Genomic DNA, 225,341 nt, shown 5'->3' with positions numbered 1-225,341 from the left:
ATTCAACTTGCTGTACTGTTTATATCTCGCTTACATCTCATTAGAATAGCAGTGAGCAGCGCTCGTGACTTCTGCCTGCATTTCATTTTGATCAGCTGTGTGCAGCGCTCGTGACTTCTGCCGGTATTTCGGTATTTCATTTTAATTAGCTGTGTGCAGCGCTCGTGACTTCTGCTGGTATTTCGGTATTTCATTTTAATTAGCTGTGTGCAGCGCTCGTGACTTCTGCTGGTATTTCATTTTAATCAGCTGTGTGCAGCGCTCGTGACTTCTGCTGGTATTTCATTTTAATTAGCTGTGTGCAGCGCTCGTGACTTCTGCTGGTATTTCATTTAAATTAGCTGTGTGCAGCGCTCGTGACTTCTGCTGGTATTTCATTTTAATGAGCTGTGTGCAGCGCTCGTGTTATTGAACAACTGACATTGATTGCAATTAGCTCTGTGTATAGCGCTACTTACCCCACATAAACCTCTGCTGGCGTTTTCATTGTGGTGCACCTCAAGGTGTGTAGCGCTTTGGATATTTCACTTTCGTGCATCTGTTTACCTTGCAGCCATTTTGTATTGACCCCTTGGCCTGTCCCAGACCCTCCCTGCACCTAGATCCCGCCTCCCAGCTGACCCTCCAACCCACAGAGGTAGAGCCTGCGCTTGCCCTCGTGTAGAGCTGTGACCATCCTGCTCCACGCAGTAATGGTCGCTCCCTTCACCTCCCTCTCCTGGTGGTACAGTATTTACTACTGCTATTCAACTTGCTGTAATGTTTATATCTCGCTTACATCTCATTAGAATAGCAGTGAGCAGCGCTCGTGACTTCTGCCTGCATTTCATTTTGATCAGCTGTGTGCAGCGCTCGTGACTTCTGCTGGTATTTCCTTTTAATTAGCTGTGTGCAGCGCTCGTGACTTCTGCTGGTATTTCAGTATTTCATTTTAATTAGCTGTGTGCAGCGCTCGTGACTTCTGCTGGTATTTCATTTTAATTAGCTGTGTGCAGCGCTCGTGACTTCTGCTGGTATTTCATTTTAATTAGCTGTGTGCAGCGCTCGTGACTTCTGCTGGTATTTCAGTATTTCATTTTAATTAGCTGTGTGCAGCGCTCGTGACTTCTGCTGGTATTTCATTTTAATTAGCTGTGTGCAGCGCTCGTGACTTCTGCTGGTATTTCATTTTAATTAGCTGTGTGCAGCGCTCGTGACTTCTGCTGGTATTTCATTTAAATTAGCTGTGTGCAGAGCTCGTGACTTCTGCTGGTATTTCATTTTAATGAGCTGTGTGCAGCGCTCGTGTTATTGAACAACTGACATTGATTGCAATTAGCTCTGTGTATAGCGCTACTTACCCCACATAAACCTCTGCTGGCGTTTTCATTGTGGTGCACCTCAAGGTGTGTAGCGCTTTGGATATTTCACTTTCGTGCATCTGTTTACCTTGCAGCCATTTTGTATTGACCCCTTGGCCCGTCCCAGACCCTCCCTGCACCTAGATCCCGCCTCCCAGCTGACCCTCCCATGCTCCGCCCCCTCCACTCTCCATTTGAAGCAGATGACCCAACGCGCAGCGTCCACGCGCTTCGGCCACGCCGAAGGTGCGCCAAAGGTAAGCACGTCTACGCCCGTCCGCGCCTGGACCGCGCCCAGCGCCAGAGCCCCTGGTCCGCGTACAGTCCACCCCTCCCGCATTACTTACGATGCCATCACCCTCCTAGCCCTCAACCCCGGCCGCTCCCTCAACTGCGTCCAAGCTGCTCCTGGACACACCCATGGACCCTTTTCCTGCTACTCCTGCAAGTTCGACGGCACCAAGAACAACTCCTCATCTACGAACTCACAACAGATATCCGATCCCAACCACCTACAATGCATCCTGCTCAACACCCGCTCGGTCCACAGACACGCCATTGACCTCTGGAATCTACTCGACACCATCTCTTCGGACGTCGCCTTCCTAACAGAAACATGGATGAATGCCTCTTCAGCCCCAGACATCACCATTGCCATCCCGGAAGGCTATAAGATCATTCGCAAGGACCGTACCGGCCACACAGGAGGAGGCATCGCTATCGTCCATAAGAAATCCATCCGCATCTCAACCAGCTCAGACGTCAATCTCGCCAACTCTGAACACCTTCACTTCCAGATCCACATCGACCCCAAGACCACACTCAGAGGCACCCTCCTTTACAGGCCACCAGGACCCCGCGCACAATTTAGTGAAGACATCACGGACTTCATCACTCCACACGCGCTCCCCTCCGAGGACTACATCCTTTTGGGAGACCTCAACTTTCACCTTGAAAAGAACAACGACCGCAACACCACCACCCTTTTGGACAACCTCGCAAACCTCGGACTTAAACAACTTGTCACTACCCCCACCCACATCGCAGGTCACACACTCGACCCTATCTTCACCTCCAGCAAGCATGTTTCCTTCAGCCACACCACAGCTCTCCTTTGGACTGACCACAGCTGCGTTCACTTCACCTACAACAAGCCCACATCCAACAACCACCCCCAACCCACTCTGCAAAGAAACTGGAACAAAATCACCATCGACCAGATCTCCTCATCGCTTCTCCAACAGCCCCCCGACCACTCCTCAAACCCAGACCAAGCAGCCACCAACCTCACCCAATGGTTATCCAACAGCGCCGACATCCTAGCACCACTGAAAAAACGACAAATCAAACTAGGCAGCAAGAAGGCCTCCTGGTTCAACGATGACCTTAAGAAATCCAAGAAACTCTGTCGCTCCCTCGAGAAGGCCTGGAAAAAAGACCCAACCACCAGCACCAAGGACGCCTTCAAAAACGCCACCCGCATACACCACCAACTAATCCGAAATGCCAAGAAAGCAGCCTTCAAGGACCGTCTAGATAACAACGCCCACAACAGCAAGGAATTATTCAACATCGTCAAGGAATTTACCAACCCCTCAGCCAACTCCAACGACATCACCCCCTCTCAAGCCCTCTGCGACTCCCTAGCCTCATTCTTCCACAACAAAATTGCAGACATCCACAACAGCTTCGACAACCAACCCGGAGACCAACCCACCCAATCCCCTGCAGGACCCCCAACCCCCCTGAACATCCTCAATGACTGGAAGCCAATCTCCACTGAGAACACCATCCGTCTGATGAACTCTATCCACTCAGGATCCCCCACTGACCCTTGCCCTCACCACATCTTTAACAAAGCAGACTCCATAATTGCACCGCACCTCCGAGACGTCATCAACTGCTCCCTCAACTCCGCAACCTTCCCGGAAAGCTGGAAACATGCCGAACTCAGCGCCCTCCTGAAGAAACCCACAGCTGACCCCACCGAACTCAAAAACTATCGCCCTATCTCGCTCCTTCCATTCCCGGCCAAAGTCATCGAGAAAGCTGTCAACAACCAGCTCGCCGCCTTCCTCGAAAGCAACAAATCCCTCGACTCCTCACAGTCCGGCTTCCGAGCCAAGCACAGCACCGAAACCGCCCTCATCGCAGCAACAGACGACATTCGAACTCTACTGGACAATGGAGACACAGTCGCCCTCATCCTCCTCGACCTCTCCGCAGCCTTCGACACAGTCTGCCATAGCACCCTTCTACAGCGCCTCAAAAACATCGGAATCCAAGGAAAAGCACTGGAATGGATCACCTCGTTCCTCTCCGGAAGAACCCAGAGAGTCCGCCTTCCACCATTCAAGTCAGAGGCTACTGAAGTCATCTGCGGCGTACCTCAAGGGTCCTCACTCAGTCCCACCCTCTTCAACGTTTACATGAGCCCCCTCGCGGCCATCGCACGCCAACATAACCTCAACATCATCTCCTACGCCGACGACACTCAACTGATCCTATCACTCACCAGAGACCCTAACACGGCCAAAACCAACCTACACGAAGGAATGAAAGAAGTAGCCGAATGGATGAAGCACAGCCGTCTGAAACTGAACTCAGACAAAACAGAAGTCCTCATCTTAGGTACCTCCCCCTCCGCCTGGGACGACTCTTGGTGGCCGGAGGCCCTTGGAAAAGCACCCATCCCGACGGACCACGCACGGAACCTGGGCGTCATCCTGGATTCCTCACTCTCGATGAACAGACAAGTCAACGCCGTTTCTTCATCTTGCTTCAACATTCTTCGCATGCTCAAAAAAACATTTCGCTGGATCCCTACCGAAACTAGAAAAACAGTCACCCACGCTCTGGTCACGAGCCGACAGGACTACGGAAACACCCTCTACGCAGGCACCACCGCAAAACTCCAGAAAAAACTCCAACGCATCCAGAACGCTTCAGCCAGACTCATACTAGACATCCCGCGTAAAGACCACATCTCTGGTCACCTGAAAAACCTCCACTGGCTCCCCGTCAATAAGAGGATCACTTTCCGGCTCCTAACCCACGCACACAAAGCACTCTACGAAATCGGACCCGAATGCCTCAACACACGACTATCCTTCTACACCCCCTCCCGCCAGCTACGATCCTCCAACCAAGCCCTTGCCACTGTACCTCGCCTCAACAAGACCACCATGGGAGGTAGATCCTTCTCCTACCTAGCAGCTAAAACCTGGAACTCACTTCCCACTCACCTTCGCCTTACTCAGAACCACCTAGCATTCAGAAAGCAACTCAAAACGTGGATATTCGACAAGTAACTCCCCACCCTTCTTCAAGCGCCTTGAGACCCTCTGGGTATGTAGCGCGCTATACAAATCTTTTGACTGGACTTGACTTGACAAGGTCTCAGCTAACCAACTCTTTCTTTGGGCCCGTTACCCCTCCCCAGCTGAAATTAACAACTGCCAAGGAATGATCAGTCCTGACATTGTTAGCATTGGCCCTTGGTACATCTCACCGAGTATTATCTGATCAGGCTCCACAAGATCTTTGGTCATCGTAGCAACACTTCCACGTGTGTCCCTGTATACCAAGGCCTCCTTGCCATTAATCAAAGGATGTTGTCAATATTTTCCCAGGTTACTGGGACTGAGAAATAAAGTGGCAATATCCATACACCCATCACAGACAAGCACAGCTTGAGCTGGAGTTCTGACTAGGCCAGAACCCACCTCAGAGCCCAAGGTTAACCCTACAAATCCCTTGTTCCCTGTACCACCACCTATACCTGTGCTAGGGGGCACAGTTGCTTTAGGGGCAGCGGTGGTAGGAGAATTTTCCTTGGCTGTTGGACAATCAGCATCTTTTGTCCAATAGGTCTTTACCTTACAAAAGTAACACCAAGGTTTTCTCTTGCCTTTTTCCATTGTTGGATTGTAACTCCATCCCCCCACCCCCCAGATGAAGGTTTTTGGGTCCCTGATGAAGACTTTTGATCTTTACCCTCGTCTCCACCCACCCTTATCAGGAGTTTTAGAATCCTGCTTCTTCTGGTCGCCATCAGAGTTCTGTTTTTCTGCTTCACCCTAGTTCTGACCTACTTGTCTACCTTCTTTCCCAATTCTTTGGGGGGATGTCAGATCTGAGTCAACCAGGTATTGATGCAACACCTGATTTTGGCAGTTATTAAGGATCTGCTCCCTCATAATCAAACTGTACAGCTCTTTGAAATCATCAACTTTGCTGCCAAGCAACCAGCCTTCCAGAACCTTAATAGCATTTATCCACAAAGTTTACCCAGTCCTGATTCTGTGCCTTCTGGGTGTCTCTGAACTCAATCCTGTACTGTTCAGTGGTTAAGCCAACCCCATCAATGACAGCACTCTTCAAGACTGAATAGTTGCCAGCATACTCTTCTCTAACAGTGAGGAGCTTATAATAATAATACAGCGTTTTATAGAGCGCGATCAGCTACCTCAACGGGGAGGTGTCCCGGCGCTAAAAGGTACAAAATTGTGACCGTGGGGAGAATGCTGGAGGGGGGGATATCTAGCGTGGTTGGGCAAACAGCCACGTTTTCAGCAAACGCTTGAAGCAGGCTTCAGATGGGGCCTGTTGGAGAGCAGGGGGCAGCGAGTTCCATAATGTCGCCACATTGGCCGAGAAAGTACGTCCACCTAGCCTAGCTCTTTTCGCTCTAGGGGCTGCGATACGAACGCAGTTGTTCGATCTAAGGGATCGGGCTTGAGTGTACCTTGGTAGTCTGGCTTTCAGGTAATTAGGGAAGTTGCCAAAAAGAGATCTAAAGGCCAAGGTGAGTGCTTTAAATTTTATTCTGCTTGCAACTGGTAACCAGTGAAGAGAAAGGAGATGCGGAGAGACTGAGTGTTTGAAGGGAATCTTCATTAAGAGTCTTGCAGCCGCATTTTGGACCAGTTGCAGTTGCTGTATAAGATACTTCGGTAAGCCCAAATACAAACCGTGGGCGTAATCCAGCCTAGATGTGACTGTGGCATGGATTACAGTTTTACGGCAGCTAGCTGGTAAAAATCGAAGAATCTTACGAAGGTTCCTCAGTTTACTCATGCAGCAACCAGCCACTTGCTGGATGTGTGATACAAAGGACAACTTATCGTCCCACCGTACCCCAAGATTTCTTGCTGAATGGCTGGGCGAGGGGGCTTGTCCCATCTCTACCGGCCACCACAGATCAGATGGTGGAGGTGGGCCTTTGCCGAAAAAGATCACCTCTGTCTTGCTGGCGTTAAGTTTTATTGGTGTTCATCCAGCAGGCCATATCTTGTAAGCACCCCTTTAAGCTCAAAAAGGATGCCTCTGACACTTCTGAATAGGGGAACACCAACTGGGTGTCATCGGCGTATGAAATTGCCTTGATCCCCTAGTTGGCAATCAGCGTGAAGAATGGAGCAAGGTAAACATTAAATAAGAGTGGGCTCAAGGCCGAGCCCTGGGGGACACCACAGCTGAGGGCTTTAGGAGAAGAAGAGACATCCCTTAGCGCCACCTTCTGAGTCCTTTGGGTCAGGTATGATTGTAGCCACTCCAAAGCCTGGCCCTGGATGACCAACTCCGTCAATCGTAGCAGCAGTATGTCGTGGTCGACCGTATCAAAGGCGGCCGACAGATCCAGGAGTACCAGCATAGCTGAATCTCCCGAATCCATCGACCACCTCACTGACTCGGCCACCTCAATTAGTGCTGTTTCAGTGCTAAAGCCGGGTCTAAAGCCTGATTGCGTCTCGTGTAATATTTTGTTATGCTCGATAAATTGATTTAATTGGCGCTGGATAACTATCTCAAGCATTTTTCCTGGTGCTGCCAGGAGAGAGATCGGGCGGAGATTATTGAGGTCCTTGGGGTCCCCGTTAGGCTTTTTCTTTAAGGGGAGAAGCGTGCTTCCAGATATTCTGGAACATCCCCGAAGAAATGGACAGGTTCCATATATGCTGAATAGTGGGGGCCACAAAGTCAGCTATGCGACTCCAGAGTTTGGGAGGGCATGGGTCGTCCGGCGAGCCCGATTTGCATCGACTGAGTTCTAGCTTGACCGGGTTTAGGTCTATTGGATCAAATTGTGTCAAGATAGCACGGTCCGATATTTTACCAGCTAGATCAGTTTTTATCGTGATCTTCTCTGGACCAAAGGACTCGTAGACTTTCTTAATTTTTGAGTCAAAAAAGTCAGAAATGCTGTTGCAAAATGAGATCGACGGGAGAACTTCCCTCTCGACACACATAGGTTTGAAGAAAGACTGTACTATTTTGAAGGTTTCTTTACTTGAGTATTCAGCTTGCTGAATAGAGTTCTCATAAAACTGTTTTTTTGCTTTTCTAATAGCTTTATGCCATTTTTTAGACGCTTCCTTGTAGCAAGTCTTCTTTAAAGGTTCATAGTTTTTCCTCCAAAGACGCTCTAACCTTTTGCAGTCTGATTTTTGCAATCTGAGCTCCTGAGAAAACCAAGGAGCAGATGGAGTCTGGTTTAGATATAGCGACTGTTGCCGGGGCAATGGATGTTACCATGTTCCCGATCCAGTCATTGAGTAGCTGGGCATCAGTATCCACATTGGAGGTAAGGGTCGGAGGGTTCTGAGCGAGAGCTGGTCCCATAATGTCAGCGACTAGCTTGCTCCATTGTCTTTTCATGAAAGAGCACCTGCTTGACACAGGTTTGTCAACTGTTACTTTAATTAGAAATTGCATCAGAAAATGGTCTACCTTTGTCAGCAAAGGAGAGCCACAAGATAGCTGCTCACTGCTCGAGGGATCCTCTGAAGTTTACAGTCCCTCTCTAAAGCAGTTATCCATTTATCGATGTCATCTCCAACATGGTAGAAGGGACAATCTTGCTCAGATTCTTATTATCAAAAGAATTTTCCTCAACTCTAGGGGCACTGTTGCTGCCACCATCGAACTCCAGTTCCAACTTTTTTGTAGCTCTCTGGACTTCTAGAGATTCCTTGTCTGCGGTCAACTCCTTTTGCCCGAGCCTAAACCTAGTATTCTCAAGTTCAAGCAGTTGATACTCCCTGTCCAAGGAATGGTCCCTCTTGCTAGAAACAGAGAACCCTACAGACTGTCCTGGGTGATGTGGCTCTGCAGAGGGAGATCTATATCTCCTTGGTAAACGCTGCACTCTTCCAGGAGGAGTGAAGAGCGGGCCATTTTGGCATTGCTCACCATCTCCCAGAAGATCCGAGTTGTCGAGGTGGGAATCATCTTGTTCCTCTTGCCTTGGGTTTGAGTCTAGGTCATAGAGGGTGTCATATCCTGACTTGTCTTCATTCCCTGTCCCACCCACTTTCTCCTGTTCATCTGACCCAGGGGTCTTCCTAAGGTCATCTAGCAGCAAGGCCTCTATGAGGTGGTGGGTGTTTGCAGTTCTTCCCGTCTTCAGCTTTCTAGAGGCACACTGGGCTTTCAATTCTTGAAATTAAAGCTCACTGTATCTAGAGGGCAGTGAGCCACTGGCACCTCCTTTATAAGAAATATTAAGTGTGGTGGCGTGTTGCACCTACCCAACTAACTAACTAAAGCCACAACATTCCCCTGCATATCCCTCTCCTATAGCCCATCGCCTATAGAGCCCTCTCTTCACAAGAAAACATAACACCATTATTGGCTACCAAGAGTTGATCCATTGGCATTTAGATTCCAAGCATTAACTAGTCTTTTTTAGGCATAACCATTGACACGTTCCACCCTGAAGACCCCACCTTTTTAGTTAGTCTTTCTTGTACAATCGACCCAGTTTTTTCACTCCTCAAAGTGACCAGTCCACAGTGCATCTTTTACATTTTGTGATAAGTCTCATCCATCTGTATAGTCTAATCAACGAGTCCTTACGCCTTCCTTGACTCCTCCTTGACCACAATCAATATGTGCCCCAGTCCCAAGCTCTTCAGTGCCTAGTATGATTTAAAAAAGCCCACTGTCCTAACAGGCGTCCTGAATACCAATTTAGTAAAACATACCCTTGCCCCTGATGGTGTAAAGTGAACCGGAGTTCAATGAGCGTGACTATCTCCGACGGACACCAACATGTTGCTATGAATTGCCCTCTTACTTGCTGCTGTGCTGCACAGGTCCTCGCCAGGATTGTGTACATGGTTACCTAGCATCTTTCTACCTTACATGCATTATCCTTTGCCTAAAATACTTTACATCATCGTCTTCCTCATCACAACTTTGTATGAAATTTCTCTCTGCATTATTACAGTTTCTCTTCCCTTGGATCATTACTTGCTCAACTTGCTGCAAATGCCCCACTCATAGTTCATGCTCCCTTACATTGCACAGGGGTTCTTTGCTTCCGAGCTAGGTTTGTGTTCTATAAATACCAATAGATACATACACACACATACATACAAACAAGATGTGTTGAATCCCACCACCAATTTCTGCTGCCATTTCAGAATGAGGTTCTTGGACAATAATAATCCTTGCTCAAATTTGGTGTTCTGTAATACTTTTCCATCAACACTCTAGTAAGTTAAACGCATGAATAGATTTTAAATTGCTTGGGCGGGGGCGCTAGAGGGCGCACTGCGGGATGGCAGGCTAGTTAGGCATCTCCGCCAGACGGTTCCGTTTATCTGCAACAAGAACGTGAACAAGGTCACGGAACCTGCTGCCAAGCGGTACCATCGGACAGCGGAAGATGAGCGGCGCATTTTGATATCCTTTTCGTCGCTCTACGAGCGAGCGGGGCGAAGAAATCCACTTAACAGGTTCTGCTGTGGTCCGCGACCTATGCGGGCAAGATGGCGACTGCCTGTAAGCGAATGGGGCAGTGAGCATCGGAGACGCGTGGCACACACATCACAGAACCGCGCAGCAACCAAGTCACGAACCCGTGAGTACCTCTTGCAGTACAACACGCTGCTGGCAACTGTTGACGGGATAACTAGCGCAATCGCAGCTCATAACGGCGACTTGTCACCAGACCCCTCCCGCTTTATGGGGAATTATGTTCTGGACTGTCAGCAAACTCGCTGTACTACCTACACTATGCCGCTGCGAGGGTACTCACTGCTATAACGACTGCTCTTCAGTGCCTCAGCGTTAAGGAGATCATCGCAGGGCAGCGTTGCAATATATGGCTAATGGTGCGAAACAGGTCCCCCAAAATGGCGGCGCCCGCTCAGGGGTAATACACCGCTGGCGCCTGTTCACTTACTGAAACGTCGGCTTGTGACTGCAGCGGCCGTGCACACGCGGGTCGGTATGGAAACCCATGTGCCCCAATGCTGATCTCTTGGAAGTGACCTGCGCAACGTTTTGTAATATTGATCATGCTGATTACGCATATGCAGCGCCTGTGATAAGCATGTCGATGTGCCCAAGTTTGACTGTCACACCACGCACTATAGCTCTCGGCCGCTAGCCTGACAACAGAACTACTACTGTGTCTGTCCCTGCTGTGAATAGGCGGTGGCTATCTGTTTAGTACACCAAATATATGTCAAACGGAGACAGCTCATTCCAAGATTTTGCTCCGTTTGCATTTATTGTCATTAACCACGGACTAGTAAAGTGTCGGGCCTACCAAATCGCTGCAGAGTGTTAACAAAAGTCCATTCATACTGCAAGGGGACTCTGTCGTACCGCTCAGCACTGTGTTGTACCGCTCTTTCCATGTCTGCGACGGTTCTTTCACGTGATACCCACCGCAGTCCACCAGAGTGGTGCCCTCCATCTTACATGTCAGTGCCTGCCATTTTTACGTGGCACTAACGGCTGTGTACGTAACCTCCGTGTCTTCTACATCTACACTGTTTGACCGTTCCACTTGCGCCACAACCTGATACTGCTGATCTCACCTCTACAAGCTGACAAGACACTGGTGCAAAACGTACCTGCTCTACGAACAGTAGCTGCATATACCGGTATCAACACATACAAAGGAGCCGATATCCCACAGGATGGGGAAACCGGATAAACAACCACCAAAGCTCAACTTTGAACAACGTCGGACCGTGAGAGGGTCCCATCCCCACTCATGCACAGAGACTGACTCAGAGCGCACACCGCCTAAAAGTATGGAGGTCATGTTAAAAGCAATACAAGACAGCCTGCAGAATATGCATGGTAAAATGGACCATCTAACGACATCCTGAATGCAGACACCACAGAAGACACGGGGCTTCTATGGGAAGCCTTTAAGGCGACCATACGGGGAGTCTGTATAAGTACAACTGCTGGTATACTGAAAGACATTAGGGCACAGATTGCACGATGTGAATCTACACTCCGTGCTTTGGAACGACAATACGAACAAACCCCGACACACAGCATACTTAGCGACATTAGAACTACACTCACTGAGCACCAAAACTTCGCTGCTGACGAAATTAAATATCTAAACAAACGTTATGTGGCTAGAGCATACGGGGAGGGTGGCAGACCAGGAAGGGCCCTAGCTTCCAAAATATGCACAGGACACAAGCAACACATCATCACAAAAACTGTTGGTTAAGATGGGCAAACTCACACCGACCAGGCAGGCATACTCCAGAGCTTTGTACGCACTTATCAGGACCTACATACCTCACGGCCCACGGCCTCACAACACGAAACGCTACAATATCTCGAGGATATTGCTATTGGCTGGTTGTCGGATAATCAGAGACAATACTTGGCCCGACCACTGACAAAAGAAGAGATTACTGAAGTCATAGCATCTTTACCGAACGGGAAAGCACCGGGGCCAGATGGATTCACTTGCAAATTCTATAGGACCTTCAGCGAATTACTGTCCCCATACCTAGTAGACATGTTTGGAGAAGCCTTAGAAGCCCAGATTTATTTATTTATTTATTTATGGGCTTATAAAGCGCTATGAATAAACTCCCAAAGGAGTATCTCCGCGCTGTAGCTGCCAGTGCAAAACAGAAAAAGGGAGCGCAAAGTTGAGAGTGCTGTAAACAAGGAACACTTTAAAATGAACCAAACAGAAACGTTTTTAAATGTTTTCTAAATTGACAGTGGTCATTACATTGCCTTAGTGACAACGGAAGTGAGTTCCACAATTTGGGACCCACAACAGACAATGCTCTTCCACCCAACCTGGTTTTCGTGATCTTGGGAACATTTAATAGCAATTGGTCACTAGATCTAAGGGCACGGATGGGAACATAAGGAATAAATTTGTTCGCCAAATACTCAGGTCCCAATTGGTTGAGGCCCTTGTGTATCGTACAACATGTTTTAAACTTCACTCGTTGACGTATTGGCAACCAGTGAAGCTCATGAAGTAACGGTCTGGAGGGGGATCTAGGGGGTGCATTTAACACCAGCCTAGCTGCCGTGTTTTGCACCACCTGCAAACGGTCCAAAACCTCCTCGTTTGCACCTGCCAGAAGGCCGTTACAGTAGTCAAGCCGACTAATGATCAGAGCCTGGACCAGAGTTTTCCTATGAGAATCAGGGAGGAAAGGAAAGATTTTACGAAGGAGGCCAATCACATGAAAGCATGCTCCTACAGTGATGTTAACATTTTGCTTCATGGTTAGCTCTGGTTCAAGTCTGACACCCAAGTTCTTGACCATAGTTTTTGGCACAGGGACCGGCCCCAATTCAGAGGGCCACCATTCAGGGGACCATTGAATCCTGGCTTCACCAAAGAGCATCACCTCTGTCTTTCCAACATTGCATTGTAAAAAGTTGGATGACATCCACCTTGCAACTGCCTTCATCCCATCGGAAAAAGATTGTAAAATATCCGAGGTGAGAGTTTTAAAAGGGAAGAGCAATTGCGTATCGTCCGCGTAGGACACTGGACAGAAACCAAAAGCTCTAGTAACATCTGCCAAGGGGGCCACATAGGTGTTAAATAGCGTAGGGCTCAAACAAGAGCCCTGTGGAACCCCCTTGGAAATGCTAACTTCCTCCGATTTAAAATCACCCATGGTGACAGATTGGGTGCGATTGGAGAGAAAGCTTCTGATCCAGTCCAGTGCCCTTCCGCCGATTCCACTCGCAGACAGTCGTTCGATCAAGATGGTATGGGAAATCGTATCGAACGCTGCCGATAGATCCAGTAACACCAGGACAACAGAATAGCCTTTGTCCTGGTATAACCGTAGATCGTCAGTTACCGACATTAAAGCTGTTTCAGTACTAAATTTAGGTCTGAAACCTGACTGCGAGGGATCGAGACTACCAGAATGTTCTAGGTAGGTAGATAGGTGTTTATTGGTGTGCTTTTCGATGATTTTCCCTAGGAAAGGTAGAAGGGAAATAGGCCTCAAGTTGGACATGTTAGACCAAGGAATAGATGTGTTCTTCCTAATAGGTCTAACTAGGGCTTTTTTCCAGACCAGATCCTCCCAGCAACATTACAAGAGGCTGTGATTATAGCATTATTGAAGCCAGGTAAAGATCCCGAGACCTGCGCTTCCTATCGCCCTTTGTCGCTCTTAAATGTCGATTCAAAAATACTAGCTAAAGTCCTTGCCACCCGATTGCAACCGCTAATGACCTCCCTAGTTCTTCCAGACCAATCGGGATTCATCCCCTCCAGAAACACCACGCACAACACCAGAACATTATTTGCCACCGCACATTATCTTGCACCATCCACCAAGGCAGCAGCGATCATGCTAGACGCTGCTAAAGCGTTCAACTCTATTGAATGGTCGTACCTTATAACGATATTGCATAGAATGGGTTTTCCACAGCTCTTCGTTCAATGGGTACAATTACTCTACACCAAACCAGAGGCTAGAATTAAGATCAATGGTTACGTGTCAGAGACCATTGCCATAGAGAGAGGGACGAGACAGGGCTGTCCCCTGCCCCCTCTCCTATTTGCACTGGCGCTGGAACCTCTAGCCTGCATAGTTCGACAGAAACATCACCATCTTGCACTCCAATTCCCGAACAGGCCTCTGCATATCATTATATGCGGACGACATGTTGCTATACGTCAGAGACACCAGCTGTCAATCTGGACCCACTCCTAAGGGTATACATCCGTTTCGGTGGATACTCAGGATTGCAAATAAATTGGGATAAATCCTCCATATTTCCACTGACTGACTCCACCCAACAACATATGACGGAATACCCACTAGAGTGGCAGACGGACCCTATCCGATATTTTGGCATTTGGTTCCACCGAGATCCAGAGGTGGTTATCAGAACCAATTATGGTAGGGCGATCGACACACTTGAAGATAAAATCGCAAGATGGATCCAACTCCCGCTATCGCTGGCCGATAGGATGGCGATCGTGAAAATGGTAAATTGCTTTACCTTTTCAACAACATTCCGATACAACCACCGAGAGAGGTTTTCAAACGTATCACGTCCATGATCTTGACGCTCATTTGGGCAGGGAAAAAAGCACGCATAAAAACTAGACATGTTAACTCTACCGGTTCACAAGGGAGGCTGGGGGGTACCAGACTTTTGGTTGTACTATCTGTGCGCACAAGCCCAATTTGCCACCCATTGGTATCACACAACGCCATACTTGACTCATGTCGCAGTGGAGGAGGGAGACGCGGCCCGATCTCACTGGACGCCATAATAACGCATAACAGACCTCCACTCCATAACAAGGACATTAACACGATTGACACTACCAATGCTGCCTGGAAAACACTAGGCCATATGATGCGCAAACTCCCACTCTACGCTCCAGCACTGCCACTACATCATCACCCACATCTATCTGTCACCAGCGAAAAAGTGGGCATGGGCCTATTGAAACATGTGGGTTTATGCACAATGGGTGACGTCTACAAGAACGGGGTCTTTCTAAATGATCAGGACTTAGACTTTATTCAAAATCAGACGACACTCTTCCGCTTCACTTTCTATAGACTTAAACAAGCGATGAAACAACATTTTCCGACATTCCCGAACGAACCCCAGACGATGGACACCCTACAAATGTTGATCACGTCTACGAACACTTCGCATCTGGTCTCGCGACTATATACGCAAGCACAGACGGAATTAGATCATAGAGCTACTAGTACACTGGGGAAATGGAATGCGCTTTTAGACACCCCACTTACAGATAAAGAATGGGAGGCTACATGCACACTCACGAAAATGCTAACGCCAAATGGTAACCTACGTATAATCCACTTCAAATATCTCCACCAGGTCTATTACACTCCGGTCCAGCTATATAGATACGGATTACGTGAAGAAGCACGGTGTAAAAGATGTGGTTACGACCAAGCAGAATTTATACACCTGGCTTGGAACTGTGTGGCGATGCAGGCTTACTGGGCAGCAGTGACCGGAAAACTGACAGACATGGTAGGAGTGCCGATCGTATGCACGGTTACCAGCTGTTTATTGGGCCTGCTGCATAATGTGAAGGCGACGCGCCGTAAATTCTGCGTCATAGCACTATTACTAGCCAAACGCAGACTATCAATGTGTTGGGATAACTCACACACACCCCAAGTCAAATTGTGGATGCAAGATATGGCGTATTGCCAAGATACTCTAAGGACATACGAGGAATCTCTACCATTGAGATCTAGACCCAGAGACTACTGGTCTTACTTCACAGCGTATTTAAACACACAATTAGAGGACTAAGGGGCCCATAACATCACTGATATTATTTGGTGGTAAGCATGTGTATTACTGTATAGTGGTTTCACATATATCGAGTTATAGACGTGTGGAGCTGGTGTTGGAATGCGGTAGTGGACTGATCAAGTTAAGTTAAGACATTGGTTCTTTAAATAAAATTAGACAAAAACTGAGACCAACTGATTTTGTAAACGCTGCCGGCCCACAGTGGTTGTAGGTGTCTTGCTGTGTACGTTAACGTATGTTATGCATGCAATCTGCTCATGTTCATCTGCTTCAATGACATGCCGCCGGCCTTATCCTGTAAGGTTGTGGGCGCCACACTGTGTAACTTGTGTGCATACTGATAATAAAGGTCTTGGAACAAAAAATAAATAAATAAATAAATTGCTTGGGCACCTCACGCCTCTGTGGATTGTGACAGTTGTCTATTATTGTGATCGTTGTCTACTACGCTTTATAAGTCTTAAATTACTATACTCATCACTGGGACTGTCTACGAATGGAGCTTATATCTAAACATGCACTCATTCTCTTTACTCATTACCACGCAGTTTACTCGATTACGACAGTTTACCTGGTACGTTCACATAGTGTTTGGTATGTCGAGCATTTGTAGGGTTCAAGAGGAAGGAGCTTTGCTGGAGTATTGACAAGGGTGGTGCATGTTTGTGGTGTCCTGTACTATGCAGTCTAACTTCACAACTCATGCTTTTTGTCTGAGATCTTTCTACTGTTGTCCCGCCGCAGTTGTTCTTATATATATTATCCATAACTTGTTAATAGTTAGTGTCCCATGGAGTAGCACTTCAGCCATGATCCCAGACCTCTCCGTTCTGTTTGAAGGATTTCAGTTCTTCCTCTTCAAACTCAAGGGCATTTCCTGGTGTCATTGACCTGTTATGTGACGTTATATGTTGTATATATATTTCTATAGCGTGCGACTCACCACTGGGGCATCTCGGCGCTTGCCTAGAAATAGAGCCGGAGAGCTTAAATCGGACCAAATAGCAGGAGTTAAAAGAAAAAGCCTTTAAGTTGTTTCCTAAAGGTGCTGTAAATAGAGATTTTACGTAGGGCCATAGGTAATTTATTCCAATATCTTGGGGCGAGATACGAAAAAGCTTTACCCCCTGCACGACACAGACGTATACGGGGAACCTGTAGTAAGCCTAATGTACTGGATCTAAGATTTCTGCGCGATACATTTTTTATGAGTTTCTTTTGCAGATAATGAGGATCTCTACCTTTCAAAGCATTATTGGTGAGACAACAAATTTTGAAGTAAGATCTCTTCCTTACAGGTAACCAGTGTACCTCTCTCAGAAAAGACCCATAGGGAGAACCTGCTGGGCGATTCAGAATCATTCTGGCCACAGTGTTCTGGTTCACTTGTAATTTAGTGAGTAGGGTCTCTCCCACTTCGGCCAACAGAGCATTATCATAATCTAATTAATTATAAAACATGCTAAATAAACAGAGTCCGGGTAGCTCTGCTGTAGGTGGAAATAGAAGCCCCACACAGTTGTTTTTAGGGGCATGGTCTGGGCAACGTATTTACTTGTCATCAGTGCTTCAAATGGAGAACAACAAGTGTGGGTACCCACACTCCTCTGCTTTGTGGACTAGCAGTGGAGCCAACAGGGGGGTAGGGCAGGGCAGGGCAGGGCGAGGAGACAAGCACACAGTAACGCTTCTCTCTCAATCCTCCTCTTCTAATCGTTTTAGATTTAGATACAATATTTCTGTCAACCCTCCTTAAGCTTTTCCTCTTAGCCTCTCTTTTATCTCCCAGGTATATATTTTCCTTTCCCTTTTTGGTATTTTACCCCTCTTGATATTTCACACCACTCTTTCCTTCCACCTCTTAATTGTCACTCAGCTCTCTTACCACTTTCTTTCCCCATCTTCCTTATCTACTGTTACATTTCTCCATTTAACCTTTCTGTACTCCTATTCTACACATGTCTCCTCTGCTTTTCTTTCTTACATGTCAGAATCCTTCTCCAGCTTCTCGAATCCCTTTATTTTCTTTCTGTTAATAATTTCTCCATTTGTATTTCTCTCTATCCTTCCCCCCTCTTGTCCTTCCTCTCTTTCCTTCTTTCCCTTCACCCCTCCTGTTCTACCTTGACTCCTGTTAATCTCTCATAGGAGTGCTGGCCTACACATATGTTATGGGATATATGACTCAGCTGCAGAGAGAAAATAAAACCAAGGCGCTTGTCTAAATTATGGGAATTTAAATATATTTTGTGGCTTTTACGGACAGTTTATTAATTTAATTACTATAATTTTGATTATCTTTGAGTGTTCCACAAGCTCATTACGCGCCCCATTTTTTTTCCGGAAGGTAGTTGATGATTACCAGACCATTTTCATTAAATTATTTTAGTTTTTGTGATGCATTGGGTAGTCTAATAATGTGCTGCATGGCTAAACACTTATAAGGCCCCAAAGGCGAGACCTATTGGCTATGCTATGCCAATGCTTATTCAACTTCTTATCAGAGACAGTGAATTGACAATAACTTTTTGTTTTACCTAATTACTCTTCGATTCACATGAATGTTTGAATATACCCAATTCTTTAGAAGCCGTGTTAAATCTCTCAGTGCCCCTAGCAATTTCCAGCGTTTCTTCTAATGTAGAGTTCCAGCACCATAATAGACGTTCTTGTGTTCTGTTGTCAAAACAGTTCACCTCTAATTACATTTCTCAGATAATTATCCAAAATGCCATCAAATTCGCAAGTCGACACCAAAATCCTTAATTGTGCCAAAAATTGATCAATCAATTCATTGGGTTGTTGTTGTTGTTGTGTAAAAAGCATGTGTCTTTCTACAAAAATGCTTTAATCATCTTTATAATAAGTTTCAAGTCTATTGGCAGTCTCAATTAACTCATCCCCTACAGATGATATCGGTGGTGGTTAAATGTTCTCTGCACCCCAGAACCTAACAATTATAACAAAAATAGCACTTTTCCACAAAGGATCACATATTATCCCATCCGCTTCAAAATAGTAACTATCAAAGGATCTGTACCATTGCTTCCATTTAACTCTGGGTGTACCAGCCTCAGGTAAAAATGCATGTGGAAGATTTGCAGTTTGCATGTTGGACAAATGGTGTAATAATATATAGGTACGGGAAACACAAACTTAAGAACCCAGGAAGAGGCACAATGAAAATCTGGAGGTAGCTTGGATTCTTGAAAATATGTATTCTCTGCTTGACTGGTTTAAAATAAGGTAGTTGTAACACCTATATATACAAGAAACTAACCAATAGGCAAAGTATGAGATTAACTAATCCGGACGTAGTTAGACGGGTCAATGAGAGTGGTTGAAACGAACACCAGTCAAATAGCGGACAAGGAGGAGCCACACTAGCAAGAGAGTTCAATCCATGAAATGCTTCCGCTGTCAACAGGTAAGTTGCTGAAACTTGATGTGCATCGAAGTGAATCCTGTGATTCGGGTTATTCGCATATCGCTCGAGCCATGGGCCGAAAGCCTATTGAATTCTGAGGCTCCATTTTTCTGTTGAACCCGGGGCTGAAGCTGCGCTTGAACTGCTACTTGTAACGAGGAAGTGCTTGAGACAGATTAAACGTAAAACCTAAACACCGGTATAAATGATGAAATCATTCATGGTAAAGCACCCAAGTAAGTTTCATAAAACAGTACTTGGGTTAGGTTGTCCAATCCCTGTAATGACTGTAGTGGTGCATTGCGGTCTCCAGCTCGTCACCAAAATATGTTGTGTTGAAGGAGAAGCGACAAGATCTTGGTAACTTCAAATCCAGCTTTATTATAGTCCGCAACAGCAAGTCAACACACAAAGCAACTCCAGAGGCCATTCTAGTACCTGATCAATCGATCAGATATTATATCTCGAACTCACTTCAGGAGATGCAACTGCATGAGAACATTTGATAACTTAAAGATATATAAACAATATTGGTGATTAGAAACAGCCCACAACAGAGCAATTTTATTTTATGTGAACGAGCATTTTCCACATGCATGTGTTTCTCTGTGCTTTTCTATTTCAGAAAATCAACAAAATAGAAGCCTTGTTAATGTGCAAAATATAATTGTATTAATGTCCATTCCTCATGAGGAAGCCGTGCTCGGGATGGTCCTGTCTTTGAACACTCCAGGCACTTTGCTTGAATCTTTTCTAGGGACCATTCATTAGCTGAACTGTCTATTGTATTTTTGAGTATAAATGTCATGTCATCTCCTTATTTGCTAAGCACACATAACAATACATAACAGATATATCTTGTGCATTTGAAAAGTAAATGGTATACATGGCTTTATCGTATATCATGTCTCTCCATGGTGAGTGCATGGCTTCATTGCCTAAAACCCTATACCCTGTGCTACATGCAACACGCTACGTTCCATGGAGGCTCTTCCTGTAGGACAAATGGTTCAGACCTCATCCCACACATCTGAAGGCGGTTCCATGTTAAGTTCTTTCTTCCTACACAATGCACGGCTAAAATCATGCCCCAACCTAGTGATATTCAAAGCAGCCCTGTTGCAGAGGAGCCATGTCCCATTCCTCCATTCAGTGAGCCTCTTCTTGCAGGACATATGGTTCACATGTCCCTTACTAGTGATAGCATAAGGCGCACTCAACGAGAAGTCACTGTATGGACCAACCTTCTATGTGTATGTTCCCTGGGAATATGGAAACTGCTGATCAGAAATATTCCTGTGAGTGCCCCTACCCCACTTTGCTTCCAGCTGAAAAAATGTAAACTAAGTGCTTGAATTCAGCATAAAGACTGACAAAGATAATCTGTTTATTCACAAAGCTGCAAAACACCCACAGCTACAAAACCCCTCCGCAGGCAGTGATTAGAGGGTATTCTGGTCATTCCTGCACCCCAGCGAGAACAAGTGAGACACTTATCACAAGCGTAGTAAGTGAGATTAGACAGATTACTTCTCAGTCTTATTTCATCAATACGTTTGAGGTCCAGCGGTGTAGGCCAGGTGAGAAGAGCCCATTCACTGCCAGTATGGAGATCTCCAAATGTTTTCAGATCCACAGTTTGGCCTGAAACCTTCACTGCAGAACTTCTCATCACATATAGGAAAGTCAAGCAAGTCACAATCAGGAAGGAATATCTGGTGATCTGAACTGGCCCCATAAAGGACACAACATTCTCTGAATGCGTGCACACTTGAGGTTAGATTCAAAAAAGCCGACTTAACAAGGATGTCCCAATACCAAGCAATTTACCACCAATGCCTGGCAACACCACAGTTGCAACTGATCCAATTCCATCAAGAAGATTAGAAAACCAGGAGGATTTGTTACTGGCATTCGCCAGCTCACGGTTCAAGCCTTCGATCTGGGACTGCAGGGACCTGGCCTTCTGCTCGAAGCCTTCCATCAACAGTTTCTCTTGTTCCTGAAAGGCAATGGGTTAAACATGGTAAACAAGTCTGCTTTCAGATTCCGAAGGTGACATAATGGGGAGCCCCAAATTTCACCTGTGCAAATTCAGAAGTAGTATCACAAAACAAAAACCACACAACATGGAAAGAGCAGGGTGACATATGTACTTGGAAAAAGGAGCTACAAAAATACTTTACACTAGAAAAGGAGATTTATTGAAAAGTACAAAGTTACTTTATGGCCACCATTTAGTAAAAGTAAGCTGCAAAAGCATTAGAAGGATGCAAGTTGAGGCATGGCGTTTAAAACATGGATGTTAAGCCCTTAGCATTAGGAAGATTTAAGGTGAGATGTGGTATTAGATGGGTGGCTGTGAGCCTAGATACCAGATGCATTGATAGTGAGTTCTGACATTATACGAATCGCTAGGTAGCCTGGGGTAGGGATTTAGTAGGGTGGCTGGAGAGCCCTGGAAGTATCAGGAGGTCTGTGATGGTGTGTGAAGGATTTATGGTGGGTTGTAGCATAAGAGGAATAGCTGAAGAGCCCTACCATTAAAAGGGTGTATGGAGGATACAGGTTTTATAAAGATGGATATTAACCAATAGCATTTAAAGTAAGTATATTGAACCTTGTGCATCTGAAATGTGACTGGTGAACCCTGGATGCATGGTGATTACCATCATTAGATGGTGAGTGAGCCCAGGGTGTTGAATGGTTAGAATAGTTGCTACCTAGATCTGGTGGTGGTTGCAATCACCTTGCCTTACGGCGTGGACTTGCCCTTACCTTGAGTTTACTGGTCACCACCCTCTCATTCTCCGCTACTAGCTTCTTTCGGTCCTCTTCCATCTTAACCATCAGCTGCTGCACATGCTCCTCGTAGCTGCGCTTCTGGCCCTCCAACTTCTGCTGCAGCTCGGCCTGCTTTTCCTCCATCACCTGTCGCTCCCGCTCCGCTGCCTCTGCCCGGATCCGCTCCGCTGAAGGCGTAAAGGAGGAAAGTCAACAAGAAGCTAAAGAAAGCAGTCACAGTGTCTGGTAAAAAAGATCTAGCCTGTGAATAAAAATAGGTCTCTTTTAATGTTTATCATCAGTAGAGATACTTAAGATAAACTTAAGCTAAAGTAGAGAAATTTAAGAAATGCATGACTTAGGATTCTACGCGGTGCACTGTGGATGCGCTGCAATGGCATCTGTTAGACCTGTTGGAGCTCTTGCCCGTAGTCTGCCGCAGACCCAATTATATACAATTCATGCAAAAAGGTTGATAGGTCCCTGTAAAAGGCATCTCCCATACCAATGTATAATGATTGTGTGCTTGCCTGGGGGCCATGTTTGGTTTTCTTTATAGCCCAAAGAAAATCAATTTTTTGCCAAATTCACACCTCCTTTTGGGATTAACAGCTCTTCCTGCAGCTACAGTGATTCTTCAGAGAAGACAGAAAATAAGTGGCCCGCAAAATACAGAATCTCAGGACCATGATTGTTAAAGTCCTTCATCCCTTTTCCCCCTTCCTTCATACTGATGAAATATCCAGATCCTAAAAGACCACATCACCTGCTTAGTCAAAGGCTTCCCTACTGCTCATGGTCAATATGCTCGACCTCCATATAGGTGTGGCTGAGCAGCCAGGACAGCTGACTCCGGGACACCGGGGCTCACGGTTCGATCCCCGTTACCGGCAGCAGGTTGACCCAGCAACATGTGACTCTGGGCAATAGCTTGCTTAATCTTCCCGACAGCCCCCAGTGCGTTAACTCCCTTAGGGGTAATTCTTTGCGGTTTACAAATACTGGTATTTCATATTTCATTTCCATATGGAGCCCCTTTGGGCTTTACTCTCCAATAACATCAAATTCACCAATATGCTGACAATATATATATTTATATCTTACATAGACATATAGTCTAACTTCAAGGTATTCAGTTGAATTGTACGATGATTAGTCTTATGTTGTTATGTAATCATGCCCACATTACAGCGGGGATAGCAGGATATGTATATGGACAGGACCGCACTGCCCCGCTATGTTGTCCAGTGGGTTCTAGAGATGTTACAGACGTGGGGTATTTTCAGAGGCATTGCACATTCAGTAGATCATGTGCGAGCTGGATACACTGCAGCTTTTGACCTTCCTGAGTGCTACTGATCACTCCCTGGAGATCCCACATGGGCAGATACTGTGTACATTGGTTACAGTATTTATAGAAGCTCTCTAGTGATTTTGCATGTTACGTCTCATACTGAAGTGTTCCTCTGGCAGTTGTTTGCGACTGTTTGTACAGAAATTTAGTGATGTCCTTGGTAATTCATCTGCATAGAGTTGTCGGATCACATGCAAAACTGTTGCGATACTCTACACTTGGAGTTTGGTGGAAATGCAGACACCCAGTTTCCTGGTTACAGAATAACATGGAAGAAATATATGAATTTAATATAATCTTCCAACACAAACTGTGCTACAAACTGTTGATAACCATGGATATGATACAATGCATTTGATATCACTCTGGGATAAATAACCCAACACCAACACTGCGTCGTCTGCACTTTTCCATTGTATAATTTGCACCTTCTATGGATATATCTCATATCAAGAGCAATATCATTTCTACCAAAGAGTAAATTATTGGGGCTTGACTAATGTTTGTATGATTAAATAACAACATTACACTAATTGTCATACTATTCAACAGAATACCTTGAAGTTAGACCATAGATGCTCTTGGAATGAGTCACACAGAAAACTGTTTTTATATATGATGATAAATACCTTGACTTGAATCTCTGCTCTGCTTCAAGCATTTAGTGCCTCAAACACTTCCTGCACTCATTCAGATATGACTGCCCAGCGCCAAACAGAAGCTCAACCCAACCAAGCTAGAATTCCATTCATTTTCCTAGAACAGGGAATAGCTAGTTCATTCAATAACATGGTTAATTCAAAGCCTAACTTTCACCCAACAACAAGGCACCTGGATTCATCCTCCACACCAAACTCACCTTACAAGAACAACATGTCAAGAAAGCAAGAACTGCCTGGTAACAGTTCTCGTTACTAAAGAATGTGTAATTGTTCCTTTCGTAAAGTTACTTCTGACCTACTGTTCAAGCCTTTGCACTTTTGCATGTGGATGGTAACACCACTCTTGTACATGTCCTCCTAAACTCCACACTGGCATCCTTAATGGGATCCTACATGATGTAACACACCTCCTGTGAGTCCTGAATAAAGCCTTGTGCGAGTCCTGAAGAAAGAGGACTACATCACTTGACGCAGCTCCACTGGCTCATCTTGTCGGTTCGCATCATCTTCAACACCAACTGCATCATCAACAAAGCCAATACAACCAACCCCTTTATCTATAATTTTTTTTAAACTTTATTTTTAAGTCATTGTTAAATTTGATAACAAAGCATACTGTTATGTTTTATATAGGTACTCTAATATAGGTCCAGGGAACATTGTACCCTTTGCATACATCATCTCCCCTACATTTCACATGAACGAGCCTTATAAGGACATAACTCCTAATAAGGACAGAATGCCAAATAGGGACAGAACGCCTTATAAGGATTGACGCCTTTTATGGACTAAACTTTTCAAGTAGGACCATGCAGAGGGAGGGTTTTTCCCAATCAATAATGCTAAGACGTTATCCTTAGCACATATGAATAATTTAAGAGGACACTAACTATCTATGCACAAGGTTTAATCCCATACGTCATCCTCATATTAAACAATGGCTAACACACGCACAAGGGGCAAAGGGACTCTGTATAAATACAGCACCTCTTGCTATCAGTAGTTGGAGGGAACAGAGACTTCATGGCCGGCACACTGACCAGAGACGCTGAGGCGCCTGCATGCAGTCACTCCAGCTGACAGTGGTCTAAACATCCCTTGCGGGGTGTCCAACAGGAGACCAGGACGAGGTCCCACACTCATTATTCAGGTAATAGGGTTCGACTAAATCCTAGCACGATTCTTGGCTCCGAGGCTTATTAGCTCTTTCACACCTACTCACATGCTAGGTACAGTTGGGTAAATCTAGACAGGCATTGAGTATGTGCTTTATTTTATAAATGCATTTTATATTCATGTATATGTTCATGAGTATTGCAAAATTGTAGAACTATACTATTCCTTTTTATTCACTGTACTGCTGATTCTATATCTCTGCTACTGTGTAACAGTTGTAGCAGTGCATATATTTTACACTAGAAGAACAACGGTACAATATATTCTTATTGTAAACATGTTCGACTGTTTCTTCTTTGTTTGTCTCTGAGACCAAATGATCAAGCACGAGTGACTGGGTGAAAAGTAGTATATTTTTTCCACAAGTCTGAGGAATCAGGGCTTGTTGTGTTCTGAGGTTGCCAAAAACTAATCTCTCTGATGAAAGGAGATTCTAGTGGCACTGTGAGCTTGCTGATGCAAACACGGCTAACATACTCGGCGGGGGTGCACAGAGTCAGTCTATCACCAGACCCACAGTGTATGTTGTCCAAAAGCGCAGGTCATGTAGGGGTATTATAGGAACTACACTACATTACAAACAGTCAATGTCAAAATCATACAAAACTGAGCAACAATTTCATCATTTCATACTTGCAGATAGCTGGTACATACAGGAAAAGTGCAGAACACAAAACATATTTAGCTCATATGAACTTGTTTTCAAGTCAATAAAGGATCCAATACAAACGCAAACAGGACAAAATGACCTTCAGCCCTGATGCAAGAGGGAGTGTTGAGGCAGTGCGCCATTGAGTGTCATTACAAAACAGTAATACTTTTATCCAGTCTTTCACTGGCAGTCCATGTCTCCAATGTATGTCGACTCATCTCTACGCGAGGTGGAGCCTCAACAGGAGGCGCACTGACAGCGTCCCACCTTTTGACAGCAGCCCTCTGCACGGGGTAAAGAGGGTCCAAAGGACTCCCCAGACATCCCCTTGCAGTCACTGACTGCACCCCTCTGCAAGGGGATCTCTATTTCCCCTTAAAAGTACAGCCAGGTTTCCATCTGAACCTTGAAACGCGCAGCAGCTTCAAAACAGCTGTATTTCATGGGAATCAGCATGAGTTTGCGGCTGCCCTGGGGGCAGCACATTCACCATAATGTGGCGCATTTTCCTTATTGCGCTAAGCACATCATTTTAATTGCAATCAAGGAAAACACGCCACATGTGTAATGTGGCCCCTGGGATTTCACTGTCAAGTGTTGAACTAAGTTCAGGTATCCATGGGTGGGAAAGCCAAACGGTGTAATATTAGGGCAAAACCCTAGTTTGCGGAACACAGGGGACAGAGTCGTATATATCAGTGCTAAGCCTGTAAAGGTAGGGTTAGCGCTAAAAATGTGTAGTATCGAGCTTACAAAGATTTTTTCAGTGTCCAAGAGAGACAAATGTCTAGTGGTAAGGTTCCTCCTCTATGTTTAAATGAGTATAGTGTTAAAAAACACTCCTCTGGGAACAAGTCCTTAAGTGTTTGAAGGCAGAGAGAGTTTAATTGTAGTTGCGCTTTCGGCTCGAAAGAAAAAGGGATTTTAGGGTTGACTCAGCTTTGGAGCCATGGAAAAACATCTCAACTATTTTAATCATACTCAGTATTGAGCACCAGACACGTGAGGCAAACGAAAATGGTGAAGAGTGTGGTCTATCCTACCATGTCCAGTTCGATCTCATATGATGGCAGCTTGTTTTAGCGGCATATCTAGTAGTATATAAGTCCTTTCGTTTTTTCCAGAGTTTTTTATAGTGTGAACTTGACCTGAATCTATTGGGTATCAGAGCACTTTACACAAGCACCAGTTGCGTTACATGAGGACACATTTATTTTTGTTAGGCGCTAGGAGATTAAGTGATTTGCCCAGAATCACAGGCTGTTGCGAAACCTTGCTGAGACTCGAACCCGGTTCCCCAGATTTGAGGTCGACCGCCCTAGCCGTAAGGCCAACTCCTGTCCCCATACTTGCAATGTAGCGGCATCAAAGGAAGACTGCACACGCTCTTGTATGTTTCGGTCAGTGAGTGGCTGTGCCTTTCACATGTCTCTGTAAATGTGTGTTGTTGTGGGTTAACGTGTCTCTGGTTGTCTGCTCTTGCACATTTGGATGGATGTGCACCTGCTTCGATGGAGAGTATGTTAGCAGATGGCAGCTGTTATCCGTGTACTCACCCAGATAATGATCAATCACGTGTCTTCTACCAGAGTACGGGTCATCCACTGGATAGAGTTCTTCATTTTCTTTTGCTCTTAATGTAGAGACAGTGGACGCAATTATAGGACCCAGTGAGATCAGAGCTTGGTGAACTTCCTTCATCACATTCCTGTAAAATTCCTACTGCCAGTCGTGTAACAGCTTCCACTCCTCTCCAGAGAAACACGCAGAAGCACAGAATGTAACCTTGTGAGGCTCCTGCAGAGACAGCCCTCCCCAGGCTATGGCTGGTGCTTCCTCCTCCAACCCTAGAACGGTCCTATTAAAGCGCGGGGTGTCCACGGGCAGTGAGGAGCAGAGAGTCCAGGCGAGTCCAAGCCTTGCACCAAAAAGAAACTACAGGCTGTCTCGTTCTCCCACACATTTACTACCACAATGATATTTACAGAGGCCTGCCAAAGAGGCTGACTCCAAGGACTACAAAACCAGGCAGCCAAGATTTCCTTCGATTTACAGAGATTTGAACAGGCTAAACTGGGCCTAACGGATTAGGATTACGTTTAGGGTACTGTGTACCATTTAGCCCATGGTCTTCTGGAGCAAAGGTCCATCATAATTGCAGAAATTGTCTCCACATTACATCTCCTTTTGGAACTTAGTGACGGCCATGCACAACTTTGACTCCTCTTCCAAATATGGAGGGTGATCTCTGGGTGTGATAGGTTCTAAATTGTGAAACACCCTGGACCCTAAACTCAGAGCAGAAGCGGACCACCCCATATTTAGAACTGTTAAAGCTGAACTTTACAAGTAGCTTTCACCTACGTCCAGAGCCGCTATTGAAGAATGGCATAAGAGATGCACCTTCCCCGACTGGATTCCTCCTGCCCACACATCAGCTCTGTATTATGATTTATCATCAGTTGTTTATTCACTACAGTGTCTCAAAGTTACTGATAATAAATAAATAAACGGCTCTAGAAATAAGTAAGAGAAGTGTAGCATCCTGAGAGGCTGACTACAAGAAGCCTACAATGAGTAGTGAAGGTGGATCTGTACAATGTTGTGTGCAATGGCTCTGAGTGAGACACCTGAGGTCTGTAAAGTGTGGTGTAAGGGGATCCTGAAGGTTGTGAAGGTAACAGAGGACACCATTAAGACATATTTCAATGAGATGCATGAAGCAGTAGAGATGACAGGGGAGGAGGCTGCAGAATGAGCCTACCATACTGAGGACTAGAACTTTAGCAACAATGGATTGGGGCAATGACCTGATGAGAGGAGTAGGATTTTGTCAATGTTGATTAGGTTGCAGGGTCAGAAATGGTGGAAAAGGTAATTAAGAAGGGGAGCTTCATTTTACTGCAGACATGAAGGTTTACTGAGATATGTAAAATGACGCAAGTGGCCCACTAATACTTCCTTCCTGTTCTGTTAGTGAACCTAGAATGATCTAGAATGGAGAATGGAAAGGTGGATTCATTCCAGGAATGATGGATTGCCACCTACTCGGAGGATAATTCAGTTTGGAATACATAGAGCTGAGACATATGGACCCCATGTAAGCAGCAGGCACGAGCATGTTATTTCGGGAGGCTCTGCCTGCCATTTTGTCCACTTCTGCGACCTCTCACCTTCTATTGCCTTGTCACTCTCCGTCAGGGCATTGTCAGCTTGTAGGATTGATGTAGCCATGGATTCCTGGCCCTTCAAGAAGCTCTTGAGCTCCTCATCTGCCTACAAAAAAATCAATGACAGGGGAAATCAAATCAGTGTGAAACTGCAGCAAGTTATCATACGGCCATGTGGTAGAAGACGCCAAGGGATCCCAGAGTTCAGGTGGACATTTACAATATTCCAGTGCTACTCACATATATTATTCTCTGCTTCGCTGATGGAGTTGTAGAGGACTGTCAAATGCTAGTGTATTATTTTACTGGCACAATACTGCAGGGTTCTTTTTCCCCTCACAGACTGTTAACCCCTTCGAGGCTATTGACGAGCTGGGCTCGTCATCGCGCTTACCTGTTGTGCGCGGATGACAAGGCCAGCTCGTCACGTAACGCGGTAATTTCAAATCTGCCGCGCACAGCGGGAAAAGCCGCCGCAGCGATGCAGTTAAGGAGCACGTTTCTTTGTACACAGTAATGCATGACTGGGTTCTCATTTCAGTCAAGTCAATTATTAATTTGCATAGTTTCTAGAGCCTTTGAAGTGAGATACAGGAAGTAATTTAAAATCAAGAATGTACATCAGTGAGCAAAATTCCCTCAGAAGGCTGTAGCAGCTAGACAAACAAACTAGATCACCACATAAACGTATTAAAAATTGCAAGGCAAATCAGTAATAGCTAGTTGGCTGAGTAATAGCATCTAGTGTCAGCCATTCATTGCACAGTGAGTTGAAATGCAAATATGTAAAGTGTGTGGGAGCTAAAGTGCCAATGTGCAGCCTCCTTACATGCGATCATAGAGCAGTGTAAATATATCAAGGAGGGACGTTAGACAGCGATTAATATTTGCTTTGGTAACCACTTCAAGTGTCCATCTTACTCTGGATTAGTACGTGCACCAGTTCCCACAAATGAGTATGCGGTATTACGGAGAATAGTGTGCTAGATGTCGCAATTATTACTAAAAATGCTAAAACTACATGCAATTACTGCTGCATTTACAATTTTCTTAATCACTATTGTTTTAAATGTGTTAGAAGCGGAGAGTTTTTAGATTGAAAACTTTATCAAGAGTCAGACAATTGGTTAAGGTGGTGTACTTCCACCTGTTAGAGCGGGTCACCAATGGACGCCATTTTTGTTTGTTTTAATCTAGTCTGACGGTTCAGGAGAAAACCCTCACTATTTAAGGCTGATGCAAGTGCGGACGCAGAGTGCAAGCGCGCAGCATATGTGCCGCCGGCGCGCCAAAGACAAGCCAGTCTGCACACCGTCCATGCAAAGAGCCAGCCACGTTGCCATTTTGGAGCAAACCCACAGAAACCAGGTCCTCTACACTACCCTAGAGACTAGCTGCTTGAGCTTAGTAAGCCTGTCCCCAACAATATGACCATAAATTCATCAGGTGACACCAATATTTTGATTTCTGAAAGTAGGGAGGAGAGTGTTACTAGTCTCAAGAGTGGATTACTTCATGTCAGATCACTGGTGAAACACTATGCTGAAATACATCTGCTATTTCAATCAAAAGATATGGATGCTCTGTTCCTAACGGAAACCTGGAACTCCCTTGACTCAGATGGTATAGGGTCTTTCATAAACATCTGCCTTAGAAGAGGCGGGTATGGTTCTGATTTTTAAAGAGAAATGGGACTTTGCTCCACTTAACATAGGCAAAATGGTAGGTCCCAAACTTGTGGGGTTTTTTCTTAAATACAGCAAGATCCAACTATTCACATGAATTTTATGCTATTATCCTCCAGGCCTATCCAGTCCCTACTTAAAATCTCTGACTGATATTTTCAGCAATATGATCTTGGCTCATTATAGATTTGTAATTCTTTGTGATTTCAACCTATAGTCTGTGGGAAAACCAGGACTGGCCCTAAAACACCTCCTCCGTTCATGTGAGAATTTAGGATTGCAACAATTTTTGATAAACCAGGAGGCACCAGGCTGGACATTTTAGATCTTATTTTCTCCACCCAGAGTCTTGCCTCCATAGGGAATATTCCTCCTCTGTGTTGGACAGATCACTTTTTGGTGAACTTCTTCCAACAAAACAAAATAATCTGTCCTGCAAAAAATACTCCTTGATGCCAGATGCTGTGGCAGAGCATGGAACAAACTTCTTAAATTATCCAAGGAGAAACCTTTGTTTAATACTTCTTTCTCTATTGATGCAAACAAGGCAGTGGAAGAATGAATTTGGAAACAATATTAGAGCCACCCTAGATCAGGTTGTCCCTTTTAAAGAACTCACAGAGACCCGCAGCTCCTTGACACATTGCAGAGCATAAAGAGTTAAAAATGTGCTGCAAAATAGCAGAGAGGAAATGGTGGAACCCTAAGAGGGAAAGGATAAATTAGCTCTAAAAGATGCCATACGAAAATATGAGACAGAGATCTCCAGAGTTAAAGTGAAATACCACTCCAGCACTATCTTGGCCACAGCCAGCAGTGCTAGAAAGTTATTCAAAATAATGCAAGAATTGTCCAAACCAGAGTGTCTAAAAGATCATGTTCCTGCTGCTCAAGATCTTTGTGATGATTTGGCAATATTTTTCAAGGAGATTGATCACTAAAATAATAGATGGGTTTGTGACCATTTCACCCACCCAGACCTTCCCGGGTGGCCACGACATCCTACCAAAGCATCACACTCGTGATACTGCTCTTCTGAGGCAGATAAATGAACTAGAACACTTTGAGAACATAACAGAGGACAGCTTTTGAGATTTGGCAAAGACCATATCATCAGGCTCTCTTCAGAACTGGAAGGAACTGGCGGGTGAACTCTTCCCACCGCTATGGCAAATTAGTTGCCAATCCTTGAACAAAAGCACAAAACAATGTTCACAAGGAACCTATTTATCTAGATTAGTACACAATCTGCAACTCGAGTAGTTGCTCTGATTAAATCATAGGCGGAATTTATCTTTTTAATTCATGAACCTCCATAGAGACACAGTATTTTTCGCATTAATATTCTATACACACATGTATTTGAAAAAGCCCATACACCTTTTTTTAGGTATACCTGACTTCAGCCGAAGTAGGTAATTTTATTATGCAGTTATAGTCAGTATCACAGACTTATTCCTTATGTATAAGTCACTAGCAGCCCGTCCCGACGTTGTCTGGGTATGAATTGCTGCCGGCCAGTAGTATATTGTTTTGTAGGATTTCGTTTTGATAGCATTTCTGATCTGTGACAGGCCTGTGAAACGCTCTGATTCACAGTGCACTGCTGATGCACTTAAGAGTGCGCGTTCAGTAGTGTGTGAACTCGAGATTCCCTACTTTATTTTTCCATGCAATATTATATAGCGCGAACTCGACAACATGGCATGAGCACAATTTACATTACAGAAGAACACATTCATTTGTGGTAGGCACGGGGAGACAAAGCGATTTGCCTGTAATCACAGGATGTTGAGCGGATGCCGAGATTCGAACGTAGCTCCCCAGCTCTAAAGTTCGCATTTCTAGAACTTGTGTAGGGAGGTGTGTCTAAAAGTGTATGTCGGTGTTGGCCATCAATGAGAGAGACCTGTGCATTTTTCAAATGGGTGGTGAAAAAATATGGAGTATGTTGCCGGAGATGTGGGCCGCCATGCCACCAATGTACTTACCGGGGGAGGGTTAACACCCATTACTCTGCAACTTTCTTTCCGCATACCATCACTCCACATACTTTCATTACGAAAGTACCATGACTCCGCAATGCCATTATAACGCATGGCATTACATTTTATATGCTTTTACCACAACTACATTTACAACGAAATTCGTTGTAAATGCATGAATGGTAAAAGCATGTTTTTTTTAATGTTTGGATAAGGTAAGTATTGGTATAGGGGTATATGTTTTGGGGTACTGAGGTATATGTTTTGGGGTGTTTGGGTATTTTAAGGGTTGAGATATAGTTTTGGGGTACAGGGGTAGTTTTAGGGTTTAGGGATAGGTATGGTTATTGGGTTACAGGGGTATTTTCAGGGTTCAGGGGTAGGTTTGGGTTTTGGGGTACAGGGGTATTTTAAGGGTTCAGGGCTAGGTTTGGGTTATGGGGTACAGGGGTATTTTTAGGGTTCAGGGCTAGGTTTGGGTTTTGGGGTACAGGGGTATTTTAGGGTTCAGGGGTAGGTTTGAGTTTTGGGGTACAGGGTTATTTTTAGGGTTCAGGGCTAGGTTTGGGTTTTGGGGTACAGGGGTATTTTAGGGTTCAGGGGTAGGTGTGGGTTTTGGGGTACAGGGGTATTTTAAGGGTTCAGGGCTAGGTTTGGGTTTTGGGGTACAGGGGTATTTTTAGGGTTCAGGGCTAGGTTTGGGTTTTGGGGTACAGGGGTATGTTTAGGGTTATGGGGTAGGTTTGGGTTTTGAGGTACAGGGGTATTTATAGGGTTCAGGGCTAGGTTAGGGTTTTGGGGTACAGGGGTATTTCTAGGGTTTAGGGATAGGTTTGGGTTTTGGGGTACAGGGTATATTTATAGGGTTAAGATGGGTTAGTGTTTAAGGGTGTTGGGGTATCTTAAGGAGTAAGGGTGGGTTATGATTATGGGGTGCTGGGGTATTTAAAGGGAGCAGGGTAGGATTAGCACACAATATGAGACATGGCATGAAGGGCGGAACGTACCACACGCCCCCAGCTTTTGTCACGCCCCCCAGCACACGCCCACAGCACAACGCAGACACTCCCACAAGGGACTACTTTGCTGGCACGGTTCTTTTACCTTTTAAATGTATATGGTGGGCGTCTGCATAGCCTATATCCTTCTGCTGCAACTGCCCTTTCCAACGCTGTATTGGGTGTTGTGATTGGTGCTGTGGTTCCTGAGATTACCCGCCTCAAAGGTTTGGGCTCTCTCTTTATTATATTAGTATAGATTAAAATATTTACATATCATTAAACATTCGTAGTAATGTTGTGAAATCCAGTGAAGTGACCATAACCTATTTTAGGGAGTATTGTGTGACATAGTGAAGCAAAAAAAGGGAAACAGGTTATTGGTAAGGTACAAAAGGACGAGCTTAATACAGTGATGATAATTTAATTTAGGCTCTCTCGTTTGTCTGGTGTCAATGTCGTTTCGACCCTCTCTAGATACAGAGTCTGGAGTTCGGTACAGTGCAGGCCTGTGTTGGTATTTTCTTTTCCACCTGTACCAGATAGTTTAGAAGTTCACAGTTTCGCTGCAGATCCCGGTTGCAAAGCAGGTCAGCAAGGCTTGTCTGTGTGTGCGGATTCCTCTTTGATTGAATGGAACTTTAATCAGCAGTCTCCTTTCCCCCTGCAGATCCCTGAAAGAGCATAATACATACAGTAGATCTTCCATTCTGTTGCCCCACAGATGGCAAACGGTCATTGTAGGTTGCCTCTGTCACGTAGGAAGTGCAATGCTGAAGGGAGTAGCCCCAAGTGGAGTTTCAGAAATTTCTCTTAGGTAGCTCATGGATACATCAGTTGAAATATTTTGGGGGCGCGAGTGTTTGGTAATTATTTAGGGTCATCCAGGCATGGGTCCTACCTGCAAAGATGGCTTTATCTTCCATTAGTGAGAGAAGCCTTGTCGATTTCCAGGTATACTTTTAAAAACCTTTGGCCAATGGGGGTCTCTCAGAGCGGAGTTAGCCCAGTTACTGTCAGAGATACCTGCAGGTAGGCTTTGGTGGGCGAACCATAGGTAGTAATTAAAGGAGTTGAAGTCTGACTTTCTGATTTTGTTCCAGCAGATTATGAACGCCCCACGCCTGGCCAAGGGCTTTTTGTGCAGGCCAAACTCCAGTCTGATCTGTGCTGGTGATCTGTAGCTTGGAAGGTTGAAGACGATTCAATACGCTTTTGCCACTGTGCTGTCCAAAAGTTTTGCACCTTACCTCTCAAAAGTTCACTGCCATATGCTATAGTTGGTAGTAACTCGGCTTGCTTTACCCGACGGAGGGAGGGACAGAGTTGTCCCAATCAGGTTCAACTTGAGATTCTTCAACATTACAGCCAGTGCTAGACCCTTCCTTTTAATGAACTCTTTCTGACAAGAAATTGGGCCTTCCTTGTCAATGATTACTCCTAGATATTTATACTCCGCTGCAACCTCGATCAATGAGTTGGCCAAGTACCAGGCTGGTGTCCTTTTTTTGTTGTTTATCGCCATTGTTTTACTTTTGCCGAGGTAGCCATTCAATCCATTATCACCAGAGTATTCTTACATTATAGTGGAAGGCACTGCCACCCAGCCTGAGTGTGGCTCATTAGAACCATATCATCAGCATACAAGAAGCCGTCCAGTATAAATGTTACACCTCAAGCTGCATACAGGGGCGTAACACAGGCCCCCGCAGCCCCCGCATTGCGGGGGGGGGCCTCGTGCTCCAGGGGGCCCCTCGGGCCCCCTCGTTGCATAAAGAAGAAGATTTAAAACTCGCCTCTTAATAAATTAATTGGAGCACTGCACACTGGCACTGCACACGACCTGGGGCTTAACACAGGCCCCCGCAGCGCGGGGGAGGGTCGCGCTCTTGCATGAAGGTGGGGCCCCTCAGCGAGCCAGCAAACAAGCCTCTCCAAGTCTGCTTGGTAGCGCATACGCACCCCCGGGCCCCAGCCGGGCCTCTTCATAATTCAATAGTGTTGGACTTGGCCCGTCTGGCAGGTTCACCCCTGAACTTTTTGCCTAGTGATTTCTGGTCTTTGCGCACTTTGACACTGTGGCGCAGTGTAAAGTGCGTGCTCTCCCTGAGTGCGTGTGTGAGATTGGCCTGCTCTCCCATAGGAATGCATGGGGAATGTCTGTGTCCCTGGTAGTTCCTGATGCGTGAGGCATGCATGGTCAAGTCTGGTATGTGCGAACTCGTGAGAGTGAATGCTTCGCAACGATGTATGTGACATGGTTGTGTCTTGTGCGGAAGTGCTACTTCTAGACATGACTGTGTATGTGCTGTGAAGGTGCTGGCGTGTGATTGGCTGGAGCTGGCTGGGATGCCAGGCTCCAGGAGTCTGTGTGGGTCTGCCCCGGTGGTGAATGGAGAGATTAGCATGCTGATGTGAGGGAGGGGCTGCGCCTGTGTCCTGAATGGGGCTGGGTTTTCCCCACACAATGCTGGCTCCGCCCCCTGTGGTGCGACTGATGACCCTAGCCTGCCTGATGAATGAAAGGGGTGGTTGGGCCATCAAGGGTACTCCAAAACCAGCTGCGACTGGTTCTGCCCCCACCCTGCACCTACAGACACAAGAGAAAAGGTGTATAAAAGAGGGGCTGTGACCCCAGGAAAATGTTCTTGTTTGCTGCTTGAATCTGCCAGGGGCGTGCTGCTGCTTGGGCCCAGGGGAAGGCTTGCCTCCCCTGGGCTCTGCCCAGCCCCTGGACTCCTAAAGGACTTTTGCTGGACCTTGGTTTGCCATAGCGCTGGGGAGCGCTGTATTTACCCTCCCAGCGCCTGAAAGTCTTTTCTTTCCCCTCCTAGCGCAAGGAGCGCTTTATTTGCCTTAAAGCGCCTGGGAGCGCTGCTCTTTGCCTCAAGCGCTGGGCGAGCGCTTTATTTGCCTGTTAGCGCTTGGAAGCGCTATTGATCTCAGCCGGTGCCCACCCGGCGTTATTTGCCCCTGTTTATTACTTAAAACGAGCGAGTGCCCACCTCGCTGTTTATTTTAATCTCGAGGGTGCCACCCCTCTGAAATGCCCACGAGATTCACCGCCGCGGCCCGAGCGCCGCAAAACCAGGAAGTCAGGCAGCATCGCGCCTGACTGTAGGCGGGACTTCCGGTTTGCCGGAGGAAGTCCCGCCCGCCGCCGCGCTGTGATTGGCCAGGGCGCCCGGCCGGAGAAGAGGAGCCCGGAGCCTTGAGGGCTCCACTTTCCAAGTCCCGGTCCCGAGATGGGGGACCGGGTGAAGATGCCCCCCTTCCCTCCTGGAGCCGGATGTTGCGTGTTGGGGCTCCCAGGAGTGAGGGGAGCCCCAGAGGTGAAGTCCTGCACTGCCCCCGGTGAGGGGACACAGAGAGAATGGACGCCCGGAGCCCGGTAAGGAGAGGGGCCTCGGGGCTGTCCTGATTGTTCTTTGAGCGGCCCCACATGATAGCGGGCCGCTCCCACGATGTGGCCGTACCTGTCTTCAGGGGCAGAGTGATGCCTAGAGCCCGAGTGGCCCCCACCTGTTTTGGCCCCATTCTTCCCAGAGCCAGAGGGCTCCATTGTTGGGGGAGAGTTCCTTATTGGAGGAGCCAGAGTGCTCCAGGGGACACCTGAATGTGTTCAGAGCCAGAGGGCTCCAACCTATTGCGCAGTTTTGCTTCCTGAGGGGCTAGTGAGAGCCCCTGTCGCAGATTTGTTTTCCAGCTGCCCAGCAAGTAGTGGGCAGCTGCACCGTTTAGGTTTTCCTTCCTAGGGACATGTGTTCTATGGACTTTAGGAGTGAGGCGCACTCCTTCATCCCTGGCCTTTCCCCAGCTGCGCAGCACTTAGTGCCAGCTGCAGCGTTTAGGCCCCCTGTTCTGTCCCTCAGCTGCTCAGCACTTTGTGGGCAGCTGCTACGTTTAGGTTCTGGCGCAAGTGGCGCAACCTGGACTTTGTGAGTTCTGCGCTAAAGGTGATTTATGCGCTAACTGAGGTTTAGATGCTGTTATGATCTATGTCCTATTGCTTTTGGGTGCTAGGAAATGTACAATGTGTAGTATGTTTTGCGCACCCTGTGTTCTGCACCTCTGAATGTGTTGTTGATGCATCATGTGCCTTGTTCCTTACACCGCTGAACGTATGTTGATGCGTCATGTGTCCCCAGGTCTATACCCCTAAATGTATGTTGATATTTAGTTGGTTGTTCTTGCTAGTGCAGGTGGTGCTAGTAAGGTCCTGGTTCCCTGCGTGACCTGTTCCTAGGGTGGTTAGGATTGCGTAGGTGGTACTTACCTGATTACCAGTAGTTACTTGTATTGAGCTACAGTGATTTTCTGTTATATTCTAAGTGCTATTCCAAGGGCGTGGTACTGAGCTCGCCCCCTGACCAGAGTCCCAGGACCAGTGGACTCTATTGTGCCTGCCCTGACAAATTGCTGGGACTTGTCTGATCTCTCTTGGGCCCCTGGGGCCTCGCTAAAATGTGCCTCGCTCATTCCCCTTGGCAGCTCGTGCACGGCAGCCCGTCCAAGCCTCGAGCCGCGCCGCTCTACACTGAGCCGCACCGCTTCGCTGGGTCGCCTGCATCCTGCCTTCCCCTCCTCCTCTTCTGAGCCGCACACATTGGTCGCCCCAGAGAAACGCTTGTACCGTGCCGGTGGCCCGCTCAAGCCTCGAGCCGCACCACTCTCCCCTGAGTCGTGCCGCTTCGCTGGGCCGCCCGCTCAAGTTTACTAAGAAGGTCACTCGCATTATCCTTGCAACCAGGTCGGGAGGTACTGTCCGTTAGGCTCTATGTTTAAGTTCTAGGCCTACAAGTATTGTATTCTAAGTTCTAAAAGTGCTGATTCCTGACAGTGGTCAAGGTGGCCCTGTCTTGTACATATCCCCTGTAAATTCTGCCCGTGCCTCTGGCACAATGTAAAGTGTGTGTTGTATCTAATGTATGTTTATTGGAATACAAAGGCTATTTTTATATATACACTTGTGTGGAGTTTCCTTTGTGGTGGGCCTTGGGTGTTGTTGCTGGGGTGCGTGCGCAAATACTTAACTCATATCGCCTCCAAGTTTAGCCTTGCTGCTCGCGCCACGTTACCTAGAGGGCGAGTAGGGGTTATCTTGGCGTGTAACTCCCTTGCCCTGACCTTAGGAATGGTGATCCCTGACTGACCTCGACGCGAGTCTTGGCCAGCCAGGATCCCGTTTCTAACATTGGACGCAGCGGTGAGGATGAGAATTTGTGTTTGCGGTGTACCACAGTGGCAACGGGCCACACTACAAAACTCTGCATTTTAGATGACCACATTTTTGGGGATTATTGTATGGAGTTTGCTAAAAATGTCATTTCTGTGGAAATGTGTTTCTTGTGCACTTTGAGTTAGGTGTCCCTAGCTCGGGAGGGTAGATCATCCCCCTAAGTGCAGTGTGTTTTCTGGATTCACCATGAGGGTGGGATCCAGTGGTGGCAGCATAAGTGTGTTCAGTGCATGTGTCCCCCGTCCCTGCCCTGGAGTTATGGTACCTGTGTCACGTGTGGTCAGGTTGAGAAATCAGGGGTGGTAGAAACTGCCTTACCAGTCTGGGGAGGGGTGTGTGTGGATGAATGGTGTGTGGCACTGGACGTGTGTGTGAGTTCTCTGGATTGGGAGCTTGCTGAATGCTTGTGTACTCTTGTTCTGCTCAGATACCAAAGTTCCATGTGTTAAACTTTTCCCAAGAACGTCTGCAGACAGTGGAGCCTGCTTTTGATTTCTGTGGTCTATTTAGAGACAGATGTTTGGAGTTGGTAATGTTTTGGGAGGAGAGAGGCATAGGGGATGGAGTGATTCCAAAAGGAGTGGATGAGGTGTCTTCCAGCCCAGTGTGGTGGAAGAGGTTAAGTGTAGCCCAGCTAGGTCTCGGTGTAGGGGCTCACGTCCTGTCTCAAGAGGAGAAGGAGTGGGTGGGACTGCATGTCTCCAGGTGCCCGAAACCCAGTGTCAGGGCCTAGAATGTTTCTGAAGGGAACATCAGGTCGGGGGCCTAGGCTGTACCAATAGGTCATTTGAGGAAGATCTCCCAGAGTATTTGAAGAATGTAGAACATCAGTGAACATGATTTCATGGGTGGGCCTGAAGCTCATGGGAGTTTCCCCTGACCCTGTGCCATTGTGTTAATTGTTGGGGAGTGACCCTAAGGAAAGGTTCTGGTCTTCCAGCCCAGTGTGGTGGAAGTGGCTCAGAGGAGCACAAGCCTGGTCTTCGTAGTCTGGGTGTTTTTTTTCTTAGGAACACCAGGTGAGGGAGCCTAGCATGTCCGTATGGAGCGTCCTTGTAGGGAGATCTCCCAGCGTGGAGAGAACGTGGAGCGCCTGTAAGCAGGGCTCTAGTAGTTCTGTTATCTGGCAGTACCGCTCCAGTTGGGAGGGTGCAGAAGTCCAGATAGAGGGGTGCGAGGGGGATAGGTTCCCCAGTGGAGTAACCAGTGGGTCAGGGGCCAACCAGAAGGGTTGTGTCGCCAAGGAGTGACCAGGGTGAGGCCACTTCTGTCCTGAGTGTCAGGCAGACTTGTACACGACACATTAGTTATGTGTCACCCTCAAGGAAGTCCTGGTGCGCCAGGCATCTGACCAAAGGGGTACGTCCCTCGGTTGGGGAGCCAGTAGCCGGTGTGTCCGGATCTGGACGTAAGGGCAACTGTATGTAGTGTCCTGAAGGAACTCCTGCCTGAAGAGAAGGAACCGGGTAAACTGTATGGGGGATTGACCTGCAGTGGTTGCCTTGCTGCTGAAGGAGGAGTGAATTCGAATCCCAGGTGGTAGACCAGTTAAGGGAGCTGTGAATCTGTCATGACCAGCCTGGTGTCCTGTAGGCACCGCACTGAGCCGCGCCTGCCTTCGGCCGCGCAGCCTATGCCGCTCACCGTCCCCGTCTCGACGCGGTCCGTGAGCCGCCGCCTGCGCCGCATCTGGCAACCCGCAAAGTGCAACGCCTCACTACACCGATCTTGTGCTGGTCTGACCGTGGTCACTGCTGCTGAGGGAGTAAAGGTCCCGAACTGGTGGGAGAGTTGTGTTCTGGAGGGTGCTTCAGAAGTAGAGGTAGGGTGGGGCATTCTTGCCCGTGACCTCTGGTCAGCCTGAGGGTGCGGACCCTAGGTTGAAGAATCAGTGGTAGTTTGGAACTACACTGAGAAAGGGAGTGGAGAATGGCTATGTAGGCCAGGGGTTACCACCCCCCACTCTATGGATTGGTAGGGACCAGTGGTATCTGGGTGGCCTAGGGCCTGGTCCTAGCCGTGGACAACTAAGGAGTACCAGTGGGGTAGCCTAGTTGGTCCTGTTTTTTTTTAAGTATGTGCTTGACTTATGGATCCACGTGGCGTAGAACCGGAGGGTGTCCCTGCAGTGCGGGCCCGCGTCCGTGTTCTATCGCCCCAAGCAGGGAAGTCCATCACGGTGGTGATTGTTCTCCCCTGCGTTTTGGCTGGAAGGGGGTTGTGTTGGACTTGGCCCGTCTGGCAGGTTCACCCCTGAACTTTTTGCCTAGTGATTTCTGGTCTTTGCGCACTTTGACACTGTGGCGCAGTGTAAAGTGCGTGCTCTCCCTGAGTGCGTGTGTGAGATTGGCCTGCTCTCCCATAGGAATGCATGGGGAATGTCTGTGTCCCTGGTAGTTCCTGATGCGTGAGGCATGCATGGTCAAGTCTGGTATGTGCGAACTCGTGAGAGTGAATGCTTCGCAACGATGTATGTGACATGGTTGTGTCTTGTGCGGAAGTGCTACTTCTAGACATGACTGTGTATGTGCTGTGAAGGTGCTGGCGTGTGATTGGCTGGAGCTGGCTGGGATGCCAGGCTCCAGGAGTCTGTGTGGGTCTGCCCCGGTGGTGAATGGAGAGATTAGCATGCTGATGTGAGGGAGGGGCTGCGCCTGTGTCCTGAATGGGGCTGGGTTTTCCCCACACAATGCTGGCTCCGCCCCCTGTGGTGCGACTGATGACCCTAGCCTGCCTGATGAATGAAAGGGGTGGTTGGGCCATCAAGGGTACTCCAAAACCAGCTGCGACTGGTTCTGCCCCCACCCTGCACCTACAGACACAAGAGAAAAGGTGTATAAAAGAGGGGCTGTGACCCCAGGAAAATGTTCTTGTTTGCTGCTTGAATCTGCCAGGGGCGTGCTGCTGCTTGGGCCCAGGGGAAGGCTTGCCTCCCCTGGGCTCTGCCCAGCCCCTGGACTCCTAAAGGACTTTTGCTGGACCTTGGTTTGCCATAGCGCTGGGGAGCGCTGTATTTACCCTCCCAGCGCCTGAAAGTCTTTTCTTTCCCCTCCTAGCGCAAGGAGCGCTTTATTTGCCTTAAAGCGCCTGGGAGCGCTGCTCTTTGCCTCAAGCGCTGGGCGAGCGCTTTATTTGCCTGTTAGCGCTTGGAAGCGCTATTGATCTCAGCCGGTGCCCACCCGGCGTTATTTGCCCCTGTTTATTACTTAAAACGAGCGAGTGCCCACCTCGCTGTTTATTTTAATCTCGAGGGTGCCACCCCTCTGAAATGCCCACGAGATTCACCGCCGCGGCCCGAGCGCCGCAAAACCAGGAAGTCAGGCAGCATCGCGCCTGACTGTAGGCGGGACTTCCGGTTTGCCGGAGGAAGTCCCGCCCGCCGCCGCGCTGTGATTGGCCAGGGCGCCCGGCCGGAGAAGAGGAGCCCGGAGCCTTGAGGGCTCCACTTTCCAAGTCCCGGTCCCGAGATGGGGGACCGGGTGAAGATGCCCCCCTTCCCTCCTGGAGCCGGATGTTGCGTGTTGGGGCTCCCAGGAGTGAGGGGAGCCCCAGAGGTGAAGTCCTGCACTGCCCCCGGTGAGGGGACACAGAGAGAATGGACGCCCGGAGCCCGGTAAGGAGAGGGGCCTCGGGGCTGTCCTGATTGTTCTTTGAGCGGCCCCACATGATAGCGGGCCGCTCCCACGATGTGGCCATACCTGTCTTCAGGGGCAGAGTGATGCCTAGAGCCCGAGTGGCCCCCACCTGTTTTGGCCCCATTCTTCCCAGAGCCAGAGGGCTCCATTGTTGGGGGAGAGTTCCTTATTGGAGGAGCCAGAGTGCTCCAGGGGACACCTGAATGTGTTCAGAGCCAGAGGGCTCCAACCTATTGCGCAGTTTTGCTTCCTGAGGGGCTAGTGAGAGCCCCTGTCGCAGATTTGTTTTCCAGCTGCCCAGCAAGTAGTGGGCAGCTGCACCGTTTAGGTTTTCCTTCCTAGGGACATGTGTTCTATGGACTTTAGGAGTGAGGCGCACTCCTTCATCCCTGGCCTTTCCCCAGCTGCGCAGCACTTAGTGCCAGCTGCAGCGTTTAGGCCCCCTGTTCTGTCCCTCAGCTGCTCAGCACTTTGTGGGCAGCTGCTACGTTTAGGTTCTGGCGCAAGTGGCGCAACCTGGACTTTGTGAGTTCTGCGCTAAAGGTGATTTATGCGCTAACTGAGGTTTAGATGCTGTTATGATCTATGTCCTATTGCTTTTGGGTGCTAGGAAATGTACAATGTGTAGTATGTTTTGCGCACCCTGTGTTCTGCACCTCTGAATGTGTTGTTGATGCATCATGTGCCTTGTTCCTTACACCGCTGAACGTATGTTGATGCGTCATGTGTCCCCAGGTCTATACCCCTAAATGTATGTTGATATTTAGTTGGTTGTTCTTGCTAGTGCAGGTGGTGCTAGTAAGGTCCTGGTTCCCTGCGTGACCTGTTCCTAGGGTGGTTAGGATTGCGTAGGTGGTACTTACCTGATTACCAGTAGTTACTTGTATTGAGCTACAGTGATTTTCTGTTATATTCTAAGTGCTATTCCAAGGGCGTGGTACTGAGCTCGCCCCCTGACCAGAGTCCCAGGACCAGTGGACTCTATTGTGCCTGCCCTTACAAATTGCTGGGACTTGTCTGATCTCTCTTGGGCCCCTGGGGCCTCGCTAAAATGTGCCTCGCTCATTCCCCTTGGCAGCTCGTGCACGGCAGCCCGTCCAAGCCTCGAGCCGCGCCGCTCTACACTGAGCCGCACCGCTTCGCTGGGTCGCCTGCATCCTGCCTTCCCCTCCTCCTCTTCTGAGCCGCACACATTGGTCGCCCCAGAGAAACGCTTGTACCGTGCCGGTGGCCCGCTCAAGCCTCGAGCCGCACCACTCTCCCCTGAGTCGTGCCGCTTCGCTGGGCCGCCCGCTCAAGTTTACTAAGAAGGTCACTCGCATTATCCTTGCAACCAGGTCGGGAGGTACTGTCCGTTAGGCTCTATGTTTAAGTTCTAGGCCTACAAGTATTGTATTCTAAGTTCTAAAAGTGCTGATTCCTGACAGTGGTCAAGGTGGCCCTGTCTTGTACATATCCCCTGTAAATTCTGCCCGTGCCTCTGGCACAATGTAAAGTGTGTGTTGTATCTAATGTATGTTTATTGGAATACAAAGGCTATTTTTATATATACCCTTGTGTGGAGTTTCCTTTGTGGTGGGCCTTGGGTGTTGTTGCTGGGGTGCGTGCGCAAATACTTAACTCATATCGCCTCCAAGTTTAGCCTTGCTGCTCGCGCCACGTTACCTAGAGGGCGAGTAGGGGTTATCTTGGCGTGTAACTCCCTTGCCCTGACCTTAGGAATGGTGATCCCTGACTGACCTCGACGCGAGTCTTGGCCAGCCAGGATCCCGTTTCTAACAAATAGTGAGCGGTGGCGCGCAGTTGTCTCTGCAGGCATGTCTGAACGTTCTTCAGGGTGAGACGGGCATTCTGGTGGGGGCCTTGTGACCATTGAGCAGCTCAATTAAAAGTGCGTGTGCAGCGTGCCCGGCCAGCCAGAGACTCCGTACTGAGAAGGACTTTCACTGTGCGGTCGGCAGGCATAATTTAGCCTTGCCCAGGTGCCTACCCCGAAGAAGTTTGTCGACTTTCAGACTGATGTTACAAGTAAGTTGGTTTTCGAAATTCAGTTAATGTATTGCGTTTGGAAACAAGTAGCTGAGCAACAAAGACAATCTGAAATGTCAGGTAATCCTTCTGGGCTTTCTGTGCCTATATATTGCCCAGTACATCAGGTTACACACCTCCTCTTGCCCTCCTTGTGCATTACACCGAATAGCGGGAAAGGGTGAGAAGTTTTCTACAAAAATGTTTGCATTAAAATAAAATCAAGCAAACTTGGCAAATTATAGCCGTTTAAAAAAAAAAAAGATTTGTGTTTTGTTTTCGTGTTTGAACAGATAGTTTAAACAGATAATTGCAGTCTCTTAGCATGCCAGGGCGGGGCCTGGGGTCTGAGGGATGAGAGGTCTGAGTCCAGTGAGGGTTAGGGTGGGGCTAGGCCGGGGGTCTGTCTGAGGGATGAGGGGTCTGAGTCCAGTGAGGGCCAGGGCAGGGCTAGGCCTGGGGTCTGGCTGAGGGATGAGGGTCTGAGTCCAGTGAGGGTCAGGGCGGGGCTTGGGGTCTGGTGAGGGATGAGGGGCTGAGTCCAGTGAGGGTCAGGGCGGGGCTTGGGGTCTGGATGAGGGGTCTGAGTCCAGTGAGGGTCAGGGCGGGGCTTGGGGTCTGGATGAGGGGTCTGAGTCCAGTGAGGGCCAGGGCGGGGGTTGGGGTCTGGCTGAGAGATGAGGGTCTGAGTCCAGTGAGGGTCAGTGCGGGGCTTGGGGTCTGGCTGATGGATAAGGGGTCTGAGTCCAGTGAGGGTCAGGGTGGGGCCTGGCCTGGGGTCTGAGGGATGAGAGGTCTGAGTGCAGTGAGGGTCAGGGTGGGGCTAGGCCGGGGGTCTGAGGGATGAGAGGTCTGAGTCCAGTGAGGGTCAGGGCGGGGCTTGGGGTCCAAGTCCAGTGAGGGTCAGGGCGGGGCCTGGGGTCTGAGGGATGAGGGTCTGAGTCCAGTCAGGGTGGGGCTTGGGGTCTGGTTGAGGGTCTGAGTCCAGTGAGGGTCAGGGCAGGGCTTGGGGTCTGGCTGAGGGATGAGGGTCTGAGTCCAGTGAGGGTCAGGGCGGGGCTTGGGGTCTGGATGAGGGGTCTGAGTCCAGTGAGGGTCAGGGCGGGGCTTGGGGTCTGGATGAGGGGTCTGAGTCCAGTGAGGGTCAGGGCGGGGGTCGGGGTCTGGCTGAGAGATGAGGGTCTGAGTCCAGTGAGGGTCAGTGCGGGGCTTGGGGTCTGGCTGATGGATAAGGGGTCTGAGTCCAGTGAGGGTCAGGGTGGGGCCAGGCCTGGGGTCTGAGGGATGAGAGGTCTGAGTGCAGTGAGGGTCAGGGTGGGGCTAGGCCGGGGGTCTGGCTGAGGGATGAGAGGTCTGAGTCCAGTGAGGGTCAGGGCGGGGCTTGGGGTCAGAGTCCAGTGAGGGTAAGGCCGGGGCAATGGGGTCTGGCTGATGGATGAGAGGTCTGAGTCCAGTGAGGGTCAGTGCGGGGCCTGGGGTCTGAGGGATGAGGGTTTGAGTCCAGTGAGGGTCAGGGCGGGGCCTGGGGTCTGAGGGATGAGGGTCTGAGTCCAGTGAGGGTCAGGGCGGGGCGGGGCCTGGGGTCTGAGGGATGAGGGTCTGAGTCCAGTGAGGGTCAGGGCGGGGCTTGGGGTCTGGCTGAGGGATGAGGGCTCTGAGTCCAGTGAGGGTCAGGGTGGGGATTGGGGTCTGGCTAAGGGATGAGGGCTCTGAGTCCAGTGAGGGTCAGGGCGGGGCTTGGGGTCTGGCTGAGGGATGAGGGCTCTGAGTCCAGTGAGGGTCAGGGCGGGGCTTGGGGTCTGGCTGAGGGATGAGGGCTCTGAGTCCAGTGAGGGTCATGGTGGGGCTAGGCCGGGGATCTGGCTGAGGGATGAGAGGTCTGAGTCCAGTGAGGGTCAGAGCGGGGCTTGGGGTCTGAGTCCAGTGAGGATCAGGGCGGGGCTAGGCCTGGGGTCCGGCTGACGGATGAGGGTCTGAGTCCACTGAGGGTCAGGGCATGCGGTCCGGAGTGTGGGGGCCCCCTCCATGTACATTGCAGGGGGCCCCCTCAAGTATCGCTACGCCACTGGCTGCATATGCAGTCACATGGAGCAGATACACACAACTCACTCACACATAATGCTCTAGTAGGCATGCCGCAACGCTAGGTAAAGGTAGCGCCTACTTTGTGTAATGACCTGGCATTCAGTGGAAGCTTGACTTTGCCGCCCTCATCTTAGGAGAAGAGTATAAAAGGCAGGCTCAAACTAATACCAGCGCTTGGCTAACTGTTCCTGTACGGAGTTGGAACCACTCCCCTTCTTCCGTTTACTCCGTCCTACATTCCTGATTGCCGGACGTTCCTTGTGCGATCTAGTTATTTCCCTTTCCCGAATGACTTTGCAGTTGGATGTCAATTCCCTGTTCTGCGTCTGAGCAGTTGAACGCCTCAACGCTTTCCCCCCTGTTCAGTGGGACATTTCAGAAACTCCACCAATGCTTGCTCTTCAAAGTACTGAGTCAGCTGATTCACATCTCATTTCTCGTCGGACACTCATGAAGAAGAGCTGTCTGAGAGCCACAGTGTTTGTTCTACTTTTCCTTATGTTATAAAGCTGTGTAACCATGCTCCCACTACGAAGTAACTCACGCCTGTGACTCAGGGAAGTTGAAGTTTGTAACCTAACTGGAGAGAAATCATGCATCAGGTCAGTGCACAGATGAAGACGTCTTTCTTTCATTATTTTACTTTTATTTTTTATAAAATCTGGTAAACAATCTACGGAGAAGAAAAAGGTTCTTTAATGCCTGATTGGACAAAAGAGACACTAACTTTCAGGATTCTTCCAGCTTCTAGGAGAAAGCTTGAATAGCTAGTGTTTGGTAATACACAGAGAACGTGTAGGGGGAGGAAAGAGAATGAGAAATTAGATTAAAACTGAGCATAATATTGGCGACCTACTGAACAGTATTTGTTTGTTGTTCTTCTTTTATTATTTTCTGTTTGTACAGATTTCAGTTCCATGTAGTGACCAGTCCTCACCTTGAAGATAGTATTGCAGTCTCCTCTTCCTTTTTGGCGGTCCTTAACATGTTACCCTTCTCTACCTGGAGAGAGTAGCCTATGTTTGAGTTTAATATATATACTCCGTGAGGCACTACCTTTTGGGGGATTGGGAGTCCAGCTTCGCTCCTGTAGATTTTAGCTTCTCTGGTTAGTGAAACCCCTTGGCCTGACAATAAAGCCCCCAAGCCTTGCGGCATGAGAGTTGCAGGTGTTATACCTCTGCGGTAAGTCGGGTAGAAATTGGTTGAAGAGGGTGGGCGTGTGAACACAGTACTGCTTCAGCCCTTTGCTTGTTGGTATTCGGCTGGAGAGGTGTGTACCCTCGTCCAGATTCACCTGCACCCAAGTGTTGGTGTGAAGAAGTAAGAGCAAATCCAGCTGTGCCTTGGGGATGTTCCAAAGAGACCGCGTGTGCCACAATTTGGCTTGATCCACATGATTCTTAGTTCAGGGTTGGGTTATGAGCGAATTTGTCTTAAAGATTTAGGGACAGATGTTTGAAGATACTGGTCACTAAAAGTGATCCCAAATCGCAACTATGCTTTTATTGACCAATATATTATTTAATGAGATGATTTATAAAATAATAGGTCACTTTGCAGAATACCAATTGGAGGGAGTCGCGGAGCGACCTGCCTAATTAATAGGCAGGTCACAAATAGCAACTTTTGCCATTTGGCACAGTGATAAGCGAAGGGAACCCTTCAGGCACAGCAGACCACCATTCCTATGACTGTGTTTCAAAATTGAAAATTCCATAAAAGAAATAGGCTTCTAAAACAAAAAACAAAAACTATTCACATTTTGATACACTTTGCCAACTCTCTTTAAGCATTCCCTGGGCAACTTCTTAATCCCCTAGAAGCTGCCATCCCAGTTCCTCAAGGGGAGGGGGGTCTAAAGTTGGCAGCTGGTGGTTTGCAACCTGATTTAGCATCGCAAACCACTGATACAGAAGGTACTGAATCAAGGGCGGTAAAAACACGCCCCTTCAAAACTGCAATTCTGTAACTATATTCATTGCCAGTTTTGCAGTTGGTAAACTTCTACAAAATCCTAAAAAAAAAGTTACATGAAAACATAGTTACAAATGCTCCGATTTAGCAAATAGACTACAAACGTGTTGAGTGTGCCAGGCCCTTGTTAGCATACAGTTCCCTTTTGTAAATTTGATTTTAAATTTATAGATTTCCTGGATTAAAATTAATTATATAAAAGTTGCCCCCCAGAGAATTTGTTAGGCTGGTGAGACTTTGTGGTTTGTTATTTCGGAAAAACTTGGGCATTGTAGGGTGCCCCAGGGCAGTCTGTTTTGGAGTGATTTGTCATACAGTTTTTATGACAGCTGAGTTTATTACACACTGTATTACCTGTATGCCTTTTCTCTGTGCCTGATTGTATCTCCTCACTGCAGCCTGCTGGTCAGTCATGAACTGCTGGTACCCCCCCTTCTTGGAGTACTTCCCGGCTGAAATTCCCGCCTCCACCGGCTGGAAGACCTCTTGGATCAATGTCTGGCACCGGGAGGATGACTCGCGCTCATTTCTCCGTAGAAACTGCTCTTTTTTCATTTCCAGGTCACTCTGTAATGGAAAATCACACAAGAACAGAATTACCAGTGGAACTAACTGCTAGGATACTGGCTAATGAACAGAGAAAATAGAGGTGACCCCAATGCAGTGTCAAAAACAATAGGGGTGTCTACTTGTAGGTGCTCTGCAATCAGACGACTTGTAAGGAAACCACCCCATTCCAGACCATTGATGCTTCTGAAAGACCTCACTACTGAGGAAGATGCAGGCCCTTGACAGACAGTGCCTGACTTATGATCAACTCTAGTTTCAAATGGCCTTTCATGTTCACCCCCCCCTCCCCCCTCCCACTTCCCTCAAATCTGGAAACCTCTGTACTAGCCTCCAGGGCTATCCGGGCTTCAGTCAGGCCTCACCTAGATCATTCTAAGTGATGCACAGGAGATCCTAATTAAAGAGTTATTTAAAATAGTCAACTTATTGTTTTTATATCACTTCCAATGCTGTGCTTAACATGTAAAACGGTCTTGTTTTCAACTGTCTCATCCATTTTCTACAATGCCAGCATGAAGTAAGCCATATGGTTCTTCTGATGTATATTTAAGGGATGTGCGTAAAAAGGGACTGCTTATTTAAAGGGCACATGTCATTCAGAAGCCTTATCTCACAAGACCAATACTTTATAAGTTAATCACCAAGTCTAATGAGAGGCATAATAAATAAGATTAAAATGTAATTATGCAAGGTGACCAAAGAGTCTTCACATATTTTTTTCAGGTATATTAGAACACTGGAATGTAGGGAGACCCAATGTAGGCACATGGGCATCAGGGAGCTAATAACAGCTGGTGTGAACGTTCTGCTCCTCCATCCCAATGTTTGTCTTTTTGTTACTCTCCATTTCATTCATATCAGGCCATCCTCAGCAGGTCAATAGTTCTAATAGCCTTATAGCCCTTCTGTCGTGTATGAATAGCCTCCTCTTCCGCTGACAATATCTGGCAAGGCTTCATTGCCCATCTTACTATTTCTGTGATATAATGTACAGGTTAGGTGCTCTTTGTATATTACATCATGCTGTAGTTCTGACTTCTACTTAGGTGCCCAATGCTGACTGCACATGTGCTTGCACACATGAATATTTAAAGGTTTTTTTGCTTTAGCAATACACGCCAAGGATGTAGCTGATTTCTGGAGCTGCCCTGCACTGCCAGGTTTTGGGCACTCTATATTTGATGCTACAGGCACGGTTTGGGGTATTATAGTAGGTCTTGCCCAAGCATCGTCATGATGGTGTATCCTCGAAAAATAGCTGAAAATTCTGCCCTAAGATCAATATTAATGTTTTGTATATTTCTTAGTCGGAGTACCTTTTTTAAGAAGTATGAAAACTCAGATTGATTGAACAATTTGCAACAATTTTCACAGACTTAAAGCACTTTAAATATATAATGAACCCATGGAAGCCTAAATGATTTATTTTGGGGGATGGTGGCCTCCTCCAGCTCTGATGCACTTGAAGCATCATAGGCCAGATTTGTTTTCTACATATTAAGACTGCTCCACTAATTTAAATGCAGCTTTTTGGTATGGTACAGCTGATTCACAATCATCCATCCTACCACCCAAAGGGGCCCATCACCCTTCTGCAACCAATACACAAATCAAACTCACAAGAGCCTTGGTTCTGTCACACCTAGACTATTCGACCGCGGTGAACATCAGTGCTATGAAGATTCGAAGCATCAGACAATTTGGAACCAAGCAGCAAGACTCCAACTTCAACTGAAGAATCATCAGCAAGAATATCTTAAATCTGGACGACGTGCACTTTAATTCCAGTAGACCAAATGATAAACCTAACAGCTCTGTTAACAGTTTCAGTCTAATTCGAAATATGGACCGAAGTCCCTGGAATCTTGGCCTTCTACTCTGTCCCTAGTCCTATTCTCAGATCAAATAATACCAGCCTGAGCAGCCCACCCATGAACGAGCACTCGGGGAGCTCAGCTTTGGAATCCATTCAGTGTAATTTCCTCTAGACTCATTTACTCTTGACCACTACCCTCTTTTGCTGGGCGCCCTATGTTTGTCTTCCCTCTATTCCCAAATACTGATGACAAAGAGGAGCTCTGAGCTCCATCGCTTCTATGCCCACCGGCAACCTCACAGAATGAATATGAACCGATTTCCAAGTATTGCAAAGTGGCCGCTGTTGACATGCTGGTGCAGTAAGTAGCAACTACTAGATTTCACATTGTGGTGTGTACTATGCATTGGGTAGGACAGCAAAATCCCAGATCGCTGCCTTCCATGCAGCTGATCTTATCATAGCATTTCAGCATAGGGCAATATAGCAGGATATTCTTAGTGTCTGGTTTGCTTTGCTCTTTAAGAAACTAAAAGAAATGTGTTCATTTTTAATGACAGTACCATAAGCTGGCCTTGGAACTCCCGATTATCGTCTTTAAATGAGCGGTCCATGAAGATCTGGATGGCGCCTTTCTCACAAATGGCATGCACGTCCAGGAACTCCTTCAGCGTCTCAGTGGGAAACACTACCCGCTGGTTCATGTCCTTCTCGTAGTGTGCCACTGCCTCCATGACAGCCGCTGAGTTCTCAATCTGTGCCAAAGCAAGCACTGCATTCTCCATGCAAGGCACTGCACCACTCCGGATAGCATCGACATACGTCACCGCCAGATTACCCAGAACTAAAATACAAGGATAAATCTTATTTCAAATATTATTTTCCTTAAAACTAACTTACAAACTAGATAAGCCAACTGGAATTAGGCGATTATGCAGTGCCAAATACACTGAATAATACTGCATAATTCATGATCTGCTTAATGGAAGAAGTAAAATATATTTCTAGCACTAACAAACTAATTTTTAAAACATTTATTTTTTCTAATTATCAGATGCAATACACTGTGAAACATGAGTTTAATGACAATAACTTTGCGCTACGGTAGCTACAGGTGCACACTTAGGGCCGAATCTGATTTGGATTTCACCGGATCTGATTTGTAGCCCTTGTTTATGACCGAATTGTACACAGGTCCAAGCGACCAAGTACAATGCGAAGATCGGGTACGCGTCGACCGAGTCCTTTCCTGGACCCGAATCTGTCCATACGACTCGTTTGTAGCCAAATCCTGCCGTGCTATGGAGCTGGATTCTGACCGAGTGAGTACGATGCAGGATTCAGACAGACACTTCACCTCGGTCTCACCGAGACGAAAAGGCATCCTGAATCATACCTCAGGGGTCGTAGCAGGGCCCCCTTCACCCAGGCCTCTCCAAATCTGTCACGGGGTGTGCCAATGGGGTGCCTGCCACAGGGTGTACGATTTTCACCACCCACCCCTTTTTGCTATGGGAGCCTGTGGACGAGTCTGTACACAGGCTCCCATCAAGTTCAGTGGGAGTCCGAGCGAACCGAGTCAATCAGCATACGGCTGCATCGTACTCACTCGTTTGGACTCCCGGAGCAGGTTTTGCTCGGAAAGCCCTCCGAATCAAAGTCATATGAAGGGCTTTCCTAGCGAGATTAGAATCGGGCCCTTAGATGTATCCTTTCAACAGAAGCATGTCTAGAAAAGGTATAGATTCTAAAATAAATAGAAGTCTGAGAAATGTAAGAACCGCTTCATGAAATGCCTGCCTTTAGCTTCATCAGACAAAAATTGATGGGAGAAATGCTTGCAATTTGTCAAACCCCTGACAATCACTCGGGGATGCATTCCAGCCCATCGTTCTTTTGCCCAGCATGCCACCTCAGTTTGGACCCACCCATATGCAATTCATTCTTTATCCTTCTCCAATAGGAACAGTGTTATATCCTGCTTATTTAATTATATGTATCCCACCATTTTACCTAGCTCCCTGCTGCTCAGCCAGTGTGAGTGTTGAGAGTGGAGAGTGGAATGTTGGCGTGTCGGTGATGCTTGGAATGTTTGGGTGCTGTGGGATAAGTGGTGACAGTTGGAAGATGGGCTGAGCAGCAGGCAGGCAGCTCCTGGTGGGGCTGTAGTATAAGGATTACCAAGCTCAAGGGCAGATGTACATGGAAACTTACTTATTGTATTGGAATGCCATCCTGCAACATGAACTTTATGAAGAAACACTTATAATACAACTCGGCTGTGTCTGGTAGGATACAACAAACAGTCCAGCTCTATCTGCTAGGCCAGTCCTCCATGAACCAGAACACAAACAACTCAAGACATGGATCCCTTGGTCACTATGCTACTGGAACCAATGTGCACCCGACTGACGACCCCAATCAGAGCAAAACCAGTTTGGGGTTGCTTTTGTTCCAGCTTGGAAAGGACCCCACCTTAGCAGAATAGCCATCAGATCTTTTACGATGGATCAATTGCAAACAAGTCATAATGAAAGGTCAATATTAGAAGAAATAAGACTGAGACAAAATTTTCATGAAGATTAAGTGAATGAAGATTTGTAACTATGGATGTCATTTATTAAACCTGCTACCACCCTGTTGGCCCACAACAGTGCATGATACTGATTATTGCAATGATGTTTTGTTTATGGTTATCAAAATGCAATAAAATATGATTTAAAAAAAAAATATATATATCAGGTTTTATGGAAAGACGTTGGCAAGTTTCCATGTTTCGGTGCGACAAACAAAGACCAGAGGAAGACAGATCACTGGATCTACCTATGTATCTGAAGTCATGGTGACTTCATCGATGCAGCCGGAAGTTCTAAATCGTCACCCTGATCTGGACTACACCATGCAAAGTCTGAGTCAAATATAAAATCCAAAGAGGAGGAGTGCGCTCCTTATGGAAAGAGACAAAAGCAGTTCAGCAATTTTGATAATCAGGGTACATCAGTTCACTAGGGATCAAAAAGTAACAGAGCATCTAAGGGCGAGGTCTGCAATGTATAACTTCCGGAACTATGCCCATATGCATATCTAGCAAAAAAAGGTTGTACTTTGCATCCTCCCTACTGACTACATTACTTTGCAAATTATATGATTAGTTTTTATTATTATTGATTCCTTGTTCAGTGTTTAAGTTAATTGCCCATCTCCATGCAGCTCGAAACTATTCACAGAACAGGAAGCCTGTGGTCAACACAAGGAAAAGTGTGGAAAGTATGAAACCTCCCTTGAAGGTTGTCGCGGGGAATGGAGGGCTTCAACAGGCAGAGAGGCTGCACACCTTACAGCATTTGTGAAACAAACAAACAAAGACTGGACTTTTCGACCCTCAATCTGTAAATAAATTATGATCTAAAGTCCACTACATTGGCTTCCGATGAGTAGCTGTGTGCCAGCTGTTTGTGTAAAAGATATTTTTGGAACACAGCTGTGAGGCTGTGCTGACCCATTAATCTAAGCTTGGCTCAATAGCGCTCTATTTTTAGCTATCCAAACAGTTCTTGCAAATAGGATAATGATAATGCTTTCAGTAGCGCTGTCAGCAGGCTGCTTCATAGTTGTTATTTACAGCTTCTTCTAACCTAACCTAACCATCCAGTTAGCTTTCTATCATCTCCTCACTGCACCCAAACCACCCATCACTTCATCCAACTGTAATACTTGACTGTATTCAGCCCACTCCACTGAAACTCACACACAGCAAAACTGTGGGACCTCCATCTTTGCTCATGTTCAAGGTCACCCTTGCATTGCCCCTAATATGGCTCAAGAGTCAACCTATCATGGGGAGATATGAAACATCAGGTGTATGTACTGCCTCTGTTTGTCATCGCCCTCGCTGTCCATCATCACTCGCCGCCACCTCTATTTCCGTTTACCCATACTCCCCATGGCCTTGTAGAGACTTCTCTTCCGAGCAGCTCCACTCTGCAATAATACAAAAGCTATCTTACCTTTGCACTAATTCACTGGGCATACTCACACTTTCCAGTCACAACATGGCCGCCCTTGATGGTTTTTACTTTGCAATTCTCGAAGATGAACCGACAGAATTTCTTTGCCTGGGCCACAAAGTCGGGCTCTAGTTCATGCTCCTGGAGCTCCTCAATACGATGAAGGCCGCTCTTGGAGGCTGGGCGGTCGAAGACAAAGCACTTACGAGCAGGAAAGAAAAGACGAATGCATTCCCGCGGGAGGTTATACAGAGACACCTTTGGGCTGCTACCTGAGAGGTAAGAAGGACAAAGAGAAGAGACTGTCACCACAGAGGCATACTTCCACGACCAAACAAATACTAAACAAACCATTCACTGTATCAACACCTTCTGATTGAACAAGATCAACAGCAGTAAGTGATGCAAACACCCATAAGAAACTTTCTATGAGATTCACTGTAGGTGCTACATTTCTCCAAGGCAGCTCCACTGCATTGATGAACCCCAAAGCAAGGCATGCTGAAGAATGTACGGTGGTGGGTGGGGGGCACTCTACCTCGCCTCCTTTGATCCTGTCCACATATTGCCTCCTTTTGGAAAGAGGCGCAAGAAAAAGTTAGGGAGGCAACTGGTTTCGATGTGGCAGTGTGCCAAGAGAGGATCCAATGTGGCTGCACCTCAGAGGCAGACTGCCCGTTATATACGAAGAAAGTCAGCATAATATCCCACATGCCACTTGCAACAAAATTATGTATTTTATCTAGACAGGGGATCAACAAATCTGCCTTCTAGCGAGGCCTGGTGAAAGAAATGATGGTGGATTTTTGAAAAGGAGGCAATAGCAGATATTTCTCTCTTATCTATCCAGAGATCCCTTGAGGACGCCGCATAATAAAATGTATGTACATTTTCTGCAGACAGCTCGTATACTTAGGCCATATATTATACATTATCACCTACATGGGAAAGATTTAATACATCAACTCTTCAAAGGAGACAATGCTGCTAGGCTGGCCTAGGTACAGCAGGGTGCGATAGTGTAGTGGATGGGGGCAATGGGATAATGTTGGTGGATTCTTATTTAATCATTTATTTTAAGAAGGTAATGCCAAACTATTTTTTGTAAATGTAAATAACACTTACAAATACAAATGAAGGTTGAAAAATGTATATTTTGATTTTGCAACCCAAACAAACTTGTATAGTTTTCAATATGAGCTGTTCCAATTTTTGAGGTAAACATTTCAAAATCAGTTTTGCTTTCAAATGGGAACCTAAAACTATTCTAACTTCAACCATGTGTCAAGGAGGTGAATACTGCATGTGTGTAATTACACAAACCTTTCCTGAGCTGCGAGGTACTTTCCAGGTACTCGTCCTCTTTGACTATGTGCCTAGTATCGAGGCGCTAGTTACTGCATGTTGAAAGACCTACATACATATGTGAATATACACAAACCTTTCTTGAGCAGCATGGCGTTCTCCAGGTACTCGTCCTCTGTGATTGGATGCCCATTTAACTTGAGCTCCAGGGTGAAGTCACGCACGGTCCAGATAAAGGTGGGGAAGTAGCTCATAAATTCGCCCGTTTCATCGATGTCATCGCGGCTGGCGGGAGCAGACTTCACCTTAATGAGCTCGGTTAACTCAGTCACATAGCTGTGGGTTACGGCTCAGGAAAAAAGTATAATTCAGAAGTCAACAATGACGAAAAAAGGAAATTCAAGGAACATGTTGGAGTAGTAGTCTTTTCTTCCCTAAAACAATCCCTGGGGAAAAAAATAGAAAGCGTGCATCTCGCATTTCCTTTCTAAGAAATATTGTTAAATTATTAACCCAAGTCCAATAACAAATTTGACTTCAACAAAACTCAAGAACAGGGTGTTAATCTCACTAGAAAAAAGGACGTAGCACCTACACTCAATGTTAAAGCGGTTTTCCTTGTGGAAAGGATTGTTAAAAATACCCCCACATACATGTCATAAGTGCACACAAAGGAGCACATGCATCAATATTGCTTTTTGCGATTCCTTAATTGCGAAAAATAAGGAATCGTAATTAAGTAATTGCAAACTGCAATGCATCAAGAAATTGCAAAAAAATAGCGATTTCTAAAAATTCCTTAATTGCGATTCTCTAATTGAGAATCGCAATTAAGGAATACCTCCCCATCCATTCCTATGGGCCTAGAGGCCCATAGGAATGAATGTGAAGACATTCTTAATTTGTGAATCTTCATTAAAGAATCGCAAATTGAGAATGCAATTTCAAGGGTGCAGGGGTGTCCAAAGGACACCCAGTTGCACCCCTGAAATCTGACTATAAGTACATCTTGCACACACACATGTCCCAAGGGCATGTGTGTGTGTAAAATGGAACTTTGAAAAATGCACTTTAGTGCATTTTTCAAAGTTTTCGCAAATTACCATGAAGGTCAACTTCATGGTAATTTGCTCCCCTTATTGGCGAATTCACAAATTTTTTAAGTTTGATGCATTGCAATTAATGAATCTCAATTTGAGATTCCTTAAATGCAATCGCAATTTAAGAAATCGCAGTTTTGCGATTTCTTAAATTGCGAAAAAGGACAAAAATGGTGATGAAGCCCAAAAATTGGAATTGCATTTGCGAACGGCCGAATTTTGCGATTCACACCATTTGCGAATGCAATTTACAATGATGCATGTGCCCATAGGTGTGGGAAATGAAAATTCAACACTGCAACTTGCTTCCATCAGTGAAACACTCCCAGTGACTGTCATCGTTATGCTCAGTCCCAAAGGCGCGGAGAGAGTAATTAGCATCTCTTTGGAACTGTGGAAATTCTTTAGACTTCTTTTCAGCCTATGAAATAGAGAACAACATGTGAAAGGCCCAGAGCAGAATGGAAAGGGGCGACCATTCGGTCCCCCCGAACGTATGGTGGAGTACCACAATCCCCCCGGGAAGCCATCTTGGGCGGGAGGCGAGTCTCAGCTGGTATGCCCGAAGCGGCGTAGCCGGGGCGCGCTTTTTTCCCGCCCTGGAGTAGGCTGGCCTAGACACTGACGCGGCCGGCCACGCCCTTGGGGCAGGCAGGGGCGGGTTTACGCCCGCCCTGAAGACGGATAAAAGGAGCAACAAGCCAAGAAAGCATCCTCTTGTTCCTGTGCTCTGAAGCTGCACCTCCTCGCTGCACGTGAGTTCGAGACGGAACGAAGAGCCAATTTTGACCCACCCACCAGCCCCTGATGACAGCAAGTGGTTTTGAATAAAGTTGTGATGTGGTAACTCTATTTCTTGCAGGTTGTGATGATTATCGTGATATTTTTTGAAGATGCAATAAAGAATGGTCATTTTTAGTATGTTTTGCAAATAAAGTAATTTTGCACTAGTGTTGATCAGTAATCATGCTTGTAATAAAGTTGTGATTGTTACTGTTATTTAGTAATTTAGTTAGAATTGTCGTATTTATTTTGGTCGGGCGGTAAGGTCATGATCGGTGAGCAGTAATTGGAAGATCCCTATGGGTGGGCGTCACCCATTACGGATGGGAGCGCTCGGGGGAGGTGGCCATTGGCCCCTCAACGGAGAGGCGGTCCCTTCTAAGGATGGGCCGCCGAAAGGAAAGGAAAGGCGGTCTAGACCCCTTCCTGGGTAGGAGGGGCTACAGCCCCCTCCTGGGGAATTTCCCGGGGCCAGGACATCTGCGACGGTAGATGTGGTAAGTTGTGTGGGGTTTGGGAGGGGGTTTACGCTACCTTCTAGACACCTCACACGAGTCCTCGGACGACCTTTAAATGGCTTCGAGTTTATTGGGGCCCCCGCCAAGTCAAGGGAAATTGGTAGATGCACTTGAGGTACACCTCTGTGCGGTCGCCCCTCACAAGTGAGGGGGATATTTCTGGTTTAGGGATCTGACACCGGTTATGACCTTGCCGTTGGCCCTTAAACGTTAGGATGTACAATTTCAAGTTAAAAGTTTTGTAGGATGTTAGTTCGGCTAGGTGAACCTTTGTATTAGAGAATATGTTAAGGTTAGCCAAACATCGCAATGTGGAAATGAAATTGTACATAATATGAAACTGTTATTTTAATGTTTTATTTTGTTTCATATTTTAATAAATACGGCCGGGAGGGTCACTCCCTCCCGCCTTCCAAAAGTTCAGAACCGTTTCCGGTTTCCCATCCTTGGGGATTGTGTTGAGAGGGGGTGGCAGGTATCTCAGCCATATGATCATGGAGCCGAAACTCAGAGGGAATAAGAGGAGAACATTAGCCCAGGTAATCTCTGGAATCCTTCAGCACTAATTTTACAAAGTCAAACCAAGGGCATGCACAAAATCTTTCAGTGCCTCTGATTTTCAATCTAAATACAGACACACAAGTGCTCACAAGGCCTTTCAATTGTTTCAGCCCTGCAACTTGTGCACGTTGCCTTCTTCTGAGGAACAACTTGTTGTGGTGTGCTTTGTGCTAAGTGTGGTGTAGAGGTTGGTCAGGATCATGTAAAAACACCTGGTGACCAGAGAAACGAATACCACAGCATAAACACGGAGGTTGCAACCAACTCACATTCCTGGGTATAGACAGACGCAGAGACAGATACTGTGACAGAAGCTATGTGTGACCTTCACACTGCATCTTTAGTGGATTCCCAATCTCTCCGCAAACAGCAGGTCTATTAATATTGTGTTGCTCTGCTGGTGGGTCAACGAGGAACACTAAGGATAGGCTGTAAATGAATGCCAAACAAAGCCCGTGCAATGGGGAGAAAAGTATGGTGTTGGCACGTGTTAATGAAGAAAAATTATCAATTTGCAGCACAAAAGGCAAACTGCCAAGTGCAAACCGATGGCGGATTCAAAAGGCTTTTTGAGGGGTGTTTGCCTACAACAGAAAATGATGAAGGAGAACTTTTGTGGTCATTGGAACATAATGGGTAGAATTACATAAATACAAATATTTGGGGTGTCGAATGTTTTGCGAGGGTAGTGAAGACATCCCATTGACCTTTATGGGATGGAGGTTGAAGCAACTTTTTGCAATAACTAGATAATGTCAACACTTTGCCACAGAATAGTTACTCTGGGATTATTCACAAATAATGCATTTGGTAAAAGTGGTCACAGTTTGTGCTTAGTTTCATTGTATGCATTGGTATTTTATTTAACCAACCTATATACCAATAAGCAGGTTAGCAAATACTAAACCGTAGTAGGTCATAAGTTCGCCTACCTCATGAATATCAAAAAAGTAGGTCACATATTGCATTGCAGGGATGTGGCCTACTAGTGTCAGCAGACCACTATGTTAGTGATTGCTTTCAAATAAAGCAATCATTTTTTTTCTCCAAAATGAAGCGTTTCTTAAAAGATGCATTGAAAAAAATGGAAATCTTCACAAAACTTTTTTACTAATTAAGCAGTGGCCCCAGTGACCAGTGCCTACTTCTAAAAAAATGGGAAGGAAAACCTTAAGGACCTCTTACCGTTTGCGAATGCCTTCTACGAGGAAACCGGTCAATGGTTTTCGACCACAACTATAGTTGAAATCCATTGCTACATAAAGAGTCATAAATTGGAAGGGACGCCATAAACAAGCCCATTCGGAAACGGATTTTGGGATATGACAATGTGTAACCAAATCACCATTTGGGTTTTGTAAATATCCGAAGTCTGCAGTCACGAAGTCTGCAATTTTGGAAACCGGACCCTTTGCGACCGCAAAATAGACTTGTATAAAAGGCTCTGGGCCTCAAATATAGTCAGTCAGTCTGACAAAAACAGAGGGGAGAACAGCAAAGAAGGGGACTCCTAGAATAAAGGTGAAATACAACTTCCTAAGGATGTCCCAGGAAAGAGACATGGAGGAGAGTAACCCATAGCTACAGGTGCAAGTAGACCTATTTCTAGAAGTTGAAGGAATAAAAAGGAAAAAGATACAAGATGGAGAGAAAGATCGAGCAACAGCCGAGGAGAAATAAAAAGGTCAATAGGTGAGAATACAATAGATAGGTAACTGGGAGGAAAGTAAAAAGAAACCCTGACAGACATGAGAGCTATTCAATAATGGATTTAAAATATAATTGTTTTATAATGCTATTCTTATTTGATAAGGTTTTTATACGTACTAAACTGCATTGCTTCGAATGGTTATTTGGGATTTTGACACGTGAATGTAGAGATGGTGAATGTACAGTATTTAATTTACATATTTTGTATATGTGTTAAGTTGATTTTTTGTATTATTTAATTTATTTTGTTAGCCCCCCCTTACAACGCAAGAGAAAGATTGAAGTCTTGTGTTCTTTATACTAATGAGTTATTGCATTGTGCCCTGATGAAGATGGAAGTTACAGTATTGGGTTCCACTGAAAAGTACGCGGATGTCTTTTTATTAAATCGCCTACAGCTGCTACACAAAAGAGGATACAAATATTCAGTCTACCTCCCTGACGTTTAGACTCTGCGTCTCTAGCTGAGGCCATGTATTAATGAAGTTGATTTCATTCTGTGGAATTTGGGGCAAAATACAATTTGTTGTATAATGAATTGTGTGTTTACTGTGGACTTTCATATAATTTTCAACTGGTTTATCTATAAATTATTTTGTAACAAATACATTGTCATATTAAATAAAAAATCGTAAATCATAAGTTCTTATATAGCGCCTTTCATCGGAAGAACTCAAGGCGCTTGCTTTGGGAACCCGTCCTGGCTTTTCCCTGTGAGATAGCCCCTACTGGGTATCTCCAAGGTGAAAGCCAGGTATCCCATTGCGGTGGGGCCGTAGTGGAGATTAAGCAAGCTATTGCCCAGAGTTGCAGAGTGTGAACCCATGATTCGAGTAGGCACCGAGGCAAGAATTATCGAGTCCATGGACATTTTGATCTCAAGACCCTGCCGCGTCGGGGATTGAACCCTGGTCCCGGGTCTGACCTCTGCGTCCGGGTCTGCCTCCTCTGACCGGTGAGCCACACTTCTCCGCAGATTACTTATTGATGAAGTAATGGATTTAATGGTTAGTCGACTTGTTTGGGCTGTGAACAATGTTTTCTGGGAGGGTCATTGCTTAGTGGGTACTATTCAGCCCTTGAATTCCCACACCTAGTGCTGTTTGTAGTTTCCTGAAAGGATACTGCAGCTGCTCCAGGGCTCGCTGGTCGATGGTGCCCATGCTGTTGTAGACAAAGGCGCTGCTCAGCAACACGGACAGGGCAAAGATCCAGGAATCGTTCTTGGAATCACCCTTCAGAGTAAAAGAGAACATTCAATCCCCTCCTTGGAAATCAACACAGCACTTTTATTCAGAATAATTACTATCAAACAGACAATTCGAAGTACCTTAGAAAAAGTGGTGCCAGGAGGGGCAAAAACTCCACTTATGGGTAGTGTATGACAAATCATCTAAACATATAAGAGGCAATACCATCCAGGGAGAGTGGATTGTGTACTATGCTTCAATAGAATTCTATGCTGTTAATTACTATAGCAATACCTCTGCCCTGGCACAGCCCAGGCTCAGATGAATTTGTTTTCCATCTTTATCCACTCACTTGGTAGACTGTTTTCCTAACTACTCATCTGTTTAATCTACATATAACTCTCGAACGCCAATGTTGCAATAATTAGTATTCCTTATGTCTCTACATTCAATGCACAGATAAACAAAATAAACACAGCAGAACTGGACAAATCAACACATGTGCAACTCAGGTGCAACTGATGGGGGGGGGGAGCATAACAGCACGTGCAACAATCAGACAATATTTGAAGGATTTTTTTTTTAAATACAGTTTCATCACCACAATAATTTAACAGTGTATCATTTGAGGAGTGCCTTAGTTGCCTAAGAGGCTGGCATTCTCTTGCAATGCATAGCAAGTCAGGGAAGATGGACTACACCACAATGAAGTTTCATCAAGAAATGCTAGTGGGAGACTAAGTAGAGGAAGACGTTAAGGCATGAACATGTGGATGGAGGCGGATGGCCACTGAGCACCGCGAGGTGAGCTGCTGTGACAGCCCTCAAGGGAGGTGGATCGAGGCAGGAGCAGTGGAGGTAGGATGGGTGGGCGGTGCTGCATGGAAAAGAAATGCTCAGCAGGAGGGTAACTGCAAGAAGGCCAATAATGTAGAGAAAACTGAAAGATTTAGATATCAACAATTACACCACAGGGCAAGGTATCGAAGAAACAAGCAAGCAGGTAGTATCATACATTTATAAACTCTTAGTAGAAGTTATACTCCTCTAATTGGAGATTAATATAACTGTTAGAAAGAGAATTGGTTTAGAATACAACAAAAGGTGAACAGACAGACTATTAGGGAGATACAATATTCAATAAATTAATATTACATAGAGAAACAACAAAGAAATAAAATGGATACCTAACTTTTGCAACCTACTGGAAAATATTTTAGCTGCAGTCAAATAGATCTGGGTTCTTCAAAGTCTGTGTAGGAGAGTAGGACCTGCTTCTTATAGTTACCCCCACTTTTTGCTGATGTTTCACTGTTTTCGACTTCGACTGACTGGGATCCTGCTATTCAGGACCCCAGCCTAGCTACTTTCTCCTCTAAATTGATTGCATGTATTTTAGGAACACTCCAGATTGGATTCAGGGGTACCCTTATGAGACCCTATTATATGGTATACTATGTACCTAAGGCATAGGTACCCCAGAGGCCACCCAGGGGCTGCAGCGTGTATTGTGCCGCCCCTGAGAGACCACTCAAACTGACAGCACAGGTCTGCTACTGCAACCTGTGTAAGGTGGTGCATGCACCCCTTACTGAGATATAGGTTCACTATATCTCCCTTATATCACTACACATATAAACCTATCAGTCACCCCTATGGCAGGCCTTATCAATCCTGAAGGCAAGATGCTGGGTTTTGAGAGAGAGGGTGCCCATGCATGAGCAGAGCACCTCTGCAGCCTTCGGAATCTATCCTCAGAGGTGTTAGTGATGCAGCCTAACCATATACTCTTAAGTGCATTACAACCTCGCTGTAAATGCTAACTTTAAAACGGCTGCACAGAAACACGTTGTGTTTGGTGTCAAATACCTTGGAATCTTATCTCCACACCAGTAACTGGTGTTGGAGGTATGATTCCTCCACTGTAGAAGCACTAATGTGGGGAACCAGTCTACCCGGTACCAGCTTTCTCAACCCTGGCATCACAAGATGGATGCTGCCAGCCACAGACACGAGTCTGCCCTCCTGCTGCAGGACGAAACTCCGGCAGGGGAGGCTGGACAATAGGTTTCCTGTCACAGGAAGGTATAACCACCTCCCAGACAGGCTTTAGTGTATTGGGAATGGGTGGGTGCACTCAGAGTGCTTTGATGTCTGTACTGGGACACATTTGGTGTCCCTGTGCATAGTCCAGTTCAAACCGGTTGCAGGAGCCATTTGCTCCTGCTCTGGCGCAAAACTGTACAAAGGACATGGGTGTAGCCACCCCTTTGTCCTGGCCCTCCAATAGGTGGGTCCCCAGAGTTTGTCCACCCCTTCCTTGGGCATAAAGTAAGACCCTGACTACAGGGCTTTAGATTTTACCTGGACTAAACTCTGCTACAGAAACCAAGTATCCTTCAACGATCTACATTTTGCTGGACAACTGAACAACTGAACAATCTCCCTTGGAGGAAAAGAGTTGCTCCCCTGCAAGGTCGGCACCAAGACGCATCTGACCGATTTGCATCTCCTGAGCCCCTGAGGACTCTGAACACTTTCGCAAAGCAGAAGGTGGGTTTCCAAGTGTCCCAGAGGTCGACTAGTGCTCTCAGCAAACCTGAGACCCGTAGCCCTCGTGGGGACCGTGCAACCCGAACTCCTGGGCACCGTGCCCATTTGCAGAAGCATCAGCTTTCTGGCAACCCCTGAAGCTGTGCTTTAGCCTACTTGTAGTTCTGACGCCAAGCAGGGTTTCTACTGAAGATTACCGGCTTACACTCCACAAGTGTTCCGTGGGCTTTTATTTTGTGATTCCTCTCGAGGTCCCTTCACGATCCCTGGTCCGTTGGCCTATAGATCCCTGTGAAGTTAACTTTGACTTTCAGTGGGCTTTCCTGGTTGCTCCAGATGTGCACTGATTTTCCATTGCTTGGAGAGTCCCCAGGACCTTGCTGGTCCTCACCGAAGCATCTTTCCTCTGACTGCGTGGGTTGCAGTGGCTAAGGCTTGTTGGTGTTCAATTTGGACACTTTTGGTAAAATCTAATTACCCATGCTTAATTTATACGGTAAAGTCAATACGAATAACTCAGATAAATAAGAGGCAAAATCCGTGATATTGAGGTTTACTCAAAAAGGGTTTTATTCCTTAAAAAGGAATTGGGTATTTGGCTCGAGCCAAGGTGGCATACCATTCCGTCACCACATAGGTTCGGGAAGGGACTGACAGACAACATTTTATTGACAGTTATTCATATATATAGCCAATGCATTACAGTAAAGGCATATGCAGAAGGCGTAACAGCTGAGAAGAGAGATAAAATGTTCATACGTAACTGAAATGGCGTTGCAATAGGCGTGCATAAAGGCGTGTACTAAAAACGACATTTATCATGAGGTCACAAGTAGGTGGATCCATAAGAGAATCATGCAATGTCAGCAGAAATACATGGCAGAGATGCGCGCGCAGCAGTATGACGTGTGACTGACGTGTAACTGGAGGGTGAAGGGGACTTGACATTTAGCCCTACGAGTGCAGACATAAGTCTGGGATGTCAGACCAACCTAATCCCAAATCGTATCTGATATCTTATGTTTAAGGAACTGTAGTATCTGGAAGGGAAAGGTCTCTCGAACGGAGGCTATTCTATACTGGTTGTGAGTGCGTGTATAAGCGTCTTGTGTCTACGTGTCTACGTGTCTGCATGAGAGGTGAGGGGGCATGGGCCTACCATGGCAACGGAGTCTATGAATTACTTGCACGGAGACAGAAAGGCCGGGCCCATTGCTCCTGCAGCTGGGAGGATGTTTACTTGAACGACGAGACAGGAATGTATTTTCGAGGAGTGGAGCAGATAAATCGAAGGTTGAAGACAGTCTTGGCAGGCAGAAGGCTAGGTTAAGCGCCGTGAGCCGCGCAAGGAGTAAGGTAGGGGTCACTGGTACAGAGGCAGCCTGGGCGGAGGCCCTCAGAGTCAGAAGGCAGGAAAAAGAGGCTCGATGGCAGAATCAGGGCCTACTTCGCCAGAGCTGAAAAACGTGTAAAGTATACCACAAAAAGACATTGGCACAGCATATTTAGAAACTGAATATTCAATCCGTTCATGGCGGATCTGAAAGAGGACATGTTAAAGATGGACGCAAATGTATTTGCGTCTTCATAGCTGGCACAGGAGGGAAATTACATGCACTTCAAGCTAGTACATGGAGACGGTGGGGTACGCGTTAGGGAACACTATTTGACCAAAAATTATATTTCCTCACACTGGCCCCCCAGGACTCGACATCCTTTGTGGGACAGCTCGCCTGTGGACTTTGGTCATCCTTGAGGTCTCCTGGTCCCCCTGACTGCAGAGTCAAGCTTCACCTTCTCTCACCTGAAACACCCGACATCGGTGGACAATCATCTATCGTGTCCCTGGTCACTGGCAAGTGACCCAGACTCTGTCCCCTCTGCTTTCAAGTTCTTCTCAGCTCCGATCCAGGCTTTGATCACAGCAGACACTTTTCCTCTTCACGGCAGCAGCACTTTGCAGCATCACGCCATTGAAAACAACAAAGATTCCCGACATCATTTGACACCTATGCACCCAGCTTACCTGTGTTAGGTAACACGAGTACTCCGGTGCTCACGTGGGTGCTGGCCTTAGAACCTTCTGTGTTTGAAAGGGTTTGCTCAAAGTCCTCTCCTGAGTGTCCTTAATTTTTAAAATTCCAACCGCGACTTTCCTATAAAGTTGTACGGAGCTCGTGGCTATGTTCTCACACTGCACACGTCCTCCGTGGATCCCCAGTGTCACTACCTTGGGGGGTTCCATGGGGTCCCAGCGATTTTATGTGCTCTAGGCACTGTGTCTAGTCAAGTTGTGGTTATACGACTTTCTTAGTATATGGTTCGATCACCCCCTGGAGCCCACTGTGTATTGTGCTACTGTAATTCTAGTGATTTATTATTGTGTATCTTGGGCTCTAATCTAATAAAAAGATTAGTAGAGAGCGTTTAGTAATAAATACATATTTTTTATAAAAACACTTGTGTGGTTATCCTTTCAATTGGTCATTTAGGAGGTTATAATCTGGTAAACCAAGCTGCTTTACATCCCTTCAAGACTTAGCCTGAAGGCTGCTGTCCATAGCTACCACAAGGATAGCTTTCAATAGAGGTTGTCTTTAACCTATTCATCAATAAGGGTCGTTTGGACTGGTGCAAGGTGCCCACTTAAATTAGTGGACAGCATAAACCAGGTCAACTTCTCACAGTCTGGTCCTGGAGGGCCAGATCCATACCAGATTTTTTGCATATCCCCATTTAGATAAATGTTGTTACCTTAAAAAACTGGCATGGACAGACTTTGGAGAACTCTGAACTAGATAACGTGTTTCCCGAATCCAGGAGACCAAAAATTATTGGATATGGGTATGAAACCGATCATATGGGAAACAAATCGCTAAAAAGGATTGGTCAATAATTTCTCAGCTGTCTGCAAATATAGTGATTACATGATTATAAAAGCAAACAACATCCTCCACAATGGATTTGTGGTTCCTTAAAATTTGGGATATGATGGCAATAAAGAGGTAAAGTAGACATTTGATTAAAGAAGTACAATTGTTTCCCAAAATAGCATCCCGTATAAAATTATATAGATAAAGACCGCCAGCAGAGGACATGTCATCCACTACTGAAAACTTTACATCTGTTTGACCAAAAGAGGCATTTGGCTTATTGTGTACTCAACCAAAGGTGAAAAGAGACAAGAGCACCAACAAGGGCAGGATGGGGTGGATGATAGGCAGCATGAGACTTCAGAAAGAATCATATGAAAGAAAGTCTAGTTATGATTCAAGTTGGTTACTGAATTACTGAGTTACAGTTAATAAAAAAAGTATGAGAACAAAACAAGCTGACATTTAAAAGTCAGCTATACAAGTTCCACACTTTTTTTACCAGGGCTGTTCGTGTCCTTTACCTTTGCTACACAGCAACTTACTTTTAAAGACATTTGCCACAAAACTTTAAATATCACAAGGAGCTAGACTCATTCACTGGTGGACTAATTTAAATGACCCTTGAAAGTTATGGGTTATCAAGTGAATACTACATTGATTGCAATAAAACCGCTATTGATGATTTTCAATATGGAACTAAATACATTTTATTTTAGATTGAACCAACGCCCAATATCTTGGATACAATCCCAGATCATTCAAAAACTCACCATTTTCAGCAATATATGCCTATCTATATGTAATAATCTCTCTCTCTCCAACAGTTCCAGTCCACTCCCAAAAATATTAACTATAATTTCTGCTAAATTAGTTCCCGACAAAGAACTAAGTACAGGGACTGAAGTTGTACTTTCATGACAAGTTTGGTGTAATTCTGTTAGGTCCTTTTTTCTCTATCGGAGAGCAAAGAATCCTATGGGAGTTAAAAGAGGTAAATGTCACTTTTTTAGCCCCTCAACACCTTTTTTGGCCCCCATTTGCAATACAAGATCAAAATCGGATAACCTTTTCTTAATGTAAAGTGTTGTGCTCCACCCCTTCCCCCAACAACACTCACCTTTTCGACGTCACCGAGGCCTTCTGTGTCCAAAAGAACAAGAGTGTGTTTGGGTTTTAGAGGGTGTGGGACACACCACATCCAGATCCCTTTTGTCTCAGATTGGATGGTGGATCCCAGAGAGAATCCTGCAAAGAATGAACACGTCATGAGCTACAATGACAAGCCCTCTGTCACGGGGGCAGAACAAGACAGCAACACTCTATAGCTCTCCATGACTTTGAGGAGTGAGTTCTCTTAATGTCCCAATGCATTCCAAGCACCCCTCATAGTGAAATATCTGTTGGACAAATTTGGTTAAAGGCAGAGTCACTGTCACAAGGCATGCACTGAGGAACTTTATTGCAGAAAGACAAACACGTTTATTATGCTGTATAAACAAAGAACAAACATCACACCATAAAACGTATCGTGGCAGATTCAATTACGAAATCTAAAACAATGCATGGGTGGTTCATTTGAGTAAACTTTGGAGATCTACTATGATTTGTTATTTTTAATACTTGTGTATGAATACAAAAATACCAATTTGACTGATCTTTGGCTTTAACAATCCTTTCCAAGTGATCCTGCAGTTTTGGAGCTTGTTGGACTTGGCCTTGTTGGCTAAAGTTCACTTAAACCTTTTGCTTTTCCCCTAGACCGTTTTCCCGTCAGGAAGCTGTGAAGTTAGATGCTGTAGGTAGTTGCCACTGCTAATCAGTGTGCAAATACAGATGTTCCCTGTATACATTGTAGAGGTGTTTGGTTGTCTCTGATTGGTATGTTTGCCTTACTAGCAAGAACCCTAATTGATGTGCACTGAGTCTGCCAGGGCTAGTACTAAAGAAATGCGCAGAGAAGGAACACAGGTCTTCAGTGGAGGGCCTGCGCACATTATGTTAAATTAGCATGTTGTCCTGACAAGTGCTACCACTTGTCAGGACTTACTTTCCTTTTTTATACACATGGGCACCCCTGTAGGACGTCCTGGGTAACCAAAGGATGCAGTGTATGTAAAAGGCAGGACCTGTGCCAGTGTGGGTACTAGGCCCTGACAGTGGAAAATACTCCATTTTATTTTCCCTGGTGAAAGGCCTTCCTGCCCATAGGACAGAATGGGGGAGCTGGGTGTAGTATTGTTAGCCTAGTTTCCCAAGAATTGGAAATGGAACAGTGAAGTTTGGTATGTCTGAACTCACAGCGTCATAACGCATATTTTTGGGTAGATGGTTTTGTCGCTGTGTGTCCAGAAACCGGTTGAAAAAATGGCGGAGTTTGTGCTTTAGACCGATTTGTGTGTCTCAGCAGAATGTGAATTGCCTGCCTGGATCTGGGAGAGGTGAGAAAGGCTGAGGTAGGTTGTGCCGAAGGGATGGAGAAGGCGCCAGGCTGCCCTGCACCTAGAGCTGGGAGAAGGAGAGCCGTTGCGAGGAGAAGAGGCCTGGTTCATTCAGAGCAATAAAACAAAAGACCATCTCCCTTTGATTGATTAAAGATATAGGTCTCAAGTATCAAAGAGAGGACGGTGACTCGGGGGGCGGGAGATACGCAAGACTGATTTAGGGAGGGGTCAGGGACCCATGAGCACAAAGAAACTTCAAAGACAATGAGGGGTATAACTGGAAGAACTGTAACCCCAAGACTTTGGTTAGGTTGATGTTGTCGTGAACGGTCTTGGTATCGTTCAAAGAAGTGCTGGGAGCGCATTGAAGACGCCGGGGACTGGTCAAGTCTCTGGTGGCTTTGACCTGTCCGCGATCGGGAAGAAAACCTCTGCCTCAGGAAGGGTTGCTGAATAGGCTGCGGGAGACACTTGACCCTTGCTTCGTGATCTGGGGCTTGTGGGTAGTTTGTAGCTCTCGACAGAGGAGAGACTTAAGGGGCGCTGCAGTGGGTCATGCCCCCTTCTTCCTGAGCAGGACTTTGCTGTGTGCTGCGTCCTGTACCCCAAGGGCCCAAGGTGAGCTGGCTCCCTGTTCTGAAACACAGGAACATAAAAGTTTCCAGGAAGTCTAAAGTGGCGCAGTGGTGGGACCGTGTCGCAGCAGCCTGAGACCTCCAAAGGAGTGCCTAAGGTGATCGTGGGCACCCGAAGCGAATCAAGACTCGGACGCACATGTGCGTGTCTTGGTGTGGCTACAGGTGTTGGAGTGCCTGTGGATTGTGGAAATCGTGGAAGAGTGCCGAGATTCTGCACGCTCAGGGGGTGCATGTCGCAGTGCAGTCCAGGCACTAGTGAAGAGTGGGCACTAAGAAGGTGTGAGTCTCCGACAAGTGGGTCGGCGTGTGGTGGTGCAGCCAGGGCGTAAGTGGAGAGCGCCTGGTAACTCGTGTGTACCATGAGGAGAGTTGAGACTCAGACGCACAGTGTGCTTGTCGTTGTATGACCCGGGCATTAGTGGAGAGCGCCTGAAGACTGTGTGCATCAGGAGACGGAGTGAGTTGCGGACGCACTGGGGGTGCTAGTCGAAGGTGCCACTGGAGGTGCTGGTGATGAGTACCGGGGAGCGGTGAGCACCAGAGAGCAAAGACGTCCTAACTGCGCTGGAGATGAGGGCCAAGTGATCAGGCCCTCGAAGGCAAAGTGAGGTAGCATCAGCGTCGTGTGGAAGGCTTCATGGAAGGAGTTTGTGCTGAACGTCGGTGGCCCGGACCCGCAGCCCCGCATGAGCTGAACAACCGGCCCGAGTCCGCGGTGACAAGGTTCTGGAGTGAGGCCAAGCCGCTGCAGCAGGAGAGGAGAGTGGGGTCGTGCGCCCCCAGGTAAAGTGGATCATTGCCTGGGGCAGGGTGTGGGCCCGGAGGGACACTCTCTCGGCCTCTTGCTGCTGGCAGCTGTGTGCGCCTGTTGCTCCGGCCCAGATCTCAGTCTGTGCTGGTCCCGGATGGGGCAGTACAGGGGCCAGGACCCGGAGTGGGACTTGGGTGTCATCGTTAATCCATGTTGGGGGCAACCGGTCGCACAACTTCTAAAAACAGTCGTATACCACTTTGCATATTTACTGCTAACGAACTATTGAACTATTGGACAACGTCTAACACTAGAGGCGCTTAACGAACTCAGGGGTTAGTGTGCTACGCACTACGTTAGTTTTCTCTTTCAGGATACAGGATCATAGGGTAGCGCACTGCATTGGTTGTTTACTGCACTGTACTGAATTGCACTGTGACGCATTACCTTATTCCTTAGTTGCACAGGGCATGCTGGTGGTGATAAGCATTGCAATGTTTCCCTATCGCCTGTACGTAATTGTAGAGAGACTCATTGCTGTATTCCTTCCTTGAACAAGGCATGCTGTTAGAGAAACCAGTTGCATTATCTTGTGTTGACACAGTACATGATCTTAACGCTACGCATTGCATTGCATTGTTTCACTGTGGCACTGTACAGGAACCCATCGTTAAGTAGTGCAGTGTTTCTTGTATTTTGCAACGTGTGTGAATCTAGTGATACAATGTACCTAACCTGTTGAGCACGGTTAAAAGTCAGCTTAACTGTTGGTTAGAAGCGGTGGTTGGGGATTAGGACCGCCCAACCCACAGGAAACTATGTCTTCAATTCACAAACTGTGAATTTACACTTCCAAAGTGATCTACTCACTTGTACGGTTTCACCAGTATCTTTCAGTTTTACATGTGAGAGCATCTATTCCCAGGGTGAGAGAGGGCGGTCAGGGAAAGTATGCCCTGGAAAGTAGGTAAACAATCACAAACGTAAAACAAATTCTGAAATCACACAGTTGCAAAGTGTATTCCCACCCTGGTCAGTGTTAGTGTTGTATTCTATTTATGGGCATTGTCAATCTGTGGGAATTGACATGGAACAATGACAACATCTGTGGTGCTGCAGGTCCTGCTTAATAATTACTTAATGAATCAATGGGCATCTCCTTCCTCATCTCAGGTGCAATGATTGAAATGGTGAAGAAAGTGAAACCTTGGTGGGTTTAACAGCCAGTGCATGTGCTTACTGAACAAAGCAGACATTGTATTCACCCGTTTACAGCCTGCAGCCTGACCTTGAAGATAGAGCAAGCGCGACTGTCGCTCACTCCTGGGTGTACTCAACCACAGAAGTTTTTTCATATGTGCTTCGTCAATGTCCTAAACAGGCATCAGAAAAGTCAAAATTATGCAGCCAGAGTGCTCTTGGGCTTAGGAACACATCCTTACAAATTTAACAATTGTTCCTTGTAGCGCTGCTATTTTTTCCCAACTTTCCTCCGTATTGTTTATTCTTTTCTATTGACTTAGGACACAGTTCAGTGCTCTGTATGTTGATCTTATAGTACCTTATAAAGCACACTAGTACCACTTGGTGTAGACAATGCTATATATATACTGGTAAATAAATTTGGAAAAATTAATTTAACTCTTCTGGCTGTATTGGCAGATCTGTCTTTACAGCCCTTTATGTACAGATTTCTTCATTACTCAAGACTAGCTTGCCCAAGCAAGCCACCACTGGTGACAGAGAAGAGGAGCCATTAGTCCAAAGCTGTGGAATGCCCATCCTTCTCAGCCAAAGATGACAAAAGAAGTCAAGCCTCAAAAACGAATCTACTTCTCTATGATTAAGCTTGGTCTTACTGATGGACCATAAGTACCTTGTTAACTCTGTGTTGAAGAACTACATCAATGGAACAGAGATAAAGTATAGAGAGAAATATTTACAACACAGAGAAAAAAATATTTACATTTGAAAAGTTATTTTCAAAGAACATTCAAAAAGATATAAATCATGTTCCAGGTACATATGCACACATGCTTTCTCATGTGAGTTACTAGGAATATACAAAACAATTTAGGAAACCCTCATGGAAACGGATATTTTCACAGCTATCTATGTAGTTTCCTACAGCTTCTTACTCCTGGAACCATCCAAAATTCCAGGAAAAAGCAGAAGAAATACACTTTTGAAATTGACTTGCAAAGGATAAATAGTGGTTCTCCAATAAATACAATTTCTTGGCTAATGAGATGTGAGAAAGTGCCAAGCCATTAGGTATTGTTACATGTGTCGCGCAGGTGGTGGAAGGACTCTGATGACTTGTAAGAGGTTACTGCACTGCAGGCTGGAGTGTGGATACTGTGATTGGGAGAGTGCACCAACAGGTGGTCCAACTAGTCTTTGGCATCTTGTGTGAAGCTCCAAAGTATGCTCAGAATTATGTACACGGAAGCAGCATCTAAGAATGCTTACATCGAGAACTGGGACAAGGAGAAAGAGGTATCTAATACTTTCTTTCCAGAAGCTATCCAATGTGCCTAGCGATGCGGCCAACACCCCCAGTTGGTCTAATCCCACTGGTTTTACACCTCAAGACAATAAAGAGGACAGGATTGGGGACTTTTGGGGGTAAATGTCCTCATAACTGAACCAAGAGACCACATCAGAAGTATTAAGAAAGATTATTGCCCAGACCCCCTCATTGCTATAATTTCTAGGGATACAAATAGGGTTTTGTTGACAAGAAGTACCAGTACCCTGTTAACTTCATTTCCGTCTACTACGTGAAAACTGACATCTAGGAATTTGAAGCCTAGTCCTCATAAGACAGGGGTTTCATTTGTCCAACGAGTCCTCTGTCTTCCTGTTCTGAAGATAAACTCAAAAGTGAAAGTGCTATTCACTACCATATCCCCGTTCCGGGATGAAAGAGTAAAGCCATAATCAATGGGACATGTCCCTATCTTGCTGCAACAGTCACAAATGTGGAGTTAATGACTGATTCTACAGGTACACATGCCAACAGCGTGCAGCTGTTCCACCAGCTGTGACTGCTCGCCCACATCGTTTCTCATCATGGTTCCACTCATCAGTACAAAAGCCTTTATTTAGCCGTAGCTTCCATCATGGTCATTCACATCCAATGCCACAGCCACATTTATAGCGCAGCCACAGAAATTGGGTCATGCCAGTTGTAGGAAAGTGGGTCATTAGTTGTGTTGCCTGCACAAGTAACGGGTTTGCATTTGACCACCACTGGGAACTGAACATCCCACTGTAGCGCTTGACTCTCAAAGGGTAGCAATGCAGAGCAGTCCAAAGCGTACTCAAGGGAGGTGGTGCGGACTAGTAATCTCCAATCTCAGATACAACCAATAACACTCAATAAATGAATGTTCACTCAATGCTTTTTCTTTTGAAAAAGGAAAAGGTATATTTATTACACACACACTACGCAATACTATGCAGCAATTTACAAATATACACAAGCGGGGGAAAAGGCTTTAGGATGACATTGCATTCTTACCCCTCCCAAAGGGAGGTCTAGACCAACAAATCAGATGGCAGAACATTTACTTACATTAGAAATGCAATAATGGGATATCACCTTGAATGAGCGCACACTTAATATGGGAAATAAAGCATTTTTACTTGGCATATGAGTGGTTGTCAGAGTCACCACTTTATTAAAGCATTCACAAGGCAAAAGATCTATGCATGTCTGGGTGATTTGGGTCATCAAAATTACTTTAGCCTAGAAATACTACAATTTAGGTGACATAATTATGATCACAACCTTTATGTAGTTATAGTTCTGACCCTTAGAGAATGTTTCTTAATATGAAAATTCATATGAACTATTTTCAGGTCGCAATTGGTTGCATCCCTACCCTTCACCCTTCACCCTCCTCCCTCCCCTCAGGGGGTACCCCCTTCCCCAGAAATTAAACAATCGCTCCAACCTAGAGAGTTTGATAACATTTGAAACCCTTGAGGGGTTTTCTTTTGAATGTCCCAGCCAACTTAGTGTGGGGTCTATGTAGAGGGAAGACGGTGCTGCTTCTGCTGCTCCCTCACATCATTCTCACTCGTTTGGTGGTGACCCAGCTCTTCTGGGGGCACTATGGAACCAAAACAAGGGATTTTTTTGTAAAGGAATGTGGCCAGGACCCACAAGACATTTTGGGGTGCTCCTTGCAAGCAAGATGAATGTTTAAGCAGCATCTCTCCTGCTGTGCTGGGTAGAGCTGTGTTACTTTCCTTCGTTTTTCCATCAATATTTGTTGGTTTTGGGCCCCTCTGCGCCGCGCTTTAACTTTTGCTCGGGGTCCCCGGTCTCACCCGGACACCCCACATCCTCTCTCCACATCAGAGAGAGCTCAGGGAGACCACCCCTTGTTACTGTTGCTGGCTCCCACACAGCCAGCACCTTCACATACTGTGGTGGTAACCATCTCTTTACTTGTGTCTGCCCGCTCCTGGGGTGACGCTTGTGCTGCTGCAGCATTCGGGGCCATTGGGGAGTGTGCCAGCACTCGCCCTTCCTTGCTTCAGGCATCAGGCCCAGAGATGGGGTCATGGCCAGACTGGAAACTAAAAGCAGCCCTGGCAAATTTTTCCCAGACCAGCTCCCTTCCGATGCGTAGCGAGTGAGCGCAGCGAGCGAGCCCATCCGCTACTAGGGTGGTTAGGGGGGGTTTCTCCCCCCAAGAAAATTTTGGAAAGCAACTGACGAAAATGGTGAATTTTACGGCACATTTTTCAATACATATTCAATTGTATCAACTTTCAAAGCACAGTAAATAGTAGATGATGACCTTAAAGAGCAACAGGTTACCCACCCAGTCATATGTACCCATAGACATTCTTTCAGAGAGCACCAAAAATAGGCACAAGTAGTGAATCAGAGAGAACAAAGTAAAAGTGCGACCAGCCCCACATGGTGTGTAGCGAGCAAGTGCATGGACGGTTGGAGAAGGAAATGATGGCAGACACAAGCACTCTTATAGAGTGCATGACAAAAGTTTTTTAAATAAAGTACCTGCCAAAGTGTGTGGCCAGTGGATGGAGGCTGACCACAAACAAGAAACTCATGCTGCATGGCAGGGACAAACACTGAAGACCCAGGAGAAAGCAGGAGGAGCTGACCAATAAGATGCAAGAAAACACGAGTGAAGTTGAAGCAAAGCAGTGGTAGTAATGGTAAGTAATAGGTGGGCTCTAAGCCATTTTTTTGTTGTTTTTGTTTACAAAAGATTTTGCCAACAACGCATGCACCGTCTCAATAGAAACCTAAATAAGTGCAAAATTTTGTGTGACACAAACAGCTACTCCTATTCAATATGTTTGTGTTCTTCCTCTGTTCCTGTGAAACGATTTTTACTCCAAAACAAAGTCTCAATGTTATGACGTGGTGTACAATAGTATTCACAGGTATTTCATGTAGCAAATATAATGTAAAATGACAGAAATTAGTGAGGTTTGAAATTTCGTCCAGGCCTAATGAAAACATGGCTCACGCTTCAGTAGCCGAAAACAGACAACTGCTCTCTCAGCATCTGAAAAGACATGACTGCCTGCTCAGCAGGTCATACATATGATTGAACCCGCCGCAGGTGAAAAACATAATTGCCTTTTCCAGGACGTGTAAAGCATGAATGACTCTGAAGCAAGCGAAAAATATGTAACCCTCGTCATCAGGTGAAAATACATGAGTGATTCCACAGAATGCACCAGTACAATGCAATCCCCGCAGCAGGAAAGGCATACCAATGCCACCTGGACAGGTACTGGCTAGAGGCTTTTATTCTCAGCAGGGAAAAAGTCATTGCAAAGGAATCGGGTGAATCCCCAGCAGGAGAAAAACAATAACTGCTCCCTCAACAGCTGAAAACTGACGACTGCCTCCACAGATTTGCCAAATACAATATTACCCCCTCAATACGAAAATCACACAAATGCCAATTATTTGGCAAATTACAACTCTTCCTCCCACATTAGGTGAAAACATACAACTGCCACCTACACAGGTGATCACTACAGGCCTGCTTTTACTAGGTGAAAAGTATTTGCCCTGTAATCCCATTTTCCTCAGCACGACAAACCCCAGAATGCTTCCTCTGCAAGAGTAAAGTCATAGCTGCCATGAAGCAGGTTGAACATGACTGCCACCTTAGCAAGAAAAACACAGGATGACTCAAAAGTTGAGGGACAACAATATAACCGCTGCCTTCGAAGGGGAACACAAGACTACCTCGTCAGTAAGTGAAAATAAATACCAAATTGCCTCCTCCGTGGGCTAAAACACTTTCAATTTTCTTTTCAGGTAAAAACACTACTGACTTCTGAAAAGGTGAAATGTGTCGCACTCAGTAATAACTCCCTGGTGAGATCACAATCTGTAATAACTCCCTGGCGAGTGGTATTGTTCCCTCCTTTTGTGAACAACTTTAGCCACCCTCTCTTCAAAAAGGATACTTAAGAACCTAATATCCCTTCCAACTATCCTATTTCCATTCTCCATTTTTGTACTAACATTTTAAAGATTTGGATGAATACACAGCTCATTTCTTAAATTGAGGAAAACAGCGACCTCAATGCATATCAGTCCAGTTTCAGACCCTCATGTAGCCCAGAAACAGTGCTAGTGGCTGCAGTCAGTGACATCTGTATGATCTTGGAAGCAGGGAGCCCTGAGTCTCTATGCCCCCTTGATCTGTCGTTAGCCTTTGACACGGTCTCACATGCTGTCCTGCTAGAAACATTAAACGTTATTGGTTTGGGGGACAACACTCTAAGATGGTTTGAATCCTTTATTGGAAAATAGAACAAAGGCTGTTCAGGAGGCTTTATTCTGTGCAGATTTTAAAGATATGCCCTATGGGATCCATCAGGGATCTGTTCTCAGTCCAACTCTCTTTAATATATATATTGCTCCATAAGCGTATCTGATCACCTTGCAGTTCCGTGGTTTGAGGGTCCATGGTTCGGTGGTTCCGAACCCGTTCAATAAAGGTCGTCGGAAATAGACGATTTTGGTGTCAGCAGACCGCAAATCACGAGTGCGGTATGTACGAGTGTTTTCGCATTAATCGATCAATGAGAACACTACGTATTTAGAGATTTCGTTCAAACCTTCGGGTTGCATTTTGTGTACGGCAGCCATTTTGTGTGGTTGCCCTCACATAGGCCGATGACTGCGGCCGAACGAGTCTTTGGGACACGTACACCTTAGCTGACTTCTGAGTGACCTGGCCGAACTGACTCCCTTGCCCGAGGCTGACCGTGCTTAGCCAGTTCCTTGTTAAACAGCTAGTCAGATACAGATCAAAGGGTAGGACATGCCGAAGTTTATGGTACATTGCTCCCACCTTTCTATCTTGCTTCCAATCTGTTTCTGCTCCTTCCTTTACGACAAAATCACTGATTTGGGTTGAGGGTTTTTATTATGGGTTTGTCCGGCCTGACTGAACAGGATAAGGGAATGTGCTTGGTCATTTCTGGTGGGCTGGACAACGGAAAATGGGATTGTCGTCATACGCTACTTTCAAAATGTCACATTTCTATTGGTCAGTTTGAATGAACCCAATGCTAATTTGGAATGTTGCCTGAGGCTTGATTTTTGGCATAAAAGACCATGCTCCGCTCATTGAATTTGTGCAGTCTCTAGCGAACCACCCGTGTTGTGCTTTGTAGACCTCTGTTCATGGTTGCAGCCAATAAACTTTGGTCTTTGACTACATCAAGAAGTGTCCCGTGTCTCTGTTTGCCAAGGCAGGGGAACTCGAAGGCATCGGGCGTTTTCCCTGACGCCGCTGGGTTCTAAAGCCCGGTCCTTCAGTTGGCACCCAACGTGGGACGACTTCAGCGGTACCGGTCCAAGCCCGAAGATCGTGGAGAGCTTTGTGTGAAAATAAATTCTGGAGGAAGGCCAACCACTTCATCGACCCCTGTATGTCGTCGTGGTCCGAAAGTCTTTACTGCGAGGTTCCCCGCTTCCCGATGGCTACGAAGGACTGCTGCCCTGACTGTCGCCCTGTCTTGGAGCATTAGACGTTTGTAGAGCGAGACGATTGACGAGTCTTCTGGTGACGCCATCGACATTTCAGTTAAGTATGAGTGGAGCGTCTCCTAGTCCTTAGTTTGTTTTGGTATCCCTTTAGTGGATCGCTTTGATTTGGTACCTGCAGGCCCCAAAGCCAAGGGACTCGTGCATTCGTGAGACTATTGTTTTGAGATTTCCCTTGTTGTTTGAAGCTAGACTAGTGAGCAAGATGCCTGGTCTGAGCAGACTTGGAAAGTTGTTTAGTTGTGGTTGTTCTAAGGATTCCCGGTTAGAGGATTCGCATCCGGTTCCTCCAATTGGAACTCCTACATATGAATTGTCGTGAGGCATGGTGTGGGCCCTATTAGTTATAATGAGATCTGGGTAAAGTATACGAGAAAAGACGGTGTCCTACAGTGGCCCCGTTACGGTATTTTTGAAGCTGAGATTTTAGATAATCTCGAAGTGAAATTGTTTAAGAAGAAAGCCCGGCCGGCAATGTTTGACTCTTTCCGCATATGGCGCAAAGAAGCCAAACAGAAAGAAATTAAATTAGCGAAGAAGAATAAACGAGAACGAGGTATGTCAATGGTGCAAGCTGCTATTGCATATAGGGATAATGAGGAAGAGCAAGAGAGTGAACAGATGCTTAAAGTTAAGAAGTTGATACAGAAAAGGGGGTGGTGATGAACAGAGTGTCTGAACTAAGCAGACCACTCTTACCCAGTCCAAAGATCCGGGCTTGATCCATCACCGTTATTTATCTCACTGCCCCATCCCAGCTCAGAACCTGGCTATATGCAAATTAGTCTGTCCCTGGCCCAGTGCATCATGGGAACAGGGCAGACCAAACTACCAAGCCAATTCTTCACCAGAAAGGAGACAAGCTACCAGGGACCGGTTTCTGGCATTTCAGCGTCTTCGGCCCGGCTTGCTTGAATCCTGATGGAGCAGTGAGAAAGGGACTCATGTCTGAGTATACCCTGCCACACCTATAGTGGCCAAAATTGATACAGAAAAGGGGGTGGTGATGAACAGAGTGTCTGAACTAAGCAGACCACTCTTACCCAGTCCAAAGATCCAGGCTTGATCCATCACCGTTATTTATCTCACTGCCCCATCCCAGCTCAGAACCTGGCTATATGCAAATTAGTCTGTCCCTGGCCCAGTGCATCATGGGAACAGGGCAGACCAAACTACCAATCATGTCTGAGTATACCCTGCCACACCTAGAGTGGCCAAAATTGATACAGAAAAGGGGGTGGTGATGAATTGGCTTTTGTAGTTTGGTTTGCCCTGTTCCCATCATGCACTGGGACAGGAACAGACTAATTTGCATACAGCCAGGTTCTGAAACTGGGATGGTGCAGTGAGCTAAAAAACGGTGTTGGATCTAGCCCTGATCTCTTGACTGGGTGAGAGCTTTCTGCTTAATTCAGAGACTCTGTCCCTCACCACCCCTTGTTGTAAATATTTTTGTCCACCCTAAGCGTGGAAGGGTATTCTCAGATGTGGGACCCTTGCTCATTGCACCATCAGGATTCAAGCAAACCGGGCCGAAGACGGCTGTAATGCCAGAAACCGGTCCCCGGGAGCTTGTTTCCTTCCCAGTGTAAGAATTGGCTTTTGTAGTTTGGTTTGCCCTGTTCCCATCATGCACTGGGACAGGAACAGACTAATTTGCATACAGCCAGGTTCTGAAACTGGGATGGTGCAGTGAGCTAAAAAATGGTGTTGGATCTAGCCCTGATCTCTTGACTGGGTGAGAGCTTTCTGCTTAATTCAGAGACTCTGTCCCTCACCACCCCTTGTTGTAAATATTTTTGTCCACCCTAAGCGTGGAAGGGTATTCTCAGATGTGAGACCCTTGCTCATTGCACCATCAGGATTCAAGCAAACCGGGTAGAAGACGGCTGTAATGCCAGAAACCGGTCCCCGGGAGCTTGTTTCCTTCTCAGTGTAAGAATTGGCTTTAGTAGTTTGGTTTGCCCTGTTCCCATCATGCACTGGGACAGGAACAGACTAATTTGCATACAGCCAGGTTCTGAAACTGGGATGGTGCAGTGAGCTAAAAAACGGTGTTGGATCTAGCCCTGATCTCTTGACTGGGTGAGAGCTTTCTGCTTAATTCAGAGACTCTGTCCCTCACCACCCCTTGTTGTAAATATTTTTGTCCACCCTAAGCGTGGAAGGGTATTCTCAGATGTGAGACCCTTGCTCATTGCACCATCAGGATTCAAGCAAACCGGGCCGAAGACGGCTGTAATGCCAGAAACCGGTCCCCGGGAGCTTGTTTCCTTCCCAGTGTAAGAATTGGCTTTTGTAGTTTGGTTTGCCCTGTTCCCATCATGCACTGGGACAGGAACAGACTAATTTGCATACAGCCAGGTTCTGAAACTGGGATGGTGCAGTGAGCTAAAAAACGGTGTTGGATCTAGCCCTGATCTCTTGACTGGGTGAGAGCTTTCTGCTTAATTCAGAGACTCTGTCCCTCACCACCCCTTGTAAATAAAGTTAAGAAGTTAGCGGTAGATACCCAGTTTTGCTGCTTAAAGAACAGGAAGAGAAGAAAGATCTCGCGAAAGATCCTTTAATATCTCATCTATTGAGTTCGCCACCTCCTTATGCACGGAGTGCTACGGCACCACCGCCACCAGTTGTGGCTGTGCAACCTCCAGTTGTTGTACCACCTGTGATTCCTCCACAGCCAGCTCCTCTTCCGTTGGCTACTGTTCCTTTGGCGCAGCCTCCTCAGGGGCCGCCAACTTTACCTCCCCCTTGGTCTGCTACTCCTACGCCTGTTTATAATATTCCTTCTGTTCCGACTTTGGATTTTTCTACTGTTGTTTCGTCTACCCTTATTCTTCCATCTTCTCCTTCTACTAGACAGCGAATGACTGCTGCAGTTTCTGGTTTCCTTTGTTGGGTCAATTGGGTATGTCTCCTGTTAACAAGCGTAGACAATCATGTAGTCAGTTGCCTGATACGGATGAGCGTACAGTTTTGGATCATATGGCGCGTAGATGGGTTACGTATACTTCTCAGTATGATCTTGAGGGTATTATGGATGTTTTCCGGCAATGGAAAGCACCAAAGCAACGGTACGTCTTTGAAATGATGTGTGTGTTCCTCCATGAACAATGGATTGATGAAGTAGGTAAAGCTCCTGAAGAATTGTATCGAGTGCGTTCCGAGTTTGCGAAAGGGACCATTGTGATTCTTCTCAACATTGAGAGAGCAGTTGCGATGTTGTTGTCGTTTCGTAATAACACTCCTTCTGAGCGATTGTTTGAGCCTGATTCGTCAGTTAGGAGAAAAGCGAGTCAGTATCCGATGCGTGAGGTTCCTCCGGTGTGGAAGGAAGCAGTTCAGGCTGATGCTGAGTTGGGTATTGTAGCTGCGCCTGCGCACTTTCAGCGAGTATGGGTACATGTTCCTTGGAAGCGTGTTAAAGTTTTGGCAATTAAGCAGACTTTACCTGATCCGCGCAAAAATCCGGCGGGATATTATAAAGAGCTCACTCAAACTGTGGGTTCGTGCATCATGAATTTAGCGGACATAGATATGTTGTTTGGCAATGTTGTTCCACAGCCTATCTGGAATGTGATTCGACATACGGATCATGATAATGAATTGGGTGATACATGGGTTAATATTGTTGCTGCGAATGATAGACAAGTTGGAGGTGCTAAGCCTGAAGATCTAATTGCTCAACTTCCTGGTAGGATTATTAACTATTGTAAAGGGGGGTCAGGAATGGACTGGACACGGTGTCTTGGTAACGAGGGTTTTATTTTAACATAAAGTTTCTTTTTGCGTAAGGTTAGTCTTTCTCTTGCAAAACCGGCAGGATCCGTGGTGCTGACTGTGGAGGGATGTTCTTTCCTCTAGAGCGTCTTGGGTCAGGATAGCGCTTCTTCCAGAGGGACCTCTCGCAATGGTTATACCGGAAATAAAACACAGAAAAGGACCAATTACTGCCACGTCCTATACTTTTCCTTTCCGGGCTACCAGGGAGTGAGGGACACCTTCAAGTGTTGTAGACGTTTACCGAGACTAAGTGACAGGCGTGAGGGAGGGTATTTTATAACGGGGAAGGGTAGCAGGATACTACGGGTTTGAGAGGCTTTTTACCGCGGGTGAATGTCCCCGCCGTCCCACCCAGTTCGAGATTCGATCCCGTACCTGTCGTAGCCACACTCCTCCCTCGGGAGTGTGGCACGGCGCTGCGCGGTCTCGTTGGCCTCCTGGCACGTCTTCTTCGGACAGGGCCTCTCCTCTTCCAGCCTCGTCTGCTTCTCATCCTGGCGTGGCGTTCTCCTCGTCTCTCCGGCGTTCTTCCTCCTCGGGCTCCTCTCCGCGGCCTCCTCCCGTGTCGGTGACGTCACACGCCGATCTCCAAGGTTCCGGGGCTTTATCCAATGCGAGGAAGGATACGTCACGATGGGCAGTCCCGGCGTCCTGTTCCGTCGGCCAGTTAAAGGGGCCGTGTTGTATTTCTTGCGAGGTGCTTCCCCAAGCAAAAGAATCGTCCTGTGAAAAAGGAGCAACCATATCCTCATCAGGTACAGACCACCAGGAAACTTCTCTGCCGCCGCCCCTATTGTTAGACAATGTCCCGGTCACCTCGTTACACACCTCCCCCCCTGGATTCTCCCGATCGGGGAGAAGGGGTGCTCTAGACAAAAAGTCCGCATTAGCGTTGTCCCTCCCCTTGCGGTGTTTAATTACAAAAGAGAAGGGTTGCAAAAACAAGGACCACCTGAGGACCCTGGGATTGAGGGAGATGTTCCTTTGCATCCATTGCAAGGGAGCATGGTCTGTATAGAGTACAAATGGACGGCCTTCCAGATAATACCTCAGTTTATCTACAGCCCACCTAATAGCCAAACATTTCCGTTCAATGGTAGGGTACTTCCTTTCTCTGGGGTGCAACTTGCGGCTTAGGAACAGTACAGGGTGTTCGGTACCGTCCTCCCCTTCCTGGGATAACACAGCACCAATCCCCACCTCAGAGGCATCGGTAGCCAGGGAAAACTCCTTGTTGTAGTCAGGTGGTATCAACACTGGATTCGTAGTGATCACTCTTTTGAGGGCCTCAAACGCCTCCCTAGCCTCCTTTGATGGTTGCGTCAACTGAGAGGGTTTGGACGCTTTGCTGAGTAGGTCTGTCAAGGGACTGGCTTTAGCAGCAAAGTTCTCTATGAAGCGTCTGTTGTATCCAATGAGGCCTAGGAATCCCCTCAAGTCTCTTTTGGTGGATGGGAAAGGGGTCTGCATAATAGCCTTGATCTTCTCTTCTTGGGGAGCTATGACCCCCTCACCTAGTAGAAAACCTAAGTACCACACCCTGGGAAACGCTGCTCTTGATTTTTTTGCGTTAACATGCAAACCTGCATTTTTGAGGGCTTGTAGGACGTTTTGTACATGTCTCAAATGTTCTTCCCATGTCTTACTGAATAACACAATGTCGTCTAGATAGACGGAACAATACTGATTCAGGTCAGAGAGGACTCTGTTCATTAACCTTTGGAATGTGGCAGGCGCCCCATGTAAGCCAAAGGGTAGTACATTGAATTCGTAGAGTCTTTCCTCTGTAGCAAAGGCTGTCTTTTTCCTGTCCTCCTCTCTCAGGGGCACTTGCCAGTAACCTTTTGTGAGGTCTAGCGTGGTTATAAATTTTGCTTCTCCAATCCTTTAAACTAACTCGTCCACTCGTGGTATAGGATAGGCATCAAAGGCCGATATGGCATTCAAAGCCCTAAAATCCATACAAAAACGAGTGGATCCATCTGGTTTTGGTATCATTACTATAGGAGATGACCAGTTACTATGAGAGGGCCTGATGACTCCCAATTTTAGCATTTCTTTGACTTCTCTTTTTACATCCTCTCGCCTAGCGGCCGGAATCCTATATGGACGTTGTTTGACTATCTTTCCTTCCTCTGTCTGAATGTGGTGTTCTGTCAGATGAGTTAGGCCAGGGGTATCCGAGAAAATGGTAGAAAAGGGACTGAGAGTCTGTAATAAACCCTCTTTCTCTTGTTTCGTTAACTCTGGGTTGACTGGTAACTGCTCTATAGTACTTTGGGAACCACAAACCGGTAAACCAAAATGGGCTGCTTTAGGAGGGGGTCCAATCCATTTTTTTAGCAGGTTTATGTGAAATGTTTGGGTTCTGGAGGGAGATAATTGGACTCTGTAGGTGGTTTGTCCTATAGTGTCTATTACGGGGTATGGTCCTAACCACTCGCTTTTAAACTTCTGTGTAGAAGAGGGATGCAACACCAACACCCAATCTCCCTTGTCAAGAGTGCGCCACCTTTTCCCCTTATCATAATAGAACTTCTGTTTTTGTTGCCTTTGTTCTGCATGGGAATATGCCACATCCCTGAGTTTTCCCAACTTGGATTGTAGTTGTTGTGTATATTCTAGGAGAGATCTTTGTTCCTCAAAGCCTTCCTGTTCCCAGGCTTCTTTGGTTATCTCTAGGAGGGACCTGGGTTGCCTACCGTACAATAACTCAACGGAGGAACATCCCAAACTACTCTGTACTTGTGCCCTCAACACGTACAGGGCTAGGGGTAGAAGTTTGTCCCAATCCTTGCTTTCTACAGTTAGCATCTTCTTCAAAGTTGTTTTCAATGATCTGTTATACCTCTCCACGAGGCCATCCGTCTGAGGATGATATGCTGAGGTTTTAATTTGATGTAAATCTAACAGTTTACATACTTCCCTCATTAACTTTGATACAAAAGGGGTACCTTGATCTGTAAGGATCTCTTTTGGGAATCCTACTCTCGCGAACAACTCAACCATTTTGTCCGCTATGTTCTTGGTAGTGGGGGCCTTTAAGGCAAAAGCCTCAGGAAACCTAGTATGATAGTCCACTATGACCAGGGCATATGTATGACCACTGGAAAACCGGGGTGAGAGGCATAGGTTGCATTGGGACAGCTTGAGGACGTGTCAAGTTTTTCTTTTGACAGATTGCACATTTCGTGCAATATAATTCCGCCTCTTTGTAAAGGCCTGGCCAAAAGAAATGTCGTACGATGTTCTGGGTGGTTTTTTCTGCCCCTGAATGACCTGCTGTGAGATGTGAGTGGGCGTAATAAAGGATCTGTTCCCGAAAGGCAGATGGCACTACTAACTGAAGGTCATCCCCTGCCTTTCCTTCCCTGTACAGTAAATCCTTTTGGATTATGAATCTGGGATACGTCGGGGAAGTGAGAGTTTGAGCAACATGTGCGGCTTCCCAAGCATTCAGCAGTGTGGAGTCGTTAGCCTGTGCAAATCTAAAATTCCTAGCCAGTACCCATGGTTCCTTTACTAGGTAAGCGGTGGCTGTTTTGTCCTGAGCTGACAATTTATCTTGGAAGAGGGACATAAAGTCGGGGTTATCAACGCCCAAAATGATGTCTTCCGGCAGGGTTGATATAACCCCAACTTTGATTTGCACTGGGGGTCTATTCTGAGGCTCAATGACCAACTGAGCTACAGGATAAGGACGCACATCACAATGGACGCACCTTATGTGCACTTGTTCATTAGGAATAATCTGTGTGGGTCGAACCAATTTCTCCTGTACTACAGATTGTCGGCACCCTGAGTCTAATAACCCCCGTATATTGGTATTGTTAATCCGGATACGTACATAGAATGAGGGACCCATTTCTGCAGAGTACATGACAGCTCGGGGTATGTATCCAACCTCCATTGGTTCTTCGGTCGGTTTTCTTTTTGGACACATCCGAGCGATGTGTCCCCACTCCCCGCAGTTAAAGCACTGGGGTCCTTTAAACGGTACGTTATCCAGCCTCAGCGGTTTTTGCCTGACAGGAGGTGGTAACTCCGGTTTCTTTTTGTCACTTCTCAAGGTTACCGGTGGTTTGCTGTTTTTTTCAGAGTCCCAAGCAAAAGTTCTGGGTTGGGCTCGTGCATAATTGGTAGCCATTTCGATAGCTTGGGCTACTGTCAAACCAGAGTGTTGGCGTAACCATCTTTGAGTACCGTAAGGCAACGCCTCCATGAATTGTTCTAAGACTATGCTGTCCATAACATCCTCTTTACTTCTTTGGCCGGGCTTTAACCATTTTTCTGCCGCCATTTTCAGTCTTAGATACAGGGTTTTGGGGTTTTCCCCAGCCACTCCTCTTTCCTTTCTAAATCGGACGCGGTAAGCCTCGGGATCTAATCCCAGGTGATCCAGGATAACTTCCTTAATAGTTGCATAAGGGGTATTGCCGGCATGATTGGCCACCTGGTAGGCGGCCTGAGCTTCCCCAGACAACAAAGGGGCTAAGAAAAAGGGCCATTTCTCTGGGGGCCAGCCACACGCTTGGGCTGCTCTCTCAAAATTTGAGAGAAAAGCATCCGGGTCTTCCCCAGGAACATATTTTTGTAGTGCTACCCCTGAAGGATGGGGACTTCCGGCTCTACGCTCGACTCCAAGTACTGGGGTCTGGGCCACTTTCTGTAGACCTTCTATCTGGGCGGTAAGAGCGTTCTTGAACAGTTCCCGGTCAGCGTCAGCTACTGTAATCTGATTTTTTATAGCCCATTCCAGCTTGTCTTGTCCATCTATAAGATGTTGGATTACTTGATCCATCAGTGATTGCTGGTGGGGGTCAGGCGATCCCACTTCTGACACCACTTGTAAAGGGGGGTCAGGAATGGACTGGACACGGTGTCTTGGTAACGAGGGTTTTATTTTACCATAAAGTTTCTTTTTGCGTAAGGTTAGTCTTTCTCTTGCAAAACCGGCAGGATCCGTGGTGCTGACTGTGGAGGGGTGTTCTTTCCTCTAGAGCGTCTTGGGTCAGGATAGCGCTTCTTCCAGAGGGACCTCTCGCAATGGTTATACCGGAAATAAAACACAGAAAAGGACCAATTACTGCCACGTCCTATACTTTTCCTTTCCGGGGTACCAGGGAGTGATGGACACCTTCAAGTGTTGTAGACGTTTACCGAGACTAAGTGACAGGCGTGAGGGAGGGTATTTTATAACGGGGAAGGGTAGTGCAGGATACTACGGGTTTGAGAGGCTTTTTACCGCGGGTGAATGTCCCCGCCGTCCCACCCAGTTCGAGATTCGATCCCGTACCTGTCGTAGCCACACTCCTCCCTCGGGAGTGTGGCACGGCGCTGCGCGGTCTCGTTGGCCTCCTGGCACGTCTTCTTCGGACAGGGCCTCTCCTCTCCCAGCCTCGTCTGCTTCTCGTCCTGGCGTGGCATTCTCCTCGTCTCTCCGGCGTTCTTCCTCCTCGGGTTCCTCTCCGCGGCCTCCTCCCGTGTCGGTGACGTCACACGCCGATCTCCAAGGTTCCGGGGCTTTATCCAATGCGAGGAAGGATACGTCACGATGGGCAGTCCCGGCGTCCTGTTCCGTCGGCCAGTTAAAGGGGCCGTGTTGTATTTCTTGCGAGGTGCTTCCCCAAGCAAAAGAATCGTCCTGTGAAAAAGGAGCAACCATATCCTCATCAGGTACAGACCACCAGGAAACTTCTCTGCCGCCGCCCTTATTGTTAGACAATGTCCCGGTCACCTCGTTACAACTATATGAAGACTTTGATGCCCGAAGTGCGTGTTAATTGGGACAAGTTGTCTGCATGTAAGCAGAAGAAAGACGAGACTGTGTCCGACTTTTTCACGCGCTTTGAAGAGACTTTTGTAGATCATAGTGGTCAGGATATGGCTACCGAGGGTGGCCAGAGATTGTTCGTTGATAGGTTCGTGCATAATTTGCTTCCTGAGTTGTGCACTAAGTTGAAGGATTCCGAGAGTGCTTGGGCCGTTTCCACGTCAGCACAGATTTTAGCTACGGCCCAGTACTATGAAAATAGGCGCAAAGATGAGTTAGAGAAAGCGGATAAGAAGACTAAGGAATTGAAGACTAAAGTTCTTCTACAACAAGCTTATCCACCCCGCACTAATAATCAGCGCAATTATCAGCAACCTCAGCAATATTCGAGAAACTCCCAAAGAAACGAGTCTTCTCAACAGCGTTTCCCGTATGGGCCTAATCAGTGTGCGTATTGCAAAGAAGAGGGTCACTTCAAAAATAGTTGTCCGGTTTTGTTCCAGCGTACGAATGGTGTTTCTGGTGTACGAGGTCGAGGTGCTCAACAAGCGCCTAGAGGTAGAGATCGAGGACAGAACGTACGTTCTTTGCCTACACAGAACTCGATGAATAGTTTTGATCAGCAGCAAGGTTCGTCTGGTAGGACAGCACAGTACTATATGGATGATTACTATGTTGAAGGTGATGAAGCGAATGGTGATGATTGTTAGGACAGCCAAGGACAAAGAGAGGGAGTTGTTTCAGTTCCAGTAGATCAGAGTGGACCCTATGTTGAAGTGATTGCATCAGGTGTGTCAGAACCTTTTCTGCTAGATACTGGTGCTACAAAGAGTTCTATTATGCACTCTAAACTCCCTGGTGCACCTTTGTCTGGCTGTGACAATGTTTCTGTAGGTTTTTCTGGCGCCCCTGCTACAAATCCGATTTCTGCTCCATTGTCTCTTTCTGTTGGACCTCGTAAGTTCGAAGCACCCCTTCTTTTGACTACAGGTTTTAATGAGAATCTGTTGGGATTGGATTTATTGAAGAGATTGTATGCGAGGCTGTATTGTTCTGCGTCAGGAATACATCTTACCTTCGGTGAGAGAGTGATCTCTCCGATGTACATGTCGCAAGACAGACTTCCACCTGAATTGTCTTCTTTGCCCGATTCATTGTGGGCTACCGGTCCGAATGATGTGGGTCTTTTAGAAATTCCTCCATATGTTGTGACACTGAAGACGAATGCTAAGTTACCGCGCATTCCACAGTACCGTATCTCGGGTGATGGTGAGCGTGCAGTTTTAGCGATTATTTATGATCTGATCGAAAAGGGTGTCATTGAAGAAACGAGAGGTAGCGTGTGCAATAGTCCCGTTTTGCCTGTTTTGAAGAGAACTGATTCTTCACAGCCTCCTGCATATAGGTTTGTCATCGATCTTCGCGAAGTAAACAAGATTGTTGTTCCACAATTTCCTGTTGTGCCTGATATCACTGCCTTGTTGACTCTGATTCCGGCTACAGCCACATGGTTTTCGGTGATCGACTTGAAGAATGCTTTCTTCAGTATCCCGATTGCCATAGAGAGTAGGGATATCTTTGGATTCTCTTTAGGAGGACGAAGTTTCCGCTTTAAGCGCTCTCCTCAAGGCTATTGCGGGAGTCCATCGATTTATAGTCAAGCTTTGAAGACGCAACTTGATCTGTTGGCTTTACCTGATGGTGCAGCCCTTATTCAATATGTTGATGACTTGCTAGTTGCCGCTGATACAGAGGAGATTTGTAGAGAAGCCACTTTGTCATTGTTACGCCACTTGTCTGATTTTCATCACAAAGTTTCTCTCGCCAAGTTGCAATATTGTCGAAAAGAAGTAACCTACTTAGGTCACATCTTATCGAAGGAGGGACGGAAACTGACCCCAGAGAGAATCCAAGCTATTGCGAAAATGAGCGTTCCTACGACACAGAGAGAAGTACGTGCATTTTTGGGTATTACGTCATACTGTAGACAGTGGATTCCTAATTTTTCTTTGTTAGCGAAGCCTTTGATAGCTCTTACTGTTAAGGATACTCCAAATCCTATTTATTGGACTGATGAATATCAAAGGAGCTTTTCTGAATTACGCAATGCATTGTGTTCGGCTCCTGTGTTGGGTACTCCCGACTACAGTAAGCCTTTCACATTGTATGTTCACGAGAGAGAGGGATGTGCATTGTCAGTCTTGACTCAACAGTTCGGCGATAAGCAGCGTCCATGTGCTTACTTTTCATCGACCTTAGATCCGGTAGCAAGAGCGTTGCCAAGTTGTTTGAGAGCTACAACAGCAGCGGCTGTTTCAATTCGACAGTGTGCTGGTTTGGTTATGGACAATACGTTAGTGGTAATGGTTCCACATGCAGTGGATACCTTGTTGAACCGTACGAAGACACAGCATTTAACTAGTGCTCGGTTGTCAGGTTGCGAGTTGACCTTGTTAGCGAGTCATGTGCATATTAAGAGATGTAACACGTTGAATCCAGCCACGTTGTTGCCAATTTCAGTGGAGACAGATATTGAAGAACAACATGATTGCTTTCTGAGAACTGAAGAAGAAACGAAAGGGAGAGTAGACTTAAGAGACACTCCTCTTCCAGAGTGTGATGGTACTTTGTGGGTTGATGGTTCGTGTTTTAAGTTGCCGAATGGTGATACGACTGCGGCATAAGCTGTTACGACTTTGCATTCGATTGTTGAAGCTGCACGTATTCCACATAATTCAGCACAAGCAACAGAATTGATTGCATTAAGGAGAGCATGTGTGTTGGCGAAAGGTAAACGAGTGAATGTGTATACTGACAGCCAATATGCCTTTGGCGTGGCTCATAGCTTTGGGCGTTTGTGGCGTGAACGTGGGTTCTTGACTTCGCATGGAACGAAGATCCAACATGGGCAGTTGGTGAATGAACTTCTTGAATCTCTTACTTTGCCATTGCAAGTAGCAATTATGAAATGTAGTGCCCATAAGAAAGTTACGGATGATGTTGGTCGCGGAAATGCGTTTGCGGATGAAGTTGCGAAAGAAACTGCGAGAAATGTGATGAGCAGAATGTATGTTGCAGGTCCGGCGAGATGGGTTCCAGAGAAGAGTATGTGTGAAGATACGATTGAGAGTGTGAAATCCATTCAAGCTGAAGCTACAGAGAAAGAGTTGAATGAATGGAGAGAACGTAAGGGTAGATTGGATTTGAATGGTTGTTGGACTGATTTGTCCGAACATCACAGATGGTTGTTGCCTGGCGCGTATGTGCTTCCAGTTGTTACAATGGCTCATGGCATGGCACATATCAGCGTGAAAGGGATTTGCAAGTTGTTGGCTCCGGTTTGGCAGAATGCGGGAATTCCAAAATGTGCAGAGAATTTGGTTAAGAACTGTATGGTGTGCTTGATGTATAATCCTGTTAGGGGAACTCCAACACCAGCTGGTCATTTTGCTCCACATACGTATCCGTTCAAAGCTTTGCAGCTAGATTTCATCCACATGGAGGGATGCAACAACTTGAAATATGTTTTAGTGCTTGTTTGCTCCTTTTCTAGATGGGTAGAAGCTTATCCCCTTAAGGACAATATTGCCTTGTCCACAGCGAAAGCCCTAATCAAGGAATTTTTCCCTAGATTTGGAATGCCGAGAATTATCTGGAGTGATAATGGGAGTGAATTTGTGGGTCAAGTCATGACGAGAGTGTGTGAGGGACTAGGTATTCGGCAGAAGTTCCATGCTGCAAATCACCCCCAATCAGCTGGTTTAGTTCAGTGCTATAATGGCACTCTAAAGCTAAAGTTAGCCAAAATCCAAGCGAGCACTGGTTTACAATGGCCAGATGCTTTCCCTTTAGCGCTTTTGTCCACAAGAAAGACTGTGCATTCGAGAATGGGTCTGAGTCCATACGAGGTTGTCTTTGGCCACCCAGCGAATGTTTGGGGCGTACCAAGGCCAACCAGGTTTAGCGAAATTGAGTACCCTGTGTTGCTTGACTACTTGCGCGAACTGACGACTAAATTGCGTGTTTTACACCAACAGGTGCATGATAGTCTACCACAAGCTTCTGAGGATCCAGGCCACGCTATTGAACCTGGAAGTTGGGTGTTTGTCAAGAATTTTCAGCGGAGCAAGAACGATCAGCCCCGCTGGACAGGACCCCATCAAGTGCTCCTGTCTACACTTTCTGCAATTCCAGGGCAAGGCAAGAAAAACTGGATCCACGGCGTACACTGTAAGTGAGCACCATTGCCCTTACCTTAAGATCAGTGGGTCCAGGAGGGACTTCCAGACTCTGAAACCGAAACTGTTCCACGATTTTTGCCATTCAGCGATGCTCGTCTGATTGGTATGAACTCTGAGAGACAAAGTGACGATCTTTTACAAGAAGCTGTGCCTCCTTTGAATCGATTGAACACTACTGAGCCTGAACTCTTGTTTAAAGATCAAGAATTGCCTGGAAAAATCTGCTATAATTTGCGACCGAGAGTCATGGACAAATAAAAATAAATACATTTTTTTATGATTTTTCTGTTTGCAGGTTAACTCTCCACCGAGGATCTACTCATTTTTGTTTTTCGAACCGCCATCCGGGTTCAGCTGTAGGGTCGCGGTTGCCGAAAGTCTTTGGAGTGCAACCCTGAGACACTAGGTCGAAGGTTCTGGTTGGCCTAAGGGAGTTGCCCTGGGTTGACAGAGGCATTCCTTAGCATAGAACACCCTACCATCGCGAGCAGCATATTTAGTTAGGATGGATTTCTTCGAGTTGGAGAGACCTGCAAGGACAATGGTTTTTAGAAAGAAGATATGCAAACTGATATCAAAGAAACGTTTTATAATACCGTGTTTATGTTTGCTATTGAATGTAATGATATTTATAATTGGTTATGTGACATTCTCTTTTAAAGTGACGTTTAATCCCACTGTGCAACCTACACCTCTACCCACTATTTCTTCTCATTCTTTTCATCCTTTGCCTGAACATGAGGTAGTTAGACGATTGGAATTTGCCAATAATTCCTTTATTCAACTTTTGCACCAACACCAGTTAGTGATGAACACGACAAACTGTTGGATTTGTGGTCTAATGCCCCATACGACTGATAAGGGTATTCCGTACTTAGTTTTGCCTTTTAGTTTAAATGGTTCTATTTGGGCTTATAGAACTATGTTTATCTATGCCCATAGTGTCTATCCCCAACGTTCACCGAAGGACAATCCGAAAAATAGTGCTGTTGCTAGAGGCATAGTCGACATGGTCAAAGGGACTAATGCCGTTGAAACTATTCCGATAGATGAGAAGCAACCATATAGTGGTTGGGATATTACTGGGTATGGAGTTAGTCTGAGTGTTAACCAGCGAGCGAAAAGTTCTCAACCGATTTGGATAGTGCCCCATCAGGGTCGCTATTGTCTGCAGGGTAATGGCAAGAATCCGAGAGCTCAGCTAGGGAAGAGCGTTTGTACTGACACCTATGTATTTACATCTCAGTCTTCCCCAGCATTCTTAGCTGCTAAGGGTACCTACTTTGTTTGCTACGACAAAGCGTATACATGGTTGCCCCTTGATTTTTCGGGCACATGTTTTGTTTCTTTCCTGTTGCCCCCCACTTTTACAGCTGCGGCAGATTACCATAAGACGAGAGTTGCTAGAGGTGTCTTTAGTCAAGAAGACACTGCAGGGCAAGAGTTGGGAGATTTCTTTAAGGTTTTTCTATCGTTCTGGGGACCGATGGCTAATAGCAGGAATATTCGCCAGTTGACGAGAGTGGTTGAGTCCACCATAGTCGAAACTGCCGGTGCCCTTAGTAACTTGACTGCTGAGCTCCAGTCGGATAGGCTTATGACACTTCAAAATTGAGTTGCCCTTGATGTCATACTAGCAGATCGAGGTGGAGTATGTAAACTGATTCAATCGAGCTGCTGTGTTTTCATTCCAGACAATGCTCCGTCAGTCTTCCAGGCCATTTCCAAGCTACATAAGATCTCCGATTCTGTCCATTTGTATAAAGGAGATTGATCATTCATGGGATGGTTATGGGGATTGATATCCACTTGGGGTTGGAAGATTCTGATGGTCATTGGGATGGTCTTAGCTATCCTTTTCATGTTCTGTCTTTGTGTACAGTGTGCTCCTGCTATTTGTGGCCTCTGTGCTACTTCGTGTGCAAGGAGACCTGTCCAGAGAGAGGTACTAAGTACGAGGATGATGCTACAACAACACATCGATGATCTGATGAACATAGATCCAGATTCAGATTGACATGGGTTTGGGTCTGTTGCCTATGTAAGGGCAAAAGGAGGGTCTGTAGTTCCGTGGTTTGAGGGTCCATGGTTTGGTGGTTCCGAACCCGTTCAATAAAGGTCGTCGGAAATAGATGATTTTGGTGTCAGCAGACCGCAAATCACGAGTGCGGTATGTACGAGTGTTTTCGCATTAATCGATCAATGAGAACACTACGTATTTAGAGATTTCGTTCAAACCTTCGGGTTCCATTTTGTGTACGGCAGCCATTTTGTGTGGTTGCCCTCACATAGGCCGATGACTGTGGCCGAACGAGTCTTTGGGACACGTACACCTTAGCTGACTTCTGAGTGACCTGGCCGAACTGACTCCCTTGCCCGAGGCTGACCTCGCTGAGCCAGTTCCTTGTTAAACAGCTAGTCAGATAAACATTTTGCCTATCTTGGACCCTCCCTGTGGAACACGCTTACCCCCGGTATCCGGAAGGAAGAAAACTACTGTAGGTTCAGAAAGCTTGTAAAGACCTGGCTGTATGAACAATAACCACTTAACAGTCACCTCCTTCTCTGTCCTCAATTTAGCTGTGTCTAGGCGCCGGGAAACCCTTTTTGGGTAGCTGTTGCGCCCTATAAATTGATAAAATAAAATAACATCAAAGGGTAGGACATGCCGAAGTTTATGGTACATTGCTCCCACCTTTCTATCTTGCTTCCAATCTGTTTCTGCTCCTTCCTTTACGACATAATCACTGATTTGGGTTGAGGGCTTTTATGATGGGTTTGTCCGTCCGACCTGACTGAACAGGATAAGGGAATGTGCTTGGTCATTTCTGATGGGCTGGACAACGGAAAATGGGATTGTCGTCATACGCTACTTTCAAAATGTCACATTTCTATTAGTCAGTTTGTATGAGCCCAATGATAATTTGGAATGTTGCCTGAGGCTTGATTTTTGGCATAAAAGACCATGCTCCGCTCATTGAATTTGTGCAGTCTCTAACGAACCACCCGTGTTGTGCATCGTAGACCTCTGTTCCTGGTTGCAGCCAATAAACTTTGGTCTTTGACGTCATCAAGAAGTGTCCCGTGTCTCTGTTTGCCAAGGCAGTGGAACTCGAAGGCATCAGGCGTTTTCCCTGACGCCGCTGTGTTCTAAAACCCGGTCCTGCAACCTAGTCTGGGTTCTAATTTTATGGCTATGCTGATGGCACGCAGATCATTATCTCAGAGAGGTGCTGATTTTCGGTAATCCTTAAGATTGGTCCCCGCCTGCGGTGGCCCCAGGCGTGAAGGGAGTGCCCTAAATTAACAACTACTACCTGCAAACTTTAATATGTACACCATATAAAAAAAAACTAATGGGCACTTGTTTTTTTAATAATGAAAACTTTATAATAGATTCAACCATTCATTCCTCAATACTCCAGCAGTTGGTAATGCAAGCCTTGATTCTCAGCAGGTTGAACTATTGCAATGCATTGTATGTTGGTCTCCCTGCCTATCTTATGCTGAGACTGCAGCTGATGCAGAACGCAGCTATGTCTTTAGCCGCCGAGTTAGCATTCATGTGTACTTATCCATTAGCAGAGGTGTGTATTTTCATCTCCTGGGGGAGGCAGTTTTGAGTTTTACCTGCTGTAGACCAGCAGCATGGATCACCTGCTGAGAAGCCATTAATGCCATTTCACTTCCTGAGCTGGAGGTTATTTTTCATTTGCTGAAGGCTTGGTGATGTTTCTACTTGTCTTCTATATAGTCTGCTTATGGCTACTCACATGCTGGTGGGCATGTCGGTGGGTTTCTTATGCTGGAGAGGCAGATCATTTTTCTCTGCTTTTGGGGAGGTAATCACATTCTTTTACTTGTTACTGGGACTGTCCGGTGTTTTCTGCTGCTGAGTAGGCATTCGTGTTTTTACCCGAGAGCGCATTTATTTACTCTCACCTGCTGAGCTGGAAGGCATGTTTTCACCTGCTCAGGAGATATTTATGTTTTATTTCCACAAGAAGAAGAATTTTTTTGGTTTGCTGAGGAAGTTGTGTGTTTTCCTCTCTCTAGTGGGCAGTTGTGTGTTTTCATCTTCTGGCGGAGGCTGAGCGCAGCCATCTAGACGAGAGGTGCCTTATAAGCATGCCAGAGATGGAATTGGTTCGAGATGCTGGATAAATGGCCTTGCAGCAGATGCAGAGAGCCTTCAACTAACATCTTTTCAGAACAGGGAGCCAACGTTACCAGTTGCACGGAGGCACTATTAAATCTCTGCAACCAAATATCAGTCTGGCAGCTGTGGAAACATACAACTGCCTACAAACCATGTACACATGTATCCATACTGATTGAGTAGATAAAACATACAAAGGCCAGGTAGGGGGCAACCATGTGTCTCCATCTCCAGCAGGTATAAACCTATGACTGCACATCTTAAGGTTGCAAAGGATTGCCCCGTCAGCAACAAAACACAGACTTGTACAGCATCATTTTTAGGATATTCTCATCAATTATCCGCTATTCCTCATTTATTATTTCCTGAATCATCACTCCTCTTTGATCACCTTTATCAGCCATCCGTCCTCCCTCATCCCTCAACCAACATGTGTCAGTGTCATCATTCTAAGCTGAAGGTGAATTCAATGCATTGCTGTTCTCTCTGTAGGTAACAACACACGACCATCTAACCAAGGGGCAAAAACATACGACTGACTGCCTCTTCAGCATTTGGAAACATATCAGCTCTTCTCCTGCTCCTCTCTCTCCGCCCCCTCAGTGTGTAAAATACACAACGGCATACTTTACAACCATAATGTAAACACTCTGCGCTGCGGAACCAGGCCGAGGCCTACCGCCGGTCCGCCTTCCTCCTCTCCCCCTTAACCCCCACTTACTGTAGTAACCTTGTGCTCACTTAGTTAGCCCCATTCCCTTGGCTGATAATATAGCCATAGCCATAACATGCCAGCATTTCCCTGTATGTCCTTCTAGCAAATAAGTTACTACTTCTCAACTCTTATACTGAGCATCCGGCAGAACCGACCCCCTTAAAGGCATTTTTATCCCCCTGCACCCAAGCCATCCTGCGCATTCCCCCTGGTATTTGTGTGGCCTTCACCCCACCACCTCCGAATGACACTTGAATCTGCGCTGTGTCCTGTGTGCCGTTTCCGGGTGTTTGTGTGCACCTGCATTGCCTTGATACCCCCAGCCATACCGCATGTTAAAGCCACCCTGCCCTATCACGCCTACCCCCTAACCAGGCCTTTTGCTTTTAATTTCGAATCCGGCCCAGTCGTGACGGAGAGGTGGCCGCGCCCTAGCCCAGAATCAGGGATTACAACAGTCAGCATGCAATTTAAACAACTGGACAGAGTGGACGGTCCTGAATAGACTCCCCTGCAGACGGTGGGCTAGAAATAATTACATTTTGTGCCTCAGTCTTTTTCTCAGTCGTTGACTCTGGCCTCTGAGGTCACGAGATGCCAGCCTCCTTGACCTCGCCTCACCATCACGCGAAGTTTGCGCGAGCCCGGCCCCAATGCGCATGATCAACATCCAGACCCCACCCTAAGGGGTGAACTACACCTCGGCTTGCCGGCTGGGCGCCGGGAGGAGGTAACATCTGCGCGCTGCGCGTGCCATGGATCTACAGCAGCAGCTGCATTTATTTAATAAATTATCCATCATGAATAGCCTAAATCGGACAGGGCCGGTGCCGTGCACGAGCGCCGTGCGGTGCAGCACCAGCAGCCAGCATAGCATTAATTATGCAGATTTAGCTGCTAAACTGACTCAGGTCAGTCACGGACCAGGGTCCAAACCAGCCCCCGGCACAAAACCATTCCACCACCTCATCCAGCCTACCGGGGGATTGCCCGGTGCCTGGAATTACTGGATGGGGTCCTGGCCCCCTCTCGGCTTTGTTGGGGGAGCGACAGCGCTCCCTGCCTTCTTCTCTTGTCGGGTCCAAGGATGGGGTCCTGGGCCCATCTGCCTTTTTCACGGGGAGTGGAACAGCACTCCCCGGCTTTTGCTTTGTTCGCCTGGACCCAGAGATAGGGTCCTGGGCCCTATGAATCTTTGCAGGGAGATCAATTGTGCTCCCTGGTTTTCCTTCTCCTTCTTGGTTGCCAGGAATGGGGCCTAGGGCCCCTTTCTCACTCATGCAGTTCATTTGGAAGGTAGCCTCCGGGCACTGGCCCACTCCAGAGGCAGAAGTCAGGTTCAATGGCAGAGCCCCACGTGCTTCAACGCTGGAAAGGTCAAAGGCCGCCCAACAATTTTCCAGGGCCTATCTTGGGCCCCAGTGGGTCGTTTTTGGTGGTTGTGGCCTCCTTTTGCTCCCAGTGGTGAGCCCTTGCAACATGGAGCCCTTTCTGCAGGCCTCCTGGCCTACAAAGTTGACAAACCCTGCAAGAAGCTGGTTTCACTGGCTGCGTGAGTCAGTCTTTCGCTTTGGTTTCTCTAGACCTTTCTCTCTCCCCCGGCGCAGAGCCCAGTCTTTCCCCCAACTGGTCCTCAGTTTGACTGGTCCTGGGGAGTACCTATCTGCTCCTGGGATCAATCAGAGGCCAGGGGCAGGATGGCAGTCAGGAGGTTCCTCCTCCCAACTGTCCATGACGGCTACCTCCAAGTCCAGGGTCCAGCAGAAAAGTACAACCAAGAAACTCTCTCCCCTGTGCAGGACCTTTTAAAGTTGGGATGGGAGTGTCCAGCAGGGCCATGCCTCTGACCTATCCTCATGTGCAACATCATCTCTCTGGCCCTGTTCCAACCTCCCCTCAAGTCTTCTGAGATAGCTCAAGATGGCATCTCCCAAGAGTCACATGCCACATGGGCTCTTGAGGTCTCAGCTCCACCCCTCACTGACATCACTGGCAGGGCATTCCCCCGGCAAATTTTCAAAGGAGTCCACTCTCTGGTTTGGCTCTAGAGAGACTCCCTCCCTTGCTGAGTGGCATGGGGCAGGCCTTCTACCTGGCACAGGATGACAGCTGGCTGATTGATGTAGAGCAGTCCAACCCTTACCTCTGAGGAACTGACCTAATCAAGGGTAGGTGATGCCTTTGTTCCTACTTCTGGACAGAAAAGTAACTGAGCCAGCCCAGCAGAGTGAAAAAAGGCCTAGGCTTTTGTCTTGAACTGAGTCAGAGAAATACGACATTGCTGGATGACCCTTTAGTGTAAATGTATACTTTTGGACTTGTTCTTTTTACACATATTACAGTGCGCATCGGTGTGACCCAGAGCCTGTACCCCAAAGAGAACTGGTGGTGCGCCCTAAGGCAGCCTTTACCATGAGAGTATAATGGATATCTGAATGCTAGGCGTTCCTGGTCTCGACCTCCTTTACAACAAGAAGTTGCAAAACCTCCATAACTTCCTTTAGGTTGTTATATTTCTTTTACTCACTATGTATATTGACTTGCATGTATAGTATTTTTATACCTACTTGATTATTATTCTATTGATTCTTAATTTTAACTGCATATTGTCTTATTATAATTGACTTATTTATCCCTTCTGTATCTCATATCTTTTACTGTATGTTCATCATATCACCGTTAATATTGTACCTTGCATTCTTTCATGTTATTTACCTCAATAAAATTCTTTTGAACTGAAAAAAGAGTATAATGGAGGGTCCCTACAGTCAAGCACACTGACTTTCCCTTACATGTGTACACCCACATTATAAGGCCTATTCCAAGTCGCTACTCAACTCTGCATAGTCCCTTCTGCACCAGACTACCTGTGCGTGGTTCTTGGGCTGCACACTACAGGAGTCTCCAACGTGCAGCCCTCTTACATGTGTACACATGTGTGCAAATGTAACTAGCCAAGTGCCTCTTGCTGTGCCACAGCAGCCTTACCATAAAAGGCAGACACTGGCGGTAAATATTTGCAGTCCATTTTACCATGAGGGTGAGTCACAGGTTATGAGGCTCTCCCACAGTAAAATTACAAAAACCAGATGATCAAAAAAGCATATAATCAGGGCGGATGGGATGGTCAGAACCACCTTCTCACATTGGTGTGATAGAAGGGGCCGCCTCGCATCGGCTGGCTGGGAGCACACACATTCTATTTAAATCTATTGACAAAGATGCTTGTGCAACGTCAAGATGTTTTTTGATCTCCAGATTCAAATGGCATCAACATAGCCAGGTGCCTAGGCCTTTGGTTTGTGGCATCTACGTTTAGAATAAGAAGAGGGAATCGGTTAGCATTCAAAATAGAGCTTTCGAAATGTTAGAATTTTTTGGCAATAGCCTTTCAAAGAGACTCCAAGCTTCAGCTTTTAAAATGAAATAAAAGTCTTACAACCTGGGTTCTCTCACTACAGCTCTGCGGTTCCAGAAATCTGGGCTTTCAGTCAGTCTCCATTTTCCATTACAGCATCAAGGCGCACTGATGTTTTGAGCGTTAGAATTAACACTACCTTAATGCTGGTCACTTCTGATACGTTTTAGAGACACATTACCCAGCATTTCCATCCTCGCTCCTACTATTAAAGAGCTTCCAGAGTGACCAATAACAAACCTGACCACTAAAAGGGTTTACTTGCCTGAATGTTTGGTGCCAATGGTGGCAAGTGGTCTGACAAACAACAAATATAAGCTAACTTCAAACATTGGGCAAAGATAAAGAAAGGTGAATTTGTACAAGAGCTAACTTTTTCCTAGCCTAAACAATACTCTGAAATGCATCCATTCTTCATGATATGGAGACACCATCTTTTCCTATTTTGCTACTCTGTGACACATTTCAGAGGGAGCTGAGGCGCGTGAAACTGTCACTTTATGTGGATACATTGGTGTGATTGGTTCACATACAATTACAATGTATCCCGTACTCTCTGACACCTGGAATTGGGGGTGGGTGAGAAAGAAAGCAGCTGTCAAGTGTTCATTTTCAAATGTTAAAAGTTAGGAAAAAGTGACAGAAGTTACAGTGGAAAAAATTAAATGAAAGGTTAATTCTGTACTTTTTTTAATAATTGGGGCTGTTGAAAGTGCAACACAATGTGTTGTGTGGATTTCTAATGCAATCGGCTATGCTTTTACAACTAAGAGACCACACAAATGATGCACAATAATGCATGATTGGGGCGTGGACAAAAAGGGCCTTAATTGTCAAGTATGAAGCATGTTATCAAAAATAAAACAAACTGTCCTTGATCTTCGACTACCTGTGCATTGGAACCATTATCTATATTTTTAATGGACTTTGTTCGAGACACTCATTCATGATATCAACGGCTAGCGATGCTACCACCAGCTACTCCATGTGAAGATTTCCATTAGTAATTGAAAGGAAAGGCCAGTAAATCGCATGACCCATCCTAACCTGCATCTCCATGAAGTGCAACATGGAACACTGGTGATGAATAAACTAAAGTGATATTTTGCGTGCCCCAGTCTGGTCCGCTTCCGCTTCCGCATGAACTTCACAAACTGGCACTAATGTTATGTTATGTTATATTGATTTCTATAGCACACTAATCACCCAAGAGGGTATCCATGCACTTAACTGTAGAACCCATAGAGTGCCCTCGTGCCTGTAAATGGACTCACGTTCACCAGGTCGCCTAGGAGGTTTTTGAAGGTCTCACAGCAGAGATTGGGCCTTGCATATGCACCATGTTGATGACCACTTTCCTGCCCCCCTCACTCACCGGTCTTCTTTCCCGCCAGCTTGTTCATGAGGTAGGACTTGCCCGTGCGGTAAAGTCCCACGATGGCAACCACCATCACTGGCTGGCGAATGTCAGTGAGGATCTGGAGGGCCTCCTGCCGCACCTTGAGCTGCCCTTCTAGGGTGTTCTCGATGAGGCACACAGGAGCAGGCATCGAAATCTCCGGCATGGTGCCTCCTCAGAAAGGGTTGGTCAGGTGGCAATGATGAGACCTGTGGAGCAAGAAGAGATTTTATCCATCAGCTCTGACTTATACTTCCAGTATCGCTGAAGGAGGAAGAGAGGACACTCTAAGGTCAAGAGCAGCAGCGGGGGGCCCAATCTGTCTTTCTATACATCAACTGCTTCTGGAAATGCCCAAAACCCATCTCCATTAGTGTCCTGATTGCTTTGTTCATGCACAACTCTCAACCTGATGTGATCTGTGACATGAATGGACTTGCCTCGGGCTAGTAAAATGAGCTTGGTTTACAGCATGGTTCGCAGCCGTGGGCATGAGCAGTTTCGAGGGTCAGTGGCTGCCAGGCAGGTCTCGCCACACCTACTTTGGAGGGGGAGAAGGTGGCTCAGACACATGGCTCTTGGAAGAAGAGCAGGACCTGTTAGGACAGTTATCACAACCTGCAGCCAAGTGTGAGAACGCCAACTCCCACTCACACACACACACATCAGGCCTGGATAGAAATCTCAGCAATTACGCATTACTCTTATGATGCCAAATTACCAAAATTACGCATGATGCCAGTTTGAGTAATGAAGTGTTATTTAGGGCAAAAATCCTACTGCAGGCTAGGACGTTGTCTGTTCATTAACATTGGGGGACGGGGTTAGCTTCAGATCTCCCGACATTCATGCTGGCATATAATGTTAAAATACATTATACTACAAGTAGGGAGCATGAAAGGGGGAGTAGAAAAGAAGAAAAATGTAGATTGTTAGGAAAACTAAGTGGGAGAAACAATTTTTGTAAAAATAATCAAAATATTTTATGAAGAGACAGAGCAAGAGAGGGGGAGGGAGAGAGAGGGAGTGTTTTTGTCAGTGTGTGCACGCAAGAATCTAGGCTGAAATCTGATAGACACCATTTCATCTATTCATCAGAAAATACATTTATGAGGGTGTTGTAACACCCTGAACACCTCACCATGAAGATACGCCCTTGACCTCAGGAGCACAAAGGCAATGAACTAAGAGAGAGCGCGGCTGCTTGTACTGCTGTTCGTGTCATGTACCATCTAGTGCTATTTTCTTAGCACAAATTGAATCCTCAAGCCCATTTTTGACGCCAGGGAGCGTTTTGCACTCAGAAAATAGCTCTAAATGCAGAAGTATGTCTCTCACACAATCATGCATAGCTAAGAGTAATTGTGTAATAATTACAAGTAATTGCGCTACAAAGAATTACGCCAGTTACCTCCACCCCTAATATACACGCCCTATTCCCTTCAGCTGCTGCTCGTGAATGACTTTGGGGTTCCTATGTAAAATATACAAATCCTCTACACACGTTCAAAAGTAAATACATAAGTTACATAAAATATCACAAGGATGCTTGTCTTTATATTTTCGGCTGTCTTTATTTCAAGATCTTTAAGCCTTCTTAGCCAACACGTGTTTCGTCGCGGTTACAGGGATTACCCCCACAACTTCTACAGGGCTGAGGTCAGTTTCAAGTAGTCTCTTAGTTACGGTGATAATTCCAACCCAGAAGGGGTTCCTATTAGTTCTGCTCCTGGAGAGGTAGACTAATTAGTCTTGTGTCCAGAAAGCTAAATATGCTTCCAAATGTAAGGGAGTTTCTTTTAAAAAAGAGCTGCCTCATCCGTCAGTATTAGGTAGAAACCTTCGGATCTCCAGGTCATGGCGTGTTCGCCGTGCAAATCAGTAGACTACTGATTTGCTTTCCGGACACAAGACTAATTAATCTACTTCTCCAGGAGCAGAATTTATAGGAACCCCTACCGGGTTGGAATTATCAATGTAACTAAGAAACTACTTGAAACTGACCTCAGTCCTGAAGAAGTTGCGGGGTAATCCCCTTAACAGTGACAAGTGTGGGCTAAGAAGTCTTAAAGATTCTGAATGAAAAACTTCTAAAAATATAAAGACAAGCATCATTGCGATATTTTATGTAACTTTATGTATTTACTTGTGAACGTGTGCAGAGGATTGGTATATATAGCATTAGTGGTCTACTGGCCACACACATGGGGAGTTGGTGGTTTTTCCCTCCCTTACGCACCGTGCCAGATTACTTGCTATAACTGATTTGTACTTGTGATAGACCTTAGAGCGCCATTTTGCCTATTGCTGACCACTGACTGTATAACTCCCATTATAAAATGGTCGTGAAAACACAAAGGACAGATCACTGGTGTCAGAAGTGAACAGCTAATCCCTGCCAGAATGTGGCTTCACACTTTTCAACTTTTACATTTATAGCAAAGAAGAGCATAAAAAGGTTACAAAACACAAATAAAATCAAAAGCGAATATATGATTCACATAGGACATGGGACCACCTTAGATCTCCAGAGAAGCATCTTCATAGAAAGATATTAAAATGCACAAAAGAGTTAAATGGAAAACTAACCTTTTACCCTGAAAAGTAAACTGTGCTCCTGTTTGTGGTTATTACTCATCTGTGCACAGCTCTAGTTCCATCACATCCCTACCGCATGCTCTCCTAGTACCAGTACTTAGTACCAGCCTCTTGTGTCCTCTCCCAGTACCTGATTTCACCTACTCCGTATATACTGACCCGGTACCAGATGCCAGCCACTTCTGTCCTCTCCCAGTTGCTGATATTACCTGTTCCTTATATCCTCTCTTTCTACCTAATATCACTTGATTCTTATACCCTCTCCCAGTACCCGAGATAACCCGACTCCTTGTCTCCTCTCCCAGTACCTGTTATCACCTGCTCCTATTATCCTGTCCCAGCACCACCCCAATTGCCAGCCTCTTTGTGTCCTCACCCAGTACCAGCCCGGTACCTGCCTCCTTACATCCTCCCCCAGCACCACCCCCATTGCCAGCCTCTTTGTGTCCTCACCCAGTACCAGCCCGGTACCTGCCTCCTTACATCCTCCCCCAGTACCACCCCCATTGCAGCCTCTTGAAATGTCCCAAGAGCGGCCACATAAAGAGGAAGTGAGTGGAAGCACACAAGGAAGAATGTAGGGGTGTGATAATAGGAAGGGAAAGTGAAGAGGGACTGGGGCTGGAGGACTAGTGAAAGGGTGACACATTCAGATGGAAAGGGAGAGAGTGAAAGCAGGACTTTAAATGGAAATGTGGAAGTACAGGTGCTTACTATTTTAGGTACATGTTTGCTGCTGAGAAGTGCAGGTACTATACCTTTTAAATTATAGAAGTGCAGGCACTCAGTACCGGATAGTACCTGCCCATTTAAAGCACTGACTGGAAGCGGGACGTACCACATAGAATGGGGCAGTATGAAGAATGGAAAGAGGCTGGAAATGGGATAGATATAAGGAGAGAGTGGCAGGTGGTGTGATGATGAGGAAGAGACGAGACATAGGGGCGGGACATAATCAGGAACTGATATGGGATACGTCGGGTGAATGACCAAGGAGCAGGGGCCTAGCTGTCATTAGTACGTCCACGCCGGAGCCACGAGGGGCCATGGCTTTGAGGAGGCGCTCGCTGCACCCCAATTTTGCTGTCTGCGTCTTTCAAACCAGTGAGCAAAGGAGCACCGTTCCATACGTGAGTTAGGGCCTGTATTACCCTTTATACTCCACAGCTATTGGCTATGTCAATGCTTGTTAGCAGCATCAAACTAGTCAAAAAAGTGAGTAAAAACAATAATGTTATAGTAAATAATTAACATTGAAAATGTTTTAATTGTGAAACTAATAGATTGCAAATTAATCAATCTTAAGGTCCGTGTGAAGTTGGGGGTCGACTTGGGGGTGCCTCAGACACTCCCAAGCTCTCCTTCAAGACTCTTTGTTATACCTTCTGCCCCTTTTCTCCCAACATATTCAACACTCTATTTGTGTGTCTTACGTCATCTATTTCCTCTTCAGCCTCATCTGTTGAGTTTCCTTCTGCGCCTCTCTCTCTTAATCTCTGCCACTTCTCCACCAGCTCCCAAACACACAAATACTGCACGTGCTTTTATTCAGCACTAACCTTATTTTGACGGCTCTGTATCTCCTACACACGCTTTTCCATAGAATCAGTTGTTACATTTGTGGCCATCACACTGCAGAGAGGCCAAGGATTGTATGAGCCTGTACGCTGAATGACTATGACCCACTGACAGCAGTGCGAGAAACTCATGCTCTTCTCAGCCTCAGGTCAAGAGCTCTCAGTTGTGCCCCATCATAAACACCCACCCACAACCTGCACTGTACAAAAGATATATGTTGAATAAAAAAAACTACCATAATACAAGATATGAAAAAGCATTCACTCTTAAGGAATGCAGAGTGTAATAAAACGTGAAATATAAGCAGGGGCCGCATCACTGGCATGGAATACCCTAAGAGGGTTTACAGTCACTGTTGGGAAGTCAACCAGTGCTTTTGCCTGTAAAGTTAGTGATATGAACCGAGGGCCTCACAGGGACTTGTTTCAACATCAGTTTTGAGGGAGAGCCAGTTTGCAAGCGCTGCTCTGGCGGTGATCTGTTGTACTTCAGAATGGGAGAGAGGCCCCGCCCAGTCCCCCGCCTAAATTTGTCATTGGCTTGTGTCTTTTTCCTTTGTAAATGCGGTCTTCTGATTCGTAAATGGGCTTGTTAGTCCTTCCTCAGTATGGCCATGTCATTGTTTGTATCCTATGTATGAATACTTGCTGAGCGGTCGGCGAGTGCACAGCTTGTTTAGTCTTAAAGTTTATAAGTTTTTAGCAGAAGCTTTTGAGTTTATTTAGGTGCTCCCAAGGTATCGTCTTCACCCTGGAGACGACTGGACAATAAAATAACTAGCAGTGCTGTCAATTGGAAATTGATAGCATCCCTTAGGGCACACTTGTGTTGGGGTAATTATCCTCCATATGAGAATGAAATAATGTATTTAGTCTTGTTGAATTCGAAATGAAGTTTTATTTCGTTGTATTCATTGATATTTGTTTCTCCACATAATCAATGTACTTAATAAAGATTTTGTTTTTTCAACAATTGCGTTTCCAAACTCCAATGCATTTCGGGTGAAAACCCTTCATCTGGGAGCATCTACAAAAAAACGACATAAAAATTCTCATATGGGGGATAATTACCCCAACACGTGTGCCCTAAGGGATGCTATCAATTTCCTATTGACAGCACTGCTAGTTATTGTTTGTATCCTCCCATGGCTACTGGCCCCTTTACTTGGTTGTTACACAGCGCATGTATTATTTTCTTTATCGAGTTTCTCCATTAGGCGCGATGACATGCTTCGCTTACATTTAGCAGCTCATGCCCACTTTCACTTTCGAAACGCCGGGATAGTGGCAGCCGTAATCTCATAGGTCTAACTTTTTTTTGTAAGAGAAATCTCTCGGCTTTGGCCCGCTAATTGTAAGCGAAGCAAGTTAAATTCAATAGCTTGCATAAACTAGCTGCTTATTATCATTATGTTGTGTTCGGCTTGTTCTATATACTTTTCGAAAGTCTTGCGCTTATTTTATTGCAGGTATGCTGTATTTCATTCACCAGCTATGTCGAAGCCTGTGATATGCAGACTTGCTGTGACGTAGGGAGGATGTCGAAGGGTTTCGCACAAAATATTTTTTAGGGTTGACATCCATAGGGAAGGCCTGCAAGAGTGTTTTTTAGTGGTCGGGCAGACTTCACTTGCTGAGTCGAGACAGGTCCGCAACGTGCAGGGTGACACTCTGATAGTAAAGCTAGCTTCCTCGCTCTCTGTAGTATCCAGCTGGATACATTCTAGTGTTCCACCAGGATGTGACAAACACTCTACACCCACCCACCACAGGCGTCACCAGTCAGGTGACCCTGCTAATAAAAGGGGCTGGGCGCACGTGCCCTGGGCCAGTTTACAGTATTATACAGCTAGTTGTCCGTGTCCCTTACTACCGTCACGAGGGCCTGAGGCCCAACACTACAATGGCGACAAGCGGGTCCAAACCCCCGTGCACAATAGCTGCATCTGTGGTGCCACCGAGGAGTGATGCATCCTGAAACACCGGCACCTGTTTGCCCGCAATGCGGGACCCTGCAATTGCCGGCTGGCACACGGGGGCCAAGGAGAGAAGACAAAGTGAAGTGCTGCTACATCGCCGAGCAAACCCCAGCCACTGTCTGCAGTGCCAGCCTGCATGACGGCACCCGCGTAGGGCATAAGGAGGCCCTGCCTGCAGGTATAATGTACACGGCCTGTAGCTACGCCCAAAGCGCGCCCCTAGCCACGAAGAGCGATACTGAAGATAAAGTGCCAAGTGTCCCCGTCTACGAGCCACACGCGATCCACAAGCCACCTGCACAAGCTAGCAATGCTGCAGCAAAAGTATAAACCAGCACCGCAGAAGAAAATAGCCCGCAATGCCTACGCTACCATGTGATGCCAGCCAGGTGGTTCAAGAGGTACCAATCGTATAGCTGCCAAGGTTTCAGATTGCCATGTGTGACATTTTAAAATTTTTAGTGAAATTATGAGTGACATTTCAACGACTATGAGTGACACTTTCTTGCGAGCAAAATTCATGCAATTAAGGCGAGGAAAACTTATAAATATCAGAAATTACAGCCAATTGAGCAACTGGAAACTCCAAGAACTTCTTGAAACTGTTGCAGAGCACCAGCAATGGAAGGAGACTCTGTCTCTGTGACTCAGTGTGTTTCGGGCAGGCCTCTACACCAATCAGAAAAAAAGACACTGATCATGTGAAAAACACTGAAGAGAGTGTAAATGTCCATGCACTGACCCGACTTCGGACTTGATGATAATACCCACTATTCACAGCCCTACATGACACTCAGTGCAGCTGCTAATGTGATAACACATGCCGCAGAGGTATTAGGTAAAACTAAACCAGGACTAAAGGCAGCAGGCTCTCTGACTCCGGAAGGATGATCAGACAGAGAAGCCCTGCAGATCGATGCTTTTTAGTATGTGAAATTATTTCGCTTCACTGCATCAGGACTCATGTTAGTACAGGTCACGGTGGTGCTATGGCCAGGCAAGTAGAATACATGCCGCAGTGCTCTTTGTAGAAGGTCCAAGGGGAATGGGCTGTAATAATGCTGAAGGCTTAGTTCTTACCTCTCTGCGTAGGTGCTGCTGTGTGACAGTGTCTCACCTTCTGGCTGGCCTACCGGTACCCAATTTCTATGAAAACTACTGTTCCTACATTCGCAGCCTAGGCTATCTGCCTTTTTTTAAATAAACGCATGTCACAGGAGGCAAGCGGCTAGAGAAGTTAACAGCTTTGAGCTCTTGCTGAGTGTCACTTTTCTCTTGTAACACGTGGGTTGCTACCTCTTACATTTTGTTTGCTTTAGACACTTGCACCAGTGCCACCATTGCCAACGCAACGTTACGTTTGTTCTTGTGGAGTGTGTGCCATTTATTGCACTATTATAGGCTCTACTTGTTACTGTGCACGCTTTTAATAACTTGCATGACACTTTTTCCTGCAATGCGTTTGTGCTTGCTACCTCTTGTATTTTGTTTGTTCACGATTGTTACTTTTAACACGTTTGCTTTTTGTGTAATAATTTGTTGTCTCATAACTTTCTCCTCATGTATCAGTGCTGTCTGTCTGTTCGTATAATTCTCTGACACCCGGGGTAACTGTCCGCGTCACTGACGCTGCAAAGGGCATACATACAAATAAATAAATAAAACAGTGACACTTACCGGCGTTGCGTGTGCAGCGTGGACACTGACTGACACTCACACTTACTTAGTTAGGGACCTGCTCAGCTGCTGCCCACCCAGCCACGATTTTGGACACTCTGACTCTGCGGCCAGCTGTTCATGCTTCATCCAGGCTGCTGTGTCGCGCCGACGGACATCCCTCCTGCCAGAGCTGTGAGTCTTTCGCCGGGGCTCTGCTGAGGAGCCGCCAGAGGTGGTCAAGGTGCGGCCTGCAGCTGCAGTGTAAGCGGAGGCCGCGGCGCGCGGCCATCATGGCGCAAGAGAGTCTGAGACAGCGTCTCGTGCACAGCCTGCCCTCGCTAATCCCCCGCCGTTTCTGCACTTGACCCTACTCCGGACGTGATGGCACTATCGCGGCCGGCACATCCGGATTTAATCCCGGCCCCCTCGTGCGGCACCACACGGTGATTGACAGCTCCGAGTATCGACTCAGAGGGCAGCCCGGCCCCCTCGCAGACTGTGAGGAGTCTGAGTAGCCGCGCTGGCGCCGCACCATGATTTGTGCATCTGTTTTCAGGGCAACAGAGCCTCAGTCAAACAGCAGGCAGCAGAGACTGAGATACATTGTAGCACGCCGCTCTCAGAGCTGAGAGCTGCAGCAGAGTCTCAGTTAACTGTTTAGGCACTCGGCTGGCAGCACCTCTCTCAGAACACAGCAGAGAGCCCGGGCACAGGTGTGCCGCTGGCACGCCTGGCACAGGTCAAAAATGTGTGACAATGCATTTCAGTGCGGTGATGCGGATCACCGCACTGAAATGCGTGAGCGTCACACCTGTTGCGTGACGCTTGGCAGGACTGCAATCGTCCCGCAGCGGTCCAGTAGCCAAAGAATCAAGTATAGAAACGCCCCGTAGCGTGAGGCAGACTGTCCGGGCCTCCAACATTAAAGTGAGTCTGACACACATCAAGTGAACAGTCACAGGGCTGTACCCAGTGGCGGTGCGTCCATTGGGGGCGTTGGGGCGTTGCCCCACTAGCCATGGACGCACCTGCCAACAAGACATGGCATGCTGCTTAATTTATTTTAAAAAACGTCAGAACGGTACGGCCGGGCGGGATTATAATTGCAGCGCGCTATCGTCCCAGGCCGGGAGAAGCCCGACAGAATCTGGCAGCGCATAAGGCAGTGGGCCGTGCGGGGGCGGTGCAAGCAGAATAGCGTTGGCCAGTAACTGCGCGCGGCGCGGGCCTGTCAAAATATTGAGGACTCGTGGGTTTCACATGCGCAGTGTGTACTACAGTAACTGTACACCTGCGCATGGGAAATCCAGGAGGCCTCGATATTTTGACTGGCCTGCGCATGCGTACTGTGGTCCGTCCACCCCCCCCCACCCTTAGCACTAAGAAACTAGACAGGCATGCAGTCCCGGCCCCGGTCTCATTAGGGGCAAATAGCAGTCTGCTCGTAAGCCAATCCTGGCGCAGTGGCGCTGTTAACGCTGCGCCAGGATTGGCTGCTACAGCAGCAGGATGGTGCCACGCGTGGGTGTTGGCTGCTCTGCTGTGGCCCGCACTGCTTGGCCAATCACCTGTGCAGCTGGATTCAGTCTTATTCCTGCTTCCCACGCTGCAGTTATGCAGGACGCCATTTCTGCACCAGTCAGACTCGTGGTTTTATGAGAAGCTGCGTGTGAAGATTGAAGGACTAGTCACCAACTTGAAGGCTTGAAGCTTTTCCCCATTTCCGACGATGCCCCGCAATCTCACAACGAGCAGAAATGTAAAAAAAAACCCACATAGCAGCCCGCCTCCGTGGGGAAACAAGTAAGCAACTCGCTCAGGCCTGGTCTGTTAGAAGTTTTTGCATAAGTTCTGTTTACTGTTGCTTCAACTCTACTGAGGCACTTTAAATTTAATGACACCTGTTCTGTTTTCCATGGCGCAGCAGAGCAATTGATATATTTATTCTTTATGTGCAGGCTTTTGCATTTCGCTTCCGTTTCTGGTCTATGTCATTGGAAATGCTTATAAATTAAATGAGCTGGTGCGGGCAAAATCGGAAACGCGTCTCCTTTTATCACTGGGGAAATAATTCGATTTTTTTAAAATCAAAGCACAGAGTTCTCCCCTCTTTCCCTGTTGACAAAACACACTGCTTTGGCGCGCACATGAAACAGGAGGATCGGATGGTGTCTGAACCCTTCAGTGCATCTCCCATACTCCTAGTTTTCCTCACAGCCGCTCATGAAGATGGAGATAGATTAAGATTTAAAAAATGAGAATCGAGAGAACATATTTCTCCTTTTGGCTTGTACTGACTTGGGAGCAAATTCAGACCGCGGGAGAAAGATGAATGAAAGCCATGTTTGGCTTTCGATATTCAAGCGTCTCCCACCTGGATCCGGTCTGTAGCTGCGTTGTATGCAACCCACAACCCTGCTCTGCTCTCACCCTGAGAGCATCATGTTTCTCTTGTAGCCGTTAGTGATCTTCTTTATAAAAGCTCTTTTCTTATTTGCAGAATTGCAGGTTTAAATTGTAGCGCAAACTTGACCAGAACGTATTGGAGTACTTTACCAGTTACATTACACAAGAACGCATTTGTGTTTTTTAGGCACGAGGAGATTGTGATCTTCCCAGAATTAATCCTATGATGCTGTTGAACTGATGCTGAGACTTACACCTCGTTTTCTAGTTTTCACAGCTGCAACTCTCTCTATTATCTCATATTTGCCCTGCTCTCATCGGTCTGAGCTATACCCTTCTGGAGGAAGGTGAGGGGTCAGAGGCCTGGACAATACGCTTTCCCACGGTTAACTTCGGAGCAGGATTTCCCACTTATATCCTTCCCTAGTTTAGTTTTTATACATCGGCCTAAACTTTCACAAGCAAAACTGTCTAAAACCATGTGGAAGTCAGCTGAATTTTTTTTAACACATCTTGGCAATGCAGACTGGCATATGTGCATGGTACTGAGAAGACGCCTTCAGTTTGGGCCTGCCCTTGAGGTAAGGGTGCTTACGTTTTAAAAAGTCTATGGTAGCTGCCCCAGCTCTGCGGTGCAAAAAACAAGCAAGGAAAATAGACCCCCATCATCTGTCTTCTTAGTTCAAAAACACCTTTGGGGTGGAGAAGGCCCTTGTGCCACAGTATCTGCTGCACTAATGCTATTTATGTTGCTGCAACCACGTGGAGTATTCGCAATTCCAATTTCACAATTGCTTTTTTTGACCTTCTTGCTTATGTCAAGTTTGTTTGAAAATGCACCAATTGCCCACTCTTTGTTCATACTTTTCTCGGGGGAGACTCTGTGGAACACCTTTTGGGCAGTTGGCCTCACTCGCTACTCTCACTCACATGGGACACTCAACCCAAACTTTTACGCCCCACCACTTTCAAATGTCACCAGCCGCCACTGGCTGTACCCACAGCGCGACCCTCCCTGCCTGCTGCCATCAGTCAGAGAGGAGCTCAGTACAGGCACCAGCAAACAGGAACACACGGCACTTCAAGTTCACCCTAAGGCCCACAGCATTAATAAAGTTGTTGCGGCCTTTCTTCAGCGCCCCCTTGCGAAGGCTTGCACACCGCACCCTGGCCAGCAACCTGTCTGCCCTGCACCCACACAGAAACGGACCCTTAGCGTGAGGCCGACTGCCAGGGCCTCCCAGGCAAAAGAGGCAGCACAACTGACTTCAGTGAAAGTTGAAACACTTGCCTGAAAAAAAGGATGAGAGGTTCTGTGTTTGTTCTGACCAGCCTCCCACAGACCGCACCTGCATCTTCACTCCAGCCGAGAGTCAACCAAGCCTGGTACGGTCGGGAGAAAATAGCAAAGCAGTGCCACCTGGTGGTCATCAGTGTTAACTGCGTCTTGGTGATCCGAGCAGTCAAAATGAAACAAACGGCCTGCAAAACTGAGAAAAGCTGCTGTGGCCGAGCTTCATACGGCGGCCTGCACAGGGATAGGTTTGAAACGCCAAGCCCTACCTCAACTCCCTGAGCAAAGTAAAGACTGATAGTGCCCCTCCATACTTTGCCTGCAGCATTGCCACACACTGAATGAAAAAAAAGCCAGACAGTGACACCCACTGCATTAAGAAAGAAAGTGCACAGCCACCACTGCAAGAAAGAGGGGCATGCACGCCAAGCGACAGTAGAGGCCGCTGTGAAAGACCAAGAGCGCGACGTTTGAGGTGCGCAAAACATGCACCCAGGAGAGAGAGGCCTCTCCACAGAGAAGCACTGCTGAACGCAGTACAGAGAGCGAACACATCTCTACTGCGCAGAGGTTGAAGAGGAGAACAAAGCCCCAAGCAAGTGCACAGCAGCACAGGGACAGCTGCTACCGTTCCAGGAGTGATAGACCAAAGAGAATGTGCAGCCAGTGCATCCAGTGAAGCAAACGAAGGGCGAAGTCAGATGCGCACCAAAAGAGAAGCCGACCTGCCAGACGGTCGAAACGAAGAAGCACTGCTGGAGGGAGATCCTCTACATCTCCACTGCCTCAGCAAAGCCCGGCAGTGGGCAGAAGGAAACGCAGTGTCCTACCTCGCACTGCCTCAGGACAGAGTCGGCAATGGCCCATGACAGGCAAGAGAGGAGTCGCACGCTGCATGTAGCAGGCCGTCACAGCGACAGGAGCTCCGCCAGCATGGCGACATGTGACCGCACGTTACGGTGCATAGCGAACAAGGAGCCCGTCACACAAATTGACCTTTCCAGACAAGCGCACCGGAAGAAAAGAAGAAGCAGCTGCCACGACGGTGCAGCCCAGAGGCACAAGCACAATGCCTTTGAGCAAGGAGACCCAGATCACCACACAACCCCTGAGGAGGGGGTGGTGCAAACGAAAGTCCCCATGAAGCATATGCAAGTCCTAATGACAGGACAGAAGCACATGCAAGTCCTACTGACAGGACAGGCCTGTAACAGGCCCGCAAAAAAGGAAGGAAGAACAGTGGCACCACGCCACAGGGCAGACAACCAACACAGGCGTGCAAGATGGAACGGAGAAGAGCGACTGGACCAAGGACTCACACCAGCACTGAGGAAGGTGTTTCATCCACACAAGCCAGCCACCGGGGTGCAGAGACGTCATTGGAGACAGCTCCGCTGGAGGACCTACCGTAAGCCGCTAGCAAGCGCGATCTGCGTCTTGGCCCCACGCTGCGCAGTTCGACAGTCCTCTCACCTGTCACCGGCTATTTAGAATCGATAGCACTACACCTCGCAGTGCTCCTGCCTGAAGACAACAGAGCAGTGCCACGGAGTCCATCAAGTCCTCCTCACTGCCCAAGGTCACCCCGACAGAAGATCGCCGACTGTTTGCCCACTGAAGAAAACCAACATTATGTTATCACCATCCAGGTGCATCATCGCCAAGGAGCATCGCACCACCCGAGGGAATCCACACACATGCTCCAAACAACAGGAGGTCAATGAGGCGAACCACCCAGGAACCTTCTGTGCACTTTAGTCGACCTACAGCCTGCCGGAGTCGAGCACACCCGGCCGTTGGAAGATCCGCCCTTGGGGACTACACAAGACTTGGCCGTGGCCCTGTTGTGAGTTCTGCAGCGACCTCTAGACGTGGCCTACGCAATGGCATGCACAGCCCACGCAGTCACGTGGCAGTCCAGGGGACAAGGGCCTTGACGGAGTTCCCGTGCGAAGGGAGTCCGAGTAGGAGAGATGTGTTGGCCGCAACTCCACACCAGGCGCAGGAAACACGAAGGTCACGGCGGAAGACTGGTCACCCACAAGATTGTCAGAGGATGGCGCAGAACCCGAGTCCGGACGGCGAGGACGCTCAGATGGAAACACCACCACCGGAGGCTACATGAGCGACTTGGCTGTGAGTCTGTTGGCAGTTCCCCAGCGACGCCTCCGCGCGGCACCCACGATGCCCCACACGGTCCCATGGCAGCCAGCAGGAAAGCCCTCCAAGAGGTTCCAGTGAGAGAGGATTCCGGGCGAGGGAGAGAGACAAATCGGACGTCACTCAGAAGTCAGGAGCAAGGTAGACCTTCAGCTCCAGATGCACCAGCACTGAAACTCTGTACTTGAACTTTCAACACCGTGAGACCAGGCAGGTCTAAAGAACATCGTTAAGGCAGATGAAAGCATCCTGACCACACGGTACAAAGCTCCAGCGCTGCCTGGATGACGGCCTGAAGAGACTCGTTTGGTGTTGTATATTGTTTATTTGTTTTCTTAAAGGTTGGACTTTTGTTTGCTGTTTTTATTAAAGTTTGGGAGGAATGTAGTATCCGGCTGGATACATTATAGTGTTCCACCAGGATGTGACATACACTCTACACCCACCTACCACAGGCGTTACCAGTTCAAGTTCAAGTTCAGAAATTTGTATAGCGCACTTCTCACCCAGAGGGTCTCAAGGCGCTTGAGGGAGGGGGGGTGTTTTACTTATCGAATATCCAAGTTTTTAGTTGCTTTCTGAAGGAGAGGTGGTTCTGTGTAAGGCGGAGGTGGGTGGGGAGAGAATTCCAGGTTTTGGCCACTAAGTAGGAGAAGGATCTTGATTGGACGATCGTAGTTGGCGGGTGGGGGTGTAGAAGGACAGTCGTGTGTTGAGGCATTCGGGTACTAGGTCGTAGAGGGCCTTGTGTGCGTGGGTGAGGAGACGGAACGTTATTCTCTTGTTGACGGGGAGCCAGTGGAGGTCTTTCAGGTGACCGGAAATGTGAGCTTGACGGGGGATGTCCAGTATGAGTCTGGCTGAGGCGTTTTGGATGCGTTGGAGTTTTTTCTGTAGTTTGGCTGTGGTTCCGGCGTAAAGGGTGACCAGTCAGGTGACCCTGCTAATAAAAGGGGCTGGGCGCACGTACCCTGGGCCAGTTTATAGTAATATACAGCTCGTTGTCCATGTCCCTTACTACCATCATGAGGGCCTGAGGCCCAACACTACACTCTCTACGCCATCTGGTAGTTTCAAGCCAACATGCCTGGGGTCATTGAGCGCTGCGAGCAGTACTTCAGTATGACAGACCTGCACCGGGTGTTGGAATTGAAGGGGAAGACATCCTACGAAGGCAAAATCCGACACGGTTACCATTGCGTCTCTCTGAAGGTGCACCCCGACTAAGTCCCCGAGGAAGAGAAGGATGAGGCCACACCTAAGTTCCAGGTATGGCGTTTGATAGTTGTGAGGTATCCCAGAGCATAGAGTGCCCCCGCAGGGTGAACCGTGAATGGTGCCCCGTAAATACAAAGTAATCGTACTATACGGATCATCCATGCTGGTTAATGTTTAATATTTAGAGCTGAAAAAGACTGGAAAAGGTTGGGGCGTTCTTCCAGAGTGGTTAACTTGCAATTCTTAAGAGCGTCCTAATCAGAGCTCCCCCCAGGATATTGCGGCATTGATGGGCAAATTTTGCAGCACCAAAGGTAGAAATTGGCACCATACAATTGTGTTTTTTGTTGGATTTTTGTGCCACTTTGGTGTCCCATATCTGGTTGTCCAGTCACTTAAAAACACTGATTATAATAACCATCCAATATACTTAATACCTCAAACCCAGCACTTCTCATTAACCCCTTAAGTGCTGATGACTTAAGTGCTGATGACGGAACCGCTCCGTCATAAGCACAGCGCAACCGACGCTGGTGACGGAGCGGTTACGTCACCAGCATGCTCCCGCCGCTCTTCCGCCCCGCCCCCTTAGCACTGCGGCGGAATAGCCGCCGCAGTGAAGGGGTTAAGAAATGAGCAGAAAAGCTGACTTGAAAACCAATGAGTACTGAAGCGGCGAGTGAGGAAGCGATGATGCTTAAAAAGTCGGACAATAGCAAACCTTCTCGTTGTCAACCGTGCCTTTCCCTTTTGAATACGTTTGCACACTTGAATTAGGAGTCAGTGACGGCCCAGCTCCAGATTTTATGCTGGCCAGTCTGCATGTTCCACAATCTTCTCTCTGGCTACCTCTGCAGGTTTTTTCTGTAAGCTTTGTTGTCCCTCTTCCTGTCACCCTTAAACCACCCTTCACCCGCCCCGAGCCCCCGCCCAGAACCCTGGCTCTGGCTCATATATAAGCACGTGGTGATGATTAGCTTCAGTTGAAAGCACAAACATCTTTATAATTCTCTGCACCTGTTTTTCCAGGGCTCACTGTGTACCTGCCACGCACAGTCTTTGAGAGTTGCTTTGAAATATGAAACCTTTAAACATGATTATTTTCAAATCGGCCATTAGCTTCATTTTGTACTGTTACAAAAACGGACACAGCGCATTTCAACACAAGCCTATAGTTAGTTCAAAATGAGTTCAGTTTACGTCTGGTGTGTCAGCGATTGTGCAGGAAGGAGAATAAATAATACAAGTGCCTTGAGGGCGTCCGTCTCTTCTCTGAGCAGTTCCCATAATCTGGCGGCCAGGAGAAGCCAGGGGCCTCATTTATGAAGGCCTTGCGCTGCCTGTGCGTCACTTTTTCCGATTTTAAAAGTAACGCACCGGCGGCGCAAGACCTTCATAAATAAGGCCCCTGGGCACTCTCCCTGGGAAACGTGGGGCCTCATTTATGAGGCTGTGCGTCACTTTTACGCCGCCGGTGCGTCACTTTTTAAGACGCACCAGCAGCGTAAAAAATGTGTCTTGTTGCACCATATTTACAAATTGCTTTGTAAACCCCTGCGCTACATTATACCTACGCCAGGTATAATGTATGCAGGTGGGCGTTCTGGCACAAGACAGGGTCATAGAAGTGACGCAGTGAAATCTATAAGATTTCACTGCGCCACTTCTATGATACAAATGCGTCAATTTATTACGCCTGCCTCATGGCAGGCGTAAGACTGACACAGGCCCTTTCACATGGGGCTTGCCCCATATGAAAGTACACATTGCTGGAGTTGCGTCACTTTTCTGACACACTCCAGCAATGCGTCACTTTTGCGCCTGCAGATACATCAGAAATACTGACGTATCTGTAACTCCTTGCAACATGATGCGTCATACTTTAAATATCACAAAGGAACAAGGGAACCCTACCAACTGAAGAACCAGGGTCAGTACTATATATCAGAAACAATGGTTCCAGTGGCACAACAAATGTATGACTAATAGTCAATACAACCTAAGTTAATTAATAACAATTAAGGGTTGAAGGAGGGTGTCCGACAGAGAAACGACTCTACACACAAGATTTCATACCATCATTAAGTTTATATTTCTTTTATCATTTTTTCTTTCTTTTTCAACAATCAATAAATATTTGTAGTGTTACAAAAATAAGTGCAAAGTGACCCAAAGTGTAGTGTGAGAACCTAGGAGGTACAAACAATTATACAAAACCACTATGAACAGGAGTGACATACAAGGTTTCTAAAAGGAATAATGTACAAGAAACAGAAAACGACCAACAATTAATAAGCAACAATGTAAAACAATGACTATCGAGAATCATAAGCACTGTTTGTAGGGTTCGTTTTCTGAGGGCGTCGACAGCGTTTCGACCCAAGCAGTATAATGGGTCTCGTCAGGACTGGGCAATGTGGGACTTCTATGAACTAGACGTTTGAGATGCACATGAGAGGGATAATGACTCGAGAGGGTGACCACCATGCGTGAATAAAAGAATAAATGCACTTACAGTGAACCCGGCTGGGTACACTGTTGTGGTGCAGTAGACGAGTGAGGCTGGATGTGCCTATGAGCTTGCAAGACTGCGCAGGGGCAGAACAGGAAAATACCAGGTTTAACAGAGTAGGTCATGTAATGGATGATGGGACGGCGTTTGGCAGTTGCCAGGTTCGGTAATACAGGACGCCTCGAAGATATTGCTCAATCGCAATGCCAAGTCGGAACGATACCCGCTGGCTGAATTGTGGCTCGCTCTTTGGTAACTCAATTTGACTTCCGCGATACGGATTCAGTCTCTCAAATCATACTTTAAATATGACGTATCGTTAGTGTCGCAGGGAGAGCGCAGTGAAAAGTGACGCATCGCTGTTTTCACGCTGCGATGCGTCACTTTCCATAAATGAGGCCCGTGAAGTTTATCACTGCTCGTACTATGGCTGCCGGGCAGGAAGATGCCATGCATGCTGGGAAAGGGGAAATTAAAAACTGCTCTGGGGCCAACACCACTGATTCCTTGAGACACACAAACATGTAATGACATGCAGCACATCAAAGACAACGGGAAAGCATCACGTGATGACAACACTGGAGCAAGAGAATAATAAAAGGCGCGGCAGGGTCGGGAAGAAGCGCTGCTGGTTCCATTTTTCGTGGCAACCTTGTTTAAATACGCGGGAGCAGGGGGGCTTCAATTTAGCAGCAAGTTTGCAAAATGCTGGAGTGTCTGCCAAATGAGGGTGACCTGCTATTCTGTATTTGAGGAAAGACTCCATGGGGCAGATTTACAAGCACCTTGCGCCACTTTTGCGTCACTTTAACGTGGGAAAAGTGAAGTGAAAGTGGCGCATGGGGCTTGTAAATCTACCCCCAAGTGCGAATCGGTCTGAGTATAACTGAAATCCACAGACAACCAAGCATTGGCAATAAAATAGCTCTCACTTTTTTACGCGATTTTAAGTTACTGGCATTGTAAATGACAATGCGTTTTATTTAGGTTTCAAAAACCAAAACATAAAAAAGGCATTATCATTCACAATACCAATAGCTGAAACTCGCGTAAATGCGAGACCTGTTGCATTGCATAATGCTTGTTAATTACTGCAGGGTCTGAGTTCCGACAGAACCCGCCCCTCCTAAAGCCCTGTCTGGTCGCGGTGGATAGACACACTCACCTGCTCTTCCACGGAGGGGCTGTCCTGCTGTCTCAGCCTTCGGGGTCTCTCTCCTTGAACTGTCCTGGCACCTCTGTGTGTCACTTCTGCGTGTCGGCTGCTCTGTGCCTCTCTGTACCTTGCTCTCTCACTCGGTCTCTCTCTCCCCCTCCTCCTTACCCCGCACTTCTGCCCCTTTTCTCTTCTCGGCAGCCTCTTCTTTTCCAGGAAATGACAACACACATTGAAAGTGAAAGCAGCAAGTTCAGCGACCGCCTATTCCATGTGGGCAGGGAACGTGAAGGGTGGGGCAGGCCTGCGCGCGTGGCTGTATCCGCTCCCCCTCCCAGAGGCCCGGGATCTGCAGCCCGTACCCTCCCCTCCCCCCTCCCCTCCCCTCCCACAGGGCAAGAGCCCGGAATCTCCAGCCCGCACCGGGTAGTTTCCCCGTGTGACTCATCCAGCAATAGAAGAGGTCAGGCCCGCTAACGGTCAGCTCAGCATTTCTCCCTGCACACCTTTGGCAGGGAGAGGCTCCCGTATGTGTCCCGACCCCTCCAGAGCGCACTAAACCGTCACGTGGAACGAGATCGGCATTCTAATCACGGCGCCCCCACTTCCTTGTTTGTGTGATCCTCAAGTCATCTCCGTGGTCAGTGCCCGCACCCCGAGGGTTTGAAACAGGAAAACTCCGGTAACAAAGTGCCCTGCCCGTTCTGCGTACGTGTAGGGTCGAAGGTCCCAAGCGCTGTGCCCAAATGTTTCCCAATCTATCGCTCGTGCAGGCCTGGTCACCGGTGTTTGCTTGTACATAGATGATCATACCCAAAGTGGTACTCCTTTTAACATGCTAGGCTAGTGCCACTCTGACCAGGCTCCCACACTCCTAAGCATTGGCGGCAGCTGATTTTAGAAGTGGGGTACAGGCGGTTTAACCTGCACCCTCGGGGGACACTTCCCTCCGGCTCCCCACTGTCAGTCCATGCGGTATGTCATGACTGGGCCTCAACCCCCACGCTGATTGGCTGCACGAGCGCGTGGGAACCCATGTGCTCTGTTCCTGAGTATGTATTGCACCCCTGAGGGTGTAGAGGGTAGTCCAAAACACTGGGGTCTCCCCTCCATGGCTACCTCCTAGCCTCTCACTCCCCCAAGCCTTTTAGAATTGATTGTGAAGGGCACATGTGTGGTTTCTGACCCCCCCCTCCCTGAATGGATGGGGGAGGGGGATCGTTTACTGCTCCTTGGCTCTGGGCCAGACCAGTTCCAGGTGGGCACTGGGAAGCCTGAGGCCTGACAAGAGCAATGCACGGACAGTGAAGTGACCGAAGGCATGGCTGAGTCTGCACGCCTGATGAAGGGAGGTGGGCGTCAGCCCCCAGGCCCACATGGAGACCTCACTGTCCTGTCCTGTCTCTCACCTCAGAGAGAGAGGAGACCGAGGAGACCTCACTGTCGTGCTGGGGAGAGAGAGAGGAGACCTCACTGTCGTGCTGGGGAGAGAGGAGACCTCACTGTCGTGCTGGGTAGAGAGGAGACCTCACTGTCCTGCAGGAGAGAGTGGAGACCTCACTGTCCTGCAGGAGAGAGTGGAGACCTCACTGTCCTGCAGGAGAGAGAGGAGACCTCACTGTCCTGCAGGAGAGAGAGGAGACCTCGCTGTCCTGCAGGAGAGAGAGGAGACCTCGCTGTCCTGCAGGAGAGGAGAACTCACTGTCCTACAGGAGAGAGAGGAGACCTCGCTGTCCTGCAGGAGAGAGAGGAGACCTCACTGTCCTGCAGGAGAGAGGAGAACTCACTGTCCTGCAGGCGAGAGAGGAGACCTCACTGTCCTGCAGGAGAGAGGAGAGACCTCACTGTCCTGCAGGAGAGAGGAGACCTCACTGTCCTGCAGGAGAGAGTGGAGACCTCAGTGTCCTGCAGAAGAGAGTGGAGACCTCACTGTCCTGCAGGAGAGAGTGGAGACCTCACTGTCCTGCAGGAGAGAGAGGAGACCTCACTGTCCTGCAGGAGAGAGAGGAGACCTCGCTGTCCTGCAGGAGAGAGAGGAGACCTCGCTGTCCTGCAGGAGAGAGAGGAGACCTCGCTGTCCTGCTGGGGAGAGAGGAGACCTCACTGTCCTGCAGGAGAGGGGGGAGACCTCACTGTCCTGCAGGAGAGAGGGGAGACCTCACTGTCCTGCTGGGGAGAGAGGAGACCTCACTGTCCTGCAGGAGAGACAGGAGACCTCACTGTCCTGCAGGAGAGAGGGGAGACCTCACTGTCCTGCTGGGGAGAGATGAGGCCTAACTGTCCTGCAGGAGAGAGTGGAGACCTCACTGTCCTGCTGGGGAGAGATGAGGCCTAACTGTCCTGCGGGAGAGAGAGGAGACCTCACTGCCCTGCAGGAGAGAGGAGGTCTCACTGTCCTGCAGGAGAGAGAGGAGACCTCACTGTCCTGCTGGGGAGAGAGGAGACCTCACTGTCTTGCTGGGGAGAGAGGAGACCTCACTGTCCTGCAGGAGAGAGAGGAGACCTCACTGTCCTGCGGGAGAGAGAGGAGACCTCACTGTCCTGCAGGAGAGAGAGGAGACCTCACTGTCCTGCAGGAGAGAGAAGAGATCTCACGGCCCTGCAGGAGAGAGGAGGTCTCACTGTCCTGCTGGGGAGAGAGGAGACCTCACTGTCTTGCTGGGGAGAGGGGAGACCTCACTGTCCTGCAGGAGAGAGAGGAGACCTCACTGTCCTGCGGGAGAGAGAGGAGACCTCACTGTCCTGCGGGAGAGAGGGGAGACCTCACTGCCCTGCAGGAGAGAGGAGGTCTCACTGTCCTGCAGGAGAGAGAGGAGACCTCACTGTCTTGCTGGGGAGAGAGGAAACCTCACTGTCTTGCTGGGGAGAGAGGAGACATCACTGTCCTGCTGGGGAGAGAGGAGACCTCACTGTCCTGCTGGGGAGAGATGAGACCTCACTGTCCTGTAGGGGAGAGAGGAGACCTCATTGTCCTACAGGAGAGAGGAGACCTCACTGTCCTGCAGGAGAGAGAGGAGACCTCACTGTCCTGCAGGAGAGAGAGGAGACCTCACTGTCCTGCTGGGGAGAGAGGAGACCTCACTGTCCTACGGGAGAGAGAGGAGACCTCACTGTCTTGCTGGGGAGAGAGGAGACCTCACTGTCCTGCTGGGGAGAGAGGAGACCTCACTGTCTTGCTGGGGAGAGAGGAGACCTCACTGTCCTGCAGGAGAGAGAGGAGACCTCACTGTCCTACGGGAGAGAGAGGAGACCTCACTGTCCTGCTGGGGAGAGAGGAGACCTCACTGTCCTGCAGGAGAGAGAGAGGAGACCTCACTGTCCTGCTGGGGAGAGAGGAGACCTCACTGTCTTGCTGGGGAGAGAGGAGCCCTCACTGTCTTGCTGGGGAGAGAGGAGACCTCACTGTCCTGCAGGAGAGAGAGGAGACTTCACTGTCCTACGGGAGAGAGAGGAGACCTCACTGTCCTACGGGAGAGAGAGGAGACCTCACTGTCTTGCTGGGGAGAGAGGAGACCTCACTGTCTTGCTGGGGAGAGAGGAGACCTCACTGTCCTGCAGGAGAGAGAGAGGAGACCTCACTGTCCTGCTGAAGAGAGAGGAGACCTCACTGTCCTGCAGGAGAGAGAGGAGACCTCACTGTCCTGCTGAAGAGAGAGGAGACCTCACTGTCTTGCTGGGGAGAGAGGAGACATCACTGTCTTGCTGGGGAGAGAGGAGACATCACTGTCCTGCTGGGGAGAGAGGAGACCTCACTGTCCTGTAGGGGAGAGAGGAGACCTCACTGTCCTGTAGGGGAGAGAGGAGACCTCACTGTCCTGCAGGGGAGAGAGGAGACCTCACTGTCCTGCAGGAGAGAGAGGAGACCTCACTGTCCGGCAGGAGAGAGAGGAGACCTCACTGTCCGGCAGGAGAGAGAAGGGATCTCACGGCCCTGCCTTTTAAGACCTCAAGTCTCTTCTCTTCCAAAGACACTGTCAGAACTAATACTTTCAATCTCGGGCCCCTCTTGGAAGTTCGCTCTTCTTTGCACATGTGTTTTCTTTCCTGTACATTCCTCACCCCTGCCTGCTGTGTTGGATTTTGTGTTTGTGTATCCTTCATTTTAAGCCTCATGTTTATCTTTGCAATCTTCTATTAAGTAACATTTTTCTCTTGTAACGTAACAGGCTCGATTGTACAGCGCCCCGAAACCTTCGGACTGTGTCCTCGCGACATAAAAATGCACTAAATAAATAAATAAAGTGCCTGTCAGTCCCGCACTTTCTCAGGTTCCCGGAAAGAGCTGGTCGTAGACGGTTCCACTTTCAGTTTCACTCTGAGTCGTAGGGCGGAGACAAGGAGGGACCGAGTGCAGAGTCCACGAGCGGCAGCGGGCCAAGTGCTCACTCTGCAGCAGTTTATCCCTCACTCGCTCCAGGCTGAGCCCTCACTCGCCAGCAGTCACCCCTTGACGGTCCGAGGCTGAGCCCTCACTCGCCAGCAGTCACCACTTGACGGTCCGAGGCTGAGCCCTCACTCGCCAGCAGTCACCCCTTGACGGTCCGAGGCTGAGCCCTCACTCGCCAGCAGTCACCACTTGACGGTCCGAGGCTGAGCCCTCACTCACCAGCAGTCACCACTTGACGGTCCGAGGCTGAGCCCTCACTCACCAGCAGTCACCCCGGGAAGGTCCGAGGCTGAGCCCTCACTCACCAGCAGTCACCCCTTGACGGTCCGAGGCTGAGCCCTCACTCGCCAGCAGTCACCACTTGACGGTCCGAGGCTGAGCCCTCACTCACCAGCAGTCACCACTTGACGGTCCGAGGCTGAGCCCTCACTCACCAGCAGTCACCCCGGGAAGGTCCGAGGCTGAGCCCTCACTCACCAGCAGTCACCCCTTGACGGTCCGAGGCTGAGCCCTCACTCACCAGCAGTCACCCCGGGAGTGTCTGAGGGTGAGTGTCCCCGCTCCATCAGTTCACTTGTCGTCCAGCAGACTCCAGGTCAGTTGTTTGTATGTTTCTTGTCTTCTACACCCCAGGCCTTCTGCCGATCATTCGTGAGTGGTTGGGGCTTCGGGCTGGGGGGGAGCGGGCGGGAGGGAGGGTGGAGGAGGGGGGAGGGGTATGTTACATTTTCTTGAATACTGCCATCATTTAAGAAAAACGTTTTCTCGTCCCTTTCCATGTTTACCAATACCAGGCGAGAGAGAGGGGGTTTCTAATGTCACCCCAGAGGAGCTGTGACTCAAGGCTACCAAGGGGCCCCTGTCACGTCTTCCAAGTGGCCCCTGTCACGACTGACAAGTCGCCCCTGTCATGTCTACCAAGTGGCTTCTGTCATAACTAACAGCTCGGCCAGTCCTGCTACTTGAGTCAATACTTGCGATATTAAAAGCGAAACTGCAAGTCCCAGAATGCACCTTTCCGGAGTTTTAAAAGCCTGCTCTCGATTAAAGTGGCAGACGTGACATGGGGACACTTGGAGGGTATGCTCACCCCAGGAGTTTTACATACGGAGGGGGTGGCCATTCCCAGACGTCAGCGGACCAGGAGGGAGGGGAGGGGAACAGGTATGTGGGGGGCGGAGGGGGGGAAGGGGGTTCCGCTAACACGTTACTGTGGAGCAGTTGACCCTATGGGGTTGCTTTGCATTCTGGTACTTGTAGTTTTACCTTCCACCAGCGGTGGTTCTCAACGGTGGTAAGATGCGGAGCCCCGTAGTGGCCGGGATGGCTACTTACGGAGTGCACCAGGACGGAAGGCGTTAGTGAGGGATGTCTGATGAGAGAGAGGCTGCCAGTGCCAGTCACAAGGCCCCCAGGGGGGTGACGTCACCTCAAGGCCCAGCGAAAGCACTCCCTGAGGGGGCAAGAGCACAACTTTAACCCCGCTGCAAGGTTGGTTTTAAATACAGCGGCAAGCTTCTTTGTAGTAAGGAGCTTGATAAAAGTAAACAAAACCCTACACCCCTCAGCTGGGGTCTTTAAGGGAAGCCTCTTCTTGGAGCTGTCAAGAGGTTTACTGGGCCAGTTCTCCAGGAGAAGGTGACTTCCCCCTTCTGTCACAGGGAGACGCCCCCCGTTGCCCTCCCTCCGAAATGGCGAGGCGCTCTCTGGTGGCACTTGCCCCACGCAGGGCAGCAGCTCCACGGGATCTGTGCTCGCCCCAGGAGGTGGGGGAAACTCAGGAGCCAGCACCGGGCACTTAATACAACCGATGTCCAGTAAGTACTTTATCGAAAGAAAAGGAAATACGAGGTAGGTAAAACAACACATTATAAAATATCGTAAACAAAGAAAAGCGGGTGGTTTTAGGAGCTTTTTGACCAGAGAACCAACCACAAATGTTTGTATAGCTCCCTCTCACGAGGCGCTACAAATAAGAGCCCTGAGGCTACTGGCATGGTATGGGATACAGGTACCCAGGGCCTGCTTTGCTCAAGTCACCTGTGATACCCAAAGATGGGGTTCATTGAAAGTGTCACCCCTTAAAAATGGTCTTATTTTCATTGAGTAATGATGGTGATCCCTACAAATCCCAAACCAGCCACGCCCACCACCGCCCAACCAGGAAGGGGTTCCCCCTAGGGATAGTTTAGGGTGCTGCGCAAATGTTGTTAATAATGGTGGTTTGCGTTGAAAACAAATGTGTAACGTGGCTACTGAGGATGTGCTAATGTACACTTTCAAGTTAAACCTTTTTGTTTTTCAATCCATGGCTCCTGAATGTAAAGTCCCAGTGGGTTCGGTTGCAGAGTATTTAACCGTGCTTTGGTTGGGCCACCTGTAGTTCGGTATACCGGAACATCCAGGACAGGGTTCTGCAAAGTCGGTCCTGGAAAGATTCCAGATTTTTAGCATATCTCCATTTAGATAAATGTAGTTCTTAAAATCTGGCACAACGTGGCCCTCCAGGACCAACTTTGGAGAACCCTGCTCTAGGGGCATACATCTCTCAATGCCACTAATCCAATCCTCTCTTGAAAGAGCCTCCTTCTTACTCCAGCGCCTGACAATGTCCATCTTGGCAACCGGTGGGCCTCGTCATACAAATGTTTTCCCACAGCTAGAAGTCTACGGGTCCTCAATCAGGCCAAAAGAGCACACTTATGTCTGAGGACCAATCCTTCAATGCCATAGAACGGGTATTGCCCACCACTTTCTAGATTGGTCCCAAAAAAATCGCTTCCCTACACTCACATCTCAGCTGGCAAGTCGCTTGAGAAATAGTAAAAAAAAAAAAAGAAGTCTGCATCTATTTTATTTTTAAATATCCAGTGACCCAATATTAGTTGTTTTCCACAAACTGAGAAAAAACATTAAACACTTCCAGGCAGCGCTCGTCGGATTAGTTCAATGGATTTCTTATGTCACCCTCTCGGTTGATGCGGCCCATCCTTGTAAACAGCAGCAGTGTGTGTGTGTGGGGGGCTCTCAGTGTGTGGGGGGGCTGTTTGGGGGGCTCTGTGTGTGGGGGGGCTCTGTGTGTGGGGGGGGCTGTGTGTGTGTGGGGCTCTGTGTGGGGTGCTCTGTGTGTGGGGAGGGCTCTGTGTGGGGGCTCTCTGTGGGTGTGTGTGGCATTTGCGTGATATTAAGCTATTGGCATTGTAAATGACATTGCCATTTATTTATCTGTTTTCAAAACCAACACATAAATAAAAATGTTGTCATTTACAATGCCAATAGCTCTAACTTTTGCAAAGTCGAAACTGTTGCATTGTAAATGCTTGTTTTCTTCTTATCTTCGTATTCACAAAGCACCAGACCTTACCAAAGTGGTAGGACTTCCAGCTGGGTACGCGTTGTTGTCTTTTAGCTGGGCAATCTCCAGCGTGTGAGTAGCCCCTTCACATTATCAACAGGTTTTCTCCTTTATTTCAGACACCATTACTATGGGACAGGGTAGTCAACTTTTAACTATGTTCACTGGTTCTGCCGTTATGGTTTTTGTCGGGGTCACTTCCATGTGTGAGACTCTCCCTGATTATATTTTTAGCGACTTTCCTAGTGTAAGAATCTGGTAAGTGCCTTTGATGAACTGCGCATGTATTTCTTCTGGGAGTGGACAGGTGTTTTATCCACTTGTCGAATTTTTGCAACGGAGATGGGACCCTTACTGAATGTTCATACCCATGTGTGATTACATCTCAAAATCTAACAGGTGTACCCCATTGTGTCCCGCAACATGCCATGGTATTCTCATATACCCACAAAAAGAGGAAAAGGAGGAAATGTGAGTTATTTCTGAGAACAGAAGCAACACTTAGGAAAAACCCGAGGATCTCATAAAATGCCCTCACCCACTAATAGTAGCATGCTTCATCATAGGACTGCTACAACATCTTTGCCTAGATCAACACCTGGGATGGAGCAAATGGATGGGGGAAGACAATACAAACAAACAGTTTGGGTTCCAAGCAGCAGAATAAAAAACAATCAAGATTGACAAAAGTATCTCTGGGATGCCTTAACCTATATTTATTCTTGGAGTGCCCAGATAGGATTAAAAAAGATTCACAATGTTATGTTATGTTATGTTATATTTATTTTTGTATAGCGCACGGCTACTCAAAAAGAGTGTCCCGGCGCTTTAAATAAGGAGACCTACAGCAAAATAACACAACACAGTAATAAAAACAGGGAGAAATACAAAAAAAAAAAAGAGAGAACAGCAAAACAGCCTACAGGGTAAACAGCCAGGTTTTGATGCCTTTCCTAAATGCAAGTAGGCTGGTGGCTCCCCGGAGTGTTAGCGGCAATGGGGATGACTTTGAGGGTAATTAGTGCCCAGTCATACCTCCTTATTGCTAATTTTGACGATATGTTCGTCGTTATCCATCACCTTCACAGGGTCGTTCGGCCTTCTCAGGACTAGAGATCTCACTTACTTTATTCCCTTAAAGATTACATTAAGTTTTTAGGATATATTTATCCAAGTTATAATGACCTTACTTGTCACGTACTATTTTATACACACTCTGATTTCCTAAAATGACTTGTAAGACTCATTTGTGTGCATAACAGACAATTAATAAAATTCTACACAAATTGCTTCTTTGAGCAGTGGCATGTAAGTGTTCTGATCCTTGACTTGAATTAATTATTTTTCAAGACATGGAACAAACATACAAGCAAGACATCTGAACAAGGTTATTGACATCTAAGGGACACAGTTAATCTCACTTGGGTTGTGATGAAGAACTCTGCTTTAATCATTAGTAATTAATGTGAGCTGGAAAAGCAGTGTTCTAGGCCTTCTCCAGAATTGTCCCTTTGACATGTTTGAACTCGCTTTACTGTCATGTCTGACTTGCATTCAGCCAGACCCAACTACTCTACACCACTAAACTTGTCCTTCTGTTTGAGTGGCTCCTGTCACAATAAAATATTTTTTGTTTAATACTTCCCTGCTCCTTGCAGGCAGGCTGACACTTGTTTAGAATGTTTTTTTACCACTTGTGAGGATTTAGAAATCATTCCAAGATCATGGCCACATAATCCTTATTTCTATTTAAGCAGAAGTTTTATCTTAAAAGTAAAGTGCCTTAGTGCACCTGTAATGCTTTCTTCCTCTTGTCTCATTTGCTTGCCCCCCTTCTTGTTTCTTGACTCGGCCTCATGAAAGTAAAACATTTGAGCATTCTAAACTTCTGTTTTCTCACTGGTTCTCTTATTCCATTTCTGTTGACACAGGTTCATCTTATTGATGTAAAATGGCCTCCACGATGCACATGGACGCGCCCATCTGTCTCATTGACAACACCGCTGATTGCCAGTTGCAGGTGAACCCACGCGCTCTAGATATTCTCAATGGCATTACCCAGCCTGTGGTGGTGGTGGCCATTGTGGGGCTCTACCGCACTGGCAAGTCCTACCTCATGAACAAGCTTGCAGGACAGCAGAAAGGTGAGGTCTCTACTGCATGTTGTTGTAAACACCACAAGCGAGCCCCAGGTAACATCTTGCTTGAGGTTCATTGTCTTCCTTCCTTACACAAACCTGCTGTATCTTTTCTAGGATTTGCACTGGGATCTACCATCCAGTCTCACACCAAAGGGATCTGGATGTGGTGTGCTCCTCACCCACAGAAACCCAACCACACCTTGGTGCTGCTCGACACTGAGGGGCTGGGAGATGTGGAGAAGGTAAGATTGGGAGAATGTGACAAGAAGATAGGGTGGTAGCCATCGCTTGCATGCCTAGCTGTGTCGGTGCATGCTGTCCTCTAGTTTTATAAAAGTTATAAGGATTGACATACAATAATAATCACTACAATTAGGCCAAACTTTCATGACCTACCCAACTCCTAAAAATTGTTTGTCAATTTTTAAGGGTGATTCGAAGAATGACTCCTGGGTCTTCGCACTGGCTGTCTTGCTGAGCAGCACCTTTGTCTACAACAGTATGGGCACCATCAACCAGTATGCACTGGAGCAGCTGCAGTATCCTTACGTCTGTGCAATCTCTGGGGACCGGGTGAGAGAGCAAGGGGTGAGAAACTGAGGCCTTTCTGGGTCGGGCCAGTCACTGCACACTGTGTAATCGCATTGTATCTGGTCCTCCTCTCTAATCGCTTCTTTATACGTTCTGTTCACTCTGTCCTCAGTGTCTCTTCTACGGGGTGTTATGTTTATTACAATTTCTACTCCTCCATAGGTTTTCTTGTATTCCACCAGCTGCATTTGCTAAGTAGAGGAGTTCCCGGAAGGCGGAATGATGAACCTTATTTTGATCCTGCCTTAGGATCCAATGACCTTTAGTAGCAGTTCTCTAGCAGTCTGGTACAAGTTATGAGATCATCAGAAACCGAGAAATTCAGAGGAAGCAGCCTTCAATTATATATACAAACAAAGACAGTGCTACCATAAGCATGTCATTTTTCTGAAAATTCATACTTATGGTTCAAAGTATGTTTCCCTTTTCTACTGTGAGGCAAGCGCTTTAAATTAATACATAAACAATATCAAGAAATGATTGCACTGCAGATAACACGATGAAGCTGTTAGAAATGGGATTTTTGGCAGGCTAGGGCATGTGCCAAAGCCAGGCAGACACCACCACTCTAGTCAGGATAAGGGAGTTAAAGATAACCAACAGTAATACAGTGTAAGCACTAAAAAAGGACACCACACCAGTTTAGAAAAATATCCAATATTTTTATATACGTAAGACAATACCAAAATGATAAAAACCCACAATACAGTACTTAAAAATCCAGTTATCAAAATACGCTTTTAAAACAGTTCCTTGACGTCGATAGCTCCATCCGTGGCTATCACGACGTCGTGAGTAAACTAATCCAATCGAGACTACCACAGGGTTGCCGCCCAAGCCACTTGAGAATTAGCATTCAACCTCATACATTATGGTATGATCTAATTTCCAGTTCAAAACGCGATAACTGAACCACCAGTTCTAGTGTATCACTCACGGAACAACAGCTCCATACTTCAGTATGACCTGCGTATTTTTAGAGGGTCATAGAATGTTTCTGTGTTCAACAATATAATGCTGATAAGACTCAACCTACTATCCTTATACAACATGACCACTACAAGATGGCCGCTACGGCTGCTGTGCTAGTGGTATTCTAGCAACGTGCAGTTGGCGTGTCCTGCTTCCAGTCGGCACTCGCCTAATAGTACTGTATAGTTCAGGCGGCCGACACACGGAATGACAGGTCGATCGAGAATTAGGAGAGGTGACGCTTAAATGAGTATGAAGCCTCTAGCATATACCGGTGTTGCCCCTAATTCCTTTTACTCCAATTCCAATTCATATCGCCTACGAACTGTTATATATTTGTCTTACAGTTCGACTCGCAACCACTTTGTGTGAATATCATACAAATGGAGTGAATGCATCGGGTTCTACCTACACCCTGAAGTATCCTGTTATCACTTGGGTGGAACCAATTAATAGTGAGTCTGCCTACTAATTTTCACCTTGGTATGTACCACACTAATTAATAAAATTACTATAATATGGCATTCCCTGGTTACAGGTTCTCAATATCTATCGTTCCTGTTCTTCACCATTCAACCGAAATCTCACATCCTAGATACTATACGAATTACATGTCTGTGCTGTACTGGTAAGCCATAGTACACACTGTATTTCGCCCTTCTCTCTGCTATCATGTATTTCCTACACCCATTATTTACTTCATTTCCCCTGCTTAGTCCCCAAAAACACAGTCCTGAAGAGACTCCATATCTAGAGAGGGTCAAAACGCCGTCGACACCATACAAAAGTGAGAGCCTAAATTAATTTATCATCCAATGTACTAATCTCGTCCTTTTGGATTTATACCAATAACCTGTTTCCCTGCTTTTTCACTATGTCGCACAGTATTCACTAAAATAGTTCATGGTCACTTCACTGGGGTTCACAATATCACTCCAAATGTGCAACAAATGCAAATGGTCTAATTACTTCTCTTTAAGGAAATAAGTCTGTGGTACAGGATGTAACTGCAGAATAAAATTACTTGCTTCGCCTGAAGTAAGGTATATCTTTAATTTAAAAAGTTTTGTTGGACTTTTTTTTAAAGAATGCTAATATACGAGTGTGTATAGATACTCTGAAATAATTTGTACTGTGACTCAATGGAGGGTCATGAATGAATGAATATCTCTTTGATTTAGATTGAATCGGAGCAAATATCTTAGTTGCATATCATGTACTGTTCAAGATAAATGAGTTCCTTGTGAACATTGTTTTGAACTTTTATACTTACCCAGCTCACAAGGACGTATGGGTCACTCTTGTTTCCGTAAAATATTACTTAATTTTATAGCGTCATGACTAACCTTGCGTCAAGGTGCGCAGACATCATTAAAACGTATGCCCCAGGGTTCTTCCAATGCGATTTGCTTCTTTACTGCAGCTCTCCATCGACCCCCGCTAGGTGCACGCTAAATATGGCAGACTCACAATCCTTGACACTGTGACCAGCTTTGTGTCTGAGCTCACAGACCTCATTAAAGTGAAGTCCACGGGGAGCTCAGATCAAGCAGATGATGACTTTGAGGATGAGTGTCAGTTTGCCCGTTTCTTCCCAAACTTCGTCTGGGTGGTGCGAGACTTCACCTTGGAGCTGAAGATTGATGGACGTGACGTGACGGAAAAGGAGTATTTGGAGAACTCTCTGGCGCTGAAGAGAGGTAACCTAAAAACATTATTAAAACATTATTAAGGGGTGATTTGTGGGATGAGGTGAGAGAAGAACGAAGTTACATATAGTTCGTCATCCCCTCATGATATAGTCCTGACTGCAATAATTTGAAATGTGAAATGGTTCTCTCATATTATCTGTTCTAATTGCAAATGTACTTTTATCTTTTGATTGACTTTCAGACCAATTGTTTTTGTATAAAAAATATTCTTTTAGTTATTTTATATTCTAGAACCAAGCAAGCCTGGTACAGGTAAGTGATACATATTTTGCAGTAAATATATCGTTGTAATACAGTTTGAATTGTAATTGTAAATGCATGTTGTTTTGACTTACAGTATTGGTTCTGAGAAATGCAATGCTTTGTAAATACAGTACATATACTTTGTATAGGATTTTCAGCAAAATTAGAAGTAAGTTACTTTTGAGATTTACTTTTCTTACACAGTGTAGTATACCTGGATTCTACACTGGGACATTACCTATAAACAGGTAAGTAAAACCGTTTTTGTCAGTTAGTGCAATTTTAAAGAATTTCTTTAGGTTTCAAACTCCACACTTGGAACTTTTTTCCAAGAAAAACAGTCAATATTATCCTATGGAGGAAAATAGTGTTATCGGTTTTAGGGTAAGTATTCGGTAGTGGGAGTTGAGGTTCTGGGGGTAGACTCGGTTGTTCCCCAGAGTCAGGGATGCACACTTGTTACACCCTCAGCGGCACTATGTGGCAGGGTGCAGAGTGCCCATTATCCCCCAAAGTTACCCATTGGGGGATAATGGGCCTCCTGTTGGTGGCTGCTGACGAGCAGGTCACTTGGTTGTGGGAGCAAAGCTCCTGGACTGTAGCTTAGGGCAAATGGGGAAACAAAGTAGCACCAAAGGTGCGGCCTCAGCGGCACAAGGTTGGCAGGGTGCTGTTTTGACGTTGTGCGCCCTGTTGCTTGCAATGGGGAACCACCGGTTTGAAAATGGCACTGCAGGTTCACGGACATTGGTCTTCTGGGTGCCACCACCACTTTGGGATGGTGGGGCCTGGTAATGCACCGTCAGTTAGACCATCCAAGGCTGTGGGGCGTCTGGTGCAAGGGTTCTTTTTAGGGTTGGATCTTCTTACCAGCTCCTGGTTGCGGTTGGGGTAACCTTCTGGATTTTGTCTGCAGGCGTCAGCTGGAGGGTTGAGGCAGGTCCGGGGTCGACAGATCTTGGGTCAGGATCGCTGGGGGGACTTTCTCGTGGTGTTTGCCCACTCGAGCTCGGGCTGTGGACGGCGGGTGTAGAGTGGTGTAGACTTGCCCTGTCCGGCTGGAGCCAGTGATTGGAGAGGAACAAATCCGGTTATCACTGGGAACAGTCTTTGTGAGTGAAGGCAGGCAGGCCCTCTGGGGTTTTAGAGGTTGCTGGCTGCAGGACTGCAGGATTTCACAGGAGCAGGTTTGCTGTGGAGACAGGCCTGTGGGGCTGGGGCCAAGTCAGTGGACGTCTTCCACTTGTTAGCTTTGGCATGGCAGTTCGGTCCTTTTTCTTTTCTAGATTTAGGGGCATTACAGGTAGGTAAAAGGTTGGGACCAATGGGTCCATTCCGTGGGGTGGGTACACCCCCTGTTATGCCACCCTCCAGAGGGAGCGGGCAAAAGCCTTTCCCTGGTTGGCTGAGTCCCCCCCCCCCCCCATCTGCAACTTAGAGTTGTGCTTCGACTCGCCTCCCCCTCCCTGAGAGGTGGAGTAGGCAGAGGTGGGCACATCTCTGTTCCTTGCTTATTTTTCCCACCCATTCACCCGCCCAAAGTGGAGGTCAGAACCAGTGGGGACCAGTTGCTGAAAGCAGCAAGTGGCCTGGAGAAGCTTACAAAGGTGGCACGCCTTTGAAGCTTCCCCTTTGTGGACTCTGCCCATCCTGGGACTCTGCCTGGGCACCAGAGGCGGATCCTCCATTGGGGCGTTTGGGCGCCGCCCCACTACTTTCTCACCGTGCGAGAAGGCAGAAACAAATAGTAGAGAACTACCATTTGTTTCTGCCTTCTCGCACGGCGAGAAAGGATAAGTTCGAGTTCCTGCTCGAGACAGTGGGAGGGGTTACTCGAGGGAAGGGGGGAGTGGTTTTCCTCACTGTTGTAAATACAGTCTGTTTGGCAGCCTCAGAGGCAGTCCAAACAGACAGTATTAACTGTATTCATAACAGCGGGGAAAGCCGCTCCCCCCTGCCCTCGGGTAACCCCTCCCACTCTCCCTGTTCTCTGTATGCTGCAGCATACAGAGAAATCACGTGGTGTTAGGGTAGCCGGCCGAACCAATCGCAGCGCTGTGCTGTGGTGGAGCCAGAGGGGAGGGAGGCTGCCTGGCTTCCTGCATGACGAGTCTGATGAGTCATGATGACGATTCCGAATTCAAGAACTGAACGGCGGCGGGAGTCGGAGCTGACTTGAAGAAAGTTAAGGTAAGTAGTAAAGTTTCTTGACTATTTGACTTATGACTGTTGTTTTATTATGTATTGAAATGTCTTCCGACCTTTTCACATGAAGCGGGAGGCCCCTCTCCGTTTCCTGCCCTAGTGCCCTTTGATGCTCACTTTCCCTCCGTGTCCCTTCGACAGTCTGTGGAGAGAGAGAGGTGTCGGTGGCCAGGTGTGGATTAGGGCGTTATGCAGAGGGTTAGACATTGTCTGGCGTGCAGACTCTCTGATGAGTGTTTGGCAACCATGAGGAATCCAAGGCGAGAAGTGGGGGTTCGCGCCCAGGTCTGGGGGCGACCATGCAGAGATGTAATCTGCGCGCAGTTCACCTCTGTGGAGATGCACGCGTGTTTGAGTGGCCATGCTCAAGAGGCGCGCCCTGCTCCATCCACACGTGAGTGGCATTGCAGAGAGGGCGAGCAGCCTGGTACGAGAGTGTGCGAGGTTATCGGCGGTGAGAGGAACGGTGTGGATGACACAGTAAGATCTGAGATGTGGTCTTACACGAACACCCCCCCCCCCCCCCCCCTCCACCCCCAGCACTGCGGGTGCCTTTCCGAGAGTTGCGTGAGTGCGATACCCATGACACACTGCTGCAGGAGTGCCTGAATGACGTGGGAGTAAAGTACGAGAAGGACGTGCATTCGGTGACATCACGAGTGACGGAGGGCCACAGAAGGAGCCAGGGTGGTGGTGCGATGTCTGTGTTACGAGCTCTACATTGAAGGAAGGGGGGGGGGTGTCATACCACAGAGCCCTGTAAAGCTGCGACAGCTGTCATCACGCCCCGCCACTTTCAAATGTCACCAGCCGCCACTGCTGGGCACTAGTTGTAGGTTAGTTTTCAGGGGGCATCTCTAAGACTCCCTCTGTGTGAATTTTTCTTTAAATCCCACACTGAACATTAGTGTAGGTTTAATATGCTGAGAAGTTTGATTCCAAACTTCTCAGTTTTCAGTGTAGCCATTATGCTGCTGTGGAGTCCGTAATGACAAACCCCCAGCACCATATACCCTTAATGGCAGCACTGCACTTAAAGTGCCCAGCAATGGACCTGGGTACCTTAGGGGCACAGGGCTCATGCACCTTTACCCTCACCACTGGCATATGGCACCCAGCTAGAGGGGTAACTGATGTATGACAGGACAATGATTTGTAGGCATGGCACACATCCCTGTGTGCCATGTCGACTCTTCACTTTGTTCTGCACCGAAACACGCAGCCTGCAAAGGCAGTGTTTGAGTGTGAAGGTACAGGACCTCTAAGGTTGGCACAGTAAGTGCTGCAGCCCTTAAAGGCCTTTTCTAGCCACAGTGCCCTGGGTACCTGTGGTAACATTTACCAGGGGCTGACCTGTGGCCAGAGATGCCAATTGGGTTTAGGCTTCAATGCAGTTTTAGGGAAAGAACATAGGCCCTGGGTACCTGGTTAGCAGGAGCCCAGGGCACACTCAGGCAAAGCTCATCAGCAATTCAGCAAAAAGTGAGTGTGGGCAAACATGCAGATAGAGGGCACTTTCTCACACCCAGTCTCTGTGCTTTCTCCCATAAATTGGACATGGTGAGTACTTGGGTACCCTCCAGATTAGCTATTGGGGTACACTTGTAAGTCCCTAGTATATGGTACTAAGGTACCCAGGGCATATGTACACCAGGGGTCTACCATGGGCTGAAGCATGTGTTATGTCACCCATGAGAGACCACTCAAATTGTGACTACAGGCCTGCCATTGTGACCTGTGTTAGCTGGTGCTAGCACCACTTATGACCTGTATAATTTTCCTTGTATCTGAGGTCACTGCACTTAAAACCAATAATTCACCCCTGAAGCAGCCCTTTCAATTCGGAAGGCAGGGTGCTCGATTCTAAGTTTGAGGGTACCCCTGCATGAGCAGGACACCCCTACAACCTTTGGAGGCCATTCTCCCGGGTTGTACATGCATCAGCCATTTCGATACATAGAGTGGCCATGTGTCATTACGTGATGAACATCTCTAAATTGGGGGTCACAAACCCTGTTATGTTTGGTATCAAACATGTTGAAATCATATCTTCACACAGTAAACGGTGTGGGAGGTATGGTTCCATGTACTGTAAAGCTCCTCTGGGAGGTCCTCAGTGCTCCTTGTACCAGTTTTCTAGAACCGGACAGCAAACTATGGCTGCTGCCGACCAGAGAGATGATTTTGCCCTCCTGCAAGCTCGAGCAGAGAAAGGTAGGGCAATAGGTATCCTGTCACCGGGAGGTGACCACCTCCCAGACTGGTCCTAGTGTATTGGGACAGAGTGGAGGCGCTTGCCAGCGCCACTAAGACTGCCTGAAGGGCACATTTGGCGCCCTCCTTGGATACTCCAGTTCAAACCAGTTTAGGGAGATGTTGGATCCCGCTCTGGGGCGAAACTGTACAAAGGACGGGAGTATCCTCCTCACTGTAAAACCCCTACTCTGGAAGGGACCCTGAATCGTTCCAACCCTTTCCCTAGGGTACTTAAGGGTTTACCTGTGGGTGGGTCCCTAGATTCATCATGGGACAAGATCCAAATCCAACACCACTACAACTTTGACCATCTGGACATTATTGGACTTCGCTTTTGGAAACCGAGACTGCAACTGGGAAGACTCCTGTTGCTCCAGGTCTTATAGTCCTACAAGTCTGCTGCAACATCTGTACCTGTGCTCCATACAGGTTCTTCAAGACCTGTGGACATACAAGACACCTGAAGGCATCTCCCTTGGAGTTAAGGAGTCACTTCCCTACATCTGAAGGCACCACAACAGAGCTGGCTGGCCTGCTGTTTCTGAACTCTTACGGACTCCGAAAGGTTCAGCAACACAGGCTGTGGTTCTGCATTTCCCGCGAGGACTTCACTGTCTTAACAGCAAGTTTGAAGCCAGTATCCCTTGTCGGAACCGTTGGAGCAGTACCCTTGTGCATCGTGTCGGCTTGCCGTTGCTAAGGCTTATTGACTCTCTCCTAAAAAGATCTGTGTGCTCCAAGAATCTCCAGCCTCAAGCATCTCTTGCAGTCAAGATCTTCAACTGCACCACATCCTTTGAACCGTGGACCGTTCTCCTTTCGTGAGCTGCTCGAGGTCCTCTTGCGACTCCTGTGTCTCTGGCCTGTGGATCCTCTTGATGGTCTTCTTTCACTCCAGTGGACTCCTTTGCTTGCTCAGGGCCTGCTCTGCCTTACCTGCTTCTGGTGAGTCACTTGGCCCTTGCTGGTCCGGACACTGCACCTTTTTCAACAACTGCATCTCTTGCCACTGCATAGGCTTGTTGGTGCCCTGCCGACATTGTCCCCATGGCTCTCTACAGCCGACGTGGAACAGCTCATGAACAGCTCTTGTCTTCCTCTGCATCGCCTTGTCCATACAGCTGAAAATACAAGGGCATTGTCAACTCTCCTACATTCCCAACATCAGTGGGCATTCGTCGTCTGAGCCTCCTGGTCACTGTGAGTGGCATAATCTCTGTTTCCTCTGCTTGCAGGCACATCTTGTCAATCTTTGGGTTCCACTGGACACTTTCACCTTTGCCAGCAGCATCTTCCTGAAATCCTCCATTGTGGTCTATGGCCGTTTCCGGCGTCACTTTGCACCTATGCACCCCGCATCACTGGTGTAGGTATCCTGGTTCCTGGGGTATCCACAGCTCGGTGACTCTCCAAACTTCCATCTTCCACGGGGTTTCTTCAGGTTCCACTGGGAAGTGTCCTTCTTGTTTAAAATAGCAACCACGACTTACCCTTAGACTTCCATTGAGTACACAGTTGTGTTCCCAGCATAAATTTCAGCTGGTAGCAGCCAAACAGGGCGCTTAGGTCAAGTACCAAATTTCTCCTTACCCCTCGTAGAATCTGCACAGTCTGGAATGGCAGTAGATCTTTTTCTTTCCTTGCACCTGCTCTTTGGAATAAACTTCAATCACAGCTCCTCTCCATCACAGATCACAAGATATTCTGCAGGAATTAAAAACCTGGTTATTTGATCATCTATAATGACTGCTCTATTTCATCTGACTTTCAGCCCCAGTAGAGTTTTTATGCTAGCGCTATGAGACCCCCGGGTAATATGTGCGCTTAATAAATCTCTTTTGACTTGAGTCTTTTACACTTCGCCCAGCCTCCTTGGAGTTCCGATATACTCACCTTGGCTGGTCCCATGGGTTCCCAACTCTTCTATGTCTTCTGGGTCCACTCTTGACTTAAGTTGTGGTTTGAATTCCACTATTTTAGTATATAGTTTGTTTTCCCCCTGGAGATCACTGTATATTCTGTGCTATTTATGTATTCTATTGAGAAGGTATTGTGTGCATTGTATTTATATTCCTGGATAGGAGATAATACATTGTGTTAGTGAGCGTTAATAATACATACCTATTTTTTTTGTAACAACACTGTGTGGTTCTTTTCCACTTAACTCATACCATAAGATTAAGTGCTAGTAAAACAAGCTGTGTTACGCTCCTTCTGGACTAAGCCTGAAGGCTGCTCTTCACAGCTATCACTTACAGAGATTTCTAAGGTTGCCTAAGACGACTAAAATCACCAGAAGGGTTGTCTGGATTAGTGCATGGTGCTCCCTTACATAAGTGAGCACCCTATACTAAGCCAGCCTCCTACAAATACCATCTATGTGTCATACCCAGCAGCCAGGACTGTGCCACCACAGTTTCTGCAGTAACTCTTTATCTTTGTTCACTTCCTACAGGAAAGGCCCCTGTACCTCCTGTCCTTTAATTTCTGTATTCTCGCCTTCAGATCTCCTAGAGCAACCATTAAACACAATCTTCAATCGCAGACCTTTTCTCGCACTAGTCTGTTTACCGTGCACCCACTGCAACTCATTATTCACACTCCTTTTTTTCATTTCTCCAGGCTGTGGTAAGAAAGTGGTGGACTATAACCTTCCCCGTGAATGCATACGGAACTTCTTCCCTTCTCGAAATTGCTTCGTCTTTGTCCGCCCTGCATCTGGGAAGGACATTAACGTCATGGAGTCTCTTCCAGAGAGTGCCCTGGATCCACAGTTCATTCAGCAGACGCGCAAGTTCTGTGACTTTGTCTTTCAGACGGCAGAGGTGAAGAGGGTGAAAGGCGGTTATCAACTCACCGGCAGAAGTAAGTTAACGAAAGCAGGAAAAGTATATAATCAATTAGAGTTGTTTAATGAACCAGACCTGCTCATTGATGCAAACAAAGTCTTGGTTTGAATCTTCATTGTAATTTGTGTTCTAGAAATAGAGAGTGGGCTTCCTGCTCAGCCACTGGATTCAGACTCCACTCTTGTTTGTAAGGTCAACCATGGACGGTGATGCGATCATGAGTTGTACGTGCTGTCCTCTGATGTTAACACCAGTAGATGAGGTCTTTGCTACCTAAAGACCCACTGTGTAAATGTGCCAGTCTTGTTTCTCTTTTCAGTGTTCAGCTCCTTAGTCAAGACCTATGTGGAGACCATCCTCAGCGGGGCGGTTCCATGCCTGGAGAACGCTGTCCTTTCGCTGGCCACTATTGAGAACGAGGCGGCCGTCAAAGAAGCAGTGGGGCACTACGCTTCCCAGATGCAACAACTGGTGAAGTTCCCAGCAGAAGTCCAAGAGCTCTCACATCTGCATGGGAAGTGTGAAGCTGAAGCCCTCAAGATCTACATGAAACACTCCTTCAAAGATGAGAACGGGCAGTACCAGAAGCGGCTCATGGTGACGTTCTCAGCCAATACCTAGGGGGGGATTCATGCATTGTTGTTCAGCTTCTTTTAAGCAATGATGGGCCTGTTTATGAATTTGCACCTACTAATCCAGGACAGGCAGGCAAAGATAATTCTGTATAAGAGTATGCAAGCTAAAATTGGTTTTAAAATTCTGCAAAAATTTTTAAAGACCTACTTACAAACACTATAGTAATTGTACTCTAAAATTGTGTCAACATCACCCAAAAATGTCCATAAATCGAAACTGCAGGGGGTAAATGTTCCTTGAAGCAGACTATTTGAAGATAAGCTGTAGCTCAGGACCCCTTCCTTATTTTTGCAGTGTCCCCCTTATTTATTTTATTTGTTTATTTAGGTATTAAGCGTGATATAAACGTATTGGGGTTCAGTACATAGAGCAAAACTGTGACAAAAAACAAGGAACATTGAAATACCATGTTAAAGAAGGCAGATTATATGATATATTTAGGCAGCAGAGGGGGAGATGATGGAGGAAAGGAGAACTAGAAATCTGGTTCATACATTTTAATCAATTCCGTTTATTTTAACACAGGCTTCTATAGAAGTAGGTCTAGGTCAATTATACTAAAATACTGTAGGGTAAATATCTATTACTAAGTCCTTTCAAAAGTTAATATCAAAGGTTTAAAAAAAAGTTAAAAACACAATGACAATTATTACCCTTTTAGAGCTTTATAAATATAAAAGCACCTCCTTAACTATTTGAATGCAGTTTTCTGCAAATAAAGCTTTAATGAAGGGAATCAGACCCTACTTTTTTCAAAAAGCTGCAACCAAGCAAAGCATGCAGAATATTTTGAAGATTCCATTTATATAAATATAACAGTCAGGACTGATCCTTATTTCCAAGAGTCCTCTACGGTCCATAATTCCTGTCCACAGGGAGCCCACCTGTCTACAATTCATTATCCATATACAATTGCAGCTGCTTTCCCTGTGTGGCTGAGGCTTCTGGGGTTATCTGGATAACTCTTAGCATGAGACGGTACAGGTTGCGCTGGTCCACACTGACTCCAGAGTCCTGTCATCCTATGTTTGACTTCCAAAGTTACCTCACCGCTTTATTTGTTGGCCAAGCAGGCATTTCGGTTTCTTACGAGAAGGTGCCTGGCCTGTCTTCTTAGTACCTCACTGCACAACTCCTCTTCACCCCTTTGCTGGTTGGCCAGGTAGGCCTTTGTCCACCTCTGTAGACAAAGTTAAGATATACTTTGGTTTCGTACCTGTTGAGTGTAAAGTGCTCATCTGGGTCCATGTTTAAACAGATAATAAAAACCCACTAAAAAATAACAAAATGAACTTAATTTCTTATGCAATTTTAGAAAATTGCTTTTTCCAATTTCTTTTTCTTTTTTTTTCTTTTTTACATTAAAGCAACAACAAACCACTGTAAAAGATGGGTAAGTCCTGCCTCTGGGTACGGATTAAGGGGGACTGACTAATAGTGGGAGATGGGAATACAACTTCTTTATAATATTGTAAATAGTAGCTTAGACATCAAATACATGATTAAAAAGGGTGGGTGTGGATGATATTTACCTTATTAATGAATAATAATTCATAATATGGTTAGTCGACATTGTGAAATCTCAAACAGCCCCCTAAGCCTGGATTGTGTGATGATCTGATATTTTTCTAATAAATGGAATAAGCATCCAAGGTCCACGTGGGCAGAATAAAGGTCTCATATGTGATCAGGGTGGACTAAGGCACTCCTGTGCATTCCCCAAGCAAAATCTCTAAAAAGCAGAAGTTACTAAAACATTAACTACTTTGTAAATCTTTATGAATCTTATGAAACGTCCCAACAATGAAGACTACCTGTATTTTTGTTAATGTTTTCTAACAAAAAACTTTATTTGTCTAGCCCTGTAGTAATTTACTAACACCAGTGTTATTTTCAGATTTTAGATTTTTAGTTTCTTTAATGTCATGTTATTATTCTAGCACATTATAAGTGGTGAACTGCTTCATATGTATTTACAAATGTTTTCATCAGGAGACAGTTGTCTGACTTGGCTTTATTTGCCTTCTTCAGTGTGAAATAGCAGAACACTATGGGAACCTTTTAGGGAAGAATGAAGATATCTCCTTACAAAAATGCCGCTCCCTGCTCCGGGACTTCTCCGTTACCCTTGAGACCAACCTGAGAGGTGGTGCTTACGCCCAGCCTGGTGGGTACGAGGTCTACATCTGTGACAGAGACCAGGTAGTGATGCAGTTCCAAGCCAGCCCCAACAAGGGTGTGAAGGTGAGTCAAGCCATGAAGAAGACACCAGGGTTCTTAAGAGTTGAGAGAGGCCAGTGGTTTTGTCTCCAGGAGGGTGGCATGGGTAAAAGCGTGCATCAATGAACTAATGTATGCTAGCTCCGATTGAACCCCTAGGAGGTTGGCATGAGCAGAATTTTGCATCCATGAACTAAAGTCTGCTAGCTACTACAACACCTCTAGGAGGGTGGCATGGGCAGAAGTGAGCATCAATGAACTAATGTCTGCTAGTTACTACGACACCCCTAGGAGGGTGACATGAGCAGAAGCAAGCATCCGTGAACTACTGTTTGCTAGTTACTATGGCACCCTCGGAGGGTGGCATGGGCAGAAGCGGGCATCAATGAACTAATGTCTGCTAGCTACTGTGGCACCTCTAGGAGGGTGGCATGAGCAGAAGTGAGCATCCAAGAACTAATGTCCACTAGCTATTAATGTACCCCTTAGTGGGTGGCATGGGCAAAAACTATCATCAATGAACTAATGTCTGCTAGTTACTATGGCATCCCTCGCAGGGTGGCATGGGCACATTGATCAGAGGATTCAGTCGGCAGCCAATGAACAATTTTTTTGTTAATCTGCTGCCCTCTTTGCAAATATGCCTTTTGTCTTACTTCTATGGAAAAGATTATGTAGTGAATGGGTTTTGTTCTAGTCTATTTTAGTCTTTTTATGAGGGGTTTGTCACATCACCTTCCTTGTCCTTATTGCAGTGCCATCATTCTCCTTTCCTATTTTCACATTTAACCCAGTTTAAGACATTTTTGTCCAGTTGTGTCACTCTCAATCCAAGGAAGAATAGCATTTTGAAACCAGCTTCTTATGTTTTTCTTAATCTATTGTGTTTCTATTTTTTTTAAGGAGCACACATTTTTAGCCATGTAAAGGTACAGATGCCTTAACCACAACCTGCCCTTAAAACACATCATCCTTCTTATTGGCTTATTTGTCAAAATTTCTCTTCTGGTTGGACACGTAGGCCTCCAATGGACATGCTCCCCTACCCATTTTCTTGGCAGGAGCAGCTGCTTGTTCCCTGAGGAAGCACTTGCATTGTTACTTGTCTGTCTTTCTTTTCATCTTTAACAAGACCATAACATAGGTTTATCATTCCTTTTCAGTATCTGATTTTTCACCCCCAACATTTCACGACATCTAAATGTTGTACAGAAAGTAAAGCTTGCTGATGCCTTGTAATGTTGGTTACTACGTCCAAGAGGCCCAGCGTAGACAATCTTAGACTATAAGGAAGCACCTTGCATGCATATTTGATGGTTCCAAACTTTCTTAAAGGAGCACAACTCCATCCAACACAGGAACACAATACAATCACACTGTCCTTATGTATCCTTATGAACATAAAGTGTTGCCATTGCATGGCTTCATTATGGTTAATGCTAATGGCTACCACCCTGAAGGCTGTTTGTGCTTTTCATCCTTCTGGTTCAAGGGGGAGATGCTGAGCTCTCATTTCTGCTTAAGTTTCTCTTTGTGCCCCTACAGTCAGTGACTCGATATGTTTCTTACCCTACCAGTGCTCACAGAGGGACAAACCCAATTCTTCTTTGATATGCTAAAAAGATGTGATCTTCTATAGAGCCAGATATAACTGACATTCACAATATATTTTACGATCTAGCCTTTAGGCCTTGCATGCTTGGACCCTATCAAACTGCTTCTGTTCAAAGGGCCACTATTGGGTACATTTTCTCTCACAGGCCCCTTGGAGCACAAGAAGGTTCCTCCCCTCTACCCCACCTTGCACCCACCAGAGGTCAGGCACCAGTATTACTTTTCAAACTTTATTTTGGCTCATAAGCCATAATAACACATGGAATAAAACATACATAAAATATTTAACATTTACAGTATAAATTTACAAAATTCAATGCAATAATATTACCATTGACCAGCGTAAGAATTTAATGCAATTTCTTTGGGGGTGCTTAATACCTCTCGAGGCTTAAATTAATTGTTAACATAGTTGCAAATCCAGCTATCCTGAAGCTAAGCGAATGTAGTTTTCTAGGCAATAACATTTGTTATTCACCTGCTAAAAGGTTAAAAGGATATAAAACTCAAATCTTAATCCTGTTATACAACAAGTATTACCTTTCCTATTCTTCGATTGTACAGCTGCAATGTTACTGTTTGCAACGTATAAAAGTTTCTTTTAAGGGGTGCTTAACGTGTACCTTATTCTCTACACACTCATCAGAAAACGAGAGATAGCAAAGATTGACATCCTGCATGTGTTGTATCTCAGAGTCCTGAGTGCTTCCTCATGTTCCCTAACTTCCAGTTTTTGACAAAATGGAATAATCCAGCACCTCCTTTGCGACACATAGTTTGGTCAGAAAAAGATAATGTGCTCCATGGTTTCTTTTTATCCCCACAGGCCACCAATGCAACTCCTTTGCCCATAGTACGCTCCCACTTTGCAGTAAAAGCCCGGACAAGTAAAGTGTTATGCTGCAGCTAACTTTACCTGCCTGGGGAAGATCTTTAACTGGTGGAGTTATAGAATTTGGTTTAAAAATCAATTTTATTTAAATGATATGCTTTGTATACGTTCTCACAATATTCACAAAGAAAGTGTGTTTGTTTGTTTTCCCCCTAATTTTAAACATTCTGGTGATGATAGCTGATGACCTCAGGAGTTCAAGAGTTTCCAATCAGGATTATACGAACATTTTTCTTGTTAAATTGTGACCGGTTAGATGGGCCAAAATTTCCAGCGCAAACTTCATCGTAATTGCCAGATGCAATACACATTTCACCACCTATAAAACCAGTATTAAAGCATTCAGGTGTTTGTACCGGAGTGTCAATTTCACTGGCCACTTGCAACCAAGCTCTTTATGGTCCTTTGTATTCTTGATCTCTTTTTCCTGCTCCCCTACTTCTAATCTGCGATGTTAGGTCTCTGTATGGTGCTCAGGAGCACAGAATGACTTTAATTCTTGAGCAAACCTCACTGTTTAGTTTGAGATTCCTGTGTTCCTTTTTAGCTTACATTTTCACTTTTGTACATCATCTTGTGCGTAGTTGCAGAATGTGCATACTTTTGTTGTATTGTAAGAGCCTCTTCCTTTCAACTCTCATCAATAGAATGCCCCTGTTTTTTGAAAAAACCCTTTTGACAAATACAGATTGAAACATGTCTCCACATATGCTTTGTAGTAGAAATTATGTTTGTTCTCTTTTGAAGACTGGAACAGTCAAATCAGCTCCAATCCTCTTTTTGTTAGTTATATCACCTTTTCCATCAGTTCGGTCTGTGTAATTTTCCATTAGTTATTGGATCTGTGTCTCTCCAGCTCCTTCGGGGAAACCATAAATATGCAGTTTGTATCTTTCTTCAGCATCTTCAACCTTAATCTCAGAGCATTTAGTTTCTTTTTCAGTTAACATCACATTTTTTTCCTATCTTGAAAATTACATTTTGTGTCAGACCCTGGTTTTTGCTTCGGTAACCCTGAAGGATATGTAGTGTAGTTCTAAGCTAATGAGGCCTAACCCTAGTACATCATTGGCTGTAATGTAATTAATAATGACTTACTAATAGTAGCAGAGGGGGAATGCAACTGACTACATACCGTCTCTCATAGTTGGGCCCTGTATATTACTTTTGCTTTTTATTGTACCTGCTTTAGCATTCCAATGAACCATATTCTAGGATGTCTTCTTTGTTTGAGACCTCTAGGATTCATGATGGGAGCCTGGCAACACTAGGCCCTTCGCCTCTAGTCTAAATAAGCCCAAGACACCCACTCAACTATCATGCTGCCGAACCACAGTTTGTGTAGAGTTGGCATGGTTGTGAGACCTGGAGGGATAGCCAAGCAAGTCAAACTTTTTTTATCTACAAGATCAAGGGCACTTGGTGTTTCAGGCAGAAGTGATGTTGCTTACTTATGCTTACGGCAGGATACATTCTTAATTTGAGATTGGCAAGTAAAAGATGCTACATCAGACATCCACTCTCCAGTCTGACAGGTCTTATATAAAGAACTTGTGGAACAGAACAATTCATATCATGTGGGCCCTCTGTTCTTAGAATATGAAGTAGCATAACATCAGTTCAGGCTTGTGCCACTGTCTAGGGCCACCCTGTGGCACTTGTACTAATGAATAAGGAGTGAGGGCATAAGGCTTCACCCGTTAACTAAAATACTTTAAAGAAATAATACAAAAATCTTTTGAAATCTTGAGTTTTTTGCCATGATTGTTGAGAATGTTGATATTAAAAAAGTGAATATGAAGTTAATAAAGTAGACATATTTATTTTGTATCAACATCTTTACTGTTGATTTATTCTCTTGCCTGATGTTGAGTGAGCTAAGTTTGAGCTCAATAACCCGGTCACATATGGGGTGGGGTTTCTGGTGTGGCAAGAAAGAATAGAGTAAAGGCAGGAAATGGCATAAATTGTGGTGATGTACCTGACCAGGTTTCTGGTGAGCATTAAAAATCCATATATTTTAGGATCATGGATATTCATTTATAAGCTCCTACTGAACATTCCTTTTTATATAAAGTGTATGCTTCCAGAATGTTTGAGAACTGAAGATCTAAATAAGGTGATACAGAACTAGTTAGAATTGGTCCATTAGATCTGTTCTCATGACTGTTCAGCAGGGCTGACTTTCTAGCTCTCTCCCTGTTCCATGAAGCTTCAGGAGTGATCGATGTACAGGCACTCGTACCCTAACATATCTGGCTTTTTCTACAGGCTCAGGAGGCACTGGATGAATTCCTGGTCAGCAAGAGAGGAGAGGCCGAAGCCATACTAAAAGCAGATAAAAGCCTTAGTGAATGTCAGAAAAAACTTGCTGGTAAGTTGTTGAGGTTGGAAAAAGAATGACACTGATTAACTTATGTCTGACTTTTTAGCAAGATGAATGAATGTCTGCAGCACAGAACTGTAGATCTCATCTCAAAATAGGCCCAATTCGAGTCTGCTGATTTTAGAGATGCTGATACATATTTAGCATGGAAAATATAAATACTTATTATCAAATGACAACTCTCTTAATCTCACATTCAATCCATCAAAAGCATTTGTTAAGCATGCGGCTGCCTCAGCTGAACAGTCATGGCTCTAAAAGTATAGACTGAAATCACACTACATCATCCAGAAAACGTATCCACATCAAACAGCTTTTTATCGCTCTTTTTAAGATGGCTGCTGACTCAGGCCAGCGCAGCTTAATCCGTTCCAAAGCTTGGCGTGAGTACCGTAAAGGCTCTGCCTCCACATAGGGCCTTAAAAAATTTGGGAATACGCATCAAACAAATATTATTATACTTCAGTTTCCTCTCGTTTGTAAAGGCCCAATCTAGTCCTCCGGTAAAGAGGGCCCAATCCTGGGATTGCTCTAAAAGCCAGTGTGAGGGCTTTACATTTAATTTGCTTTATCACTGGGAGCCAGTGTAGCTGTTTCAGATGGTAGGGGATGTGCTGACCGACATTGTGGTCATTCTGCACTCTTTCCTATCCGCTCGGGCGTGCTGCCTTAATCCTTCCATGTATATTTTCTGATGGCCATTCCCTATACGTTGCGTCCTCGAAGGGGTGGTGGGAATCTTGAATACATGCTTAAATGTGCTTATTAAGCTGAAAAACAGAGGTGGTGAATGCTGGTGAGTCCATGAAGCCTCTGCTGAACCTATTGTCACCCTCACTGAAAGAGTTTAGCCAGTGCAATATATTTCTGATGCAGTAAGATCTCGGGGGGAGGGGGAGACACCTTGGGGCAAGACTGAGGACAGAAAGAGTGAAATCGTATAGCACCTGACTGGCACTGAGAGGCCAAGAATGACTAATGCGGAGCCAGAGCAAACTATTTGCTCCCATTTCTTCCAGTCAGAAGGATGAAATGTTTAAAATTTTAAAGACTGCAGAAGATATAAATCTATGTAACAAGGGGGCGGTGAAACAACATGGCCGCTTGTTAAGGCTTTCCGGTGCCTCCTTTCCTGCCCCGTCAATCCGCCACACTGATCCAATCCTCCGGTGTCAGTTCTACACACCGCAGGAGTATCGGTGCCCACTGTAGCCAAAGATATCGCGACCGGCGCTTCAGGCCTCCTGACTGAAGAAAGCCGGGACCTTGCATAGGAGCACCTGCCGCTGCAGATGCTGAGTGTGCCGGCATGCCCCCCTCTCCCATCCAGGGGGGTGCAAATCACGGACGTGATGCCCTCCAACACCCATCAGCACCCCGAACACTAAGCAGCTACAAATCTGCTCTCTGCCCCGCTGCCTGGAAGCTGCATACCGGACCTGCAGTGACGGAGCCTGGTCCAGGTGGTCGGACCGGGAGCTTCAAACGGCCATCTGCGGAGGATTGATTCTATGCGCTGGAGCTAAAGCGGCACCAGACCCCTCGGGTCCACACCGCAAATTCGCCTGGAGCCTAGGCCGTGACAATCGTCTCCTGGGGCCTTCCAGTTGTGCAGGCGAGACCCGGTGTGATTGTGCCTGCGGCAACAGGATCCAAGAAGGCCGCCGTGCCCCCAAGTCATCCTGGGGGGAGCGGCACACCTCAAATACGGTGTTAGCTTGCATCACGCAAGGCCCGGACCTTGGGACATCACCAGTCTGTGCTCCTCCCAATTAGGCGGGCTTGCACACCGGTCCTAAATCGAATGAATAGTCACACATACTGTGGGGAGAACCAGGGGGGCCTATACTTGTGAGTACAGAGCGGGCACTCTTAATTCTTCACACTCTTATTGTACCAGCCACTGGGGCCTCAAGTTCCCCCCCCCCCCTCCCTCTCTCACCTCCTTCTAGCTCCTCCACCTGTGCCTTTGCTACTGGCCCGCTCCGACAGGAGCAACACTGACTATTGTGGCCTTGCGTCCTGGGACACACGTATCAGACACTTATCACGCTGCTCTGGCTGTCCTGGGGTGAAGAGGACCCACTGCTCACTGGGTGTGCGTAGATCACTGCAAGAACCAGTATAGGGGCTGAAATTGCAAGCTAAGCCCCAGGCGCCCTCCATCAAGTAGCTTTTGTTTGTTGTCCCATGCTGGCGCAGCGGATCTGACCCGACGGGATTAGCAATCAGCACGCTGTTGGCCTGACGTGTGGACAAAGCCTTAACCATGTCCAATGCAAAGGGTACAAAGACATCCCAGCAAAGAAGGCTCGACCATTACACCTGTCCAAAGGCGTACTTGAATGAGCAAAGGGGAACTGGTGACAAGCAGAAGGGCGGGGCGGAACAGGATCCTACTTAGACCACAATGAAGGACTTAATGGCAGCTATCACAGCGGTTCGCACATCCATTGACACCCTATCCTCTGAAGTGACACTGATCAGGGACGACCTCACAGAATATAGGGAAAAAGTCAAGCAGCTGGAGCTCACCACCGCCAGCCTTGTGGAAGACACCTCACAATTGCAGACAGACATCATGGAGCGCCAAACGTTCCGTAAGTTCGCAGAGGACAAGCTGGACGATTATAAAGGATGCTCAAGACGCAATAACATCTGCGTTCTTGGGGTGCCGGAAAAATCGGAGGGTCCCGCCACAGACCTGTTCATTGAAAACCTGATCACGACGAAACTGCAACCGAAGGGCCTGTCCAAGTTGTTTGTGATCGAAAGAGCGCACAGGGTGCCTGGGGGTCGCCCGAAGCCGGGAGCCCCCCCGTCCGATCCTGGCCCGGTTGCTAAATTATAGAGACATAATTCTACAAGCCGCCAGGGTTGCTCCTCCAATCAAACTGGACAACTCAGAAATCGCCTTCTTTCCCGACTTCACTCAGGCAGTGCAGATGCGTTGACGCTCATTTCTTGATGTCAAATGAAGGCTGCGGGAAAAAGGTCTTAAATATGCCATGCTCTTCCCTGCGTGTCCAGGCCGATGGGAAAACTCGCTTCTTTGACCTCCCAGAGGTAGCATCAGACTGGCTGGACAGCTAGAAGACCTCACCGGAAAGGAGCTCCAGCGACCATTGGAACAGATAATCTTTCTTCATCGGACAGCTCTTGATTATTCCAGACTGCCTGTTCTCTCCATAGGCCTGTTCTCTCCATAGGTTGAGCTCCGCTCACGGTCTCTTGACACTTGAAGATGTCGAAATGTAAACCAGTAAACTGAAGTACTTTATAGTCTGAGTTTTGACTTTCCACTACGTAATGCATCTGTAATTTGTAACGGTAGAAAGGGGGTCGACTGGGTGCTTAGGCCCCCCCACTTTCTTCTTTTGGCAATTTGTTGGGTGACAGGCACTCTGCATTTAAGAAGTATGGGCATTTCTGAGCCCAGAGTGCAGAGGAGCAGGGTGGGGGGTTATTGGGAGGGGTTGTTCCTTCTTGTGTTATTTTTTGTGTTGTCTCGATGGTTCAGTCCCTGTTTGTGAAGCAAGTTGTTGCGCTCTACGTACATGTGAATGGGTGTGCAGTGGAATAAAGAAGTCAGACTCTTAAGTTGGAATGTTAACAGGTTGGGGGACAAGATTAAGAGAAGTGTGGTATTGCAATATATCATGAGATCACTAGACATTGTACTACTTCAGGAAACTCACCGTTCGAGGCATATGAGCTGCAGATCGTACACTTTTGCAATAGATTGCCTCCTAGTGTTGGGCTCGGATGATTGCAGGTTGTTGTCTTCTTGGAAGTAGTCTTTGTAGTCACGAGATAGATGACTCCTCCTTTGGACAATACTGCGCATGGTCATCGACTCCATCCTCATATTGTTTTTTTCCGCCACTGGATTTGGATGAAAGTTTTCCGCTCCGGCTAGAAAAGACTTTTTCAGCAACTTCGAAGCGTGAATTTTTATACAAACATTTTCGACATTGAATAGACTTTTCGACATCACCAGATACATTCCGGTGCGTTGACGCGGGCCGTTGGGCCTATCAGCGCCGTACGGCCTACGCCTCAAGGACAGAACTCCATTCAAGAGATGCCCGGTATGTCGAGCAAAATTCCCTCATAGCGACCATCACAAGGTCTGCAACCTCTGTCTATCGCCGGAACACGACGAGTCGACCTGCACAGCTTGTGCATCCTTCCAATCGAAGAAGACCATTCGGGATCGGAGGGCACGTCGACACTAGATTGAGGTTCCGTGACGGTTCCGTGACGACTTGAACCCGTGTTTTCAAGTTTGTCGGAAATACATAATATTGGTATCAGTGAACCGCAAATGATCCATTTAGTATATCCTAGTGTTTTCGCTACGCTACGAGCAAGAGCACTCCTTCCATTGACATATTTCTGATATACCCACGGCATCCATCTTAGATCATGGCCGCCATTTTGTGTTTCCTTGCCCTCACATATGCAATAGCCTCTGATCACTTCATTCACTCCACTTTGATTAAGGACACGTAGCCTTAGCCGGAGATTCACCTCTTACGTGACACGTGCACCTTAAACCAGATCACGCTGTAGCTGCATGACTCGACAAAGGCTGCCTCCTCTGCCCGAGGCCAGTCCTGCCAAACTGGTCTTCGTGTCCATTGTACCTGATCATGATTAGGCGGCCGAAGCCGGTAGCCTTGCCCATTTACAACCCACAAACATCTCTTATCCCGCTTTTCTATCTCCTGCACCTGGCTCTACTCCTTTCCTTCTGGGCCTTTATTAGGGGGAGGTAACGAACTTTACGATGAGGCGGTCCGGCTCTTGAATGCAATATTGACAAGGGATTGTGATGGACTGGTGGGAACCCCTCTTCGTGATGTTTGGTATCAGATATTATCGACAGTTCCTGTGTAACGCCAAATATTTATTGTTTAGAGACACAAAAGGTTTGGGAATGTACCGACATGTGAAATATTTGCCTAGAGCACAATTTTTGGTATATAAGGAGCAACCCTCAATGTACAAATCGAACAGTCTCCTAGATTCTGCCCGTGTGTAGATTCTGTGACTTCTGTGTCCCTGCAGTAATAAACCTTTGGTCTTTGACGCCACCATCGAGAAGCCCGTGTTTCTGTTCATTTGTGCACCAAGGCAGGTGGAACTCCGGGGTCTTCGGGTGTTGTACCCTGACACCTCTGGACGGAACCAAAAAGTCCAGAACTCCAAGATGAGGAGATCAGCGCCAGCACCGGAGGCCATCTTCGAGGAGGAGATCATTGAAGAGGACGTCCATCCACTCGAAGACATCTCAGAGGACGAGGCTCCACTCGTCGCCGAGGAAGACTCGCCTGATCTCCTGATCATATCTGGGGCAGAGGACTCGGACGACTCGATTCCAACTCGGCAACCCGTGAGTACTCTTGCCCCTGCACAGCATACACTACCCAAGCCAAAGGCAACGGTCAGCAGTCTGCCCATGGGGCCCAGTCGAGACCAAAATATGCCCTCTGACGCCCCACCTTTGGGCTCGGCTCTGAGGAAAAAGACTACGCCTTCCAGTGCCTCGGCACCGACGAAACCACATGTGCCAATTCCACCTCCTCCATTGGCACCGAAGCACATACATCCTTCGACACCGAAGGACTCTTCGACACAGAAGCCAAAACGCCCTTCCGTGCCGAAAGACAAGGATCCTTCGGCACCCAAACCAAAAGATGCCTCGGTGCCGCAGACCGTACCGGATAGGAAAGCTTTGACTCCGAAACCTTCCGGTTCCAAAAATAAAGATGGAAAGCCAGAGTCCGGCGCCGCAGGGCCAACGAGACCTGTCTCCACTCCAAAATCTTCAACCTCGGTACCAAAGACTCCAAGACCTGATACAGAGACACATAAATCCTATAACAAGCCTACCAAGCCGAAACCACCTTCGGGACCGAAACATTTGCCACAGGACTCCTACAGCAAAAAACACAAAACAACCCCTATCGGCACCGAAAAAATCGACCCTGAAGAAGATTGTAGAGGAGGAAGAACTGTTTAGACCAGATCCTAAACAAAGAAAAGTCCATATCAATCCAAAAACTGGACATGTGGAAGCAATTCCTTACAAGAAGAGACCAGCAGACACACCACTTCTACCTGTGGTTCCTGCCAAAAAGAAGGATTGTGCAACTTCTCCAATGCACCCTTACTCTCCTTCACCTTCTTCCTCTCCTGTCCCTCCTTACATTGAACCTACAGTTTCTCCTGTTCAATCTCCTGCATCATCACACCACACTGACGAAGAGTATGATCTAGGTGGGGGGAATGACGTACCATAGCCACATGCATACCGTTTAGATGAAGATGTCAATCCTGAATATCCTAAAGATGACGATATATACAGTTTCCCACCACATAATGTGCCCGACATTCCTGATCCTCAGTACTACCCAACAAAACCTTCCCCTCCAGAAGATAGTATTTGGTTTAATCATCTATTAAATAGCGCTGCCCTTTACCACAGGGTCTCAATGCACTCTGATGCCATTGATGAGGATTTTTTACTGGATACATTTGAGCAGTCACAAAGGTCTACGCAAATGCTACCCATGATCAAAGGAGTCATTAAACATGCTCCAGAAATATTTAAAGACCCGGTACGATGTAGGGTATTAAATCCAAGAATAGAAACGAAGAATAGACCAGCACCATCTGATCCAGTCTATATTAAGGGACATCTGCCACTAGACTCTTTAGTAGTGTCTAATGCACGGAAAAGAGCAAAATTCCCACAAAATCTGGTGACACGCCCCGCCTGACAAAGAATCTAAAGTTATTGATGCATCAGGGAAATGGATTGCTGCGCAGGCAACAAACATATGGCGCATAGTAAATACACTAGTCTACTCTCATGTTATGACCGGGCTCAGCACAACCAATTAGGAAAACTAATGGAGCACCTCCCAGATCAATACAAAGATCAGGCAGCAGAGCTAATACAAGAAGGCAAATTAATATCCAATGCGTCAATTAAATGTGCACTAGATGTAGCCGACACAGCATCCAGAGCAGTCTATACTAGTGTTCTACTCAGACGACATGCATGGTTACACATTTCAGGTTTTAAAACAGAGGTACAGACTACCATCTTGACCCAGCCCTTCAATCAAAACCAATTGTTTGGGCCGGAAGTAGACAACACACTAGAAAAGATAAAAAAGACATAGACACAGCTAAGTCTATGGGTGCATTACAATCCACACAGACTAGAAGTTATTTTTGCCGCTCCTTTTATAGAGGAGGCTCTAAGCAAACCGGCACAGATACAACATCATCTCTTAAAACGCACACACAGACCTCCTCTAACAATGGCTACTTTAGAGGAGGATACAGAGGCAATAACAACAACCGCTCCTCTTCCACTCCCAAACAGTGACTTCCGTCTGCTCCCCCTACAGCATTCCACTCCTGTGGGGGGCAGATTATCACAGCTCCTACCTTTCTGGAATTCCATCACAACAGACAGGTGGGTAAGACCGATTATCCAACATGGCTACTTCCTAGAACTCACAGCAACCGCCCAAAACATACCACCCAGGCAGCCTCCAATGTCCACAGAACATATGACTCTGCTTCAACAGGAAATTCTAGCACTTCTACAAAAAGATGCTATTCAAGTGGTTCCTTTAGAGGAACGGGGAACAGGCCCCTCAACCATTACATACAATCAGATCATTTTCACATGATCACTCTACAACAAGTACTCCCACTACTCCCACTACTACAACAGGGAGATTTTCTTTCAACACCTATTTTCATGTTCCTATACATCCTGCTCACAGGAAGTATCGAAGGATTGTCATACAAGGACAGCACCATCAGTTCAAAGTCCTTCCATTCGGGGTCACAACAGCACCACGAGTGTTCACAAAGTGCTTCGCAGTAATAGCAGCACATCTCACAAGACAACAGATACATGTCTTCCTTTACCTCGACGATTGGCTCATAAAAGCAAAATTGTTCAACCAGTGTGTCCAACACACAAAACAAACAATTCATGGGGGCGTGGCCAACTGCCGAGCATGGCGGCAGCTTAACCAGGGAGCTCCGCTAGGCACTCCGGCCCGCACACTAATCCGAATACCCATCCGTGTATCGACCTGCCTGAAGGGGTGAAATCGGCCCCGGGATCCGAGCGGCACAGAACGAGCCGCTCCCAGCGACAATCCGGCGCCGGGAAGTGCCCCATCCGTCGATGGAGAGGCGAGGCCTGCAGCGACTCAACAGCACCGGCCCTGGGTACGGAGACGAGCCGACCGGAAGCGCACATCACCCGGCCGGGAGGGGACGGAACTAGCCGGCGACCGGTCCTCCTTGATTGGCAATAAGCTCCGCCTCGGCGCTCACACAACGTTGCACCTGAGGGCGCCCCTCGCCCAAGACTCCAGCAAAAGCAAGGTCAGTGGGGGCCCCGCACACCATCGAGGAAGCACCCCAACGAAAGCGGCGCGAGTAGGCGGACGGCGCCTGAATCGGCGCGGTCCCCCCACATCACTAAACATCACCCCGGACTGCCATTAGACAGAGGGGCTGCCCACACCGAAGTGGCACCAGCCCCCGGAGGCACACTGCGACCTTAACGCGCAGCGGCGCGCCCCACGTGAAGGAGCACAAGAATACGGAGTCAGAGACCTACGCGCGCCGCCATTAACACAGCGGGAATCTCCCTACTGCTTCCAAAGGCAGCCACAGACCGGCCGCACCACGGGCTGAGACGAGTCTAAACCCTGCACCTTTAACCGGCTGCATCAACGACACACAGCGGGAGGAAGGCCTGCATAGACACTGGTAACGCTAGCAAGCCATCATGGCGGGCAAAAACACGAGGAGCATGTCTGCGACGCAATCGAAGCTGGACAAGTTTGCTTACGCCCACACCAGTCATTCGCAAGGGCCTGGTCGGCACTCAGCCGGAGCTTCCTCTGACACCAACGGGACTGGAAAAGTCACACTGGAGGCCATCATGAGAACCCTCACAGACGTCCAAGCGACGGTCGGCACAATCTCCACGGAGGTGACCCTGCTGCGAGCAGATTTCAAGAAAATATCGGAGAGGGTGGCCCAAGTAGAGGTGGTCACGAAATCACTTATTGAGGACACCTCGGACCTGCAGGTGGCAATGGAACGACTAGAAAAGACCACCAAACAACTTCAAGAAAAGCTGGACGACCAGGAAGGACGCTCAAGAAGAAACAACGTCCGTATTCTAGGCCTTCCGGAATCGGAGGGGAAGGGGGCCATGGACCTGTATATAGAGGACCTTATCAAGACGAAACTGCAGCCTAAAGGGCTATCAGCCTTCTTCTCCGTTGAAAGGGCTCATCGAGTCCCCGGAGGTACACCCCAACCAGGGGCCACACCGCGGCCGGTGCTGGCCAGACTCTTCAACTATAGAGACAGGGACGCCATTTTGCAAGCGGCCAGGGTGGTGCCGCCGGTGAAGATCCTGAACTCCACGCTGGCGTTCTTCCCGGACTACACGGCCGAGGTGGCCAGGCGTCGAAAATCCTTCAATGCAGTCAAAAAGACTCTGAGAGACAGGGAACTACCCTACTCGATGCTGTTCCCCGCTGAACTGCGGATAGTGGCCGAGGGGAGGACGTGGTTCTTCGACAATCCTGAAGTAGCGCGAGAATGGCTGGACGGCTGGAGACCGGCGGGCAAGCCTCAATGCCCGCGCAAAGACCGCCAAGATCACCGTAAGGAGAGAACACCGGAACGCCGCACGCCCAGCCCGGCCACTGAACAGGGCGCAGCCGGGGGACTGGATTCCGATCTTGAAAGAGATCCCTTTGACTCGGGACAGCTAACAGGGGATGAATGACTACGCTGGAAGCATCAAGCATTGATCAATACACTTGGGACCTTGGGCCGATGGAACCGAGTAGGGCGGGTTCTGGCCGGTGCCTGTAGGGGACTCACCAACCCCACAAGCAAGTAAGACTAGATAGGGGGGGGAATCAAGCACTCTGCCAAGTTGGGGATGCGGGCGGGAATTCGTCTGTGGTGCAGGGGAGCAGGGAGGGGGAGGTGGGTTGGGAGTTCTGAAGTTCGAGTTAAAGTTAAGTTACACGGTCATCACTATTGCGATCTCACAGGGCATGAATACACCACACACTATGGGTGGCGTGCACCGCCTCCGCACTCTGGCACCCTTCTCCTCCTGACAATGGAGACCTCGGTTCATTCATGCACATGGCACAGCATAGTCAAGCTACACCGGCGATGGGTACCCAGGCGACGACTGTAGTGCCCCCACTGAAGCTCCTTACTTGGAATGTCAGAGGGTTGGGAGACAAAATAAAAAGGGGTTTGGTGCTGCAAACAGTTAAGCGTGCTCGGTCAGACCTGGTACTGCTGCAAGAATCACATTTAGCGGGAACCACCTGTAAAGCCCTGAACAGGCGTGGATACACCATGGCGGTACATTCCGAATTCACCTCGGGTTCCGGGGGCACTGGGATCCTCCTCAGAAACAACTCCCCCTTCCTGGTCACTAGCCACAAGACGGATGACCAGGGCAGGTTTGCAGCACTCTCAGGCCAATGGGAGGGAAGGGCCTTGAATGTGGTATCAGTTTACATCCCCCCCGCACTGCACGCTACGGCCCTCCCGGCGCTTAGCCGATTCCTTATTGATCTCCCCGAAGGAGATGTGATCATGGGGGGGGATTTCAATGCCATCACGGACCCGCTACTAGATACTTTTCCCCAGCGAGCTCGCCAGAGAGGAGCCGCAGCACTCCCGGGCTTTTTATCTGCCATGGGCCTCACAGATGTCTGGCGTCACCTGAACCCGACAGCGCAGCATTACACACATTTCTCCGCACCACACAACACCCTCTCCCGAATCGACTATTTTTTCATTCTGGGGGTTGGAATGAACTCTGTGGATAGTGTGGACATTATGCCGCGGGGAATTTCTGATCACTCCCCGGTCTCCCTTCACATTTCCACTAAGGAGTGTAGGCGGGGTAGGATATACCCGATCTATCCCACTTATCTGCAAGTCCCTGGTATCAAAAAGAAGCTCAAGTCAACCACCACACACTATTTCATGGAGAACACTGGGTCGGTCGCCTCACCTTCAATTCTGTGGGAGGCATATAAGACGGTCCTCAGAGGGGCATCCATTTCTGCCATTACTGGGCATAAGAGGGAATCCAGGGCTACACTGGCAAATTTGGAAGCTGCCTTACACACGGCGAACACTGCACATATGACAGACCCCACTCCGGAGACACTCCATGCACTACAGCTTCGCCAGCAGCAACATCAGGCGCACCTTACAGTGATCACAAAGGGACACCTCGCGAGTACAGCGCACAGAATCTATGACGTGGGCGATAAGGCAGGGAAGATGCTAGCATGGTTAGACAAGCGGGGTGGCAGCAACAAAGGGATTCACGGACTCCATGATACGAGCGGCGTGCTGCGAACTCACCCAGAGCACATAGTCCAGACTCTAGCCTGCCACTTCCAGAACATCTACACACCGACACGACTAGTCACTGAACGGGAGGCCTTAGATTCACTTCGCAACATCCATGTCCCGGTGCTCTCACCAGAAGCACAGCAGGAACTAGACGCAGATCTGACTGTTGGAGAGGTCCAATTGGCAATACAGGCGCTACAATCCGGCAAAGCCTTAGGCCCGAACGGGATTCCTGTGGAGTGGTACAAGGCGATGGACTCAGTCCTGGCCAAGCCCCTCCTTGACATGTTTAACGACAGCCTCCAGAAGACCCTACTCCCACTAGATCAACGCACAGCCACCATTGTGGCCATCCCAAAACCGTCCAAACCACCAACCGATTGTACCTCATACCGACCCATCTCACTGCTCAATACAGAAGCGAAGGTCCTGGCAAAACTTCTGGCCAGCCGCCTCACCAAACATCTCACTACGCTGATACACCCTGACCAATCGGGCTTTATGCCACATAGGAGCACGGCACTTAATCTGCGAAGGGTACACGGGGTATTGGCAAGGGCGCATCTCCTTCAGGAACAGACAGTGATACTTTCCTTAGATGCTAAAATGGCATTTGATTTGGTTGAGTGGGAATACCTCTTTGCTGTACTAACCCGCATGGGCTTCGGGCCCCTATATATGGCGTGGGTGCGATTACTATACACCCGGCCGAGGGCGCAGGTAGTAGCGAATGGGCATATATCCTCAACCTTTCCACTAGGAAGGGGAACGAGGCAGGGATGCCCACTATCGCCCCTGTTGTTCGCGATAGTGCTGGAACCACTGGCAATCCTGCTACGAGCGACGCCGTTGTTTAGAGGGATCACGTGGGACGACGGGTGGGAGGACAGGGTCTCCCTCTACGCCGACGACATGTTGGTATACATGACTGACCCGACTGCAGGGGTGCCCGCCCTGCTGGAGATCTGCGACGAACATGGTAAGGCATCCGGGTATACCCTGAATTGGGCCAAGACGGTGCTCTATGTGCTTGCCGGCCAGGCCCCGGTGTTGCCGGCGACCTGCCCTCTTACAGTGACCACCTCTTCCTTCAAGTACCTAGGTATCTATGTAACGAGAGATGCTAAACAGTTCTATGTCGAAAATTTACAACCGCCTCTGCAGAGGTTGCGTGTAGATGTCCAGTATTGGGCTACGCTGCCGCTGACCCTCCTAGGGCGCGCGGCTCTCTACAAAATGATGGCTCTCCCGAGGTTTCTGTATGTACTAGAGAACTCCCCATATGTGGTTAGCCCGCAATACTTCCGGCGAGTGGCAGCGCTGGTCTCCAGCCTGCTGTGGAATAACGGGCCAGCGCGTATAGCACAGGCGAAACTAGTGAAGAGTTGGTACGAGGGGGGTGTTGCGCTACCTGATCTCCAATTATATTACTGGGCGGCACAGCTTAAAATAATTAATCACTGGATTCACGTTTCCAGAAACGATCCCGCATACCAAGCAGACTGGTCGCAGCTGGGGACGGCTGGCATGCTGTCAGTACTGTACAATCGCCAGAAGGTAAAGACCCTGCTGGGCCCAACATTCCACACTGCGACACTCTGGCACATGGCGCAGTCCCGCCTGGGATGGAAAGGGAAAATCACTAAGCTGACGCCCCTTTGGGACACCAAGGCACTGGGCACACTTAGGGCCTGTAAAGGCTTTGCGAGATGGGATGACATAGGAATCTCAGTAGTTGGAGACCTCTGGGACAAGGGCACGGTTGTTCCCTTCCAGCACCTCCAGCAACAATACGGCCTAGGGCCCACTGAAACATTCCGCTATGTACAGATTCGACATGCACTATTGCGCGCAATCCCACCGGACACGACACTCCCAGAGTCCTCACCCCTTGAGGATAGACTGCTCACCGAATACATGGAACAAAAAGCGACCTCGCTCACGTATAAGAAATTAATCAATAACACGCCTGATCCCACACTCAAGCTTAGGGAGAAATGGGTGGCTGAGCTAGATGATATGGATGAAACGGAGTGGAATGAGGCATTGGCCTCCCCGAGGGAGGTGGGCATATCAGCCAGGTTCCGCCTGATACAGCTCAAGGTGCTACACCGCACCTACTACACTCGCACACTGCTACACAAAATACAAAGGGCGCAGCACCCATACTGCCTTAGGGGATGCGGGGAGGAGGGGACTCTCCTACACACGCTATGGGAGTGTCCACGCATAAGGGAACTATGGCGCCAAATTATGCGCACAGTCTCTCAAGCCATGAATGTGTCTGTCCTTCCGGAACCTCGCAGGTGCCTGCTGAACATTTGGGAACCTACGGACTTGAACAGGTACGAACAATTGTGGGTCACCCTCGCAATGACGGTGGCCAAACGAGACATTGCACAGAGGTGGGGTGCTCCGGAGTTACCTACGGTGACGGGATGGGTAAGAAATATGGACCTTCTCATGATTAAGGAAAGGGCAGTGTATGTGTTGAGAGCATGCCCTCGTAAATGGAACCGGGTATGGCTGAAGTGGAACGCTTATAGAGGTGACCCATGTGAAGCTTTGCCAGAGGGTGAGGACTCGGATTCGGAGGAGGAGGAGGACTAGTGGCTGTAGAGGGATACTGTGAACGAGGGAGGGACCAGGGGGAGTGATGCACGCACTGACACTCTAAACGAATTGCTGATTTGTTAACCTGTGAGACGGAATAGCAGAACATACGCAGAATCTGATATAGTGATGACAGTTGTTTGGTTTTATGAGTAATTTTCTTTATTCTTATGAGTACCCGCTCATGCGCTGTGAGAGACAAATCAGCCTTCTGCCATGGAACTGTGTGGGCGGGAAGGAATTTAGAGGAAGGGAAGACGCTGGGCATGGTGCGGCATATATCTGTTTATTAACTTTTGACTATCAGGCCCTGCATAAACACGGTGACTGTTACTATACTCTATGTTGCATACTATCCCCACCCGGGGAACTAGCTACTGTTCTGTTACGGTGATTATAAATGTCATACTGCTATTTCTTCTAAATTCCTGACAATAAAGAATTTAAAAAAAAAATAAAAAAAAAAAAAAACAATTCAAACATTGCACGACTTAGGGTTTACAATAAACGACACCAAGTCGCACCTAGAGCCTTTGCACGTTCATAAGTATCTGAGCTATCCACAGCTCTAGCGTATCCCAGTCCAGCCAGGATGCAAAGCATTCAGACCTTAGTCTCAATTTTTCAACACCAGCAGTCTATCCAAGCCAGAGGGTTCATGAGACTGATAGGCATAATGGCGTCTTGCATCTTCATAGTTCCACATGCAAGACTGCAAATGCGCCCATTACAAGAATGTCTAGCGCAACAGTGGAATCGGGCTCAAGGTCAGCTCACAGACCTGGTGTTGGTAGACAGCCGTACATATCGCTCCCTGCAATGGTAGAACACCAAAAACTTGACAAAGGGACAGCCATTCCTAGAACCTGTTCCACAGATAGTGCTCACGACAGACGCATCCCTCACAGGATGAGGAGCCCATCTCTTTCACTATACCACACAAGGCCAATGGAACAACCAACAAAAACAGTTCCATATCAACCATCTAGAGCTGCTAGCAATTTTCCTAGCACTCAAGTACAAAACAAAGCTGTCTTAATCCGGACGGACAATATGACAGCCATGTATTACATACAAAACGGGGGGGGGGGGCACTCGCTGCGACTGTCCCAGCTTGCACAGAACATTTGGAGATGGGTTATTACTCAAAACATACACCTGACAGTAGAACACCTTCCAGGAATTCACAATCAGGTAGCAGATCTGTTGAGTCGACAGTCACAACAGATTCACGAATGGGAGATACATCCACAAGTTCTTCAACCATTCTTCCAAATGTGGGGGCATCCACAGATAGGTCTGTTTGCCACCCACGAAAATGCAAAATGCACAACCTTCGCCGCCAGGATTCCACCCCCACGGTCGGAGGGGAATGCGATATGGATGAACTGGTCAGGCAGATTTGCGTACGCTTTTCCGCCTCTCCCACTCATTCCACTAGTAGTGCGCAAACTCAGACAACAGTCTCTCAAACTAATACTAGTAGCTCCCACATGGGCCCGTCAGCTGTGGTTCACCACACTACTAGATCTCCCACTGGGTCCACATCAAAAATTACGGCTCACGCCCTCCCTATTAACACAGAACCATGGAGAAATAAGGCACCCAGACCAAGCCAACTGAATTTAGCGATCTGGCTCCTGAAGTCTTAGAGTTTGGTTACTTAAACCTACCACCAGACTGTATGAACATAATTAAAGAAGCTAGAAGACCTACTACCACAGCATGCTATGCCGCTAAGTGGAAAAGATTAGCAATATATTGTAACAATAATCACATTGATCCACTGGACTACCTTATACACCTGCAAAGGTCCAATTTAGCTTATTCTTCCATACGCCTCCATCTGGCAACAATTGCTGCCTATTTACAGAATAGACAACATCTATCTCGCTTCAGAGTACCTACAATCAAAGCATTTATGGAAGGATTAAAACGAATAATCCCACCTAGGTTACCACCTGCTCCAGTATGGAACCTAAACGTGGTCCTTACAAGACTTATGGGACCCCCTTTTGAGCCTTTACACAAGTGTGAATTGCAATTCCTAACATGGAAAACTGCTTTCCTTGTTGCCATCACCTCTCTCAGAAGAGTTAGTGAAATACAAGCATTGACAATACAAGAACCATTTTTTCAGATACATCCTAACAAAGTGGTCCTTAGGCCTAATCCAAAATTCCTGCCAAAAGTCATTACTCCTTTTCACCTTAACCAATCAGTAGAGCTATCTGTGTTTTTCCAAAATCCGGACTCTGTTGCAGAAAGGGCTTTACACACCTTAGATGTTAGAAGAGCCATGTTATACCACAAAGACAGGACTAAATCCTTCAGAAAGACAAAACCACTATTTGTATCTTTCTCTCCCCCGCACAAAGGCAACCCCATCTCAAAGGGAGGAATTGCCAGATGGATTGTAAAGTGTATACAAATATGCTATCAAAAAGCTAAATGTACACTAACGGTTCCTCCTAGAGCGCACTACACTCGCAAACTAGGAGCCTCTATGGCTTTCTTAGGAAATATACCACTAGAGGACATATGCAAAGCAGCAACACGGTCTACAATACACACCTTCACTAAACACTATTGTGTTGATGTGCAAGCCAAGCAGCAAGCTGCAGTAGGCCAAGCTGTCCTTAGAACACTGTTTCAGAATGCTGCAACGGATACAAGCGACCACTGCTAGGGGAGACACTGGTGCACAATTGTTGCAAAAGTGTACGATCTGCAGCTCACATGCCTCGAACGGAAAATGCTACTTACCAGTATGCATCTGTTCTTGGCATGTAGAACTGCAGATTCGTACATGCCCTCCCGCCTCACCGGGACTTGTATCCGTTCCAGTACTCATCTTACTTAGATGCACACGCATGGACATCCTTTTTCTTTACTTCTACTAACTCCATCATTTCCCATCATGGCGAAAAACAATCTGAGGATGGAGTCGATGACCATGCGCAGTATTGTCCAAGGGAGGAGTCACCTATCTCGTGACTACAAAGAATTCTTCCAAGAAGACAACAACCTGCAATCATCCGAGCCCAACACCAGGTGGCAATCTATTGCAAAAGTGTAAGAATCTGCAGCTCTACATGCCAAGAACAGATGCATACTGGTAAGTATAATTTTTCTTATAGGCAACACATGCAAGGCTATACATGGATGGGGCTATTCAATGATCACACACGCGGGCTTTGCGTCTAACTCAAAAGGGGTGGGCATCATGCAAAGAAAATCCTTCCCCTTATCACTTGCGCCCACCTGTGTGGATGACCACAGCAAATATGTTGGGATCAGGGGCACTTGGGAGGGCCGAACCATTACCTTCATGTCAATATATGCACCTCCATGGCTGCAAGCGGTAGCATTTTAGGACCTCCTTGCTGTGCTGCTAGCACTACCAGATGGGCCCTAGTGCTCAACGGTGACTTTAACTCAATACTATCAGGCTCACTTGACAGACACCCCCCTCACACAATCCCCCATGCTGCACACTCTTTTGCCAGTTTTTAGGAGGCAATGGGGTTGGTGGACGGATGGAGAACATACAATCCGGATAAGGTTTGGCCCCACCAGACCGCCGGGGATGCCTGGTCTCACCCTGGAGATACCCATTAAGGGACCATCTCTCAGGAAAGCCAGGAAGGGTTTCGCAGCGGTCGAAGCGCCTTGGGACCCTCCAGGTAAGTAGTGCGCTATATAAATGCCTATACATACATACATACATACACTTTTCACTCCGGGGCACACAATAGCCTCTCCCGCCTGGACTACATAATTGTCCCAGCTCTACAAGTCATGGATATATCCACAAGATCTGACATCTGGCCAGAGGTATTTCCGACTATTCCCCTATCAATCCCTGGTACCTTAAAATCCCCAAAATACGTAAAGACCTAAGTAGGTCCATTGACGACTATTTCTTGGAGAATGAACACACCGTTAATTCCCCGCGAATATTGTGGGAAGCTTTTAAAACAGTGGTCCGGGGCCAAGTCCTCTCCCTGATAGGGGGATCAAAAAAAGACACAACAAAAGACCTCTCTGTGTAGAACAAGAGATTTACCATCTTGAACAAGACGTGAACTCTGATACCACTCCTAAAGCCCTTCACACACTCTGCTTACGCCAGGACGAATACTGGGCACTGACCGAGCCAAAATAATGGGACAGGACAGGCAGGGCTAGATCTATGACTGGGGAGACAAGGCTGGAAAACAAATTGCCTGGCTAGATAGAGAAGAACATGCTAGTAGGATCGTTCCAGAACTTAGAGATGCTGACATGTCCCCCATAACAGACCCCCAAGACCTAGTCAATCAGTTTGCAGCCCACTTTCACACAGTCTACTGCTCAGTAGCGCCATACACTGAGGCAGACTCCGGACCTTCTTAGAGATATTTCCCTTCCTGCGCTCTCAGATGCTGACTGAACATTTCTGGATAGTGCACTTACCGCTGACGAAATAGCGCTTGCGATACGGGCCCTGCTCTCGGGTAAGGCCCTCGGCCCAAACGGTATCCCAATCGAACTTTATAAGCTCCGTTCAGATAAATTAGCCCCATATTTGAAATCTATGTTCGAAGACAGCCTTGAGCAGAGATCACTGCCCCTAGATCAGAGAATCACAACCGTTATCTCAATTACAAGGAAGGAAAACCCAAAACAGACTGCGCCTCCTACTGCCCTACATCATTGCTAAACGCAGAACCTAAAATCCTAGCTAAAGTACTTGCCAATAGGCTGATCAAGGTAATAGGGGACTTAGTACACCCTGATCAATCAGCGTTTATGCCGAGGAGAAACACTGCTCTAAATCTGCGCAGAGTGCACGGGGTCCTGGGCAAGGCACCGACCATACGTGAAGATGCAATCATAGTCTCCCTAGATGCCACTATGGCATTTGATAAACTTGAGTGGCCTTATCTTTTTGCCGTGCTCACAAAACTGGGATTTGGGCCGATTTCAGCCGATGGGTGCGCCTACTGTATAGCACACCTATGGCTCAAGTAGTCGTGAATAACACAAAATCAGAGACCTTCACACTTAGCCGGGGGATCCGCCAGGTGTGCCCACTCTCTCCCTTACTATTCGCTTTGGCCCTCCAACCCCTTGCAGCGTGGATCCGTAGGGATGTAATGATTCATGGAATGTGATCATCGGCGGCCTGGGAAGAATGTATTTCTTTATATGCAAATGATATTCTTCTGTATCTCACGTCCCCCAAGAGATCCCTGATTGCCATATTAGACATCCTGGCCATTTTTGGCAGATATCTTGTTTTCGTATCAACTGGAAAAATCTCTCCTATATGTCCTCTGTGGGGGTCCTCCTCCGCAACCCTGGAATTTCCCCATACCAATAGTCTCAGAAGGCTTCAAATACATATTCATTTATCTTGACCCCTCTCTCCGGTAAGCCAGTAACCTTGTTCCCCCACTGCAAAGACTCAAATGTGACATCACAAACTGGAAGTCACTCCCGCTCTCTCTATTGGGCAAGGCAGCCCTTTTTAAAATGTCCCCACCCCGTTTCCTATATGCCGTGCATAACTCAGCCGACCCTGTCCCAAATTCCTACTTTAAAGAAATAGAAGGGCTCCAGCGGGACCTTCTCTGGGGCGGGAGACCGTGTATTGCTTTGCACGCTCAGTTGGTACGATGGCGGAATCGGATTACCCGACTATAAAAAATACTACTGGGAAGCACATCTTACAGCAATAAACCATGGTACTTATGGTTGCCCTGACGACCCGGTGTTCATTATTGATCGATGGCTTCTTCCGTACGGGACCTACACCTGTGCACTCTACTCCAAACTAGACAGATACCCACTTACTAACCTCACCAATCACACTGTTAAAATCTGGCATTCTGCAACCAAGTTGCTCGGCTGGAACAATCTCGCCACACCTTTGTGGGACTCACAAAAACTAGGAGACTTGGGAAAATGCAAAGGCTTTGACAAATGAGATCTAATAGGCATTTACCACATCAGGGACCTTTGGGACACAGAGGCCGTGAAGCCCTTTGACACCCTCCAAATTCAGTATGCACTGGCAGATTTGGAGCGTTTTCGATACATGCCAGTCCGACATGCAATGCAAACAGTGTTGCCCCGTAACTCCTCTCCACCAGATAGCTCCCCATTGGAGGACAGACTACTAGATGGCCTTCTACCCAAAAGGGCTATTTCCCTAACTTATCGAACACTCATCAATAATATGTAAGACCCCCTACGGTCGCTATGAGAACAAGCATTTACAATGCAACGGTTTCGCCTTTGGAAAAGTTTGAGCTATTGGCATTGTAAATGACAATATTTGTATTTATGTGTTGGTTTTGAAACAGATAAATAAATGGCATTGTCATTTACATTGCCAATAGCTCTAACTTTTCCAAAGACGAAACCGTTGCATTGTAAATGCTTGTTTCCTGTTGATGTCAATGATTCATCATAGTAAATTTGTATTTTTTTCTTATACATTCATCGCCATTGCTTGCTGTGTTGGATATTGTGTTTTTGTACCCTGTTTATTTTTGAAACGTTCTATTGTGTAAACCCCTTTCTCGTGTAATGTAACTGGTTCTATTGTCCAGCACTCTGACACCTTCAAGTAATGTCCGCGCTATATAAACTAGCATTAAATAAATAAATAAATAAATGGTATTGTTGTTACAAGCACTGACTGCAACAAACACTAACGCATGCAGCCCCCCCCGTACCTTGCAAAATACCCCTACTGCATGTCTTTACAACTTCAAAACTTCTCTGACTTGCAAATGTGGGCCACATTTTCATTTCTCCTGCTCGCTGATGGGGGCCACTTTTATTTTGCTGTCCGGGTCACATTTGTGTCCCGGTTCGACCGGCTTGTTACGATTTACCAATCACGTATTCTCAATATTCAAATACATGATGATATATATTTGGATAATTGTATTTTTCCCCTCCTGATGATTTATCTTTTTTATGATGGAATGGATGTTTGTAGATGTATTTTTGAGTTTTTCTATGGTTAAATGTTCACCAAATCAAACGAACATCTGTGTACTTAGCGACGCAAGGGCCTTCGCAGTGGAGTTGGTTGGTGGCATGTATTAATGAAGTAAGTTACCGGGAAGATGACTCACAGCTGATGACCTCTTCGGCTACCTTTTGGTCATCCTTTCGGATCTTAGCAAAACCGTCTCACCTTTGAATGTAGCTTGGTAGTTAAACCCAGTAGCGTTAAACTAGAATAGAGAAAACAGTCATGCGCTGCGCTTAGAAACGACGTAAATACTTCTGTGGTGAGTTTAAAAAAAACAGTGCTCTGACGCAGCCATGTAAAACGTTTCATGCCACAAACGAATTTGCCAAATACGAGTCATGTTGCATAAAGTTTTTCCTGCAATGCCCAGCAGATGGCGAAAATAATAACAAAAAAAGCCGAAACTTTTTCCTTTCAAACGCAGATGTTAATGTTTTCTTTGGAAATCAGACCCCGATGCTAACACTGGCGTTTTTGTTGCCCTAATAAGTGACCCAACCCCACCACCTTGCAGTTTTCATAATATTGAATTAAAACACGTACACCCCTATACAGCGCATGCTTATGGCATGACTAAAAAAAGTCAAGCTGGTTCTGAGACGCTGCGGGCTGTTAACGACTGAGATAAAATCAGCAGCATTCCTGGATTTCTTAAAGTTTGTCGGCGGAGGCGGGGGGAGCCGCGGGCTTTGCGGCACGAAGCGAGTGTCTCTTTAAGCTTGCTGCGATGCTGCTGCTCTCGTGAGCCTCCGATGTGCACTCGGGCGGAGGTATTGTGCCTGCCTCCCCAAAACACGCCTCCGGGATCCGAGCAGGCACGAAGGAAGTGAGACTCCCTGCTCGGTGCGAGCGAGGCACGGCGGAAAAGAGAGAGAAAGCTCGCCACTGAGGAGGAGCGCGGAGGGCGGCCGGCCAGCCACAAGGTAAACCCCCCTGCACTTTAGGACTATCTTGTAAGCTTTGCTTACACCCCTGCAACAACACTGAAAAGCACCATGCTCGCGAATTTAAGAAAATCCCCATCGCCCTTAAACTCTAACATTTGCATCGTAAGGTTACTTTTCTGAACTAGGCAACGATTTTAATTGTGTACCCTCGTTTTGCAAGATTTAGAGGAAAAAAGGCGGACCTTATTAACGCGTATACTTGGAAAAAAGACCAACTCCTTAAACAGTAAGTTCGGCAGTAAATGTGATAACATTTGATATGCTATTTAATGGTGCTTTCCACTGTCCACATTGCAGAATGTTTTCTTATTTCAGAGGGCCAAGTCTCTCTCACTATGTCTCGTTCAAAATCAAGTTCTCTCGTCTCTTTAAAGACTTCAACTCTTCCAGTAAGTGTTACGTTGAATAGCCAACAGCTTCTTCGTACTGATACCAAGTATACGGAGAAGGGGATGAATAATCGGTTATAAACAAATATAAATGCAAAATAAGTCCGGTCCCGGGCCGTGCTGTGATTGGCTGACGTCACGGAGGTGTCCCGGGCCGGCAGCCAATCACAGCGCGGCCCGGGACACGCGGCAACAAGGGGCGGGGCTTAAAAAAAGCCAGAGAAACGCCCCCGAATCGCGTTTTCCCCGAGAAAGCGTGATTGACGGCCAATCTCTTCCAATGGCTAGCCTCTATTTATGGAGCTAGCCAATGGAAGAAGGGGAGTGTTCAAGTCCCCCATAGTGTAAACAAAAGTTTTCGATCTGGGCGGGGCACTGCGTGCCCTCGCCAGGTCGAAACCTAAAAATGGACTGGAGATGGCATCGAATTAGATGATGAAAGCTGGCAAACGGCGGTCTCCTCCCCCAAAACAGTTGCGATCCTGGCGCGTCTCCGACTGGTGCAACTAAAGATCCTGCACAGAATTTACATAACAAGTCCCCAATTGACACACATGGGTGGGCCGGAAACAGGTCTTGTAGGCGGGGATGCACTCAAATGGGCAGGTTCATGCACATAATATATATAATATAATCCAGGATTATTGGCGTAAGATACGCAAAGTCATGAGCAAAACGTTAAGAGGTCGCAATTAAGCCAGAAGCACCCAGATGCCTCCTTCACATCTGGGAACCTACCGACCTCAACACTCACACCACACAATGGGTCACACTCTGCTGCATGATTGCTAAGAGGAATATCGCTCAGCTCTGGGGGGCCTCGCACGCACCCACAGTTACAGATCGGAAAAAAGACCTTGATGGGTGTATGCTAAGGGAAAAGACAGTGTACATGGCCTGAGGCTGCCCCCGAAAATGGGCCAAGATATGGGCCCCCTGAAATGAATATCGTGGCAGCATATGTACTCATCCCTGTAATTTTGACTGTGATGATCCCCCCCTCTCCCCGTGATTCCCAATGAACTACCCTATTGTATCTATATGTATATTTGATTTCACTGTAATCCCCTCTATTTACTTTTGTGGAACTGTACCTTTATGTTGAGTCTGTTTAATAAAAAGATGTATAAAAAAAAAAAAAAAAAAAAATATATATATATATATATATATATATATATATATATATATATATATCTATTACTTCACTTAGGTTTGCCCCTTTGGAAACAGCCACAAGGTTAGTTGAAAATAGTCCAATTTATTTGCAGGCAGTTGCATACAGTTCAGAGCAGGGTTGCAAAGCATCACAAGTAGTCTCTGCCAAACCGGTTTCGGGACAGCGTCCCTTCTTCAATGGCTCTGCATGAAAAACACGGCAAACTTTTCCATCGTGCACTTTATAACAAAAAGTCGGCCCCAGTGGGCGTGGCTGCTTGCGTAGCCTTCTGGCCTTTGTAGTGCTTTCATGTACTTCCCTCGGTGGGTCCGTATTTACATGCAGGAAATACGTTGCAATTAAATTCCTCAGTGGGTAGATGTTGGCCCCCTACTTCGGCACTGACGTTTTATTCAGCTGTCTGTCAGGGAACTAACCTTCCAAAAGTAACGGCCCCGGTTGGAGTCGCTAATGGTCCGCAGCGCGGCAGGCTGTCTTCCGCGACCGAGCACGGCCGCCTCAATCTTACTTCACTTAGGTTTGCCCCTTTGGAAACAGCCACAAGGTTAGTTGAAAATAGTCCAATTTATTTGCAGGCAGTTGCATACAGTTCAGAGCAGGGTTGCAAAGCATCACAAGTAGTCTCTGCCAAACCGGTTTCGGGACAGCGTCCCTTCTTCAATGGCTCTGCATGAAAAACACGGCAAACTTTTCCATCGTGCACTTTATAACAAAAAGTCGGCCCCAGTGGGCGTGGCTGCTTGCGTAGCCTTCTGGCCTTTGTAGTGCTTTCATGTACTTCCCTCGGTGGGTCCGTATTTACATGCAGGAAATACGTTGCAATTAAATTCCTCAGTGGGTAGATGTTGGCCCCCTACTTCGGCACTGACGTTTTATTCAGCTGTCTGTCAGGGAACTAACCTTCCAAAAGTAACGGCCCCGGTTGGAGTCGCTAATGGTCCGCAGCGCGGCAGGCTGTCTTCCGCGACCGAGCACGGCCGCCTCAATCTTACTTCACTTAGGTTTGCCCCTTTGGAAACAGCCACAAGGTTAGTTGAAAATAGTCCAATTTATTTGCAGGCAGTTGCATACAGTTCAGAGCAGGGTTGCAAAGCATCACAAGTAGTCTCTGCCAAACCGGTTTCGGGACAGCGTCCCTTCTTCAATGGCTCTGCATGAAAAACACGGCAAACTTTTCCATCGTGCACTTTATAACAAAAAGTCGGCCCCAGTGGGCGTGGCTGCTTGCGTAGCCTTCTGGCCTTTGTAGTGCTTTCATGTACTTCCCTCGGTGGGTCCGTATTTACATGCAGGAAATACGTTGCAATTAAATTCCTCAGTGGGTAGATGTTGGCCCCCTACTTCGGCACTGACGTTTTATTCAGCTGTCTGTCAGGGAACTAACCTTCCAAAAGTAACGGCCCCGGTTGGAGTCGCTAATGGTCCGCAGCGCGGCAGGCTGTCTTCCGCGACCGAGCACGGCCGCCTCAATCTTACTTCACTTAGGTTTGCCCCTTTGGAAACAGCCACAAGGTTAGTTGAAAATAGTCCAATTTATTTGCAGGCAGTTGCATACAGTTCAGAGCAGGGTTGCAAAGCATCACAAGTAGTCTCTGCCAAACCGGTTTCGGGACAGCGTCCCTTCTTCAATGGCTCTGCATGAAAAACACGGCAAACTTTTCCATCGTGCACTTTATAACAAAAAGTCGGCCCCAGTGGGCGTGGCTGCTTGCGTAGCCTTCTGGCCTTTGTAGTGCTTTCATGTACTTCCCTCGGTGGGTCCGTATTTACATGCAGGAAATACGTTGCAATTAAATTCCTCAGTGGGTAGATGTTGGCCCCCTACTTCGGCACTGACGTTTTATTCAGCTGTCTGTCAGGGAACTAACCTTCCAAAAGTAACGGCCCCGGTTGGAGTCGCTAATGGTCCGCAGCGCGGCAGGCTGTCTTCCGCGACCGAGCACGGCCGCCTCAATCTTACTTCACTTAGGTTTGCCCCTTTGGAAACAGCCACAAGGTTAGTTGAAAATAGTCCAATTTATTTGCAGGCAGTTGCATACAGTTCAGAGCAGGGTTGCAAAGCATCACAAGTAGTCTCTGCCAAACCGGTTTCGGGACAGCGTCCCTTCTTCAATGGCTCTGCATGAAAAACACGGCAAACTTTTCCATCGTGCACTTTATAACAAAAAGTCGGCCCCAGTGGGCGTGGCTGCTTGCGTAGCCTTCTGGCCTTTGTAGTGCTTTCATGTACTTCCCTCGGTGGGTCCGTATTTACATGCAGGAAATACGTTGCAATTAAATTCCTCAGTGGGTAGATGTTGGCCCCCTACTTCGGCACTGGCGTTTTATTCAGCTGTCTGTCAGGGAACTAACCTTCCAAAAGTAACGGCCCCGGTTGGAGTCGCTAATGGTCCGCAGCGCGGCAGGCTGTCTTCCGCGACCGAGCACGGCCGCCTCAATCTTACTTCACTTAGGTTTGCCCCTTTGGAAACAGCCACAAGGTTAGTTGAAAATAGTCCAATTTATTTGCAGGCAGTTGCATACAGTTCAGAGCAGGGTTGCAAAGCATCACAAGTAGTCTCTGCCAAACCGGTTTCGGGACAGCGTCCCTTCTTCAATGGCTCTGCATGAAAAACACGGCAAACTTTTCCATCGTGCACTTTATAACAAAAAGTCGGCCCCAGTGGGCGTGGCTGCTTGCGTAGCCTTCTGGCCTTTGTAGTGCTTTCATGTACTTCCCTCGGTGGGTCCGTATTTACATGCAGGAAATACGTTGCAATTAAATTCCTCAGTGGGTAGATGTTGGCCCCCTACTTCGGCACTGACGTTTTATTCAGCTGTCTGTCAGGGAACTAACCTTCCAAAAGTAACGGCCCCGGTTGGAGTCGCTAATGGTCCGCAGCGCGGCAGGCTGTCTTCCGCGACCGAGCACGGCCGCCTCAATCTTACTTCACTTAGGTTTGCCCCTTTGGAAACAGCCACAAGGTTAGTTGAAAATAGTCCAATTTATTTGCAGGCAGTTGCATACAGTTCAGAGCAGGGTTGCAAAGCATCACAAGTAGTCTCTGCCAAACCGGTTTCGGGACAGCGTCCCTTCTTCAATGGCTCTGCATGAAAAACACGGCAAACTTTTCCATCGTGCACTTTATAACAAAAAGTCGGCCCCAGTGGGCGTGGCTGCTTGCGTAGCCTTCTGGCCTTTGTAGTGCTTTCATGTACTTCCCTTGGTGGGTCCGTATTTACATGCAGGAAATACGTTGCAATTAAATTCCTCAGTGGGTAGATGTTGGCCCCCTACTTCGGCACTGACGTTTTATTCAGCTGTCTGTCAGGGAACTAACCTTCCAAAAGTAACGGCCCCGGTTGGAGTCGCTAATGGTCCGCAGCGCGGCAGGCTGTCTTCCGCGACCGAGCACGGCCGCCTCAATCTTACTTCACTTAGGTTTGCCCCTTTGGAAACAGCCACAAGGTTAGTTGAAAATAGTCCAATTTATTTGCAGGCAGTTGCATACAGTTCAGAGCAGGGTTGCAAAGCATCACAAGTAGTCTCTGCCAAACCGGTTTCGGGACAGCGTCCCTTCTTCAATGGCTCTGCATGAAAAACACGGCAAACTTTTCCATCGTGCACTTTATAACAAAAAGTCGGCCCCAGTGGGCGTGGCTGCTTGCGTAGCCTTCTGGCCTTTGTAGTGCTTTCATGTACTTCCCTCGGTGGGTCCGTATTTACATGCAGGAAATACGTTGCAATTAAATTCCTCAGTGGGTAGATGTTGGCCCCCTACTTCGGCACTGACGTTTTATTCAGCTGTCTGTCAGGGAACTAACCTTCCAAAAGTAACGGCCCCGGTTGGAGTCGCTAATGGTCTTTTTGTTATAAAGTGCACGATGGAAAAGTTTGCCGTGTTTTTCATGCAGAGCCATTGAAGAAGGGACGCTGTCCCGAAACCGGTTTGGCAGAGACTACTTGTGATGCTATGCAACCCTGCTCTGAACTGTATGCAACTGCCTGCAAATAAATTGGACTATTTTCAACTAACCTTGTGGCTGTTTCCAAAGGGGCAAACCTAAGTGAAGTAAGATTGAGGCGGCCGTGCTCGGTAGCGGAAGACAGCCTGCCGCGCTGCGGACCATTAGCGACTCCAACCGGGGCCGTTACTTTTGGAAGGTTAGTTCCCTGACAGACAGCTGAATAAAACGTCAGTGCCGAAGTAGGGGGCCAACATCTACCCACTGAGGAATTTAATTGCAACGTATTTCCTGCATGTAAATACGGACCCACCAAGGGAAGTACATGAAAGCACTACAAAGGCCAGAAGGCTACGCAAGCAGCCACGCCCACTGGGGCCGACTTTTTGTTATAAAGTGCACGATGGAAAAGTTTGCCGTGTTTTTCATGCAGAGCCATTGAAGAAGGGACGCTGTCCCGAAACCGGTTTGGCAGAGACTACTTGTGATGCTATGCAACCCTGCTCTGAACTGTATGCAACTGCCTGCAAATAAATTGGACTATTTTCAACTAACCTTGTGGCTGTTTCCAAAGGGGCAAACCTAAGTGAAGTAAGATTGAGGCGGCCGTGCTCGGTCGCGGAAGACAGCCTGCCGCGCTGCGGACCATTAGCGACTCCAACCGGGGCCGTTACTTTTGGAAGGTTAGTTCCCTGACAGACAGCTGAATAAAACGTCAGTGCCGAAGTAGGGGGCCAACATCTACCCACTGAGGAATTTAATTGCAACGTATTTCCTGCATGTAAATACGGACCCACCAAGGGAAGTACATGAAAGCACTACAAAGGCCAGAAGGCTACGCAAGCAGCCACGCCCACTGGGGCCGACTTTTTGTTATAAAGTGCACGATGGAAAAGTTTGCCGTGTTTTTCATGCAGAGCCATTGAAGAAGGGACGCTGTCCCGAAACCGGTTTGGCAGAGACTACTTGTGATGCTATGCAACCCTGCTCTGAACTGTATGCAACTGCCTGCAAATAAATTGGACTATTTTCAACTAACCTTGTGGCTGTTTCCAAAGGGGCAAACCTAAGTGAAGTAAGATTGAGGCGGCCGTGCTCGGTCGCGGAAGACAGCCTGCCGCGCTGCGGACCATTAGCGACTCCAACCGGGGCCGTTACTTTTGGAAGGTTAGTTCCCTGACAGACAGCTGAATAAAACGTCAGTGCCGAAGTAGGGGGCCAACATCTACCCACTGAGGAATTTAATTGCAACGTATTTCCTGCATGTAAATACGGACCCACCAAGGGAAGTACATGAAAGCACTACAAAGGCCAGAAGGCTACGCAAGCAGCCACGCCCACTGGGGCCGACTTTTTGTTATAAAGTGCACGATGGAAAAGTTTGCCGTGTTTTTCATGCAGAGCCATTGAAGAAGGGACGCTGTCCCGAAACCGGTTTGGCAGAGACTACTTGTGATGCTATGCAACCCTGCTCTGAACTGTATGCAACTGCCTGCAAATAAATTGGACTATTTTCAACTAACCTTGTGGCTGTTTCCAAAGGGGCAAACCTAAGTGAAGTAAGATTGAGGCGGCCGTGCTCGGTCGCGGAAGACAGCCTGCCGCGCTGCGGACCATTAGCGACTCCAACCGGGGCCGTTACTTTTGGAAGGTTAGTTCCCTGACAGACAGCTGAATAAAACGTCAGTGCCGAAGTAGGGGGCCAACATCTACCCACTGAGGAATTTAATTGCAACGTATTTCCTGCATGTAAATACGGACCCACCAAGGGAAGTACATGAAAGCACTACAAAGGCCAGAAGGCTACGCAAGCAGCCACGCCCACTGGGGCCGACTTTTTGTTATAAAGTGCACGATGGAAAAGTTTGCCGTGTTTTTCATGCAGAGCCATTGAAGAAGGGACGCTGTCCCGAAACCGGTTTGGCAGAGACTACTTGTGATGCTATGCAACCCTGCTCTGAACTGTATGCAACTGCCTGCAAATAAATTGGACTATTTTCAACTAACCTTGTGGCTGTTTCCAAAGGGGCAAACCTAAGTGAAGTAAGATTGAGGCGGCCGTGCTCGGTCGCGGAAGACAGCCTGCCGCGCTGCGGACCATTAGCGACTCCAACCGGGGCCGTTACTTTTGGAAGGTTAGTTCCCTGACAGACAGCTGAATAAAACGTCAGTGCCGAAGTAGGGGGCCAACATCTACCCACTGAGGAATTTAATTGCAACGTATTTCCTGCATGTAAATACGGACCCACCAAGGGAAGTACATGAAAGCACTACAAAGGCCAGAAGGCTACGCAAGCAGCCACGCCCACTGGGGCCGACTTTTTGTTATAAAGTGCACGATGGAAAAGTTTGCCGTGTTTTTCATGCAGAGCCATTGAAGAAGGGACGCTGTCCCGAAACCGGTTTGGCAGAGACTACTTGTGATGCTATGCAACCCTGCTCTGAACTGTATGCAACTGCCTGCAAATAAATTGGACTATTTTCAACTAACCTTGTGGCTGTTTCCAAAGGGGCAAACCTAAGTGAAGTAAGATTGAGGCGGCCGTGCTCGGTCGCGGAAGACAGCCTGCTGCGCTGCGGACCATTAGCGACTCCAACCGGGGCCGTTACTTTTGGAAGGTTAGTTCCCTGACAGACAGCTGAATAAAACGTCAGTGCCGAAGTAGGGGGCCAACATCTACCCACTGAGGAATTTAATTGCAACGTATTTCCTGCATGTAAATACGGACCCACCAAGGGAAGTACATGAAAGCACTACAAAGGCCAGAAGGCTACGCAAGCAGCCACGCCCACTGGGGCCGACTTTTTGTTATAAAGTGCACGATGGAAAAGTTTGCCGTGTTTTTCATGCAGAGCCATTGAAGAAGGGACGCTGTCCCGAAACCGGTTTGGCAGAGACTACTTGTGATGCTATGCAACCCTGCTCTGAACTGTATGCAACTGCCTGCAAATAAATTGGACTATTTTCAACTAACCTTGTGGCTGTTTCCAAAGGGGCAAACCTAAGTGAAGTAAGATTGAGGCGGCCGTGCTCGGTCGCGGAAGACAGCCTGCCGCGCTGCGGACCATTAGCGACTCCAACCGGGGCCGTTACTTTTGGAAGGTTAGTTCCCTGACAGACAGCTGAATAAAACGTCAGTGCCGAAGTAGGGGGCCAACATCTACCCACTGAGGAATTTAATTGCAACGTATTTCCTGCATGTAAATACGGACCCACCAAGGGAAGTACATGAAAGCACTACAAAGGCCAGAAGGCTACGCAAGCAGCCACGCCCACTGGGGCCGACTTTTTGTTATAAAGTGCACGATGGAAAAGTTTGCCGTGTTTTTCATGCAGAGCCATTGAAGAAGGGACGCTGTCCCGAAACCGGTTTGGCAGAGACTACTTGTGATGCTATGCAACCCTGCTCTGAACTGTATGCAACTGCCTGCAAATAAATTGGACTATTTTCAACTAACCTTGTGGCTGTTTCCAAAGGGGCAAACCTAAGTGAAGTAAGATTGAGGCGGCCGTGCTCGGTCGCGGAAGACAGCCTGCCGCGCTGCGGACCATTAGCGACTCCAACCGGGGCCGTTACTTTTGGAAGGTTAGTTCCCTGACAGACAGCTGAATAAAACGTCAGTGCCGAAGTAGGGGGCCAACATCTACCCACTGAGGAATTTAATTGCAACGTATTTCCTGCATGTGAATACGGACCCACCAAGGGAAGTACATGAAAGCACTACAAAGGCCAGAAGGCTACGCAAGCAGCCACGCCCACTGGGGCCGACTTTTTGTTATAAAGTGCACGATGGAAAAGTTTGCCGTGTTTTTCATGCAGAGCCATTGAAGAAGGGACGCTGTCCCGAAACCGGTTTGGCAGAGACTACTTGTGATGCTATGCAACCCTGCTCTGAACTGTATGCAACTGCCTGCAAATAAATTGGACTATTTTCAACTAACCTTGTGGCTGTTTCCAAAGGGGCAAACCTAAGTGAAGTAAGATTGAGGCGGCCGTGCTCGGTCGCGGAAGACAGCCTGCCGCGCTGCGGACCATTAGCGACTCCAACCGGGGCCGTTACTTTTGGAAGGTTAGTTCCCTGACAGACAGCTGAATAAAACGTCAGTGCCGAAGTAGGGGGCCAACATCTACCCACTGAGGAATTTAATTGCAACGTATTTCCTGCATGTAAATACGGACCCACCAAGGGAAGTACATGAAAGCACTACAAAGGCCAGAAGGCTACGCAAGCAGCCACGCCCACTGGGGCCGACTTTTTGTTATAAAGTGCACGATGGAAAAGTTTGCCGTGTTTTTCATGCAGAGCCATTGAAGAAGGGACGCTGTCCCGAAACCGGTTTGGCAGAGACTACTTGTGATGCTATGCAACCCTGCTCTGAACTGTATGCAACTGCCTGCAAATAAATTGGACTATTTTCAACTAACCTTGTGGCTGTTTCCAAAGGGGCAAACCTAAGTGAAGTAAGATTGAGGCGGCCGTGCTCGGTCGCGGAAGACAGCCTGCCGCGCTGCGGACCATTAGCGACTCCAACCGGGGCCGTTACTTTTGGAAGGTTAGTTCCCTGACAGACAGCTGAATAAAACGTCAGTGCCGAAGTAGGGGGCCAACATCTACCCACTGAGGAATTTAATTGCAACGTATTTCCTGCATGTAAATACGGACCCACCAAGGGAAGTACATGAAAGCACTACAAAGGCCAGAAGGCTACGCAAGCAGCCACGCCCACTGGGGCCGACTTTTTGTTATAAAGTGCACGATGGAAAAGTTTGCCGTGTTTTTCATGCAGAGCCATTGAAGAAGGGACGCTGTCCCGAAACCGGTTTGGCAGAGACTACTTGTGATGCTATGCAACCCTGCTCTGAACTGTATGCAACTGCCTGCAAATAAATTGGACTATTTTCAACTAACCTTGTGGCTGTTTCCAAAGGGGCAAACCTAAGTGAAGTAATATATATATATATATATATATATATATATATATATATATATATATATATATATATATATATATATATATATATAATCAATCAACACTGTGGTGATCATGTTATAACCAAATTGCATCTCCCTCCCAAACCGACTCTTCACCAATTGCTGTGGATCATTTATATTTTAGATTTAAATGTCATGACCCCACTCTTGATCCAAATAAGGTATAATCAGTCCTTGGCCATCAAACTGTTTTGTTAAAAACTGAGGGTGCAGTGCATATGAGGTAACTGGCTGGTTTGTCTAAACCCTTTTACTGGTGAGGAGTCTTTAACTTGAATAAACAGTAGGTTAATGTAGGAAATTGGGTTACTGGTTGAGGGGGGGTAAACTCTACTCAAGCAGCAACCACACTCCTTGTCAAGGTGAGGAACAAGCAAGCACCAGATTTACCTTTGCTCAACCCTCTGGAAGCTTGGCACAGAGGATAGAGGCCCAACTGAGAGGCGACGTGTAAGCTAATTATGCAGCACACAAACAATTGTAAAATAACACCATAACTCTAGGAAAATCTCACACAAATTTAGAAACCGAGCACAATTTAATAAATTAAAGAAGAGCGAAACAACAAACCTCCAATAAGTAGAACTGGAGCTATGCAAGTTTAAAGATTTCAGAGAAAATGGCACCAAAAAGCACAAAGTGCCAAATATGGATATCTGGTTGCATCGGAGTGAGACAGTCACAATTTCAGACTATCGTGATGGCGCGGAGGCCTGCTACAGGGTCCTAGCTTGGCCTACTAACCAAGAGTAGCTTAAATCTTGGTTTCAAAGCTGTGTTAGGTTGCGCGTCAAGTCTGTGTCACACAGCTGAGGCGATGCACCAGTTCGGAGTAGCTGAGATGCAAGGTCCAGCAATGTAATTGAGGATCCCATCGGCGAGGATTTGCAATGTGAAATCTGGTGTCAAGTATTGTGTTACGCAGCCAAGGTGGTGCGTTGGTTCAAAGGATCGAAAGGCTATGATTTGAGCACCTGTCGTCGCTGCGGTTGGCATCCAATATGAGATTTGCAAAGCAAGAGCCTGTATTGGGCAGATGTTATGCAGCAGAGATAATGTGTCAGTTCTGCTCAGTGTTGCTCAGATGGGTTGGCAGAGCTCCTTCAAGCCCACTTCCAAGGGTCCAGGACTGGGGTGGCACCACTTGGCATGGTATGCCTCACAGATGGCAGAGTCCAGATGCTGGGTTAAAGGTGTTTGGAGCCTTTGAAATCACCCTGGGATCCTGGGTTTAACAGATTCAGGTCAAGTCCTCACCCAGGTAAGAGAGCAGCAGGTCAACAGTCGGCTGCAATCCAGCAGAGTGGCAGTCCTTTCAGCAACACAGTATGCCTTCTTCCTGGAAGAGTCCCAACAGTCTCATAAGTGTACTGAAGAGTGTGTGTCTGAGGTCTAATATTTATACCTGGTTTCCACATTGAAGTGGAGGACGCTTCTAGAGGTTTCCATCCCCTTATTGTGTTAGGCACCCCTGTCCTGGTCCCAGTTCGTCTGTGGTCACAAGAGACTGGTGACAAACTCTTTGTGAGGATGCTCAGGCATAGCCGTTGTGAAGTGCAAGTATGGTGGGTGATCGCTCGTCCCACTCGCTAACTCGGTTGACCATTTTGCCAACATTTATCTTTCATTTGTCTCACTGTCTGGGAGCAATAAACAAAGCCAAACTGTCAGCTACACCTAGTCGTGTGACCCAGCATCAGGTTGCAGGGACCAAATGGTATGGACTAGAAAGTTGAATTTTCAGAATTGTCATTAAAAATCTAACTTTACCATTAAAAAGGGCTTTACTTACAACACTTTAGACACCAAACTCGACTTGTGTACCTGGTCCCAATTGCTGCAGGTCCATTCGTAGCACTTAATTTACAGGTCCTGGGTACAGACAGTACACTTTACTTGGGGCTTTCAGGAAAATTACATGTGCCAAATGGGTGTAAGCCAATTCTACCATGTTTTAAGGAGCGAGCACAATCACTTTTCCACTGGTAAGCAGTAGTAAAGTGTACAGAATCCTATAAGCCAAGAAAAACAGGAGGGTGAAGGCAAAACGTATAGGGAAGACCTTGCAGAAAGGGCCATGGCCAACAGCAAGCTATTCTATTTCCAATTTACAACTTTACTTCTGTGTTGCAAAGTTTCTGAATGTAAAATCTGACTACTCTATGCAATTCTAGCAATTTAGTGTATTATGCATCCTTTTCTGACCTTTCTGGTATTGAGAAGATTCAAGAAATTTGCTTTCACCAGTCTTTTCTCATTCTTTACCATTTCATTACTAGATGAGAAGGAAAAGGTGGCTCTGATTGAGCAGGAGAAGAAGGTGGCAGAGGAGAAGAATTTGCAGGCAGAGCAGCTGCTGAGGGACCAGGAGCGCAGCCACCAGGAGAGTGTGGCACAATTGCAGCTTAAGATGGAGGAGGAGGCAGAGAACATCAAGAAGGAAGCGGAGAAGGCACTAGAGAGTAAACTAAAGCTCCATGAGGAGATGCTGGAGAAGGGCTTCCAAGAAAAGGCTAAGATGATGGAGAGTGAAATCTCCACCTTGAGGGATGAGGTCAGCGAAGCCAAGAACAAGAATTTTATTGTGGATATTCTTCGAGGCGTTGGGGAAGGGCTCTCGCATGTTGCTAACATAGTGGACATATGGAAAAGTCGTAAAGGTTCGTCTTCCAGAAGCAGTCTTCCCTCCGGGAAGGCAAAGTAGGAGTTTTATTGGGACTGGTCAAAAAGAAAGGTGCTACTCTTTACTTTCTCACCTTCACTGGTGGAAAGTCCCTTGCATGTTTCTCCAAAAGTAAATCTTGCCAAGAGTCTTACATTTGTCTGTGCCACACAGGAACTTCCCAGAATCTACAATGGGTGACTGTGCTTTCCAGCACTGCTTCTTGATGTAGGAGGAAAGCTCACACAACTTGGGGAACCTTCTAGGAGCTATGTGAGTGGTGTCTAGAGGAGCTTTCTTTTTAGCACTGCAAGAGGCACAGTCATTACATTTCCTTAGAAATTACTCTTTTTCTCTCTTGAAATGTTATTTAGTTTCACTGTGGAAAAATAAATGTTGTTAATTAAAGAGACTCTCCTCAGGTACACCTCCTAGAATTTCTTGTTTCCTAAAGTTTGGTTATTGCTCGTATCTGGCTTTACACAGGTATTTACTCTTGTGCACACATATACTCTTGCCCATTTTCTGTGGTTTGTGAACAGGAAGTAAGTCCGTTGTCCTCGCTGAATCCCGCACCAGATCTTTAGGCCTCATGATTTAGGGATCGAACTATCGCAAATTGTGTTTCTGCCTCTTTGAAACAAACTTACGTTTGGACGGAGTTCAAAGTGCCTTTAGCTCCTTTATTTAAGCAGGCAGTAGTTACCACTAGGTTTTACCTGGTCTTAACTACCTTTTCATAACATTTGTTTGGGGTAATTACATTTGCAAATACTGTTTGTGCATGACATTTTCCTATATTTTGCACCAAGTGTAAATCAGTTGTAAATGTCATATGCGCCTGGTTATTTTCCCGCTTTTGTTCGTAAATAGGTGTTACTGACCCTGCAAGAGTTTGATCAACAAGAGAAATGGTTATGCACGTTTAGAGCTCAAATGATAAGGAAATCTGAAAGAAGCCAATGTTAAAATTACACTTGACCCACATGCTATTGTAATTATTCAAGTAAATGTGCATATGCATCTCATGTTTTCATAGTGATTACTGTGCTGTAATGTATTCATTTTTGTATATTTACATCAGTGTTAATTTGTTTAGGCATGTACAGTGTATTGTGTATATGAGACTCCAATAAATATTGTTTATTCAATTTATGGTTCAAATCTTGGTGCCCCTCTCTTTTCCAGATTTATGGGCCCATTTGTTCAAGCGTTAAAGTTATTTAGTGTAAGCTGAACATCCTGTGATTCTATGCAAATTACTGAATCTCCCCGTGCCTAACAAAAAAAATGAATGTGTCTTCATGTAATGCAACTGGCGCTTTGTAAAGAGCTCTGATACCTGATTATTTTGCCCAATTGATACAGGGGTGGAGAGAGACCAGCTGCAGCTGAGCTCTGCGACTTTGAATGTATGCTCCTAGATAACACAGGAATCGGAAGTCAGGGGGAATTGGCACGCCATTGCGCCAGGAGTGGGAGTCTCCCGCCTGGATAACTCTGACTACACATTTGACTTCACCAAAAGATCAGTTCTGCCAAATATCGTTTATACACTGTATTAACCCCGCGACCCTAGTGACTTAGTGACTGTCTTGGGCTCTGACTCCAATACCAAGATGAGCAAGCGCAAAGGGAAGAGGATAGGTGCACTTAATGGTAGCGGTGAGGCGGGGACATTAGATCAATTCATACTAAGGGCAACATCTGTCTTGGAAAAAGAAATCGCTATAACAGAGCGTTGCTTATCCTTGGATCCGCAACAAACCAAAATATCTTCTCTGGGCATAATTGCATCAGATTGTTCTCCAGTCCACTCTGTTGTTAACTGTAATGCGCCCACCATTAACGAGGTGAGCGGCTCTGTGACCTCCCTAACTGGGTCATTGGAGGACACTGTGAAATCACCAGTAGCTGTACATACGACTGTTCCTAGTGTGGCCCCGTGAACGTCGGCAAGATCTTTATCTAAAAATAGATCTAATCAACCAACTCCCGACCCAGCAGTAAAAAGGAAAAGGGGAGTCGGCCTGATAGAATTCACTTTTCGATGCCACACCCATCCCTATTTCCATATGCGAGTTAGCATCATGTGTCTAACTGATAAAATGCATATATATACACGTGTTCGTAATGCTCTTGCTTGTGACATTATTATTCAATTATATGTGTGATGATATTAGTTCCTTAGCTTAGCCCGTGTGCCTCCATTTTGTATATCTCCCTGAGCCTGCGAGTCGCACTCGCTCATCTGCCCCTCCCGTAGGAATAGAGAATTTCACTAAGACAGCAGTTTTCGTTTCTCAGCTAACTGTGGCCGAAACTAACAAGTCTCTTTATCAGTAATGTTCTCATGCCCCAGAGACGCTGAAGCCTAGCTCCGCGGCCTTGAGTAAAGATAGCGATGTATCCCTTGCAGGTGCAGATGCCTACTGTATGAGGACATTGTTCCTCTGTCTGGGTTTCAGTAATTTTCCAGAAGGGGCGTACCCTAATGTACTGTGTTGCATTATAATGTACTGCTGTGATGAAGAGAGTCAGTCCTCTCGTTCGCACTCCTAGGAGTGAGGTCGGACAGGGCCCTCTCATATGAGTGTGTTTGGCCTAATAAAAGACTATTGTTTATTCTTCTCCACTGTCCGGCTGACTTCCTACAGAGTTACTATAGGTGAGTGCGGTAAGTCACTCGGGTGGATTTGAGCCACGCTTATCAGGCCCACAGAGGCCTGTCGCTGCGAAAGCGCCAAGGACTAACAAAAACGGATGTGTTCCAACAGACGAGCGCAGCACACAAGACATTAATGCTACTGCTTGCTCGGATTTCAAGTTTTCTGTTATGGGTGGCCTCTGCTCAAACTCTGATGAGGAAATGTGGAGAAGACTTGAAAATCTTCAAACAACCTTATTATCTCCAATCACTTATAGGTTGAGTCGGATCGAGGAACGCCTAATAAACTCTGAAACCCAGGTTATGACAGGTCTTTCTGTTTTAGAGGGCCGTCATGCTCATTCTAAACCTACTGTTGAGAATATATCCTGCAACCCGGGTAATATGGTGCCAGCCCCGGTCACAGTCAACCCGATGCTTCCGTGTCCACAAGTATTGAGACAACTATCTTCCAGGACGAATACAGATGTAGCTCCATCACCGCAATAAAAAATAGCTATGTTCGCATAGGAATGATGTAGATGCAGGAACCTATTAGGTGAATTTGCCCTATCAATTATGAGCACCCCGGGTGATGGTAGAGCGGCAACAGTAACTGCACAAACCAAGAACATTAATTCTAAAAACTGTCCTGTGACTAGCCATGTCAGTACATCTATCGGACCACAGGGAACTAGGAGCTCGTTATAGAACGATGTGCAACTTTACCCCACGGTCCTCCATCTTCCGCCAGCAGCCGCTCCATTAGTGGTAGTTTTGAGGAAAGGACCGCCCTTGCGGACAGCACAGACTGAAACTACTGACCAATTACTACTTAAAGCACTGCATTAGTTCAACACCCGACTTAAGGATGCTGGGATTTGGGAGGAGGGTGTTGGAAAGCATATGATCATGGCTAGACGTATCTGGTGGATAGGTCCATCCAGGAAAGAAGGAAATGGCGATTTGTAGTCGTCAACTTTAATAATGTTCACATAACCAGATTTCTGCATCTTATGGGGGATAAGAACCAGGTTTCTATGGAGATCCTACCACCACCTGCAAATTCTGAGGGCATACACTCCTCAATTTCCCTGTTATCCTGGAATATTGCCGGCCTATCTAGTAAAACCTTGTCTCTTGATTGGTCAAATTTTATTGAGGGTTATGATTTTATTGCCTTTCAGCAGACTTGGTCGGTAGATACTATTTGCCGTCCAGGTCACTTGGCTTTTGGCAAAGCGGCTATTCCTAGCTCCCAGGGGAGACCAAGCGGGACCAAGCGGGGGATTGCTAATATGGGTCAAGCAACAGACATCGCTCTAAATAAAGGAATTAATAATAGACCGCCCTGACATCCTTGCCATCAAGGTCTGCTTAGAGGGAGAGTTTGATTTCATACTACTCCACGTTTATGCAAGAGGGGTTGCGGATGGGAAAGCCTTGACAACTATTGCCCTTGTGGACACATTTAAAATGACCTAGACGGCCCAAATGTCCTAGTTATCGCAGGTGACCTGAAATTCCACATTTGAGCCCCTGGGCCTAGACAATTACAGTCTTAGTATGGAGGACGACCAGATTTGGGGGATACCGTCTTTATCGCTGCCACCAATTAATAGATGGTCTGAGGCAGCGTTGCAGCTAAAAAGTTTATCCCTGGGGTGGAGGCTTAAGGCTGCCAATGGGAGATCATTCTCAGACATGGATGGTACTAATACCTTCTCTAATGGGACCAGACATTGTAGAATTGATTACATTCTCCTTAGCTTGGAGTTAAGGCCCAGACATGCGGACATGTTGGTCCACCATGATCCTCTTCTATTAACATTAGCCAAGAAGGGACTGGATCACTCTAATGTTGTCCCGGAAACCGCTATAGGAGAAGTAATTATGTCCCAAGATTGCCGCTGGGTGAAATGGGCGGTTGTCTCAGAAGATTAAGGCGCCGTAAAGCAGATTAAATTAGCAATCAAAGATACTGAAATACTGCTTGGCTCTATAGATGCCCACGATAATTCTTTTTTAGACCTCATGAAGGTGCACGAGGATCTATTTGCTAAACTAAAGGCCCTGGTTATGAAACATAGGAGACCATACAGGCATACTGTAAAAAAATCGGCCAAATGGTATGATAAGGCATATGGAGTTGCATTTAAGCAACTCTCAACCACAATTAAGTTAGGTGTACCCCATGAGATCTAAATGGCAAGGGTAAACTACAAACAAGCATTTGCAATGCAATAAGTCTCACATTTGCAAGAGTTTGAGCAATTGGCATTGTAAATGATAATGCCTTTTATTTATGTGTTTTGAAAACCTGCAAGCAGTGTGTAAACACTCACGTTATACTTATAGTCCTTGCCCTGGGATAAATTCTTAGCAGATAAGCTCTTTGTCTGGAAAGGCTCCATTCCTAGCAATCCTACATTTAGAAGTTCATTGTTCATCCTTGAAAGTGGAACCGCCCTGCACCTACCTTTGTGATTAGAATAGCATATGCTACCCCTTTAGCTTATATTTATGACATTGCACTTGCCATCTATTTTCTGTGACCAGGCAACAGATCAATGCCCGATGGCTGTTGCATGAGGGTACCATTTAAAATCAACTACAAGAATTTTCAGCCTAACAGGATCATTCAGGTTAGCAGAAGGGATAGGTGGTAACAAAGTTAAGTATCATCAAATAATAGATGTTTCAGCTCAGTATAAAGCATTTATTTCCATTGCCACCAACCAGATCCAATTAATTATGTTTCATATTGATGAGAGACAAGCCCTGAAAAGCCTTCAATTTCTGGCACCTGCGCAGTGGCAAGGACTGGTTAATTTGTGCTTGGGTAAGTAGATAATAAATAATCCAAACTTCTTGCTTCTGAGCACAGAGGCAGACAACAATTTATAGTTAAGAAGAAAGTGATTATAAAGTATATCGCAAAGCGGCTTTGACATCAAAGAAGCGGGCAAGTGCCTTACTTTTATAAACATTGCACCCACTTCATGGATTAAATAAACATAAAGCCAAGTGGCTGGAAAGCATTGAAGGAGGATGTATCTGAAAAAAATAAAAACACACAAGAAGAAAATGAAACCAGCAGACTCCTACTCACAGCAGCTGCTGAGGCAGAGCTCCGGCCAAGTGGGCTGGGGTCGGGTTACGGTGGCTTTCTCCCGCTCTAATGTGCAGTTAAACTGTGATGAAATACAGCTATAACCAGCTTTGTTGGTGCCTGGCCGTATGTCTATGCCTCCCCTAAAGCGCTGCTGCTATTTGTTCATGTGCCTGACTGAAAAGTCTTATGGCATGTGTAAAGTTGGCAAATATTAAATTTTTAAGCAATAATTGTGAATCTATTTTTGTATGAAGCATATGCATACATTAACCCCTTGCATGCGGAGCAGATTCCCCCGCTGTGCTGGGGGGAAGGGGGGCGCGCACAGCTCCCCTGGTGCTCACGACGAGCTCAGCTCGTCATGAGCCACGGTGGTCGTGTGCTCATGATGAGCTGAGCTCATCATGACCACACCCGTTCCTTTACAACGCTCGCACAGCAGGGGAATTAGCCCAGCGTGCGAGCGGTCATGAAGAGTCATGAGCACCGTGGCTCATAACTGAGCTGAGCTCGTCATGAGTGTCCAACGGGTTAAAGGAAAATGGTTTTTTTCACCAATTCTTTAGTTTCTAAAGAATTTTTAGATTTTGCCAAAAGAAGAATTTTTTGTTAGAATATCACAATTGTTTATAAATATATAAATATATTTATAACTAATATATATATATATATATATATATATATATATATATATATATATATATATATATATATATATATATATATATATATAACATACTTAGAACAATGAGAAAGATGAATCCAATGAATCCAGTAAAGTACAATTAATATGCTATTTGTTGATAAATTGAGTACTCCTAGGTTTGCACCCAACTGCCTTCAACCTATGTGCTCCAACAACTACAGAGGGGCTTTCAAACTGTGCAACTACATGAATCATGGTTGCTTCTTCTGTTTTCTTCCCCCCCCGCCCTTGACGCTCCCATAAGACTTCTTTAAAAACCCTTATATTTAAAAAGGGGCATCAGAACATCTTGTGAGGCATCTGCTCTCTGCTTTACTTCTCCAGATATTCAAGTGCTTGCAAGGTCTGGAAAATATGTGAGACTCCTGGACAATCTGCTTTCTCCCTCTTCTGTCCGCACCCTATCTGTCCACCCCCAAATAAAACTCATCACCGACTTTATTTGCACTTTGCCATAGCGTCTTTGCACAAAATTATTTTATCCTTGGTTTTGGAAACCAGTCACAAGATTACAATAGTAACTATAATACTTTCTCGTCACTAATATGTGTATGAATTTAAATATTGATGGTTTGCTTTATTTATGCTTGTTAATGCTGTAACCGCGCTGTGATGACATTTTATTGCCTTGGTTTTAATTAACTGTGCTAATTTTAATAAACTAGAGTGCCATTAAATTGATACATTTTTTTAAAGCACTTTATAAGTTTAGCGTGAAGCACTATATATAGATTATAGCAGGTGTATTTTAACCCCTTTGCTGCTAGGGCCTTCCCCACCCCCCATGTGCTCAGCCTTATTTTGTTTATTTGCGCAAGTTTGTACTTAGGCCCTTGTAACTTTTTGTCCACATAAGGTTTTGATGTTAAATTTGTGCTCTTATTCCCAACACCCTGATGATTTTAAAGGTACCCAGGGTTTGTGTAGTCCCCTGGAAAAGACCCAGAAATCTTCAAAAATACTTTAAAAAAATTGCCTTTTTCTAAAAACAATTGATCTAAATTTCTGCAGTAGACAGCGTCTTGCTTGTTTCTTGTAAATGGCATCAACAAAGTGTTTTTGGTGATGAAATCACCATCATCTCAGATTTCTGGGGCAAGTAGACTTTTGACAGAAAACCACTTTTTTTTTCCATGAAGTTTTTATTTTTCACTGTGCCGTAGTCTATTGTTTCAGTTATTTTTTTCTTTCAGCCTCCTTCCAGTTAGTGTTAGGAATTGGTTTCAAAACAAAAATGGATCCCAGTAAACTATACATTTTTAAAAACTAGACAAAAAATTTAATTCAGTAATGGGGCAATTTTCTTAATCCGGTAACGATTTCCTATACAAATGTATATTTGAGAATAGTAAATATTGCACTAAAGTATAAAAAAAATAGCCATTTGTGTTAACGTTTTCACCTGAAATTTTTGTAATTTTTTCCAAATATTATAACATTGAATCATCATGAGCCTTCTTTTTTGGGGATATATAGGACTTATAGGTTCTCCAAGAACCCGAGCAACCCAGATCCAAAAACTGAGCTACGTCATGCACTGGTTTTACATTGTGTACTGTGTTTCTTGAAATTCCTTTGGTAAATAGTAAAATAGGTACAAAGGAAAGCACTATATTTCTTAAACAAAATAAAGAGTTTAAAAGCAGTGTGTTTTGCATATCTCCAAAATTGTGGCTATCCATGCAAGCATTTTGATTTAGATGTAATTTTTTTAAATTACTTATTTCCAAATTTTTTCTATTAGGAAGGCTTAACTGCAAAGAAAGTTAATTGGTAGTAACAGTTCTTCTACTAATCTGTTTTCCCCTAATTATCCCAATAAAAATGCTACCTTACTTATGTGTGTAGGCCTAGTCCCCATGACAGGAATTGTCCCAAAACGCAACGTGGACCCACCACATTTTTAAAATGAAAATGGCCTCTTTTTTGGCTACCTATGGATTTTGAATCTTCGCTCTTCCGGCATCTCGCGAAACCTTGCCAACCTATACATTTTTGGAAATTATACACTAAGGGCCCCATGAGGATGGTGGGCAGACAACCCTAGCAGTGTTTTTAACGTCTGGCAGCTATGGGAGGTACCACACTGCCAATTAGTATGCGACCTTTACCGTGGCGGTCGCATCCCGCATCTTTGACTTTGCCCCGTGCGCTGCTGTAAGCAGCACCCGCCGCAAAGCCAAAGAGGCAAGTCTTGCATTGCCATGGACAAACTGGCAGGCACAGCGCGGTGCCTGCCACCTTCTGGATGGCACTGAGGGCAGGTACCATAGGTAGCCCCCAAGTGCAGCCCTGCAAACCCACTTGGGGGCCCACAACCGGCCCCCAAAGCAATTCCTGCCATAATTTCCACGGAGGCAAAGCTGCCATTAAGAGGCCTTCACATCACACCGTCTTGATATGGATGGCAGTGCCTATTAGGCACCGCCACCATACTAATTCTGCCTGGCTGGCAATCGGAATGATTGACTGCCGGCTGAAAAATGGTAGACGCACTTTGCGTTCACTGTGAAACCCCCCGCCATTGTAATATGAAGGGGGTTTCCATCGTTACGATGTGGTGGCGATCGCTACCGCTGGCTCGGCGGTGGTGAACGTCACGACATCCTAATGAGCCCCCAAGTGAAATCCAGTATGGGGTCACTTGTGTGGCTCTCTTCAGGTTCTGTGTCCCAGAATCCATTGCAAACCTCAAACTTCTAAAAACATTAAACACATTTTCCTCTCATTTCTGTGATGGAAATCTGCCTGGATCTACAAAATTCTAACCACCCCGTATGCCACAAGTCTCTTCATAAAAATGATAGCTCACTTGTGTGGATAGGCATAGTGCCTGCAGCAGGAAACGGCCCAAAATGCAACGTGGACCCACCACATTTTTTCATTGAAAACGGACCCTTGTTTTTCAAAGTGCCTAGCTTTGTATTCTGAATCCTAGCTCTGCTGGCACCTAGCGAAACCTAGCAAACATATACATGTTTGACAACTAGACATCCAGTCAAATTCATGATGGGGTGACCTGTATGTCTTTTACCATGTTCCGTTACCCAGAATCCCCTTTAAACCTCAAACCTTTTTTTAAAAAAAACAATTTCCATCACATTCCTGTGATGGAAAGTTCTGCAATTGGCGTTGTTCCACAAACTTCCACCCATCCCGCACTCTCCAAACTCTCCTATTAAAAGTGCAACCTAACTCATGTGGGTGTGCCAATTACCCGCGTCATGCAAAGGCCTAAAACGTATAGAGGAGACATTAAAATGACCTATCACAATACAACCTGCTTTTTAAAGAGTGGCACTTTGGTTTTTGGCTCTGTGCTCAGTGGCCATCTATGGAAACCTACCAAACCTGCACATTTTAGATATCTTGGCCAGTACATGGAGGTATGGCTTGTGGTTATCCCCAAAAAATTTTCTTACCCAGAATTCCTTGCAAACCTCATATTTAGTTTCAACATATTTTGTTTGGGATCAACATGCCGGTATAAATTTCCTTCCACACATTGTCCTTCTCAGTCTCACAAAGAAAATGATCTTTCACTTTGTTTAGTGTACAATACAGATTGGCTAAAACTTTTTTTTGCCACTTTCAAGCTAGACCCTTAAAATTCTTTTACAACTGCTATCATAAAAATGAGGCACTCGTAAATTAATCTTACAGGCATATTACGATGCAGCTGTAAATGCTCTGATCAAGGGTCAGAGACTTTTACAGCTGTATCTTAATCATTCCCTTTAATAATCTTATATTTTAAAATATTATTATGTAATTTATAACTTCAACTGGAAATAAAGTTTTATACATATTTATTTTTCATACTTTATCTTTTTATATTTCCATTTTTTAAATTACTTTTTGAACAGTTGTGTATATCTTTTGTTACAAATAAGCAACAACAAATTAACCAAACTAGTTTGAATATATAGTTAAAAATGTATATATATATTATAATATTAATTACTATATATTGTGTAATTTCTTGAAATTATTTTATGACATTTTTTAGAATTGAATATATTTTTCACACATATATTTTTAGAATAATATTGTGTTATATTGACTTCAAAGGTACACATTATTTTTTTCAATTTTTATTTGGTGTCCAAGTAGATTTTTTCATCTAGCCCTGTTATTGTTTGGACGCTTTTGGGGAGAGAATCTTACATTTGGTAGCTACGGTTATCGGATAAGGTAACTTTATTTTAAATAATTTTTAATTTCAGTTACTTTAATATTAGAGGGGAGGTAGTTAAGTAGTGTATATCGTTTGTATTATTATTTTGATGATTTTGATATGTTGTGTAATACATAGGTACATAGGTACAGTTCTATGTTTACTACCATGATAACATTTAAGGCTTAACAATATGTAGTTTATTAGGTGCTCATTATGATAGCCATCACATACAGATTTACCTATCGCCATATTAACATGGTGGAGGGTATCGTGGTGGATGCAAAGTCCGTCCTCCGCTTTTCCATTGGTGGCAATCGCACCTATTGCCTGGTGGATGGAAAAGGGCCACTAATATGTTGGCGGTGCCTAGCAGGCACCGTCCTCCATATTGGTTTGTGTCCTGTAAGAGGCCTTTTCATGGTGGTGGTGCCGCCATGGAAAGAATGTTTTGAATTGGGCTTGGGGGCTATTTGCGGGTCCCTCTTGTGGTGCGGTTGGTGGTACCTGCACTGGGGGGTACCCATGGCCCGTCCTGCATTTCCATGCACCATCTGTCAGTTATTTTGTGGTGCCTGCCACGTGGTATAGGGAAATGCTGTGCAAGAACCTTTAACATTGTGGATGGCGCTGCTTTCCCCAGCACTGCCTGCAATGTTAAAGGCCCAGGATGGGCCCGCCAGTTTGGCGGGTGCATCCTGATCGCAGTTGTGGGACCGCTGCATGTCTGACAGGCGGTACCAATCACCGCTATAGTGGCGGGTGGACTAAGTCCACTCGTCCTCGTAAACAGCCCCTTAGTTATGTGTACATTAGTATGTCTAGAGTTATTTTATTTGTTTTAAGTCTAATGTATAGGCCTTCATTATGATGTTTGTTTGAAAGTCTCTGACCCTACGTCTGAGGCTTTCTGACGCAAACCGTAGGTTTCACTTACGACTGGCTGATCATAATACTGCCGGTCTGAAGTGAAACCGGCCGGTTATTGACGCTGGCTTACGATGGGCTCAAGGAACCTGTTGCTCAATCTGAACTCACATGTAATTTATATGTATGGCGATGTATGCCATCTGGATTACGATTTACTGTTTCTGTTGGTGTTTTTTAACATCCCGCTTTCACACATGGAAAGCATGTTTGAAATCTACTTCATCCTGCCGCCTACGGTTGGTGTTTAATGTGATATCTAGGATCCCCACTTGTTGATCCCTGCACCGTTTGGCAAGCACCCTGTATTACCTTGTACACGGTGCATGAATGCACTCCACCTCCTATTTCCCTATGTGAGCTTGAGCTATGGCCAATTTATGGCCGTAGCACATGCTCCTATAGTGGAATTTGAGACTGCGACTGCACTGCACCATGTGTGGTCTTGTCGTAATCAGATGGTCGTGACCGCCGTTTGAAGGTTGTTCGGTCATGTTTCCGCTATGGTGCCATTACTATAATAAGTCCTCTGATGTTATTAAAATATTTATGTGGAGGAGGTATTTCATTTTTAACTGGTGTAATTTTGCTGCATCTTCAGTTCCATGGACAAAGTGGTTTTCATTTTTCTTTTATAAATTCATGAATATTTAACATTTTCTTCTAATTTTTGCTTTCCTGAAGCATTTCTTTCTTTTGATTTTCTAATTTATTTTTTTATCCTTAGGTGATATTGATTATTGGATATTTAGCCTTAATTTTTCCTCAGTTTTTTTTGTGCAAATTAGAAAATAAAATCACAGTGGAATAGTGGGCACCCCTGCATTGTGCTCAAAGGAGAGCAAAAAAGGTGAATGAGAGGCATCCACAGGTCACTCAGGCCATAGTAGCAAGTTATAACCACTATTCTTTAAGCAAAGTACGCATCCCTTAGGTCCATGACCTCCATTATCCATAATCCATGTCTGCTTTATATATTTGTAGCCCTTCTTGCTTTAAAGAGAGACAACCACCTTCTCATCCTCATCCTTCTGCGTCTCCAACTGTAGATGGGAGTTTGTCCTAACATGATTAGCTGAAGTGTGATCATATATTAACCCTACCTGTGGTGGTTAAAGAACTATGTAATATAGACCTTCATTTTATTGTGCACAACCTTCACCATGATCTTTATATCTGCATAAATGATTCATATTGGTTCGTATTTTGCAAATTGAAGCAGGTCACAGCCAGGTTTGGTAAATTAAGGGGTTTTCAGACAGACATGTGTTTTTAAATGTCGCCCAACCGAAATATTGATTTCTAAATATCGTGATTCAGAAATAATGACATTAAGAATATTGTGTTTAAGAATATCGGTTATAAAACCAGAAATATAGTTTTAAATAATAAATTTGTTTTTGTTTTTTTCAAAAAAGTACTTGTTTTTTAATAACATATTTTTAAAATTAGTGTTATGTATTTTAGTATATATTTTTAATGTATGTGATTTTTGTGATTTCTATAATTGTTTGTTTTCTAAAATCTGTGTACAATTTTTAGTACTTATCAATTCTTTTTTAATTAAATTTTGCATTTTAAATTTCCGTAGGTAGTAGTGGGTTTTTAGTTGACTTGTTTTTGGAATTCATTATTCATGTTTTTCTTTTCTTTTTTATTATTTATTTAATATAGATTTTATAGTGTTAATTGTGTGAAGTAATTAAAAAAATTATAAGGAATTTTGTTTTTTATTATTATTTTCTTTTTCTCCTTTTTTTTTTTTAGTTTTTAGCCACAGACAAAAAAAGAATTGCAACATGTTACATGGAAAGAAACATTTCTTACAGAATATACAATTTTACCAATAGCAATCATGAACAGCTAAGTAAGAACAAGCAAAGGCATAAAAAAATAAGGAAGATAACGAAGTGAGAAAAAAAAGTGAAAAAAAGACCAGAAAAAGCTGTGGAGAAGCAGAAGGAAGTCAAATCCAGAGAGCATATACAGATAACGACGAGAAAAACACGAGAGAACAGGGGCATGGCCACATTGCAGTTTAGAATAATTTAGAAATTATGCTCTCAATCCCATGGAAGCCAAGACCATATCATTTCAAATTTGCGCCAAGACCGAGGACCTCTAGCTTTAGCTAGTGCCATCTCCATTTCGTAGATGTCTCTTAACAAACGCCAAAATACATTAACACTTGGGCCCTTACTCTGAATTCAAGAACGTGCAACACATAGGCGAGCACAAGCCGATACAATAGAGACAAAGGGTTTAGTAAGACAGCCTAAATCTCAAAACATCCCCAGAGCAAGCTCTTTCTCAGTGATTACTTTGTCCTAACCAGCCCAGACTGTGAGAGCAAGAGAGATACCAGCCCAGAATTCCTTCAGATGAGAACACGAAAAAGACATACGACATTAATCCGCATCAAATTCCAAGCATTTCGGACAATGTGATTTTCGGTTGTTTGAGCTGGTAGCCCATTTAGATATTCGCCCCAGGGTATAATACAGCATGAAATTTAATCTGGTTTGCTGGAGTTATATTAGCCAGCCATATTAGAATGGGGGAACACTGATGCCTTTCCGCGGCGGCTTCTCCGCCATGGAAAGGCATACGGAGATATCTTTGGGGGCCCGTTGCGGGCCCCCAGGGTGACGGGGGTTGGGGGGTGCACATGGGGGGTACCTATGGTACCCCCCTGCATTTGCATGCACGAAGCAGCAGGCACCGCACGGGGCCTGCCGTTTTGTGCATGCAAATGCGATGCATGCATATTTAACCTTGCGGCGGGTGCTGCTTCAAGCAGCACCTGCCGCAATGTTGAAAATTGAGGATGTGACCGCCAGGGTGGCGGTCACATCCTGATCTGCACGGAGGGACCACCGCTGCCCCTGTGGACGGTCCCTCCTACTCTGCGGTGGCAGACGGACGCAGGTCCGTTCGCCATCCTAATGAGCACCATAGTTTTTAAAAAAATCAAGGCACTCCGAATTATTGAGGTGATTTAGACAACTACAAAAACTACCATTATTATTTTCCAAGTATTTTTGTAAATTGTCTCCCTTTTTGGGATGTATGATTGTGTGGTTTATAGTGGTAAATTTTGTGAAGCAATTTATTTTTAATTCATTCATAATAAGTTCTTAATTAATATTAACTAATTAATTGAAAATTAAATGTGTAAATTGTGTACGTTTTTTTAGGCGTTGGTTGCGGAGTTTATATGGGCTAAAGCTTGGCAAGTAATTTAAGTTTTGTGTTATTATTAAATTGATATTTAAGAAGGGTTATCGTTTATAATTATGTTTGCATGTTACTTTCATAGGGGTTAAGGTTTTGAAGTATATTAATTTTACTTGCAGTGTACAATCACTTTTCAAAACTATTCGCTTTATTAATTAGATTTATTTAAATTTTGTAACTTTTTTGCATTTTATTTTTAGCTCACATTTTTCATGTTTATAAGTGCGTAAAGTCTGCAAATGTTCCTAAGTTTTATTATTTTTTAATATTTTTTGAATTTATAATATTTCATTAATTTAAATGTAGGGTTTACATTTCATGGTGTTATAGGGTAGGAAATATGAATAAGTAAATTTACTTCAAAACTATTATAATACTTTTTTTTTTAATTGGCAAGCAAAATTTACCCCAAAAAAATGTACTACATTTTTTGTAGGTATGGGTCATATGCATTTATCATAAGGATAGTTTTTGTTCAATATGGTATATTACATACATTTTTTATTTAATTTGTATCATTTTTTTAAAATCACTTTCATTTTTTTTGTACTGACTGTAGTGTTAATCTTAATTATATTGATTGATTTAAGTGGGAATAGTGAATTTGACCCCACTACTATCCAACATTTTCCCCACTGTTGAACTCACTGGAGTTGGAATAATAACTTTTGATCATTTGCTAACCAACATTATTCCAAATTTTGCATTAATTTGAGTGGGAATATTCATTTTTATCTGTCCACTATCCAACACTTTCCAATCTGTTTCACTCATTAGATTCGTAATAGTAATTTTTAGCCCTCCGCTATACAACACGTTCCCTACTGTTACACTCATTGGAGTGCGAAGAATAATTTTTACACCTCCGCTAGACAACACTTTCACTACTGTTACAATTATTGGAGTGGGCAGAGTGCATTTTATCCATAGCCTATACAACATTTACACTACTATTGCACTTATTCTAGTGTTAAATTCTACATTTTAGCCCGCCACTATCCAACACTTCCACCACTGTTGCACTAACTGTAGTGGGAGTAGTAATTTGTTCTCTTTCGATATCCATCACTTTGCAATATTTTGGAACTCATTGGATTGTGAATAGTTATTTTGTACCCATATGTTATCCAACACTTTACCTACTGTTACACTTACTGGAGTGGGAACAGTAATTTTTACCCGTCTATAGAACACTTACACTATTGTTGCACTCACTGGAGTGGGAATAGTAATTGTAACTCCATTGCTATTCAACATTTTCCCTACTGTTGCCCTGACTGTAGTAATACATTGAAGTTAAAAGATTTTTAAATAGTTTTTTTTTAATCATGTTTCATTTTTTCAGTATTTATGTTATTGCTATATATAAATATATATATATATATATGGAAAAAAGAAGGATAATTTATGCGTCACTCTATGCCTGAAAGGGTTTTGTTTTGATAAATATATTATAGATATATATGTGTGTGTTGATGTTTTTATATAATTTTAAATGTATGAAAGCAATCTTTTAAAATATTTTTAAAATGTTATATACATTTTGTTATTATGTATGCGGGTTTAACTTTTTTATTAAGTTTATTTGGTATATTTAAAAAAAATGTATATTACGTTTAATTTTGATGTCAAAATATTTTTTCATTGAATATATACAATCAATTTTATACACACACACACATATATATATATTTCTATTTATATATTTATATATTACATATATTTTGTATAACTCTCTTTTTAACTTCAATTACTTTTATTCTTAATTTTGTGGTACTGACCTGTTAAAGTATAGCTAATTCATTTTTTTTGCATTCTATATTTTTCAACTATATTATTTCCAACTATATTTTTTAAATCAATAGTTTTACAGTCATCAAAATAAAATAAGCCCCATACTGAATAACACGAGAGGAGCTGTGATGCTGGATATACACAGTATTAGTTGCATTAAAAAGACATTATGATGTTAAGTGATTTTTTTTAATTTAATTGGAAAACTGTTGTCTCCCGGGGCATTCACAGTTGTCATCATGTAAATGACCTGTGCAAAATTTTGAATCACCTGTTTTGTGGATGAATGTTCCGGCATATTTAAGGAAGATAGTTCCTTGGTAAAAATACCATTATCCTGCAATATGTCCTGGTGGCCAGTGAGCCGCACATCTTGTGTGGATTTGATTGTCTTTATCATTGTCTGTGACTGTGCCTGACTCAACTGTGTATCAATCAGCATCCAGCCTCTATCCTTTCTTTAAATATCTGTGCTTTAAGAAAAAAACTATTTTCTCTTATTTCTCCTGGTAATAAGGAATTATATTAATCATGGTGAGGAGAAGGTATATATGTGCAGGGGGTGTTGGTGGAGGGTTATGTGCCGTAGTCAGGCAAATGATCATGCCCGTTAACCACTTGCATTGTTTCACCTAACAGCTCTTGAAGGTTGCTGAGTTTCTCCTCAAATTTCTTCTCATGGATTACTTACTGTCTGTTCTGTGGAGAAGTGTGGCTCAGGGGTTAGAGGCGGCAGACCCGGAAGCTGAGATCGGCCCTGGACCAGGGTTCAATTCCCGGCCTCGGCGGGTCTTGGGCTAAAAAGAATTCCACGGACTTCATAATTCTCGCTCCGGTGCCCTCTCGACTCACGGGTTCACACTCTGCGACTCTGGGCAATAGCTTGCTTAATCTCCACAACGGCCCCTCGCAGCGGGATGCCTGGCTTTCACCTCGTGGATACCCTGCCGGGGTTATCTCACAGGGGAATACCAGGACGGGTTCCCTAAGCAAGCGCCGGGAAACCCACTGTGGGTAGCTGTGCGCTATATAAGCTCAAATACAAATACAAAAAACAAATACAAAGTACATGTTCACAGGACACTGATACAGCATTTTCATACCAAATTGCATCTTAGTTAGTGGCACAACCGATGCTTCTCCTCAGGGGTCTTGTACTGTGTTGTGTTCATAAGCCAGGGCTCCTGGTGGGGTTGCAGGAGACGGAGGTCAATGTACAGCAACACACAGACTCAGATGTATGCTACAGTACAATCAAGTTAGTCAGTAGATCTTGTTTTTCAGAGTAAATTTAAATACAGCCTTGCATAAATATTGTGTATGCAATATTCTCACTATTATATAATGTGTGCAAGATTATCCAAATCAAGAATATAGACTTTGAGGTAAATAATACAGTTCTTAGTATTATTTAATGTATTACTATATTTTACTGAAAAATCAAAGTTAAGAATATTCAAGTTAAATTGTTTTTTTCTTTTTTAATATGCTATCTTATAGTATATGTTGTAAAATGTTTGTTTAATTTGGATCACTTTTATTATTGTTTTCAAAATGTTATGATTTTTTTTATTAAAATGTAGTTTTTTTTAAATTTACAATACCCTTCTTGTTGTGCTTTTCACAAGCATTTCTGGTGGTAATTAAATAAATTACAATTCTGCTGCAAATAATTAATATATAATATATTAGAAATATAACTAATTGTTGATTCTATAATTCAATGTCTTTTCTGATGTCAGATTATAGGGCAGCATATGTTTTTTTGTGTATAAACAGTGAAGAAACTTAATGAATTTTAATTAGGGCTCCCGGTTTTATGGTATTTTTTTTGCCATTTCCACCTGCATTTATCCATATTTATTTTTTGGGCATTTTTTCTGTATTTATCCACATTTATTTTTGCCACAAGCAAAAGACGACGCTACAGCTAGTATTTTTCTACATTTATTTAAATGACCAATGCCAGTGTCCACCTGAACTCATCTAGAGCAGGTAGCAAGTGCACTTTCAGTGAACACGACCTAAAACCCTCAGTGTTACCGAAGCTTGTCTAGAGTAGACAACAGAGAGCACATTCCGTGTCCAATACCCGCCACTGCCACTGTGCACTTGAGCTCATAGGAACAATGATGTTACCTAAGCTCTTTGGGTAAAGGCAGCAGCAAGTACATTTATCGACCAATGTCCACCACCTCCAGTGTCCATCTGAGGATATCTAGAGCGTTTTCAGTGACCAAGAAAATGTGGACTCGTCTAAATTATGTGATCCTACGCAACAGGTGTTTCACCTTTCCTCATCATCACGTTAGAGCACTTTGAAATACACGAGTTCAGGATGTGCGTTGTACACAAACTAGGAGTGGGCACAAATGTATTGCACAACTCATAAAGGAGTACAAAGATTCAAGGATTTATAAAATATGTTGCACACAAACAGCTCATGGCTGTCCGTCAAAAAGCAATTAAATTCTATGTAATAACTCCTTTCTTCTCCAGGATGCAGTCATAAAGAACACCTACCGATTCCAGTATTGCAGTGTGCGAGTGTTGGAATTCCTGCCATGTGCCCAGTGAATAAACAAATTCCAAATTAGGATGAAACATTTTTACATACTCACTGCTTGGTTTCAACGATTCGGAAGACACTTTGACTAGAACATTGCCGCTCGATTTCACATTAACTGTTTCACAGACTTGGATGCTGAACCTGCTGACTTTGTCGTTCGATATTCTGACTAATAACGGAGGATGAACCAATAGGAGCTACTTCCCCATTCTCAAAGTGCAAAAGAAGTTGTTCCTTAGGTTACAGCACCAGAGGCTCTTTCCATGGGCTGACAAAGGGAACTGTAAGGCAGAGTAGGCCAAGTAAAACAAATTGCCAATAGCAAGGTACCAAAAGGTCCTGGTGGCAGTAAATTCGAGGACATCTGAGAGCCTGAGCAGTTGCAAATATAACCTAAAATAGCAATAAAATACCTAGATGGCGTACAACATCTCTGCACGTGTTCTTAACTGTGTTTGGTGCTGCATAGCAGCTAAAGTACTCTTGGACGGACTACAAATAGGCAGTAAAACTCAATTATGAGCCGCATTCACAGGGGAAGTGAACTGGCATTTTATATATGGAAGGGTACTTCAAAAGGCGGACAGTATGCAAGTTAGTGATCAAACAGATGCAGCTTGAAACCAGACAGAACGCAGATAGCGGACCCTTTGCTTATCAGACTGCAATGATCTAAAGAACGTATATGTTACTGTGGGGGGCAGCATAGTGACTTTGCTACACCATTTGATTATGAATGGAAAGGTATTAAAAAGGGACCCACTGCTTCTAACTTACCACGTTAGGCTGCGGATCTCCTCCATCACTCGGGGCAGAAGGCCTGTAGTGTCTGCTGGGCATCGCCACTGCCGCCAATGCAGAACCCGTCATACAGTGTGTACAACATCCAACCAGTCAAAGATGCTACTCACTCACATGCATGCAGCAGTGAGCGCATTCGGCTGAAGGCCGGTGTTGAGGGGGCCCCCTGGAGTTTGGAGGCCCCTCACTGCAAGGGGCCTGTGTGGGCCTGTGTTGCGCCCTGATTTTTTTGTATGAATCAATAAATAGCACATTGGGAAATGGTCCATTTGTAACGCGCTCGGACACCTTCAGGTTAAGTTCACTTTATATAAAATTACATTACATAAATAAATAGCAGCCGGGAACCCTGGAAGGGCATGCAGCAGGCATCCTCTGAAGCCATGTGGGTGCACAAGTGCAGAATTATCCTTCAGTCACAGAGATTAGTTGGAGAATCTGGTGGTGGGGCCTATTTTCATTGGTGTGTGGCAGCCCGGGCTGAGACAGCTTCCCGGGCACACACACAGTATTTCACAGGTCTTTAAAAGACCATTTGCTTGTTAAACAACCATCCCAAAGTGAAAAGAACACCACAAGACCCCCCACCCACATGAGGAAGGAGGAAAGAGGATCCAATTTGGCACTCTGGTGCTGCCAGTTCAAACCGGAGGGGAGAGGAGCTAAAGGGTGCAGCGGGACAGACTTTGTCAGAAGCAGCTTTCTCTGAGGCTTTTATCACTCTTCTGTTTGTAGGGACACTATGAAACTGCCATTTATATATCCCCTGAGGGCACATACACAGGAGAAATACAAGTACGTTTGTAGTTGCGCGCTGCATAATTTGCTAGTATTTCGAGGTTTTTACATATAAATACAGACAATGGAAATATAGATTTCCGTCTGTATTTATATGTAAAAATCTGTTTAAACGGAAAACCCGGAGCCCTAATTATAATTAATTATTACCTTTTGATTATTATTACTTCTTTATCTGAGAAACATGTAAATCAAGTCAGGTCAAAAACTTTATTCGGAACCATGTAAATCATGTCCATAAAAGTACATACATACAATACATGTTAAAAGAAAAAGAAAAAATACACTTGACAATCGCAATCAGCTAAAAATACAGTAGGATACATATAACATGTCGGATAATGCACGTTTTTTTAAAAAAAGTTTCCAATAAATAAGTTACTTTAAAATTATTAACTTAAAAATTCATGCTTTTCCTAGAGCTGATGGCCCTGAGTATATAACTAGCCGTATAAAAACAGATGTCAGGGTGATGCAAATTAAAAAGTAACTTCATTGCCGCTTTGATGGTTCTTGCTCCAAATTTAATAAATAACGGTTTTAAAAAGAATTTACGATATTCGCTGTACAGGTTGCATACAAGTAGAAAGTGCTCTGTGCTTTGTTCTGAAAAGTTGTCGCACCGACATGGACCTATAGGGCGCATCTTAATCTCAGGAAATGCGACCAATAGGTGGGCCGTACCCATCCTCATCCTGGTAAGGACAAACCGATGTTGCCCTTTGGTCACCTGGGGGAGGTAGGGATGTAGGCCCGCAAATTCGTTCAGTTGATTATAACGTATACAGGTGGAAAGTTTGAGATCATCCGTAGCTCGTCTTTCTGCACAATAATTTAAAAAGATTGATTTCAGACTCTCTTTAGAGAGATCCGAGGCAGAACAGTGATCTAATGTAACGTTTAACCCAAACACACTAGAAAAAGATTCAATTGTGTATTTGATCCATGGGATTTTGAGAAAATAGTCTAGACGTAAACAATCCTCAATGATAGCCCTGTTAAATGAGGTTTCGTCTTTCATCCAGACCGAACGCCATAACATCAAAGGTCTCAACAGTAATAGATCATTTAGATGTTGTAATCCTAATTCTTTATGAACCAGACTGTTAGCAGTGGATGTCGGGAGACACAACAATTTTTTCAAAAATGTATTCTCTTCTACCTGTAAAGGTTCTACCCTGGATACCCCCCAAACCCCTGCTCCGTAGAGAGCAGCCGAGAGACACCTGGCTTCAAAGATCTTAAGCATTACCTTAGGCCTTCTACTACCTAATTTACTTGCAAAAGCAAATATTCCAGTGGCACTCCTGATCATTTTGTCGCGCACCACCTTGTGCTCGACATCCCAGCGGCCGTTTTTGGAAAAGGTAACCCCCAGGTAGCAGAAATTTTCCACACACTGCACCACTTGGCCATCAATGTGATACCTATAGGGCTTTTTAGTTTTGACATTACTAGCTCCACACTCCATCACATATGTCTTGCTCTTGTTAATGACCAGCTTTCTTTTTTCTATAAAGGCCACAAAGTTATCCATCAAGAGCTGTAGACCCCGGGGGGTCCTAGAGAGCAACACAGCGTCGTCCGCATAGAGTAACACGGGGATGGTACTTGTGTTTACTCTAGGGGCGTCCGCTGGTGCCTTCTTAAGGATCGAGTCTACTTCATTAATAAATAGAGTGAAAAGCAGGGGTGCCAGAACACACCCTTGTCTAATACCTCTCCTGACCCAGAATTTATCTGTACATTCGCCCGAAGGCCCATACCGGACACTCGAGTTGAGTCTCTCGTACAGGCGGGCCAGAAAATATATAATTTCCCTAGGTGCTCCCATTTCTAGCAGGGTAGTCCATAGTATGGCGTGATCCACCAGGTCAAAAGCGCTGCTCAAGTCAGTGAAACAAAGGTAGAGTGACCCATTTTTTGCTCGGGTGTATTTCCCTATCAGGAGTTCCAGGTTTAAACATTGTTCAATGCAACCTCTTCCTTTCCTAAACCCGTATTGGCAGTCTGTCATTATCTGATTAGACTCTGCCCACTCTTCTAATCGGACGAGGAGTACACGGCTCATAATCTTGACGGACGAATCCAACAATGAGATTGGCCGGTAGTTTTTGACGTTTCCTCGGTCCCCTTTCTTGTGAATCGGAACTATTATTGATTCAGACCAAGTGCACGGGATAGTACAGTGAACAGCGGCATTAAAAACTTTGACCAGTACTGGCCCCCAAGTCTCAGGTGCAAATTTGTATACATCAACTGGGACACCGTCGGGTCCCTGGGCCTTTCCGCCCTTACTGGCCCTGATACTACTTAGGACCTCCTGTAAGGTGATATCTAGGCTAAGTACTGGCCAAGAGCAACTTATCGGCAACGCTACCGTATTAGGATTAAAAATGCCAGAAAAATGCTGTACCCATGATTCCTTACCTACGTTTGAGGTCAACACGGGGAGTTTGTCATCTTTTAAAAAGGGGCTGTTAACTGCTGCCCAGAAAAGAGTACAGTTATTTGAAACAGCCGCTTGATCAAAACGCTCCCAAGCTTCCTCACGTAGTTCAGCTTTCCTTTGCTTAAGAGCAGAATTATATTCAAATCTAAGCTTAGCTACAACTGTTTTATCTCTAGGTTTAATGGTTAATGCCTTTTTTAGAGTCTTCAGTGCCACAGTACATGCATTATTAAACCATCCCCTTGCTTTATTGTTAGAATTTCCAGCAGCCCTGGTAAACTTATCACTAATAAAAACATTGATTTTTGTAAAGTGAAAAATACAGGCCTCCATATTTGATTTCTCATCAGTAATTGATGTGATGTCATTTAAGCAGCCTAAGATAATGCAATTAGAAGTTACATCAGCCTTATCCCCGGCCCACCTTATTCTGAATCCATTCGGCCTATGTACCTCAATGTTTGTGATAGGGCTCCTATCTGGAGTTATACAAGCTTCCCAAAACCTAGTTTCAATAACAAGACAGTTATGATCACTAACCATGTGGTCTACAACCTTGACACCAGAACTAAAAATAGCTAGTTCGGAAGACATGCAAATAAAATCAATTACAGTGTTCGCCCCTCTCCCTATAAAAGTTGGCAAGCTATCACCCTTCTCGTCCTGCTCAATCTCTATGATCTCCATATCGTGGGCCAGTAGGAAAGAGTTCAGGGTTTCTCCATATATATTGTGTTGGAAATGGGTGGCTGGCTCCCCAACCCGGTTCAATGTGCCACACAGCTTTTGATTAGAGAGTGGGCAAACAGAAGTATTAAAATCTCCAACATATATGAACTCAAAAACTGTATTGGAAGCTTTCATCAATTGTTTGATTGCGACGTCTAATTCTAAAATAACCAAATATCTACTAGCATCAAAAACATTATTATACATATTTATCAACAAAATGTTTTTGTCTGCCTCATCAACTAACCACAGCAATTGGGAGTTATTGCCCACGGTGATATGCTCCTTTACCCTAATGCGCATTTTCACAGAAATCAGAGTCAGCAAACCACCTTTGGCCCTCCCTGAGGTAGTTGCTACTGCTGGTAGCTCATATGCTACAAAACCATCAAGGCCCTTGAAATTTAAACACCAGGTCTCTTGTAAACAAAGAATATTAAATGTTCTGATTAGTTCTAACCACCCTAATACTTCAAATTTAGAAACTAGTCCTGCTATATTCCAACTGGCAATATGGCAAGATATTGATGCCCCCTTTACGGAATTACAAAAAGTACCCACAGACTTAGGCAATGTACCACCTATAGAATTTGGGGACTGATTTAAGTCTACTCCTGCGAACACTTCGGCAATCTCGTGACTAACCTCTTGTCAATCGCAGTTATTTAGACCAGACAGGGCATCAAATCTGTTATGTAATAGCAGGCTTGGTACTAGGGGAGAAGCCCAGCGATTATGCATATTTAAATTGTTGTCCCATCCTAGTGCTGGCGTTTTTGGCAGGGTTACATTATGCTGTTCCCCATAGAAGAATTTTAATGTTAGGGGAACCACCGTACCTCTTCTACGCTGAGGCGGAAGAATATGTGTTAAAACGTTTGGAAGTACATCGGGGTGTGCAAATGTTACCGCCACACAGTCCCCTTTAAATCTTTTGGGGCGATTCCCTATCCAGGGGACACGTTTAACTGTTTTAATATCATGCGCCAGTTGCTGTAACCCTCCAGGTGCTAACCTCATGTTACCTGAAAGCCAATGGAGGGCCTTACTACTCAAAGAGCTAGATGACTCGGTGATGCCGTCATCCAAAAGGGGTACATTAGCTAACACCAGTACAACGGGTGAGGCTTCCTCAATAAACTGCAGTGGGTCTGTACCGTGAACTTGTGCTTGTGGTAAATTTACTGTTAACGGACGCCCTTCTGCTGTTGTTACAGGTTGATTAACTTTCGGGGCCGGCATGTGTACTGGATTAGTCAGCACACCAGATGTCCCTTCTCCCACTAGGTTAATCCCTTCGGTACTGCTTCTTGTTATTAGTAAAGTATTAAGGTTGCCTATTTCCTCCGTCAGTTTAGTTTGCACACCTCCAAGTCTTTTCACTTCAGCCTGCAATTTATCGATTTTAGAGATCAGAGGTTTTACAATTTCATTAAGTTTACCCTCTACAACCTCAAGCAGTTTACTCAACATTTCATCATCTCCTCTGTTTCTTAAAGACCCTTCCCCAATAGTCTTTTGGGGAGCTCTCGAAGGACCTGGGGATAATGTTCTTTTCCTTTTCACTCTTGGCCTTGGGCCGCCCTGCTTCCGCTGATTCTTCACACAGGTGCGCACAGGCCGGGGTGTGTACTCAATAGGTGGTAAATCATCCTCCATAGGACCAGTTTCAGTTTCCGGGTCTGAATCTATAACATTTTCTGAGTCTCCGTCCAGAATAACAGGGGATGGTAACATGGTCGATGGCTGGCTGCCAGACTCAATAATAGGTGGTGCAATTGGTGAGACCCTGGTTTCCACCAACACAAAAGAGCTATCATCAGTAGACAGAGGTAAGGTAGGGCTTAGTCTACACAAGTCTGGTGACTGGCTTAGCCCAAGTGATTCCCTCCTCTTCGTTAATTTTCTTAACTGTTTGCACAACATAGTTGTCCATGGTATTTGCAGGCAAAGCAGCAGGTTTCTTTTTAGACATAATCTATGTATAAAATGCTATTGACGATTAACACAGGGACAACAACAGAGTCTTACTTGTGGGCGCGTCTCTGATGGAACAGGGGGTCGAGCCCTGCCCCTGCCTCCTCCTGCCGATGAGGGCCGTAGAGGGCCCGCCCTTTGCCCGGGCTTCGCCCCGGGCGTCCCGCTCGCGTCCCGCGACGCGGGGGTGCTCCGCCTTTATTTCCTGCTCGTTGGCGCTCTCAGGGCGCTGCCGCGTCACTCTGATGCGCCGCCGCGGTGCCTGCCGGGATTTGTAGTTTCCCGGAGCGGCGGCGCGGAGTCCGGTGTTTCCTGACTCTTGGCGGCGGTGGCGGCGATGTGGGCTATGTCCTTCTACTCTCCTTCAATGACAGGTGAGTGCAACTGACTCTCGGCGGTGGCGGCGATTCTGCAGAGGTCTCCTGCAGAAACATGTAAATCAATTGTATAATACAACTTTGGCACTAATGTCCTCATTAGGATGGCGGTCTGATAATCACCCCGATTGGCATGGTAGCGATAAAAGACCACCCTCAAGGGCCACGGCATAACTGCTGGTCCAATTAGTATTTTCCGCAGTCCAAATCTGAATGCAGGGGTACTATCACAGCCATTAACATTGCGGCGGTTGTTGCTGCCAGCAGCACCGTTGCAATGTAAAAAGGACAATGTATTGCATTTCCCTGCACTGTGTGGCAGGCACTTCGCAGTCCCTGCCACCTGGTACATTGCGTGCACCCACACCCCCCCCGACATAGTGGGGGCACGCAATGGGCCCCTGAACCTGTCTCTGCCATCCTTTCAATGATGGTTCCAATGCAGGTAAAAGGATTGCGTCACCGACATCATAATTTTGTAGGCTGACCCTATACCGTCTCTTTTTTCGCTGATCAGCTCTGCCCAGCTGGCAAGCGTGAGAACTTCTACCGGCAGAGAAGTTGTTGATGGGATTTCTCACTGCCGCGGTCATCACCGCAATACAAATGTGACTGGCGGTTTTCCTGGGTTCATTAGCAGACGGGTGGCCACCGCAGGTCCTGCGGGTCCCACCGCCAGTCGGCGGCGGACATCCTTCCGCCATCCTACTATACCCCTATGTTATAGCTGACTGGATTTTGTTGTGCAGTGGTATATGATGTGTATTACAATATTTGTAATTAAATAATTATTATTTGTCATTTATTAATATTAATTTGACAAATAATTCGGTTTACTGTGTAATACAATAGGTTATTTCTGGAGTGTAACAGATTTGTATGTGAATCATGTATTTTTAATCTATAAATAGAATGTTAATTTATAATAAATATATTTTTTTATTTTATATCATTTGTAAAGCGCCTGAATCACCCCACATGGGGTATCTCCGCGCTAGGGACATGTGTAGGTATGGGGTGCAAAGTTAAAAAAGCAAAGTTTTGAAGTTTTTCCTGAAACCTAGATAGTTAGTCGTAAGACGAATATCGAGGGGCAGTTGATTCCATAGTTTGGGGCCAGGTAGGAGAAAGATTTTCCATCCCAGTCTGGATTGCCTGATATGAGATGTCAAGCAGGCCTTTCCCTTAAAAGCGAAGGGAGCGTATTTAACTAGCTTATCAGCTAGATAGGCAGGGCCCAGCTGGTTTAGACCTTTGAAACCAATGCAGCAGATTTTAAAATGAATTATTTTGCGAATAGGTAGCCAGTGAAGTTTGTGTAGCAGGGGAAGTGAGGGAGCACGATAAGGTGCACTGGTTACCAAACGAGCAGCTGTGTTCTGTACCACCTGAAGACTTTGCAAGGCAGATTCCTTGGCGGTGATCAGCAAAGCATTGCTGAAATGCAAACGACTAAGTACCAGGGCATGGATCAGGGTTTTATGTGTAGATTCAGGGAGGAAATGGAAACCTTGCGAAGGAGGCTAAGGGCATGAAACAAGCTCTTTTTTTTACAGCTATATGTTCGGCCATGTTTAAGTCATTATCTATTAGTACCCCAAGATTTTTAACTACTTCATTGGGAGATGGTGCTGGACCTAATTCTTCTGGCCACCAGCTAGGAGACCAGCTGGTGACAGCATACTTGAAAAGCATTATTTCCGTCTTTCCTGGGTTCAACTGCTAGAAATTACTGGTCATCCAAGATGTTATAGCTTTCATACCTTCCGCGAACATGCTTTGAATGTTAGAAGTATCATTCTTGTAAGAAAGAAGAAGTTGAGTGTCGTCCCCGTCGCAAATCTGCGTAAACCCGATCTTGCTAAGGAGTGCTGAAAGGGGGGCGACGTACACATTAAAGAAAGATTGACTCAAACAGGAACCCTGTGGTACCCCTTTGGTTACTGGGGTAGTCTTGGAATTAAATGGTCCAAGATTCACTGGGCCCTATCTTCGCGGAAGTCCTGTAACCAGACGAAAGCTGAATTGTGGATACATATAGAGCACAATCTGTCAATCAGGATCTGGTATGAGATGGGGTCGAATGCGGCGGACAGGTCAAGCACTATGAGAATTACTGCTTGGTCAGCGTCCGCCAGCACACAAATGTCATCTGTTACATTAACCAGGGCTAGTTCAGTACTGTGCCTGGGGCAGAATCCTGACTGAGAATGGTCCAGACAGTTGGAAGATTTTATAATGAAATATATGAAATGTTAAACATTTACGCTTAATATGTACTTGAGATAATGTTTATTTGATATCATTGGTGTGACTTTTAGCATTTGTATGAATGAATGAAGTTATTTTTTTATATTTTATTTTATATACTTAATCATTTATAAATAGTTTTTAACTGTCAATTATCAAATGATCACAGAATACTATCTTAATTATATATATTAATTTTGGTCTGATTTACTATTCTATTTCTTTTATATGTATTTAAATAATTATAAATAGTGTGTTAAATTATTATTTGTTATTAATTTGTTCATATATTTACATTAAAAAAAACGTGTACATTATATTATTTGAATACTTTACTAGACATGTTTGTACTGTACTTTCTGTAACTAACGGATATACATTTTTTGTAGTAATATTACATTTATTAATACTCATTTGATTTTTTACAAATGTCTTTTTTGGGTTAGTGCATTTTTTGATTGTGTTCTGATTTTTTAATGTAACTAACGTTTTTTCTGATTATGATTGCATTTGGAAGACTATCCTACTTCCATTGTGGAAGGAATGTGATTGACTGACAGGTAGTCAGTAGTCCCACCCACCAAATTTGTGACCCGACTGGCTATGAGTCATTTGTAAACATGTCTATTTTTTTAACACTTGTGCTGCAGCCTGGAAAAGGCCTGCATCTCAAGCTTAAATCAGAAAAAGGCATGTTTTTAAACATCCCTGCAGCCCATGCCAGTCACGGCATACAAGTATGTCTAGGTGGTGTACCATGGGAGGATTGCACCAGTGCGTAGGTCTATGGTTGCAGAGCCCCTTATCGTGACCCAAACAAACAAAATTCCTGCCAGCTTTTTAAATTCAGAAAAAGATACATGAAATGGTTATAGGAATTTTGCATCGTAAACCATTTTGGTGGAATGCAATTGGATCGCCCACCGGGCTCCTTAAGAATATTGGAAGATGTTGCTCGTTTGATCCTTTTTGCAATTCCATTGGACCTACTGCAGCCTAATGTGGATCTGTCTGACTGCTTGTATAGATCTCAGTACTAAACACAACAACAGTCCTACAGATATTATTAGGTCTGGCCCCATTGTATTCAGAGTTATAAAAATTATGTAAATTATAGTTTACAAAATATTTATACTTATATTTTTGTATTATTACTTGAAATAAATGTTTATGATTGTTTTTTTATTCTAATTATTTAGTTTTAAATTATTTATTTACAAATATAATTTTTGGGGATATTTACTATTTTCTAAAAACTGTTTTATTGTTTAAGTAAATTAGCCTGTTCTTTATATTCCACTTAATGATAGGCTCGTTGAAAAGGAATTCGAATCGGATTTCCGGATGGCTTAAGACGGGCTTGGGGAATCCGCCCCGTCCGGAAATCCTTCAGTACTACCCCGTTCGCCTCTTTACGACCGAGGGAGTACAATGTCAGTTTTACACTACCTTTTCGTGCCAGTGTTTCCGGCACGAAAAGGCAGTCGGAAACTGTCTTTGGGGGCCCCCAGCAGGGCCCCCATGGGAGCGAGGCTGCCGAATGGCTGCCTGGAGACACCTATGGTGACCCTCAGTTGATCCCTGCACCCGGTGGCAGGCACCTTGGGGTGCCGGTCACAGGGTGCAGGGATGAACTGCACCCCTGCTATTCACAATGCAGGCATGCATTCCGCTCGGAATGCATGCTCCCATGGTGAGGTATACGAGTGTGACCGAACAATGTTCGGTCGCATTGTACTTGCAGCACCATAACTGACGACAGCATGTCAGTCGGTTATGGCTCCTGACCGACATCAGAATTGGCCCCTAAGTGTAGGTTATTAAATTAATATCAATTGCCATCAAATCATTAACTTATGTAATACATTTTTTTGCTCACCATTTGTAACTATTAACCACCCATCTCACACAGCATAATGTTTACACTTTTGGCATCTTAAACATTTTAATCATTTTTTACCATTAATGATCAAATATTTGAGTAATTATTGTATAATACATTAACTGTCGCAATATGCCAATAATAAATTCTATCACCATTTCAGTAAAACTTCAAAAAATTTACATAATTAAATTACAAATAACAATTCAAATACAAATAATTATTAATACATTAACACATTTAAAATAATATATTGAAAAGTAATTAACGTTATTTTTTAAATATTAATAGTTCAAGTTCAAGTTCAGGAATTTGTATAACGCACTACTCACCCATAGGGTGAGTAGTGCGCTATCAACACCCAGCTATCAACACCCAACCGCAATGGCACAAATAAAACAATTACCAATGTATTAAATAATAATAATTAAAATCAAAATAACAAAAAAGATAATAAACAAATTAACAATATGTAAGAAAAATTAAATATTATTCATTAAAAATTTGTATTAAATTAATTACAATTAAATTATTACCATTGTATTACCCTGCAAACACACTACCCACGCTTATTAAAATTAGACAAATAACATATTGGAAAATTAAATATTAAATCTAAATTAAATCTTTATAAATAAATTAGTTCTAAATATTAACCCTAAATAACACTATCAATTTATGAACAAATAAATAATAATATTGTAAAATAAATATTCAATGTATTATATTTGAATTATCTCCCACCTTATGCCCCTATAAACCCACAACCCGCAACACATTTAAAATGCAATTAAAAAAAAAATATATATAACTTTTATATTTTTATTACAAATAGTAATAGACCAAAGCAAAACGTAAACAATTTTTATCGCATACCATTCAATTTTAAAGTAAAATTCTAAATACTTATTAAAAAAACAATATTTTGTACAAATATCATTTTTAAAATGAATATTAATGAGTTTGATATTGTCAAAAAAAACACACTTCTGACCGTGAAACTTGATTTTCTTGACCAGCATATTAAGTCAATATTTAGGAATGTCAATATTTTGCACTCGATAATATTGAGAGTTGATATTTTCAACTCGATATTCTCACTCGTCACCCTGCTGTATAGTTAGAGAAATTTGAAAATTTCAAGTCAGTAAGCAAGTGAGTAAATTGCACAAGCCTTTGAAAACTTCGAAGCAGCGCTTTATTGAGCAGACCGCTAACATATGCCGATCTAGAGCTACTACTGTGTACAGGGTATCCCCCTTCCGCAGCTCACAGAGAGGGAAGTCAAGGCCCATGGATGAGCCCACTCACAGCTGCAGGAAATCGAGGAAGCAAACTCAGTACTCGCTTCTTGTTTTTTTACCTGTTTTGGGTTATGCTATATGTACTCCGTAATTTTCAGGTCCACCACCCTTGCCGCTAGTGCCTTGGACTGGATGGGTTGACCACGACCTCCCTTTGGGGTGGTTCATGTTCACAGCTGGCCCATACAAAGTCAAAATTGTGCCTAATGTGATGGGAGAATGGGGATAACGAACACCTTCCTGTACTATTTCGCCAAACTTCTCCTAGTGATAAACAATTGGTTCAATGGCAACTGCTCGGATCAGGCATACTGGCTGGAGCTAGAAAACATTGGGTACTCACAGAGCCAAGCCATGCTCTATTTGGCTCCAATTCACCACACTCTACCACACGGAACTCCTTTTGTGGCATTCAGCACTGGGAGACAAGCAATGTGAAACTACAATTACAATACAGATGCCGTATGACATTAGTGGGCTTCATAAAGTGGGATATGATCGGCATCATGAACTTAGGAGATATGTGGAGGGTTGAATATTGTGGAGGGATGAAGGTTAATCCTCCTTCTGCGTGCTGCAGCAAACATAATTCATACACTCTAACCAAATTTAAAAATACCTCCAACTGCAACATTCACTCGCAATACACACACCAGACTGCACTTTAATCACAAATGTTTTTCTGCAGGAATCCAAGATCATCATGGGCAACCTGGGGGAAGGGGGTTGAATATACCAAATCCATTGATAGCTAATAAGCAAGCCCTTATTAACATTACATTTTCTCCCTTCGAATCAGCTGGCAGAACTTGTGCAGGACCTCTTACCACGGCCAGGGACCTGCTCTCTGGCCCTGTAGCTCACTTCTGATGTGCTATGCCTCTGACCAGGCTGGTAGGAATTAAAGCTTAGGTTGCCTCCTGTTGTACTTCTCTTTGTTTTTGCCTTGGTTGGCGCCTGTTGTTGCATATGTCTAGCTGTGCCATCAATGATGTTCTGCTTGTGCCTTTCTGCCCATTTCCTGCTCTGCCACCCGCTGCTGCTCCCCCCATACCCTCCCCTCAGCAGTTTACTGCTACCTCCTCCCAGCTGTAACTCCCTCCCAACTCCCCTATGAAATGCAAACCAACTCCGACCAGCACAATGAACACTGGACCTCAACACCTACAATGCTATGTCACAGCGTCTCCAACAAGGCAGCAACAACAACTAAAAGTCAACATCACCAGCAGACAACCACGAACCCTACAGCTGTTAGTGCTGCCGGTACACCTTCAGGTCCATCAGGACCTGCGTATTAAGCACAACCCGCCGGCAAGAACACACTAAGCCGAAAACACCCTGCAAAGCATGCTCCTGAACATCCGTTGACTACACAAACATGTAAACAAAATCTGTGACCTACTCAACAGAACAACCTCAAACCCACAAACCCCACAAATCCAAACCCGGACCAACACCACCTTAGTCATGGATATTGCTGTTGCCATGCCCAAAGTATACAAGATCTCCAAGAATGAATGCTCCACCTGCACGGGAGGATGAATCGCCATCGTCCACAAATCCACCCTCCAACTGAGCAAAATCCCCGATGAGACCAAAGACCTGATGGAACACCTGCTCTTCAAGATAATGGCCACCAATACCACCACCCTCCAGGTACCCTCATCTACTGACCACAGGGTCCCCGCTGACCTTTCGCCAACTTCATAATGGACATCATCTCCAAGTCACTCCATCACATCAACCAACTAGACCCTGCTGGGAGACATCTACTTCCACCTCAACAACCAACTTCAATGCATCACCACATCCCTCCTGGACAACCTCCCCAACATTGGACTTTGCCAGATCGTGCCTGAACCCACGCCTTCACAAACACGTGACACCCTCGTCACATTAGGAAACTCCATTACGTCCAGTGGACAGACCATCGATGCATCCACTTCTCCTTCCAAATACCCACCACCCACAGACACCATCACCTGCTCCTAAGGAGAAACTGTACCAAATTCAACAAAGACCATCTCACATCCTCACTCAGCAACTCCACCATGACCACCGTGGAAGATAACAACCCCAAGACCACTGCCCAAACTCTGCACAGTTGGATCACCAACAGCCTCAACAACATAGCTCCCCTCAAGCAGAACAACAATGCACACGCCAAAAAGGCCTGATGGTTCCCCCCAAACTCCGTGAGTCCAGGCACACCTGCCCCTGCCTCTAGAAATGAATGGAGGAACTCCAAATCCACAGAAGCCAACAACAACGTCAAAGCCGCCAACACTGCTCACTACCAGCTCATCACAACAACACCAGAAACACTGCAATTGAAAACATAGTTTCCACACACGCACAAAACAACAAAGACCTCTACAACATCATCAATGAATTTGCGCAATACACCAGTGAGTCGACGGATATTCCTGCCTCACAAGATCACTGTAACAAACTATTATTCAGCCACAAAATCAAGAACTTCTACAATAACTTCAACAAAGATAGCCAACACCAGCAACCCCAACCTATCACCCCGACACACTAAAGTCAAGGATTGAAAACTGAACAGCCCTCACCAAATACAAACTGATGACGATAAAGTCAACCCACCCCAGGGCCCCAACAGACCACTGCCCCCACATCATCTTCAACAGAGCAGCAAATACCATCACAGCCATGCTTCGCCAGACCATCAACCGCTCCCTGGCAAATGCCTTGGCAGACAACTGGAAACATGCAGAGAACAACCCCCTCCTGAAGAATCACTTGGCGGCCCCCACCGACCACAAGAACTACAGACCCATATTCCTGCTCCCGTTCCCAGCAAAAGTAACCGCGAAGGCAATCAACAGCCAACTCTCCACATTCTTAAAAAACACAACATCCTTGACCTGTCCTAATCCGGCTTCGTAAAATACAACAGCACATAAATCGCCCTTCTACCCTCAACAGATGGCATCTGCTCCCTACTACAATAAAGAGAAACTGTAGCCTTCATCCTTTTTGACCATTCAGCGGCCTTCGACATGTTATCCCACTGCACCCTAATACACAGACTACACGACACATAGATCCGGGACAATGCCTCAACTGTATATTCTCAGGGAGTAAGCAACGAGTAAGACTTCCACCCTTTCTCTGTGTGGCTACACCAACAACCTGCATAATGCCCCAAGGGCCCTCCCACAGACCAACGCTCTTCCACGTCTACATGGCTCCACTTGACCCCACTGTCAGAGCATATTGACTCAACATTGTTTCATACACAGACAACACCCAGCTCATCCTCACCCTCTTCAACAAAGCCAACGCTGCCAGACAAAAGTTACAAGAAGGAATGAAAACTGTTGCCAAATGGATGAAAAGCAGCTGGCTACAAATCAACAGGGACAAAACAGAAGTACTTATCTTTGCCCCACACCCAGATGCCTGGATCGACACCTGGTGACCAACCGCCTTCGCTAGCCCACCCACCCACACAGCGCTGAAACTTTGAATCATCCTCGACTCCGAGCTCAAAATGAACTTACAGAAAAAATGCAGTCACATCCTCCTGCTTCCACATCCTCCTCCTCTGATGGAAGACCTTCAAATGTTCCCTCGAGCACAGACAAACCGTCACCCACACACTTGTCACCAGCAGACTCGACTACGGCAACGCACTGTACACCGCAATAAACAAAAACCACACACGCAAACTACAAAACATACTGAAATCCGCCAAAAAATTGGTCTTCAACATACTGCAACACTGCCACTTAACCCACCATATGCGCACACTGCACTGTTGCTTTATCAAGGCTAGAATCACCTTCAATATCCTGACCCACGCACACAAACCCTCCCACAACACCAGACCAGCATACATCCAAAGAACCCTAACATCAGCCCAGCTCTCCTTCCTCACAGACAGATCATGGCACACTCTACCGCTCAACATCAGACAGATAACCTTCATTCACCATCTTGACAAGAAACCTTCAAACCCTGACTATTCAACATACCACATCCATGATGGACTGGAACCTACACCTCCCCTTCTTCCCCAGCTGCTTGAAACTCTTGCGGGTGATTTATTGCGTTTTTTCATACCCCCAAATTATTGGTTTGATTGATTAATATGCCTTCTGGAGGACGAAGTTTAAAAGGATGCATTGATGGCCCCCAAAGTGCTAACTAAATCAGCAATGCTCCACCGTATCCAAATTTATTAGCTATTTTGCACATATCTTACCCTCAGTCCTGGCACACATTGCGTGCTTCCTCCAGACGCAAATATGTCCACGTTGAGAGATGTTAGCAGTTGACTTTTCTCACACGGTCTGGTTATGCGTGATGATCTCAAAATATTGTGGGCTGATTGTGGTTGAACTAAGCTTCATATTGGGCTGGGTGGTCCCCCTTAGTCGTCTTGCCATTCTCGGGGGATGATGAAGGTTTCGTTGAATGGTTCACATACTGACTGATTTTTTCTAAGGACAACCATCTTGGTGGCCAATTGATACATTGCTGCAGCTGGGAAGGGCTTGGCATCTCCATCTATCACAAATTGGCGTAAAGGGGTGGATTGGTGCTCGTTCAGCTGAAATCTGTATATAAGTCAAGACGCTGTCCAGCTAAACGTGAGCAGATAAGGAAAAGACGTTTGTGCCTGAAAGAACGAATTTCCAGTGACGACGAGGGGCGTGTTTAGAGGGTCAGTATAGATATTTCTTGTTTCATGGCCACTGTGATAAAAACTCAATAATTGTTTTGAAATGTCTAATATGTAATAGCATAAATATGTAAATGTAAATCCAGGATTTGGAAAGCGCGGACAACTACCGAAGGCATACTGGCTCTGGGGGCCATTGGGAAGCCAGCTGATCATTGTCACATGGTGCTGGGCTGACCTGCCGCCAGTGCCATGGATCAAACCGTGAGCCCCTGATTCCAGCTTCAGTTTCCATGGCCGCAGCACCACACCGCAACCCTGAATACGTATTTAAAGTCAATTTTTGAAAGCAAAGAAAAACTTTTTATCCTGAATATTGAAATGTAAAACTAACACGCTTGTGAGAACACCCTTACATCATGATTTTCAATGTTTGTTAAACAATTTGAAATAATGGATTTAGCATTTTAACTTATTAAAAAGCAAACTCATCTCCTATCGGTAAACTTGGTTTTTTTTTCTTCTAAATCCTCAATCTTGTCTGAAAGTGTTTCAATTAGATTAGATTCTGGATTTTCCTGAGTGGTCTTGAGCTCTGGAAATTAAATGTGTTAGTTGTACAAAGATACGACCAATGATATAAAAATATTTCCTAAAATGTGAATCATTTGTAATAAATCAATGTAAAATAAAATTAGTTTTTTTTCCAATAATAACAACTCAGTTTAGAAAAACAGCCTCTATCGACCAAACCCACCACAAACACTTCTCATAAACAAAACATTATTCTAAAATGAAGTATTTAACCTAATATACTTGGAAAACAAAACATTTTGACAAACTCCTTTTTGCATTCTCTTGGTTGACTTAATATCTTATCAACAAGTATGGTGCACTTTGCTCATGGTGATAGTATATAATTCGAAATCACATACACATTTTTAAGCTTAAACACAAACCACATACCTTTCATTAATTTGCAGCTGCCGCTTGACTAATAAGGCCTCAACATGTCCACATTATGTGTTGTAGGTAAAGAGATGTTGAAAGCATTAAGCAATCGTACACGTTTTCCATGAATTTCAAAAATGGTGTACGGTCCAGAAAATTTATGTTCTAGGATACCTCCTTTTTTATGGTACTCCGCCTGGAATTTTTCAGGAGCACTGACTGTCCTTGTGTAAATGTACAAGGCTTATATTTTTGTGTAACTCTCTTTTTAAATGTTTCTTTTTTTTCCTGTGCGAGTTCAATTATATGTTTGGTCTGCTTCTGCAACTCTGCTCTTTATTTTTCTTTTGGTTGACGATGGCCTCATATTCTGCTTCCCTTGGTAGTATAAAGTCAAGCTATTGAAGGAAACATGAAACTAAATCACTATTTTTCATACTAATCATGATGAATCAACGCTTTGGAGGAATTGTTCAATGACATAAAGCTAGAAGAATATGCATAATGAGAAATATGCATTTATAAATAGAATCTTCAACTTGCATGTAAAGAAATAATGCAAACAAACATAAATGTCAATTTATTTGTTGTAAAAAAATATTATTCTAATACAAAAATAACCGAGATAAATAATCTTGAATAGTTGTCAAAACATTTACATTATCCTGCAAGTATATATAAGTATAAATAAACGAGATACCTACAGTTTTAAACATAGACAGTGGGAATAAATCATAACAAGTTCTTTAATCGGTTAACGATTCTCCTTATTCAAATTACCATCATAATTTCATACCAGATCATCTGCAACCTCACTAAGAAACCTGGCTTCATGGCCATACATTAGTTGAAAAGGTGACACTTTTGTTGTGGAATGCGGCTTTGATCTTAATGCAAAAAAGGCATGGTCCAAATACAAATCCCAATCGTTTTGGTGTTTGTTGACATATTTAGACTATGTGCTGTAATTTCTTTTTGAAAGAGCACATAGCATGATTGTAACGGACAATATATACATTTATTTCCTTGTGATATTCATAAAATAGATTTCAATATCATTTATGTAATGTCATCTTGAGGTTTAAATTTCATTTGAAAAATAATATTAAACATCAAGGTCATCGTTTAGGTGCTGGTTGGACTCTTGCCCAACAGGCACCATAGTGGATGCGTGACCAAGTGACAAGGAACCGCAGTCCTGCTGCCATCATTAAAATCTGTCTGACTTTCACAGAGATCTCAAAGACTGTTAATGTGCTGCTGCCTGCAACACGCTACACTATAAAGTAAAATACACCTTCACACGTCACTGCATCTTGAGTGCCACATGGTTCAGTGATGTTGGTGCCCCCCCAGGCCTCATTGTGGGCGAAGAGGGGGGAAAGGGGGCCCTCATAGGGATGATCAAAGTTACATTCTGCCTGTCATTTCATGTGGTGGGAAACTCAATGAAATGAAATGAAATGTGGAAAGGGACATTGCAATTCAACTGCAATATTCATGGGATTCATTACTAACCAATGGTACAATTGCCTTAAGGATTGTCCCTTTGCTTGCTTCTTTCAACCGCATGCATTGAAATGTCTTGTTCAGACCCATTCAGAATCAACCCCACAAATACTGGCAAAATTAAAAACAATGAAATGGAAATAATGTTTAAGTAAATTACCGATGAATATGTGGATAAAGAACAGATTCAGAATTAAATTTACCTTTTAATATTAGCATTAGTATGCTCATCTAAACCATTTGTCTGTGGGTGATATGCTGCACTCACTGAACGTTCTATTTCTAAGAGTTTTGATAACTCAGAATTAACCTGAAAATGAAAAATATATATATTTGAATTTCCAATTTTTAAATTCCCAATATAAAGTGTTAAGAAAGTCCTAAAAAGTATTTATATAGTAGACCGAAGTGTTGGACACCTTTAAAAGCACAATTAGAAAAACAGGGTAAGACACAGAATACTAATCAAATTAAGAAAGTTAATAAACATCCAAGGTTCAAAATAAAAAAATAACCTGCACTATAATATGATAGCTGCTTCTTGCCGTTATTGATTTTGGAGTTTACTCTGTTTGTTCAAATCAAAAAGCAAGCAAGTTACAGTTAAAATATAAACGTTTGCAAAGGATAAATGATAAAAATCCTCCATGAATCGTATCAAATTAAATGAAATTTGCCTTGCAGTGATGATAGCTTAGCAATCGGTAGGCACCTGCATTTGAACAGAATATTAAAGGATTTTGACACAAACAGTGCAATAATGAATCTAATTAAAGTGTTTAGAGCATATTTTCTGATATCACTCCAATTAAATAAGACAATGTTCATTCCTGTTGTTAAATAAGTAATCATTGCATTTTGAAATGTATTGTAGTGTAGTTCCTATATTCCCAATAGGCTCTGCGCATTGGAATAATATATACTGTAGTTTAGACGTAGGACTGAGTTCGACTAGGTCTCTAACGAATATATTAAACTTAATAGTGAGTGCCAGCTAGCTCAGAGGTCACTAGAAACGTTCTCGAACAAACAAGAAGGGATTCGTTTCTGACAACCGCATAAACATGACAACTTTGTTT

At 46.0% G+C, this 225,341-nt stretch overlaps 2 protein-coding genes across 4 annotated transcripts; one reads left to right on the top strand and one right to left on the bottom strand.

Annotated features, from left to right (window-relative positions):
• Positions 1-19,711: 19,711 nt before the first annotated feature.
• LOC147672490 (guanylate-binding protein 3-like) lies at positions 19,712-122,103 on the bottom strand. The gene is made up of 11 exons (XM_086948005.1): positions 121,727-122,103; positions 103,135-103,367; positions 68,887-69,014; positions 62,276-62,385; positions 56,615-56,814; positions 55,203-55,445; positions 51,730-52,010; positions 49,135-49,347; positions 29,152-29,254; positions 22,129-22,322; positions 19,712-21,352 (listed from the first exon to the last, which is right to left on the bottom strand). Exons 2-11 carry the CDS (start codon positions 103,322-103,324, stop codon positions 21,134-21,136), a joined length of 1,881 nt encoding a protein of 626 aa, XP_086804131.1. The 5' UTR covers positions 103,325-103,367; positions 121,727-122,103; the 3' UTR covers positions 19,712-21,133.
• Positions 122,104-122,159: 56 nt separating this feature from the next.
• LOC147672489 (guanylate-binding protein 3-like) lies at positions 122,160-186,567 on the top strand. 3 transcript variants are annotated; one of them, XM_086948002.1, is made up of 10 exons: positions 122,160-122,180; positions 131,391-131,603; positions 131,715-131,842; positions 132,030-132,139; positions 134,655-134,863; positions 142,202-142,444; positions 142,748-143,025; positions 145,096-145,308; positions 150,062-150,164; positions 185,021-186,567. In XM_086948002.1, the coding sequence occupies exons 2-10, from the start codon at positions 131,411-131,413 to the stop codon at positions 185,443-185,445; spliced, it is 1,902 nt and encodes a 633-aa protein (XP_086804128.1). In that variant the 5' UTR covers positions 122,160-122,180; positions 131,391-131,410; the 3' UTR covers positions 185,446-186,567. The 3 variants fall into 3 exon arrangements, with proteins under 3 accessions (XP_086804128.1, XP_086804129.1, XP_086804130.1); XM_086948003.1 differs by lacking the exon at positions 122,160-122,180 and adding an exon at positions 126,047-126,699; XM_086948004.1 differs by lacking the exon at positions 122,160-122,180 and adding an exon at positions 126,124-126,651.
• Positions 186,568-225,341: the final 38,774 nt, after the last annotated feature.

This window comes from Lissotriton vulgaris, unplaced genomic scaffold, assembly GCF_964263255.1.
Source record: "Lissotriton vulgaris unplaced genomic scaffold, aLisVul1.2 SCAFFOLD_689, whole genome shotgun sequence".
NCBI lineage: Eukaryota > Metazoa > Chordata > Amphibia > Caudata > Salamandridae > Lissotriton > Lissotriton vulgaris.
Note: the sequence above shows the minus strand (reverse complement) of the source record. Positions and strands in the feature narration are given on the sequence as shown.

What these genes read in the sequence shown, in the direction of transcription:
- LOC147672489 (XM_086948002.1), top strand. Translation starts at nt 131,411, where the DNA reads ATGGCCTCCACGATGCACATGGACGCGCCCATCTGTCTCATTGACAAC. An exon ending in GCTTGCAGGACAGCAGAAAG is followed by an intron (nt 131,604 to 131,714) that starts GTGAGGTCTCTA and finishes TATCTTTTCTAG; the next exon opens with GATTTGCACTGGGATCTACC. An exon ending in GCCCCAACAAGGGTGTGAAG is followed by an intron (nt 145,309 to 150,061) that starts GTGAGTCAAGCC and finishes CTTTTTCTACAG; the next exon opens with GCTCAGGAGGCACTGGATGA.
- LOC147672490 (XM_086948005.1), bottom strand. Translation starts at nt 103,324, where the DNA reads ATGCCGGAGATTTCGATGCCTGCTCCTGTGTGCCTCATCGAGAACACC. An exon ending in GCCTCGGTGACGTCGAAAAG is followed by an intron (nt 62,386 to 68,886) that starts GTGAGTGTTGTT and finishes TTTACTCTGAAG; the next exon opens with GGTGATTCCAAGAACGATTC. An exon ending in GAGTGACAAGGCAATAGAAG is followed by an intron (nt 22,323 to 29,151) that starts GTGAGAGGTCGC and finishes TTACGCCTTCAG; the next exon opens with CGGAGCGGATCCGGGCAGAG.